Raw genomic sequence first — 288,358 nt, 5'->3', positions numbered from 1 at the left:
CACAAAATTCATGCACGGGGGTGGGGGGGAAGTTTCTCAGCCCAGCCTGCACCCTCTCCAATCGGACATCCCTCTTGCAATCTGGGACTGCTGGCTCCTAACCGCTCACCTGCCTGCCTGTCTGATCGCCCCTAACTGCCTCTGCCTGCCTGCTTGATTGCCCCTAACCCCTCTGCCTGCCTGCCTGATCGCCCCTAACTGCCCTCCCCTGCTGGCCTGGTTGCTCCCAACAGCCCTCCCCTGTTGGCCTGATCTCGCCCCCAATGGCCCTCCCCTGCTGGCCTGATCTCATCCCCAATGGCCCTCCCCTGCCAGCCTGGTCTCGTCCCCAACAGCCCTCTCTGCCACGGCCCCCACCACCATGGCTTTGTCCAGAAGGAAGTCAACGTCCAGATGGCCGGTCAACCCAGTCTAATTAGCATATTACCCTTTTATTAGTATAGACAGATTATATAGGATAGGATTGCTTAAATCGGAGGGAAAGCCTTTTTCAGCAGGAGGAGATGCTCTTGGCAGACAAAAATACATAATCCCTATATCTGGACTGATAGCCAGCCATATGCACTATACTGCCAAATCAGTCATTAAAAAATTGAACTGCTTTCTTACACCTTACACCAAACAGCTGTTGCCCTTAAACCCCTCCTCAGCCCTCACCTTAGGTTCTGCCTTTGCAGTTCACCCAGATTTGGTTCTGATTGGTCGGTTTCTATGCCAGTCAGTGTCTCTGGGCCTAACTATGGGCCTGATCAGAGAGGCAGGCTGATCAGTAGCCCCTGTGAGGCCCAGAGAGAAACAGAGGTGCGACTGCTGGGGAATCCCAGAGAGAAAGAGAGAGGCAACGGCTGATCAACAGCTGCCACGGAAGCTGTGGATCAGACCCTGCCTCTCTCTTCAGGCCTCTCTCCGGGCCTGATCCACAGCCCCCTCAGCAGTCAGTGCTGGGTTGCTGACTGCAGGACTGACTTCCGGTAGGTCAAGCCTTCTGTCGTTACGGACCCTGGGTTTTTATATACTAGGAGGATTGGGAAAGAGAAGAGAGATGTTGGAAGTAACAAAATCCAGATTCACATTGAACCCAATTCCCGGCTTTGTTTCCAGCAGCCAGTCAACAGAGCAAACAGAAAGACATGCAGGGAGGGATGTGTGTGCAAACAAGATGTAACTTCCATGGTGAACAGCATGAACATACTAGAAGGGCAGAAGATCAACTTGAAATAGAGGAGTACGACTCTTCAGTGGTCTTGTTACAGGATTCCAGTGCAGGACGGACAGGGAAACAGACAGAAATGTTAAAACAATGCCAAACAGTACAGGCAATTTGCAGCCAGCTTGTAACTAACAAGCCATTATTTTCTCCAGCCAAAGACACTTGAGAGAAAATGGTTAAAAACCTCCCCAAGGAAAGAATGCAGAAAGGGAGAGGGAAAGGGAAAAAGAGCAGTTTACTCCCTAAGCAGAGAAGCCAGCAGTGCCAAGACTTGGCAAGATAAAGTTGCCAGGTGCTGCTCATGAATTCTGGGAAGGCCACAACAAAGTAAAAAGGGACCTTGAGAATTAATATGTACCAAGAAATAAATCAAAGGAATTTTGAAACCTATAGACAGGAGGGTATATAACGCCTCTGACCCCCACCCAACTCATCACTCTTCAGATTAGCTGAGAGCCCCTCTGCGCTTCATAAGCCAAGTGCTTGCCTTGCTTCTTCAATAAAGGTGCATGCTTTAATTGCTTTAATTAATTGGCTTTTCACAATGCAGTCAAGGTCTCTCGTATAAATTCATTTATATGAGAAGTCAAGGATCACGGGTGGGGACAGCCCTCTCCCATGACTCAGAGGGCTGTCTAGTAACACCTCTCTCGTGTTGTTGAGAGGTGCTTGACAAACTCTAAATCAGCTCACTTTAAAGGTGAAAATAGCAGCTCCCAGTGTGCATATGGGTTCGTCTGCAGATCCTAGAGCAGTGGTTCTCAACCTTGGCTACACATTAAAATCACCTGGGAATCTTTTTAAAATCCTGATTTCTGGGCCTCATTCCGGATTTTAAAAAGATTCCCAGGTGATTTTAATGTGCAGCCAAGGTTGAGAACCATTGTCCTAGAGCAGGGATGGCGAACCTTTTGAGCTCGGTGTGTCAGCATTTTGAAAAACCCTAACTTAACTCTGGTGCCGTGTCACATATAGAAATTTTTTGATATTTGCAACCATAGTAAAACTAAGATTTATGTTTTTGATATTTATTTTATATATTTAAATGCCATTTAACAAAGAAAAATCAACCAAAAAAATGAGTTCGCATGTCACCTCTGACACGCATTCATGGGTTTGCCATCACTGTCCTAGAGTCTCCTAAACTGTCAATATTAACTGCCCTGAATTCAAAAGCACTGTGGTGGATTCAGAAATAATGCCCCAATAATACATGAATGATGCTCATCCTCGCTGATCATTAATTAATAGAAATAAAATCATCAGGTTGGCAAATTTTTAATTCAAGTTTTGTTAGAAAAAACGTATGTTTATGAAAACATTTTAAAGTTTTCTAAATTCCCTAAAATTGACCTTAATTTCTATCTCAAGGGCCCCTATTCTGTTGGACAGAAACAATCTCTTCAATTCAGTCACTATAGGTTCATCTTTGTCAATTCAGGGGCCCCTCAGTCAACTCAGGGTTGCACCCTCCCCACTTCTCCCTGGGGTGACTCTAAGCTATAGAGGGCATATGTGGTGTCACAGCGTGCAAGGGAAGGTGTCCACACTCTTTTTTCACTGCCATCTGTCCACGCTTATCTTTTCAGGTATCCCCCTCCTTCATCTCCCCTTCTAAAGTTCCTGCGGACGGTCCTGTCTTGTCCCACTCTGAGGGTTAATTTTATGTGTCCATTTGACTGGACCAGGGGGTGCCCAGACGTTTAGTTAAACATTATTCTGGGTGTGACTGTGAGGGAGTTTCTGGAAATTAGCATTTGAATCGTAGACTGAGTAAAGCAGACCCTCTTCCGCTATGGGCAGGATCCTCCATCCACTGTCAGCCTGAATAGAACAAAGAGATGGGGGAGGAGAATTTGCTCTGAGGACTGCTTGAGCTGGGACATCAGTCTTCTCCTGCCCCAGACCAGGGCTGATGCCCTCCACTCTCCAGGTTCCCGGGCCTGCAGGCTCAGTCTGGAACTACACCGCCAGCTCCCCTGCGTCTCCAGCTTGCAGACGGAAGCTATGGACTTCCCAGTCTCCATAATCATGTGAGTCAATTCCTTATAATAAATCTCTTCCAATATATCCTATTGCCTGTTTCTCTGAGAACCCTGACTAATCCACCTATTGTCTAAACCAGCAGTCACCAACCCGTGGTCCATAGAAAAATTTGGACATTATTTGCATTTTTTATGGTTTATTAATCCTAATAATAAGACAAAAATATTCTAAGAAATTCTTATATTCTGACTGAATGACATTTTCGCCTTTACATTGCACTAAATTCACAAAATGTACTAGAGTCCAGTGCATTTTGTGAATTTCCCTTTCTAGAAACTAGAGAGGGGAAAACAAAAGAGGTGCAAGAGGCTTCAGTATTGTTTCGACATTACAGCAGTCACCTGCTCCACGATTACTGGTTCTCATCCGATTGTTTTATTTTATTTGTGTATTGTATGTAACTGTGTATTTTCTTTAACTGTTATATTTAATGGCACCAAATAGACTTTAATAACTATCATTTCTTGGTTTTAGATTCAAATAAAATAAACCCATAATGAGTGAAAAAAAGCAAAGGAGCCCTAACCGGTTTGGCTCAATGGATAGAGCGTCGGCCTGAGGACTCAAGGGTCCCAGGTTCAATTCCAGTCAAGGGCATGTACCTTGGTTGCGGGCACATCCCCAGTAGAGAGTGTGCAGGAGGCAGCTGATCGATGTTTCTCTCTCATCGATGTTTCTAACTCTCTATCCCTCTCTCTTCTTCTCTGTAAAAGATCAATAAAATATATATTTTTTTAAAAAGCAAAGGAATATTTTGCATTTCTTTAGTAATATAGAAAATAATGTAACTAATGATAATAGTAACAATAGTAATATGTGTACTTCACTTAACTGTGAGCTGATCAATGAATCAGTCTCCACAGGCACCATTAGGAAGAACATTCGAACTGGAGGCGGAGAGAAGAAAAAACTCAAAGTGTCAAGAAAATATGAGATTTGGATTTGTTCAAGAACCTGGTAGTGAGCTGGATCCACGGCCGCTTTGTGTTGTGTGTTCTGAGAGTTTATCCAATGATGCCCTCAAACCTTCGAAACTCGAAAGACACTTGCAATCAAAACACCCGGATTTAGCTAAAAAACCACGAATATTTTCAAAGAATGTGTGAAAATGTGCAAAAGCAAGTAATTGCGCTAACAAAAATGACTGTTGGAGATAAATCATTCTTAAAGGCTTTTTATCTTATAGCACTTCAGGTTGAGAAAAATAAAAAGCCGTATACGATTGGAGAAGACTAATCAAGCCTTGCCTGTTACAAGCCTGTGAAGAGGTTTTGGGGAAGCAGGCTGTCCAGAAACTGAAAGCAATTCCTGTGTCCGCTAACACCGTCAAACGCAGAACTGAAGACATGGCTAAAGATATTGAAAATCTGGTTATAAAAATGGTGAAAATTCACCATTTTATTCAATTCAACTTGACGAATCAATAGATCTAAGTAACAAGGCACTACTTTGTTTTGTGAGGGTTGAGTGTGAAGGAAAGTTACAGGAAGAACTACTGTGTTCGCTCAACTTGCTGGGTGGACTAACTAGCTCTGAGATTTTTGAAGCACTTAATAGTTATTTCCTGGAACATGGAATTGAATGGAAAAAATGTACATATTGGGATATGTACAGACGGGGCTGCAAACATGACTGGACATCTTTCAGGAATTGTTGCAAAGGTAAAAATTTTGGTCACCCAGACATTTTGTCTACATGCTGCATTATATATTGTGAGCAACTTACGGTGAAAAAAATGTCCCCAGAACTACACGAAGTAGTATCAGATGTTATTACAATTATAAATGAAATTCGACACGAAGCGCTCAATTCTCAAATAGTTGAGGCACTTTGCGAAGAAATGGGTTCCCAGAATACTCACCTTCTTCACGCTGAGGTGAGATGGCTGTCGAGAGGCAAGATCCTAACCCGACTGTTCGCCCTGAGCAAAGAAGTCAAACAAAATAATCCAAAATTACAAGAACCCTTCTCCGAGGATACATGGGTAGCCAAGTTTGCACACCTGGCAGATATTTTTTCACTATTACATGAACTAAGCATATCCTTGAAAGGACAACTTAAGGACGTGTTCACACTACGAGGTAAAATGGATGCTTTTCAAAAGAAAATATTACTGTGGCAAATGTGGTTGGCTGAAGAAGATATGCAAATGTTTTCAGACTTTGATGAATATATGAGAGAGAAGGATGTCAACCGGCAGGTGGTAACCATTGTTCAACAGCACTTACAATCACTCACAGAATCTTCTGGTCGTTATTACCCAAAGAAAGAAGATCCCAGGCATGGCAATATGTGGATAACAGATCCATTTGCAGCAAACATGGAAGATAGCAATTTAAGCCTGAATGAAAAAGAAGGCCTCATCGATCATCATCTGATGACAGTCTCAAAGCTAAATTCCAGTCCTCCTTATCAAGACCTCATTTTTGGATCTCCAATAAAAGTGAATACCCATTGCTGAGTGAAAAAGCAATGAAAATTTTGATTCAATTTTCAAGTATGTGGGGAAAATATGTGCGAAAAAACATTTTCATCTGTCACAGCAATTAAAACTTAGTACCGGTCTCGGCTTCAAATAAATACGGCTCTTTGTCTTGCAGAAATGTCATTGGAGCCAAAAATCTGTAAACTTATTTCAAGCAAACAGGAGCAAATATCACACTCTAAAAATGTGTAATACTTAAATAAGCTTCAATTATTTCATAAATATTAAACATACTTTACTAAATTTGTTACCATTAAACAACCTTTGGAGATTTTGTTATGATTAAATAAGTATTTATAATATTGATATGTTAAATAGGTGCATTTCATATTAATAAAATGGAAGTTCTCTAATCATTATTTTACAAATGTATTTATCTTTTTTTTAAAAAGAAATCATATTAGTGGCCCGCAGGATTTAAAATTATGAATTAAGTGGTCCGTGAGGTCCGAAAGGTTGGCGACCGCTGGTCTAAACCATGTCCCTTTGGCCCTTTCAGCCCTCTCTGAGCCACCCCCCTCTTCCCAGTGAAAGATGGAAAGCTCTCCAAAGCTCTCTTGCCATGTTCTTGGACCTAGTGAGGCGCAGGACCTCTCTGCCTGGACACGCATCCTGTCATTTCTCCTCGCCTGCTGGGACCAGTCGAAGGATTGTGGGTGGGTTTGCCATTTCCCAGAATCCAAGATAGACACTGATTGAAGATTTCTGCCTGGAGAAACTACCCAGGAGTTTATCAGCCAGGACGCTTTTGGCCACAAGCAACAGATGATCCAACCGCCAAAACCGGTTTGGCTCAGTAGATAGAGTGTCGGCCTGCGGACTGAAGGGTCCCGGGTTCGATCCCGGTCAAGGGCATGTACGTGGGTTGCGGGCACATCCCCAGTGGGGGATGTGCAAGAGGCAGCTGATCAATGTTTCTCTCTCATCGAGGTTTCTAGCTCTCTATCTCTCTCCCTTTCTCTCTGTAAAAAATCAATAAAATATATATTAAAAAAAAAAAAGAAGATCCAACCGAAAGTGGCTTTAACAATAAAAAATGTATTATGTCACATAACAAAAATGTTAGAGCACTTGTTCTCAAAGTGCTGATAACTGGAATGGTGAGCCGATGTTTTTTCCCTGGGGTCCTGTCTCACAACACAGATGAATGAGCACCGTGGACCAGCAGATTTAAGTAAAAACAGGGAAAATTTATTACAAACAGATTCAGACTCCCGCACAGGGAGGGGGCCCAATAATGGGTGTGAGTTAAACTAATTGGTCTAGGGCTGTGGTTGGCAAACTGCAGCTCGAAAGCCACATGCGGCTCTTTGGCCCCTGGAGTGTGGCTCTTCCTAAGCCTTAGGAGTACCTTAATTAAGTTAATAACAATGTACCTACCTGTATAGTTTAAGTTTAAAAAATTTGGCTCTCAAAAGAAATTTCAATCGTTGTACTGTTGATATTTGGCTCTGTTGACTAATGAGTTTGCCAACCACTGGTCTAGGGGTATATATGTGCTACAAGCCTGCTCTGTATCTACCTGTGTTGCCACCTGATTAATTCCCTCATTGTTCTTGCCCAGCAATGAACCTGAACTTTCCCTGTTCCTATGTGTCAGTTCACCTCATTGTTGCAGTCCCTCCCCAGTTTTACTAGTACATGCCTCTCGATCTGAGTCTAAAAACATTCTATTATTTTTGCATGGTTGGTTTCTGTGATTAGCCTTGCTCTGCCATGTCTGCCTCTGCCTATGTTCCACCTGCTTTTGTTTTCCACTGGATCCCTGCCCTGTCTGCCTTCGTGTCAAGCTGACTCTTCTCAGTGTGGTCTAGTGACACCTAGAGGTCCCTAAAACCCTGTAAGGGCATTGCATGGCCAAAATCATTCACCCCAAGTGCAAGATAGATGAGTGGATTTTAATGCAACAGAGCAGAAACCAGAAGATTTTTATAAAAAGTTGATTACAAAAAGGAGGTTTTGTAAATAAGGTTTATTGGAACACTGATTTGTTTGTGTGTCATCTCTGGCTGCTTTTGTGTTGTACTGGCAGACTTCAGTAGTTGAGACAGAAACTGCATGGCCCAAAGGTGGAAACTCCTCACTGTCTGCCCCTTTACAGAAAAAGTGCACTGAGATGCAGGAGCAGGAGGCCTCCATGGGGGAGATGGTGTATTACCAGGAGGCCCTGCCTGGCTGGAGGAAGAGGGGCAGACCCCAAGGACAAGATGGCCCTGCACCTGCGGGAGTGCCAGGACCTGCTCAACATTAAGAGGGCCCTGGACATTGCAGGAAGGTGCTGGAGGGCTCAGGAGGAACATCGCGATGAAGACTATGGAGATCATGAAGGAGTCCAAGCAGGAGCACAGGATGTGATGTGAGGCGGGCCCACCTGGTGGCCCCTGCCCTGTAACAGCAGGAGACAGGAGAGCTGCCCCTCCTCTGATAGCTAATTTCCCTGGACCTGAGCTCTACCCCGACTCCCCACCTTGCCACCCCAACTGCTCCCCTCCCCCTCTGTCTCTATGCCAGCTTGCTGCCCTAGGCTCCATCAGCATTAGCCCTGACAGATAGCACCTACCCTGCTCCCAGCAACTCTAACAGGGCACTCAAGCAAAGGGGCTGCCTGGAGGGGCATGGCCAGCAGCTATGTCAGGATTGGGAGGAAGGACGGAAGTTGGGGAGGACCGGAGACCCGATAGATCACCCTCCATATCCTGAAGAAGAAAAAGCTTACTGAGTCCTATAACAGAGGATGGAACATTTTTTGGAGATAGTTTTCGATTCCAAATTGCAAATAACCCTTAAGGAACTAGTACTTGTTAGGTTTTTAGTTACTATCAGAACAGGCATGAAAATACTCCTCTTTTTCTATAACATATCTGGGTGAGGCCAGATTTTTTGTTTGTTTGGTTTTTGTTTTGTTTTGTTGTTTTTTTAGTCTAGCACTTTTATTTATTTATTTTTTAAAATTTTTATTTTCTTGTTTAAAGTATTACAAATAGTAATACATATGTCTCTTTTTATCCCCGTTGACGTTCCCCCGGCCTCCTCGACCTCCCACCCCCACCGTGTTTGTTTATTTTTAATCAAAATAGCATATTACAAAAGATTGAACACAAAATCAGATAGAAAATCCAGCTGTTGTGTATTAAGCCAGACATTAAAGAGTTTGTAAAAATATAAAACAATGTCACTCATGTTACTGTTATTTTTTGTTTAATGAAACATTATTTTTAATGTTAATGTGTAATGTGTTTTATATTTTACTAGAGGCCCTCGTAGCCGCAACAGCTTGTGTCAGCCCTCGCAGCCCCGGCTTCGTCCAGAAGGTCATCCAGAAGGTCGTTTGGCTGTCTGGTCTAATTAGCATATTACACTTTTATTATTATAGATAATGGATTAATTATCCAGTTGATTTAATGAATTAATAAATAATATTTTTAAATGTTCTCAATTTCAATTATGGCAAATACTGATAGCTATAACCTGCATATACAAAAGCTCATGGGGTCCTCAAAAATTAAGAGTGGGGTCTGAAACCAAAATATTTGAGAATTGATGATTTAGAACTAGGACAGTTACAGGGTTGGTCACTACATCATCTCACTGATGTTATCACAGACCAACTGTTCCCTACCTTTCCTGTCTGTCATCCTGAGCATATTGGCCTGTCCTCTTAAATAGCTCTCCTTATGCTTGCTACAGCAACAGTTCCTGGAAGCATGTTCAGAAGCAGAAAAGGTACTATTTATTTTTTGCTCAACAATATTTTAAGAGAGAGGGGAAAAAAAGAAACTTTCTCCAGAACCAGTGTACTATTTATTACCCTAACAACAACAACAACAAAACCTCGTTTAAAAGGAGTGTATGGGAAGTCATTGATAGCAGATCAACCAAAGCACTGGACCAAATATATGAAACAACTGTTTTCAGTCCTTAGAAAATAGACAGGCAAGGACTGTAACTTTTGAAAGATGGGAAACAAAGGAGGTGAACCTTACAAGGCTCTGCTTTCTGCCTGAAGTTCTTTCTAAACTCTGTTAAAAAGAGAAGAAATTCCAGCAGAGCGTAGCAGTCTTACTGCTCTAAGAAGCTGAGAGCTGAGAAGACAGAGACAGTTGTTTGGAATGCTGAGGGAAGTTGAATTTTCAAAGATAAGCAAAGAAATAGCTCATAAATCATGGTGCCTTGCAAGTTTTGGCTGAATGCTAGGTTATGATGTGCAGGTGAAATTCCACAAGGCCATGCAGAAACAACAAAAAACAAAAAGAAACAGCCAACTGACAGGAAAAAGAGCAACTGCTGGGCAATTACAGAGTGCACAGGACTGGAGACATTTGAATGCTGACCAGCCACCTGGAGATCCTTTATAATAAAATGTTAATACGCAAATTGTGCCTACGGGCAGGAGTTCAACCAACCAGGAGTTGCACTGTGCTGGGAGCAGGTGGCAGTGGAGGCACTGCTGCCCCCGATGCGGTGGGATGGTGGAGCAGGTGAGCGGGCAGCACCAGGCAAAGGCGGGTGAGAAGGGAGTCCCCAACTGGCAGCCAGGGGAAGGGAGGCCCCAGTTGGCAGCCAGCAGCTGCTAGGGACCCTACCTGTGCATGAATTTCATGCACTGGGCTTCTAGTATTTTAATAAACACCCAGGACATTCAGTAGAAATCCCAGAAAAGTCACACCTTAAGAACAGAACTTAAGTAGCACTAAAGTAAAGGCTACTGTAGATCCACCCAACAGAGCTTAAAATTAAGTCTCGGAAGGATTATAATGATCTACAAGAAAATTAACTATGTGTAAAAATTAAGCTCAAATATTTTGTTGTCTTTAAAATAAGATAAAACTCAAATGCTTAAAAATAAAACATTTGCAATGTCCTATATTCAATTAAAAGATACTAGACCTGCAAAGAAATAGGAAAGTGTGACCCATAGTCAGGAGAAAAATTAAGGTAATAGAAAGTGACCCAGAAATGACAGAGTAAAAAATGTATCAGACAACAATTTTAAAACAGCTGTTATGAATATATTAAAGAATTGAAAGGAAAACATGAACACAATGAGGAAATAAATGGTACTTGTAAAGTAATGGATTTTGTGGTCTGGGCATTATATCTCAATTTAAAAATATAAATAAATGGAAATTTTAGAGCTAAAAATACAATATCTGAAATGAAATATATAGATGATAGAAGTTGATGGTATGGCTGCTAGATTCAACTTAATAGATGATAGGACAATGAAAAAAACTTCTTTAAGAAATGGCAATAGAAATTATCAAATTGAGGCACAGAAAGAAGAGGCTTAAAAAATTAATTAAATGTCAGTTCCCTGTGAGAAAATATGAAGCATACATATAATTAGAATTCCAGGAGAAAAGTGGGGACAGAAAAATTTTGAAAATATAATGTTCAAAGGTGTTTCCAGTTTTGTAAAATATATCAATTCATAGATCCAAAAAGCTCAACACAACCCAGCAAGATAAGCCCAAAGAAAACTACAGGAGGGCACAACATAATCAAATTGGTGAAAACCAGTGACAAAATCTTCAAAGAAGCCAGAGAATAAGACATGTTTCATACAAGGGAAAGATATAAATTTTGCTGTCTTTCAATCACAGGGCAAGCTAGGAGACAGTGGAATGATATCTATAAAGAGCTGAAACAAATCAACCTACAATATCATATCCAATAAAAATGTTCTTCAGAGAAATAAAAATGAAATAAAGATATTTCCAGGCCACCTTGAAGGGGAGAGCAGCTGTGATCAGAAGCCCAGCCTTACCTTCACCCGGGGAGACCTCATACACCACTGGGGACCCTACAGCCATACTGGCCAGGGACCAGCTGTCTTGGCTACAAACCCATGAATACCGAGACTCCAGCCTCCCCGGCCACAGCACCTAAAAAGTATGTCCAGGGAGAGACAAAATGGTGGCTGAATAGGTGGACAGGTCCTGTGCCTTCTCACAGAGCAGATAGAAGAAACAGCTGAACTGAATAACATCCATCCGGAATTGGAGAATTAAACACAGCTGGTGAGACAATCCATGGATGGAAAGATCAGAGGTCGCCTGGAGAGAGGTGGGATTGGGGATCTGGGCTGGAGGGAGAAATGCATGCAGCTGGGACTAGAGTGTCAGAGGGAAGTCTCCAAATCCACATTCCTTGGGGATAAGTGTAGCACTTAACTGTGGAAGGGGATCCACGGGGCTGCTGGCAGCAGGGGACTCTAGATCTAAGCCCACAACCATGGGAGGCTGTGCCCAGAAAGGCAGCCTGCAGTTCTGCACTGGCTGCTCAGTGCCTGGGGGAGAGAGATGCTGAGCATCAAGGTTGCTCTGTCTTTGTATTTTCCTTGCTTTTACTCGCTAAACCCAGCACATAGGATCTTTCAATTACAAACACTCACTGAGGCAGCGGTGCAGGGGAAGGTGGTTTTGTGGAAGTTGGGTAGCAAAACAGGGAGAGATGATCAGGAAGCCAGCTCTGGGACAGTCTGATCCCTCCAACCCTGAACAGACATTTTTCTCCTAGAGACCAGGCCCCTCCGAGCAGCACAGCCACATCACCCTTGAGCGTGGCAGGGAAACAAAGATTCTAAATACCCCCAGGGAGCCCTTGGGGACTGGGTTGAGGGCCATTTGGTCCTGGAAACTAATACAAAACACCGCCACCTAGAGGCCATGTGAGAAATAGACACTTGAGTAAATACAACTGAAAGCAGGCAGAAAAACAAAGTGGGCAGATTGATCCCGCCTGCCTGAAACCAAAGTTGTGGCCTCTGACACAGAGGAGCAGTGGATCTCTGGGAACTTCCATACAATGCTGACTACCTAGCAGAAACCTGAGACGAGGCAGACAGAACAGTAGAGAGGGGTCTTAAACCAACCCCCATGGAAGATAAAAATCAGCTGAAGCAAACAAACTTCACTACTTCACATTTTTATTTTTTATCTTTTACTTAAGAAACTAACATTTTTTTCACTTTTCTTTATTTTATTATTTTTTTTATTCTTCTTATTATTTTTAACCTTTCATTTTGTTTGTTTTTGGATTAGTGTTCTACATTCTATTTTTTTTAAATATATTTTATTGATTTTTTACAGAGAGGAAGGGAGAGAGATAGAGAGTTAGAAACATCGATGAGAGAGAAACATCGATCAGCTGCCTCCTGCACATCTCCTACTGGGGATGTGCCCGCAACCCAGGTACATGCCCTTGACCGGAATCGAACCTGGGACCTTTCAGTCCGCAGGCCGACGCTCTATCCACTGAGCCAAACCGGCCTCGGCTACATTCTATTTTTTAATCATTATTTTACTCTATCTCATTTTTTCCTTTATGCCAATCCTTTCTTCCTCACTTATCCCTTTTTCAACCTGTTTCTCTTCTCCTGTTCCAGCTTTAGTTTTTCTCTCTCATTTATTTTTACTCCTTGTTAAAAATTGATCTTCTTTATCTGCTTTATTGATGCATTACTATTATAGTAGTCTCTGTTGGCTTACTCATATATCTAATTTCCTCTCCCCTGCTCCAGTCCATGCACCTTTCTCTTTTCTCTTTCTTTGCTCAATTATTTTGCTTACTGTTGTTTGTTTGATGGTTTGTTCATTTGGTGTTTTTTTTTTTTTATGCTTTTGTTTTTGCTCTCCTCACTTGTTCTCTTCTCCTACTAATAGCTTAATTAGTTTCACTCACCAAACTCAGGCCTCTCTGCTCTCTACTCTGTTCTCCTTTTCCAAAAAAGGAGATGAATATATAGATAGATTAAAGAAAGGGGAAAGTTTTTTTATTTTTATATATATAATTTTTATATATTTTTAATATGTATATTTTTAATTATTATTATTTATAATTATTTTTTTAATTGAGTATTTTGGGTTTTTTTACTCCTTATACACTCATTCTCTTTCTACCTCTGCTATTCTGAATCATGAACATTCCCCCTTCCATTCAATTCCTTTACCTTACCTTTTGCAAATAAGCTCTGCCTCTTCAGATTTAACTCTCCTCCTTTTTTATGGGTGCTTGTTGTTTGCATTAGTTGTTGGTTTTGTGGAGTTTTCTCCCCATATACATATATTTTCCCCCTTCTTTTTTCTTCTTTTTCTTTTCTTTCTTACCTTTTTTCCTTTTCTCGATATCATTTTTGCACTCTTTTCTCTCTCCTAATTCTCTTTTCTCTGGTGGCCACCTTTATCTGGGGTTATTGGTGTCATGAATACATTCGTGTTTTGTTCCCTCTGTGTTGTGTCTTGTCGAGTTGTATTTTGTGCCTTTTGGTCAACATGGTAGAGAGTGAGCCACATAACCAGAAACCTTGAGAGGAGCAAAGATGGGGAGACAAAGAAACAGCCCCCATATGAAAGAAAAGGAGGAATCACCAAAAAAGGAAGTAAACGAAATGGAGGCAAGCAATTTGTCAGAGAAAGAATTCAGAGCAATGGTCATAAGGATGCTGAAAAGGATGGAAGACAAATTCAATAGCATGCGTAAGAATCAAGAGGAAATGAAAAATAACCAAGAAGAAATGAAGAATGAGAGCTGCAATAAAGAACACAATAGAAAGCATCAACAGTAGACTAGAAGAAACTGAGAACCGCATCAGTGAGCTGGAAGACAAGGTAGGTAAAAACACCCAAGCAGAGCAACAACTGGAAAAAAAAACTTTAAAAATAAGAGGAGAGTCTAAGGGAGCTTTGGGACAACACAAATTGAAACAACATCCACATAATAGGAGTGCCAGGAGGAGAGGAAACTGAGCAAGCAATAGAAAACCTGTTTGAAGAAATAATGACAGAAAACTTCCCTGATATTGGGAAGAAAAAACTCACACAAGTCCAAGAAACTCACAGAGTCCCAAACAAGATGAACCCAAAAAGACCGACACAAGACAAATCATAATTAAATTGGCAAACATGAAAAACAAAATAAGAATTTTAAAGGCTGCCAGAGAGAGATAGAAAGTTACCTACAAAGGATCTCCCATTAGACTATCAACTGATTTCTCAACAGAAACATATCAGGCCAGAAGGGAATGGAATGAAATATACAAAGTGATGCAAAGTAAGTGACTGAATCCAAGACTATCATACCCAGCAAAGCTATCATTCAAAATTGAAGGTGAAATCAGGAGCTTCACAGACAAAAAAGGGCTAAGGGAGTTTATTACCACCAAACCAGCAATGCAAGAAATGCTAAAGGGGTTGCTGTAAAAAGAAGAAATAGGAAGGGAAGAAGGAACACAGGCATAAGGAATAAAAATGGCAACGAACAAGTACTTATCAATAATAACTTTAAATGTAAATGGATTAAATGCTCCAATCAAAAGACATAGGGTAGCTGAGTGGATAGGAAAACATGACCCATATATCTGCTGTCTACCAGAGACCTACCTCAGAACAAAGAACTCACACAGACTGATAGTGAAGGGATGGAAAATAATTTTTCAGGTGAATGGAAATGAAAAAAACCTAGGGTAGCAATACTGATGTCTGACAAATTAGACCTCAAAGTGAAGGACATAACAAGAGATAAGGAAGGCCACTTCATGATACTAAAGGGAGCAATTCAACAAGAGGATATAACTCTGGTAAACATATATGCACCCAATACAGGAGCACCCAAATACAAAAAAAAAAATTCTGGAAGATATCAAGGGAGAGATTGACAGCAATACAGTCATAGTAGGGGACTTTACTACCCCATTGATACCACTGGATAAATCCTCTAAACAAAAAATCAGCAAAGAAACATCAATCCTAAATGATTCTCTAGATCAAATGGAATTAATTGACATCTTCAGAACATTTCACCCCAAAGCTACGGCATATATATTCTTCTCAAGTGCACATGGGACATTTTCAAAGATAGACCACATATTGGGACACAGGCAAATTCTCTTTAAATTCAAGAAGACAGAAATCATATCAAGCATCTTCTCAGATCATAATGGCATAAAATTAGAAGTCAACTACAATAAAAACAATGAAAAAAATCAAACACTTGGAGGCTAAATAGCATGCTATTAAACAATGATTGGGTTACCAAAGAGATCAAGAAAAAATAAAAAGCATCCTGATAACAAATGACAATGAAAACACAACAATCCAAAATCTATGGGACACAGTGAAAGCAGTCTTTAGAGGGAAGTTCATAGCTCTATAGGCCTATCTCAAAAAACAAGAAAAAAAATGGTAATAAATTATCTAACCTTACAACTCAAAGAATTAGAAAGAGAGCAACAAGAAAAGCCCAGAGTAAGCAGAAGGAAGGAAATAATAAAGATCAGAGCGGAAATAAACATCATAAGGAAAAAACAAACAAACAAACAAAAATACACCAAAACCGACAAGACAAAAAAAAACAAACAAACCCCCCCCAAAAATGATACAAAGATCAATAAAACCAAGAGCTGGTTCTTTGAAAGGATAAATAAGATTGATGAACCTCTAGCCAGGCTAATCAAGAAGCAAAGAGAGAGGACCCAAATAAAATCAGAAATGAAAGAGGCGAAATAACAACAGACCCCAAAGAAATACAAAGGATTATGAAAAAATACTATGAACAACTCTATTCCAACAAACTGGACAACCTAGATGAAATGGACATACTCTTAGAAAAATACAAGCTTCCAAAACTCAGTCAGGAAGAATTAAAAAAAAGCTGAATAGGCCAATAACTACCAAAGAAATTAAAGCAGTAATAAAAAAATCTTCCAGCAAACTAAAGTCCTGGTCCAGACAGCTTTACAGGGGAATTCTAACAAACATTCAAAGAAGAACTAAAACCTATCCTCCTCAGATTATTCCAAAAAATTTAAGAGGAAGACACACTTCCAAGCTCTTTCTATGAAGCCAGTATTATCCTAATTCCAAAGTCAGATAAAGACACCACAAAGAAAGAGAACTACAGGCCAATATCCTTGATGAACATAGATGCTAAAATCCTCAACAAAATTCTAACAAATCAGATCCAGCATTACATTAGAAAGATCATACACCATGACCAAGTGAGATTTATTCTGGAGATGCAAGGAAGGTACAATATCCACAAATAAATAAATGTGATATATCACATACACAAATTCAGAGATAAATATCATATAATCATATCAGTTGATGCAGAAAAAGCATTTGACAAAATCCAACACCCTTTCTTAATAAAAACTCTCAGCAAAGTGGCAATAGAGAGATCATACTTCAACATAATAAAAGCATTATATGACAAACCTACAGCCAACATCATACTCAATGGGCAAAAACTAAATCCATTTCCCCTAAGAACAGGAACAAGACAGGGATGCCCACTTTCACTACTCCTATTCAATATAATAGTATGGAAGTGCTAGCCATAGCGATCAGACAAGAAGAAGAAATAAAAGGCATCTAAACTGGAAGAAGCAAAACTGTCCTTATTCACAAATGACATGATACTGTACAAAGAAAACCCCAAAGACTCCATAAAAAAAACTACTAGACTTAATAAATGAATTCGGCAATGTAGCATGATACAAAATTAACACCCAGAAATCTATGGCTTTTTTATACACCAATAATGAACTCACAGAAAGAGAAACTAAAAAAACAATCCCATTTACAATTGTACCAAAAAAATTAAGATACCTAGGAATAAATTTAACCAGGAGGAAAAGACCTGTACTCAGAAAACTACAGGACATTGAAAAAAGAGAGAGGAAGACATAAACAAATGGAAGAACATACCGTGTTCATGGATTGGTAGAATCAATATCATTAAAATGTCCATACTGCCCAAAGCAATTTATAGATTCAATGCAATTGCCATTAAAACACCAATGGCATATTTCACAGACTTAGAACAAACTCTCCAAAAATTCATCTGGAATAAAAAAAAAGACCCCAAATAGCCACAGCAATCCTCAGAGAGAAGAACAAAATTGGAAGGATCACAATACCAGATATAAAGCCATATTAACAAGCTACCATTCTCAAAACTGCCTGTTACTGGTGCAAGAGCAGACATATAGACCAATGTTACAGAACAGAGAACCCAGAAATACACCCAAGACATTATGATCAATTAATATTTGACAAAGGAGGCAAGAGCATACAATGGAGTCAAGACAGTCTCTTCAATAAATGATGTTGGGAAAATTGGACAGATACATGCAAATAAATGAAACTAGGTCACCAACTTACACCATACACAAAAACAAACTCAAAATGGTTAAAGGACTTAAATGTAAGATGGGAAACCATAAAAATCCTACAAGACTCCATAGGCAGCAAAATAGCAGACATATGTCATAGCAATGTTTTTACCAATACAGCTCCTAGGGCAATGGAGACTAAGGAGGAAATAAACAAATGGGACTACATCAAAATAAAAAGCTTCTGCACAGCAAAAGAAACCATCAACAAAACAACAAGAAAGCCCACTGCATGGGAGATCATATTTGGCAATGCTATTTCAGATAAGCATTTAATCTCCAAAATTTACAGGGAACTCACACAACTTAACAAAAGGAAGATAAATGATCCAATCAAAAAATGGGCAAAGGACCTAAACAGGCACTTTTTGAAAGAGGACATACAGAAGGCCGAGAGAAATACGAAAACATGCTCAAAGTCACTAATCATCTGAGAGATGCAAATCAAAACAATGAGGTACCATCTCACACCTGTCAGACTGGCTATCATCAACAAATCAACAAACAACAAGTGCTGGAGAGGATGTGGAGAAAAAGGAACACTCGTGCACTGCTACTGGTGCAGCCACTATGGAAGACAGTATGGAGTTTCCTCAAAAAACTACAAATGGAACTCCCATTTGACCCAGTAATCCCACTTCTAGGAATATATCCCAAGAAATCAGAAACACCAATCAGAAAGGATATATGCAGGCCTATGTTCATAGCAGCACAATTTACCATAGCTAAGATCTGGAAACAGCCTAAGTGCCCATCAGCAGATGAATGGATTAAAAAACTATGGTACATCTACATAATGGAATATTATGCTGCTATAAAAAAGAATGAACTTTTACCATTTTCAACAGCATGGATGGAACTGGAGAACATTATGCTAAGCGAAATAAGACAGTCGGAGAAAGATAAATACCACAGGATCTCACTCATATTTATACTAATAAAAGAGTAACATGCTAATTAGACTGGGAGACCTTCCAGAGACCTTCCGGATGTCCTTCTGGACAAAGCCGGGGGCTTGGCCCACCAGCAAAGTGCCCCTAGGCCCTCACCCAGGCAGCCTTGCCCCCTAGCCCAGGCCGCCTCACCCCCAGCAGGGACCCCCACCCCATCAGGGGGCTGGCCAGCCTGCAAACTGCCCCTGGCCCCTCCCCCAGGCTGTCCACTCCCCATTAGGGACCCTCACCCCAATGGGGGCATGGTCCACATGTAAACAGCCATCAGCCCTTTGCCCAGGATGGCCACGCTCCCAAGTGGGGACTCCCCCCACCCCAGTGGGGGCATGGTTAGCCTGCAAACTGCCCCAGCCCCTTGCTCAGGCTGACCTTTCCCCAGAGGAGACCGCCCCGCAATGGGGGTGTGGTCAGCCTGCAAACTGTCCCAGCCCCTTGCCCAGGCTGGCATCTTCCCCAGTGGGGACCTCCACCCCAGTAGGGGCGTGGCCAGCCTGCAAACCCTTGGCGGCCCCTTGCCCAGACTGGCCCCAACCCCCCCCCAGGGGACCCCCATCCTGATCTGGGACTCCCTTCAGGGCAGACCAGCCAGCCCCCACCCGTGCATCAGGCTTCTATCTATACTAATAAAAGGGTAATATGCTAATTAGACTGGATGTCCTTCCAGACAAAGCCATGGTGGCAGGGCCAAGGCAGAGGCAGTTAGGAGGATCAGGCAGGCAGGGGAGAGCAGTTAGAGGGATCAGGCCAGCAGGCAAGTGAGTGGTTAGGAGCCAGCGGTCCTGGATTGTGAGAAGGATATCCAACTGCGGGTTTAGGCCCGATCCCTGTGGGGACAATCGGACATCCCCCAAGAGGTCCCAGATTGGAGAGGTTGCAGGCCAGGCTGAGGGACACCCCCTTCCCTTGCATGAATTTCATGCACTGGGCCTCTAGTGTGGGATATAATGAACAACAGAAACTGATGAACAAAAATAGACCCAGAGACAAGGTAACACTGAACAGACCATACAACCTCAGAGAGAAGGCAGGGGCGGGGGGTTTAGAAGTTAACCGAAGGACTTGTATGCATGCATATTAGCATAACCAATAGACTCACACACTGGGGTGGTGGGAGCTTGCCCTCGGGGGTGGGAGTAGTGGGAGGGGTCAATTGGGGAAAAAAGAGACATATGTAATACTTTAAACAATAAAAAAAATAAATAAATAAAATAAAGATATTTCCAGATAAAACTGAATATATCAACAGCAGACTTACATGATATGAAATGTTCAAGGAAATTGTTTAGATTAAAGGAAAATAAAAGCAGAATGAAACTCAGGTACAGCCATGTGTTGTGTGCATTCTGAGAAATGCATCATCGGACAATTTTGCCCTCGCACTAACATCACTGAGTATACTTACAACAAGCCTGCTTGGATTAGTCCACAACTCTCCTAAGGTGTAGCCTATTGCTCCTGGGCTACAAGCCTGTAAGTATGTTACTGCGCAAAACAACATGAGATCAATTCAAGAACCAGAGAAAATGGCGCAATCAAGAGATTAAATAAACATGAGATGCATGAGGCTGCTGCCAGTGTAACACAGCACAGTTTTACAGCAAACTTTTTTATAAGTAGAAAGAGAGTATATTCTAAATATTATAGTGCAGTAAATACATAAACTGGTAACAGCCATTTATTATCATTATCAAGTATTACCTGCAGTATTACGTACTGTACATAATTAGATGTGCTGTACTTTTACATGCTGGCAGCAAGGTAGGTTTATTTACATCACCATCATCACAAACATGTGAGTGATGTGTTGTACTATGATATTACAATGGCTAAGGTGTCACTAGGCTCCATTATAATCTTATGGGACCACTATTGTATGGGGCCACAAAATGTTATGGGGCACAGGACTGTATACACAAAAGAATGAAGAACAATGGAAATGATAAATATGTGGATAAATTTAAAAGGAAGTATAAGGAGAGAAGTAAAGTCAAAAACACACCTGTGTGTACCTATCCTCCCCAAATAAGGTCTAGATGAAATTTTAAGAACCTAGCAGCCACCACGTCAACTCCAGAGTTGCCCAAGTGGAGCACTGGTCTTACTAACATAACTTCTGAGGCCGGCATTGATGCTGGCAAGCTGGACCTCACCACTACAAGTGCTCAGTCATGGTTAGCGGAGAGTGGAACCTTGAGGTCCCAGCTAACTTCTGGTCCACACACTACACTGTCCTCTCCACAGACTGCCTGACAACAGCTTGACCTTGACTCTGGCCCTTATTCTAATCAGATTCGGGGCCTACAAACCCCTAATAATGCTGCCCCACAATTCAGACACTAGCCCAAAGGCTTTCCTTTTTCTTCGTTTGCTTGGGGATACATGGTGGAAAGAGAGAAGAACCAGCCAGTCTCCCCACACTGCCATAGGGATTGGCTTTGTGTCCAATTCCTTCCTTAGGTCACTTTTACTCCGTGCATAGTGTCTGCTATATGTGCTGTGAGCTTCAGACTATTGAGTTTCGCCTTTCCCTTAACTTGGCCACCCTGAGAGTGTGGGTTTTTAAAATATATTTTTATTTATTTCACAGGGAAGGGAGAGGGAGAGAGAAATAGAAACATCAATGATGAGAGAGAATCATTGATTGGCTGCCTCCTGCATGCCCCACACTGGGAATCGAGCCCACAACCTGGGCATATGCCTTGACTGGGAATCGTGACCTCCTGGTTCATAGGTCAACACTCAACCATTGAGCCACTGGCTGGGCCACCCTGGGAGTCTTAAGAAAATGTGTTATGTGAGTGCAGCATAAACTAAAATGTGTTTTCCAGTGCTGCCACCCAAGATAGTTCTCATATAACCTGAGCTAAGTAGCTACAGGCTACCTCAGAGGTATTTGGGTTCAGTCCCAGATGACCAGAACAAAGCGAATATAGCATAAAGGGGGTCACATGGATTTTTTGGCTCCCAGTGGATATGGAAGTTATGCGTACACTATACTGCAGTCTATTAAGTGTGCAATATCAGGGATCTAAAAACAATGTACATACCTTAAAAATTATGCTCACCATCACCTGAGCCTTCATTGAGTCCTAATGCTTTTGCTGATGGAGGATCTTGCCTCAGTGTTGATGAAACACAGTGTCTGCAAAGTGCAACAAGGCAAAGCTCAGAAAAGTGAGGTATGCCTGTCATACCTCTGATCACAGTGACTAGCCCCTTGACTATCTTTCACAACACCGCCAGAGTATCTATTGCACGTCACCACCTTGTTCAAAATCAGAACTCTCTCCTAATGTACCACTGCTCTAACCCGGAGGCAGTGACTGCCAACCTGTTTGCAGTGAGGGCCCAGGGTTGGGGGGACAAGGGAAGCTAGAGATCATAATAGGTGATGAATTAGTGGATGAAACAAATGTCAAGTATATGTGAAATGCTAGAGGATGACGTCATTTCCAGTGCAATTTTATACCTTATACAGATCAGATATATGTGTGTATTTCAGGCATTTGAATTACAAAAGCAATGTGATATCAAATGTAGAATTAATAGCCTCCCCTCACCTCTCCTCTCCATTACCACAATGCACATATCCCTTTCCTGCCATGACCTTGGAAAGACGGTTTCATGGAAACTCACAAGTTTGCTCTGCAAAGCTGATGGTCTCAGACGCTCATTGTTACATTTTTGCTGACTCTCTTTAATAAGACAGGAAAATGTCTTTGGGGCTACACCTGCAGCGGCTTAGGGGCTGTGGGGCAGTGCTGGCCTGAGTACTGCAGGTGCTGCAGTGTCTGGACGCCGCCCAGCCACACCCACCAGGTCCAAGCTACCAACCTCCTGCCACCCCCAGACCGGAGAATCCCTGTGCCTCCAGCTCAAGTCTGGTGCTCATCCTGCAGAGGTGGCTGCTGCCTGTTTGGGCTCCAAAAAGAGTCTCAGAGATCACAGGCGGTGCTTCAGCAGGAGCATCGGGCTCGGATTGGAGATGGGCATGAGGGGGCTTGATTTCCCTTTTCATCTCATTATATCCAAAATGGAGAGACTTCCAGGGTGGGAGCAGATCTGAAATTCCTGGCCAGCTCCATTTCTCAGTGTAACATGGTTGCAGTAGACAAAAAGCCTGGCAGGGTTTTTATTGATCTGTCCCGACAGCTGGGCTGTGAAATGTCACGCACCATGGACGATGCACATTCGCCCTGGAACACGTCTCGGTTCCCCAGATGCTGGGAGGCCAAAGCTGATGCCTTGGAAGCAGTTCACAGTCGTGGGCATCTCAGATGGGGAACCTGCAGGCAGGAGGTCCTGCCAGGAGGTGTGGTACTCAACCCAGCTGCTGTTCAGCGGAAATGTACTACTGGGGATATGACTGAGACATTTCTCTACAGTTGAAGTACTAAGTTTGTCAGAGAGAGAAGTAGAATTCAATGTAAAACTGTCAGAATGAAGAGGGGACAGGAAATCCACCTGGGAGTACGGAGAGCCCAGAAAGAGGTGGCGGCGAGCCACACCTTGCAGGGGGTGAGTGAGCAATGCGTGACCCATGACAGCAGTGGGAAGGCTGTTTACAGGAAGAGGAGTGGGGAGTAGGAGCCAAGCTCACAGCCTGGTCAGCAGATTGTGGGGACAGATTTCTCATAGCGGGTAGGTCTTGAGGTTGGTGAGCTGTGAGTGAGGGGATAAGTCCACTCTAAGCTGGTGTTAGAATGCGTCTTAAGGCACTTGCACTACATATTGTGGGGAAACCGGAGAATTATAAGAGGAGAGATAACGGGGCCAGGTTTTCATTTCTTATCTCCGCTGCAGTACAAGGCATGGGCTAGGATTTTTCTTCACACACAGTGCCTCTTACATGGTAGGTGCTCAGTAAGTATCTGTTAAATGAATGGTCAGTGAAGAAAGGAAAGAAAAATATCCTTGTTAGTAGGCTTAGAGGGCTTGCAGCAAAAGGTGGGGGTGGGGGAATGTGTTACAGGCCCTATTGCAACTTTGTTTTATTTTGTTTTTAATATGCTAATGTGCAAGGGAAAGGTTAATTCTAGGATCTCCAGAGCTAACTCTACTGACTACTTCCTAGCAGCAGCAGCACCTCCTGGGAGCTCAGAATCTGCATTTAACACGACCCCCAGGTAAGGAGCAGGTCTAGACACAGACTGGCTGCATGATGCATCATCAGAAGAACCTGGGAGAAGTGAGAGGCACTAGGAGACCTGAGAAACCCACATTTCCCCACTTCTTGTAGCTTGAGGGCAAAGGACTTTCTCTATTTCTATTTTCTTAAAGGAAGTTTCTAACCTCATTGTACAGAACTGTCTAAAGGGATTTCCTCACTTGATGAAGAATTTGTGGGGGATTAGGGGGATGTCAGTGACCCTCAGAGGCCAGAAACAACTGTAGTGACTTTAGTGACTTGCCTCAGGACCTGGGTGTGAGCTAAGAAGCTGGGATAGGGGTGACAAGGCACCCAGAGGGGCAGGGGTTCGGGTCCTGGGAAGGCTCTAATCCAGCCATGGGCAAACTACGGCCCGCAGGCCGGATCTGGCCCGTTTGAAATGAATAAAACTAAAAAAAAAAAAAGACCGTACCCTTTTATGTAATGATGTTTACTTTGAATTTATGTTAGTTCACACAAACACTCCATCCATGCTTTTGTTCCGGCCCTCCGGTCCAGTTTAAGAACCCATTGTGGCCCTCGAGTCAAAAAGTTTGCCCACCCCTGCAATCCCTTCTCTTCTGGACTCTAAATTCCCTTCCTCCTCCTCTTTTAGTCAACAACTTCGGGCTGTGCTTGCCAGTTGCTGTCCCCCTGCTGGATGGTCACTGCTGGGGTCATACAGGGAGAGGCCTTTAGCTCACACCCTCCCCTCTCCTGGCCTTGGGAGTGAGTTACCTCTGAGCTCTGGTTCGGGAGGAAGGCATAGCGGCATGCACTGAGGAAATGCTGCAAGTTCCAATGATAACACATCTTCTATGTCTTTTTTAAAATGTCTAACTGAACCTTTGCATAATTGAATACAGAATTTAATACACACACAAAAAGAAAAACAGAATAAACAAAAATACTGCCCCCCCCCGCCCCCACCCCCCTTCTTATGAATAGAAGTAAGACACACGCATTGGGCCCGGCCAGCATGGCTCGGTGGTTGAGCGTCAACCTATGAACCAAGAGGTCACAGTTTGATTCCCGGTCAGGGCACATACCCGGGTTGCAGGCTCAATCCCCAATGAGGGACATGCAGGAAGCAGCCGATCAATGATTCTCTCATCATTGATATTTGTATCTTTCTCCCTCTCCCTTCGTCTCTGAAATAAATAAAAACATATTTTTAAAAAGACACACACATTGGTAATGTACAGTGAAGATCTACCCATGAAGACTGCTCTGGGTAAAAACTAGCGGCTGGTAGCCTGCCCTCTTCCTGCGCCCGCCTACACACCAACCCACTGGCTTTTTATGAGAACCTCCAATCAAAGGGGCATGATCATCACCAGGAGCCAGCCGGTGAGCCTCCCCAGGTGATGGGTGGTATGGGGCTGGGTTGAATGGACAGGTCAAGAACACAGAAATGCTCAAGGCAGGACCCCTCTTTCAGCAGAAGATTGGAAAGCTATAATCTGGTGTGTCTTCCACAAAGGGAAGGAGATAGCATCTGCACCAAGCCCAGCCGCACTGTCTTCCTCCCTGAGGCCTGTCAAACTGCCAGGGAAAGAGGGAAACCAATGAAAGAAGGAGGCCAGGCTGACAGTGGTGATGAGCACCCAGTGCCATGGAGGAGGCAGCACTAATTGCCTGGCTGCATTTTCTTTAATGACACATCTTAGCTGTTTTGAATGCTATTGTTTAAATCAGTTCACCCTCCTAAAGAACCCTGATTCTCATTATTGTGTGAATCCCATTAGACCTTCTAGTTTGTGCGTGGGTATACTAGTAACTGTTGCTTCTCTATGAAAATAGCCTGGTTTAAAACTAATGAGAATTAGTTGATGTTTTCTTTCTGTTTTCGTAGCTTCTTCACAGCATTTGCCACAGCCTGTTGCACTTTGTTGTGCTTATATTTGTCTTCCCAGTGACTTGGAAACTCCTTGAAGGCTAGAGTATGCTTCTTCATGTTTGTATTTTTAAAAATGTTCTTATTGATTTTTAGAGAGAGAGGGAGAAGGGACAGAGAAACAGAAACATCAATGAGAGCAAAACATCCAGAGGCTGCCTCCTGCACACTCCCTATTGGGGATCGACCCACAACCCAGGCATATACTCCCACCGGGAATCGAACCTTGATCTCTTGGGTCTTAGGTTGATGCTCAACTACTGAGCCACACCAGTTGGGCTCATATTTGTATTTTGAGTGCAGTGTCGTGCATGTAGTCTGTTGTATAGATACAGGTGTGAACAAAAACCATCTTCATCTCCGTGCCCTCTCATGCTGTGACTTCTGGCCAATCTCACTGTCCTCAGCAAGCATATCAAAGCCCTTTAGTTAATAATTGTCTGTGTTCCTTAACATGTGACCATAACTACTTTTGTTAATAATGACCAGAATGACAACCGAGCTGAATATCAAACTGGTGATAGTATGGACCACAAGGAGGGATGGCCCCTAGCACTACTGCATTCTTTGTCCCTTGGTCTTGTCAATCAGTAGTGCCTGAGTTATAGTATAAAAACACAGCAATGGGAGTCTTTGGCGGAGAATAAACTGCGCCAAAGTGAGGGGCTGTCTGTCTGCTACAGCCCAACTTTCCCAAAGGTAAATTATCCCATTTTAAATTGTTCTATTCTATGGAGTTGCCTGCTCCATCCTTCAGTCTGAAGATACCTTCTCATTACAGGGGACCGAAAAATATTTGAAGAAATTATGGTAGAAATGTTATGAATCTAATGAAAACTATAAGCTCACAGATTCAGGAAGCTCAAGTAATTCCAAGTAGAATAAACACATAGGAAACCATACCGAGGCACATCATATTAAAACCGCTGGAAAATGGTGATAAGGAGATTATCTTAAAAGCAGCTAGACCAGAAAATAAAACATTACATGCAAGGAAACAAAGTTGATAATTACTAGTGACTTCTCAGTTTACACAGCACAAGTCAGGAGACAAAAAAATGACATTTTTATTGTGCTGACAGAAAACAAGTTGTCCACCTAAATATGTGGACAAATATGCTCTTAATCTCTTAAAATGATAACAACTGTTTAAAGCAATAACAATGTATAGTGGGTTTTCAAAATATGTGAAAGTTAAATATGGTTTCAGGGCATGGAAGACAGAGGGCCGATGGAAGTGCATTGTAAGGCTGTCACCCTGTGCATAGGTGAGAGGGCATTATTTCAAGGTGGAGGATGGTAAATTAAAGATTAATATTGTAAACTCTAGAGTAGCCATTGAAAACATAAACACAAGCCAATAGTGGAGACAAAAACAGAATAAAAATATCTATAATAATAAGAGCATAATATGCTGATTAGATGGGACGTTCTTCCAGACAACCTTCCGGACAAAGCTGGGGCTGTGAGGGAAGCCCGAGTCCTAGGTGCCAGAGGAAAGCTGGTGCCAGCAGCCGGGGGAAGGAAGGCCTACTCTTGCACGAATAGCGTGCATGGGGCCTCTAGTTTATAGTAACAATGAACAATAGCCAAAATCGAAGTGAAAATGTCAGGAGTGGGACTGAAGTTGCCTGGTTCCTGGGACTGTGCCCTTATTAGAACAACTGTGCAAATAATGTGCCTCATGGAGCATCAGAGTAAAGGAAGTTTTTTGGGAAAAAGTGGAACCTTAATGTGACTTAAAGAGCTGAAAAGCATGTTAGGAAGAGAAGTGAAACAAGATATTCTAGCGAGGGAGAATGGCATAGGCAATGGTGAAGGTGGGAGAAGGGGAAATACAATATTTTTAGTTGGAGAAGAGGATTCATGCAGAAAGTAATAAGAGAATATTGAGAGGTACCGGGTTGTTGGCAGATGGTCAAGTGCCTTGATTAGACGTGGCCTGCAGGCAAGAGGGAGGCTCTGAAGCTCTGCCTGTCTCTGAGTCAGTGCCTTGCCCTCAGCAGCTGGGCTAGACGCCCTTTTCAACCTGTGTAACCACTTTTTCCGGTGTCATAGTGCCATACACTTTGGAGTCAAAACCCCTGGGGTTTATATCCAGGTCCTCCACTTAAAGCTGAATGACTGGGGATCAAATTATTTAATCTAAACCTGAGTTCTTTCAGGAACCGTAATTCCATAAAGGACACCACTGCCAGTCCTGTGGCCCTTCCTTATAGGAGGGTATGTGCTCCAGGCTAATCAACCAGCCTCCCTTTCCCCCTGACTCCATGACTGATTCAGGGTCAGCAGGTGATACAGGTCTGGCCAGTCTGGGTTCTTCTTTCCTCTAGGTGTCTAGCAATACAGTGGTGTGAACCTAAAATTGCTACAATGTGAGGCTATCCTGCCAAAGAATGAAGCCGAAACGTAAGAATGCAGAATCAGTTGAGTAACAAAAAAGGAGGAAGTTCTGATAACATATTTAGAGGCTCCTGATGTAGCTGTGATAGAACCTGTTTCTGCCCCTGGCCTTTTTAATTGTGTGAGCCAATACTTTCTCAACTCACTGTCTTATCACCTTAATGTGCTTTAATCCTCTGTACAAGAAAATATTATGAACCCTATTTTATAGAGGGATTTTGAGGGGTGAAGTAACTTGTTAAAGGTTTCCAAGGTTAATGAATGACACAATTTAGATATCTCCACTCTTCACCATAGTCTCTGTGGTAAAATGGCTAGTTTATAGCAGGCAGTTGGTAAATGTTGACTCCCGTCTCCTTTCCTATAAATGTCATCCAAAATCATGCCTATATAACCAGAGATCTATGAGAAAGCAGGAGCTGAAAAATTGCTTCTACAGATTCTGGCTCATTTATGTGTAGTTTGTTCTTCAGAGCATTATCTTTTTCTTTTTTTAAAATATATTTTATTGATTTTCTACAGAGAGAAAGGGAGAGGGACAGAGAGTTAGAAACATCGATGAGAGAGAAACACCAATCAGCTGCTTCCTGCACACCCTGCACTGGGGATGTGTCCGCAACCAAGGTACATGCCCTTGACGGGAATCGAACCTGGGACCCTTGAGTCCGCAGGCCGATGCTCTATCCACTGAGCCAAACTGGTTAGGGCTTCAGAGCATTATCTTGAAATGATCTGACCTACTTCATGCTTGAGTCTTCCTGTCTTAACTTCTAAAGGCTTGTCCCTCTCAGCTGATCTCTGAGATTCTCAGCTACCTCTGGAGGTGAGTGTTCCTCAGATTTTCATTGTCTAGCCATCTAGTCCTTTGACTTGCATTATATTCAGATGTCTACCAATTTCTTCCCACATTTACCAGTTGTGGGCAGGTGTGTCCCACAGTTTCTTCTGTGTGACTCAGGTGGTCCCACAGCTGCTCATGCTGGTGCCCTCTCCTCCCACCTAATTCATCAAGCTCACCTTGGTTCTTTCTCCACAGTGGCCAGGTTTGCAGGCCACAGTGAGCATGCTCATGAAAACAAATCCCATTGCTTTAGCCGGTGAATGTTCATGAGCAGCACAACCTAAAATGGACATTTCACTAGAGGTCACTGAAAGGAATTCCCCTAGAAGTCATGGATATGTGTTGTCACCAGCTTACTAAAAGTTGGAAAGGCCTAAAAGTAAAAAGAGTTAATATTTTGATTCAGAAATTTGGACCAAGAGATCTTCTTTCTGATTATATAGAAATGTCTAATAGGTATGCTGCACCCTTGAAATTAATATAATATTGTATGTAAATTGTAATTGAAAAATAAATTTTAAAAAGATAGACAATAAATGAGAAAAGAAGGAACCTTCCTTCATTAAGTCTTCAGCCCTCCACTTTAGAAAATGAGGAGTCCCAGCATGAAATACTTTGCAGACCTGCCTGCAGAGAGCACTGGAAAAGGAGCTTGGAGATCGGGGTTAATGCCATTCCTTAGCCACTCTCTAATTAGAGAAGAAACCTTCCTTCCTAACAGAACCTCTAAATTGGTGGGGCAACAGTGGACCCATCTAAAAGGCTACTTTGCTCAGCCTTCCCTGCCAGAAAAAGTAGCCAATGGAATGCAAGCAGAAGTGATTGGGGGAAGTCCTGGCATAGATCTTTAAAGTGGCTTACACAGCTGGAAGGTGGCTTTTTAGTGCTCCCTTCCCCCTTCTTGCCTAGAACCCAGATATGATGAGCACAGCTGCAGCAGCCATAGGAGAACTCGAGGGTGAAAGCCAATGGAAATGACCCTTAAAACAGAAAGACAGTATGTGGACCTACACAGCCTGGACTGCGTGTCTCTAGACTTTTTTAAGTGAGAGAGAGGGAAGAGGATAACTCAAAGCCTTCGTTGCCAGCAGCCCCGCATCAGCCCAAGCTGATTTGGTGACCTGGGAACATCACTAATTAAGCAATGAGCCTGAGTTTCCTCTTTTGTAAACCCATGGGGTCCTGTTAGATCACTCCTCCATTTCTAAATCTCTCCAATTTTAAGACTGTATGAGTGCACAAGTACAAAATCCCCAAGGCTTGCCTGATCTCTATTCTACCTTGGCCTTCTGGGCAAATGTGAAAGCCTGTACATCCTTAGGTAGAAGTCAAACTGATTATGAACATAGAATTACCACCTGATGCAGCAATTCTACTCTGAGGTATGTATCCAGTAGAAATAAAAGTATACATACATACATACATACATACATGAAAAGACTTACAATTGGATGTTCATAGCAGGCATTATTCTTAATATCTAAAAAGCGGGAAAAAACTAAATGCCCATTAATTGATGAATAAACAAAATGTGGTCTATGCATAGCCCATGGACACAGACAATAGTGTGGGGAAAGCCAAGGGAGGTGGGGTGGGGGCTTGGTAGAGGTGGGCAAAGGTGGGGGGAATGGGGGACATCTGCAATAGTGTCAACAATAAGAAATTAAATTAAAAAATGTGGTGTATGCATACAATAGACTACTATCTATCCATAAAAAGGCATGAAGACTGAGACATGCTGCAATATGGATGAACCTTGAAAAAAACTATGCTAAGTATAAAAAGGCAGATGCGCCGAAACCGGTTTGGCTCAGTGGATAGAGCGTCGGCCTGCGGACTGAGGGGTCCCAGCTTCGATTCCGGTCAAGGGCATGTACCTGGGTTGCGGGCACATCCCCGGTGGGGGATGTGCAGGAGGCGGCTGGTCGATGTTTCTCTCTCATCGATGTTTCTGGCTCTCTATCTCTCTCCCTTCCTCTCTGTAAAAAATCAATAAAATATATTTAAAAAAAAAAAAGGCAGATGCAAAAGACCACATATTATATTATTTCATTTATGTGAAATGTCCCAAATAGGCAAATCTATAGAGACAGAAGGAGTAGTGGTTGCCAGGGGCGGGAAGGAGAGGGGGATGTGAGGAGCTGCCCATGGGTATGGGGTTTCTTCTTGGGTGGTGTGCTCTGGAATTGCATAGTGGTGACGGTTGCACAATCTGTGAATATACTAAAACCCACAGACCTGTATGCTTTTAGGTGGTGAATTATATGGCACCTGGATTATATCTCTGTTTTAAAAGAAGTGATTTGGAGCATTTTGATTGAAGTGGACAGCACCAAGACAAGTGCTGTCCGGGTAGGCGTTGACAAGGGTGCCTTAAGAAAAACATGAGGAGTGGGGGGCTGGGGGGAAGCCTCTAAGAAAAGGTACAAGTGAGTCTGTTTTCAAGTGAGTGGCTCAACTCTGAGGCACATTTTTAAAAGCATGACCTCAAGCTGAATATCTTACACATTGGGGAAAAATTGGCATTATAATACTTATCAACTAACCTTGTCTAGTATTCAAATTACATCTTAACTAAAATGGGGGTGTGTACAAGGTTAGACTCCAAAGAATTTCCATTAATTTCCTACTCACTTTCATAATAACTACCCGCTGACAATACTCTTCTTGCCCCGGTTGCATTGGGACACGGTGTGAGTGGTGTTTTACAACCAGGAAATTCTGTCAGTGACCTCAACAGAGACAAAGGCTTGGCATTCATCTGTGTTCAACCCATACAGGGAGGTTGAGCTGTGGACCAACCAAGGACAACTTTGGGTTTTTCCTTGAAACCAGAAAATTTCTTTCGCCCAACTTCATAATCCTCATGCGGCCTTGTATAAAATAGGACCTGAGACATGCAGCTGTGGAGAAAAGAGCATGGGGTCCAAGGTCTTCTTTGTGCAGAAAGAGTTCTCTGATCTTAGAAGACTGCCTCTGTCCCTCAGCCTCCTTATGATAAAATACGGCAGTCAAATTAGATGATTTCTTAGAGTTATTTTTAGTTCAAGTTTCTATTAATCTGGCACACTGTTAGTCTTAGATCTTCTCTGGCTGATGGTAGAGGTGTGGGCAAATTTGGAGCACATTAGGGCACCCATTCCTTCTCAGACTTTTGGGATGACCTCAGCATGACTCCAACTCCCTCCCTCAGTCCTCTTCTGTATCCTGCATCACATCACATCCCAGTGGGTCTTGTAAGTCGGGTACTGTGCTCAGAAATGACTATCCTCCTGATGGCACCCCAGGGAGAGATCAAACAGTTCCTTTGCAGAGTGTTGAAAAAACACAAAACCACCACTCACAAATCCCGTCCCACAATGGTAACGTAACAAAGGAAGCTAACAGAAAAGGCATCTCTTAATCCAGGCTAGTCTGTACATTTTCCTGCTTTTGAACTATTTTCCTGAGAGTGTATTTCACATGCATATTGATATGATACAAGTATGTTTTCAAGCTTTGCTCCAGAGCATCTGCTTGGCTGAATAGTGTGGCACCCTCTTCAGGTCATGCCTGAGCACTAGCCATGTGCGGTCATGCGTACACTGGCAGGCTAGCCGGCTGGCCTGCTGCTGCCTGCTATCCCTTTCTCACAAGGTGGGAAAGAGAAGCACCATGCTTACAGTGCGCCCAGGCACTGGCAGCAGTCCCTCTCTTCTCCAAAGTGACTGGTCATGTGTCTGACAGGTTGTGGGAATGCACGGCCAAGGATAGATCCAGGGGCCCTGGCAGCTGACCCATGTCTTCAGGACATTTAAAACCAATGTCACCCTTCAATTAGGCGGTTGGAAGCTTTACACTGCCAGTTCACTGTTAAATGTGGAACATAAGCAGAAGCCACAGCTCCTGACCTGCTTGGCCCTCTGCCTAGTCGTTGTGATGTACACATGTAAAGTGAACTGCTGCTCTTTTTCATTGATGGGAGCCACTTGGTAGAATTAACTTTTCATACTATTTATGAATGATATTACTCACTTTTCTTTGGAACTGTTTTCAAATATACATCAGTTTCTAATATGGAAATCCCTATCTACCCTTCATCTTGTCTTTTTTTAACACTTAGGCAGAAGTAGAAAAACCATGTAGAATGAAATACAGGGTAAGATTTATAGTAGTATATTTTTTTCTAATTTTGAATTTGTCTAAAAATTAGAAAAAGCATAAACCTAGTTTTCTTTCTTCCTTTTGGGGTACATAAGTAAATTTTGTCAGTTTGTAACTTACACTCCACTTCTTTTCCTAAACGAGACACTGACTAACCCAGATTAAGGCAGTGCACTGGCACCAGGTGACAAAGCATAATTTCTCCCGTGGAAGCAGATGATCTTAACTGAAAGTCACTTGTTGAAATCCCACTGCTTCATTAGTGGTTGAAAACCCAAACCCCAGCTCTGCATGATAAGAATGCAATAAACCGTAAAGATTATGGCTTGCCTATTTAAAGTAAAATTCTCCATTGATGCAGAATTCTCTTTCATATAAATTCAAATGTTGTTAACTTAAATACAAATAGTTTGCTATGGAGTATAAACACGATTGCTGGGAAGAAAAGTTGCTTGAGAATTTTAGTGTATTAACTATTTATAAATCCATGGCTATTCCTAAGCACAGGTGATTTCAGCAACCTAAAAAGGCATAGCATCACCTACCTTTTGACAAAAAATCTACTTGGCAAAATTTATAAGACAGCTATTCTCATATACACCATCCTATGCGCACAAAATTATTCATTGTGGCACTATAAGAAATAAGTATAAACATTCTACATGTCCATTGATAGAAATTGGTTAAATAAAATATGGTACAACTACATAATGGATACTATGCATCCATTTAAAGGAGAGGTCTCTGTATTTTAAAGATATTCTATTTAGTAAAAAAAAAAGGAAAAAAAAAGAGGCAGCAGAACAGTGTGTTAGTGTCATAATGTGTGTGACAAAAAAGTGGGGGGGGAGTGAGGGAATCTACATAGATTTGAAGTATATGGACTATTTCTGCAAGGATGCAAGAAAGATAACAATGCTAAGAATGGTTGCCCTCCAGGGAAGAAACTATTCCACAAGACACAGAAGGAAGAGATTTGCTTTGCACTTTCTATCCTTTATAATTTTGTGATGTGTTTGAAAGGAAATAGAGGTATAGTAGGATTTCTACATGAAAATACCCACATTTAGTGTGCTTTCAGGGAAGCATCCTTTCAATGAATTCAATCATTATTTAAAGGCATTCTAACACTTGGATTGATGTCCCATCTTAAGCTGGGTTCGACTATGATTGGTTCAATTTACCACTGACAGACTAAATTCATTTGAACTTTTACCTATTCTTTCCCTTTCCTAAAGGAAGAATCTATAATAATAAAAGGGTAATATGCTAATTAGACCAGACATCATTCTGAACATCCTTCCTGACCCAGCCAGAAGGAGGGAAGCAGCCTGGGTCCCGAGGGCTTGACAGCAGCCGGAGGAGGGAAGCACGGGTGCAGGTGGCAGAGGGAAGCAGCCAGGGGAAGGAAGGCCTATTCTTGCACGAATTTTTGTGCATCGGACCTCTAGTTTAATATAATGTGTTCTGAAAGTTACATTTACGTAGATAATAAAGAACTCAATAAAGAGGAGACAGAAAAGAGGACTATTAGGACACAAACGTTTATGTGATTTTAGCCATTACAGATAGTTCAGAAATATCTCAAATGTTACATTGATGTTGTCGTGTTACAAAAAGAAAACAAACAAAAGAACAGGCAACAGTGAAGAGCACCAGAGTCAGCGCACACACCTAGAGCAGACCATGCTTCTTTCCTTCAACTGCAAAGATATGTTCCCCAGGAACCCTCCCTCCCCCTTGCTTTCCTTTTCAACTCTCCCCAACCTGAATTAAACTGCAAACTTAAGCCTCGTCCTCCCCCTCCTCCTCCTCGAACTCGCCCTGCTCATCAGCCGTGGCGTCCTGGTACTGCTGGTACTCGGACACCAGGTCGTTCATGTTGCTCTCGGCCTCGGTGAACTCCATCTCGTCCATGCCCTCGCCCGTGTACCAGTGCAGGAAGGCCTTGCGCCGGAACATGGCCGTGAACTGCTCCGAGATGCGCTTGAACAGCTCCTGGATGGCCGTGCTGTTGCCGATGAAGGTGGCCGACATCTTGAGGCCCCGCGGCGGGATGTCGCACACGGCCGTCTTCACGTTGTTGGGGATCCACTCCACGAAGTAGCTGCTGTTCTTGTTCTGCACGTTGAGCATCTGCTCGTCCACCTCCTTCATGGACATGCGGCCCCGGAAGATCGCGGCCACCGTCAGGTAGCGGCCGTGGCGCGGGTCGCACGCGGCCATCATGTTCTTGGAGTCGAACATCTGCTGGGTGAGCTCGGGCACCGTCAGGGCGCGGTACTGCTGGCTGCCCCGGCTGGTCAGCGGCGCGAAGCCGGGCATGAAGAAGTGCAGGCGGGGGAAGGGCACCATGTTCACGGCCAGCTTGCGCAGGTCCGCGTTCAGCTGGCCGGGGAAGCGCAGGCAGGTGGTGACCCCGCTCATGGTGGCGGACACCAGGTGGTTGAGGTCCCCGTACGTGGGCGTGGTCAGTTTCAGGGTGCGGAAGCAGATGTCGTACAGGGCCTCGTTGTCGATGCAGTACGTCTCATCTGTGTTCTCCACCAGCTGGTGCACGGACAGCGTGGCGTTGTAGGGCTCCACCACCGTGTCCGACACCTTGGGCGAGGGCATCACGCTGAAGGTGTTCATGATGCGGTCTGGGTACTCCTCCCGGATCTTGCTGATGAGCAGCGTGCCCATCCCCGACCCGGTGCCACCCCCCAGCGAGTGGGTCAGCTGGAAGCCCTGCAGACAGTCACAGCTTTCTGACTCCTTCCTCACCACGTCCAGGACTGAGTCTACCAGTTCGGCGCCCTCCGTGTAGTGGCCCTTTGCCCAGTTGTTCCCGGCCCCGCTCTGGCCTGCCAGAGAGAAAGACATTTCACAAGTCACTGAGGATTGGATTTAAATTTACCTTAAATCCCTTAATCAATGAGTCAGTGTTCAGATAAGACTAATTTAGGTTATCACTAAAATGTGCAGACATTAAAATATTTGGTCATGGATGTAATTATAAATAAGGAAAGCTAGGAATACCTGGTATTGGAGGGCAAATTCATTTTAGCTTAAACTAAGATTGAATCAGCACACAACTGGATGTTCTTCATACTTTCCCCTAGGCAGTCACACCCCTCAGTGCTGAGCTGTCTGGTGTAAAATGAGCCTCCCCTGCCATCAGCCATACCACTTACTCACCAAACACGAAGTTGTCGGGCCTGAAGATCTGGCCGAATGGTCCAGACCTGACGGAGTCCATCGTGCCTGGCTCCAGGTCCACCAGGATGGCCCGAGGTACGTACTTGTTACCTGTGGGGGAACAGAGCTGGACTTAGACCTGCCCTCTGAGAGCTCTGAAGAGAAGGGCTCGGTACCAGTTTCCTTTTTGCAGGCATTGCTGATGGCCCCCAAACAAAGGCCGGCACAAGACCCACCCAAATTCTCAACCGGTTCATTGAATGAACCGGGAAGCTCACTGAAATACCACAAAGAGTGTGAATTCAAAATCCTTTAGGCCACCTTCCCTTAGAGCCAAACTCCCAGGGTCAAGCCCCTGGAAAAAGAGGGGGTAAAGAGCTAGAGGTGGGGGAAGTAATGCAATTACCAGTGGCTTCATTGTAGTACACGTTGATTCTCTCCAGCTGCAAATCGCTGTCTCCATGGTAACTGCCAGTGGGGTCGATCCCATGCTCATCGCTGATGACCTCCCAAAACTGAGGCACAGTAAAAGGTTGCACTTATCCACGCCCAACCCTCAGAGTGGCCAAGACTTACAACGAATAGTACCCCCGACTCAGTTCTGACAACCCAACCTTTCAGGGGCTCTAGGACTGGGTGGCCCCCACAGCCGCAGGATTGTATTGTGTAAGGCAAAATGTTGAAATTGGGCGTTTCCCCGACGAGTAGAGGGGTCTTTGGGGGGAGGGGAGGGGAGGGGCCAGCAACCGCACCGCCTGCACCTTCCGCGCTCAGGGTCACAGCTGCCTGCTGGCGCCGGAGGGAGGCGGGCGCGCAGGGACTGCAGCCGGCGCGGAGGGGGTGGGCGGGGAAGCGGCAACCGGAGGGACAAGAAGGAGGATGGTTTTCGATTCAAAGCACGTCCTGAGACCTCAAGACAATTGCTCTCCTCCCCTCCCCCCGCAGCTCGACTGGGATTCCAGCGAGTAAAATCAATTCTCCCTGCGTCCCGGTGCCTCCCGCAAACCCGCTCGCACAGTCTCCCAGACAGCCCGGCGCCTTTTCAAGGTCCGAGTTCCTGGCTAAATGAAGAGCAAGGAGAAAGCGGAGTGTCCAGGATTCTAAACGAGTTACAGAAAAATGAAAGAGAGGTTCCCCGCCCCCCTCACGAAAGTCCACGCCCCACTCCGCTGCACAAAGCACCCGAGAAGGTCTGTGCTTGGAGAGCCCTGGGCCTGCTCGGGATGCGGTCGGCACCCAGGAGCCCCAAAGAGCTTTAGGCCCGGGTGTTCGCCCCCTCCCAGCCCAGCCACCTTGGCGCCGATCTGGTTGCCGCATTGGCCCGCCTGGATGTGCACGATCTCACGCATGGTGCTCGCTAGCTTCTTCTGGCCCCGGTCGGCGTCTGGTCCGTCTGTTCGTCCTCCCTTACACACCCACTGCGGGGTCACAAGGAAAGCGCAGGGGAACCGACCGGCGGAGAGCGCCGGCCCAGCGGGCTAGGCCTTTTATGCGAGAAGGGTGGGGCGGCCCGCGCAGGCCGCGCCCCCAGCCCGAGTCCCCCAGTCCCCTTCGCGCTCGCACTCTCCAGGCCCCGCTGACGTAATGCTCCAAGCCTCAGGGACTGTCCGGGGGGCTGGACCATGGGCCGGTAGCCAATCAGCACAGGTTTGCAGACCGGGCGAGGAACGGGGGCTCTGCGGAGTAGGGTGGGGGCCTGCGCATTGTGTAGGGCTGGGGGTGGGGTGGAGATAGCTGGGTTCTGAGAATTGGGGGTGGGTGAAGTGCGGAGTGCTGCAGGCCGGGACTGGGGGCAGAGCTGGCACTGGATGGGGGAGGAGGGGAAGCAAGGGGATTGGAGCAGGTGGAGAGGCCCGCAGGTGCGCCGGGAAGGAGCGCCCTACACTCCGGGTGCTGGCAGGTGGTACGGTTGAGGTGGCGAAGGCTGTGCTGCCAGCGCAGGTTGGGTCGCCTCCTCCGCCAGGGGCCAGAGGTTCATAAACCACCTCTCCCCCCTCCCCTGTAAGACCATTGCCCTTTCCCCACCCTAGAGGTCAACGACTGTCTAGCTGAGCCCTGGTTGCTCGGAGCCTTGGGAAAGGACAGGCGGCCGCAAGAGGACGTCGTATGTGATCAGGGTGTTGGGGTCTGAAGAGCCGTGACCCTGGACACCCGAGGCCCTGGAGCCCCAGGATGCCCTTCGCCCCGCCCCCAGCATCCGCCCGTTCTCTTTGTCTCTGACAAGGTCCTCTTGCGGCCTCTCACTGGCTGCAGCATCCAGAGCTGCGACCCTCTATGCTTCTCCAGCCCTGCCGGACCCTCTCCAAGAGTCCACAGCTCCTCGGCTAGTCCCAAAGGCTCCTCCACCCGCGGGGTGGCTTTTGTTCCTTGGGAGTGGGTGGGCTGGGTGGGCTGGCTGCGCAGTCTGGACTGACCAGCGGTCAGAACCAGGGTGGGGTCCAGGGGCGGGGCTAAGGCAGAACAAAGGGCTCATAAGGGCGTGGATGCCCACACATGAGTATCTAAAAATCACCCACCAGGCGCTCCCCGGATCTGGGTTCGGTTCATTTATTGTTCAGTGTGGGCATGGGTTGCAAGGCTGGTCATCTACACCTCATCGCTAACATTCTCATCTTCCATCAGGCTCCGGACCCCACGGTGGCCACGAGGTCCCCAATCTTCGAGCTCCCGATGGAAGTGACGGACACGCCTAAAAACTGCGGCACTGGGAGGGAGAGGCCCCCCCTGGAGACCCAACGAGCACAGGAAGTGTGTGCGCAGACTCGGAGCACCCACCCTCCTTCAAACCCACTTTCCAAGTAGTCCAAGAAGGAGCTGATCTCTTTGTCACTTTTCTTGTGTGTGTGTGTCTTAGGGAGGAGGAGGAGGAGGGGGAGGAGGAGGACGAGAAGGAGGAGGAGGGAGATAGAGAAGAAAGGGAAGGGAAAGGGAAGGAAAAGAGAGGAGAGAAGGGAGGGGAGTGGGAGGGGGAGGGGAAGGGAGAGAGGAGAGAGCTGGACCTGAGTGAGCCAAAGGGTGGCGAAAACGTTCACTATATACACTGCAGACCTGGATCCTGGCCCCGGAAATTCCACGGGTGAAGCGCTCCCAACTCCTCCCGACCCGAGTGGATCGTTTGCGAGGTGACATGACTCCCTTTTCATGTCCGGGGAGAACAGGCGAAGAACTCGGGTTCCCGCGGCGGAGCGGAGCGGCCAGCTGTCGAGTGAGACCCTCCCAGAACCATCAGCAAGCTGTCAGCGCTCCCTCTCCCGCTGCGGGTGGGAGGGGGACTTGCAGCTCCATTCCAGGCACAAAGAGAAACAGAACAGAAGCCCGGCCGCCCCTATTTCACCCAGACTGAAGCCCCAGCAGAGTTCCCCAGACACTGTTGCCGGGATCTGGGTTAGGGTGCCGTCGGGCGTGAGGTGCACGAGCGGAGGGTCCGACCACGTGCTGCACTTGAGGGGTTCCCAGGATCTGGGACCTGACCCCGAGTTCCTAATCCCGCTCCTGCAGACACGGGAATGTAGCGGGCGAACGATTCTCAAGGTCACACAGCAAGTTATGACTGGGCTCAGGCAGGAATCACTTCCGTGCGCCCAGCCCTCGGGTAGCTGACCACGTCCAGACCGAAAGGGCCGTGGCTGGTGTCAGCACCCAGTCCTGGCGTGGGCGCCCCGGTGGGACCTAGCCGCGCGGGGAGGAAGCCAGCGAGAGCCGCACCCTGGCTACTAGCTGAGTGCCTGCTGCCGCGCCTGGGGGCGGCCCTGGCCCACAGCGCAGCGTGGAGAGGGGGTGGGGGAGTCCGCTCTGCGGGTAACTGGAGCCCGCCTAAGGGTTTAGTTTCTCAAATTCTGTGTCAGAGCTGGATCGAGGAGTGCCCGGGATTATGTGGATAAAAGGACCCTTTCCTCCCGGGGAAAGGAATTGGGATGAGGTGAGGCTGGAATTCATCCCTCTGAAAACCCGGGGACTCCACACTTTTGGTTTAAGATCTGCTTTTCTTTCCTATGTTTTGCTGGTGCCCCACCCACTCCCACCTTTTGAAAATGTTTATTGTTGACCCTATTACAAATGTCCCCCCCCCCGCCCCCTTCCCCTCTCTTAGCACCCCCCCTCCCCCGCCCCCTTAAGATCTAGCATTCTTACTAACTGGCCTATGCCCCTCCCCCAATTTGGAATTATTATGCTGCACACTTTTTTTTCCCCACAAGGAACTGATTTTGTGTCAGAAGGGGTTTTTAAAGAAAAAAAAAAAAAGATTAGTTCTCAACTGGGTCCTCCTGCATTTCTTTTTGTGTTTATTACACACAATTTCCCTCTCCTAGGTCAGTGTATATCAGATATGAAGGTGTCAGGACCATATAGCTCATCATCACTTACACAGGGTCAATTTTAATGACGTGCTAACATTCCTGAATTTTCCCTTCCTGAGACAGTTGTAGAAATAACTCAGTGTAAAATAAACTTCAACATTTGTTTACGCATATGGTGTGGCTGAAGTAAGATATCCCCTAAGCTCTCACAATTTTCAGAGTGCATTCAAAGGCAGATTCTCAAGTAATTTTGCATTTCTTTATTACACATAAAGTCTTTGTTTTAATTACTTGAAGAAGTTTGATAAAAAGGAGGCAAGACATGGCTGATTTCGTAGTAACATTTTAAAGCATTGTTTTCTTAAAGCAAGGTATATCTTTTTACACACTTATTGAAATTATAAAACATCAAGCTTTCAGATTTTCCCACTGCCTGCCGACATTCACCACTTAATACACAACTCACAGTCCCCTAGCCTAACAGCCAACCCTGCAGTTTCAAGATGCAGGCAGTTTCCTAGGCAACCGACACTTAGCCAATGAATGAGGAATTGCAAGAGACTGGGAACCCATCATTATTTCCTATATTACTCTTCTCAGTGCTCTCCAGCTAGAAAGATTGGAAAGCTACCAATCCTAACATTTAAGAAAAGGAGTCAAATGGTCAGAGGATTGGGACTAGGGCGTTCTCAGCCTTATAATATGACTGGGAGTGGAGGGGAAGGGGGCGGTTCCTGGGATGCACAGAGCCTTGTGCTTGCTCAGCTTTGTCCTTCTCCTGTTTGTATCCCACTCTTTCCCCTTTCATCCCTTGCTTTCCCTTGCCCACATGAGAAGCCAGCTGCCTTGGTGGGAACCTCAGACCCCTGTCCTCCTGCAGTCTAGGGGCTCAGTGGGGACCAGTGGTCCAGGTAACAAGAGACTAGAATGAGCAAAGAAAATTCCAAGAAAGCAGTTCAGTGTGGGCACATTTACTTTTGTTCCTCAGTAAGACAGGCAGTTTTCACTTTGCCGGCTTTCGAATTTGGTTTTAAATGGCCTGAATCCAGACTGGGATTGCCGAGCTTTCACGGAAGAGATTTGCCTTCTTTGTGCAGAGGGAGTTGAGCCCTGGCTTTCCTGGGCACCGTTTCCCTTCTATAAGCGACCTCTCCACCCCCACACTCAGTGATTTGTGAGCTCCTTAGGCTTGGGGAGGTCAAGCCAGAGAATGCTTGCCTCTGTAAATCCTGGGTAAATGGCATTTTATGATACAGGGCCAGGTTGTATAGGAAACAAACAGAAGAGTAGAAAGTATTCTTAAATGAAATATTATATAAAATACTACAATTGACAGGGTTCCTTTGCAAAGTGCAGTCCCTGAAATCAACACGCTTACAAATAAATCCCTTCTGAAATGAATGAGTGTACACAGGAAGCTATGCTGGGGGAGCCATTTTCAGTTCCAGCAGCAGATTGCTGCAGGAGTAATGTGCTGGTAGGATTGCCCCTCCATAGTTCAGGTTGTTTCACCAGCAACCGCTACTCTTGAAGGTCTCAGCAGCTCTCCATTTCTCTTCTAAATCTGCCCTAGACCTTCGTTTGGCATTTAAATAAAATTAAAACATGTATATCCAAATAGATACACACAGATTCATATAGTAATAGTGTTTGCCTCTTAGATTTAAATGTCTAGTGGGTATTATGTTTTCAAAGCAGAAACAGGTCAGCTTCTGAACAGGAATTCTTGACTTGGCATGCCCAGCCTACTTTTTAAAATTTATTTTTATTTTTTATTGATTTTAGAGGGAAACATCAGTGATGAGAGAGCTTCATTGATACACTGCCTCCTGCATGTCCCCTACTGGGGACTAAGCCCTAAACCCGGACATGTGCCCTGATAGGGAATCAAACCTAGACCTCCTGGTTCATAGGTCAACACTCAACCTCTGAGCCACACCGGCACCCAGCCTACTTTTGAACGGCCACCACATATTCATACATTTTTCAAGGAAACAATGCATTAAGAGAGCTTCCAAAAGAACTCACTACCTCTTTCCAAATAACCCCTAGAAAGGAAACATCAAAATACTTAGTTTCTCATTTATACTCCAAAAATAATTTAAAGCAGAGTTTCAAAGAAATATTTGTACACTGATGTTCATAACAATATTATTCACAATAGCCAAAAGGTGAAAATAATCCTAAGTGTACATTAACCTGTGAGTGGATTAAAAAAAAGTGTGTCTATAATAATAAAAGCATAACATGCTACTTAGACTGGATGTCCTTCTGGATGACCTTCCGAATGAAGCCGGGGCTGCGAGGGAAGCCAGGGTCTTGGGTGCCTGCTGTCAGCCAGAGGGAAACTGGTGCCAGCAGCCGGGGGAAGGAAGGTCTACTCTTGCACGAATTTCGTGCATTGGGCCTCTAGTATATTCATAAAGAACAAAATTCAACTGAGTAAATTTGAAGATCTAATTGGCTTTATTAAGCAATTCATGAATTGGGTAGCATCCCATCTAGCAACTAGAATGGTGCTCTAAGGGGTTATACAAAAATGAGAGGTTTTTATAAGAAGAAAGGTGAGGTAAGGGAGCTATTAACAAAAGAAAATAAAGACTTATATTTAGAGCAGGACACCTTCTTTTGGGGGAGAAAGGAATGGCAAAGGTTTTTTGTTGTTGTTGTTTTGTTTTATGTGTTTTTTTTTTTTTTATCATGAAGACTGCCTTTTCTATGTATGGGGAATGGAGAGGACCCATAAGAAGGACTACCTCATTGGTGTTGACTTATGAAAATTCCAGACTGGTTGATTAAGATTATGTTTCCGAGGGAGGTTGAAACAGTAATTATAACTGCAGAACCAGTTCAAAATGGTCCTATCCGGTTTAATCAGATACTGAGTTGCTTTTTGGAGACAACAGACCAAAAACGCAAGTTGTGCAGCCAAAGCATAGGCAGAAGAGAGAACTTTGACCTTAAGCTGCACCTAGAAACAAAGGATGGGGATATAACCAAAACTTGAACACTGGAACCCTTTCAGAAGCAAAGGGTCCCTGGTCCAGGAAGTTCTGGTGTTGACACCCTTTTACCATCAATGGCCAAGCTCCAAGGTCCTCCAATTAAAACTTGCCCCACCAGCCCTTCCCCATACCTGTTCCCCCATACCCTTAAAAACCCAGCCTGAACCCTGGATTGGGGAGTTTGGGCTTTTGAGCATTAGCTTCCCTTTCTCCAGTTCTCTGGGTAGTGCCATCCTATCTAATAATAGACAAACATGGTAATTGACCATACCTTCGCTACACCTCTCATTGGCTAATCAGAGCGATATGCAAATTAACCACCAACAAAGATGGCGGCTAATTTGCATACTGCAGGCAGGGTGGGACAGCGCCATCCCGCCTGCCCTGCCCCCATCTGGGCCTGCTATCTGCAACTCGGGGTGGCGGGCATCCCGTGTGCGACCTGACCCGGGGTGGCTGGGGCGGGGCAGCAAAGGCTTGAAGGCGGCTCTGACCAGAGCAGTGAAGGCTTGAAGGCAGCTCTGGCTGGAGCAAAGGCCTGGGTCCCGGGTGCTGGAGGAAAACCGGGGGAAGGGAAAGCCTATTGCATGAATCTTTTCGTGCAACAGGCCTCTAGTAATAATAATAAAAGGCTAATATGCAAATTGACTGAACGGCAGAATGGCCGGTTGCTATGATGCACACTGGCCACCAGGGGGCAGACGTTTAATGCAGGAGCTGCCCCCCTGGTGGTCAGTGCACTTCCATATGGGGAGTGGCACTCAGCCAGAAGCTGGCTCATGGCTGGCCAGTGCAGAGGTGGTGGCAGGAACCTCTCCCACCTCTGTAGCAGCACTAAGAATGTCCAACTAACGGTTTAGACCTGATCCCTTGGGGGCCTAAGCCTTTAGTTGGACATCCCCCAAGGGCTCCCTGGCTGCCAGAAGGATGTCTGACTGCAAGCTTAGGCCTGATCCCCCAGGGAGTGGGCCTAAGTCAACAGGTGGACATCCCCCAAGGGGTCCTGGACTGCAAATGGGCGCAGGCCGGGCTGAGGGACTCCCCCCACCCCCCCACCCCCCGCCCAGTGCACAAAACTAGAGGCCCGGAGCACAGATTCGTGCACTGGAGGGGTTCCTCGGCATGGGCTGTGCCCTCTTGCAATCCGGGACCCCTTGGGGGATGTTGGAAGCCCGGTGCACAGATTTGGCCCAATCCCCACAGGCCAGGCCAAGAGACCCCACCGGTGCATAAATTCATGAACCGGGCCTCGAGTATGCATATAAGATCTTTGGTTAATCTCTTCCCACCCTCCCCCTCCCCCCTTCCCTCTGAGATTCATCAGTCTTTTCCATGTTTTTATGCCTGTGCCTTGAGCATCTGCCCCCGGGGGTCAGTGCATGTCATCGCTACTGGTGGAATAGTCAAGTGGTAGCTTAGGCTTTTATATATATAGACTAGAGTGCACAAATTCGTTTATTGGTGGGGTCCGGCCAGCCTGCCCCAATCAGGGCTGATCGGGCTGGCCAGCCAGCCAGAGGCAGGGGCCATGGGAGGTTGGCCTCCAGCCCCACCCCTGATCAGGGTGGTGGGACTGATCGGGGGCAGGGCTGGCCGAGGGGAGGGACTGCGGGAGGTTGGCTGGCCAGCTCTGCCCCCATAAGGCTGGTTGACCAGTTGCAGTGAGCGTCATAGTGACCAGTCATTCTAGTTGTTCCAGTTGTTCCAGTTGTTCTGGTTGCTTGGCTTTTATATATATAGATAGCCAATCTTTCTCCTCTGAAATTCTCAGTGTTTAATGTTTGGCTCTTCTGGCTCCAGGTGGACAAGTCTTTCTCATCTATAACAATTAGATCAGGTATTAAATCTAGGTTTGGTATCATGTGCTTTCACACAAGTGACACCATTTTTGGCCTGTGGTTTTTTCTTTAACAATACATTAAATGGAATATTAGTCAGCCTTAAAAGAATTGAAATTCTGACACCTGCTACAACATGGATGTGTCTTGAAGATACTATAGTAAGTGAAATAAGCCAGTTATGAAAAAACAAATACTGTATAATTTCATGTACATAAGGTAACTGGAGTAGTCAAATTCATAGAGACAGAATGAATGATGGTTGACAAGGGCTGGGGGGAGGAGGAATGGGAAGTTAGTGTTTAATGGTACAGAATTTCATTTTGCAAGATGAAAAGAATTCTGGAGATGGATGATGGTGATGGTTGCACAACAATGTGAATGTATTTGATGCCACCAAACTGTATGCTTGAGAAAAAAATTTTATGTGAATTTTACCACAATTAAAAATAAAAATTAGGAGGTGGATAGGAGCTGGAAGGAGAGAGGTAAAGGCGAGGGAGGGGGAATGGAAGATATCTGTAATAATATCAACAACAAAAATATATTTAAAAAATTAAAATGTAAATGTAAAAAAGGATTCATTTTTCAGTATCTCCTACATATCGAGTGGCATTTTTTTTGGTCTTGGTGCTAACATAGTGCTCCAATTTTCTCAACAATATGTAACCAAAATAAAAGAGATTTCATCTGTTCTGCCCACAGCAGAGCCAAACCCTGAACACTGAGAATTACAGTGGAGGAATTGGGTTCACTTTATTGCAAGGTACCAAGCAAGGAGAACAGGAAGCTAATGCTTACAACCCATAACACCCCGAATCCCCCAGTGGATTACAATCAGGTAGTTTTAAAGGCAAAAAAAGAGAGAGCAATCACAATTTAAGGGGTTTAGGGTCATGAGCTATGTTGATTGGTCAGTGCTTGTGCAAGCTCAGTGATTTTTTTCTTCATCTGATTTATTTAGCTCTTGGTAGCACCCTGCCTGGAGTCTTTGTGGCTGTGACCAGGTGGTCTTGGGGCAGGTTAGTAAGAAGCTAGGAAAATTCCTTGACAGATGGAATGGGGAAACTGAAACAGATAGCAATTTATAGCCAGATAATAAATTGCAAGATCTCATCTTCCCTAACCAAGGACACTTAGGAGCAAATAGTTTACACATTCCAGACCATGCTGGGACAGACCCTCCTCAGTCCTGGTCCCTCTTCGGTGACATTCTTTCAAGGTGAAACTGACCAGAGAATGACCAGGACCCTTGTATATGTTCTTTTTGATGAATCAGCATATTAAAGGACATACCTGGAAAACTGATGAGTATTCTATTGAGATCCTCCCCTGAGACTTCCCCTAAAATTCCTGCCTTTAGAAAACAGATAAAAAAAACCTTAAGAGAAAGGACCAGTGCTTGCTCTCTCTTGAGCATGACCGGGGCCTTCCCCTCCCTTCTTTCCTTAGGTGGGTATCTTTGCTTTTTTTCTCCTAAGCTATAAAGGGAACTTGCAATCAGGGGAGCAGCGGGCAGGGGCTGCTCATCCCAGGCTAACCCTCGAGCCTGTCTCCAAGGGCCCTCCTTTTGCCTCTGTAATTTGTTTCCTGAGTCTATGCAGCCCAGCTGTCTCACTTCTGCCTCTGGGACTTTCTTTCCAGAGGGCCAAGGCAGCTCTGCTCAGACTCACTTGTGTTGCTATGACCTTGCCTCTTCTATTTTAAGCCCTTCCTTTACTTCATTGTCTCTAGCTTTAATGAAAGTACTCTCAAAATCATCTGGACTGGTGTCATGAAATGTTTCGTGCATGAAGTCAAGAACCCATACATTCCAGACTGTGCCGTGACAGGCCCACTTCAGCCTGGTCCTGGTTCCTTTCTGGTGACAGTCTTTCTTGCTCACATAGTTCTGCAGAATATCTTGGTATTATGAGTCAGTTATACTATCTTAAGGGCAAAAACAAACAAAAACAGAGAGCTACATATCTTGTGCTTAACAGGCTATATTTTTCTACTAGCTTAAGCAAAGTATACCTTTATATTGTTTCCTAAAACTTGCTTAGTCGGCAGGCCTCCCAGCTCCAGGACACAATTACATTTCAGTACAGCTATGACTTTTAAAAGGGCTAATTTAATAATTTTAACTAAAAGCTAAATTCTAGTATACCTAGTCTTTATAATTTGCTATCAGTTTCAAATGGATAGATATTTTAAAAACCAGTATCTACATAATCATTTATTTCTCCTTCTTCTGGCCAGTAGAGATATCTAAATTACTAATTGGATCATTACACTTGCTTCTGTTGACTTCCTATAGCTTATCATATATGTCCAAAATCTTAGCATAGAATTCAGGCCCTTCAAATCTGGATGTGATCTGCCTTTCCAGTGTTGCCTGCCACCCTTCCGCCAGATACAGTATATTTCAGGAGACTTGGGCCTGCCCACTGATCTTTTTTATGATATGCTCTCTGAGTCTCTAAGTCACTGCTCATACTGTTCCATCAACCTGGAATAATACCCACTCCTTTATTTGGTGACATTTCATTCATTCTTCATGATGTACATTAACTATCTGTGATATGTCCCCCTGATTGCCAGGAACAATGAACTATCTATGTTCTGCTCTCCCAAAGGTTTCTTTATACAGCTGGCTTTGCATTGATTACAAAAAGCCATAGTCATCAAGCTTTTTCATTGCACACCTCTACCAGTTAAAAAAAAAGTTGAGCATACATTCCTAATAGGTCTATATTTATTCATTCATAAACTATATTTTTATTTAAGCCAGTATCTCAAGGTACAATGCATTTAATATAAGGGGTTGCATTAATGACATAAAATGTTAATCAATATTTCAAATACACTTTTCTATAAGTTTTAATTTTATTTTGGCCAACATCTTGTCAGACTTGAAGTTGTCATGGTTTTCTTACCTGGCAATGGGCTTGACTAAGGGCTTGTACCAGGAGCGGTATGTCAGCTCTGCCACTTCCTTATTTTTTAAATGAGTTTTCATCACTGATATCATCTTCACTTTGCCATTTCTTTGCTGTTGTGTCTTAAGCCCAGTTGTGAGGATCAGTGGAGCAAATATAAATAATATGGCCGGTGAGCACATTGTCGGTTCCTCCTTCATGGACACCCTTTCCAGGGAATGGTTCATGACACATGGCCACAAGACATAGGATCCTGTGAGGGCACCAGTGTCATTTGAAACATTAACTATTTAAAGCATAATTTCTTTATTTTTATAGGAACTAAGTATAAATAAGAGTTCTCATAATTTCTTTCCATACTGCAAAGGATGCTCTTGCTGCCCACTTTGAGATCTATGGATTAGATTAGAATCAGTTGCATAGAGGCTTCTGTTTCCTTCTCTTTGTGGTCCCTTTATAGCGGGGACCACTGTGTCTTATTAGCCTTCATATGTCCAACATTGCTTGAAACTAAGTACAAGCAAACGATAAATATTCTTTCAGTACATAAAATACTCAACTACAAGGAAATCAGAAACCCCCCCAGCTATTTCTCACCCAAACAAGAGCAGGTTGTTCTTCGAGTAAGCGCTATGAAACCATCCTTCTTTTTATCATTGCCTCCTGGCCTGGCCAGGCCACGGCTCACCCTTCACAGACTGCTGTCCCAGCAGGACGTTGGACACTGCGGGTTTCCAGAAGATGCACCCACCTCTGGATTTACCTTTCAATTCCTTGCAAGCAGCTGCCCAGCCCCTTTCTTGCATTTGCACCCTCTCTTGTCTGTATTGGTAATGCATAACTGAGACTCCTGGATAAGCCTACCTAATAGGGCAAAAGGAAAGGAGAGAAGGAAATGATTCCTCAGAAATCAGCATTGAATCACTAGTCCGTGTCCTCCTTCTCAGCTTGTCATCCTGAGCAGTCAGGTTTGAAGAAAACAGAACAAATCTTTCCTTCCTGAGGAGGAGAGGAAACAAATGCAAATCCCATCTTTCATTAACCTAAAGGAAAGACAAAACAGTCAGCACCATCTTTATGGACCTCACTAGTAAAGAAAGATTAATTTGGGCAATCTAGAACAAAGATCAATGAATAAAACTGGGAAAAAGTCACAGTTGTCCTAGACTTTCCCCAAAACAATAATGCTAAAAAATAATAAAACAATTCCTATATCTATTTTAAGGAAAGTGTGTCCGAGTATTTGTATATCCAACTACATTGCCTTTTAATTTTAAAGATAATAAATATACTTTAAAAAATCTTTATTGTTGAGAGTATTACAGATGTCCCCCCCTTTTCCCCCTATTGTCCCTATCCACGCGGTTCCTACCCCAACACAAGCCTTCACCACCCTATTGTCTGAGTCTATAGGTAATGAATATATGCATATTTGGTTAATTTTTTCTCACCTCCCTCCCTCCTTCCCTCTGAATTTCGTCAATCTGTCCTATGTTTCCATGCCTCTGGTTCTATTTTATTTGTCAGTTTAATTTGTTCATTAGATTCCTTGTTCATTTATTTTGATTTTTAAATTCAGTTGTTGTTAGATATGTATTTGTTGCCATTTTATTGATCATTTCTCCTCCTCCTCCTCCTCCTCGTCCTCCTCCTCCTCCTCCTCCTCCTCCTCCTCCTCCTTCCTTCTTCTTCTTCTTCTTCTTCTTCTTCTTCTTCTTCTTCTTCTCCTTCTCCTTCTCCTTCTCCTTCTCCTTCTCCTTCTCCTTCTCCTTCTCCTTCTCCTTCTCCTTCTCCTTCTCCTTCTCCTTCTCCTTCTTCTTCTTCTTCTTCTTCTTCTTCTTCTTCTTCTTCCTCTTCTCCTTCTTCTTCTTATCCCTCTTCTTAAAGAATACCATTCAACATTTCATGTAATACTGCTTTGGTGGTGATGAACTTCTTTAGTTTTTTCTTGCCTGTGAAGCTCTTTCTCTGACCTTCAGTTCTAAATGATAGCATTGCTGGATTTCTGGGTAGAGTAATATTGGTTGTAGGTCCTTGCTTTTCATCACTTTGAATATTTCTTGCCACTCCCTTCTGGCCTGCAAAGTTTCTGTTGAGAAATCTGCTGACAGTCTATGGACGTTCCCTTGTAGGTAACTAATTGCTTTTCTCTTGCTGCTTTTAAGAGTCTCTCTTTGTCTTTAACCTTTGGCATTTTAATTATGATGTGTATTGGTGTGGGTCTTGTTGAGTTCCTCTTGTTTGAGACTCTCTGTGCTTCCTGGAGTTGTAGTCTATTTCTTTCACCAGGTAGGGGAAGTTTTCTGTCATTATTTCTTCAAATAGATTTTCAATATCTTGCTCTCTCTCTTCTCATTCTGGAACCCCCATAATGTGAATGTTGGCATGCTTGAAATTGTCCCAGGGGCTCCTTACATGGTCTTCATATTTTTTTTTTTTAATATATTTTATTGATTTTTTACAGAGAGGAAGAGAGAGAGATAGAGAGTCAGAAACATCGATGAGAGAGAAACATCGACCAGCCGCCTCCTGCACATCCCCCACCGGGGATGTGCCCGCAACCCAGGTACATGCCCCTGACCGGAATCAAACCCGGGACCCTTCAGTCCGCAGGCCGATGCTCCATCCACTGAGCCAAACCGGTTTCGGCTTCATATTTTTTTTTAATTCTTTTTTTTGCTCTCTCTGCTCTTCTGATTGGGTGTTCTTTACTTCCTCATATTCGAAATCATTTCTTTTATTCTCAGAATCCTCTACTCTACTGTTAAATCCCTGTACATTGTTCTTTATTTCAGCTAGTGTATGCTTAATTTCTGACTGGTCCTTTTTCATGTCTTTGAAATTCTCACTAAGGTCCTTTGAGGCTCTCATTAAGATCATTGAGAATCCTTATAACTATTGTTTTGAACTCTGGATCTAGTAGTTTGTTTGCTTCCATTTCCTTTAGTTCTTTTTCTAGAGGTGTATTCTATTCTTTCATTTGTGACATATTTCTTTGTCTCCACGTTTTTGCTGCTTCCTTGTGTTTCTTTTTATGCATTAGTAGAACTTCTATGTCTCATAGAATTGGTAGAATGGCCTTGTGTAGTAGGTGTTCTGTAGGGCCCAGTGGCTCAGCCTCCCCAGTCACATGAGCTGGGCACTCTGGGTTTTCCCATGTGTGCACAGTCTTATTGTAGTTGAGCCTTGATTGCTGTTGGCATCACAGGGAAGAATTAACCTCCAGGCCAATTGACTGTGAGGACCAGCTACAACTATAGCAGAAGAGCTGCTATGCAGGAGATACCACAATATAGCAGGACTTGCTTCAGTGGGGCTTTGGTGCTCACTGAGTCTTCCCCCTTAAGTGTGTCACTCGTGGATATGTAGAGTTATGATCTGGTATGGTGTGATGCTGTCCACCAGGTGCAGTGGCTTTAGGTCCTCCTTGGAGGTTCAAAGTCAGCCACTGCCAGAGGCCACAGAGAGATCTGCAGATGGCTGCTACTTGTGTTGTGTTTGAGAGTGCCCAGGTGAGGTCAAGCTGTGAAGGCAGGTAGGCTGCTGCTAGTGCCAGGCCACCAGGGGCCTCTTATTGAGAGGAATGGGGCATGCTGCTTGTTTGAGAGATTTTAGGAAAGTCTGAAGCCTGAGTCAGGACAGGTCATTGACATGAAAAACCTGCTGCAAACACCTTGGGTGGGGCTGCAAATTGGGTGGGGTGGGGTCTCAGGGTATCACCAGGGCAGAGTGAACAGTGTGAACAAGGCTGATGGAGATTCAGAAATGGCTGCCAGTCAGCTCTGCAATGGGGGAGGTCTTGGCACAGGAAGGATGATCCCTGTGAGCACCCCTGTCTGGAAGAAAACCAGCTCCTAATTCTTGCTCCAATGACAGACAATCCAGTTCCTCTTTATATGTCCTTGGATATCCCCAACCTGCTGTCCCAGTGTTAGAGTTCAGAGGGAGTGTGTTCAAGTATGTCTGTATGCTTGCCCTTTAAGAGGGATTGTCTGGGTCTCCAGCAGCCTCCATGTCATTCAGCCACAATCCTAGCTGGGTTTTACAGCCTGAAGTTACAGGGACTTCTCTTCCCAGCTCTAGACCCCAGATATCCCTCCCAATTAAAAAATGCCACACATGGGTGTGGGACCAGCCAGTTCCATGCCTCTGACTCTCCTACCAGTCTCAATGTGCTTTCTTCTTTACTTCTTTAGCTGTACTATTTCCATCCATCTAGATTTCAAGTGTTTCTGAATGATAGTTGTTCAGTATTTTAGTTGTAATTTTGATGTGGTTGTGGGAGACAGCAAGTACTGTTGCTTATCTATACCACTATCTTGGTTCTTGTCTCTCTTTAAACATAGAAGAACTAAGAAACTGTAGTTTCTGTGAGTTATTGTTTTTTGGGGGGTGGGGGTGGGAGAAGTATCCCAGAGGATATAGAAATAGATGTTAGAAAGGTTGGCTCTTTGATGGTATGTGACCTAAGAGATAATGCTGCCTTTGAATGTAGCCTAGATACAAATACAGAAATCGTGTAGATGGGGAAAGTTCTGCTCCTTCAGTGAAGGGCTTTGGAAATGCCACCCCAAGGTGCTGGTGGCCAAGGACCTAAGGGTGCCAGGTCTTCATTGAGTCCCCTGAAAATTGAAACTATTACTTCCTTTCAGGGAATCCCTTGTTTGTCAGTTTATTCTGGAAGCTACTTCTGCCACAAAGAGTCGAGGAAATCAAGTGATGGAATAACAGGCTGCACAGACGTTAAAAATATCACATAAAAGGACTTAGCAAATTGTAAGATTTTAGGCAGAAAATCAAAACAACAAAGACATCTTTTGAAGGTCTTGCTATTGAGGAGCAAGTGGGCTTAGAGACACAGTCAGAGTGCTTGAAGAAAGGAACTGAACCTAGTAGAAAACCTGCTCCTTGTCCTGGCCAGTGTGGCTCAGTTGGTTGAGCGTCATCTTGTACACCAAAAGGTTGCCGGTTCGATTCCTGGTCAGGACACAGGTTGCAGGTTCACATAGGAGGCTACCGATCACTGTTTCTCTCTCCCTTCCTCTCTCTGTAAAATCAATAAAAATATTTTAAAAACAAACAAAATGAACAAACAAAAAACACCCTGCTTTTTACTTTGATAATGATGGATGCTATGTAAAGAAACAGGATCAGTTATTGGAGATCCAACACCCTATGGAAATATTACGTTTCTATAAGGAATTTTGTAAAAACTTTCAGAGGCAAAAATATGCTGTAATGAAGCTAAACTACTAAGGAAAGATAAAGTCTAAAGTCTACCAAACTTAAAAAGAATATTACCCAATTTAAGAAGAACATGGAGCAGTTATTGTGGGAAAATGACTGGAAATAGGACTACTCAGAGCTCAGTGAGCTCACTAAATTATGTAGGACCTCTTTGAAAGATGTCCAAGAAGCTCTACCTGTAGAGGGAAGGAAATTGAAGTGTTAAATCAGTGCATTTTGCTGTTGATATAGAGCAGCGGTTCTCAACCTGTGGGTCTCGACCCCTTTGGCGGTCAAATGACCCTTTCACAGGGGTCGCCTAAGACCATCCTGCATATCAGATATTTACATTATGATTCATAACAGTAGCAACATTACAGTTATGAAGTAGCAACGAAAATAATTTTATGGTTGGGTTACAACATGAGGAACTGTATTTAAAGGGCCAGAAGGTTGAGAACCACTGATATAGAGCAGATTTAAAAAAAAAAAATCAGAGAAGGAGGAAGATGAAGTGCTCATAGACAAACCTTGTCTAAATCCTTTGTTTTCAACATAAACTGAGTGGTGAGGGGTCATTTAAGCATGACTTTTGTCCCAAATCCTGCTGGAGAACAAAAGAAAAAGCCTTGCAGAAGAAAGTGGGAATTATTAATCACTTCTTTCAAGAAATGAGCAGTTCTGTAAGAGGAGCAGACTCATGACTCATGTAAGTAGGAAAAGAGATGGTAGAAGCTACCAACTGCAGGGAGTGAAGACTTACAAGCAGAGGAATGAAGAAACATTGAATGAATTATGGCCAACAGAGAGATCTTACAAACCCCAGACTGTTTTTCATGGTGAGAAAGCTCATGACAGCTGGCCCACTATTCTCACTGGAGTGGAAGTGAAATGTGCCAGCCTGGGACAGAAATTAATGCAGCTAAACCAGTGATGTCCAGAGTGAAAACCTCTTCGCCATCTCCTCTGCTCCACCCAGTAAATTGGAGGCACACACAAGCTCTGCCCAGTACCCACATGGACGATGTCTCCACAGCTCTGAATTTCTCTTCTCTTACGGAAGAAATGCATCCCAAATAGTCTGTGGGTGGGCCCAAGTCTGGTCTGGGAATCATATGAGGCTTTTGGAACAAAATTTACCTAGGACCTGGGCACCAGGAGCTTTATCAATAAATCCAAGTAACGCCCCCCCCCCCCCCCGGGCTATTTTTTAAAAATAAAAAATGTCTTTATTGATTTTAGAGAGAGGGGAAGGGAGAGGGAGAGAGAAACATCAATGTGAGAGAGAAACATCGATTCATTGCCTCCTGTTACTGGCGACTGAACCCGAGACCTGGGTATGTGCCCTGACCAGGAATGAAACAGATGACCTTTTAGTGCAGAGGACAACATTCAACCAACTGAGCCACACCGGCAGGGCAGCGTCTTCCCTTTCACAGCGATGAATAGCAAGGTCACGCTGGGGTCGGAGAACCTGGAGGTTCAGTGGGAGGAGGCCAGGAGTCCACCTGCTCATGCTCACCGCGCGGCTCTGGGCCTCTGTGCTTCGGCCACTTCACATTCCTGCTGGGCTTCTCCAGGGCGGGGCACTGCACACTCGGAGCAGACTTTCACACAGCGGAAGGGGCATGCCTTCCGGCCCTGGAGAGAGTCCACCCTTTAGAAGCTGAGACCCTCAAGTCATGTGCTTCTGACCTGGCACGACCACTTCACCCTCATCTCATCCCAGGGCTTTTGTCTCCACCTTTTGCCAGTTTCAGGAACGTCCTCAGGCTCCATGGTTGGCTCTCCTCTCACGGCTTGTCACAGGATGGCCCACAGGCCTCCCCGGATCTGCAAAGGTGACAGTGAGCGGGCCGCGGAAAACATCCCTTATGCTTCAAATCCATTTCCATTGTTCTGTTATTGAATTTTTATTTTCTTAGGCTTACCTGAAATTGTGCATTTTGAGCCACAAATGAAGAAGACCCTGAAGATGAAGCCACCTACAGCATTATCTGTTCTATTTCAGTTGCTGTAATTCAAGTAATTAACAAATTATTTTAAACATTGTGAAAACATTTAAAAACAAAATACTTTTAATGAATATTTTTAAAATTCAAAAGTGTTGTCAAGAAATTCTAAAATGCAAGAAAATAGCCCTTATTGCAATTTGAAGTGTAAAGAGGAGGGCTCCACCTACACACATAATACATTCTTCACTCGGGAACTGAATAACCGGAAATGTCACACACACGACTTGTTCCTTTGTACTAGTTGTTGCTTTTATCCTAGAAACTAGTTGAAATAATATGGGCTCCTGAGCAGGGCACCACACTGCCACTTTAATGGTGCCTGGATCTCTCAGACCCAGTTCTCTTCGGGGTCAGCAGCGCCCAGGGAGAATGGGTCATGCCACAGTGGGAGATGAGGGTGAGAAAACAGGGCTTGCTTTACAGTGCTGCCCAAAGCCACCTTGGTTCTAGATGTAGAACCAAGTGCATACCATATACTGGTGCTTTCCCAGGTGAGCAGAAGAAAACGGTGTAATGGGCCTTCCAAGGAGAATGGAATGGCTCTGGCTCCTCTTCTAGGTAAAGTAGGACCCCCGTGGGGCCCTCGGGCCTTTGCAATACACAATATCCATCCTTTAAAATAGTGAATTCATCCACCAAATACTTGCTGTGCATCAGGCACTATTCTAGGCAGCAGAATGACAACAGGGAGTGATCAGGCCTACATCCCTGCCGCCTGGAGCTAGTATTGCACTTAAAGTGGTCGGGTTGGAAAAGTACGTTCCTCAGGTCTGCAGTTTCCTGCCTTTTGTTGTTGCTTCTTCCTTATTTCCTTTCCTATCATTATTTTTTTACCCCATTTTTATCCTTTTTTGTACCTTCCTCTTTTCTCTTCTTAATGGCGTGTGTGGTGGAACGAAGTAATTAAAGGTTACAAAGGACTTAGTTGACACTGAATAGAGTGTCTGGGACACCTTATTAGACAGATGCCATCAAGGTGATCTGAATCACAGATACTTCAATAACAACACTGTTCCAGCCTCCAATCTGGCTTCCCCCCAACCTCTTTCTATTTCTTTTTCTCTATTACCTGATATATAAAAATAAGTGACTGATTCTGGGATTTCACTGAAAAAAAAAAATACACAAAGCAACTCCCTCCGCCTCGCCCCCTCCCACACGAAGTAACAAACCTTCAGCCTAAAAATTGGTGTCTTTAGTCATTACAGGATCATTACTAAGGTGATCTCTAAGGCAGAAGCCAAATCATCCCGGAACTATAGCCAGGGAAGAGTGAAGTTTCGATGCTAATGGACTCCACCTTCTGGGCTGCTCCGCGGGTAACACAGCACAGAAAGACAAAGGTGAACCTACTCTCTCAGACACAACTCCCCGTCATCAGGGCGGCCGGGGGTGGTTTGGAAGGTTTAACAATGACAGTTTGACTTCAGAATACAAGAGGCAGGAAGAAGAGCTGTCCTCGCATTGCTTTCTCAGCCTCTCACTGATTACTAGTAGCTGTGAGACCTCGGACCAGCCGCCCCACCTGTCCCTGCGGGGCCGCCTTTATCTGTAGATGGAATAAGAAGAATAACATGCTTTCCTGAGATGAGATCATGCTGCCATGTGCTTTGAACTCTTTTAAGGTTGGCACCGAGGGACCCCATGGTGTTATTATAGCTGTGGTGGTGACACATCAACATTGGATTAATATAACCTGTGTAGTTGAACCCTGGAACATAATTTCCTTAAGAGTCTGTGTTCTTTCATACCCCTTGCCTGCAGAAGTGGTACATAGATTAGACTTAAAAATATAAATTCATTCAGTGTCATTGAGCTTTGCTTTTTTCCTTTCCTCCCCCCATAATTGTCAGTCTTTAGTTATTGAGTGACAGCTATTGCATTGAGAGAGTAGGCATGTTGTTTCAATAGATTTGCAGTGTGATTGTGTGTGTGTGTGTGTGTGTGCATGTGCACGCGCCTGCGTTAGAGAGCATACTGCACGTGGCTAGCTTTAGTTCTGCTTGACTTCAGGCTTGTTCTCTGCAATGGAGATGTCTTTCTAATCTTATGTGTGTGAAATATTTGCACTGTCTTTCCTTTGAATAAACTGTCACCTTAAGCTATATTGCCCTAAGAAGTGAAGGAAACTTCATACCATTGTCCCTACCATGTTCCTACATGTAATTCAATTCAAACCTTTGTTAATAAGTGACTTAATGACTTCTACTTTGTTTCCAGGTCTTTCTGCTTATGATGCCTTTATTTTCTCCTAAAATCCCAACATCCAGCACTTTTTATGACACTATCAGACTCCTGTCTGGTCAGACCCCAAGTTCTCCCTCCATCCATCAAAGGTGTCTTTTGCCCTAAGAGAAATGGAATCTTGAGGTGTGGAGACTTGCCCCGTTTGACTGAAGATGAGCTCAGGTGATGCCCCTTCCACATCACTCACTCAGCGCTTTGCCTCTAGCTGCTTTGCTGCTGTGAGACTCAGGAGCAATTTATTCTTGAATTGTTCCTTGTTTGATGCCAGAGAGTTTTCCACACCCCATGGGAAGTGTCCGGTGGGGAGAGCTGTGCCATTCTGTAAAGTAGGGGGCGGTGATGTGGAAGCCCAGCTGGAAAAGGTGAGCTCAGGCCCAGTGCTCACGGGAAAGGGTACCCGTGTAAGCTGGAGATCTGTAAACAGACCCTTAATGCGATTCATGACTCTGCACCCCTGGAAGGTCTCTATGTCTCCCCAGTTTGCATTCCTCGCTCTGAAGCCCACTTTGCCACAGCCCAGATACACAAAGAGAGAGACCCAATCTCTCTGGCTCTCCAATGCAAATTGCTGTGAAAGGGATTCTACTTGGGCCCCATCTCCAACCTCCAGGCCAGAAGCGCAGTCCACTGGGCAAGCACTGTGAGGAGCCCACCGTGGTAACCACCAGGGTGCGAGGGAGGGGCCTTTTCCATGTGCATGGAGACGGAGCAGGCTTGGGGTGTGCGGGTGGGGTGCGGGGCGGGGGAGGGGGGGGATGCTGGTGGACAGGGAGCTCTCTAACCAGTGTGTGGGTTTTCATTTTCAGCTGTGAGGAAATGGGTCACTCTACCATCCAAGCAGGACTGTGGCTAATTTAGCCTAGATTTTTTTTTTAAAAAAAATTGCTTTTATTGATTTCAGAGAGAGGAAGGAAGAGGGAGAAGAGCGTAGAAACTTCCATGATGAGAGAAAATAATTGATCGGCTGCCTCCTGCCTGCCCTCTACTGGGCATCGGGCCCACAACACAGAGCATGTGCCCTGACCAGGAACGGAACTGTGACCTCATAATTCATGGGCCGACACTCAACAACGAACCACACCGGCCGGGCAAGATTGGATTTTAACCACTATTAGAGTTTGAAGATTCCACCAGGATTTTAGGAAGGCCTGGACGGCGGGTCCCTTTCTCCCCTGAGCCCCGCCGCAGCCATGCGGTTTTAACGGTTACAGGCATCTGTAAAGGTGCTGCCACTCCTTCCAACTCCAGACAAGAATGTCCACAGTGCACACTGGGCTGAGGGCAGGATCTGGGCAGCGCTGGCTCGTTCCTCAGCTTCAAACGGGCTTTGGTCCAGGAATGAGGCAGCACCTGGAAAGGGGGGAGCCTGTTTCCATCAGCGAGTCTGCATGGGGCACATGTTCTGTGCAGAGATGTTTCCTCGCTGTTGCTGTTCGACTAGGAACCAGGCCCTGTAGGAGCCCAGAGGGAAGGGGCGAGCAGGCGGAATATGAAGAAGCAAAAGGTTCAAGAAGCATGTGACAGGCTGGTGTGCTGTCACATCCTCTTGAATCTGGAGGGAAGCCTTAAATATTCCTCCAAGGGGAGTGCAGGTTGCACAAATGAAGCAGAAGGGCGGAGTGGAAAGAGCATCAGGTTTGGAAGCAAATAACTGATTGGATGGCGAAACTAAGGGATATTAGCACCTCCCCATGTGTAGTTACCATGAGTACTTAAAGCCCAGAGAGCTGCTCCTAGCATGGGGCAGGTGCGCGTTAATAGGTGCCTTTAGCTCCATTGTTACAGTACAGGATGGGGTTGGGGAAACAAGTCCAGGAGGACAGGAGTCAGCATTGCATGCTGATGACAGGAAGAAAGTATAAGGGAGATTTGTGGTGTGAGCAGGGAGAGCTCAGACCTGCTTCTCGTCTCAACCCATACGCTGTGGGCCCGTGGGCAAGTGACCTGCTCAGCGTGATGCTGAGATAATCACATTCCTCATGGGGTGCTGGGGCTAGAGAAGGCGGTTGTGGGCACCTGCTGAGCAGGGGCTCTGCCTGCACTGGGAAGGGGCGTGGTGGGCTCTTAGCAGCAGCTTCGAGGGCTCTTGGAAAGGAAGTTGACTCAGAAGAGACAAGAACTGTAAAGTAGAATTGTTTTAGAGTCAACAACTGTTTGTGACTTGTCCTGGATTCTCAGAAGAGAGCCTGTTATAGTTTGGGTAGCAAAATACCTAGAAGCCCTTTAGGAAGATGGGACTTGGTCAAACGCTTTCACTAGATGACTGTCCTTCCAAGCCAAGGTCACCTTTCTTTTTTTATTTTAAAATGTTTAATTGTGGTAAAGCACATATAGCACAAAATTTCCCATTTTTCTATTCTTAAGTGTATAGATCAGGGTACTAAGTATATTCACTTAGCGCTGTGCAACACCATCATGTGTTCCCAGCACCATCTGTCCTTGTCTCGATTTGGGAGAAGGAGCAACTTTACAGAATGATTTTCATTGTCTTGCAAAACGGACGCTCTGTACCCATGAAACACTAACTCTCCATTGCCCTCCCCTCGGCCCCTGGCAACCACCATTCTACTTCCTGTCTCTGTGAATCTCACTACGCTAAGTACAACATAAGTGGGATCACACAGTATTTCTCCTTTTGTGACTGGCTTAGCTCACTGAGAATACTGTCCTCAAGGTTCATCCATGTTGTGGCAGGTGTCAGAATTTCCTTTTTTTGTGTGTGTTTAAGACAAGGTCGCCTTTTAAGTGGATGCCCAGATATTCGGGTGAGGGTTTTTCATGGGATCAGATCACCGGGGACTGTTTTGCTAAACTAAGTTCTGCCCTTCTCCTCCATATTGCCGCCTTTTCTCAGCTCAGTCTCTCCCTATTCGAGTAACAGCTTCTTGACTGGCTCTGTCCTGGGGTGCCCACGTTGTTCTCAGGACTGCCCGCCTTCTGACCCCTTTGCAGTTCCCCCATCTGGCCTTCCCTCTGAGTGCCTGTTCCCTACCCAGGTCTCCCTCCTTCTCTGTCTGGCTCCCCCCCTTCTCCCATTCTGCTCTGCTGTTGCCTCTCCTAGGAAGCCGCCCCAATGGCCCCAGCTGCCCTGGGTGAGCCTCCCGCACTCTGCTTATTTTTAGCCCAGCACTTGCATTGCATTTGTGTGTGTTTCCCCCCATTTATTTCACTAGAAGAGCTTTGTCTTCTTCTCCTTTTTTAAAATTTTGTATCACTTGTGCCTGGCACACAGTAGTTACTCAATAATTATTTGTAGATAAACTTAGGCATGAATAAGTAAAAAACTACTAGGGTGGCCTTGTGTACAAGCCAGGTGCTGTCATGACAATCGAGGGGCTTGATTGCTGCGTTTTATGGGCTGAGATGAGCCATAAGGAAGACCTTTTTTGGTGGAGACATTAAAGTTTGGGCTGACTACTTAAGGGGCCAGATTTACTTAGATATGGTCCCGTGCAAAGATAATACATAGACTAGCTCCCTTTGCAGGCCTCCTGCTCTCTGATTCACTATACATATATGTACAGACATACATAAAATCTTCTTGAACTACTACTGGGCAGATGCAGAAAAGTGCTCGGACTGTAGGTGTGTGGCTAGAGGAACGTCCTGGCGAACACGTTAGCCTCCCTGAAGCCCCTGGTGCCTCCAGCCCCCGCGAGTAACTGCTGTCTGGCCCCTAGCACGGGGGTGGGGGTGGGGGTGGGTGGTGGTGGTGGGGAGTTGGGGGGGGGGGGTGGTGAGTCCGACCAGGTTGGGACTCTATAACAATGGAGTCGGCTGTTTGTACTTATGTGCATCTTGCTCCTTTTGGAGAGATTCATTCATCTCGCTGCACATCCACACACACCCTCTTCCTCCTCCCCCCGTCCTCGGAGCCCTCCTCTGCCCCGTGCTGTGATGGAGACCATGGGAGTGTGCGCCTGTGTGGAGCCGGGTGTGGGCAGCCCGGGAGGCGGCGCTCACCAGCTTCAAGGGCATCATTGTGTCTCCCCAGCACTTCGCGCAGGGCCTGGGGCACAGATGGCTTCAGTAAACGTTTGCTGAGTGAGCCCATGAATGCCATGCTGTCACTGGACCTCGTCATTTTTCCCTTGGCGTGCTCCCTGGTTCTCCTTGAAACACAGCTGCTTTCACGGCCGAGTCTTTATTAGGCAGTTGTGCTTGTTTTCAGTGCCAGGAAGAAACAGCCAGCGCAGAAACAAACCCTCCGGGCAGCCGTGTTCTCAGCAAAGGCGACCGCCTTTGTGCCAAGAATAGAACCGTCTACACCCTGGATGGGGGTTTAGGGCCCATCGGACTGGACTCACAGGGCCAGGCGACGGGGCTGGCAGAAAGGCCAAGCGTGACTCAGACAGTATCCGGGCACCGATTCAGGGGACAAGGGCTCGACATTCTGGGAAAAATCCCCACACCCCCCAGCACAGCCAGCCCCCCTGCCCCTCCCACCCACAACCTCTGCGGAAGGATCTCTGCTTCTACATCACGTGGGCCCTTTCAGCCGGAGGGGAGGGGAGGGGAGGGGGAGAGAGAGAGAGAGAGAGAGAGAGAGAGAGAGAGAGAGAGAGAGAGAGAGAGAGAGAGAGAGAGAAAGAAGGGTGTGGGACACACACACACACACACACACACACACGGAGGGAGAGAGAAGGGAAGAGGGTGGGAGACACACACACACCCACACACGGAGGGAGAAAGAGAGGCTTTTGTTCTGCCATCGACCATGATTGCTTACCTCCGCTGAGGGTTTTACCAGCAGACAGGATGGTGTTCCACGGCTCTGATCTGAAGCCATCGATATAAATCCTGTCTCCCGTGTGAGCGCTGTTTCTGTGTGAGCGCACTGTTTCTTTGCCTCCTGGGTGAGTCTGTGCCACACCAACCCCCCCTCCCCCCACCTCCACCTTCCATCCTTCCAGGAACCCTCCTCAGCACACTCACACCACCCTTGCCTCACTCACAGCCATGAAAAGATTTCCCACTCACTTGTGTGTTTGCTTGTCTAAAAAGCATTGAGTCACAGAATAAAATCCCATGGAGAGGGACACAATGGAAATATTAAAATTGGGACTGTGTAAGGAATTCTGTGGTATGAGATAAGTAACCCAGAGCCAAAATCAATAAATGTGACATATCACATAAACAAATTGAGAGACAAAAATCACACAATCATATCAATCGATACAGAAAAAGCATTTGACAAAATCCAACACCCTTTCTTTCTTTTTTTTTTTTTATATATTTTATTGATTTTTTACAGAGAGGAAGGGAGAGAGATACAGAGTTAGAAACATCGATCAGCTGCCTCCTGCACATCCCCCACCGGGGATGTGCCCGCAATCCAGGTACATGCCCTTGACCGGAATCGAACCCGGGACCTTTCAGTCCGCAGGCCGACGCTCTATCCACTGAGCCAAACCGGTTTTGGCCTTTCTTTCTTTTTTTAAATTAAATCTTTATTGTCCAGATTATTACATTTGTTCCTCTTTTTTCCCCCCAGAGCTCCCCTCCACTCTGTTCCCCTCCCACCCTCTGCCCTCACCCCCCACCACTGTCCTCATCCATACGTGCACGATTTTTGTCCAGTCTCTTCCCGCATCCCCCACACACCTTTCCCCCCCAAGAATAGTCAGTCCACTCCCTTTCTATGCCCCTGATTCTATTATAATCACCAGTTTATTCTGATCATCAGATTATTTATTCACTTGATTTTTAGATTCACTTGTTGATGGATGTGTATTTGTTGTTCATAATTTGTATCTTTACCTTTTTCTTCTTCCTCTTCTTAAAAGATACCTTTCAGTATTTCATATAATACTGGTTTGGTGGTGATGAACCCCTTTAGCTTTTCCTTATCTGTGAAGCTCTTTATCTGACCTTCAATTCTGAATGATAGCTTTGCTGGATAAAGTAATCTTGGTTGTAGGTTCTTGCTATTCATCACTTTGAATATTTCTTGCCACTCCCTTCTGGCCTGCATAGTTTCTGTTGAGAAATCAGCTGACAGTCGTATGGGTACTCCCTTGTAGGTAATTGACTATCTTTCTCTTGCTGCTTTTAAGATCCTCTCTTTATCTTTTGCTCTTGGCATTTTAATTATGATGTGTCTTGGTGTGGTCCTCTTTGGATTCCTTTTGTTTGGGGTTCTCTGCGCTTCCTGGACTTGTAAGTCTATTTCTTTCACCAGGGAGGGGAAGTTTTCTGTCATTATTTCTTCAAATAGGTTTTCAATATCTTGCTCTCTCTCTTCTTCTGGCACCCCTATAATTCGGATGTTGGTATGCTTGAAGCTGTCCTAGAGGCTCCTTACACTATCTTCGTATTTTTGGATTCTTTTTTCATTTCGCTTTTCCGGTTGGGTGTTTTTTGCTTCTTCGTATTTCAAATCTTTGACTTGATTCTTGCGCTCCTCTGGTCTGCTGTTAGGAGTCTGTATAATACTCTTTATTTCAGTCAGTGTATGCTTAATTTCTAGTTGGTCCTTTATCATAACATCGAGGGTCTCACTAGATTTCTTGAGGGTCTCACTAAATTTATCGGTGGTTTCTAGAAAATTCTTGAAAAACCTTAAAAGTGTGGTTTTGAACTCTATATCCAGTAGTTTGCTTTCCTCCATTTCTGTCATTTGTGTCCTGTTTCTTTGTCTCCGCATTTTTTTATGCTTCGCTGTGTCGATAGAGTGGCTTTCTGTGCTAAGTGTCCTTTAGGGCCCAGTGGCTCAGCCTCCCCAATTACCTGAGGTAGACACTCTTGGTGCACCCCCTTGTGGGCTTTGTGCACAGTCTTGTTGTAGTTAAGCCTTGATTGTTGTAGGTAACACTGGGAGGAATTGACCTCCAGGCCAATTGGCTGTGAGAATTGGCTGTGTCTATGGTGGGAGAACTTCTGTGCTGAAGATACCCTTATGGGGCAAGACTTGCTTCAGTGGGGCTTTGGTGCTCACTGAGTCTGCCCCCGGAGTATGTCCCTTATGGATCTGAGGAGTTGTAATTGGCTGGTCCCACTCTGACCACTGGGTACACTGGCTCTTGGATCTAAGGAGGTACTAATCTAGCCTCTGCCTGAGGCTACCCAGCAGAAGCCAGCTGTAAAGCAATGCAAGTTGCCCTGGGGCCTTGGAGCAGCTGCAGTTTGTTAAGTAATTTTCAGATTACAAAGGGCGGGGCCTTTCATATGCAAAAGCCTCTGTGTACAGCTTGGGCAGAGCGGGGTCCCAGGGAATCAACAGGGCGGGTGGAGCAAGCAGTATGGCTGCTCTCAGTCCTGCCCTCAGAGGCCCTGGCAATCGCTGCAAGCGCCTCCCAGAGAAAGCTGCCCTCAAGTTCCGACTGATACCAGACAGTCCAGTTTCTCCCCATATGAGTCTGGGTCCCCAGAGACTGGCCCAGAACTGGAGCTCAGAGCTTGAGACTCCCTCCCGATTGAAAAAGACAATCGTGTCCTCAGCCGCCAGCCCGCTCCGCATGCACCTCCACACCTTTGTATTTTACTTCTGCACTGCACCTCCTCTGTGTCTCGGTATGCTTTTCTCTTTTCTTCTAGTTGTAGAATTTCCACTCAGCCAGCCTTCCTGTGGTTCTGGATGATGTCCGTTCCATCTTTTAGTTGTATTTTTGAAGTGGTTGTGTGAGGCAGCAATCTCTGGTGTTTACCTATGCCGCCATCTTTGTTTCTCCCCAACACCCTTTCTTGATAAAAACTCTCAGCAAAGTGGCAATAGAGGGATCATACCTCAATATAATAAAAGCCTTATATGACAAACCTACAGACAACATCACACTCAATGGGAAAAAACTAACCACATTTCCCCTAAGAAAGGGAACAAAACATGGATGCCCACTTTCACCACTCTTGTTCGATATAGTACTGGAAGTGCTAGCCATAGTGATCAGACAAGAAGAAGAAATAAAAGGCATCCAAACTGGAAAAGAAGAAGTGAAACTGTCCTTATTTGCAGATGACATGATACTACACATAGGAAACCCCAAAGATTCCATCAAAAACTACTAGACCTAATAAATGAATTTAGCAATGTAGCAGGATACAAAATTAACACCCAAAAATCTATGGCCTTTTTATACACCAATAATGAACTCACAAAAAGAGAAATGAAAAAAAAATCCCATTTACCATTGCACCAAAAAAAAAAAATAACCAGGAATAAACTTAACTAAGGAGGTAAAAGACCTTTACTCAGAAAACTACAGAACATTGAAGAGAGATAGAGGAAGACATAAACAAATGGAAGAACATACCATGTTCATGGATTGCTAGAATCAACATCATTAAAATGTCCATACTAACAAAAGGAATATACAAATTCAATGCAATCCTCATTAAAATACCAATGGCATATTTCAAAGATCTAGAACAAACTCTCCAAAAATTCATCTGGAATAAAAAAACAAAACAAAACCTGAATAGCATGGCAATCCTGAGAAAGAAGAACAAATTTGGAGGGATTACAATACCAGATATCAGGCTATATTACCAAGCCATGGTTCTCAAAACTGCCTGGTACTGGCACAAGAACAGACATATGAACCAATGTAACAGAACAGAGAACCCAGAAATACACCCAAGCCATTATGCTCAATTAATATTTGACAAAGGAGGCAAGAGCATACAATGGAGTCAAGACAGTCTCTTCAATAAATGGTGCTGGGAAAATTGGACAGATACATGCAAATAAATGAAACTAGGTCACCAACTTACACCATACACAAAAACAAACTCAAAATGGTTAAAGGACTTAAATGTAAGATGGTAAACCATAATAATCTTAGAAGACACCATAGGCAGCAAAATATCAGACATATGTCATAGCAATATTTTTACCAATACAGCTCCTAGGGCAATGGAGACAAAGGAGAAAACAAACAAATGGGACTATATCAAAATAAAAAGCTTCTGCACAGCAAAAGAAACCATCAACAAAACAACAAGAAAGCCCACTGCATGGGAGAACATATTTACCAATGCTACTTCAGATAAGGGTTTAATCTCCAAAATTTACAGAGAACTCATACAATTAACAAAAGGAAGATAAATGATCCAATCAAAAATTGGGCAAAGGACCTAAATAGACACTTTTTGAAAGAGGACATACAGAAGGCCGAGAGACATATGAAAACATGCGCAAAGTCACTAATCATCAGAGATATGCAAGTCAAAACAACGAGATACCATCTCACACCTGTCAGAATGGCTATCATCAACAAATCAACAAATGACAAGTGCTGGTGAGGATGTGGAGAAAAGGGAACCCTTGTGCTCTGCTGGTGGGAATGCAGACTGGTGCAGCCACTGTGAAAGACAGTATTGAGTTTCCTCAAAAAGTTAAAAATGGAACTCCCATTTGACCCAGTGATCCCACTTCTAGGACTATATCCCAAGAAACCAGAAACACCACTCAGAAAGGATATATGCACCCCTAAGTTCATTTCAGCACAATTTTCCATAGCTAAGATTTGGAAACAACCTACGTGCCCATCAGCAGATGAATGGATTAGAAAACTGTGGTACATCTACACGATGGAATACTATGCTGCTGTAAAAAAGAAGGAACTTTTATCATTTTCAACGGAATGGATGGAATTGGAGAACATTATGCTACGTGAGATAAGCCAGTCGGAGAAAGATAAATATCACATGATCTCACTCATATGTGGAATATAATGATCAACATAATTTGATTAACAAGAATAGATCTAGAGCCGAAACCGGTTTGGCTCAGTGGATAGAGCGTCGGCCTGCGGACTGAAGGGTCCCGGGTTCGATTCCGGTCAAGGGCATGTACCTGGGTTGTGGGCACTTCCCCAGTGGGGGATGTGCAGGAGGCAGCTGATCGATGTTTCTCTCTCATCGATGTTTCTGGCTCTCTATCTCTCTCCCTTCCTCTCTGTAAAAAATCAATAAAATATATTAAAAAAAAAAAAAAGAATAGATCTAGAGACAAATGGCAAGGGGGGAGGGTTAGGGCACCCAAAGGACTTGTATGCATGCATATTAGCATAACCAATGGACACAGACACTGGGGCGGTGGGGGCTTGCCCAGGATGGGAATGGCTGGGAGGGGGTGGACAATCAGGGAAAAAGGAGGCAAATGTAAAACTTTAGACAATAAGTAATAATAATTAAAACAAAGAAACCCAGAGCCAGAGGGAAGGACACAAGTGCCACTGGCTTCGGTGGCTACCCTGGAGCCTCTGTCCACCTTCATTCAGGGCCACTGTGGGGAGCAGACCTGGGGTGCTGACAAGGGGGCGGTGTGGTGCACAGGCCCTCTCGCTCCTGTGGGCATGCCTTCTCCTTGTCTGGGAATCTGAATGCTCCCCTCCATTCAGGCTTCTTTCCTGGCATTGCCTGCCCCGTCTCCCTCCCTGGCTTCCCAGACCCAGCTGGGGGAGAGGAGGCTCTGGGTGGGTGCAGGATCCAGGCCCAGGCCCACCCACAGTGGCCCAGTGCCTCCTGGCCCTGCGTTTCTTCTCTGGCTGTCATCTCCTTGTCTGAAGAGGTGAGTCATGATACCCCTGGGCTTTGCTCACATCTGCTTCCTCCTGGCCCCAGCATACCCTCTTCTCTTCTTTCAGCCAAACTAATTGTTAACCTCTAACACCCTTCAAGGCCTGGCTCCCTGTCCAGCCTAACTCAACTTCTCCCAGACTCTGGACCTGTACAGCACCTGGTGCCCCAAAACCTCACTGGCCCTCCCTGTGCGCTGCCCTCCCAGTCCACACCTGGAAATCAAGGTTAAAGACTCTACTACTCAGAGCTCAGTGTACTGTAAAAGCTGCTGGAAGAGGCACAGGTAAGTAAGGTGAGGACGAACTGCCACCCTCTGTGGCTGCCATCTGCTCTCTTGTTGGAACCCCTTACCTGCTTTGCTCTCCTGAATCCTGGCTCTTTGTCCATGCCCTTCCCTAAAATGAGTGGGTTTGCATGCAGGCTGCTCCCGGGCCTTCATATTCACCACTCAGGGTTCATCCTGAGCCAGACCTGCACTGCGGGGGGTGGAATTTGAGCTCCTGCAGAGTGCAGGGTGGAGAAGGGGGGTGGCCCTCGGTCTAATGGCAGAGGCTGAGCTGACTGGCGAGCTGTCCCCTGGGTGAGGCAGAGCTGAATGGAAGCTTAGTTGATTAAAAAAACTGCATTGACATTTCTTAAATAGCTAGGGGAAAGTGTCATGGCTGAGTCTGCCCGTGAGTCATAGTGATGCATGGTTCAACTTGTTTCCACCCACTTTAGCTTTTTTTCTTTCTCTGGAGCAAACCCACAGGATTATTTTCCTTTTATGCTGGAACCTGGTGACATCAGAATTTGGGCGAGAGGTTTTCTTTTGTGTGCTAAGAAAAGTGATGGGACAGCTGCTGCCGCAAAAATATTTTGTCTGCACTTGTGAGGAGTGAGTGGGAGAAGCTGGGTGAGGAGGCGGAGAGCAGGGGCAGGAAAGCAGTAGCTGACGTTGGGAATACTTGCCTTTGAGGGGACTTGAGGACTGATAGGGACATTTTAAAAAGTGTATGAGTAACCTTATAGCAGCAAGGAAGCCCAACACTCTCCCCTGGAAACAAACTGCTCATATTAGGCCATTTCTGGAGGGGAACCCAATCCTCCTATTTCAAAAATGAGGTAAGAGAAAAAGCCGCTTTAAAAGAATCGCCCTGATTGTTATGTTGAGAATAGATGGTAAGGAGACGATTTGCAAGGTTAGCAGACAAGTCCAGACAGAAGACCAGGTGGAGGTGACGGAATTGGTCAGAATTTGGGTCGAACCAACAGGGTTTGCTGAGGAAGGGGATGTGAGGTGTGAGAGGAAGCGCCGAGGAGGGCACCAAGGGCTCTGAACTGCCGTCTGGAAGAAGACAGGTGAGTCTTCTGAGGTGGGAAGACTGCGCGGAGGCAGGCTTCATGGGAGAACTTGTTAAGTTAGAGCAGCGACTTCCAACCATGTGCCACAGGAACTTTTAAAACATGCGGTACCTGACTATTTAGTCAGGGGCACTGACCTCTTTTCTCTTAGACTGTCAAATAGAAAAATGGCAACAGCCAACACAGCAATAGCCGTCCAGCGTGAATGAATCAAAATTATATCTATTTTTTGTCAGATTGGCAAAACTATATATTATTTTAGTAATTAGTTTACGTGCCATGAGATGAAAAAGGTGAAAATCGCTGAGTTAGAGGTTTCCACACACATTCAGATGGAGATGCTGGCTGAGCAGCTGCCTCTATGGCAGTGATGGCGAACCTATGACACGCGTGTCAGAGGTGACAAGTGAACTCATTTTTTTTGGTTGATTTTTCTTTGTTAAATGGCATTTAAATATATAAAATAAATATCAAAAATATACATCTTTGTTTTAATATGGTTGCAAATATCAAAACATTTCTATATGTGACACGGCGCCAGAGTTAAGTTAGGGTTTTTCAAAATGCTGACACGCCGAGCTCAAAAGGTTCGCCATCACTGCTCTATGGGGTTGGAGCTCAGGAAAGAAGTTGGCTCTAGAGCAGCCATGGGCAAACTACGGCCCACGGGCCGGATCCGGCCCGTTTGAAATGAATAAAACTATTGAAAAAAAAGGCCGTACCCTTTTATGTAATGATGTTTACTTTGAATTTATATTAGTTCACACAAACACTCCATCCATGCTTTTGTTCCGGCCCTCCGGTCCAGTTTAAGAACCCATTGTGGCCCTCGAGTCAAAAAGTTTGTCCACCCCTGCTCTAGAGACACAAGTTTGGGAGTCGTGGTTGGCGTGTAGAAGGTGCGTGAGCCAAGGGTGCTGGCGATCAGCTCACAGGGAGGCCAGGGAGAGCACCATGGACACTGGGCCTTCCACAGGGGAGCCTGGGAGGAGGGAGCAGCTTAGTGAAGGGAAGGGCAGCCAGACTGCAGGGGATTCTAGAGGAAGGGAGAAGGGGAGAAGGAGAATGGTACGCAGCCACAGAAAGCTTCCCGGGAGCTTTGCTGTAGAGGTAAGCTGAGCTATGGGGTGGTAGAGTGAATGTGGAGATGAAGAAAATGCTTTTTATGATCACATCTGTATGGCGACAGAAATAGTCTAGTAGAGAGGAGAAAATTGATGATGCAGGGAGGGAGATAAAAGTGCTGTGTGCTGTGCTCACAGGTGAGGAGGGGCCTCAGGCGCTTACCTTCAGGTGGCAGAAGGCAGTTCCTCTGCAGAAATGAGCAGGAGTGTTGTGGCAGAACGCGCCATCAGCCAGCACCCAGAGAAGAAAGTTTAACCTTTATTTCTCAGATCTGCTAGTCCAGGGGAATTCTGGATCCAAGGCCTGAACTGAACTCGAGGGGAGGCTCCAACCTATATATCTCCTCCTCTGGTGGCCCCTGAGGGTCCCTGCAGCTCCGCCCAAGTCAGCTGTGGCAGGGCCCTGGGGTTAGGCTCTGCAGCTCCGCCCAGGTCAGTCAGATGGGGGAAGTAAGACTACACAGTTTTAACTACAGTTGAACTAGGTTGCACCCCACCCCCACCCCCCATTTTCCTTTTCAGGAGCGGACCCAGCAGGTTCCATTGCAGATCCTTTGTTGGGTTTGGTGGGAAAAACAGATTTGGAGCAGGATGTGAATGATCTTCAGATTAGAAAAAGACTCAAAGTAGCTTAACCACTTGGGTTAGTGAGCACAGATTTGGGCATTTTGACCCCAGGCCACTGGGGTTCCTCAGGGAAAATCTTGGACCAACGCTGGTTGACAGATCTACTAACTGTCAGTAAATCATGATAGTTTTGTTGCTGTAGCAGGGACAATGGTGCTCATCAAACCTAACTGCCCATCGATGGATGAGTGGATAAGGACATTAATATATATATTATTCAGCCATAAAAAAGAAGGAAATCTTGTCATTTGAAACAACTTGGATAAACCTAGAGGGTATTATGCTAAGTGAAATAAATCAGACAGAGAAAGACAAATACCATATAATATCTGTTATATGTAGAATCTAAAACAAACAAACAAACAAACCAAAAAACCTCCACCAAACTCATAGCTACAGAGAATACATTGATGGTTGCCAACCGGGGGGAGGAATGGGTAAAGGTCAGAAGGCTGCTGGTGGTCACCAAAAAAATTCCATCTGCTCCTCACATTTTGCACCCAACCCCTTTCCCCTCCACTTCCCTTCCCCCCTCATCCTCCTTTGTCCCCCAAGGCAGGCGGGCAGTGATAGGTGATTTCTGGCTAATGGGCCAGAAATGTGATGTGTCATTTGGAGCACCGGGAGGCAGACACAGCATTGCAGCTCCCTCCTCTGCTGCTGCACACAAGGTGTCATTGTGGGCCCTGAAGAACTATGTGGAGCACAGCCCCCGCTTCGCCTCTACCCCTTCACCCCCATCCCAGCCAGCTAAAGATAGAGTGTATGGCATCAAGTCATTTGCATTTCAGGGTTAAAAGGTTACCATAGTGTAACCTAGCTGTTACTAACTCAAGCACACGCTACCAACCATGCGTTTAACAGAGTTCGGCTGGTTTTGAATGAAAGGCCCAGCGATCTCAAGAAAGATTCCTGTGATGCTGTAGACTCTTGGATGTTCTCATGACTTGTCACTTGCACCAGGAACATGCCAGGGGCAGCTCCGTGTTCAGACAGTGCGCATTGTAAACCCAGGACTTACCTTTCTTCACCTGGAAGGGAGGTGACAGCTGTCCTCCCCACAGAGCTGTTTTCCTATCCATCACCTAAAAATTTCTTTAATTCTTGTTTTTTAATGAAACAAACACAGGCTTACAACCCAGACTGGTGGCAGAAAGAGGAGAGGGTTGAATCTAAATACCCAAGACCCCTGGCCCTCTCCTCAAGCAGACAGCTGGTAGGCTGGCCTCTTTTGCAATCTGTCGCTGGTGCTTCTGAATTTTGTGGCTGGCTTCCTGGGAGACAGGCCCCGCTGTTTCATCGGAGTATTCTAACATTGCAGTTTAGAGAAAAGACTGCTCCCGGTGGCGTTCTCTGGTTAAGAATAGGAACCCGGGAGCTCCCCTCCTGCTTTCTGAAAGCGAAAGCCGCACTGGCTCTAACCCGCCTCCCTCCCACCTGCCACCTAGTGGCTCCCTGGAGAACACCATCCTCCCGCTTAGCACTGGCCCAAGAAGGCTAGAGTTTTCATTCTGAGTGCTTATCTGATTTTCATAGGTATTAGCTCTGTAAGGCCCTTAGATTCTAAGCCAATCTTCTCCATTTATAGCCAAGGTTACACTTTAGAGATTAGGTGATGAGCAAACCCATGGCCAAGGGTGAAATTGCCCAGGGAATGCATAAAGTGAGATAAGATCAGACCACAGGAGACTGTCCCAGGCTGGGTTCATGAGAGAGTTTAGTCTGAGTATTTATTAGAGAGTACCCCTGGAATTGACCAAGAGGAGAGGAAGTAGAATTGGGCGAAGGGAGAAGGAAAGCTGCGATGGCCCTTGGGGAGCTCTGCAGTGAAATGGCTTTCGGAGTTGACTGTGTTGGGCAGAAGTGGCTGCATCTGCATTTCCTTGCCTCCATCAGAGAGCCACCTCAGGAAAGACTTTTGGGCAAAGTAGCTCTTGGTAGCTGAAGTAATCCTAAAGGGGTTAGCACCCGAAGGCCCCATTCTTCCAGTGGCTGGGCAATACTTTTTACTGGAAAAAGGATCTGTTCTTGGGCCAGAGTTGCAGTTTGGTCTATTTACTGTCACAATTGGGTAAGGGAGTACCAAATGGCACCCAAGTACATCACCGGGGTGTCAGACCTTTACCGCCCTGTCCCCACTGGTGACAACAGCCCTATCTCCTCCTGGGGCTCAGGATGGTGACTCTTTTCAACTGTGGGGCTCTGGACACAGGAGCCCTATTTGCCCAGCAATAGCCATTCATACCTTAGTGGGACTACTGCCGTGTCCCCTGGTGGAAGTGTTCTCCCGGAGGGAAACAGGACCTCTAATCCTGTGGTCCGTAAGTGCAGGTTCGGGAAGCACAATCCCCTACGTGAGTTGTTGGGAGTGATGAGATGTGGGGTGGCTCCTACATCCACCCCTTGGATCCCTGACTCATGAAGTTATCCTACTAGGGACACAGTACCATATAAACTTGGGTTCAAGTTTTATCCAGGGCCTTGCAGGATGGCTTTCCATCCTCGGAAATGATGATCTCTGAGCATCTCCTTCAGTGGGAGGCTGCAGGTGTATGGCATAGAGTGTGTGATGTGACCAGTGGCTACCACGGGTCTGGGCCCACTCTCCCGCTTCCTTTGCTGTCTCGTGATGTTATGTGAAATGCCATGCATAAGGACCACATCTTCTATAAGCACTTGGATAATGGCACCCTCTGCAGCCCTATGGACGGAAAGGGCAAACCTATACCTGGAACGTGGTTCTATTTCTGTCAGAACAAATTGCTGGCCCCTCTGGGTGGAAGGAGCGTGATAACACCAACTTGCTGCCACGTGGCCAGCTGTTCTCCCTGAGGATGGTGCCATAGCAGAGCCTGAGTCCAGATCTCTGTTGGTAGGTAGGATGTTTGGTGGCAGCAGCAGTAAGATCAACTTTTGGGAGTGGAATTCCATGCTGTTGGCCCTTATGTAACCTCCATCTCTCCTACCCTGGTTATTCTGTTGTACCAGCCCTGTGGTGGTGGCAGGTGGGGGCTCACTAGCATCAACTGACCGAGTCATTCTGTCCATTTTGTTGATTAATTCGTCTCCTGGGTGGTAACATACCATGATGTTCACAGCCTGAGATCATTCCATCACATGCCTCTTCCCCACCCTCCTTGTCCTCCATCTTCCAATCTTTCTCCTTGCAGGGCCCTGACCAGGCCAGACATGTCATTCCCCACTGCCCACTGGTCTGTAAGTTCTATAACCTTGGTCTACTCCCTGTCTACACAAAATAGACAAGCAGGTGCACTACCTGTAGCTTGCACCTCTATACTGACCTATCAAAAAAATGAGCTCAGGGTTTTACCTCATTCTTCAACTATTTCTATGGGGTCTCCAATATGGCCATAGGCGTGAACTGTAGACAAGGCATTGGTGAAACCAAGGTGACGGTGATGTAATGCATCAATGTGACATTCTGTAGGATGTCTAGATAGCCAAGATCTCTCAAGACTACATTCTGACAGAGTGTGAAAAATTAACATAGTCCTGGGCAAACCTATAAATGAATATTGTTGTTCATCCCATGTACTAGTAAATACAAACTGTTTCTGCTCCTTTTTTCTGTTTGCAGTAGAAAAGAATGCATGTCCCAAATCCTTGTCCATGTCCCCGAGGCCTTATTATATTGCTCTAGCAAAGATACCACATATGCTATGGCACTGCCATCAGGACTGCTTCTTGGTTGAGTTTATGGTAGTCCACTGCAATCTTCCAGGATTCAACTGGTGAAGTAGAGATATGATCACTACCCTGCATCCTTTGGATCCTCAAAGGTGGCACTAATGTCCACCATTCTCCTCTGTATGCAATATTGCTTGGTTGGGGAAGGGACAATTTCATAGTCTTCCACTTGGCTTTCTCCACTAGGATAGCTCTTACCCCATGGGCCAAAGGCATGATGTAGGGATTGTGCAACTTTCAAGTATGTCTATCCCAATGGTATATCCAGAGACCCGGAAAATGATCCCAGATGGGTCTAGATGGGTCTGCTGACCCAGTGGACCTTTGGCAGGACTTCATTTTTTGTCTGGTTCCTGTATGCTCCCACTCTACTAGGAGGACCATGTTGACACTTCAGGTCTCCAGGGCTCAATTCCAACTCTGACTCTTGAAATATGTGTCTTCCTCTCTCCCTAGTGTACTGTTACCTGAGTAAATGGCCATTGGGCCCTTTGGGGGAAGGCAGGGCGGTCACACTGTGTGTACTTGTCATGATGTTGCAGAGGACCTGAGTTCCAGGTCTGGAAACTGATCAATGGACCATAAGATTTTATTGGGATGACTGCACTCAGCCTCCTGATAGTCCATCTTGATTTCTTCTGATGGTGCAAAGTGAATACTACCCTTTATTAGTCAGCTTCCGCTAACCCCACGGGTGCTCTAGAGTGAAAATGGTCTGACAAAGTTGTCCAGCATTGGGCCAAAATGACCTGGCCTTTATTCGGCTGCTTCCATCAGTCATTGGATGTGGGCTGCCCTGGGAAGTGTGTGCATACTCTAAAGCAACGGTCGCCAACCTTTTGGACCTCACAGAACACCGGTTGGCGACCACTGCTTTAAAGGAGGTCACAGAAGAAGGCTTTCTGGTAACAGCATTTCCAGCAGCTGAGACAACAAGGCCCTTCTTGAAGGCAGATCTAGTTGGCACATCTAGTTGATGGAGTGAGATTCCTGAGGACATGGAGAAGGATAGGGTCAGAGCAGAGGTGGATAGATTAAAATTTGATATCTCGCACTGTAATGAGGAATAAAAGAAAGTAAGAATGGGCTAAGATGAAGATGAGGGTTTGAGTAGAGGTACAAGGAATTGTGCAAATCGAGTCTGATAATCTCTGTTTTCTTTGTAGACTCAGAAGCAGGGTCATCTGCTGAACTTGGGCTTGGGTAGGGCTGGAAGAGAATAGTCCTCAAGGTAAATGAGAGAGGGCACAATCTGGGGACTTCAGGGCAGTGTTTAAGGGGCAGGTGATATTGGGCAGCATGACTGGGTCCCAGCAGTGCTCAGAGCCCAGACATAGGAGTACAGAGGAGCATGCTCCAACTTGTGCTGGGTGAATGTGGGGGAGGAGAGTGAGGCAATAGGGTGTTAGCTATTTAGTTTCCCCAGACAGTTTTTAAGATTCTTCAGATATAAGCTCTCCATTTTAAAAATTGTGTTTGTTTTCTAGGGGAGAAAGCATTAAGGATATTAGAGTTGAGGTGTGGGTGAGATCACCTGCTCCATTAGTTTAATTTATAAATTTATTCTTTTATGGATCATGCTTTTGGTGTTTTATCTATGAAATATTTTTCTAAATAAAGGCCACAAAGGTTTTCTTCTAGAAGTTTTGTAGTCTTAGGTTTTGTGTTTAGGTCTATAAGTCATTTGAATTTGCTTTTGTGTGTGATGTGAAATGTGAACTGAGGTTCATTAGAAACAGTTCTTGAAAAGTTACACGTATAACTACCATATGACACAACCATTTTACTTCTAAGTACTTTTCTGCAAGAAATAAAGCATATGTCCATACAGAGAATACTTGTATACATGCATTGATAGCAGTTTTATTGTAATATCTCCAAATGGGAAATAGCCCAAGTGAACATCAACATGTTAATGGACAAATAAATAGTGGTGTAGCCAGCCACACAATAGGATACTGCTAAGCCATAAGGAATTAACTATTTATACAACCAACAACCTAGATAAATGTCAAAATAATTATGGTGAGTGAAAAAGCAGACAAAAATGGTAAATACTGTATTATTCCATTTATATAAAACTCTAGGCAGTGTAATGACAAAATACAGGTCAGCGGTTGGGGGAGAGGCAGGAAGATTAACAAGGGGCTTAAGGAAACCTTTGGGGGTGGTGGACACAGTCACCACTTTGATTATAGCCATGGTTTTATGGGTTATATATGTGTCAAAACTTTGATTTGTATACTTTAAATGCACAGTTATTATATGTCAATTATACCTTAACAAAACTGTTTAAAAAGTGACCTGAAAATCCTATATAATAAAAGGCTAATATGCAAATAGTCCCCTGGGGAGTTCTACCAGGAGACCTGGAGTCAGGGAGGCTGGGAGGCAGGGAACCTGATCGGCCCTGATCACCAGCCAGGCCTAGGGACCCTACCTGTGCATGAATTTTATGCACCAGGCCTCTAGTTAACTATACTATTGAATTATTGATAATTAGCAAATAGAACAAACTTATAAAAATACCCTTAACATTTTTAATTTAATCAACTTAGACTTATTAGAGATTTTAAAAGTATAACTTTTTAAAGAACTGTGATAGTTCTGACTTAAAACCCAACACTCAGTTGTAACAGAATCTGACAAAATGGGCCCTGTTTGCTTTTTCCACAAATATTCTTTCTTTGTCTTTCTCTCTCTCTTTCTTTTTTCAAACCTTCCTTCTTAACACACTGAAGGCTTCCTTATTTCAACTCTGTAGTGTCTCAAAGTGACTAAAATTAAAGGGTCCCTCAGCTGGGATGATGATGGCCACCATCCTCTACTTTCCATGTATTTGCTCATAACCCTTCCCACTGCTCTGAGAGGTAGCCATTCTTATGTCCATGTTGTAGATGAGGTCTCTGAGTCTCAGAGAGGTTCAAAGATTAGTCCAAAGCCCGCGCTTATACACAATTACAGCTTAGGAGGGTCTGAAACTGTCTACCCATCCTCCCAACAACTTTTTATAGGCTTTCTCCCAACATCGTTGCCCTTCTAAAGGGTATACACATTCAAGGCTTCCCTGGAATTACAGGGCTACTAGCAGGGGGTGGATTTTGATAATCCAAACCAGATGGTATGCTGGGTGCTCTCAGAGTGCTTAAGGAACTAGTGAGCAGTGGTTCTCAACCTTCTGGCCCTTTAAATACAGTTCCTCATGTTGTGACCCAATCATAAAATTATTTTCGCTGCTACTTCATAACTGTAATGTTGCTACTGTTATGAATCGTAATGTAAATATCTGATATGCAGGATGGTCTTAGGCGACCCCTGTGAAAGGGTCGTTCGACCGCCAAAGGGGTCGCGACCGACAGGTTGAGAACCGCTGCTAGTGAGTAAAACAGGGTTGTCTTTGTTGGCCTGTCACGACCTGGGAGGACGCTGCTCCAGGCTCCAGCTCGTGAGTGGCAAATCCAGGCGGGCGCTCGGGGCTCCCTTAACCACGGCGGCCGGCCCTGCCCCTGTGAGTGACGAGAGCGGGTTTTCCCCGCGTCCAACACTGTACAGGAGCGCGGGCGAGGCCTGCTGGACAGCGCGGCCACCGCTCGGTCTGCAAGGCGAGGGGGGGGGGGGGGGGGCTGCCAGGCCCCGTCCTCCATGGCCCCGCCCCTCCGACCCTCCCCAGGCCCCGCCCTCTATGGCCCCGCCCCAGGCCCCGCCCACTTCCCCGGGGAAGAAAGCGAAGGCGCGCTCGGCCGCTCGGCGCTCTTCTGCTCGGGTCTGGCGGGACCCGCGGCAGCGGCGGGAAGGGTCGCGGGCTGGCGGGCCGGGCGGCCGGCGGCATGGAGGGGCCGCAGGCCGCCGCCGGCGGGGACGTCTCCCTGCACAACTTCAGCGCGAGGCTGTGGGAGCAGCTGGTGCACTTCCACGTCATGCGGCTGACGGACTCGCTCTTCCTGTGGGTGGGGGCCACGCCGCACCTGCGCAACCTGGCCGTGGCCATGTGCAGCCGCTACGTGAGTGCGGAGGGCTGGGGCGACTGGGAGGCGGGAGAGGGGTGCTCGGGACACGGTGGGGGCGGCCCCTGGGCGGCCGGACCCGTGGCGGGAGCGGGGCTGGGCCGGTGGGACGGCGAGGCGGCTGGCGCCGTGGGGGCCTCAGGGCGCGCACCCGGTGCCCGTCGAGGAGACCGCAGGCTCGGTTCCTCCAGGCCTGCGGGCGTGAGCCGCTGGTCTCCCGAGCTCTTCCTGTGATGTCGGGGGCACGGGGTAGGTCCGCACCAGCACCACCCGGAGGGGTGCCGTGCGCGGTCAGGCCAGCACGTGGGACCTCCGGCGGGTCCCTCCCCGGCGCTCCCGCCACCCCGCGGGCCCCCCCTCCACCCCGCGGGCTCCATCTCTCCTTCGCCTCTGTAGTTGCAGTGTCCGAGGGCTCCATCGTGAGTCCTCTGCTCCCCGTCACAGCGCGCCCTGGGGGTGGCATCTTAGCGTTCACGCCCCCTTTGTATTGGCCCACCGACATTTATGTGTTTCAGTACGGACCTCTTTCCTGAACTTCAGACTCCTGTGTCTTTACTTGGAAGTCTAATCGTAGGCACAATAGGCATATTCAAGACCAAGCCCTTGACCTGTTTGTTCCCTAACCCTGCCCCTCTCACAGCCAGCGCCTCTGTGCGGCGACTCCACGGACCCGAGGACTATCCTCGATACCTCGCCCACACTCCACACCTATGGCGGTGACTGTGAGCCCTGCTGTCAGTCAAAACATAGACGAGTCACTGTTAAGTAAATCAGAGAGAGAAAGACAGATACAGTAAGATTTCACTTATGTGGAATCTGAAAACAAGCAAACAAAAAGAACAAACAGAACAAAACAGAAACAGACTTGCCCTTACAGAGAATAAACTGATGTCCCAGAGGGAGTGGAGTGGGGCATGGGTGAAAAAAGGTGAAGCTAAAAAAGAGGTACAAACTTCCTGTTATAAAGTAAATAAAACATGCCCAGTTGGTGTGGCTCAGTGGTTGAGCATTTACCTGTGAACCAGGAGATTACAGTTCAATTCCCGGTCAGGGCACATGCCTGGGTTTCGGGCTCAATCCCCAGTGTGGTGCATGCAGGATGCAACTGATCAATGATTCTTTCTCATCATTAATGTTTCTATCTCTCTCCCTGTCCCTTCCTCTCTGAAATAAATAAAAATACACTTAAAAATAACATAAGTCATGGGTATGTGATGAGGCTTATTGTGGTGATCATATGGTAAGGTATACAAATGTAAAATCACTATGTTGCACACCTGAAACTAATATAATATTGTGTCAACTACACCTTAAAAAACAACATAGGGAATCTAATCACCTGTCACCTCCTTACCTCTGCCACCCCTGCCAAGCTTGCAGCATCTCCCCTCTTTGGCTGATTTACCTCCCCCCGCCCCGCCCCCCGCCCCCTTCTTTCGGTATTAGTTTCTTAGAGCTGCTGTAACAAACTAGGTGGCTTATAACAACAGAGATTTGTTCTCTCAGTTCTGGAGGCCAGAAGTCTGCCATCAAGGTGTTGTCAGGGCTGGCTCCTTGAGGCTCCAAGGGAGGGGCCATGCCACCTTCTGGTGTGCTGGCAGTCCTTGGTGTTCCTCAGCTGTGGCCTCATCACTGCAGTCTCTGCTTCCAGTGTTATGTGGCCTTCTTCTCCGAGTGCCTCTGTGTGTCTTCTTATAAGGGCATCAGTCATAATAAATTAAGGGTCCACCCTACTCCAGTGAGACCTCGTCTTAACTTACATTTTAATTATTCCTGCAAAGACCTTATTTCCAAATGAAGTCCCATACACAGGTACAAGGGGTTAGGACACGGACATAACTTTTTGGAGGACACAGTTCAACCCACAACAGTGCCTGCAGTTAGATACTGCCATTCCCTTCCTCCAGACCTTTCCAGAAAGAAACTCAGAGCGCAGTCCAGAGACTTTACAGTGACCCTCCAGGCCCTGTTACCTGGGAGAGCGCCCCTGCGGGGCCTCCTCCCTGCCCGCTCCCTGGCCCCTTGGCTGCTCTGGCACACTGGCATGCCCCCAGCTGTTGCTCCCTCTGCAGTTTTGTGGGTATTGGGGTTTGTCTGTTTTATGACAAGCTGCTTGTTAAATTCTTGTTGAATGAATGCGTGAGGAACCCTTGGGGAATTCTCCTTTTGCTAGAGGGGACTGACAGTAACCCCAGGCAGCCAGGCAATAAGAATGGTAACCTCTGAGGGGCCCCAGGGATGGTGGGAAATGAGAGGAGTGAGCCGTCAGGCAGGAGCTGGGCAAAGCTTTGGGAAGGAGACAGCCTCTGGATGGGCCTCATACAGTATCCCTCTTCCCTCTGGCTGCCCTTCTCATAGGCTTTTCCTTCTCGCTGTTCTTTTTCTGGTGTGTTTTCTTTTTTTTCATTTCCAGTGGGTACCAGCAGGTGGGCCTTTGGGCAGGTGGCAATTCCAGGTCTTCCTTCATTGGAGGAGAGGAAGAGAGCCAGCTTCACACAGAGGGGCAGGGGGTTATGGGCTGTGCTCTGTGTTTGGAGAACATGGTGCCCTGGAGCCACTTCACCTTCTTTCCTAACCCTAAGGTGTGGGTCCATGGGGTAAGACCAGGCATCGATTCCTGGAATCGGTTTCAAGGCTCCGGCTGTGGGCAGCCATGGTAGTCTCACCACTTGCTAGCCATAGCTCTTAGTGGGGTGTATTTGTTCAGCTGGAAAGTCACCTAACATCAAGATTGGGGAAAAGGAAAAAGAACCACTCCCATTGACTGGCCACAGTGTGCCTAGGCATTGTCCTCCAGGGGCAGAGGACTGGGCCAGCTGGAGAGAAGAGGTGTAGGCCATAGCTTAGGGCAGGGAAACGAGGTTCCAGTGGACCGGGGCTCGCACACCGCAGCCTGCGGGCTGGCTCGCGTCTCCTTTTGTGTTAGGGTTTTATTGGAACACAGCTATGCCCATCCTTAATAGGGTCTGACAGCTTTTGCACTCCGATGGCAGAGTTGAGCAGTTGTCTATAAAAACTAAACTGTCTGCCTACCATCTGGCCCTTCTTAGAAAACATTTACTGGCCCATGAGCCGGGGACGGCTCCAAAGGGTCTGTGAGGTCTCTCCCTCTTCCCTTCCCCAAAATCCCCACATGTAAGACTAGACTATGTAAAACAAAACCATACAACTTTTGCTCGTCCAGCTGGCCTGCCTTGCAGCCAGCAGCTCTGTGTGATGCCAGAGAAGCTGCAGGGCCCCAGCGGCAGGAGGGAAGCGGCTTGGGACCGGGGAGATGGGGTGGGGGACCCTTTGTGCTCAGAGAACTAGGATGCGCCTGGGTGAGTGGAAGGTGGTCCTCTGGCCGCAGTAAAGCCGTCTACGCATGTGTCTACCTGGGAGATCAGCTTCACACAGTGCGATTTCAGAAATAATGAAGTGGAGAAAAGGGTAACAGTGTGGGTTTTTAGTTTTGTTTCTGATCAGAAAAGGTCACCCTGTTAAGGTAGGTTTTCTGTTTTCAGGAGGTTTAACTGTAAATACTATTAACAGTTAAAATGTTGAACTTGAAATCTGTAAACAGCAAATTCATTAAGATCACATTTTTGTATCTTTCTCAAGGAAAAATCATGAAGTGAATGTTTTTATTTTCATCTTTTGTGACCTAAACGAATTCTCTCTTGCACTGAAATAACTTGAACCCTTAGGAGATAGAAGCAGGCTCTGGTCTGTGCACTGCACACAGTAAAAGGAATTTTGGCCGCATTATAAGACAGTGGGTTTTTCATTTTCAGCGAGGCCTTTTTAATGGGAAGGGGAATTACTTCCATTTTGTGATTGAAAGTAAGATTATCTTTGGATTTCAAAGGGGCCACATTTACTTATCTTTAGTTTTATGGCTTCTTATCTGAAATGAGAATTGACCAAGTATAGCCAGAAGTTTTTATTTTCATTATTTGGACACTGATGGCTGGTGCCCTTTTGCAGAGTCACGGGGCCTTTGTGCACTTGAAGAGCCCAGACACCCTTCGGGGAATGGAGCTGTGGTTCTCCGTCAGGTGAGGAGGTAGGTGTCCTGCCTCCTCTGCTGCTGGCTGCCAGGGTGAGGGCCCGCAGGCACGTGGCACCCAGACTCCGATAGCCTCCTTTTAGCTCTGGCCTTAATATCTTGTTTTCTTCCATCTTGGTTGTGATGTTGCCCGTCAGCATGCTTTGGAATTTCCAGCACTAAACCACGCCCTTAGTGTGAAACAACTCCTAGAACTATCGTCAGCACGGCGATGCCAGTGTCAGGTGGCTGCTCCTCATCTCTCCCGCTGTGTGAGCTCATAGCGTAGAGGGCCAGCCGCCTGGCTGCTGACACCGATGCCAGGCCTTCTCCTCTTGGCCGATGTGTCTGACCTCCCAGTACCTCCACTGCCGCCCGCGTGAAGACTCAGCAGTGGCAGAAGTTCAGCTGAGGAGAAGCCGCATCGCACTCTCTGTTTTCCTTTCAGGACTCCATCCCTGTGTCCACCTCTCTCCTCGGAGACACTTCGGACACGACCTCCACTGGCCTTGCCCAGCGCTTAGGTACGTACCCATAGCGGCTGCAGGTGCGGCCAGATGGGGCCTCGCTGTGTGGAATCGTGAGGCAAGTCACTTTAGAGGTGAATCTTTATGTCAAGAGATAAATCAACTCATCACGGCAGAGTAAGCCCAGACCTTGGTGTATTGTGTCTCCTTTAGGAGGCACATCCCTATCACATGGTCCCACCACTGTCTCAGATCAGCCTGTGCCTAGGGGACTCCCATGTCGTGCCCTGGCTGCTGCCCAAGCTTATGAGGGACGGGTGACTCAGGTCCTTCTGTAAGCACGTTACTTCTGGTGCGGGCGAGTGTGAAGGGCGCCACTGTGCCGAGGGCAGTGCTGCAGGAGCCTCCTGGGCTCTGGGAGTCAGTGGAGCCCGTGGAGCAGTGAGCCAGCCCCTGCAGGAGGGACTGTCCTACACTCCCGGATGCCGTCAGCGTTCAGAGGGAGACTGGCCTGGCCTCAGTGTGGTGAAGGGTGGGTGTGAAGCAAGAGCCTGAAGCTGAAGGTTCCCTCTCTCCCACACCCCAGACACACTTCTGTAAGTACCCAGGCAGTCCGGGTGAGGACAGCATGTGTGCCGCCTCGGCCAGTGTGCGCGGTCACCTGGCCATCCAGGTGCCAGGGCCTTGAACAGTAGGGCCGCCTCTGTGGCCGCTCAGTCTTCGTGATCACCAGTGTTCCCAGCTGGTTCAGATGTACTGGTGCTGGGCGTGTGCAGTGGATGGGGCCCAGCCCCTGTGTTTTATTGGTATTGACAGTTCTATCCACTTAATCCCTGAAAAGTGGAAACAAGTCAGTATGGAAGGCACCCTGGTAAACAGAACACCCACACAGTTCAGGTGGCACACAGGTGCCAGGGGCAGGTTGAGGAGAGGCCATTCTAGACTCGCCACACAGTTCTGAGCATGACAGGGTGAGGCCACGAGGGTAGCTGCTGCAGCATTTTGGGAACATCACTGTACCTTTTCTTTAGCCTGAAATTAGAGAAACCTGACTAGTAAGTTGTTTGGTAACTTCGTATTAGAAGGTAATTTTAAATTTATAGAAAAGTTGCAAGAAAAAATACAGAACATTCCTGCTTAGCTCCAGCATTCCTGTTTAGCCCCCACCCAGATTCCCAGTTGTTACTGTTCCTATGTTCACGTCATTGTTTTTACTGAACCATGTGAAAGTAGGTTGAAGACATGACTGTTCCACATGTTTCACTGGGTATTGCCAGTGTTTAAGGGGTAACATTCATGTCACAGACCACTGTGTGCCTGCCCGACACAGTGAAGATGAGGGTGTTCATAGTTCTGGGCCAGAAAACTGGTGGGTCACCACAGTGTGGATGACAGACTGGTAGTGCAGGGTGGTGGGCACGCATTTGGTGCGCCATGTTTTTTGTGCCAAAAAGGAAGATGTGTCCTTGAGATGGAGGGCTAATAGTAGTTTGTATGCAAAAAAAATAGGGTTCTTTTGATTTTTTGTTTTATTAATCTTCATCTGAGGATTTTTTTCTTTTTAGAGAGAGTGGAAGGGAGTGGGGAGAGAGAGAGGGAGATTTTGATGTGAGAGACATACTTCAATTGGTTGCCTCCCACAGGTGCCCCAACTGGGGCCGGAGATCAAACTTGCAACCCAGGTTTGTGCCATTGACTGGGAATTGAACCCGAGATCCTTAGGTGCCCCAGCTGACACTCTAATCACTGAACAACACTGGCCAGGGCAGGTTCTTTTTCTTTTTTAGTTTGCGCAAATGTTGGGGGCTTTGTCTAGAAGGGGTAATGAGAAGAGAGCAGGGTCCCAAACAGATGAAAAGAAGTGAGAAAAGAGATGATAGAGGGTTCAGGGTAACCCTGGAAGCATTGGAGGCTGCGGTGTGGATGAGAACCCCCCTTGTGTGGCTCTGGAGGGCAGCGCTGGCTGGGTCTGATGGGCAGACAATGCGGCGGGCACAGTCTTGCTCCCTGTAAGACCCTGTCTTAGCAATTAGATTGGAATCAGAGCAGCCCTTCTGGTGGACAGGGAATTTCCCGCCCTCTGAATGAGGGCAGGCTGGGCCGGTATCCCAGTCTCACCTCTCCTGACCACCTCTCTGCCTTTGATGCTGGGTTGGCGTGGTCATCTGAAGTCCGTGGGATGGGAGTGTGGATGCGTGCCTCTGTGGGGAGGAGTCTGTAACCGCCCTGTGTGTGGTGTGAGGCCGAGGGAGGAGGCCCCAGCTCTGGTGCAGTTATACTATTTAGCTGATTTAGACTTGCTGCCCGGCTGTCCTCAGGATGTCTTGTCTCATCTTTCATATTGATTTCTGCAGTTGGAGCTGTACACCTTAATTACTATTGTTCTGCAGAAAGGGGCTCAAACATAGCCAACATCAAATTGAAAATTAGATATTTGTGTGTGTATGTGTATTTGCCCACACATATAAATATGCATGTGCGTGTGTATCTGCGTGGGTACACACAGAAATGGAGAAATGTAGGATTATTGGTGTTTTTTGAAAAGTGAAACAAACAGTGGTTCTTAAACATTAGTATCCGGATCCCTGGAGGTCTGTGGACATCAGTGTTGGCCGCAAGCCCAGCCTTTCTGATCCCGTTGGCCTGGGGGTGGGGCCTGAGCATGTGTGTCTCTGATGAGTTCCCCGGGGATGCTGCTGCTGTGGGGACCACACTTGAAGAGCCACTGTTCTAGAGACTTAGAACGGTCCCAAAGACTTTAGTCTGCATTTGCAGCAGCTGCCTCTGAGGTCATAAAAACCAGAACTTTCTCCTCCCCCTGAAAGCCCGTTGTCTTTCCCCCCCCGTATTGCTCAGCTGTAAGGTCCGCCCGAGGCACAGAGTCTTAGATATTTCAGTCATGGCTGTGTCAATGTGTTTTCTCTTTTTAGCCCGGAAGACCAACAAGCAGGTGTTTGTCAGCTATAACCTACAAAATACAGACAATAACTTCGCATTACTTGTAGAAAACAGGATCAAGGAAGAAATGGAGGCTTTTCCGGAAAAGTTCTAGCTGAGGCGGAAGTGAGAATTTCTAACTATGTACAATATACATTTAAATAAATGAGTTGAATTCCACTGTCACCAGGTTAATGTGTTTACATTTTGTCTTTAAAGGGTTAATCTTATTTATTCTTCTTCTTCCTCACCAGACTGTGGTCCAAAAGGCTGTCATTGATCAAACCTGGGAAGAAGAAAAGCAAAATGGGCAGTAGTTGCCTTGTGACTGCTCAATGATGGAGAAAAGGGGTTCAGATGGGATTTTGTTGTGAAGGGGGCTAAAAAGACTGAAGGGTTAAATTCGTTGTGACTCTGTTGTGTCCATTCCCAGTTAAAATGGGAGATGATAAGCCTTCCCTGGCACGTCTCTCTGCTGTGCTCACCCTCGGACCTGGGTCGGAGCCCCGCTCCGCACGGCTCACTAGACTTGTGGTCTTGGTGAAGTCTCTCACTTCTCTGGGCCCTGTTTCCTCACCTACAGAATGGGAATGATCTTCATTCTGCTGGGTTAGTGCCAGGATTAACTGCACAGAAATACTTTGCAAACTATAAGTGCAATGGCAATGAAGAGTCAGTTATGGCTTTATCTACATGTGGATCCAAATGCTTGCCCTCCTGTTCCCATTGTCTTTTCCTTCTCCTTCTCTCTCTCTTTTCCCCCCCAAGTCCCAAGTACCTGTTTTGGTCATCTTTAATCCTTAGCCTTTTTCTGCCTACCACTTGAAGTAGATTCTAATCTTTTTAGTACTGAAAGGAGTTTTTAGGGGTAAAATAGGCAAGTGTAGGGAGTTTTAGGAATTAGGGGGTCCATGCGGGAGGAAGACATAGTTGGTTGTGGACTTGGAGCTGCCAAAAGGCATATATTCACAGAGAATAAAAGGTGCCACCGGATAAGGGAGAAGACATCCATTCACAGAAGACAGGGAAAAGCCACAGGGTATGGGGAGAAAGAGGAAACAGACTTCCACAGAGATAGAGAAATGCTGACAAATGGGAGAAGGAACAGATTTTCACAGGAGATAGCGAATTCCACCACTGAAGGGGGAGAATTAAAGGGGGGCACCATGTGGGTTTTGAGCTTTGAAGCTGATATAGTGACCAGTTGGAAGGCAGCAACAAGAAACAAAGAACTGCAGCCTTTATAATCCTTAGGAAGAAGGAGCTTAGTGGGCTACCCCTTGGGGCCCTCCTCCCTACGTGGGAGTTTGTACTTGTTTCCAATAAATTTCCACCTTTTCATCTACCACCTTTTGTCTGTGGCCTTATTCTTTGAATCTACCTGGACAAGAACCCAGGAAAGAAATGACCCTTGCCTCCTGCTCAGGAAAGCACCGACTCAGTACCATATGCTACACATTTTGCTTGTTTTTTCACTCCTTTTCCCAAAGGACAGTATTTCCTGGGTCAGTGGCTCCAAAGCTTGGCTTCACATTCACATCTGTGGGGGAGTTCTCACAGGCTGCTTACGCCTCCCCCTGCCCAAGACGCTGATGGCCTGGGGTCCAGGCGTTGGGTTGAAAAGCTCCCAGGTGCTCAGCACAGGCAAGCCAGAGGACCACTGGCCAAACACTTGCTAGTCTTTGGAGCCCACCCGGACCCGTTTTGTCATTGGAGGCTGGTAGTCCAGGGCTCTAACACTTCATGCAGTGGTAAAAGCATTGAGCCCGGGGTAAGCAGCCGGGGGTGGTGACATTGTGGCTGGGACATAAAGGCATTTCAGAGCAGTAGGTGTGGGGTTTAAGATGTTCCCTCCTTAGCAGACTTCCTGTGCTAGCCGCCCAGGCCTCAGCCAGTGTCACCGAGCTGAGAGCTCAGTGGGCACCCTCTCTAGGAAGAGTAAGTAACACAAAATCAGGGCTATGGAGAGAAGAGTTTGGTATAAAACTTTATTAAAGAAACATTGTTTTCTTGTGAAAAAATACTACATTAGAGAAGAAGGTTTTGGTTATCAGTCTTTCCTTATAGAATCACAGTGTCAGATAATCATTTCTCAACCTTTCTGGGAACTTGCAGGTCACAGATTAGCAGGACATCAATACACAAGAGAAAAGAACTCTCAAATTTACTGATGGCCCCATTTCTCAGGTGGTTTAGACTGGCCCTGAATAAACAGTCTGTGTTTAATCCTCTCTGCCTCTGCCTGCCTTTAAGACCAGGACTCTGCAAGCAGATGAGGGCCACCCACCCCTCCCAGGCCGAGTGAAGACTCGGTTCACAGAGGCGCTAAGACAGGGACTCAGCAAGGTCTGAATAAAGAGTTTTTATTACTTGTAGTCAATGGTCATGAAATGCCCTTCATTGGATACCATCAGATGAGGTAGGGAAGACATTCCAGAGGAAATTTGTTAATGGGGCAACATTTTTATTTCTGTACATTTACATACAAATTTTCCTCAAAGGTACAACAGATGTGACATCATGCAGACATTATCTTTGAACGACACAGTTCAGAACTCGATAGGCTTGTGCTATGAATGAGCACCTCCAGAGTGAGCCCGGTGGATGTGCAGTAACACGGTTCTGACTAGGAACCTCAAATGTTGGGGCGGCAGAAAGGACAGAGGGAATATCCCCACTGGACAGAACACACTGCTGCTTTTCCAAAACACTACAGCAAAGCGAGGCATCCTTTGAAAGTGAAGCGTGGGCTTTCCCCAGCACGTGCGCGCGCGCGTGCGCCACCTAGGGGCTGGGAGGTGCGATGGTCACAATTCATTTAATGGCACTTCAGTCATTTCTTGTTTGGCTCTAGGAAGTGGTATTGTTTGAGTGCAGTACTTCCTTTACGACGTCCATTTTTGCTTTCTGTTCTGTGGCCAAAACAACTTACCAGCCCCTTTCCTCTAGTTGCAAGTAATTATACTCTTTTAGAAAACAAAAGATTTAAAACTTTTCCCTATTTGACTTGGGTGCTAGTACTTAGGGTACTTGCTCTGAGTTGATTGACTTCTGGAAAAGAACAGATGAAGAGCTGTCCAGCCCTGCCTCAGGCGTTCACATTTGTGCATAACTTATTGAAAGGGGTTACAGCTCCCCGATAGGATAGCAGGATGCAAGAGTGGCTGGTGGAGGAGAGTGGCTGCAGCACATACCTGGAGGTGACTCCCTGGGCGGGTAGGAGGTGATGGGAAAGTGGACTTGAAATGGCAGGTGTCTGTGAACTGTTTCCCTACTGACCACGAAGGAAATAGGACTGAGGAGTCCAAGCTTGACCAATAGGTGCTAGGGAGCTGGTGGCTGCAGCCCCTTCCCATGCAGAGCAAGGCGGGACTGGACGTGTGTCAGGCTCAGTGGGCCCTGGCCTCCTTGCCCACTTGGTGTGGAATTTCACAGGGCTCAGCCCACAGGGAAGCTTTTCTGCTTTGGCTACATTTGATAAAGGTGTTCCTTAAGAGCTTCAGATATTCTTAAGCTAACCCAGCAACAGAAGAGGAGCTCAGCCTAACCCTGAAGAGGAACAGGAGTTTGTAAGTGCTGTGCCTTCCCTCCGCCTTCCTAGAGATTACCGGCAGCACTCTGCAGCTCCATCACATTTTAAGGGAGGCCTCTGCGATCAGTGAGAGAATGCTACAATACTTCCGTAGTACAGTAAGGGGACTGCAAGGTGCCCTGGTGCTGGGGTGATGCAGACATACACCTGGCCAGGTGCAGACCCAGGACCTCACTGGCTCCTACCCACCTTCCTCAACTGCTCAGGAGCTTGGCGGCTGCATATGTCATGTCCTGGATTAATGGGTCTTGCTGCCAGGTGGCTTGTCGCAAGTACTCTATAAAAGGCAGAAGGTATTCAACAAGTTTGGCACGCGGAGGCTGCACGTTTGTAAAGAAAGGCCTTTGTAAAGTAAGGTGAATGTAGACTCACATGGAAACATGGAACAGAAGTGACCTAAGAGATGAGAGGTGAGGATGAGTGGGGCTTGAAATAGGGAGACTGGCCAGGTGGCCTTCTTCCTAGGCAGCGGCCCTTGGACGCGGCTGGAGACTCCAGACCCCGTTGATTCGACAGAAAGTACAGTTTAGTCACTGGAGTCACATACACTTGCAAGTTTCACCTCCTCACCATATTTTTTTTTATCAAGTCACCAGTTCCTATTGAAGTCCACCAGGTTCAGAGGGGAGTGGTGGGCGGAGACAGTAAGAAACAGGCCAGGTAGAGAGCTAGAAGGGGAGAAAGGGAAGTTAAGCCAACCCCTTTTCAGGCCCTTTGAGTTCTAGCAACTGTCAGTTGGAGGTCACCTAAGTCACAGGCCCGAGACTATGATTTCCTGGGGAAAACACAGCCCATGACAAAGACACATGTCACAAAGTGGGGGGTGGGGTGGGTGGACAATCCTAGAAAGGACCCAGGCTGTCTGGAAAATCAGGTGCCTATGTTGCTCAAGGGGGCGCCTGCCTGCGCCAATGAAGCTTGTTCCTTAGTGGCCCCCCGGCGTGTCCTTGCGGAGGCCCTCCAAGCTTCCTCTGAAACACCCTCAGACAGGTGAGAATGCCTGATGTGAAAGGGACGAGGAAGCCTGCACTGTCTGGGACAAGCAATGAAGTCAGTGACAACCCTTGGCTATTGGAGATGGGAGTTGAACTTTGGGGAGTTATTGCTTCCTCTCAATGGGTCTTGAAGCTTTAAGAGAGGCAGGAGGTCAGTTGGACTAACCTATGAGCATCCCACTGCTTGCCCCAAACCCCACCTCTGTGCTGAGGGAAGGGGGAGGAAGCAGGAAGCAGGCAAAGGCAGGCATGAGGGGGACCGGCTCCCACAGGTTTGCAGTCTCAGCGTGAAATCAGTGGGAGCGGACAGTCATCCAAGCTGGTGATGCCGTGTGGTGTGCTCCAGATGTGCATGCGCTGTCTTTGGGAGAGCACCCACCCTCTGTGGGTTTGCCTTAGTCCTCTATTTCAGTTCTTGTCCCATTGGTTTCCCATCAGAAAGTAGCGTGTTTTCAGGTAGTGCTGGAAAAGCTGATGGAGGGAGCTTTTCCCCCGGAGCTGAATCTGAGAAAGCATTAATGCTAAATGCCTTACACCTCAGCGCATCTAGTCGTGAACTGAACCAGGCAAACTTGCGTTAGAAAACTGGCAACACTGCCACGGGTCATTTACGATTTGTGGTGACATGTTGAAGCTTTTCCCCAAAGAGTTTCCAGCATCCAGTACAAAAGCATGATCTTGAAGGAAAGATTAAGCTGGTTTTAATGACATTCGTGAGCTGCTTTCTCCCAAAACATGGACCAGAAGCTCACACCCTACAAACACAAAACCTTTCAGACCATCAGCCTCTCTGGCGGACACCTCATTGTTTACATGTCAGCATGGCGCAGTCTGAACTGCTCACGTGGTGTCTGCGCACAGCTGGCAGCCCTGGGGGCATCTGGCTGCTGCCGGCGGGAGACTAGGTCCCTCTTTCAAAGGGGGTGGTTCTATTTCAAGATCAGTGAGAGGAAAGGGAATAAAGTGCTTCTCGTAAAAATGACCAAAATAAATACAAACATTTAATGGCAGAAAAGAAAGTCTTATTTCCAAAGAGTCTGCTTCCTCACACGATCCTTAGCGTTTTGGAAAGAATCCCCCCACACCAGCGAAGGTCCTGTGCTCCCGCGGCGTCGGTGCCCGGTGAGCCCGGCAGAGCCACGTGTGCTCGCAGCCACATGTCTGGTCCCTCGGTGACCCTGCGCGCAGCCACCCCACGGGCCCAGGTCTCTCAGGGCAGGCCGCGCGCAGAGCCGCAGGACCGCAGGCCGTTGGCTGCGTTGGCGGCGGCGCTGTCGGGCAGCGCGTCCCCCGTGGCCGCGGCATCGTGGAGGCCCGAGTAGTCCTTGAGCTCCGCGTTGGTGAGCAGCAGCGGCTGCTCGGCCTTCTTGTGCGGCAGGAGCGGCTGGCGCGTGTAGTGCTCCCCATTGGAGAGGCTCTCGGGCAGGCTCTGGTTCCGGCTCTCGGGCAGCAGGAGGATGCAGATGATGCAGATGAGCGTGCAGCAGGCGAAGATGATGTGGTGCAGGAAGTAGCCTTTCTGGTTGTGCAGCTCGATGATGGGCGCCGTCAGCATGCCGAAGCCTGCGCTGGCCAACACCAGCCCCAGCCCGCCGCACCTGCAGGAGGGCCGAGCACCGAGGTTAGTGTCCACGGCCACCCACGCGCCTGGCGCTGTGGCTCCCAGAGTGTGGACATGGCAAGGTCACGGCAGACCCCGTGGCCTGGCTGGGGCGTGGGCACCCGGCATGCCCCCCACCTGTGGTGCATCCCCCTTGTAGGATATCCCAAACCACCTTCATCTGGGCCACCTGTACACTACCTCTAATTCATTTAATACTTTGCCTCATTTAATTTGAAAGACAACTTTATAATGTCACTGTAAGTGGAAAACTATCCCTTGCCATGAATAATGTACATACAGTGAAAAAGAGAGTAGTATTAAGTTCTGCTATTTTCCCATGGCTTGCTCTTCATTTAGAAAAGTAGCAGGGGAGCTGGTTGGATTGCCAAGGGTTAAAGGTGTTAAAGACATACTGACACTAGCAGACTTGCTCTTTGCCACAATCAGAGATTTGAAGACACTTAGAAAACAGTATTTTCTCGCTGTGAGTTGATGTTATTTACTGTCGAGTCCCATGTATTTCCTAGAATCATTCTGCACCCCACCAATGGGAGTGTCCCGTCTCTGGGAAAGGCTGTTCCGGCAGCCATGCACTGACGGAGACGTTCCCACCGCACTGAGCTCAGATAGCACAGGACAAGCCTGGAGCCTGAGCCACTTGCCTCCACTCCTCTGCCACAGGAGGAGACCTACCAAACACTCCAAAGGCATTGTAGATACACAGCAGCAGGAAAACCCATCAAACCTCCAATTAATGGCTATTTGGGCGTAAAGATATATTTCTGGGGAGAAGGTGTTATGTGGACACCAAGAAAGAGGTGCAGTGCTAGGCTGCAGTAAAGAGGACCATGGTGTTCAGGTGACAGGAGGCAATGGTCCTACTGTCCACTGGGCCCTCACTTACAGGACAGACGGTTGGCTGGTCTCAGAGCTCTGGGGCCACAGGGAAGGGGCCGGGCGAGGCGGTCTCGTCTCAGGGGAAATGCAAACGTTTGCCTCACCTCAGAGAGCAGATGCAGACCAGTAGGCAGAAGGTCCAGGAGTTCAGATTTCAGTTGGTTTAAATAACTTTCAAATGGACCTGGTCAAGAGTTAGGTACTGCCCTTCAGTGAACTGACCTTTACTCTTGGATGTGCTCATGAGGCAAAGAGGGGTGCAAGGGTAGGCCCCTGTAGCGTGTAGGACACAGGGCTGGGAGCTCCCAAGGACCTGTGGTTCCCTTGGTGACACTGTAGGTGCCTCTAACTCACAAAAATACTGACCTTCAAGGACATGAGGTACAAGATCAACCTATAAAAGTCAACTGTGTGCCTACATGCTAGCAACCAACAAGTTGAAGATGGAATTAAGAGAATTCCTGTCACGATAACATCAAAGGAGTAAAATACTTAGACATAAATAACAAAGGAAATGCAAGACTTGTGTGCTGGAAGCTATACAACGAATGCAGCTGAGAAAAACTTAAAAGATTTTAAAAAATGGAAAGACATTCCATGTTCATGGATTGGAAGACTCAATATTGTTAAGATAGCAATTCTTTCTGAATTGATCCAACACAATCCCTATCAAATTCCAAGATGACTTTTATTTTTGCAGAAAATGATAAGCTGATCTCAAGATTATATGAAAATGTAAAGGACTCAAAATAGCTAATACAATTCTGAAAAATAACAAAATCAAGAACTGACTTTTCCAATTTCAAAACTTACTATAAAGCTACAGTAACTAAGGCAATGTGGTGCTGGTGTATTGATAGGTCAAGGGAACAGGATTGACAGTTCAGAAATAAACCCTTACATTCATGATCAACTGATTCTGACAAAGGCAAATTCAACAGGGAAGAGACAGTCTTTTCAACAAGTGGCATTGGGACAACTAGATATCCACGTGCAAATGAATAAAGTCGGACCTTTGCTGCCCAGCGAACACAGAAATGAACTATAAATGGGTCACAGTCCTAAATATAAGGGCTCAAACTATAACACTTCTAGAAGAAAAGGGAAAACATATTTTTTTTAGGAAAAACATTACTTACACATGACAACAAAAGCACGATACATAAGAGGAAAAAAGCAGGATACATAAGAGGAACATATGGTCAACTGGACTTTAAAAAACTTTAAAAGTTCTGTCCTCCAAAAGACACTCTTAAGAAAATGAAAAGATAGACCATACACTGGGAGAAAATGTTTACAAAGCATATGTGATAAAGGACTTGAATCCAGAACATATAAAGAGCTCTCAGTAAAAAGATAACCTGTAGAGAGCACCTAGGAAGGCACATGGGCATTTCTTTAATTATTGTCAGCTGAAGCCAGTGGTGTCGGCAAAGCCACATTCTGGAAACATGTCCTTTGCCAAAAGGCAGGAGTGTTGTCAGCTGACCTTTAGTCCAGGTGCCAGGGGGTGGGTCTTGTTATTTAAATCCAGCCAAGAACCAGGAATGAATTCGACTCGGGCCCACCCAAGAATGGACATAATCTCCTTTGTCTTAACTTTTAGTAAAACTTCCTGTTTTTTTGCTGTATAAAATAAATACGCTGTATCCGCTCTGGGTCACGTCTCTGTCCCTGTCTCATCATCAGAGGACAGTGGTCCCACCCGGCCCCAGCTTTTTCCTTCCACCTCTGTGTCTGTGTCTTTCTTTCATTTTCCCAATCCCCAGCCGCCCCTACTCAGGAACTGGACCGCTCTCTAGCCGCGCTGGATGCTGAGAAGAGAGACATATTTACAATAACCCAATTTAAAAAACTGGCCAAAGAATTAAATAGACATTTCTCCAGAGAAACCATAAGACATCCAATGAGTACATTTGGAGACATGCAAATCACAACCACAATGAGATACTATTTCACACCCCTAGGATGGCTATAATCAGAAAGACAGACAATAACATGTGTTGGTGAGGATGCAGAGAAACTAGAAGCCTCATATGGCTGGTAGGAAAGAAAAATGGTGTAGCCACTGTGGAAAAGCTTAGCAATTTCTTAAAAAGTTAAGTATAAATTTTTATGATCCAACAATTGCACCCTCCTATGCAACATGAAAACCTGTGTCCACCCAAAAATGTACCAGCGAATGTTCATTGTAGCATTATTCATAACATCCAAAAATTGGACAGAATTCCATTGTCCAATTGGTGACTAAAGAAACAAAATGTGGTCTGTCATATACAGTGGAATAGCACCCGTGATAAAAAAGGAACATGGGTGAATTTAGAACCACACTAGGTGACTGTATGAATCCATTTATAGGAAATGTCCAAAAAAAGGCCGATCTATAGAGACAGGAAGCAGGCGAGTGGCTGACTGGCTCTGGGAGTGGGAGGGAGACTGCAAGGACCATGAGGAACTTTTGGGGAAAATGTTCTGTAACTAGGCTGTGGTGAGGCTTGCACTGTCATTGCACTATTTACTAAAAGTACATGGATGCTATGGTATGTTAATTATGCCTCAATAAAGCTGTTAGGAAAAACTCCAAAACTGTTCCACCTGGGGCCTCCTGTTGATACAAATCCCCAGACTTCTAGTCTAGAAGGGCGCCCACGCAGGCCTCACCTTTCTTCCTGAGAATGCAGAGACTGTCCGGGCTCCCCTCTCCCTTCCACCCTGCTGCCTGGGTGGGAGTTTCTGTGCTGCTTTCTCTGCAGGCCTTCTCTGGGGCGTTACTGTCCCCAACAAGGGAAGGAGAGACCCTGCCTTTGCTACCTGCCGTCCTACATCACACCCTCTGGCTGGCCGGTCCAGGATCGGGAGGGTGACAGGGCTTAGGGGCACTCAGGTAGAGATGGTGGCATGTTGGGGCTCTCCAGGTGGACAGCTGGACCTAAGGGCCACCTTAAGTCAGACATACAGTTTTATGATAAAGATAGGATAGAGCAGAGTCTTGCAAATATTTTTTCTCAAAGAACAGAACTTAAGAATGGCAACTGTGTGTGCATGGGTGGGACAATGGGTGGTCTCCCCCATTTTGTCATGTTTCAAAATCAAAATAATAAATTTCTCTCTCCCCTTCTCTCCCTAAATTAGGAATGGCCTTTTGTGTTTGCAGGTAGCAGCCCACCCCAGAGGGTGTGGCCTCAGGCACAGCAAGTGCCTGTGATTTAGAGGTGAGGAGGGTGGGAAACACTTCTCCTTAGGTTGCTGCAGGCTAAGACCCAGGCTGGGTTTCAGACAGTCTCACCAAGTGCACTGCCCTAGGGACAAAGCCAAGCCTGGGAGTCCCTGGCACTTCCCTTTCCCAGCCCCCTTCCTGTCCAACCCTGAGCAGCTCAGGCCCATGGGGGTTACACTCCTTTCACTGGTGTCTCCCACAGGGATCCTCCCATCTCCTCAGACTTCATTTCCTCACTGCTGACAAAGTGCCCTGTCTACAATACAGAGCTGATCATGCCAGTCACTTGCTCAAAATCCTTCCATGGCTCCCTTCTGCCTCCAGATAATGCACAGCTCCCAGGGCTCCCCCGCCCTGCTGCCCTCCTGCCCGTTCTCCCCTCCAAGCCCTCCATGGGGTTCTCTCACTCTGCCCCAGCTGAGCTCCGGTGCTTCACGCCCAGCCCTGCCAGGTTCCTGGGTAGGTGACTGCCTCGTGTGCTTAGTGAAGAAGGAGACATGACTTGTCACTGGTGTTCATTCAAGTAGAGGAGCATCAAGATTGCAGTTAGCAATTAGGGCCACCCCACCTTGGGCAACCCACACACACAGGCCAGGCCAGAGCGAGCTGCCTCACAGACTCTTCTTGCTACACAGGCAGGAGGTGCAACAGTTAAGAGAACAGGCGGCTGGGTCAGAGCTCTGGCTCCATCATCCGCAGCGTCCCCTCTGTGAGCCGCAGGGAGAATCCGTAAAGGGGGTAGGGGGAGCGGCACAGCGAGCAGCCCTAGGCGGAGCAGGCTTGCTGCTGATATTCTCTGCTCGGCTAAGCTCTCATCACCTCTCTGTTTGCACCACAAAGCAGAAATATATGCATTTCTAACTCCTTTCTTGCTGCATTAATATTAAAGTGACAAACAGCAGGAGGTGAAGGGAAGACCACTGAGATCAGTGGATTGGCTGGGGTTGGGGGTGTTTGGTGAGGGATGAGGAGGAACCTGACAGCAAGGCCTGAGCTGAGCAAGTTCAAGAACTGAGAGGCTAAAGAGAGGAGGGTTGATTCCTAGTCAGGGTGCGGGTTTGATGTCTCTCTCTCTCTCTCTCTCTCTCTCTCTCTCTCTCTCTCTCTCTCTCTCTCTCTTCTTTCTTCCCTCCCTCTCTTCCTTTTTCTCTAAAAATCAAAAAGAAACATATCCTTGGGTGAGGAAGAGAGAGAGGCCTAAAGCCTCCAGAGATAAGGTGGGACCCACAGGCTGGTGGAGGTGTTGGAACGACTTTGTTCCTTCCTTCTCCTCCTCCCTGGCCATCACACCCAAGCCCTGCAGACAATGCCTCCTGAAGCTGCCTCACACCCCTCTCCCTTCCAGAGACTTCTGCTCCGGCTCCCTCCCTCCCCCCACACTGCTCCCCGTGCACTCACCTCCCTCCTCCCAGACCACTGGCTGCTCCCTCTGGGCCCTGGTACAGGCTGTGCAGGCTGCCAAGTGCTCCGCCCACTGCCTTCTCTCCTCCCGGTGCTCCCACCATATCCTCAGCACACTTGACTCACTCCTGTTTGCATGTCTGTGCGGCTCTTATTCTTCAGTGGTTTTCCAGGGTGGGACCAGGCCTGACTCAGTGTGCTAGCTCTAGCCTCTACCCAGCCGCTGGCTGAGAGCTGGCTGGCACCTGGGTATTCACTCGGTATGGTCCCAATCACTCCCACCACCCACTGTTCACACCCCGTACCTCGAGATGAGTTGGACCTGGCAACTCACTTTTTACTAATAAAATGCAGCAAAGGTGATGAGCTGTCCCTCCATGATTAGCTTACAGAAGACTGGACTCCAGCAAACTCCCTTGCTGGCTTTCATGAAGCAAGCTGCTGGGTTGTTGAGGTCCATGTGGCTAGGACCTAAGGTGGCCCCCAGCCTAAAGCCAACAAGGAACAAGGTCCTTGTTCGGTGAGGAACTGAATACTCCTGTTACAGTTTGAATGTGTGTGTCCCCCCAAATTCATATGTGAACTCCTAATCCCCAATGTGATGGTATCAGAAGGGGGCCCTTTGGGAAGTGATTATGTCATGAGGATGGAGCCCCCATGATGGGGTTGGTGCTCTTAGAGAAGGACCTCTGAGAGCTCTCTGCCTCCCAGCATGTGAGGATACAGCAAGAACACGGCATCTGTGAACCAGGAAGCAGGCCCTCACCAGACACCAAACCCACGGACACCGTGGCCTTCCCAGCCTCCAGGACTATGAGAAGTAACTAACTTTCTGTGTATACAGCACCCAGTCTATGGTGTTCTGTCATAGCAGCCCAGATGGGTTAAGAAAACTGCCAGTTACTGAATGAGCTTGGAAGTGAGTCCAGCTGATTGTTGCCGGGGGAGACCCTGAAGTTGAGAGCCCAGCTAGGCCATGCAGGCTGTACCCACAGAAACTGTGATAGAATAAGCATAGGTTGCTTTAAGCCACTAAGTTGTGGGGTAATTTGTTACACAGCAATAGATAACTGATACACTAATCAATGAGTGATAGCATTCCCTACACTTAGCCATGGAAGAAAGCAGCCAGCCTCCTCACCCAGGTTGTGACATGTCATCAGTGCCGTCTGTGCATTAGAACGCCTTCCCCAAGGGAGAGACTGAAAGCACTAGAGGAATGGTCACATCATGTGCCACTGAGCCATCAAGGGGACACAAATGAGGAACAGCAGTATTTTGGGGAATGTCTCCCAGCTATTAACTCCTTCTCAGATAGAGTGTCCCGGAGAACCTTTTAAAGACACTCTGAACCTTTCTATTAGTATTTGTTCATGTGCTCACCATCATTGTTAGCTTATGGACCCTTCAAGGTCAAGGAGTACTTCCTAGAATATCAACGGGCACACACTGTCTATGCCTAGTAAATATTGGCTGTTTATGGATTACCCTGGCTTCGAAGGTAGGAAGGTCAGCTCGCCCAAACAAACAGGACAGGTTAAACATAGATGACCGCCGGAAAGAGCACCGTGATTGACTCCATCTGTGAGATGAGTAGTATGAGCTCCTAAAATAGCCACTTAGTCTTTTGTTGTTGTTGTTAATACAGAAGATAATTTCCCATTATTTTTAGAGAGAGTGGGAGAAGGAGAGAGAGAGAGAGGGAGTGTGAGAGAGAGAGAGAGAGAGAGAGAGGGAGAGAGAGAGAAACATCGATGTGAGAGAGACACATTGATTGATTGTCCAGATCAGGACCGGGGATCCAGCCTGCAACCGAGGTATGTGCCCTTGACCGGTATCGAACCCAGGACCCTTCAGTCCACAGGCTGATGGTCTATCCACTGAGCCAAACCAGCTAGAGTGCCACTTAGTCTTTTTGGTCATTCTAGTCACTTCAGGAAGCCACAGGATGTTGCAAGGGACGTACTGGATGCCGGGGAAAATGGACATGTTTCAGCGGGGCCTTTGATATCAGTAAGACATCATTTTCTCTGAAACCTGCTTGGCTTCCACCTGACCTTGCCACTAAGAGTGAATGCCACTGGCAGGCAGCTCAGTGCATGTAAAGACCACACATGGGTTAACATGCATGCAGGTAGAGTGCACAGACCCACGAGAGAGACTGAACACGGATTCATGGTTGAAGGAGCAGAGCTCAGCACCACACAGAAGTCTCCCTTCATCATGCCCAATGAACTTGACCATACTAATACATTATGTTAATAAATCATGTCACATGAAATATATTTGCTTTTTGGTAGGATTAGAGGGACCATTAAAAAATTACCTATATACTATATATACATAAACAGGTATGTAGACATGCATATATAATGTGCAATATATCTTTATATATTTTTTCAATGAAAGCAATTTTCTGTTTGGCTTTCTATCAAAGATACCTTAAAATTATTCAGTAAGATTAGAAACAATTTTGGCAGAATTTGGCACATCATTTTTGGCTTTGTGTTTTCTTTTTGAAATTTCACTGAATGGGATCATTACATGCTAATAATTAGGTGATCGTTTCATTTTCCTCCCCACAATTGGTTCCTGCGTTTTTCTGCCCTTCTCCAGGTTGCCACTAGAGGGCAGCATATGCACAGTAGAGCAGTCAGACCCTCAATTTACAGACAAAAGATAATGGGGGAGGGGCAACTTGCTGTGCTTTGGGAGCACACAAATTTTCATTTCCACCAGCTATCTTTATTTTACTAGTTACAATATTTAAATTAAGGATAAAAAGATCCATATACAGGGAGCCGCCTTACTGGAAATAGCAAATGAATTAAGAATTCCAGAATCTTCAAATCATTCCATTGAACATGTGAATCCCAGAAACATACCTCCCATTTCTCACTTCCTCTTTTATGTTACTTAGCTTGTCTTACTAGACTCTGTGAAGTCAAGGATGAACAAATATTTGTGTCAATTTTTACAGAAATAAATATAATAACCAAAAATTTTCAGGTAGGACTATATCAATTTTCTTTTTTTTAAAAAAGAGTATGGACAGTTATACATGTTCAATAATTATAAATAGTTGGACTGGGGTTTTCTATAAAACCCCAAAGAATAAATATAACTATTATTATGAGCAGACATGTAAAAGAATGAAAAATGGATTCTGAGCTCAATATCAATCCATAGGCATACAAGCTTTGCCAATATCTTGGGATAGCTGTCAATATCAGTTTTCCTTTACAAGGCCAAACCCTTTGCCTATATCCTCTCCTCCCTCATCACCACCACCACACAAGGCGACGGTCATGAGTCCTCTCACGTGAGGGCACAGAGGTGGAGGCTGGCTGAAGGACGTGCTGGGGCCATGCAGGGATGAGTGGCTTCTGGGATCACACTGGCCCACTTCTGCTCTTTCCTCTGGGCTGAGGACCCAGATCTGGGCTCTGGCTCATCCTCTGCCCTCTGCTCAGCCCTCGTCCTGATGTTTAACTTCTAATGTGTGTGGCTCTTCTCCTTGGCTTCTGGTCACTCACTGAGCATTTGTTATAAATATTGTATTTATATATTTAAGACACAAATTTTTAAAAAAGCTAAGCAGACTCTACATTACACATAGGCCATTTTGTCCCCAGTGGTGGCTCCTGAGGCAACTTTACAGAGGAAGACCTAGGGTCTGGGGTCTAGTCCTGAGATGGGAACCGGGAGGGGTTAGTTAGGATGAAGGTGTCAGGTAAGGCAAGTGCCAAGAAAAGTTTCTAGAAGGAGGTGGGGTGGCCTGAGGGGAGCAGAGCTGGAGACACCAGGAGGGAGTGGATGGGCTCGGACGAGACTAGGGGACCCACCATTGAGGCTCAGGGCGTGGAGGGAACCTATGAGAACTTCGGGAAAATGAGGTGGACTTGCTGTGGTCACCAGCACCTGCCTCCTTTCTCACCTGACTGGGAACAAGGGGCTCCCACCTGCGCTTCCAGGTGGACACCGCATAGAAAAGATGACCTGCCACAAAAAGCTGCCAGCTGCTTCTGGATCAACCGGGACCCTGCCACTGTCCAAGCCAAAGCAGAGAAGGTGCTGCAGACACAGGCCCCTCCCACCCACCTGCAATATCCCCCAAGCGCACCTGCTGCCTCGCTGTCTCCGCTAATGGTAAGAACAGTGGCGTCTACACGAGCCTGCCCGGAGGGAGGCGTGCCCGGCAGCGGCAGTGGGAAGTTCTGGTGGGATCACGGAACATGACGAATTGATTAATTAGCCCTGGTGAGTCGCTGTCATTCTTGGACAATGGAGTTCCGCAAGCTTTTGTGCAGAAAGGTTCTCCCATTTGCCCACAGTCAGCCCTGGCAGCTGACCTGCACTATCGTTCTTGTTCAGAAGATGTGTTTTTAATACATCTTTGTAGAAAAAGGCTAGTTTTGTACTAAGAACAATGAAACTCGCAGACCGCAGGCCACCCATCCTAGCTCACCCTGGATTTATCTGCACGCAGTGGGGGGAGGATGAGAAAGCCACTCCGGTCCTGGGACTGTGTAGGAACTGTCCCTGAGTGCGTGTAAGGGACTGCCTTCGGAAGGAAACGGTGCCAAGAGGGGGTCATCAGTAACACCAGAAAGTTCCATCCTGGCCAGGAGACAAGACCCCCTTTGGACTGAATTTTCTTTCATTCTCTGCAAGTACAAAAACATCACCAAGGGCCAAGATTTTTCTAATTTGTCATCTTGGCAAACTCAATCTGACAACATATTTGTTGAATTTCTGCCCCAAATCATCTTTCCAGGTTTCCTACAGTTCAGCTGCTTATGCAAAATCTCACAGGGAATAGTAAAGTCTCCCCACTCCCAGAGGGGAGGGGTGGCCATCGCAGGGGAGCATCTGCAGTCACAGGGTCCGCAGAGGCCAGCAGAGAGCCGGCCTAACCCTGACTTTTGCTCCACAGAGAGAATCCTCTTTGCTGGAATCTTTTGTGAAGGGAGGAGGTGTAGGTAAAGAAGAGAGAGAGCTGCCATCTGCCTCAGGCACTTTGCAACATCCAGCATTACAGTAAGAGCAAACTTCAGACTCAGCTCTTCACTTTTCTGGGCAGAGGTTGGGCAGGACGGACTATGTGGCATTTCCCAGCTCATTTCTTAAGTACACAATTGCTTGGCATTTTATCCCACAGCACCAAGCAGCCTCGGGCTAGGGCTTGGCATATATTGTAAAAATCTGGGAGAATGAATCAAAATGAGGTCATGTGAAAATTCTGTCATCAGCGGTCAGCGTGCCTGCTGGGAATGTGGGAAGAAGAGTCCATGAACCTACCTGCCTCCTCCCAGAGTCCTTCCCAGTGGCCTGGGGCTAAAATAATTAGTCCAGCAAATCCCACCTTGGGCCTATCACGTTGGCCTCCACTAGTTTCCCCATGTGGGAAAGTACGGGTGGAAAGAGTGTCGTCATGCTGGCTTCTGGGTTTTATTTCGCAGCTGAACAATTGCCCATATTCATAGTTTATGTTTTAAAACATGTGTTGGAAATGCTAGTGATATTCCCATACAAAGTTCAAAGTAAACCAAGGTGAGCTCTTCCATAGTCCCACACAGTAATTACCAGGAAAACCTATGACTTTGCAGTTAAGTGGTGCCCTTTTAAATAAAGGCAAACCCTTTTATTATGCTACTAGAGACCCAATGCATGAAAATTCGTGCAAGAGTAGGCCTTCCTTCCCGCGGCTGCCGGCACTGGCTTCCCTCTGGCACCCGGGACCTGGGAACCGGGCTTCCCTCCTCCAGCTGCCGGCAGGCACCCGGGGCCTGGGCTGGCTTCCCTCCGGCCCTGGCTTCGTCAGGAAGGACGTCTGGAATAATGTCCTGAAGATGTCCAGTCTAATTAGCACATTACCCTTTTATTATTATAGATGATCTTAGTAACATCAAATGGTGTGTGCCCCCTCTCCTGCCCCCCACTACTCAGGGATAGCACCAGGAAGGACCAAACCTCCATGAACCAAAAGAAATGAGCTAAGCACAAGTTAGCACCACTCTCGGGAAATTATGAACTAATCCTAACTCTGCCAGGCTGGGTCCTTGTGCTGCTCACTCGGCTACTGCCCGCCACATGGGTGGGTTTGTGACAAATACTGGCTCAGTAAGTCAATGATATAACTTGCTGGGCTTTCTCTCTATGTGGCCTGTGACATCAACTTGGAATAGTGACATCAACTTCTCAAGCCAGTAAAAAAATAAGGCCCTTTCTACTTCTCTTTTTTATTTAGGAAAAGACTTTTTCCATTGGGGTCTCTCAGAGGAGTTGGCAGCATTTGATTTCAGTTGAAGTGAGGATGTAAGTTATCTGCCGATTTCACTCCTTTCCAGTCATTGCCGTGTTCCCTTCCTCCCCCTCCTCCTCCTCCTTCTCCTCTTCCTCCTCCCCCCCTCCTTCCCTTCCCCTTCCTCTTCCTCCTTTTCCTTCTCCTCTTCCCCCTCCTCCTCTTCCTCCTACTTCTCCTCCTTCCTCCTCCTCCTCCTCCCCCTTCCTCTTCCTCTTCCTCCTCCTTCTCCTCTTCCCCCTCCTCCTCGTCCTCAGACTGCAGCCTGGCAGAGCCCAGGATCAAGTTCTCACCTGATTCTCAGCTGCCTCAGGTCAGGGTGGCATGCCGCCTCACTAAGCTCACTGCTCAGCAGCTGCATCACCCTTGCCCGAGGCCAGGGCCGGCCAAAGCTGAGCTGTGAACTCACTCGGAGCCTTGCCAAATGGGAAGCCCTCCAGGGTCCCAAGAACACATCCTGCGGGGCATCTCCCACCACTCACCTTATCACCGTGGGGGTGATCTCTGCACAGAAGAACACACTGAGGCTTCCCACTGCGTGGGAGGCAAACATGCCCACGATGGAAAATGCAATGGAGAATTTGTCCTTGACACTGTCGCTCATACCTGAAGGGCAATCAGAAAGGGCTGGTGAGGAGGGGCAGAGGGAAGGGGAAAGGAAGCTAGTCACGCTGGGGCAGAGAGAGCGGGGCAGAGGGGAGCAGGGAGGCCTGGGATGCATGAAGGGACTTCCCTCTTCCCCTCTCTGCTATTGGGGTGCAGACCAGGGTGCTCAGTCCCTCTGCAGAGGGAGGAGCAGCCCAGAGGCAGGAGGTCAGACCCTCTGGGCAGTAGACTGCCAGGTTCTTGCAGGTCCCCTGTGGGTCCTGAGGGCTGGGGCACACATGGACTGCTGGGTGCCTCAGGCCGAGCCAGCCTGGCAGGAAGGGAGGCTGGCGGTCTCAGGGTTACAGCAATGTCCACTCTGTCTCAGCCTTCCATATGGTTCCAGAGAAAGGTGCCCACACTCAGAGAGCCGTGGCTATTCGGGCCTTAGTTTTGCCCAGTCCAATACACGGGGCAGGGTATCTAAGGCTTGATTTAAGGGAACAAAAACTCAAATAATCCAAACAGAAAAATTTATGGGCCTGGAAGGAAAGGGCTCAACCAACCCTTTGCAAGGGCTCAAGCATCTTGCAAATGGCACTAGAGTCTGACCTCATGCCAAGGTGGCGTCTAGCGTGAAGCAATAGCGGGCCGCTGGGGCAGAGCTCAGTTCCCTGCGAGGCTGCACGGGGACCCAGGCTCTCCCTGTGGAGGGCCCAGGGGCATGGGCTTGGGTCAGGCCAGGCACGTGTGACCAGCAGCACTGCGGTGCACGGCGGTGGCGCTGCCGTCCCCGCGGCGGAGAGCAACAAGCCCGCGAGACTCATTCACAAGCAGACAGCAGCTTCCCTCGGCAGCATGGTCAGCCAGGCCTCCAACACCCTTGGGCATTCTGATCTCGCCCAGCACTGTCCCTAAGACACTCTGCATCTCTGCGTGGGTGGCAGCTGAGGCCTGTGCTGACTGCCGGTGCCGGTGCCAGGGGAAGAGGCGAGGGCATGCGTGCAAACTGGGCACAAACAGGAGGATGAGCAGCTCTTTCTAGAAGCAAAGGGGGTAGAGAACACAGATGTATGCTTATAGTGTCCAACCTACGGCCAACTTCAGCTGCAACTCTTGGAGGGTGAAGGAGAAGGAGAAACAGGAGAGGGAAAACACAGGCGTGTGAGTGTTTATGAAATTGCCCATTTGGATGCAATACAAAGATGATGACGCGCATGCACAAGCACGTGGGGCTCACCTGAGTCTGGGTGCTGGCTGTACTTCCCAATCACTGGGCCACGGAGATGATGGCAGCACACGGACGAGGACAAAGAAAGCGGGAAAAGGGGGAGAAAGAAAGCACATTAGGCAAGTGTGTGTGTTTCCACGTGGCTGGAATCTCAGTGAATTCCCTGCAGGTCTGGGCCAGAGAGCTAGAGAGGTGGAGAAGGCCTGTGGGACAGTCCCAGGCACTGGAATTAGCACTCGGCTAAACAAAACTCTTCCTGTTGGGAAGGGCAGGCTAAAGCCTCACTGGCCTCATCCTGGGGAGAAGCCTGCACCCTTCGGAACCGACTCTGGCTCACTCCCTGGCCTGAGCCAAGCACTACTTCCGCTGCGCATGAGCCTCATCACCGCTGGCCTGTGCTCAGGGAGCCTCCGCTGCGGCCAGGCCACCGCCAGGGGCGTTATGCTCTGAGTCTGATCCTCAGACGACTTGTCCTTTGCACAAAGTAGCTGTGGCATTCCTTCCTGCTCAGGGAAGAGAGCACAGTGACGTCCCGGGCTGCCTGCACACCCCCTGGAACGCCCACTCCCTGGGAGGGCAGCTCGGGCAGCCCCACCAGGGACAGGATGGTCGAGAGACAGACAACACTTCTCCGGTTCCTTGTCAGTCACAGCTGAAACAAAGACCAGTCCCCAGCGAGATGCAGGATGCACAGGACCTGCCCTTAGAAAACTGCCTCATGAGGCCGAAACCGGCTATTCTCTAACCCAGTGTGTACACAGGCTGAGGAAGTTGTGAGCTTTCTTTCGCTTCCTTCCGTTCTGGACCCTGACGTGTGTCTCAGCCACATCCCACACACCTGACATACCAGAGGCTCTGACCCTCGGTGCACGAGGGTCCCGAGCCCAGTCCCCACAGCCTGGTGGCTCTCCTCATGGCATCCGTGTCCCCACAGTGTCCGAGCTGTCCCAGGAGGCCGGGCACGGTGAGAGGAGGGCTCAGCTGCCTGGCTCACTCACATCTCACCGTGAGCAGGCCACAAAGATGCCTGTGGCTCCTTCCATGCATGGAGGTGCGCCTTGGCTCACATGGCGCTGTTCTGAGTTTGCCTTCTCATACTTGCAGGGGCCACATGGATTCCCCAGCATTCCTTTAAATCATTTAAACATTTACTGAGAAATTCTTTGGCCCAAAGACAAGCTGAGGAACTTGGGAATATCTACTGAAAAGCAGTGTCCCAACGTAAGAGTGTCAACATTTATTTCCCCCTTCATTTCACAGGGAAGAAACAAGCCCTTGTTCTTCTCCGTCAGGTGGTGTCACAGAGATAGTCTGGCCATTAGCGAAGCCGCGGCCACGCAGGTGCAGTCAGGGCGGCTCTGAGTGGGAGCCCAGGGTTGGGGAAGGAGAGGAGAGAAGGCAGTCACCATGCACAGCTGTTAGAGCTGCTGATTTTGAAATACCAGGTCACTGAAAACTCGTCTCAAGTCCCACCAGCCCTTTCGTACACCGGCCCCTTCACCCGGCCCCGCCCCCGCCCCACAGCCCATCCCACTCCCCCGGCTCTACTCACGGTTGAGGAGCCCGAGCTGCAGGAGGGAGGCCAGGGCAGTGAGGATCATGAAGAGCAGCAGCCCTCCCCGGCGCCCCAGGAACCTGACCACCACGCACATAGCCAGGCAGGAGGCCAGGGCGATGCTGGCCATGGTGTAGTAGTCGGCGTAGAAGTTCTCCAGCAGTGGCACCTTCACCTCGTGGCCCATCATGCTCCTTGCGAAGCAGTGGTGGATCCCGAACCCTGTCAGCCTGTGGGAGACACACCGAGAGGGCCATGTGCGGGCACGCAGGGACACCAGGGACCGCGCCACTCCCCGGGAGTCACTGTGTCCAACAACAAGGAATTGTGTGAGCGGCTCCATGTGTAATCAAAAGTGTGCCGTTACCATAAGTGAGTGGATAGGAGAGAGACACGCAGACTGAAGACTTCAGAGAGGTGACCCTCGCTGGGGCGTGCCCACTCCCTGCCATCACTCCAGGAGAAAGGTGTGAGCATAAAGGCAGCGAGGCCTTCTGTTCAAACAGCAATTTCACGGGAACCCCACATGCAAGACAGAGTGCTCCCCTCCTGTCGCTCCTTCAATCCCACATCAGTGACGTAGGAGCTGCTGTCAGACCCACCTCACAGGCGGGCACACAGGCTGAGGGAGGTCCAGCCGCTTGCACACATTACTCAGCTGGCAAAGGACAACCGTAGAGACACACTGCCCGTCTGTGTCTGCCTCTTCCTTTAGCACTCGGGGCTCTGGGGGCTTGGGAATCCGTCCAGAGAATGACCTATTCAACCCTGTTCTGCCACTACTTGTCAAAGGCACCCCGAAGAACCAGTAGAAGCCAGGCCAAATGGTCTTGGAGACTTTCAGTTCTTCATTTACATCCGTTTCCTCCGCTGTCCGGATCAAGCCTCTTGTCTGCCCCACAGGATCACAGAAATCTGCTGGCAACATGCGTCCCAGCTGCTGCAGACAGATGTCTGCTCTGGGAAGCATCTGTGCACGCCCAGGGAGGCTGCAGCAGTGGTGACCACACCACGTGGACTGAACCCAGGGCTCTGAAGGGCCCTTTGGGACGGGGTCTGGTGTGAAACGCTTGCACACTGGGGGAGCCCCTTTGTTATGTCAGCGCTCAGCATCCATTCCCTTCTCCTCCGACTCCCTTGGTGCTCTCATCATGCCTCGAAGATGCAGCAGACCCCACCCCTGCAGCAGGATGCTGCCCTTTGCCAACACATGCCTTTCTGCTTGGGAAGCACTCAGCCGAGGACCCAGCCCCTGGGCGTCCTTTTCTCATCTAGTAACTGAGACTCAGCGCATCTCCTGGCCCGATGACTGCCCTTTCCTCCTGGCTTCAGGAGGGTGCAGGGAAGTCTTCACCTTTCTGTTCTGGTGGAGAGGAAGTCCTCTGACCACAAAGGCAATTTAGGACAACAAAGCCAGAGAAAGAGGCACCCTCCAACAAGAATCATTAGAATGTCATCTTGTCTTTGTCACGTTTTGTGTTTTTTTTCCAAAATACAACTTGGAGAAGTCACTCCATTCTTAATGGTCCTATTGGTCAGTGTCTGCCCGAGATGGACAGTGGTGCGGTGACCGTGCCTGGGGCCAACTCTGGGCCAGGAGGCTGAGGCCTGAGGTCTTGGCCCTGACCACCCGGTGGCCATGGCTGGTCAGTCCCTTGCCTGGGCCATGGTCTCCTCCCTTGGAGGACAGGGTGTAAGTGAGGTCTGAGCTTTCCTATCGCTCTGGCAGGAGAACCTTTTTATCTTCCCCAAATTTAAACAGGAACCCCAATACCGAGACCTGATTCAATGGAGCTGCTTTGACAGAAACAGCTGAGGGGAATGGCAGGACTAGCCTGGCCCATCCTCTCGTGGTCGAAAGGATGCACATCTGTGTGGACTAGCCCAGGGCCCCGCCTGTGCAGCCCGGGGTGGCTGGCTGGGGCTCTAGCTGCGCTGAGGCTGGGGTTGGGGCCCATATCCACCAGCAACTGGTTAGAAAGCTCTGACAGGCTTATAAGACTTAGCTGGGCCCCTCAGCAAAGGGCGGAGCCCTGGGCAGGCCAGAGGGCTGGCTCGGCCATAATTCAAAAACCAGCCGGGAAGGAGGAGGGCCTGGAGGCCCTTTCCGGCCCCTCCCTGTCCTCGCTCTGGGATGTGTCCCTCTGCAACTCACGAGTTCACACACAGGACCACGATGTTCTTCCACAGGTTCCGGGTTCCCACCATCTTCACGATGCAGACCTTCTTGGGCCTCCGGGACAGCTCCTTCTCCAGCTCTGCGGAGAAAGAGAGCGTGACCTCTCCGCAAGGCCGGACCGGCGGCTCAAAGACAGCCGGTGCCCAATCAGGCATCGTGAATGGGGAGAATGCTGTGGGATTTCCCCTCTAAGGCAGGGGACAGGGCCTGGCTGTCAGGATAGCGAAGGTGTTCACGGACTCTAACCTGGCTGTTCAGATTCCCCGCGGGGTGGGGTGTGGAGGGAGCCATGCTCACTGTCAGCCTCTCCTGGGAACCAGGCAGGACACACACACAGTGATTAGCGCAGGCTCATTCCACACGGGCAGAGGTCAGGGCCCAAGGGTGATTCTAGAATGCTGAGCACTCACTGGGCTCTGGGCACTGAGAACAGTGGCGCCGCCCACTGCTCAGAGAAGCCCATGCCGACACGCTCCTTAACTGTGAGCGGAACGCACGATGGCATCGCTGCTGCTTCCGACGCTGCCCCTCCAGTGCATGCATCTTCGAAAGAGAAATAAATGCAGCAACTGGGTGCCTATCTGTGCACACACAGATCACACAATCCACACGTGGGTATACTTTTAACGCTCACAGCCTTTGGCAGCTGGAAAGACATGATGTTTGGGCTGAAAGTGATGCGACCAACCACACAGTTAGGAGACAGTTTCTTGCGAGGCTCAAACGGGCTCCAAAAGCCATTCTGAACAGACTGACGGCATCCCAGGGCCACGTTAACTGGGTTCATGGGTTTGCTCAAGTGCTGGTGTTGACTAGCAAGTTAACATGGAAGATCAAAATAGGCAACGTCTGGACCTCCACGGCCTCCCTACCCCTCTGTGCGCAGAAAAGCCACCGTCCAGCCTCCCAGGCCCTTCTTGCTCCTGCCCAGGCCTGTCCTGGGGGAATAATCCCCTACTCAGGAGCTAAAAGCGAAAAGGACAAGTTAACCAATTGGGTGGCTCGCCAGTGCTCTTTAAGATTGTTAAGGCCACGAAAACAAGGAAAGACTGAGAAACTGCTGTAGTCCGGAGGGGACTGCAGAAACGGGCTGACTAGTGCCATCCTGGAGCAGGAAGAGGTTTCTCATGGGAAGATGGTGACGTGCAGGTAAAGGCTGGTGTTTGGTTAACGGTAGCGTCCCCGTGGCAGTTTCTCAGCTGTGACAACTGTGCCGTGGGAATATCAGATGGTAATAAGAGGGGAGACTGAGTCTGGGGTATTCAGAAATTCTGTACTACTTTGCAACTTTTCTGAAAACTTAAAGTTATCCCAAAAAAGTCTACTACGTTTTTCTTAAAAAGCAGTGGGGGTGGGAAGTTCCCCGTATACTAGGAAGCCTTTGGTGCTCAGAGGAAACAGGCCTGCCTCCCAGAGCAGCAGCTCCCTCAGGGAGTCTCTGAAGAGTGCCCTCCACACCCACACCCCTGTCACCTGCCCCCCTTACTTCTCTCCTGTTCTACCTCCTTCCCGCCATCCAATGGCAGGAGGGCCGCCATCCTCATTAGTTACAGTTGGAAGGAAAATATTTTGCTTAACCATAAGGATTTAGGAGCTTTTTATTTAAATAAAATTTTTTTTTGGATCAGTGTCACCAGCTGTAGCATAGAAAGGAGAAGAAAAAGCCTCTCCTATGTCTGAGAGATACCATACCACTTGAGTTTCCAGAACTTTCTTCCTTTCCATATTTAGGTGTGAAGATTGAGGTCTGTGCACAAGCCAGACAGCTGGCATTTCGGCTGTGTCCACAGACCCTCTCCTGAGGTCTTCCTGACTTCTTTGCTCCCCTTTGTAAAAATGGACTAATTTGATTTACAAACATACTTTCCCCTGGTTAAAAATCTAAAAAACTTTTAAAGAATATAGAAATATTATAGTTAATAGATCATGTTGGATCCAGTGACCTGAGTAATTTCACTTTTGTAAAACTTACCAGGAATCAACTATAATAGCTCCACTTGCTCACCATGAAAATCTTACAAGAAGAAACCTTAAATGCCCATTAAGATGTTTACATAAGTTTAAAGGTTGTGTTTTTTTAAATGTGGCCCAAACCTAACTACTAACACATTATTAGAAGTAAAACAGGGGGTCTGGCCTATAGAGGGATTTTCAATCCCAGCAACAACACAGCACTGGTAACTATTACGCAGCCAGCTCTGGGCAGTGAACTCCCACTGGACAGAGAGGCCCTATAGCCTCAGAGGCCAACCCAAGAGCACTGCCACCCAGAGGCTGACCCACAAACTGACTCTTTGCTAAACACAAAATAAGGCAGTCTGGGAAACAAATGCAGCTTGCTTTAAAATAAGGACTGTGGTTTACAACACAGAGGAACAGTGTATCGCAGGGAAACTCAACACCCTCCTGAATACCTGGCAGGTCTAAGGCGAGCCACACTGAAGAATAGAAGAACCGAAGGACCTTCACTACTGCAATATATTTTTTTTTTCTTTTTTCACCTTTTAACTAAGAAACCAATTTTTTTTTTATTTTTTTTTCTTTTCTTCTTTTTTTTTCTCTTCTTTTTTCCATCATCTGATTTTACCCTTTTAATTACTACCTTCTTATTTTTAACCAGTATTATTACTGCTACCATTTTACCATTTTTTTTTAAAGTGCCATTTTATTTTCTCTTTATTTTATTTTGGGATTAGTGTTCTCCATTCTATTTTCATCGGTATATTATTGGTTGTTTCTAGTTTGCATTCATCTCCAGGGAGCTGTTGCTGGAATTTGTTAGGATTAATGGCTGTTCTATAGGAGTATTCTCCTCATATAAAAAAGTCTCTTCCCCTCTTCCACTTCATTCTCTCTTTTCGCTCTTTTTTTTTCTTTTCTTTTCTTATCTCGCTTTTATTTTCCCCCCTCCTTTTTCCCAATTTCATTTTTGCACTCCTTTTTTTGGTCCCTACTTTTCTTTTCTTTTTTCTCTTTTATCTTTTTCTCTTCCTTCTTCCTTATCCCCTAATTCTCTTAATTCAGGTGGTCACCTTTATTTGGGGTTATTAATATCGTGAATATATTTGTGTATAGTGCCTGGTACGTGGTGCCTTGTTGTGTTGTATTTTGTGCCTTTAAATCAACGCAGCAGATCCAAGCAACAGCAACCTCCTGAGCACCACACCCTCTGCTGAGGAACAGCAGCTGTACGTTTAACCTCGCCCCACCAGCCAGAAGAGCCACCACAGCTGTGAACAGCACCCACGAGAGGAGCTGCTGCCAACTGAAGAGCAGCTGCAACCGCAACCGCCCGAAGAGCAACCACAGACCAAGGAGTCACTGCCATCAAGGGAGCAGCCACTGAACAACTCAACGTCTAGATATGTCAGTGAGATCAAACATGGGTAGACAAAGAAACCCCCAAAGGAAAGAGAAGGAGGACTCTCCAGAAAAGCAGCTAAGTAATACAGAGGCATGCAACATGACAGATAAAGAATTCAGAATAAGGGTCCTAGAGTGCATAAACCGGATGGAGGAAAAAATCAACAACCTCTGCAAGAAGCAAGACGAAACAGATGAAAAAATCGATAACATATGGAAGAAGCTAGAAGAAACAGATGAAAAAATCAACAACTTAAGTAAGACCCAAGAAGAAATGAAGAGTGATATAGCTGCAATGAAAAACTCCATTGAAAGTATCAACAGTAGACTGGGTGAAGCGGAGGACCGAATTAGTGAATTAGAAGACAAGGAAGCAAAACACACCCAAATTGTACTGCAATTGGAGAAAAAAATGAAAAGACAGGAGGAGAGCCTAAGGGAGCTTTGGGACAACATGAAACGAAACAACATACGAATAATAGGGGTACCAGATCAACAGAAGGATGAACGAGGATTAGAAAACCTATTAGAAGAAATAATATCAGAAAACTTCCCTGAGGTGGGGAAGAAAAAAGTCACACAAGCCCAGAGAGTCCCAAACAAGGTGAACCCAAAAAGACCCACACCAAGACACATCATAATTACCATGGCAAATGTTCAGGACAAAGAGAGAATCTTACAGGCTGCAAGAGAGAGACGGAAAGTTACATACAAGGGATCTCCCATTAGATTGTCAAATGATTTCTCAACAGAAACACATCAGGCCAGAAAAGAATGGACGGAAATTTACAAAGTGATGCAAAGCAAAGGACTGAATCCAAGAATACTCTATCCAGCAAGGCTATCATTCAAACTTGAAGGGGAAATAAGAAGCTTCACAGACAAAAAAAGGCTAAGGGAGTTTATCACCACCAAGCCAGCAATGCAAGGAATGCTAAAGGGACTGGTATAAAAATAAGAAATAAAAAGCTCAGAAAGAAAACAGCCACACAAAAACAGAAATGGCTACAAACAAGTACCTTTCAATAATAACTTTAAACGTAAACGAACTAAATGCTCCAAACAAAAGACATCGAGTGGCTGAATGGATAAAAAAACATGACCCATACATCTGCTGTCTACAAGAAACCCACCTCATTAGAAGGGACTCACACAGACTGAAAGTGAAAGGATGGAAAAATATCTTTCAGGCAAATGGAAAGGAAAAGAAAGCTGGGGTAGCAATACTTATATCGGACAAAATAGACCTCAAAGTGAAGGCCATAACAAGAGATAAGGAAGGCCACTTCATAATACTAAAGGGATCAATACAACAAGAAGATATAACCCTGGTAAACATATATGCACCCAATGCAGGAGCACCCAAATTCATAAAAAAAACTCCTGGAAGATATCAAAGGAGACATCGACAACAATACAATCATAGTAGGGGACTTTAATACACCACTGACAGCACTGGATAAGTCCTATAGACAAACAATCAGCAAAGATACAGCAATCCTAAATGACTCACTAGATCAGATGGACTTAATAGACATCTTCAGAACACTTCACCCCAAAGCCAGGGAATATACGTTCTTCTCAAGTGCTCATGGGACATATTCAAAAATAGACCATATATTGGGTCACAAGCAAAGTATCCCCAAATTCAAGAAAATTGAAATCATAAAAAGCGTCTTCGCAGACCACGATGGCATAATATTAGAAATAAACTACAATAAAAACAACCCAAAATACTCAAACACCTGGAAGCTGAATAGCATGCTATTAAATATTGATTGGGTTACCAATGAAATCAAAGAAGAAATTCGAAACATCCTGGAAACTAATGACAATGAAAACACAACAATCCAAAACCTATGGGACACAATGAAAGCAGTCCTGAGAGGGAAGTTTATAGCTCTACAAGCCTATCTCAACAAACAAGAAAAAATGGCAGTAAATCATCTAACTCTACAACTCAAAGAATTAGAAAGAGAGCAACAAGAAAACCCCAGAGTGAGCAGAAGGAAGGAGATAATAAAGATTAGAGCAGAAATAAATGACATAGAGACCAAAAAAACAATACAGAAAATCAATGAAACCAAGAGCTGGTTCTTTGAAAGGATAAACAAGATTGACAAACCTCTAGCCAGACTCACCAAGAAGCAAAGAGAGAGGACCCAAATAAACAAAATCAGAAATGATAGAGGCGAAATAACAACAGACACCACAGAAATACAAATGATTGTTAAAAAATACTATGGACAGCTCTACTCCAACAAACTAGACAACCTGGAGGAAATGGACAAATTCCTAGAAAAATACAACATTCCAAAACTCAATCAGGAAGAATCTAAAAATCTCAACAGGCCAATAACTATGGAAGAAATTGAAGCAGTCATCAAAAAGCTTCCAGCAAACAAAAGCCCAGGACCAGACGGCTTCACAGGGGAGTTTTACCAAACATTCAAGGAAGAACTAAAACCTATCCTCCTCAGACTACTACAAAAAATTCAAGAGGAAGGAACACTTCCAAGCTCATTCTATGAAGCCAGCATCACCCTAATACCAAAACCAGGTAAAGACAACACAATGAAAGAGAATTACAGGCCAATATCCCTCATGAACATAGATGCCAAAATCCTCAACAAAATCTTAGCAAATCGGATCCAGCAGTACATCAGAAAGATCATACACCATGACCAAGTAGGATTTATCCCAGGGATGCAAGGATGGTACAATATCCGCAAATCAATAAACGTGATACATCACATAAACAAATTGAAAGAAAAAAACCACATGGTCATATCAATTGATGCAGAAAAAGCATTTGACAAAATTCAACACCCATTTTTGATAAAAGCTCTCAGCAAGGTGGGAGTAGAAGGATCATACCTCAACATAATAAAAGCCATATATGACAGGCCCACAGCCAACATCATACTCAATGGACAAAAACTAACACCATTTCCCCTAAGAACAGGAACAAGACAGGGATGCCCCCTCTCACCACTCCTGTTCAACATAGTACTGGAAGTGTTAGCCATTGCAATTCGGCAAGAAGAAGAAATAAAAGGCATCCAAATTGGAAAAGAGGAAGTAAAACTGTCCTTATTTGCAGACGACATGATATTATACATACAAAACCCTAGAGACTCCATCAAAAAGCTACTGGACTTAATACATGAATTTGGCAATGTAGCAGGATACAAAATTAACCCCAAGAAATCTGAGGCATTTCTATACACCAATAGTGAACTTTCAGAAAGAGAGATTATAAAAACAATCCCGTTTACCATCGCACCAAAAAAATTAAGCTACCTAGGAATAAACTTAACTAAAGAGGTAAAAGACCTCTACTCAGAAAACTACAGGACGTTGAAAAAAGATATAGAGGAAGACATAAACAGATGGAAGAACATACCGTGTTCATGGATTGGTAGAATCAACATCATTAAAATGTCCATACTACCCAAAGCAATCTATAAATTCAACGCACTTCCCATTAAAATACCAACGGCATACTTCAGAGATCTAGAACGAACTCTCCAAAAATTCATCTGGAATAAAAAAAGACCCCGAATAGCTGCAGCAATCCTGAAAAAGACCAAAGTAGGTGGGATCTCAATACCAGATATCAAGTTGTATTACAAAGCCACTGTTCTCAAAACTGCCTGGTACTGGCACAAGAATAGGCATAAAGATCAATGGAATAGAATAGAGAGCCCAGAAATCGGCCCGAACCAATATGCTCAATTAATATTTGACAAAGGAGGCAAGAACATACAATGGAGCCAAGATAGTCTCTTCAATAAATGGTGTTGGGAAAATTGGACAGATATATGCAATAAAATGAAACTAGACCACCAACTTACACCATACACAAAAATAAACTCAAAATGGATAAAGGACTTAAACGTACGACAGGAAACCATAAAAATTTTAGAAGAATCCAAAGGCAACAAAATCTCAGACATATGCCGAAGCAATTTCTTCACTGATACAGCTCCTAGGGCACTTGAAACTAAAGAGAAAATGAACAAATGGGACTACATCAAAATAAAAAGCTTCTGCACAGCAAAAGAAACCATCAACAAAACAACGAGAAAACCCACTGTGTGGGAAAACATATTTGCCAATGTCATATCTGATAAGGGCCTAATCTCCAAAATTTATAGGGAACTCATACAACTTAACAAAAGGAAGATAAACAATCCAATAAAAAAATGGGCAAAGGACCTAAATAGACACCTTTCAAAAGAGGACATTCAGAAAGCCAAGAGACATATGAAAACATGCTCAAAGTCACTAATCATCGGAGAGATGCAAATCAAAACAACAATGAGGTACCATCTCACACCTGTCAGACTGGCTATCATCAACAAATCAACAAACGACAAGTGCTGGAGAGGATGTGGAGAAAAAGGAACACTTGTGCACTGCTGGTGGGAATGCAGACTGGTGCAGCCACTATGGAAGACAGTATGGAGTTTCCTTAAAAAACTGAAAATGGAACTCCCATTTGACCCTGTGATCCCACTTCTAGGAATATATCCTAAGAAACCAGAAACACCAATCAGAAAGGATATATGCACCCCCATGTTCATAGCAGCACAATTCACCATAGCTAAGATCTGGAAACAGCCTAAGTGACCATCAGTAGATGAATGGATTAGAAAACTGTGGTACATCTACACGATGGAATACTATGGTGCTCTAAAAAGGAAGGAACTCTTACCATTTGCAACGTCATGGATGGAACTGGAGAGCATTATGCTAAGTGAAATAAGCCAGTCAATGAAGGAAAAATACCACATGATCTCACTCATTCATGGATAATAGAGACCATTATAAACTTTTGAACAATAATAGATACAGAGGCAGAGCTGCCTCAAACAGATTGTCAAACTGCAGCAGGAAGGCCGGGGAGGGTTGGGGGGCAGGAGGTAGGGGGGTAAGAGATCAACTAAAGGACTTGTATGCATGCATATAAGCATAACCAGTGGACATAAGACATTGGGGGATAGGGGAGGCTAGGGGACTGTCTAGGGCGGGGGGATAAAATGGACACATATGTAATACCCTTTGTAATACTTTAAGCAATAAAAAAAAAGAAAAAAAAAAGAAGTAAAACAGATGTTGCTAAAGAAGCTGTAGCAATTGTAACTATGACCGAGTTTTGTTTTTTATATAACATTAAACTCTAGAGCCCCAGGTCTGAAGCACTGACTGCAGTCTACAGAGGAACTGCATTCTAATTGGAATGAAATGAACTTGTCTGGGCCACTGACATTTTGTCCGTTAGACATATCACCCACCAGCCTACCAACAACAACATACACTTTCTCAGCACTAGTCTGTTCTGGGAGAAAAGTCCACCAGCCGGGTTACAGGAAACATTAGAGGCCGTCTGAGACCTCCGGAGGTAACTGCATAGGTAACGGAAAGAGGCCTTTCCACCTCTGCTTATCAGACAGAAATCGCAGGGACTTTGTGAAGTCCTTGCACTCGGGAATAACGGGTAAAAAGGGGCATGAGGGTCGACAGACTCTGCATCAAGGAAACAGCTGTTAAAGCAATTCTCCTCCTGCTTCCCAGCCAGGACTCTTCCACCTCCTGGTTTCGAGCCATTAGGAACATTTCAAAACAAAAAACAAATAGAGTCAAGTTAGGTATCTCCCACCCAGGCCAGGCACCTCCTGTCACTCTGAACCCTCTTCTGCCCCCAGGCTAGTCCCTGTGAGATGCAGCCAGAGGGCCTGGGTCTGTCTGGGCGGGGCCTCCCTTCCAGAACGGAGGTAGGGGTGGGGGGTGGCAGTGAGGGGCCCGCAGACCCACCAGAGTCCCGGCTTTCAGCCTTTATTGTTGAGGCTCCTTGGGAAAGTTACTTAGTTGCTCTGTGCCTCAGTTTCTCATCTGTTAAGTGGAACACTGTCCCCACCTCAGAGCACTGTTACAAGAACCGAATGGAAAGCTGACCCAGTCTGTCCCCACTTCTCAACACTGACTGTAGAAGGGAAGGTGTCCCGGCAGACACACTGGAAGGGTCATGACCTCTCTGTGGTTTGGATATCCGGGGAGAGGCCAAAGGACACTTCCCGAGAACAGCAGAGGCCAGCCTCAGAGATGCAGGGGAAACACATGTCAAGAGTCATTAGGATGGGGTGTGAAATAAACTGGCTTTGTTTTAAGTTTGTGTACACTGCTAATGCATTCCTGGTAAAATTGGAAAAACGTCAGATACAGAAATAAAAAACAAGAAAGGACCAAAAGAGAAGGGAGGTAAGGAAGAGGAAGCAAAAAGATGGAAGAAGAGGAGAATGAGAAAAAGAAGAGAGGATGAGGAGGAGGAGGAGGAGGAGGAGGAGGAGGAGGAGGAGGAGGAGGAGGAGGAGGAGGAAGATCTGGAGGAGGAGGATCAGGAGGATCAGAAGGAGGAAGAGCAGGTGGAGGAGGCGAATTAGGAGTAACAGGAGAAGAAGGAGAAGGTGGAGGAGGAGGATCAGGAGCAGCAGGAGGAGCAGGTGGAGGAGGAGGAGCAGGAGGAAGAGGAGGAGGGGGATCAGGAGGAGTAGCAGGAGGAGCAGGAGGAAGAGAAGGGGGAACAAGTGGAGGAGCAGCAGAAAGGGGAGGAGGACGAGGAGCAGGAGAAGAAAGAGGAGCAGGAGGAGCAGGTAGAGAAGGAGCAGGAGGAGGGGGAGCAGGTGGAGGAGGAGGAGGAGGGCCAGGAGAAGGGGGAGCAGGCGGTGGAGGAGGAGGAGCAGCAGGAGGAGGGGGAGCAGGTAGAGGAGGAGGAGCAGCAGCAGCAGAAGGAGGAGGAGCATGAGGGGCAGGAGGAGAAGGACTTTGGACAAGTTACCTATTTTTAGGGACCCTGAGTGGCCTGATACATGGCCCCTCTTTTCTCACTTCAGGTTCCAAACAGATGGAGAAGATAAAAAGCAAGGCAGGTGAGGACAATATCTGTGCTCCACCACTGGGAGGGGCCTGAGGTTGGGATACCTGCATCGTACAGACTCATCTGCCCATCTTGGCAAGGCTGGGCCACGCTGGCTTCCCCGGGTACTGCCCGAGAGGGCCTGTTGTCTGAGGACACAGGACCTGCCCCCTGCACCCTGCACATGGTCCAATCTCCAGGAGAAAAAGAGGAGAGGGGTCCGCTCTGCCTCCTTGGGTCTGGCTCCTTCCACGAGGAGGGAATGTGGGGTGTGGGGAAGCAGTGCCTCCCAACGTTCAGCCTCTCTGGGCCCGGTTTCCTCACATGTACAGCAGGACGGTCTGGTTATGGCCCTCCTAAGGCTCTGATGAGGATCATATGCACATAGTGTTTCAGCCAGGCCTTGCGGGGGCACTGCCCAGTGACTGCCGGCATTGCTGCAACTAGGAGCAGGGGTGGAGTTCTTATTCCAAGATTTCTCTGTACAGTGGCTGCAGTCCATGCGGCCACATTTGAAACCAGCAGGCTCTACTCCTGCAGTACATGTTCAAAATCTTGGGAATTATGATACAAGGAGAGCTGTCAGTACTTGGATGTGCCATGTGACCCTAATGATTGTAGGAGTGATACTGTGACAATGACACTCCAGAGCAGACCCAAATATTGGTGGTAATTCAGCTGCAAACTCCACTGAGAAAATCTGCCATGTTCAATAATAAACTGAAGATCTGTTTAAAAGAGGAAGGGCATGGAACATTTTGCAACATGAGGTTTTCTTCTGGCCTGAATCCAAGATTAGGATACGCTGACAGGGTCAGGAGCTCCCCTGACGCATGCACCTGCAGCCCAACCTGAGACACTCCTCCACCTCCAGGCAACACAACCAGTAACTACAGCTGACCACGTTTCATGTATTTACTAGCTTTCGTGGAAGGCCTGCTAGCAGTCAGGTCTGCTAGTGCTGGGCAACAGCAGAACCAGGCTCTGCAGACACAGGGCGATGGGCCCGGAGGAGCCACACAAACCGTTCATCACAGCTGGATGCTGGCAACGGGCCCCGGTGTCTGCAACTGAGATGGTGCACCACTGGAGAGCTGGCCGGGGTCTGAGGAGTCAGGCTAACCTGAGGACTGGTTTCCCAGGAGCTGGCCGAACGAGGGTGAGGCTGAGGACAGGGAGGGCCCTGCAGCCAGGAAGCACTGGTGCATTCTGAGGGCCCAGCGAAGGCCAGAGCATCTGCGAGAGGCAGGCAGACGTGAGACAGGGTCTCAGAGCAGTTGAAGGACTGGGGGTCTAGCCTAAGGGTCCTGGGAAGCAGTTCTGAGTAGGAGGTGATGTGAGGGGAAGGGTAGCAGTGAGGATGGAGTCAAGGAAGGTAAGAGGCGAAGTAGGACACTAAGGTGTTGGGAGGTGGATTAGGTGAGGCGATGGGAAGATTTCCAGCAGAAAAGCGAGTCCAGCCTAAGAAAGTTGGAAGTGACTAATTTAGATGAAACAGACACCTGTCTTCCTGCAAGCATTGGGCGGCTTCTGCCGCGATGCTCTCATCAGTGTGTTCGAGAGCTGGGTGTGAACAAGATCAGGAGGCAGGTGTGAATGCAGTGCCCCCAGGAGTGGGGGCACTGAGGGGGGGCGGGGAGGCCACCTGTGCCAGGGGCACCAGCATAAAAAATCACACCAGCAAAACTCAGAGGCAAAGAAAGGGGAAAATTCATTTCCCTCCAGAAATAGGAGGGAAATGAATGAGTGTAATTTGGATTGAGAAAACAAGCTTTTCCCAGACAGTATTTCAACCTGAAAGAAGTAGAACATGTGATTTAATTAGAGAAATTCCCGAAACAAATTACACGGAAAGACTTAAGAGCATTATCTTCATAATGAATGGGGCCTGGATAAGTTTCGGGAAGATAGCTGGACACTCCAAAATCAGCAAACATGCCCAAAAGGAGGAAAGTGAATTCAATACGAATTCCTCTCCAAACAGGCACATTTGTCTCAGAGCCCAGCCCCCTCTCTCAAAAACAGCCAGCGAAGCCACTTCTGCTGGACTTCTTGGGTTCAAGTCCCCGCTCAACTACTTACTCAGTATATGACCTCTGGCAAGATACTTAACCCTCCCTGTGCCTCAGTTTCCCCTCCTGCAAACACAGATGATTATAGTAACCCCCTCAGAGGACTCAAGTTGGGAAGAAATATAAGTTAATACACATCGAGCATTTAGGGGTAAATATCAGATGTAAGTTAACATTTGCAAGTCATTTAGAAAAGTGTCTGGTCATTGCCGCGGGACAAGGGCCACAGCTGCCCTCTGCAGAGCACCAGCACTCAGCGCTCTTCTCAGAAAGCAGACCTGGCGCATGTCCTCCTTTGTTCCAGTAAAGCATGGGCTCTGGGCCTCCTGAACTCTTGCCTGTGCTGACGTGGAGGTGGCCTGGCCTTGCTGTCCTCACCTCCTAGGTCCTGGGCACAGGCCAAGGCAGGGGCTCACCTGGCCGAGCAGCAGCATCTGGGACACTGAACCCCAGGTCCCCTGAGTCAGGAGGCTGTGAGCAGCCTGTCTCGGACCACGGAAGAGGCGCGTACAGAAGCCTTTCCCGGCCAGTGGGCTCTGAGCTTCTCGGCTCCTGCTCCTTTCCCATCGGGACCGGCACATTCTCCAGCTTCACGCAGGTGTCTGCTCACCTGTACTTGGAGCCAGGCTCCCCAGCGCTCAGAGTGGGTCCGCACCACCGCGCTCAAGCCCTCCGCTCTGAGATTTTCCCTACAGCACGCATCCCCCGGGCGCACTACACATCTCTGTGTGCACTGTGGGCCTGCACACCGGCCGGCAGGCTCCACGAGAGCAAGGCTCTGCCTCCTGCTTTCTCTGCTCTGGAGCAGTGGCTGCACATGGCGGCGCTTAGTGAATGTCTGCGGCATCCAAGTTTAGGTCACGGCGGGAAATGTGCGTATCTCTCTGGGACAAGGGCCTGCAGATTATTTGCCTGGGAAATTTATAACAACAGTGCCATCGATGCGGGTCTTCAGGTTGGGGGAGTGGGTCGGGGCTTGGGTTGGGTCTACCAGGGGCTTTCAAAAGGGCATCTGTGCACCGTGGGCGCCAGAATCTCTCCTAGTGTTTACTAAAAGCGCACGTTCTTAGCGCTTATTCCAAATTGACTGGATCAGAACCTCTTGTGCCAGGGAAGGCCCTGGAGCCTGGATTTTAACAGCCTCTTGGTGATATTGTGGAGCCGCAGCTTGAGAACTGGATCTGCCCTGGGAGGATGTTGCCAGTGGGCCTGAACACATCTGCAGAAATGCTTCACGCTCCTACTTCCTCAGCCCCCACAAATCGGTCATGACAGGTATAGACGGTGGCGGCTCCCTGAGGTCGCAGTTGGGAAAAGAAAGGTAGTGAAGCCAGCCGCTCCCAGCCAGTGCTCTGAGGGCCTTTGGACCTGGCAGGTAGGCAGGCAGGGCTGTGCCAGGCTCGGGCATTTTTACCTGCCCCCCGCCCCCCGCATGTTCCCTTGGCAACCAGGTGCACATTAGGCTCACACTGCACGCTGGGGTTTGGGCAGGCTATGTGGGGCCCACAGTGTGTCAGACCTGGCCAGGAAAGACCCAACTCCTAGAGGGTGGAGAGAATTTCAATCCGCCCATGTTCCTAGCCTATCTGCAGACATTAAGCAACCATCACAGGACATGAAGCCGCTAGCTAGGACAGCTGCTTGGAAAACCAGCCATCCCCAGCATCGGGGAACTGCTCTGACACTCGGTCCAGGACAGGGGCGCCTCTCACAGGGCCTGTACTCACCGGGCATCACGCCTTTGATGTCAGTCTCAGTGTTCATGGAGTTCTTCTGGGTGAAGTGCAGGATCAACTTCTTCGCAGACTCAAACTGCTGGGTAGCCATCAGCCACCGGAGGGACTCGGGGAATACCCTTCAAAGACACAGAGGGAATCGGTGAGTACCTCTGGTTCTGGAGGGCACTGAGTTGGGCTGATGGCCCAGGCAGGTGAACTTTGAGGAGTTGTCCCACTCAGTTTCCGCCCTCATGCTGTGGGATCCCATGAATGCTTAGGACTCCCATTAGCCCAATTAGGGGCAATAAGACTGTGGGTGCTGGAGTGTTGCTAACTTTTTTATAGAAAGTATAATAATTGTGATTTTTAAAATTTGGCAGAAAGGAACAACATCCTACCAACTTTGTCAGTGTACATATACTTTAAAAAATAACCATGTATTGCCCAGCCCATGTGGCTCAGTGGTTGAGCATTGACCCATGAACCAGGAGGTCATGGTTTGATTCCCGATCAAGGAACATGCCTGGGCTGTGGGCTCGATCCCCAATAGGGAGTGTGTAGGAGGCAGCCAATCAATGATTCTCTCTCATCACTGGTGTTTCTCTCTCTCTCCCTCTCTCTGGAATCAATAAAAACATTAAAAAAATAAACCTAGGTATTTCTAAACCATGTCTAAGAAATCATTGAAGGGCTATATTTGTTATATTTTGTCACAGAGAAACAAATGTTAATAGGATAATTTTAAGTTCAAAAAATGCCTCCAATACTAGCAACCTAACAGTTACTTTCAGTTCTTGAAGATCTGAAGACTGATTTTCCCAGGCCTTACCTATAGAATTAGCTTCATTTTGCAAACTGCAGTAACACCTCCCTGATATGATGCCATAACACAGCAGTTTCCAAGTTCTGGTAGCAACAGATTCCTTTGCTTGCTTTTAGGATAAAATCTTGTGTAAAGCACCAATAGAAGAAAAACTAGTGTTTTATTATCCATGCATTTTGTACATTTACATTTATGACAACACTAGAGGACCGGTGCACGGATTCGTGCACCAGTGGGGTACCTCAGCCTGGCCTGTGCCCTCTCACAATCCAGGACCCCTTGGGGGATGTAGTAGTGCGCTAGGGAAGAGCCTGAGCAGGGCTGGGCACTGTGCTGCTCCCACTTATCCCGGCCCTGCTGCACCGCCACCTCCGCCACTTGGTAGTGCTGCCACAGAGGCGGGAGAGGCTCGAGCCGCCACAGCTGTGTTCACCAGTTGTGAGCCTGGCATCTGGCACCCATCGTCAGGCAGCTGAGCAGCGCTCCAGCTGTGGGAGCGCACTGATCACCAGGGGGCAGCTCCTGCGTTGAGTGTCTGCCCCCTGGTGGTCATTGAGTGTCATAGCAACCAGTCAAACAGTAGACTGGTCGAACAGTTGACAAGTTGTTTAGGGTTTTATTAGTATACTAGAGGCCCAGTGCATGAAAATTCATGCACTGGAGGGGGGGTTCCCTCAGCCCGGCCTGCCCCCTCTCACAGTTCGGGAGCCCTCAGGGGCGGGAGGCAACCTGGTGCTCAGGGGAAGGCAACACCCCCATCACACCTCTGCTGCTGCCACTGCCAGCAGCGCAAGCCTTGGTCAGCCCTGGTTACCTGAGCCTCAGGCGGCCCTGGGTGGCTGGGGGGCTGAGAGGCAGGTGTGAGGCAAGGCTGGGCCCCTGGGGGCAGGCCCAGCCTTGCCCTGTGCCTGCCACCCTGGTGGGGCTGAGGGAACTGGGCACCACCATCTTTGAGGGTGGGGCAGTCAATTAGCATATCCCCTCCTTATTAGCAGTGGTCGCCACCATCTTTGAGGGTGTGGCAGTCAATTAGCATATCCCCTCCTTATTGGCTGTGGGTGCCGCCATCTTTGCAACAGTGTGAGGGTCAATTAGCATATTCCCTCCTTATTGGCTGTGGGTGCCACCATCTTTGTGACAGTGTGAGGGTTAATTAGCATATTAGATAGGATATATAGATTAATAAGTCAAAGAGAACAATGTTCCTGTTTGGAGCAGAGTCAGCTCACTTTTCTTGTAAAAGCCCAAATAGTCCATATTTAGACTTTTTAGAACCATAAGGTCTTTGCCATAACTCCTCAGCTCTGCCTGGAGTGCAAGCAGCCAGAAGGCATGCGCAGGGTGGGTGCTGCTGTGCTCCCTGAGGATTGCATTGTAAAACGGCGGTGGCCCTGACTGGAGAAGCAAATACTGGAAATCAAAGTCGTAGCCTTTGTCAGCCCAGTGCTTCGTTCAGTCACCACTCTATTTTATTCAGTGACACGGGAACAGGAGTCCTGATCGGCACTGATAAGTCTTCATGGTAACCACCCAACACCTGCCCTGCAAGCTCAGAGTCTCTAATTAAAGTAATTCAGAAGCTGGAAAACGTTATCAGAGGGACATTTTTATTTCCAAGTCACATCACTAATGGTATCTAACAACTGCTCTCTCTCACCTAGCTGCACAAAAATCAAGTTTCTACTTGCTTGCGACTGCCTGTTGCAGAAACAGCCAGGCAGGTTCCCACTGAATTTGGGGGGATTTGGGATGGTTTAATCTGAACACCAATCCATGCTGGAGACCTGGGGGACTTGTTAAAGAGCCCCCTCTTGCACAGCTGCACGGAAGTATGGGAGGGCTGTGTGATGGCCCAGAGCTTCAAAACAGGACCAGAAAGTCTCCTGTCTTTTCATCTGAGAGCCCAGTGGGAAAGCCACTAAAATATACGTTTCAAATGGTAGGCACTCACTTAAAAAAAGTAAAAATTAATGTTTGCTTTGCTGGCCTGTAGTTTTTACAAATCAATTTTGAGAACTATAATGCAAGCAAAGAGAAACATTCAGAATATATAGATGCTAAATAGGTATTCATGTCTGGCTATGTTTTTGACAGATTTTTTTCTTTACAACAACATAACCTAACCCAAATGCCAGCCTTTCTATCTCTCATCTATATTATTTCCATCTTTCTGATCTATTTGGCTTTAGTGTCATTTTCTCATTTCTTGACATGGACACATAGATCATTAACTTTAACTCTTCCTTTTTAACGTATGAATTCATGCTTCAAATTTTCATTTAAGCATCACTTCAGTGACATTTCACAAGTGTAGACATGTAGTTCTTACTGTGATTTGATTCTAAATATTTCATGATTTCTATCAGGATTTTCCAAATATACAGGTTTTGAGATGGGGGTGGTGGTCAGGTTGCACTCTTGCTTCATTAGTGTTGCTAAATCATGACCATAAAACACAGTGTGCACTACTGGCCTCTTTGGTCTCCTTGGGCCTGGCTCTGACACAGGATATGCTTTCTTTGTTCACATGGGGCTCCGTGTGCAACCTTGAAGCCAGGCTACTCTGTGTTGCACTCTCTCTGCTCTAGTCTGTCTGATCGCGTTGTAGAGCCTGAGAAGCGGGTCATTCTGCCCCTCTGACCGCAGGTGTCAGGTCCTGACCTGGGGAGAGCCCTCTGCGAATGGGCCGGTCTGAGCAGCTGGCCCCACGGTGGGTGATGGCAGGGTCCTGGGTGTTGGTTGGAGGCTAAAGAAACTCAGGCCAGCTAAGAATAGTCCTCAACTTCAAGATGCCCCAGATGACATCACAATGGGACAGGCCACCTTCCATCGCACATGACAGTGGCAGTGCAGGGCCTTGCTGACTCTACCTGCCTAGGCCTGAGTGCAGGACCAGAGGGGAGGCAGAGGGCAATGAAACAGTCTGTTGTGTTCAAGGAGCAGCAAACTGGTAAAACCAGAATGCTATTTATGAGATGAGAGAGGCAGGACCCAGGGAGTGGAGGATGCTGCACATTATGGACTCTAATGAGCAGCAGCCATCTGACTGGAAGGAACTGAAGCAGAGAAGCAGGGTGCTCCCAGGAGGGTTGGGCACAAGATAATGGGCGAGCTCCCATTGGCTACCCAGCCCATCTCCCGAGGCAGACTGCATTGCAGACCACCCTTCCCACAACTGGATCTATGCTCGCCAGGCACTCTTCTCCTGTTTCCTGTGGGAATGATTCTCTCAAGCTTGTTATATGGTAGTAATATCATCCCCATTTCATAGATGGGAAAATTCAGGCACAGAACTTTCAAGGACACAGTCCAGATTCCAGAGCTGTTAGATGGCAGAGCTGGATTCCAACCCCGGCAGCCTGACTCAGGAGCCCACATTTTCCCCCTCAGTGGACAAAGAAACTCACCCCACGTGCCTACATGGTACTCGGATGACTAAAGTTCAGGTGGTACTTTCCTAAGCAATGCTCCTTCAGTGTTCCAGAATGCCACAGGCCCAAAAGCACATGTACAGAATACTGAAGCTCACGTATTTAAATTTGCCTCAAAGTCATAAAGAACTCACTGGACTATCAGCCTATGAGAAAGCCCAGAGACAGCTATTCTAGTTTGAATAATGTGCAGTGTGGCCACATTATGAAAATTTATTGAAATATCTCCTGACGAGTACATAATGTAATAACACCATGACAATTACAAATCCAGCCAACGGCTGAGGACCTGTGAGGAACAAAGGCTGAGAAACTGCGTGTGGTAGGCAGCTGAAGGCCATGTCTGCCTGGTGCACGCTCGCATGTGGATGGTGAGAAAGTGACCTTGGGGATGACTTCTGCAACCACAAAAGGTTAACGAGGCTTGGGAGCTGTAGCGGCTTCTCTGGGGGATAGCTCTGCAGTGGCTGCTGGAAGCAGCTGTGGCTACAGGAAAAGGAAATAGTCCGTGGAGTGAATAGTGGAACGGGAAGTTTCAAAAACTGGAAGCGTTTAATTTTTTCAAGCTCATCATGCAGCAGTACTATTATTACGCCTCTCTACAGATGGGAAAACGGCAAAGGAAGTCCAAGTACACTGCCCAGATAACACAGCTATTAAAGTGGCCGAGCTAGATTGAAAGCAGACAGTCTCACTTGAGATTCTCAGGCTGTGATCACTAAGCTGGCGATTCAGCGAGTCCCAGGGCTTCTGTGGAAAGGAACTGGGCAAAACTGGTCCTGTTTAGTTTGAAAGCCACTGCAGGAAGCAAGGGGCAGAATAAGAGCAAAAAAAATCACTGCTGTGCAGAAGTCTCATCTCCTCGTGGCTGATGGTCCTCTTACCCCAAGGCCAGTGACTGGTCATCTGGAGGCCTTCTCCCAAACATGTTCAGGATGGTTAGAGGGTCCACAGTCCCTAGTCACAGTTCCAGAACCCAAAAGCTTCTGAAATCCACAGCCCTTCCCATTCATCTCACTTGGCAATGGAACCTGAACTGACCTGACCTCATATGGCACTGCAAAAATATTGACTATCTGTGCTGAGTAGCCAGAGACTGTGATGAGAGTTTGGCAGGTCCGTATTTCCAATAGGTGATGGGAGGGCTGCCCATGGTGACACAGCATGAGGCGTGTGCCCAGTATCGACACTGGGGGATATCTGCCTGGTTCCCCTGAGGCTATCCTAGCCACAGTCAGAGGTGGGATTACCATTGGCAAAGAGTTACAGCTGAGGAAACTGGAGTCAACATCTTTGGCTAGAAAAGTAATTTTTAATTAAGCAAATCACACATAAATCCATATTTTACTTAAAAATTAAAATATTCCAGAGAAGACAAAAGCCCTCCTTGACCTCTTGTCCCAATCTGGCCCCCTGCACTGCCTCTTCCCCACGAGGGGCTGACCCCTCGATGGTGGTGGGGACCCTCCAGTCGCACTGTGGGCACTCACACGCCCATCGACCTCGTGCTTCCTCTTGCTAGAGCCACTGCCCACTTTCAGTGCAAGATACCAGTTTTGCTCTCAAAATCTCCCTTCCTTCCAGACCGCTACACATTTGCCCACCGACGGGTCCAGGAACCGTCACCCTTGTGTGTTGTACACACAGGTTTCTATCTGGATACACCCACACTAACGATCTACTTGTGAGCAGAGGGCACCACTGCAAGGGTGATCCAGCCTCAGAACAACCTGCACCACCTGAATTTCAGTTCTTAGAACCTAAAGCCACCACATGGTCACTTCCCCTGTGGCCTCAATTATTCTACAAAGCGCCAAGAACTAGAAAGTAAGTGAAAAACGCTTCTGACTGAATAACAGGGAGGTTAAAGAAGCCAACCACTGAAAACAGATTTTCTTCAGACGAGGACCCCGAGTTCCAGGTTAGAAGTCCCCAGGCCACAGGCAGGGGTGGGGGAGGCGTTTGGAGCAGAGAGGGCACGCTGGCTCCCAGAAGACAGCGTGGGAAAGCCAGGTGTCCCCACCTCCACCAGGCAGGCACAGGACCTCACACACTGGGAACCCCTGGAAGGCTCACACTGCCGTACCACAGACATGCCTGATGCCATGATGAAAATCCTTGAATCGCTCACCGAGAACAGGCGAAGTTACAACACTGGAAGCTTCAGAGTCAGAGAGGGTCTCGGATTTGCATGTGGCCCAGCCCCACAGTGCACAACAGGTGGGCTGAGCCCAGACAATGCCTTCCTGGGGACATCCAGGCAGGGACAGACATGGCACTTGGTCTTTAGACCCCTACACCAGTGTCATTTCTCCACATCACACGATGTTTATAGTGCTGTTTAAAAGTAGAAAAAGTATATTTTAGAAAGATATCTACCAAATAGCCAAAATAAAGTGTTAATCCTTAAAGAGATAACACTTATTTACATGGAACCATTTTTCCATGGGCATCACGTAAATGTTACCACCTCAGGACAGAAACGTTGTCTGTTTCCCTGGTTGATGCCACTGGATGTTGTTCCTCAAAGCCCAGTGTCAGTGTGCAATGAAACAAGACCCTACCCGCCCCTCCTCCGCAGCACCCCACTCGCCGCTGCCTTCCAGACCACAGCACCTTATGGTTTCATAGTCACGTGCTGCTTCTCAGACACTTTCCCAGCTTTGTCTGCACTCCCGCTTTTTCTACTGTTTGGCTAAGTCTCAAGCCCATCCGATTCACATTTATAGATCTGTTTTCCATCTTAGTCCCTGTGACCTGTAACTCCATAGAATCAGTCATTAAAACTCAAGACTTGATCCTTTCTTAATACTATGAAGTTGATATTTTTTCCTTGACATTTAAGAATAAAACCAAGCATTCCTTCTACCCAACTGGAGGATCTGACAGACAGGTGTACCACCTGGGCTGCTTTCCTGCTAACTCATTTACCACCTGTCCTGATAAAATGCCAGCATGGCGTTCTCTACATTTTAGCATATCTGTCCTCTTTAAATTACATGAGAATATTTACTCAAAAATATATAGAAAGGAAATAAGATGAACTGCAAACACCCTGGCATTTATTTTCAAGTCACTTGTTTTACTGAAGTGCTTAGTTTTATAACTCAGTGTAGACAGGTGTGCCTTCGTGTTGTGATGCAACATTACATCATTCCTGGATTAAACATGCACTGAGCATGCTCAACCTGCCAGTCGAGAAAAGCATGTAGATTAACAAATGCCTTACAGGTAAGAGCTTCTATCAAATAGGTTGCCCAATGCCGAGGGAAGGACACTGTGAGACGGGGGAGGGAGGGGAAAGAATCACGGAGGGCGCTGTAGGACTGAAGCTTCCCTGAACACGTCTATGAAGAAAGTCTTAGACTGTAGGAAGGTGCTTTGGATTTACAGAGGTGATTCTAGCTATTATTTTGGGGTTCTACCAAGTATCACAGTCAATATGAAATTCTGAAAAGATTCTCCAAATTAAAAAAAATAATTCAAAGTCTAGCATTGAATTAAATACCAATTGGGAGAATATTTTTAAGTTTCTGGTTCAAAGCTCTTACAAAATATAGTATTGGACAAGCAGATAAGTTTTCACTTGGATTTTTAAAAAAACAAACTAGTTCTGTTTTTAGATAAGTAGGTTCAGGTCAAGAGATAGCAAATGGACATGAATTAGCTCTTTAAAAATGTCAAGTTTATGATTTGAGTCAAACTTAGTAATTTAGGGAGAAGAGCTGAGTATCATGTAATCAAATAAAAGTTATGCCCTGGCTCTTCTGCCCTGGTTTGCTCAATGGTTAGAGTGTCAGCCAGTGGACTGAAGGGTCTCAGGTTTGATTCCCAGTCAATGGCATGTACCTCAGTTGCAGGCTCGATCCCAGGCCCCAGGGTGCATATGGGAGGTAACCAATTGATATGTCTCTCTTACATCAATGTCTCTCCCTCTCTCTCTTTCTGTCTCTCTCTCTTCTTCCCTCCCACTCTTTCTCTCCCCCCTCCCCTCCACACTCTCAAAAAAAAAATCAATGGAAAAAATATACTTGGGTGAGGATTAAAAAAAAAAAATTTAAAACAAATTAAAAAAATTGGCTCTTAGGATGGTTAAAACCCAATGTTTTCCCAATGCAAAGGAACTCTTCTTGCAAATCTCTTTGTAAAACAAGGAATTCTTTTATTTAAATGGCCATCCCACTGATTTGTCACATACACTCACACCATTGATTGGCTCTATTGCTTTTCCAAATAATGTATGTGCAAGCTCCCTACTTCTTTTACTATAGAAATGCGGAGGGAACATATCAGGAATCTTGGGCTTATAAACCAGTTTTGTGACTGGCCACTTAACCCTTCAGGCCTCAGTTTCCCCACATCTGTAGAATGGGTGATAATGGGCAATGGATGGTGGAATGATCCTAAGGCCTCACTCAGTTCCAACATTCTCTATCGCGATTTGCTTCAATGGACTAGTGGTAATGGCTGCCTCTTTCTGGAGGGTATGGCATCGCACTGAACAAATGTTGTATTGATGCTTTCGGTTTTGGCCATGCGGAATGAAGGCAGCACTAAGATGTGTTTGGAGCTAGCCTTTTAGATTAAGCAACTCTGAATGTGTAATAATTGGGCACATTTAAAATGTTTCTCAGTGAATACTGCCAACATGAATACTAGGAATTCAGCAGAAAATATTCTGTAGCTGGGTTAGTTTTCTCCCCTTTCTCCCTCCTTATGCTCTTTCTCCTTCTGTTTTTTGTTTGTTTGTTTGTTTGTTTTGTTTTTGTTTTTTTTACCACATAAGCAATTATCAGGCTGCAGAAAGTATATAGTCCATGGGGCATTCAAAATGTAATGCTGCAGGGGGAATTAATCTGGCATTTTTATAAATGATAAAAATAAATGTGATGTTGAAAAACAATTTGAGGAGGTAAGCGGGCAGAAGGAACAATGAAAGGGTTTACGTTGCTTTTCTCTAAATGGAGTTTTATTGGGGCATCTGTCTGAGCAGCCTGTTTAAGGCGCCCAGTCACCCCTCTCCCCGGACCGAGCTCCTCCTGCCCTGCCAGCTCCCATCTTACCCAGGCAGGAGACAACGGAGCCGAAGCCACACACTCACTGACTGGTTTACCCTGTGGCGCTGCTGGCTTTGCCCCAACCTCATACAAGGCTCTGGAAAGCAGCCTCTTGCCTCTGCGGTGCTCCCTCTCCCAAGTCCTGCAGAAACAGGCACAGCTGGCCACCGAAGCCCAGCGACTGAGGGCAGCCGTGCTGATCTGTCCGGATTCCCACTTCCTGTGACACTGATGTGTGCTTCACCAGTCCCCAAGGTGGGAGCTGGGCCCTGGCCTCTCTTTAATCACCCACGTGGACTTGTGCCAGCTGCTGCAGCGACTGCTTAGCAGCTATCACGAGACACCTGTCACCAGAGGGCCATCTACTTGACTCCTGCCAGCCGCCAACAGCTCAGTGCCTCCACTCCCACAACACACAGACCCTGAGGTCAGCCTGCTGGCAGGGCCCAGTGACCCCTCCTCCTCGGCGGGGTCGTGAGAGGCGGTGCCAGAGCTCATTCTGGGCATGGGGACAGGGAGGACAAAGTGGTGGCCCTGGAGTCGGTCGCGCTGGCCTTTGGAGCAGAGGCTACACCACCCCAACCCCAGACCCAGCACGGGCCTTTCTCTGCTTCTACCAGGAAGCAGTCTTGTTGACCACAGGGGTTCCTGCTATTTTACGTAATCTCTGTATACTCAGAAGTTGAAAACTGGGCAGCCTCTTGCCTGAGGGCTCCCTAAAATTCCATGCCATCAGCAGCTCCCAAAGCACCAATGTAGAGAACATTTTTATCTCACTTTTAGTTGTTCCTTCAATGGTTCAGAATAAAATGTTGACCACCATTTTTATTTATACTTTGCATTTGGTCAGCATTACCCACCTAGATAATTTTTAAACAAATAGAATTAGACTAAAAAATTGTGTTTGCTTTAAGTTTCCTATAAGTCTCCCCAAATTAATTATCTGATAACCTATAAAAAGAATTATTGCAGATTTATTCGAGTTCCCAGAGACTATATATTAGTGGTTCTCAACCTGTGGGTCGTGACCCCTTTGGCGGTCGAACGACCCTTTCACAGGGGTCGCATATCAGATATTCACATTACGATTCATAACAGTAGCAACATTACAGTTATGAAGTAGCAACGAAAATAATTTTATGGTTGGGTCACAACATGAGGAACTGTATTTAAAGGGCCAGAAGGTTGAGAACCACTGCTATATATGCTTTTTATGATCCACTGCTTCCAGTTTCCTCTGAAGAAAACATTTTCCTGTGTGACTAAGTGTTGGTATAACGGAATTTGTATCCCCCCCTGGTATGTAGGGAACCTCTCAGCCCCATTTTATCTGGAACAGAGTTGACATAATGTGGTACTCTGCTCCCTTTTGAAATGAAAACATTTTTAAAATCCTCACCCAAGGATGTTTTTATTGATTTTGAGAGAGAGAGAGAGAGAGAGAGAGAGAGAGAGAAAGGGGTTGATGTGAGAAACATGGATTGGTACACACTCTGACCAGGGATTAAACCTGCAACCTGGGTACATGCCCTGACTGGGAATCAAACCCGCAACCTTTTGGTGTACAGGATGATGGTCCAACCAACTAAGTCACCCGGCCAGAGCTGAAATAAAACCATTTAAAATATATATATATATTTTATTGATTTCAGAGAGGAAGGGAGAGATAGAAACATCAATGATGAGAGAGAATCACTGATTGGCTGCCTCCTGCACATCCCCATTGGCCTGAGCATGTGCCCCGACAAGGAATCCAACCATGACCTCCTGGTACATAGGTCGACACTCAATCACTGAGCCATGCCGGCCAGGCAGGCGGGTGGGCGAAATAAAACCATTTTTGATGGAGGAAGTGTGTGCGGGCAGAAAAAAAGGCTCATAACTGCTGGAATGAATTTTAAAGGGTCTTGTAAAATCATTTCAACAATGCAAGAATAAAAATGGACTCATCCACCTAAATTTTCATTAAGCCTCCATTAGGGGAAGGAGTGACACTCCCCGAAGATTTTCAAAGATGTTTTTGTAAACGTTAAGCAATATAAACTAAATAAAAAGAGGACTGGAAGAGAAAGTTCCTCCCGGGTGAGCAGCTTAGCTCTGTGCCCGCACATATGCTCTTGGCCGCCCAGGAGTCGCCCTCCACCAGCATGCGGTCCCAGGCTGGGGCCCTGCAGCACCACGGCACTGTGCCCTGCGTCACCCCCTGGTATACTCATTCTGGCTCTGGGGTCCCCTGCTGGCCACCTGGCTGTAGAGGCTGTAAGCATTGTGTGGGAGCCCCAGTTTCTCCGTCCATTCTGGACTGTCTCAGTTCCTATTCCAGAGAGTCGATGGGGGGACTAAAAGGCTATAGAAAGTTCTTAGCAGCACCGGACAAAGCAGACTCTGTAGAAATATTAACAATTATGGCTATTCTGGCCAAAATATTTCTGATGATATTTAAAAGAGCCAGTGATATTTGGGACCATTTACATATTGGAATAGTTAGCAATTTCTTTTCTGGATATTATCTAACTGGAGGCCATTTTAAATGTTTTACACTGGCTTTTTCTTGAAATTATTAAAAATTAAAATCCTTTTAGCATCTTTCCCCCTAAGGGTGTGACTGTGCTGCCCCCTCCTCGCGGAGCACGCTCCAGTTTCCTCGCTTCAAGGTTTCCCTTCCACTGGGGCACTGACACCAGGGCTCAGGCCCCACAGTTCCGTGGGCGGCTCCGTCTTTCTCTCATTTCCTGGTGATTTCCCGCACCTTCCTTATCTTCTTCTTGCTTTCCCAGATGCTCTGGATGTTCGCGGTGACTGCCAGCAGCACTTTCCTCTTGTCAGAATGAAATTCTAGCGAACCGAGTGTGGTTAATAATTCACCGTCTTCACGCATCCCCACCTGCTGTTCTTTCCCCAGGCGGTTCCTGCGCCTGCTGCCTGTGTGAGGCTCCACGGGCTCCTCCTTCACAGGGTCCCTGTGAACAGCCCGGGAGGGCGTGAGGGCAAGTGCGGCCAGCGCCCCACCTGGCTGCCCATGCAAGGACAGGTAAGCAAGGTCACCGCCCATCACTTAAGACTCCAGAACACACATGCACATAGGCTTATGTTCTCCCAGAGCAGATGAAATGCTTAGATCCAGTGCTGAGATTTTGACGCCCTCGTCCACCAGTCCCGGGAATTTCCATGACATCTGTTGTCTGGATGATCAAGACAACTCTGGCCCTAACCGGTGTGGCTCAGTGGATAGAGCATCTGCCTGCGGACTGAAGGGTCCCAAAGGGCATGTACCTTGGTTGTGGGCACATACCCAGTAGGGAGTGTGCAGGAGGCAGCTAATCTATGTTTCTCTCATAGATGCTTCTAACTCTCTATCCCTCTACCTTCCTCTCTGTAAAAAATCAATAAAATATATTAAAAGAAAATAAAAAAAGGCAGCTCTGTGCTCTGCGGTGGAGCTGGCAAGCACCAGGTCCTGCACGGTGTCACCTGGCCCTTCAAGGACACACGTTTCATTTCCCTGCAGAACCAGAAACCGCTTCTCACGGAGGTGTGTCCACAGCCCTCTGAGCTCCGTTCCGCCCCTCAGCAGCACCTGGCTCCCGAGGGTCCCGTCCCTTATGCAAGACGTCTGGCTTTCTCTTCTGTGATGGGCAGCCTGGCACAGGGCAAAAGTCCTTTTTCTAAAAAATTATTTTTAGTTTTTATTTTATTTTTTTAAAAGAGACATCTTTTTAATAAGTCCTCTTAGAATAAAAACTGTAGTTGAAAAAATAAATTTAAAATGTTTTCAAAAAATGATAAATACTGAAAATTTAAGATCAAATTTTTTTAAAAGTTTTTTCAATTATAGTCAACATTCAGTATTACTCTGTGTTAACTGCAGGTGGGGGAGGAGTGTTAGGACAGCACTTCTTGAACTGGGGCTGAGTGACATACCCTGGGGGCGGGGGGAGGGGGTCCTAAACCATAACCTCTGGCCCCACCCCCGACACTGACTTTGTGTTTCTAACAAGTTCCAGGGTAGTGAGGATGTTGTTGGTTCAGAGGCTGCACTCTGAGAACCACTGACGTTCGAAAACCAATTTTTAATGACTTTCCCACTTTTCTGAGTGCTCCAGGGAAGACTTAAAAGAATGTATTTATTTTTATTGATTTCAGAGAGGAAAAGAGAGGGGAGAAGATAGAAACATCAGTGATGAGAGAGAATCATTGATTGGCTGCCTCCTGCACGTCCCCCACTGGGGATCTAGCCCGCAACCCAGGCATGCACCTTGACTGGGAATGGAACCATGACCTCCTGGTTCATGGTGGATGCTCATTCACTGAGCCACACCAGCCAGGCTCTGGGGAGCTTTTTGATGCCCTGGTTTCCCCTGCTAAACACCAGAATAATCCCACTGCCTACCTGCCCTCCCTAACCCAGGAATATTTTGGTTAATGGAGCTTCACACTTTCCCAGAGATTTGTTGTTGATCTCCGGGAAAGTGTGTCCCTAACAGTTTAAGACCTGTGCATTAGTGTATGTCACAGCGCATCAGCCGCCTTGCCAGACTGTTCCATGGGGCAGGACAGGACAGTGTCCTCCATGTTTATGATGACCCCTGACACCCAGCAAACATTGCTGGAAGAAGGGTGCACGCTCTCGTGTACAGTGAGAGCCCTCAGGGGAGCTTACTGAATGGCATCACAACTGTCCCCGCACATGCAGACATGGACATTCTTGTTTTCACAAAGCATCACGTGTACTCTGCTCCCTAACTTACATTTTAAGGTACGGTGATGACATGCACTAACATTTTGGGAAGGTGTCACTAACATCTTTATCATCTCTTCGACTTCCTACTTCCCGTTGTTTCCACCAAAATAACCTTTAGGTAGATACCATGTGGGCAGGCTTCTCACTCCCATGTCACTCCTCAACAGTGAGTTCCACTCGGAAAACTCTGTCACCCGCTCCATGTATTACCCTCCTGATTTTCCACCCTGCAGTTTTCCCAGATGTTCTAGCACAGCGGTCGGCAAACTTTAGTCAACAGAGCCAAATATCAACAGTACAACGATTGAAATTTCTTTTGAGAGCCAAATTTTTTAAACTTAAACTATATAGGTGGGTACATTGTTATTAACTTAATTAGGGTACTCCTAAGGCTTAGGAAGAGCCACATTCAAGGAGCCAAAGAGCCGCATGTGGCTCACGAGCCGCAGTTTGCTGACCACGGTTCTAGCACACACCTGGACCCCCAAAGGCAGGCCGCAGGCTGTGTGCTGCCTGAGAGCTCTGCACAGGGAGGTGTGTCACCACATGACCTTGAGCGGGCTGAGCCACCTGGGACACCTTTTGTACCATCTGTACAATTAGAAGGCAGCTTCCCAGTAGCCTCGCCTTCCATTCTGTTCTCATCTGCCAATTCCTAGCATATCAAATCCGAGTTTCTCTTAGACTCCCCTTTCCTCTTGCCCTGCTACCCCCCATGCCCAATTTGTTTTCTGGGACCCTGAGAGAATTCCACATTTATCCCTGAAACAGGATTGGTCAGTATGACTTCCTTCTACGTTAGCACTGACGTTCTGCCACCCTATCTTCAGTGGTAATAAATTCCCAAGCAAGATGACTAGATGAGCATTCCTATCTGGCCCCAGTGCCATGAGGTTCAAAGGCTGCCTGGGTCTCAGGGACCCACACCCATCCATGGAGTTACCCTCCACCTCTGACAGTGCTTACACTCAGGTAAAAATATTCCCAAATACCCTCTCTTCTGTTTGCGCTTCACAATGACGTGCCTAGGTTTGACTCTGCAAAGCCTGCGGAAGCACCAACAGCTAAGAAGCACATCCTTCTGTTCTCTTGGGCCACTCAGCCCTGAAAGTCTTCCTTTGCCTACAGCCCTTGGGCAACCACAGCTTGTGGTTCCCGGACCCGGAAGGTAGGAGCACCCATAGGCAGCACGTGCAATGACACCAGTTTCCCATCGTAGCTCCACTTGCTAGGGCACTGTGTCTCCCATCCGGGGGAATCCACCTGTGCTCACCACACCCCCTGCCCAAACTCCCATCCAGTCCCGGGCACATCAGTCCTCTGCTGCCACCTCTTTCTGGCTGGCTTCTCCAGCGCCATGGGCACATCGTTCCAGAGCTTTCTGTAACCCTATAGCTGCTGTAGGGCTACGCACTAATCATGCCTTTTTATTTCCTGTGTTTTTTATGTTTCTGGGAGGGAAACTCCTACATTTAGCAAACAACTAACCTATGAGTGCACCTTTCAAATACAAACCCCGTGATCCAGAGCCGACACCCCCACCACCTCCTCGATGGGGCTCTCGCTCTCTGGCATCATTCCCCTGCCCTAACCACCCAGGGCCAGGTACCAGACAACCAGCGGAGAGTCTGGGTGCCCCACGGCCCCCTGAAGTTATTCAAACCAGCCAACACGAGGCCTGCTCACCTGCCTCACCAGTTCCTTCCCTGAGGAAACCACAGTGAAGGCTCCTGCCCACTCCTTCCCTCAACCTCCTGACTGACCCGGTGGCTCCTGTGTGGCCCCCGTGATGTGGAGCGGCCCTCCTCTTGGGAACTGAGTAACTACTCAGAGACTTCGCCTCCTGCTCTGTTGGCTCACCAGATCTGGATGCGAATAAACCCTGTAATTTAATGCAGGCTGTGGTTTCAATCAAGTCTCTGCACTCCTTACAGTGGTTCCCTATTGTCCCCAAGATCAAAACCCGCCTTTTCAAAGCTCCCCTCAGCCAGTGATCTCATTTCTGTCACCCTTCCAACTGCTCTCAGGACAGGACTTCACGCTCCATTTCCTAGATGGGCCTCCACGTTTCAGGGAGCTCCGGCCCCATCTCAGCAAACCATCCAAACCCGAGTTACTGCCGTTCCTTATCCCACCCGCCAACGCAGACCCACTGGCAAGCCTCCACGAAGCCACTTACAGAGTGTACCTGGGGTCAGACCCCTTCCAGTCACCCTCCCCCGCCCAGTGCAGGCACCACACCACCTCTCACGGGCCAGCCAGTGTGGCAGCCCTCTGCCCCTCTCACCCATCCACGACCACTCGCCACACTGCAGACAGCGACCCCAGAGCATGCACCAGAGCATATCCCTGACCTGCATAAACCTCCAACATGTCTTCCTGCTTTTAGAAGAAATCGCTGGGCTTCAGGCCCCCTGGTCTGACCCACCTGCATCTGAGCTTGCCCCCCGCCCCTTTCCCCTCATGTTCCAGGCACACTGGCCTTGCTTCCTCTTCCAGAAAAAGCAGTGGGAGGCAGCTGTTGCCCTGGCTGCTCCCGTGTGCTGGGAACACATTTCCTTGCAGAACTGTGACTTCCTCCTTCTGATCATTTATGTCTCAGAAAGGAATGTCGCCTCTTCAGAGCAGCCCTTCTGATCACCCTGCTGTCCCTTGCTGTCCCCGGCAGCGTCTCACCTTTGTCATGTGCTGGTCAGTGAATCCATGCCCTACACTTGTTGATGGCTTCATGGTCAGCGGGCTCCCTCCCACCCCACACGCCCCACTGTAAGGGAGTTTTCACTGAGTGGGGACCTGCTCGTATGCATGAGCAGTATCTAGAATACTTAGTATCTAGAACAGCAATTGGTGTGGGGTTGTGGTAACTACTTAATAAGTTAGCTAATTAACTTACCTCTCAGATTGCTCTATTTTCTGGAGTTCCTGGTATGCAAGCTCCCCAATTTATAGTTTTTGGCCCTTGTGATGAGCTCTGTGAATTTTGCCTGTGAGCTTATCCTTGGTGAACATTTCTTTGGAGTGAATCTTGAGTGCCTGGCCCCAGTGGTTCTCCCCGGGGGGTTTCCCTTTGGCCTTGAGGTTCTGAAGAACTCACTGGTTCTTAAACGTCCGAGCCTTGGAATTTAGAACACACAGCATGTGTGGTGCAGACATCGAGGCTCCAGTTTCTATGGATGAACTCTTCCACCCTCAGCCCCAGGCCGTCAGCCAGCTTCGGAGTTAGGTCTCTTGGTGGGATGAACTCTTCCACCCTCAGCTCCGTTTTCACCAACAGTTCTGACCCCTGGTTTCATTTAAGGGCCCGATTCTAAGAGATACGGGCCTTAGATCTCAGCTCCAGCCCCCTGTGCAGGTGCTGAAGCCCAAGCTCCTTTTTCCGGTTCAGATGCCCTGCAGCTGCCTGGTCAGTCCTGCGCAAATGCTCTGCTTGGTCTGGGCCCAGGGAACTCCCGGGGCTTGCACGGAGCTCAGCGCTGTGTAACACTTTGGTTAATGTGTATCTTATTCGGCATCTGTATGTGTTTGGAGGTTCCCTGTCAGCTTAGCTCACAATTGGAACCAGAAGATCCCTCTAACCCCCTCTTTGTTGTTACCCAGGACCCTGGTTGTGGCGACTTGTGTCAAACAGTTTGGTTTATGACCCTTGTTCATGCACAGCTCTTAGAGTCACTGCAAAGCACCAAGGGCACTGCTGGCCCCCTGGGCGCACAAAATAAATACTTGCTCTTTAAAGGAAAGCAAGCGACTTTCAATATTTTGTCACCAATAGCTGGTCCTGGGACTGATGCTGCAGCTCACCACCTCCCCCAACAGCCCACTTCACCCTGTCAGACCAGAGCCTGGGGAGGCACAGCTTCCCGCTGCAGCGGATGGGAGGCAGGAGGGAATCAGAAATGACAAAAAAGGAGAGGCAGTGCAGTGGCCTTTAAAAGCCAATGACTGTTACGGAGGCTTTCGATCTGCTAGGTGAAATGGAATACGTCTCTCACTCCTGGTGTCTTTTACCTGCCCGGTACTCCCAGGCTGCCACACATGCTAAGAGGTGATATAATCATCGTAACAACAGTAGCTAATATTAGTGAGCACCTGCTGTAGGCCAGACATGTGCCAAGCACCTTAAATAATAATATAAATAAAAAATAATGCCGATTACGATCACAGCCGTTAACATGTGTGAGCAGAGCAGGTTGATCCAGACAGCGGTGCCAAAGCAGTAACTACACGGTGCCAGTGCATCGGGACATCCGTCCATCTGTCTGTCCACACACACATTTTACTTGTCAGAGTACCCTGGATACCCTTTCCACTGTAGAGTTTTGTTTCAAATAATTTTCCTTAGGTTTGATAATGTACGTAAGTAAATGAATGCCTTACCTTGCCTGTCATTAACCCTGATGCATTTTAAATTTAAATGAACAAGAATAAGACAAATAACGCCCCCTCCTCAGCCCTTTCCCACGTGGGCCAGGATCCCAGGCCCATTCCAGGAAACCCTTCTCTGCCATTTCTCTCCATCAGGTGCCCTCCTACCTGGGACAGGTGGGAGCAGAACCAGGGCTGAGACTCAGAGCCTGGAGGTAATGGAGACACCCTGTTTGCCCTCACAGGAGTGTGGGTCTCCAAAAGGCTGTGCCTACCCCGGCCCAACAACCCCCAGGGGCCAGCAGACAGCACTTCTGCCCTTGGGTGCTGTGGAGGCCAGGAAGTGAGAGGAGGGAGGCGGAGGATGCCAGACCACACGGAAGATGCTCTAGGGCAACGGGGCTCCTCTCCCAAGACAAGTGGATGGCAGCCGAGGGAAGGCGGGAGACAGCACAAGTACTGGGTTTCAGGGCCAGCTGGGCGCCTCAGTTGTGCCATCTTCTCGGTGGGGTGGTGGATAGGAAGACTGAATGGTCTACTCTTTGCGTAGTGCTAGCATGTGCGTCTGGCATAGAGCAGACACTATGTAAACACTTGTTAAATAAATAAATGCCCCAAAGTACAAAACAAGCCCAGCCCGGCCCCGGGCGCAGGGAGGAACAGGAAGGGCTTCCTCTGACTGATTAAGGGAAGAGCTGCCCACTGCTTCCTGCTCTGGGGAAACCATTTCATTCTCTGCCTCTTATTTTTTAAATATTTTCATTGATTTTTAGAGAGAGAGGAAGGGAGAGGGAGAGAGAAACATCGATAGGCTGCCTTCTGCACATCCCCTACTTGGGATCCAGCAACACAGGCATGTGTCCTGACCAGGAATCAAACCGGCAACCCTTTGGTGCACGGGAGGACACCCCAACCAACTGAGCCACACTGGCCAGGGCCATCCTGCTGGAGGGAGCAGGATCTGAAACCTGTGTGGTTCCTGCGGGAGGACCTCAGGTCTGGAAGCCTGGCAGAGGCGCTGGTGAGAGGAGCGCGGTGTGGCCGCTGCGCGATGGGGCCCTCGCCAGCAGATGGCCTTTAGGCTCCTCGCTGCTGCTGAGGCTCTTATGACGGAGTGTGCAAGGGCAGGGCTCTAGAGGAAAGGCGCCTCGCTCACCGACTTTTATCTGCTGGGGGCGACAACCTGGGGGGTGGCCCTGGCAAAGTTAAAAGGCAGGGGCTTTCTTCTCCTCCCTGGCACCTTTGAAAAAAGGAAGCCCCAGTAGTGCCCTCTCTGCTCTGTGAACAAAGCTGAGACACAACTGACTGACTTCTTGCCGGACATCTGGTTGCCACTGGTGACGAAGGAATAGAAATAGCACAGTATTATAATCTACGCGACAGTACCCTGTACTTGTGGGGAAGCAAGAGTGTTGGCATGGGGGGTGGGGGTGGGACGGAAGGCAAAGAAAGAGAAGGGTTATTTATAAAAAGGTCAGGACACTCCTTTTTTCCCTAACAACTGTCTAAGAGTGGTGGTTTCCAATCTCAGCTACACGTTAATCCCCTGGGAGTTTTAAAAATCTAGTTGCCCAGGTCATAGCTTAAAACCTGTGTGCTTAGCAGTTTCTTTTTTCCTAAAGTCAGCAAGCCCAAAACTTAAACCTTAGAAACGGAAAAGGTGTACGTGGCCCTAAAATTCCCCCTGAACGTGTCAGAGCAGGGCGAGCAGACTCCCCCACAGGACCACACAGCAGCTGTTCCCAGCTCTGTGGGCCACACAAGCCTGGGCTGCAGCTGCTGGGTGGCGACCGAGGGCCTGGCACTTGCCCCTCTGTAGTCCAGAGGAGACCAGGTGGCTTTGCTGAATTTCCTTGAACATCTCCCTATTGCTCCTCCCAACCCAAGGATCCCCCCTTCGCAAATCCATTCATGAAAATCACATCGGAATAGCCCAGAGAATAGGTGTGACACCAGACTGAGAAGAGCACGTGGTCAGAGCTGGTAAATGTCTCTGACAAGACATTTAAAAAATAAATAAAATAAAATAAAAAAGAGAGAGCAACATTCCCTCACAACACACACACTGACACAAGGGGGAGATTGGGGAGAGTGGGTCCCAGCCCTATGCTTCCTCTGTGTCTCCTGGGGTGGGCGCGGCCTTCCGCGTGCGGGCAGCTGCATGGGCAGCATGCGGGGATACTCACGACCAGTACAGCAGCATGAGCAGGAAGGGGCAGATGATGAGCGCCTGCAGCACCTGCCAGTCCCGGCACAGTGCCGCCAGCCCGGGCATGAGGAGCTGCCCCGCCATGGCCACGAAGCTCGCCACCATGGTGATCATGAACCGTTTTCCAGGGGGACACAGCTCTATTCCTGGAACACAGAAAGGACAAGAGAGACATGAGTATCCTGCCCCTGGCCTGGGGAAGCCACGGGGGCACCGGGGCCAGTGCACTTCTTAACCAACCAAGAACTGTCAAATCGGGGTTATTTGCTGGTCATCTGAGAGCCCTATACAGTAAGTCAAGACCCTCATTTTTACAGCTAGATGAGCTGAGTATCAGACGGGGAAGGGAGCGAGATCATTGCTCAAGGTCACAGAGCAAGTCAGTGGCAAAAGAACATTATAATTCAGAGTTGCCTAGTCCAAAAGCTAGCAAACACTGCAAGGGGGCAGAGTGTTTGCATAGCACATTATTCTCACTTCTGCTCTCTGGAGGCCACTGCGTGTCTTGTAGAGTGGACTCTGTCATGCCCGCCTGTCGCCACTCCTTCCCTCTACCAGGCTGTATTAGGGGACCCTCTCATTCTCTGCACAGGGCACCCAGGAGCACCATCTGCTCACGCCCACCCACCTGCACGTCCCTCCTTTTGAACAAGACGAAACCCAAACAGTATAGCTGACTTGGATCTTGTGATGTTCTCATGGGAAGCTTCTCCCCACGGGGCTCTCTGCCCACTGTGACCTGGGTGTGATGCTTCCCTCTCTCTGGTCCTATCAGGTAGATACCACGGCGGGGGGTGGGTGGGGGGGTGGTGGTGGTGGGGTGTCTGTTTGATCTTCACAGCTCCAAACAACACCAGGGTCTGCCTCCACTAAATGTCTACTGGATGGAAGGACACCATGGTCCCTCCTGTTTGCAAGAATCTAGACTCTCAATTTGACCCGGAGTCAAAGATGGTCCCCAACTTAGACGGCAGCGCCCAGCTGCCAACCCGTAGAGACCCGCTACGTGAGCTCCTGAAACAGAGGTAAGTCCTCAACACTGCAGCAGACAGCAGGGTTCACGTACTTTAGAACACACAAGTTCGTGTGCTCTTCTTCTCCCTAAAGCTGGCTTGCCTTTTTTTGTTTTTAACTGTAGGTAAAATGAACCTTTTTTTTTTTTAAAAAAAGAAGACTCTCAGGAGAAAGTACTTTTCATGCATCTGTGTCTAGCCCAGCCGTGGGCAAACTATGGCCCGCGGGCCGGATCCGGCCGTTTGAAATGAATAAAACTAAAAAAAAAAAGACCGTACCCTTTTATGTAATGATGTTTACTTTGAATTTATATTAGTTCACACAAACACTCCATCCATGCTTTTGTTCCGGCCCTCCGGTCCAGTTTAAGAACCCATTGTGGCCCTCGAGTCGAAAAGTTTGCCCACCCCTGGTCTAGTCTAGACACTGATCGTAGGTCAGTTGCCACAGCCCATCGCCCACTTTCTGACTGTCTAGAGGCCAGCACAGAGGTGGGGGTTGCAAGGCAGTGAAGGAGAACAGATTAAAGGGGAGAACAGACAAACTACACTTGCAGGACAGAATCAGACCCACCAAGGAGAGGGCACCATGCCAGCCAATGCCTGTACCGGCTCATAGGGGAGAAATAACTCGCTCAGAATTTCCATCCCTGCTCCACACAAACAGGCATCATGATCCCAGCTATCGTGAGCGAGAGAAACTTGACCTCCAGAGAACAGCATCTAAAGAACTTTGTTTCCATTTAATTAAGAAAACAGGATTAAACAGCCGTCTCCTGGCCACCGGCTGTGATGATGCTCTTTTCTACGTACAGGCCAGGCTCACTTCAAAGATGACCTCCCAGGGGGCTCAGGCATGCACGTGGGGTCTGGCATCTCTACTCTTAAACATAGTAAAGCAACCAGAATCTTTTTAGAAAAGACTACCAGCTGCAGGTTCTAGCTTTCACTTGCTCAGCCCGAGCGGTGGATTTGCTATGGAAATTCGAAATGGGCTTTGGGCGGGGTGGGTTCAGCGTCTGCGGCGTGGCACAGGCTCGTATCAAATGAGGAAATTTAGCACCTGCCTACTCAGGTGACCTTTAAACAAAGTCACAGAGATACATGATGCCAAAGCAGCAGCATAGCTTCACGTGGGCGGCGCACGAAGTGGGTGCAACGGGCATGCCTTTCTCCTTAGTTTTGTGAGACCCGAGTAGGAAAATATCTGCACCTCCAGTTCCGCCCCACAGGCCCTTCTAAACCGGGGCTAGGTTGGTGGATGATGAAGGAAAGTTGCCCCGTGTAGGCCAGTGATTCCAGTCTGACTTCTCATTCTCCCCTCCCTGCAAATGGGACACCGTGCCCGGGGCACCTGTTAGTGTTACTGTAGATATGAGTTCATGGCCAGTGTTTCCTCTGTGGGCTTCTCTTGTTCTTCTCCCATGAGTGGTCTGAGCAATCCTCTAACTCCTTGCTACTTGGACCTGAAGCATCAGCAGCTCCTGGGAGTGTGTTAGAGGCGCACGCTCAGGCCCCACCCAGACCCAAGAATCAGCACCTGCAGGTTAACAAGGTCCCCAGATCTCTACTCGGGAGCAATGTTCTTGCCTCCCCGATGCACATCTCTGACAGCTGGCTTAGTAATTAAAATCACTTCCCAACCTCTGTACTCCTGCGTTTGTAGGAATCCTAGCCGGGGTTCACTGTGTTTTATTGGGGTAGAAAGATGCAGCTACATGGCAATTCAGCATTCCTGCAGGGGCGAAGGAAAACAGCGATCTGATGTGAGGACACAGGCATGACACTTGCAGATAATCACCATTTTGCCTCATCTCACCAGAAATTCTTTCCAAACTGCCTGAAATCAACTACGTTCTAAAGGTGGCTATAAGGATGTGTGTTTTTAAAGCAATTACCAAAGAACCACAGGCGCTTGAAGCTTGCCATTAATCCCATGTTCCTTCTGGGTGATGGGAATCGGGTTTTCTAAGTGAAAGAGAGGGAGAAATCCATCAGGATGTTAAAAGCTTATGCCCCGGCATGCGCAGGAGGGAGGACGTGGCAGGTAGACCCGCTCTGCCCACGAAGGGCCTGCCCAGCTCTGCACACGGCAGAGGTTGATCAATGCTCCACACACTTCGGAGATGCTTCTAGACTCCTGGCCAGGCCACTGGCCTTGGTCTTGAAAGGCAGGGACACCTGCCACCAGCAGGGGATGATGTCCCCAACCCAGCCACCCTCGAAGCACCTGGGATGTGTTGAATAATAGGTCACCCACAAGCAGCTGTCCATGGCTCTGAGCTGCCAGCTGCCAGCAGCACCTGTGAAGGCCCAGGCTGCACACGATGTCATCACTTCTTAGCGCTACTTTCTTTGCCAATGGGCCAACTTCAAGTCGTCTGAGTAGGTTTTCATTTATGGCAGCAACCTCTCCTTTGTTATGTAAAACAAAGGTCACAAAAAACTGTCATCTTAGGTGATGCATCATAGATTCGAACCCAAAAATATCTCAAGCATCTAGTGTGCAGCCCTTTCACGCATAGCTAAGAGCCTGGAGGCCAGTGTCAGACAGCCTGGGTTCAAATCCTGTCCCTAGCGCTTATGAACTTGTGACACTGGTTCAGCCATCTGGAGTCTGTGCCTCAGTTTTGTCATAGGTAAAATGGGCTGTTATGAGCATCAAAGAAGCATAGAATGCCTGAACACAGTGGCTCCATCACTCGAATACAGCTCCACTGTCACCTCTCAACCAGGAGCCCTACCTTATGGCTATATGTTAGTTTTTATAAGTAATAATACTATGCATCATTACCATATATAATAACATAATTATTGCCAAATCATTCATGGGTCTCATTTGACCTCTTAGTTCTTCACCAACCTGGTGAATTTCAGAGCAGGGCTGAGGTTTGTTCTAAAAAGACTGAGGAAGAGAAATAGCCTACAATGACAGTCTACACTCCTTCTCATTACATTTATCTCACAGAGATTCTCATAAACCAGAATCAATCCATCAATTGAAAAACAGAACTAAGCGAATCCAAGGAAACCACCACAAAATCCCCTTTGTTAAAATCACATTTCCCTTAACACCTTAATGAAGAAGGCATAGAAGCCACTCCTACAAGCTTGATACACTTTGTCGATAAACAGAGAAATTACTGAAGGTTATGAGAATTAAATAGCACATTATTAAGATTTAATTGAGGCATTTGGCCTGTAAAGAAAAGGAGCATGACCACAATCATCTGAGCTCCCGGTGCAGGAGTAGCCCCGAGGCCCTCTGCGAGCTCTGTTGGAAATGTGGTGTTGGGGTGCAAGATCTTTTAGGGGCCTTCAGAAGCTTTCAGATTCTTATACTTTTCCTGGAAGAAAAGAAAGTAGTGCTGCCCAGATCAGTCACTTCAGCTGAGGAAGGGGGAAGGCGAGGCCCAAAGGGAAGTGAGGCATCAGAGCCTGGGTCATCAGCTCAGTTTGCTGAGTCAATGTTGCTAGGCTACGATCCCAGGTGTTCTATCAACAGTAATGCGGGTGCTGCTGTCAGGATATGTTGCAGAGGTGATTGAAGTCCACAGTCAGCAGATGTTAAGTAAAAGAGATGATCTCAGATAATCTAGGTGGGCCTGACCCCATCAGTTGCAAGGCCCTAGAGTAGACCCAGAGCCGCGGCTTCCTCGCGGAAGACAAAAACATTCTGCCTGTGGACAGCAGCTTCACCCTGACGTGCAGACTCCCCTCCTGCCAGCCTGATCCCTGGATTTCAGGTCTGCCCCACCTGCCCCCACAATTGTGTAAGCCAATTCCTTGCAGGAAATCGCTTCCTATGTATCTCCTTCTGGTTTCATAAATTCTGCAATAATAAGAAAATACCACGACGGCTTGTATTGTGTGGGCAGCAGAAAGGTTGGGAGGGGCTGCTCTGTCCCACTGACTACCTCCCCACCAGGAATCTGAGGGCCAATCTGAAAAGGAAACAAACACCTCTCCCAGGCCCCGTCCAGCTGGGAAACTCCCTGATCCTAAACAGCAGCCGCTGAGAGGCTGTGGACAAAATTTCCAGCACTCTCCCCCTTAGCGTGATGGCACAAAAGCAAAACCAGCGGGAATGACCACGAAGGGTTTGGAGGGTGCAGAGCCTCAGGGGTGGGTCCAGGTGACTCCATCACTCGAATCCAGCTCCCCTGTCACCTCTCAACCAGGAGCCCTATCTACGGCTCCGTGGACTGGTGACAAGTCCTCTTGGGGCCAGGCTGTGTGGGTAGTGCTGCAAGAGGAACCCAGAGGTCAGGTGACTATTCTGAGAAAAACTAAGTCCGTCCTGAAAACCCCTGCACATGTCCTCAACATGCAAACCCCCGCCTCTGGCCGACACCAACGGCCCTGCCTTCTCACCCACTCACTCTGTCACCCACTCTTGGCCCGATGGGGTTTAAAAGCCTACAGCTTTGCTGGTATTCGATGACAAATGATGATTTTAGAAATTCCTTGCTTATACAATTTCATTTTTTTTTAAAAAAAAAAAGATTCCCCGTTCCTGTCAAACAGCCTGTCTCCAGGCTGGCAGGCACAGCGGCCGTGCAGCTCGGGACCTGTGGGATGAGGGTGCCGCGCAGGACAAGGGTGTGCTGTGTGCCGAGACACACATGCGAAGCGCCCAGGCCAGGGCGCTGGGTAAGAGACAAAGCACTGTGCTGGCAGGACTCACCCCGCTTGAATGTCTAAGCTATCTGCCTGCCGGAAACACCAGCCAGAGAATGAGGTTTGCCATTCCCTTCCCACAGTCCCAACCCCCACCAACACACTGACCTAACTAACTGGTCACTGCATTTGGGAATTATGATTATCTAATTAAAAAATGTTTTTGGAACCAGTCTTAAAAAGATATATCCCATCCTTCTATAATATATAAGTAAATAAAACACAATTCTTATTCTTTCTCTTTTTTAAATCCTTACCCTAAGATATGTTTTTATTGATTTTAGAGAGAGAGGAAGGGAGAGAGAGCAACATCAATGTGAGAGAGAAATATCATTTGGTTGCCTGCCGCACACTCCCAGACCAAGGATCAAACCCACAACCCAGGTATGTGCCCTGACCAAGAATCAAACCCGCAATCCTTTGGTGTACAGGATGATGCTCCAACTACACTAAACCACCTGGCCAGCGCCACAATTCTTGTTCTTTCTTAACACGTTAAGCGCCAGCCTATTTTGTCTTCCAGATGGAAAGTATAGTGTCAGTCACCAGTGACTGACTGGGCGCTTAACATGTTAAATATCTTTTTTAAAAACTGCGGATATGTTTGCTACCGTCTATCTTTTCTTGGAATTGCTAAGTGTTCCTAGGTTCTCTAAAAGAGCCCACAGGACTTTTCTGGATCAGAGTTGACTAGTAATGAAGGAATATGTGAGGTTGACTGACAATAATACGGGAGGAAACGAGGAATGTGCCCCGCGGGAGGAGAGGCTGAGGCCGGACTGAGGGTGGGAAGCAGGGCTTACACTCCCTCCTTGCCTCTTCCAGGCCGGGGCAGTCGCTCAGCCTCGTGTGCTTCGGTCTCCTGGTCTCTGAAGTAGGCAGCGCCGTGCCCATTCCGCACGGTGCATGTCTAACCTTACAGGCTTCCCATGTGCTGCTGTCCCTACGGCCGGCCGGCCACTCGGTGAGGCTCTGGGTGGGCTTATGTCACCAAGAGACTCCAGTGAACTAAGTTCTTCCACACGGGGCCTAAACTGTTCTGTGTTTTAGGTAAAATTGGGTCAGAACTGACAGAATGATATGGTGGTCAAGCTCCATATGACAGGATTCTGACCTTTCAGGAGCCTCTGCCCATTGGGGATTGCTGCTGAGGCTCCTCGGAAAGAATGGTCTCTTCTGGGCGAGGGTCTTGTCCGCAGCGGAGGTTGTGAGGGCACGGGTGGGGCGAGGCACCAGCTGTCCTTCTCCTTCCTCCCCCACCAGGGCTTCTTTCTAACCAGGAAGCCCATGACATACCGTACAAATTCATGCAAGCGATTCCAGGAAAGAACTGGAGAAGCTGAACAGAGGAGAAACACGTCTCTGAGCTGAGACAAGCACACACTCCTCCCATTGAGCTCAGCAAAGGATTCAACCGCTTTTATTTCACACTCGCTCTATGGGAGGAGCCGGCCTGGCAGTTTCCCAGGCTGCACTGCCCGGTTGCTGTGCTAGACACAGACAATGCCCCCCACAGGACAGCCGGCTCAGCCACTGGAGGAGGGAGGCAGGGCAGGCTCAGGAGAGGCACCGTCTCCCCAAACTGGAGTCAAGCACCACGGTGAAATCCTACCCCTGGGATGGCCCGGGGAATGAGAAATCCATCAAAGTACAGGGCACTGCTGAGTGGCTTGGCCAGCGCACAAGGGGGCAGCCTATACCAAGGCCGACTGGGCCGCTGCCACCAAGCTGACATCCTGGTGGCAAGTATACACACCACTCACAGAAGCCACTTCCCCAAACTCGTTCTCCTTCAGACCGAGCCAGTCTCCCTCTCCTCTGCCCACTCCTCTGTTAGCACTCAAACAGCTTAGAGGCGCAGGGCGGCCCTGGAGGAAAACCTCCCTGCGGAAGGGAACAAAGCCAGTTTTCTCAGCTGGGCCTGGACGGGAGTGGGCCACGCCGTCACTGCTGCCCTGGCCAAGGACACAGGCCCAGGAGCCCTGGCAAACAGACCTCTAGACGTCAGTTGTGGAATTCCTTATTACAGCAGGAAGGCCTGAAATTGCTGGGTCGTGTAGACTCAAATAGCATTTTAGGGTCTGACTGTGAAAGGCTGCTATGATCGCAGCAGCTCCGAATCGTCCCTTCCCCACAGGCAACTGCTTTCCCCTCTTAATTAGGACCTGCCAACCTAAAGGGATGGTCAGAACAGTCTGAAGGCTGTTTTCTCCTAAAAACTACGAAAATGTAAACATTCCCTAGCAACCCCATTCTAGTGTCTGCCAGACACATGGCTATTTTAATGCTCAAAAGCAGAAGTAGCAAATGAGTTAGCTGCTGAGTACCTATTTCGTCTCCAGTGCTGGGCTAAGCAACAACTCGCACTCGCCGTGGGCCAAACACTCAGGATGCATTTTTCATGCATTAAACTCATTTAATCTGCACAACAACTCTATAAGGCAGGTGTTGTTTTTATTGTCATTTTACACAAGAGGATCTTGAAGCTCAGAGTGATTAAGTGGCCAGTCCAAGCTCACACAGCTAAGGAAGGAATGAGGTAGGAATGGACTCCTCCCACCCTGTGCATCCCAGCCCTCTGCTGCAGGCAGGAGCTGTCTTCAGAGTCCCGGGTGGGTCTGGTCTCTTCCCTGTGCCCCGCTGGAATCAGGGCTCCATGGAGGTGACAGCCTGTTCCTCAGGGACAAGGAGAGCATCTGGCACATGGCAGGGGCTCTGCCCGGATAGTTGTCCAATGCAGAACTAACTGTGTAATGGGCTCTTCCTGGTTACATTAGTCACTTTACCTGCCTTCCTCTTCCCTTAGATTCTACAATGGAACCGTTAGAGTCATGATGGCTGAGATAGTCGGTGACTCTAAAGAACCCAGTCTTATGGGGAGCTCTCAGGGCCCACGTGTGCATATGCTGATAAAACGTAAGAACCATAAAACTCAGCTACCCAATAGAAGCCACAAAGTTCAGTTTCCTTTCCAGACAAGTTCTTCCTATCACCTCATGTTTTTTTCTTTTAACTAATACTACAATTACTCAAAGTGAAGAATAGGGATTTAAATGCTCACTAGTCTTTCTGCCCAGCAGTCGCTCTGTTTACAAACAGTGACCGATGTTCAGTGGTACACACTTAAGGCTTTAATGTCACTCAGACTTCCACGTTTACGAAGAGAAGAAATACCCAAGGAGAGACATGACTTCAAACAGCAGAATACCTGCAAGTCTGTGGAAATCCCTGCATTTCGCGTCTGCTCAGCATTTTCAAGCTGAGCGAAGGAGCAGAGACAGGGCGTGGGTGCTTTTAGCGTTGAGGATACACTTTAGAAATTGCCATCCAGGTTTTCCTGCAGCCAGTTCCAATGTAACAGGTCTCAGTCCTCGTTTTCTGCGGTACTAACCACCTACAAATCAAGCTCACGTGTACTGGCTGCTCGCGTGTGCATAATCAGATCGTGCATCCGAGCAAAAGGAGGCCTCACAGGCCTTCGGACGTAAGCCCTCAGAGAGTGAGACGGAATAGGTTGCAACCCTGCCCCACAGCAGCATGCACTCAGCTTCCCAGGTGTCAGAGGGCAGGGAAGGTTACCAACTTTTATTTCTCATCATCAGTGTTGTCAATATTGTCATTATTTTATGAGCTTGGCAAACAATCAGGAAATTAGGGGTTGGATATGTGATAAATAGAATATATCTCAACAAGAGTTCATAGTTTCATTTCTAAGTGTGGATGAAAGGGGCCAGATACTAACCTGACAAGCTCAGGGGAGGCCTGCATGGCGGTCTTGCAAACTCAGAGACCTAAAGTAACCACAAGGATGGATGGTCTGAAATTAAACTTTAACTAAAAGCAGTTATGGTGGGTAGTCACCTCCTAGGCTGGTGTATCTTCACTGACAAGTCAACCTTTACCTTAACTGAGCCTATCTGTCTTTTTGCATCTATGATAACATATCCTTGAAATGTCTGGGTAACCTGTAACTTTCCTTTTTCTGGACTCCTTGGGGCACAACACAATTTGCTGGGTGCCAGGACAGATACCACAAATTCCTTCATTGTTATCATGTTAATTGTTCCTGCACCCACCTAACTATGTGTCTATCATTTTACTTTTTATCCAATCCCAGGGGTTTCCCTGTTTTGCTTTCTCCTGCCTCTAGTCTATCACCAATGGATTTCATGTAACCCACCTGCATCCCTTCCTTTGATTGCAATTATAAATACAGATGTAACCTGCATTCTCCGGAGCATTCTCCCAATCTGTTGGGTTCTGCTTCCCGGCAATTGTAGACAGTTTGGCTCAAATAAACTCACAAAAATTCTTTACAGGTTTGAACGTTTTTATGTTAACATAAGTAACATCTAGCAATAGTAAATGCCTTTCACTGTCATGATTTCCCTAACTCAAGGAAGAATTATTAGCAATTTAGTCTTCCTAAACAAGGCTTTTCTTTTTTATCTTCTTACCTTCCCATCTTCTTTTCAATTTGCATTTAAAAAACCTTTTCTTTTGAAAGTTCATATATTCACAAAGAAGACAGAATAGTTTAATAACTCCATTCTATACCATCTGCTAAGGCCAGCTATTATTAATATTTTGCTCCTTTTGGTTCTTCTGCCCCTTTTTGCTCTTTCACTCTTTCCTGTACTATTTTAAATCAAATTCTTGAAATCATGTTATTTTACTTCTAAATATAAATATATCTCTCCATAAAGAAGGACATATTTTTACACAAAGACAATGCCATCATCACGTCTAACAGAATTAATAATTCTTTAATATTATTTAATATCCAGTCTGTGTTCAAAATATGCATTTATCTCGCAAAAAGTCCCTTCATGGTTATATTTTAAAAATCGGGTCCAAAAAAGATCCATATGCTGCACATGTCTTTGGACAAACCTTTCCCCGCCTTCCCCCACGGCACTGTCCTGTTGCAGAAGCCAGATGGGAGAGGCCATGGGTGTGTCACTCACGCAGCAGCACCCTGGGAGGTGCGCCAACTTCAAATGATGCTGAGATGGATCAAGGGATTCCAGTGCTGGCACCTCGGCCTCCCACGCTGGAGCTGCCACCGACATTTTCCTACTGGCTTAAGCATCCTCTGGTGATCAATGCCACATCTGTTATTTCTTAGGGGGTGAGAATGGTGATTTATTTTCTCATGCCACCATTCACTGTGCATTGTTTTTGCTTTGAATTATTTTGCAAAGAAGAACGTTTATTCATCAATGAGGGCTATTTCTTTACCTAGAAATATAGCTAATTCAGAAGAGGCTGTGCTATACAGTCATGATCTCCCTGGATAATGAGTAATTTCACACGTCCTATCAACTTTTCCAATGGCTCCCACTGCACTCGGAGCAGAAGTGGTATCTTTCACAGCAACTGAAGACCTCACTTGATCACACCCCCCGCCAACCCTGCCCTCTGAGCTCATCACCGGCCACTTTCCCCCTTGGTCCCTCCACTTCAGCTCACTGTCCTCCTCGCTGCACTTACTGTCTGTTCCCTGTGCCTGGAGTGGCCCCCCCCCCGGAAAGTCCTGGGGCTCCCTCCTGCCTTTCCTCAGGTCTCTGCCTGAGGGTCCCCTTGTTAGGAAAGCTCTGCCGGACCTCCCTGTGCAAACTAGCAATTGCTGCCCCTCTTGCTCCCCACAGCTTCAGTGATGAGGTATCACACGGGAGCCAGCGTCTCTGGAACCATGTTCCTGGGGCTCTTCCGCAGGCCTGTGAATCAGAAAAGGGGGCTGGGCCCAGCCACCTGTATAACAAAGCCCTGCAGTGGCTCCATGGTGCCCAAGCTTAAGAACCACTGCAGGGGGCTTTATAAACATACCACTCAGTCCTCCTAATAACCCTGTGAGGTAGGCTCTACTTTATCATCCCATTTTAGAGGGGACGACACACAGGTGTCTGGGCCCCGCCACTGGAGATTCTGACGCAGGGGGCTGGGCAGGGTCCAGAATCCGCATGTGTAACAAGTTCCCTGGTGACCCTGCGGGTTCGGGGGCTACATTGTGAAAACTGGTGCTCTGAATACTGTAGGTAGAGTTTCACACATCGTAACCCTAAGCTCCCATATTAATTCCCCCTTTGCAGCATTAGCATATAAAAATAAAACAAAGCTACATTACAGGTTATAACACCTGTTGGCCTGCTGATCTCAGAGTGACCATGTCATTCCTTTTTCCCATCATCAGACATGTGATTTGTTTTTTTCCATTGAGGAAAATAGTTCTTCCAATGTCCAAAGGGCAAGTCAGGCGGAGGCACAAAAGACCTGAAGTTGCAAAGAAATTAGACTCACAGACAATTTCAGCTAAAGGAAACCCAGAGAATACCGACCATGGATGGTGGAGTTCAATGCCAGGCAGGTGAGAAACGTGCCAAACCGACCTGGTGGGCGGGGCGGGGCCGTGGCAAATCCCCGAGTGCTTGCCCAGTTTAAAGGCCTTTAAATTCAATTAGAAAATAAAACACTGTCTAGGTCACACGAAATGTGGCAGGGGTCAGGGGATGGCCACACAGGGCAGCCTGCAAACGCAGGCGTCACCCGCCCTGCTCGCTTTATGAGGGGAAATAAGGTCACAGAGTTGGTTGGTACCAAAGGCTAGACATGAATTCCAAGCCCGGGAGCTCTGGAGAACACGAGTCGCTGGATTGCTGCTGGTTTATTTTTAAATGGAGATTACAATAAAAACAAGAAGCAAACTCAATGTGACATAAGGCAGTTAAAATTAGCTCTCTCCTCCTCCACCAAATCAGGAAACCCCTGTGTGCTATATTCACCATCAGCCAACTGAACAAAGGGTCAGAGAGCCAGCAACTGTGAAGGGATTTTCAGGGAGCAGGTCCTTGGGGAGGGGCTGTCCTGCCAGAGGGAGCATGGCGTGTCCTCAGCAGGAGCGGCAGCAGGACCCGAGAAGCTCAGAGACCCAGGGCCACCTTGTCCCAGGGCCACCTTGTCCCAGGGCCACCTTGCTGCTGACAGTTGTTCCATGACATGTTTGTCTTCGAATCCGCTGCACATGGGGGTGGGGTGGGATGAGAATTTTGACGCTACAGGGCATTGGGTCTCAGCCAAGTCCTGCCCGGGACTTGGGGACAATGCCCCTCTGTGGCCAGGCCCCTGTGCCATGTGGGAACCAAGCCTGCATGGTCTGCAGTCCCCTCCAGGGAGCCCAAAGGTCACACGCAGTCACCACACCCACACACCCACGCCCGCTGTGCGGACAGTGTGGGCTCGTGAATAGATGCTGAGTAACACATTTGTAACCTTCAAGTATCAGAATCCTCCTCTGTTTAGTCCCGCTGTGGGCGCAGCTCCTCACAGCTCAACTAGAGCTCACAGCTCAGGACAGCGCCTCACTGTGACCCCACTTACTCATAGCTGTGTGCCCTTGAGGCAGCCACTTACCCTCTTAAACCCTCACTCAGAGCCTCCTTCTCTCCTGGAAGTCAGGAGCGTGTCTCCTCTTGGGGGTGGGTGGGGGGTTGGGGGTGGGTGGGAAGGGGCTCTATCTCTAAAATGTACAAAGTTCTAACCCCAGGACTGAAGTCTGGTGTGGGGAGCACGACATTGGTGCCGCTCTGCTGTGCTCCAGGAGTGGCTGTTGGAAGCTATCGAAAATGTGTACACAGAGATTTGCATCTCACCCGACTCAGCAGTTAAGCAAATGTTCCCAACAAACTGGGAATCAAAACGTCCTTGGGGTCACCCACTCCAGGCAGTGGAGGTAGGAGAGCGCGCCCCATCCCTGTTCCTCTTCCATTGTCACACCACACATTTCTCACCAGGGCGGACTGCTCCAGCCGCGTTCAGGGAGGCTCTCCCTTTAATTCACCCGACACTGCTGACAGATGACTGCACCTAACGCCAGCTCTGTTATATTTCAACGCTGCTAAAAACGCCAAGTCAACCAGGCCACCTCCTCCTGGACCCAGAGCACACAGTAGCCACATTCCAGAACCTCGGATTCTCCTTCCTCTTGTGCCTGTCAGTGTCTCCCCCACAGCCTTGAGCTCCTTGAGAATGAAAACCACGTCTGCTCCTCTCTGCATCCTTCTTAATGCGTAGTACTGTATTCAGCACCTATCAGATGCTCAGTAAATGCCAAAATGACAAAAACAAAGAGAGGCACACATTTCCATGGCAACCAGAGAACTGGGTCAATGAGGAAAGGACTGCAGCTTGTGTTAAGCACCTTCACACGAGGGCATGAAGGTCTGTCATGAACAGAAACTCCAAGTGCTCTGCACCAAACACAAATGCATGGAGCTCCTCAAAGCTGCCGGCACAGAGAAGCCGCAGGCTGCTGGGTAGAGCAGCTCCCCACCACCCCTTCCATACTGTGGGTACTGCTGCCCAGGTAGAGCATCTTGGGACAGTAAGGGGCAAGAGAGAGCCCCAGGTGAGAGCCCCAGAAAGAGAGCTTGGAAGTGACCCCTAAAGTGAAATCCGGGAGATGTGGCGGATGACAGGATGGGGAGAGAACACTCCGGCAGAGGGACGGCGGGTCAAGGGGAGAGTAGTCAGTCCTTCCTTAGGTGACACAACAGCTTTGCACATATGATTCCCACTACAACTAAAACCCATGTCAGCCTCTTCCCAAGTTTTGATTAAAATAACACCAGAATGCTTTTCTCCACCCTCCCCCTCGTACCCAATCTGATAACCCAGCACCATGTGCACAGGCTTTGATGGAGGCCGAAGATGATCTGTCTTCAAAGACATGGTCAAGCTTTGCTTTTTGCTACCTGTTCACTCCCCAGGGGCTCCAGTTCCCACGCCCTGGCCCCTTCCCTTCTGGGGCGAGAGCCTCAGCTTATCAGCTCACAGTGCTCGAGAATCAAAATGACTATCCACTCGAGTCGAGTCCACCGTCCCTCCTTTTGTTTCCCACAGGCTCTCCCACAGAACAAGACATCCAAGAAGGACAGCCTGAGAGGGCCGTAGAAAGAGCAGAAGGTTGGAAATTGGTAGGAATTTCCATTTCCCAAGTACCAGCTGTGTGGCATTAAACAAGGTACTTGACATGCTCGTGATTCTCTTATGAGATGATGACAGATACTGTCTGGAAGACTTGGCGTGAGAGTGAAATAAGATGATACAAGGCAAAACGCCTGGCATGCTTGCTTGGTGCCCTGACATGGCATATTAGTGTAATAATTCAAGGATGCAGGCCAACAACCACACAGAGGCTATAACAAAATGCCTCTGCAGTTCCAGGTGACCCTGATATAAATACGCTTTTGTAAAAGGTGATTACCCTTGTGAAAGTTGAAGACTTATTTTTGCATAAGAATGGCAATTTCTAGAGTGACTGGATTTCCAACAGCAGTATGAGGGCTTTTCTTAATGATTCATTGTATAAAGGTGAAAACCGATTTTCAAGGTCCCATGTGGAAAAGGATGAGACAATCACCATAGCGAATGCAGAAAGCAATCCTTCTGAGAAATGGAGGGGCCTTCTGGGAAAAGGACCCGCTGTGCTGGAGGTGGGAGAACAGAGAGGTTTCTCAAGGTGTTTGCGGTTTTGATGCAATCATTTCGGAAAGGGACACCTTCAGTGTTTGGGAAAACAGAAGTGGAGGCAATAGAGCTTTAAAGTAATTCTATTTAAAATAGTGTTTCCCCACTACATTCCTTCTTTAAGGATAGAGCTGAGTGATCAGAAGCCTCACCCTTAATGTTCCACTCGTGTGGGGGCATCTTCACCACACAGACACATTCCAATCGTGCTACAGTATTCAGAACGGGCTGCTGTGAGCTTAGGGATGACTTGGCTCCTGAGAGCTCTTGGTTCTGAAGGAAACGTGCTCAGGACACACAGCACTTTAAAGAGAACTGTCACCCTACATCAAGGCCTTGGAGAGACTGGCCAGATTCACAGACGCCCTTGGGAGGGTGGGTGGGAAGAGAATTTCTCAGAAAGCATTCCTTCATATCAAGTTGAGAGAGAACATGTTAAAGACAAAGGATTTAAAGTTTTAAAAAACCCTGCCATGGAATTACAATTTTTTGTTGTTCAAAAGACTTTCTCGTGAAAGCCTACCTTTAACATGGTGCAAGGAGAAGCTCATTTGAGGGCACCCTTGAAGCTCCTTTTCAGTAAAACAATTATCAGACCTCACCAATGTGTTTTATGGTCCAGAACATAACAGCACAGAAAAAGTCATTCTGTGACTCCCCACTGGATATGATGCTGCAGCCACTGGTTAATCTCTTCTATGGTATGAGGTGAATTCAAATGTAAATGCTGCCACACAAAACAACCCCAGATGTCTAGGGTAAGTGTTCAGCCAGCACTTCTGATTCATGCTGGGCAGCCTTTGACAATGTTGACTGAAGAGAAAGAGGCAAGACAGCAGAAACCAAATGAACAATTCATTTATTTATCATCTTTGGTGACCAGAGCTTTCCTGCCAGCATCGGGGGTGGGGAACGGGAGAGAAGAAGCCTGTTTGGCAATAAGATACAAGCAAAGAAAACTGTAAGACATTGGTTTGGGAAAGAGCAAATAAAGTTCAAGTGATGTGCATTATGCAAAATAAGTAATGGAAACTCTTTGAAAGTTAACAGATTTTTAAAAATCATATAACTTAATTCTCGATGTACTTCTCTCATTTCATAAACAAATCCCAGGGCCCAAGTGGTTAAACATATTTTGATTCATGGACAGAGGAAGCAATCTGCCCAATAGAGTTTAAGAAGATAATCCAAGTTTTGTAACTCCTCACTACCATTTTGTGCATTTAGGAAACATGGGTTTAAATGTCAGATGTGTCTGTGTGAAAAATTATTTCCAGTCACCATTTTGTTCTAAGATGTAACCCTGAATTTCAAATCAAACTCATTAGGGCTTAATATTTTAAAAATATGTGCCTCCTTAACATATTTCAACTCCTTCAAAAAGTTACTGTGTCTAGCAAATTGAGATAAAGCAAAATTGAAAGTGCTAGTGTCATAATTAGCTAGTTGTTAATAATCGGAAGAGAGCAAAGGGGAGGCTAGACGTTGCAAGCATGGTCATCTGGGCAGCTTCACCAAGAAGCTGTAACTTCATGCTGCCCAGGGAACCACTGGCCCATTCCGCAGATCCCTGGGGGAAGGGATTGAACAAAGGGGTAGATGGGCGCATGCACAGTGAAGTCAGGGTGACATAGGGAAGTGGTTGCCTGTCAGTCTGACCTGGGAAACAGATAGTTCCAAGTGGGTAAAATCCAATCCTTAAGGATTAATTGTTTAAGCTCCTGGTTAAAATCTCCAGACAAAGAGTTCACTCTCTCTTGCCTGTTCTTGCTTTACTCATGCCTTCCTGCTCTTCTCCTGCTCCGTGACCTGCATGCATCCGTCCTCTCGTCATCGCCATGTGGCCTTAAGCAGCTGCATGTCCCAGGGTCATGCGGACTCCACACGCAGGACACTGGACTGGACTTTAATATGGGCCGGAGACTCTGGGCAGAGGCCTTAATTCTAGCCCCGCTGAAGACTAAATTGGACTTTTCCCAATGGTGGGATGGAGGGAAATGCAACACTGGAAACCCAGGGGTTTAATTTCACGAAAATAAAGACCACTCATCCTTCCGGGCCAGTGTCAGGAAATTCCTTTCCTTGTGACATCACAAGAACTCCACTTCCACCGGTAACAGATGGGGACACAGATGGCACCCCACTGATAACAAAAGGATCAAACCATTTCATTTAGGCAACTTTGAAAATGAAATGCAGAATATAGTACAGTCCTGGACACTGAAAGTGAGGTCATCCTGGATCACCCCCCTCTGTTTGTTTTTTCCAGATGCAGAGGTCCTGGAAACAGTGCTCCCCAAAGTGTGGCCTCCTGACCTGCTGAGTCAGACTCCCTGGGGCCCTGTGCCAGACGGAATCAGATATTCTCAGGGGGAAGCCGCCAGTCAGAGGGTGACAGGGCCCGGGAAGGAGATCTTGACACAAGGAAGCCCGTGTCAGCACATAAATGTCAGCACAACTCCTGGGATTTCTCCTCACCCTCAAGCCACCATCACACAAATAACACCTTCACCTGTGAGTGTTGGTGGGGAGAACTTTTCCTCTATCCTCAAGTCAATCACTGGGGGCCCATGAATTAAACTGACACAGATTAAAAAGAGAAAATACAAAGTTTACTGAGGAAGGTTTGTATGGGAGTGGCAGTGGGCCCACAAAGAAAGTGGCTAGAAAAAGCAGTTCGAATCTGGGGCTTATACCCCATCTCAGCTCAGGGAGGGAGTTAGGATTTCAAGGGACAAATAAATGGTGGGAAATGATTGCAGAACAGATGAGGGAAACTAGTGGGAGGCAAGTTTGTGTTAGCAAAGTCTGTTCATGCATTCTCCTCTCTGGTGACAGGAGTCGTCCTTTCCCCGGAAGTAAAGGGGGACTTATAACAGCTGAATTGTTTTGAAAGGATATGCTCTTTTAGGCAGTCAAGGGGGTGCAGAGCAAGCCTCATCTTTCATCTGTTGATTCTCAAATGCCTTTAGCTCAAAATAATGCTTCTGCCACAGTGGTGTACTGGGGAGCCTTCACTAGCAAACACAGTCACCAGATTGCAACATTTATTCCCACCCAAATTCCTGTCGTGTAAACAAGAGTTACTCGCATTTTACAGGCGCGTGCGTGCGTGCGTGCGTGCGTGCGTGCGTCTGTGTGTGTGTGTGTGTGTGTGTGTGTGTGTGTGTGTGTGTGTGTGTAGGGGGCAGGAAGGATGCTAAGAGGCTGGTTACCAAACAGGGCTCAGGTCATATGGTTTCTAGTATTCAGGACTTGAATTTAGATCTTTTAATTTTAAAATCAATTATCCTTTAAGAACAAAGCAAACAACCTCGCCCTCAAATACATACACAAATTCCCTTGATTCAAACATACAGTTTTCCTTTCAGTCATCTCTTTTCAATAGACTAGCACAATTTGTCAACACAACCATTAAGGAGACCAGCCTCTAATAAGCTAAATTTATGAATGATGGCTCACTCTAGTGTTGGCTGAGACATAATTAAATACTCAGCAACCAGCCAACGGTCTAAGGACCATAGGTTGCTCCTGAATTGTCCATCTGCTTCCAAACATAATGACACTCGGTGATTGATGACCTCAGGGGCTAAGGTATAGTTCAACCCAGTGAAGAGCTAATCATTATCAAACACTAGTGCCTATTACAGAGCAGACTTACACAAGAAAAAAACCATTTCATCAGAAAAGGACAAGCAGAAGGTACAAGACAGCAGAAGAAGAAACTTACTAGTACATTCCATATTTAGGATATCATTTCCTTCAGTAAATTTCAGACTTGGTTCAGTAATTCCTAAGATCTTTTAAGAGGATGTCTGCTAAGGAATGGCACATAAAATAGAATACGCAGCCCTGTCTCTGACGGTGTTGAAGTATCCTGGCTTCGGCAGCTTTTTCTTCCAAGACTGCAGTGCTCAATATGGTAGCCACATATGGCTATTTAAACCTAAATTTAAATTAGTTACTATTACCTCAATTAAACTTTTAGTTGTTCAGTTACACCAGTCACATTTCAAGCATTCTATTAGACATCACTGGTCTGGAATCTGATGGTAAAGTGTTGAAATGAAGAGGAAATGTTGCCAGCACTCCCCAGGATGTTTAAGTAAGAAGGAGGGAAAACTGAACTTAAATATTTTTATTAAAAATATTTCAAGTATATTGAAAAACAAAGAAATAATAGAGAACACATGTGTGCCCAATGTAAGTGTCAAATATTTACATTTAGCATCCTCTCCCCCAACTCTTTTTTCAGTGAAAATAAGAAATAAAACACAGATATGTAGAAGCCCCATGGGAGCCTGTTAATCAGCTCAATAAAGAAATACCTTGCTGAAAAGTTCCAAGTGTATTGGACAAAAGCGATGGTGCCCGGACATAATCACGTGGAGAGAGACCTGGGCACTGGGACCACATGGCATGGGGCCTAAGTGTCCTGGAGAACTAACAACAATTCTAGAATATTTGGAGTTCCATTGAAGGTGAAGGCAAAACTAATGTGAATCCACAGAATGATGCATAAAGATTCTTTCTCTAAAGGTAGAAATAGAGAGTGTGTCTTGAAAAAACCAATTTCAGACATTAAGCACATAAAAATAAGTAATGGTCGGGCAATCACAAACTCCTTCAATGTCAGTGCCAGGAGCCCGGCTGAGACGTCTCTCTAAGCTTATAAATCATTCGGTAAATTTTAAGTATCAGAAAACAAGGGGAACCTCTACTGAGTAATCGCCCTTTACACAGAAAATAGAGATTTATTGTCCAATACTTGACAAAGATCCACGGCTAAGTCTGCAATAAGTATGTCCCTATGTCATTTGCTGGTTTCGTCAGAATTATTTACACTCTTTCATTTACTGTCACTTCTATTCTATTCTCCAACCCAGCAGACCCTAGGCATGAGCATTCATCTGAAGGAAATAGTTTCCTCCGTGTAAACAACTCACTTAAGTTACAAAGGAAGTGCATGGAGCCTACATTTCTAGAAACATGGTGCTTCTGCAGGGCAAGATGTGGGACCTGCACTGATACAGACTCAAGATGGCATGCCCCATTCTATCCCAAATGATCATATAATAAAACTGCCCTACCTGACGCTAAGCAGACTTGGTTTTACGTTTCCAACCTGTTATCCATGCGCTGAGAGCCTTTCCCTTGTTTGGGTGTCTCCTGTTCTCGAAAGTAGGCAGTCTGCTGTGGCCTTCTTGGGCATCGCAGAACATACCACGCGGCCCCAAAGTGACATGGCCCCACACTTGCTGCTGGCTGTTCTATTGCTACTAAAGAGCTTCCTCTTCAGCATTTAACATGTTCCACTTACAGCTTAGGGCCGTCCAACCTGGTCCCACTGAGGTCTTTCCTACTGCAGTTGCTCAGAGCCAGAGATGGCTCCTCTCTGTCAGAGGGCATGGGCTCCCTCCAGTTCGTGACGTGCCTGAGTTGTCTTCCCCTCAAGTTCCAGCTGGACACCTCTGCTTGTCAACCTGCAAGTTTCTGCCATACCTAAAACTCAACACCCCACATCTGAAACTCATCTCACCTCCCTACCCCCACCCCCATGGCAATCCTTCCAGCCACCTCCTCGTGTCTGTTAAGGACACACTCAGTCCTCAGGTTGAGGGCCTGGGGGCCTCTTCCTCCTCCTATCTGGACTCAGTCTTTGGAACCATCAAGCTTTCTCCCTACAAATCCTCTCAGATCTGACTGTCCTCCCCATTTCCATGGCTACTACTCCAGCTCCAGTGAGGTCCCTTCCTTCACGGTCTGCCCTCTCCTGCCACACAGCTGTGGTCTCATTCCTAAACAGCCTGGCAGCTCTTCAAAGCCTGCCGTCAGCATCCCTTCCGATGTTCGCTGGACTCCCAGCACCTCCAGCCACTCTTCCACTGTGCCTGCCCCCACACTCGTCCCCTTCCAGTCTATCTTCTGTCATGACTTTGCTTACCCCAGCCCTCCTACTACAAATCTGCCTTTCTGACTCACAGGACTAACTTACTTCTAATGGCAAAACTGTCACGCATGGAATTCACCTACAACAGGAATCAGTCATTCCCTGGGTAACAGGAAGCACGACCCCACCACCACATGGATTCCCAAACCCCTTGGCCTCTGCTGGATCTCTCAGATCGCGAAGCTGTTTCTCTTTCAAACTCCCTTCTCAGGAAGCAGCATCTGCACTCACTCCCGGCTCATGCAGACGAGCCTGCTTGTCACTGTCCTCATCCTCCCAGGCCTGGCCACCCTCTCCCCACCGCCATCCCCAATCCATCTCTTTTTCCTCTTTGCCTGTCCCACTGGTCTGTTGTCAACACTTGCCTGGCTGGCTGCAGTGGACTCCTCAGGGCCCTCCCACCTCCCAATTTCCCATCTTCACTTCAGCTGAAGTTACCATTTTGGGACACAAATCTGGTATTATTCCATTATCTCTCGAATCCCTGCCAGAGACTCCCATTTACCTAAGATGCTCACTCCCAGGTCTCACTGAGGTGTGGCTGAGGAGTCCCTCTATGTCTGCACTGTCTTGCGCGGCCTCTTTTCACCCCTTAAAGGCCCGGCTCTCCCAGCCTCGGGAAGTGGGGCTAAAGCCTCTGCCTGGACACTGTCCTCCTGTCCTTCCCCAGCTGAGCCTCCAGGTCCCTGCTCCCTCATCTAAATCAAGTCTCTATATGTCCTTTCATATCACCCAAAATTCTTCTTTCACAGCACTAGTCCCAACTGCGGGATACTAGTGCATGCACCTGTTTCTCTGTATAATATCTGTCTCCTGCCCGAGACTAAAGGCTCCAGGAGGAAAGAGACCTTATTTCCGTCTTCTTTAATACAGGACCTCTCAGTCAGTGCCTACATATTACAGGTGTTCTGTGATCATGAAACAAGGAAGCAGGGAAGGGAGGGAGGGAGATGGTTTCTGACCACTGCCTGGTACAATTACTCCAACTTATGGGGTCCTAATTTTATTTATTTATTTTCCAGTTAACATCCAATATTATATCATTTCAGGTATATAACAGTGATTAGATGTTTATATAACTTATGAACTGATCACCCATGTAAGTCTAGTACCTACCTGGCACCATACACAGTTCTTACAATGTCATTGACTAGATTCCCTATGCGATACTTTACATCCCTGTGAGTATTTTTATAACTGGCAAATTATACTTCTTAATCCCTTCACTTTTTTCACACCCTGCCTGACCATCAATTTGTTCTCTGTATCTATTAGTTTCTGCTTTGTTTATTTTGTTTTTCAAATTCCCCATATAAGTGAAATCATATGGTATTTGTCTTTCTCTGTCTGACTTATTTTCCTTAGCATAACATCCTCTAGGGTCATCCATATTGCCACAGATGGCAAGATTTCATTCTTTTCATGGCCGAGTAATATTCCATTGCATACATGTACCACCTCTTCTTTATCCATTCATCTATTAATGGACACTTAGGTTGCTTCTCTATCTTGGCTATTGTAAATAACACTTCAATGAACACAGGAATGCATATAGTCTTTCAAATTAGTGTTTTGGATTTCTTGAAATAAATATCCAGAAGTGGAATCACTGGGTCATATGGTAGCTCTATTTTTAATTTTTTGAGAAACATCCATACTGTTCTCCATAGTGGCTGCACCAATTTGTGTATGAGGATTTCATTTTCTCCACATCCTTGCCAACACCTGTTTATTGATTTACTGATGGTAGCCATTCTGACAGGTGTGAGGTGATATCGCGTTGTGATTTTAATTTGCATCTCTGCTGATTAGTGATGTTGAGCATCTTTTCATAGTCTATTGGCCATCTGTATGTTCTCTTTGGAGATGTGTCTATTCAGGTCCTCTGCCCATTTTTTAATTAGATTGTTTGTGGGGGTGTTTTGGTGTTAAGTTGTATGAGTTCCTTATAAATTTTGGGTATTAACTCTTTATCACATGTATCATGTACTAATATCTTCTCCCATTCAGTAGGTTCCCTTTTCATTTTGTTTACAGTTTTCTTTGCTATGCAGAACCTTTTAAGATTGATGTAGTTCCATTTGTTTATTTTTTTCTTTTGTTTCCCTTAACTGAGGAGACATAGCCAACAAAGTATTGCTAAAAGTGACATCAAAGAGTTCATAGCCTATGTTTTCTTTTAGGAGTATTAGGGCTTCAGGTCTTACATTTAAGTCTTTAATCCATTTTGAGTTTATTCTTGTATATGGTGTAAGAAAGTGATCCAAGTTCATTCTTTTGCATGTGCCTATCCAGTTTTCCCAATATCATTTATTGAAGACTGTCTTTACCCCATTATATATTCTTGCCTCCTTAGTCAAATATTAATTGCCCATATAAGTGTGGGTTTATTTCTGGGCTCTTTATTCTCTTCCATTAATCTATGTGTCTGCTTTTATGCGAGTACCATGCTGTTCTGATAGGTATAGCCTTACAGTATAGTTTGATATCAGGTAGCATGATTCCTCCAACTTTGTTCTTCTTTCCCAAGATTGCTTTGTCTATACAGGGTCTTCTGTGGTTCCATATAAATTTTAGGATTATTTGTTCTAGTTTTGTGAAAAATGCGATTGGTATTTTGATAAGGATTGCACTGAATCTGTAGATGCTTAGGGTGATACAACATTTTAACAATGTTAATTCTTCCTGTTTATTAGCATGGTATATGCTTCCATTTATTTGTATCTTCTTCAATTTCTTCATTATCTTATAGTTTTCCAAGTACATGTCGTTCACCTAATTTAAATTTATTCCTAGGTATTGTATTCTTTTTGATGAAATTGTAAATGAGATTGTTTTCTTATTATCTCTTTCTGATTGTTCATTATTGATATGTAAGATGTAATTGATTTCTGAATATTAATTTTGTATTTTGCTACTTTACTGAATTCATTTATTAGTTCTAATGTATTTTTTTGGTGGGACTGTTAGGGTTCTGTATATATGGTATCCTATAATCTGCAAATAATGACAGTTTCACTTCTTCCTTTCCAATTGGGATGCCCTTTAACCCTTTGCAGTCGTATTAAATTTGGACATGTGTGTCGTACTGGTCAGAATTAATTTCCATTGAAAGAGCAGTGATACATAACATGCAAGATTATGAAGGATAAACAAGATTTATTAATTCTTTTTTGAACATTAGATGTATGTTTAGACAATAATGTGTTTCAATAACATGTTTTTATGTAAAAATTATATTTTATATTTCTCCATTGTGTAGTATCTTTGAAAGCAGTCTCCAATATGCATTCCTGGTTTTCGACTACATGTATCGCAAAAATAATTAGTTTGGCCTCTTCCGCCCCTAATCTTTCTGTTTGAACATACAGAGCAATCTTAACTTTTCACACCTTCACAGTGCCGCAATATATGCAGTTTCCCATTAAGCCTTTCATCTTTATCTGAGGCCGATGGTCTTCCTGCCAAAATAAAACTCTTCATCGTTACTTTCAGATTCGCAGTACACTTCTTTCGGTAACTTTCTTTTTGCCATTTTGGAGTATTATTTTGAAATATCTTAATAAGCGAGAATGCCTAATTACAGTTAAACGTAATTTGTAAAGCTTTATTTGAAATTCTGCGAAGTATCTCCGAAGCTTGTCGATTTCTTCACTCTCAAAAGGCGACTGACTCGCCACGGTGTTTTGCATGGCGAGTGTGGAACGACCGCGTTTGTTTATATTGAGTTTCGATATCTCTGATTTGTCGGGGCAATGTTTTGGTTCGTGACAAGGTCGCTTAGACACTTAAGAGCTTTCAGAGAAATTATGAACTGATACCTGAATGAATAGAGTTAAGATTCGTACGGTTCCTTGCTGTGGTGGCTGAGAGCAGACATACGACCGGAATGGTAAAAAAAGCCTTGGTGGCTGAGAGTAGACAAACGACCGCAAAGGGTTAATTCTCTTTCTTGTCTGACTGCTGTGGCTACATCTTCCTTTGGGCTCTAGCTTTAAATCAAGGTCCAAGCAGCATCTTCCCTGGGGCAGAGGTTATATTTCCTATGACTTTCTATTTTATCTTCTTACCTCTGCAGGGGTATACTCTGGATGATTTGAGCCATCTGCTTAGAGTGACAAAAGCCATCTGAATTTTCTTCATTTTCCTCTCACAATTCTTTATTTAGCCAGGCCACTCACTGCCTGGTTACCGGCTCCCATCTGTGCCTCTGTATGAGTGCACACATAGACACCAGCCCTGCAGACAGAATGACACATACGTGCATCCTGCACTCATTAACCCAACAGTCTCCTGCATGTTCGCCATGTTCCAGATGCTGAGCTAGGCGCGGTGCTTTTCTTTGCCCCTGGGACTCATCTGTCCGACACCTGAGGCCAGGCACCAGCTGCAGTCATGTCTGCTCACTCCAAGTGCAACTGGGAAACTGACCAGGGAAGGCATGGCTGCAGATCTTCCCCCTGCACACGGCGCCCCTGAACCCTCAGCAGGAGTCCCTGACTGTGCGGAGACACCTCACAAAGCCAGCACAGGGTACCAGATGCCCAGTGCAACTTAGAGTCCTTGTTCCTGAGAGGAAGTAACTGATATTCCTTCCTGGTCACCCTTTACCTCAGCCTTCATCACCTCCCTGGAAATAGAAGCTAATCTCTCATTATCCCTCACAGGAGTAAACATTTCTCCCTCTGGGTAAACAAGAAAGCCACAGGCGTCATCTGAGCAGCAGAACAAGGAAGTGTGAGGCTCCTTCTGGCTCTGCCAGCATGCCTTCTCTCCCCACAGCTTGTAGATGGAGCCTTTCTCACCCACCGGGTCAGGGACATCCAGCTGGCTCGGGGCTACTCATGCCTGCTCCTCCCGTCCTCTCTACGAGGCCTTCAGAGCTGGGAGCCAGAGCGCCCCCCCCCCCCCCACCTCCCACCACCCCCTCAACCACCAGGAAGTACAGAGCTGAGCCGGGGCTTCAGACTGTTCAGTAAGAACCCCCAAACATCTTTGGATTCCCCACTTTTCCTCCTCCCACCCCACACCATTGTTTAGAGCTCGTTCCAAGGCAGGAATCTAAGAGTCTGTCTCCGCCTCCCTCCCCTGATCACTATCCTACCTACCAGACACTTTCCAGCTCAACTGACTGATCAGCAAAGCGCAAAGCCAAAGCCCAAGGCTTCCCTCTGGTTCCTGGAGTTTCTGGGGCTCTCTCTAGGATGTGGGTCAGCACAGGGCACCCCGATGGGTGCTGAGTTATTAACATGTCAAAGCCTTCCTTCCTTCCTCCTCCTCCCCAAGGCCTGGCTTGCAGTTCGGCTGGCAGTCATGTTTGGCATGAGCTGCTTTTATCAGATTGAAATGCACCATCCCTCTTCCCACACACAATTGTTTCTCACTTAGTGAAGAATCCTGAATACCCAACCAAGGGTTTTAAATATCACTGAGTCTGGAGAGACAGAAGAGTAGAGATGAAGACGGATTCTTAGAAATAAGCAAAACCTGAAAGCAGGAAATTCATATTTAGTGGGCATGACCCCAAACAACCCAATATCTCAAGGACAGATCTTCATGTAGTGCTTCCACCTCTCTCCACCTGAAGACCTTGGAGGAAGGTGGTCACACTCACTTCAGTTCCCTCTTGTTGGCTAACAACATTAGCACTCCATCAATCCTCAGCCTTTGTGTTCCTTTGTACACAACATCTGGGGGCTGGGAAAAGCCATGGTTGATACAAAATCCCTTCCAAGTATTTGACAGCATAGTGACTCAGTACACACACACACACACACACACACACACCCCAAAAGTTTCATGATACAGTACTTAACCTTTATTATGCGGAATGCACTAAATTCTATCCTTTTTCTTTAGCTTGCTGGAAAGGACCCCCCAAATGGACTTCATAACTCACTAACGCATTCTGAACTGCGGTTTCGAAATGCTGCTTGAGAGCAGGGTTCAGAATTGCTCCTCAGCCTTTGGGGTGAGATCAGATAGGAAGTAGGTTCAGAAAGCTATGGCCTGTGGGCCAACTCCTGCCACTGCCCATGTTTACACAACCTGCCACCCATTTTCATTCAGCCTGTGAGCTAAGAATGGGTTTTTAAAATATTTTTAAATGGTTCAAAACAACCAAAAGAAAAATAATATTTCTTCTGTGAAATTCATGATGAGTCCAAGTTTTAGTGTCTGCAAGCAGTGCTTCATGGGAACACAGCTCTTTTGTTTCCAGGCTGTCTGTGGCTGCTTTCGCACTGGAACGGCAGCACTGGGCAGCCGTGATGCAGACTGTGTCCACACACGGAGCCGAGACATGTGCGGGGAGCTCGGCAGGTGCAGACGGACTCTCTGGCCAACTTGTCAAACTGGTTGTCACAGCGAGGGTGTATTAGTTTTACTTCAGTTTGTAACAGAAAAATGAGTAATATCACTTAGACAATGCAATAGTGAGCTACATCAGAGACAGACGGACTTCCTTGCAGTGGGGGATGTGGCCCTTCTCAGTCACATGTTCTGAGGGCAACGAGTTAGTATCAAAGGACATTTCAAATTTTAACGCTGTGGTTTTATTGAGGCATTTTGTTTGTAGTGGAAGAGGAAGTTTGTTTTTTTAGCCATCCCTTTTGCATTTCATAACTTACAATCACGAACCTACATTTCTTCTACATGAGGTAGCACCAGGCTGGTCAGAACAAACTTCACTTAAAATTCAAGAAACCCAAGTCAGATGAGAATGACCCTCTGAAGGCTGCAAACAAAGCCCGGGTGAAGGCTGATGCCGTATGTACAGAATTACAGGAAAGAAAGGAGAGCTGGGAAGGCCCTGCAGTTAAGGCGCCGCTTGGTGAAGCCCACACTGGACAGAAAAGAAATCTCCCTGGGAGTGCGCCAGTGGGTGGGTCTTGGTCCAGCGTTACCGGAGCATGGTGGAAAAGGTCTGGGGTTTAGCCTTTTGGGGTAGAAGAAAGAGAGTAGGGAAAGGTAAGGTGAACGTAATCTATGTTCTCACTAGTAGTGGCAGAAAGGCAAATCTCACGGTTTCCTGGGGATGGGAGGCTGAGATGGGCCCACAAATGCTGGGGTTTGATCTGAGAACACTTGGCTGAGTCTGTACAGCCAGGATGGAGGAGCAGGCATCCTGCTGAGCAACCAGCCCTGGGCTTCCCCAGCCCCATTCCTGCCCCACCCCCACTCCTTCCCCACCCCCACTCCTTCCCACCCCCACTCCTTCCCAGCCCCACTCCTTCCCCACCCCCACTCCTTCCCCACCCCCACTCCTTCCCCACCCCCACTCCTTCCCCAGCCCCACTCCTTCCCCACCCCCACTCCTTCCCCACCCCCACTCCTTCCTCAGCCCCACTCCTCCCCCACCCCCACCCCTTCCCCACCCCCACTCCTTCCCCAGCCCCACTCCTTCCCCAACCCCATTCCTTCCCCAACCCCATTTCTTCCCCTCCCCCATTCCTTCCCCACCCCCATTCCTTCCCCAGCCCCATTCCTTCCCCAGCCCCATTCCTTCCCCACCCCCATCCCTTCCCTACCCAGCAGCTCTGGAAGCCTCTCCTCTTTGCCTCTTCTGGCTTTAGGCTAGGACCAGGCCATAGGCCACCCTGAAGATTCAGTAGCACATCTCGTCTCCACCCCCCACCACCCAGCAGCAGCAGGCCTATGGAGGCCACATTTCCGCTATTTGGTACCAAATACAAGCCAAGGAGACAAGGCACTCCCTTCTGGGCTGAGCCGGAAGACCCAGGCTCTAACACAGCCGTGGGCAAACTACGGCCTGCAGGCCGGATCCTGCCCATTTGAAATGAATAAAACTAAAAAAAAAAAAAAAGACCGTACCCTTTTATGTAATGATGTTTACTTTGAATTTATATTAGTTCACACAAACACTCCATCCATGCTTTTGTTCCGGCCCTCCGGTCCAGTTTAAGAACCCATTGTGGCCCTCGAGTCAAAAAGTTTGTCCACCCCTGCTCTAACACCTTCTCATCCGACACAGGTGCCTCCACCTGGGCAGGGTGAAGGAAAGCAATGCCAAGGCCTTCCCTGTGCCCTGTAGGTGGTGGGACCACCCCGAGGCAGCTCCTGTGCCCCCCATGGCCTCAGCAAATGGGAGAGCAGGAAAGCAGGAGGGATGGACGTTCAGGGGTGAGGACCAACAGTTGGAGAGGCTGCTCCTCCTCCCACACCTGAAATGCAAGTCTCCTCTGCTGGCGGGGCTGACTGGAGTGCTGGAGGCGGGCACCAACGCAAAGAGCCAGCCTCAGCTTGTCGGGACCACGGAGGAGGGCAGGTTATGAAAGAAAATGTGTAAGTGCTTCTTGTCCTCCTACTACCCTGATGGGAAAACCACACACACACACACACACACACACACACACACACAGAAAGAAAACAAGCGTGCCAGGCCTTTAAGCTTCAACTACAACAATGATTTACAACAAAAGGGAGAGAAACCCTGTTTTAAGGGTTTTATTTCTACAGACTCTTATCTTTGCCTCTGTCTCATTCTCATTTTTCCATCTGTAAACAAGAAGCCTCTACTGGGACTCACCTGAATCATGGAAAATGGAATCCCTTAGGTCTTTAAATCACATCCTTATGTCGTGTGGAAACTGCCAACGACTCAGCAGCAAGTTTCCTTGAGTTCTGAGAATGACTCATGTTGCTTACCAGTATTTAAAAATAATTACAGTTCTGTCACTAATGTGAGTGAGGGACTTTGCTGAGAAGGAAAAACGTATAGCAGAATTCCTCTGGAACAACGGTGTGGAAACACACGCCAGTTGAACATGTTGAAAGCTCGGGAAACACCTGGGACAATGTTGGACAGCCCACACGTCCTGCCTCCTGCTAACAGAACTAGCCCCTGCTGATTAGCTTTGTTTCAACAGAATTCTGTTGCTGAGGAGCAGGGTAAAAAGTCGTATTTAAAAACGAAAGTGGTAAGTAAATAAATATAATTACTGTACAAATACTGACAAGTCCCACAACACATCCAATGTTAAGACTCACCAATGCTCGGCTTCATAAAAAATTACATACAAGAATGGCCACTATTAAATAATTTTTTAAAAAATACATTCTTATTGATTTCAGAGAAGAAGGGAGAGGGAGAGAGATAGAAACATCAATGATGAGAGAGAATCATTGATCAGCTGCCTCCTGCATGCCCCCTACTGGGGATCGAGCCCACAACCCAGGCATGTGCTTTTTGACTGGAATCGAACCTGGGACCCTTCAGTCCACAGGCCGACGCTCTATCCACTGAACCAAACTAGCTAGGGCTCAACAAATAATTTTTTATCTTTTTGAAGAAAAGATGGCAGAGGGCTACAGAGGCATGTATCACTGGGGTCTTTACCTAGCTGTCTGAATCAAAGCCTTGATCTCCGGTATTTGAACAAAAACGGGAAGTTCCATCTTTGAGGTTTCCTATACCACAGCCAGAACTCCCACTAAGAGGCGCCTCCACCCTGATTTTCCCAGTGGCCAGATGGTGGTTCATTTAAAGTCATTAGACCTCATGGCCTGGATCTCACCTCACTGAGAATATTGAGATCCTGCTTGGACTTAGGTGTTTGTTAAACCTTTTCAAATCATACGGATATAAACATCAGGAAAAAAAGTTCAACTGAAAACCAAAAGACTAGAACTACTGGGATTTTTGTCCCCAAATCACCAAACCAATCAAGCACTGCTTTCCCAGGTGGTGGTGGTGGTGGTTGTCCTCTTCTTCCTCTGAAACTTGACTGACAGGGCTCTTTCTGTCCCATCCCTTGCCACTCTAACGTGCTCATGTGCTTTCTGCTTCCAGGATCACTGTTCCCCAAGGCTGTGAGTCAGGGAGCACCACAGCCTCTTTCATAGCAGAGGCACTGTCCAAACCACAGCCATTGCTTTTTCCAGTCCCCTGTGGGTGGGGAGCTTTGCTTTCTCTAGGAAAACAGTGGGGGGAAAATACATATCTTTGGCAGGTTGGCTGTATTCTCTGATGTTCCCTTAAGTGACAGGTAGTGAAACAACTTTTCCCATTAGGTAAACCTCCCTGCAGAGTTGGATGGCTTGTGGGAATTTCAGTGACGATCACAAGCATTTTTTCCCTTGGTCTCGGCAAGGCCAAGACAAGAGCCACATGAAAGGCTCAGGGAAACTTCCCCATCAGAACACACAGACCACTCAGCTGACAGGACCGAACTGATGTTTCCCCCTGAGGCAGGCAGGGCACCAGGTGGGCAGAGACAACCCTTTCAGGACACTGAGATGCCGAGAAGTCAACACACAAGGGCCCTCCGAGGCTCTACCTTCTCCTTCCTTTGGTTAAGCAGCACCTTTACATGGAGATGGTTTGGGTAAAGGGAAGAAAATCTCAGAACGATCGAGGTTCTCTTCCTCCCTCATCCCCGCTGCCTTTAGCATGTGCTCCATCACGGTGAGCACTGTGCTGTGGTCAGATGCCACCCTCATACTCTGCACCTCAATGGCAGGACAATGTCTTTTCAGCTTTGGAGCCCCAGCACCCAGCAAGCACTCAATAACTGATGGATAAGCCATCTGTTAGTGGATGAACTACGTGAATGCACTGAAACATGGTCTCGGGATTTCAGTAGATGCCCCTTTAAGAGTGTTGGGGGAAGACAGGGAGTTGGGTGCATTGCCTAGATTTCAATTATTCACACCATCTCTAATTTCCTACTAATCAATCAAATGATTAGTGAGTGTCGACAATGAGAAAGGTACTACGCTGGGCCAAGTTGCCATGTAATTGGTTGCTGAATCTCATAATTCAATGTCATCTTCTTCCGTTAATACTTGTCCTTCCGATTCAATTAAGGAGGTAGCTTTGTCAGTCGTGGGTAGGCAAGATGGTGTAAGAGAAAAATAATGATCTGTGGGTCGAGGGTCACAGCACTGACTCCGCCCCTAAGAGCATGAAGTGCCTGCTGCCTTGTGCTGCACCTTTTCCTTTAATTAGGAAACAGGAAAAACACTGAGGCTCCTAATTCTGAGTTTACAAAAAGAAAAAAAAATGGTGCCTCTGTACCTGTGGCTTCCCATCTTCCACCCACTTAGAAATGGTTTCCTCTCGCCTAGACGGTGTGGCTGAGAGGTTCAGTGTCAACCCTTGAACCAGGAGGTCACAGTTTGATTCCAGGTCAGGGCACATGCCCGGGTTGTGGGCTCGATCCCCAGTGTGGGGCATGCAGGAGGCAGCTGATCAATGATTCTCTCTCATCATTGATGTTTCTAGCTCTCTCTCCCTCTCCTGTCCTCTCTGAAACCAATAAAAGCATTAAAAAAAGAAAAAGAAATGGTTCCCTCTCTGTGACACTGTCCCTGCCAATAAAATAAAAAAATAATCTTCCTCCCAGATACTTACTAGTGTCTTTACATGTGAAAATAAAATGATGAAGAGGTCCTAATACCATATGTTTCCTCATCTTAAGATAGAAGAGTATCAGAGGAAAAAGATGAAGTTATTGTGTATGATAAGAAGCTTTTAACTTAAAAAATAGGAGAAAGACAAATTTCCTAGGCAACACGGTAGTATCGAGAATTCTAATACTGCTCAGGACCACAAACAGAGGTGGCAGCATGGAAGGGGATTCATGGGGCTAACAGAAGACGATGTGGATGGCTGGAGAAGTGGGGAGGAAGGGGTGGGGGCACGAGGGTTGGATTACACTAACACTTTGCTTCTGAGTCTGTGCAGTGGGTCCATAGGTGTCTATGTCAGAAATATTTCATAGTTACCAATAACAAAGACCATCAAAACAAGCTGCTGCTGCGCACTCTCCCCACAGGGCCAGCCGCTGGGATTTGGACTGCCGGCTCCCGGAACTGCTCAACAGGAAATGGTGAGCTGCTAAACAGCTGACAGAATTGGATCATAAAACAGTGTATTCAATCCAACCTGCATGCCTGAGAGGCTAAAGGGCCACTGCCCACCTTGGAGAAGGCAGCAGCCTTCTCAGGAGGAAACCTCAGAGGGGTGATCCTGGCTGCCGCTCACCTCCTCATCTGCTCCTGAACTTGGCCACTCTGTACCACCCTCCCATCAGCTTCTCCATTTCACCAGACAAATCTCCAGCTTCAGACACAGGAGTGTTGATTTATGGCAAATCCGCTGGCTGGTCCCTGTCTGGATAGGACATTTCTTCCCGAGTCCGGAGCTCCGCTGTAACCATGTCCGCTCCCTCCTCACCTGCTCAGCAGTGGGGACCAGCCGACCTGGGCCTCTGGGCTTTGCATTCAGGCCCATCACATCAACAACACCCATAACCAGGACCCGGTTACACCCGAGCCCTTCTGAGCATTAGACACATTACCTCCTAAACCAGTGGTCGGCAATCTGCGGCTCAGCAAACCGCAGCTCGCGAGCCACATGCGGCTCTTTGGCCCCTTGAGTGTGGCTCTTCCACAAAATACCGACTTCTGCGCATGGACCACGAAGTTTCAATCACACTGTATGTGAGCGCCCGCACGTGGTATTTTGTGGAAGAGCCACACTCAAGGGGCCAAAGAGCCGCATGTGGCTCGCGAGCTGCGGTTTGCTGACCACGGTCCTAAACCCTCACCAAATCCTATAGATAAGGATATTAGGTGTTATCCCATTTCTAAGATGGGAAACAGCCCCTTCAATGGTCAATTCATGGACTAGTGATGCCAAGTGGTGCCTCCAAGACAGGCACAGGCTTCTGGATTCCCACCACCATGACACACCCAGAGGCCGTGGTGGCCTGGAACACACCTTTAAGCAGACAAGTCAGCAAAGCACCCTGGGAGAGAAAACCAAAACGAAACAGGAAAGAAGGCAGGCACTGTATAGGATGCTCACTTTTCGTGCAGTGCCCACATCACATTCTCAGTTGCACAAATCCAGCGGCATTTAAATGCCATGTGAATAGTTATCATTGTTTTGGCCAAACAAATCCTCCCGTTCCTTAAGCAAAGGTCAACTGCAAACCACCTGCGTAAGGACCTGCCATATCCAATAATTACCCAGGCAGCTTCTTGTGTAAACGCAGGTGGTGCAGCAACAATGCACAGACTACGCCCCTTATCAATCCCCAGGAGGAAACGGCTTCAAGCACAGAGTAGGTTTGTTTTCCTAGCTGCCTATGCGCTGCATTAGCCACAGATCCCAGCTATTTCAAAGACAGAACTCCATGTACTATGTTGTTTACCTCTTTCTCATTATCAACCATACATCCAAAAGCATGCCATACATAAAAATGCAGAAATGATCTCTCTGGCTACCAAATTAAAAGCTTCCTGAGTTTAGGAACTGTATTCTTATTCAATGTCCCAGGCCCATCTCTCAACCCGGAGAAAACCCTAATAATGATGAAAAGTGGAAAATGGAAGGATAGCTGTGCATAATAATCAGTGCCCCATTCCCAGTCATCAAGGACTAGGCAGTGGGGTTTTGCCAGGGGAGATGCCAAGATGAGTAAGCTGCAGAGCTGACCACAGGGGGCCACAGTCTGCTGGAGGAGACACATAACTATGAAACAAGGCACACCTGGTGTCAGGTGTCACATCTGTGACGCACAAAACACCTTGCAGGCAATGCAAAGGTGGGAATAGATGCTGGGGATGACTTCGTAGAGGAAGCAGAATTTGAACTGGACCTTAAGGGGAAATAAGTAGGGCTTTTCTTCTGGGTGATGAGGAATGAGGGCCGCAGAGAACAGTTTGGTTGTCAGTATCAGAAAGTCCCCAGGAGGATTTCTGCTTCATCAACCAGCGAGGACACCAGAGGAGCCACAGCTCTGCTGAGGAAAGGAGCGCAGGGATCTGCCTTCGGGAGGCTGGTAGGGTGTTGACAGAGGTTTCAGATTCACAGGGAAGCTCCGGCTCTCCTTGGGTAGTGTCCTGGGAGTCTCTGCTTTCTGCCCCTCCCCCCGCGTCATCTGAACCAGGTCTCCACACCTATGGAGTCTGCACATCAGGTCTGCTGTCCCCTCCTTCCCGTCCCCCTACTCCTGCGCATCTCAGTCATTTAGGATGGTAGGAGGACAGGGAGCCATACAACTGCAAAAGAGAAAACTCTTTTTTTAATTTAGAGGCACACAGAGACAGCAAGGAGACATACAGGCCTCAATCAGAACCCCAGATAAGTTTCAGTTGAGCGAAGGATGGGCACTGAGAATGGGAAGTGAGGGACACAGCAACCGAACCTCATCTGATTCCAGCACAATGCGGAACGAGCCCTTGCTGAGGATTCGCCACTATCGGGCAGACAGCAGCCGCACTAAGCTGAGCTGGCTGCCCGGCACACTGTCTCCCATCTTTGACTGAGCAGTTCTTCTCAGGTCACATACACGTTTAAAACAAAACGGGAAGCAGAGAGATATACAGAGGGCCCATAAGCACATGAAAAGGTGCTCGACATCACTAATCATGAGGGAAATGCCTATCCAAACCACCGTGAGATTCGCTTCACACCCATTAGGATGTCAAAAATGTGCAGAAACAGGGATTGTTGTGCACTGCTGGTGGGGATGTAAAATGGTGCAGCCACAGTGGAAAACAGTGTGACAGTTCCTCAAAAAGTTAAACAGAGAATTACTACATGATCCAGAAGTCCCACTTCTGGGAATTGAAAGCAGTGACTCCAAAGTTATTTCCACACTCATGTTCACAGCTACGTTATTTACAATAGCCAAAAGGTGGAAATAATCCAGATGTCCATTGACAGATGAATGGATAAATGAAATGTGGTCTATACAAACCATGAAAGACTACTCAGCCTTAAAAAGGAAGGAAGTTCTGACACACTGTGCTGCACAGCAGAGCCCTGAGGACATTAAACTCAGTGAAATATGCCAGTCACAAAAGGACACATACTGTATGATTCCATTTATATGAAGAACCCAGAGTAGTCAAATATGTTGGGACAGAATGTGGAACGGTGGTTATCTGGGGCTGTGGGGAGAGAGAGTGAGGAGTTACAGTTTAATGGGAACAGAGTTTCAGTTTTGCAAGATGAGAAGTTCTGGAGATGATGGTAGTACCACACTTGCTATTAATGCTATTGATTTGTACCCTTAAGAATGGTTAAAGTGGTAAATTTTATGTTATGTGTATTTGACCACAATAAAAAAAAACAAAATCCTGCAAACAAACAAACAAACAAGCCCCAAAATGTAAAGAAGGATTATTTGCCTTTGGGGGCCCCCAGTGGTCTGTGCCTACCCTACCCAACCCACATAAGGATCCTCACACTGTCCCACACTCCAAGAAGTGGGAGTGATTCGCAGAGCTTGTTGTGCTATCATTCTCAGGGGTCAAGTCTCCTCTGTGGCTTAAAATAGAGAACTACATTCTCATGGTCAGATTTCAGGCAGCGGCTCAATGGCAGGAAAGATGGTTTCAGGGCCGTTCACCTCCTGAATCAACCCCGACAACCTCATTCCCCATCTCCACGTTTCCACTCACCCCCGTGTTCAGCACTGTCCCATCCACTTAGGAAACAGGGAGGACCAAGTGGGCCCTCCCTGACGGAGGCAGAGCAAAGGCTCAGACAACCCCGCGCAGGTGTGTGTCCTCCAACAGAGGCCCTGGGGGTGGGGCACCCTTCCTGGCTGGGAGGAAGGCGACTTCCCAGGATGGGAGGAAGGGGCTCCTTGAGGTGGAGGACTGCAGGGGTCAGTGGGAGGGTCAGTACCTCATTTTTTTTTATCTTTTTACAAAGTTGGATGAATCAAATCTGTGCCGATTACTATTTTATCCCACGTCCTGTCCTTCTCTCTCATGACCTCAAACACCTCGGGGCCCCTCAGACAGCATCACAATGACCAGGTGAGGAGCAGCACATCACAGTGATGGAAAGTCTCAAAGTCAATAGCTGAGAGAGGCCACACAGGCCAAGGTCCCACGAGGAGGTGCCTGGCGTTAGTTCCATTTCCAAAACTCTGGGGACCAAGTCTCCAGACTTCTGCTTCCATCTCCAGTTTCAAAGGGGGCACGGGGCAGGGTAAAGGTCTGGAGAGGTCTCTCCTGGTCTCCCGTCTACAAAGCACTCCCTTGCCAATAGCAAGCCCTGTGTAGTCCAAGAAAACCCTCCCCAGCCTCTTTCTGAATCACAGTTTGGGGGCAATAGGAAACAAAAGGCCAACTCCATAGATAAGAAAAGCCATTCTTGCAGTAATAATTAGTGAAGTGTGACATGTGAGCCAATTCCCATGCTCACAGCCAAGAGCACCAACACAGCTGTGAGGGAACGGCAGCCAGATACAGAAAACAGCAGATCGAAGAACACAGGGGAAACATTCCGCATGTACATCTCAGAGGTTTGCATGCAGATCAGCAAACCAACGGCTCTGTGAACCTATAACCAAAAAAAAAGTTGCTGAAAGTATAATTTAAAAGATTAGAATACATTTTAATCAGGAATTGAAACACCTACAGAGGAAACCCTTTCCTGACCCAAATAGTGTTAGCTAAGGGCCTCCTTCCTCCTGGGCTCTCTCATGGGCCCATCTTTTTAAGAGAGGCAGTCCAGGGCCAGACTCTGGGCCAGGAGGAGGTGCCCATCCGTCACCTGGTCCCTCCATCTCTCCACCGCTCAGAAGGGGAGCAGGGTGGAGGGGAAGGGAAGTTCCGCCACAGGCCAGCCGCCTCCTTTCCATGCGTGTGTGAACGAAATATTAAGCAGGCGCAGCCAATTAGCAGCCTTCGACAGCAGACTGCTCAGAGGCTGAGGAGCGGAGTTTTGATCTGTATTCTCACTGGACTGGCCCGCGCTCAGCTGGGAACAGTCTCCTGCTCTGTTGTCAGCATTCTGCTCACCCGCTTCCCTCCAAGCTGGCAGCCTCGCCGGATGGATCTGCCCCGCGGCTTCCGCAGTCCACGGCTAGCCTCGGCAGCGGGGTCCCCGGGCCTGCAGCAGCAGGTGACATCCCCGCCCTGACAAGGGCTATCCAGGGCCTTTTCCTGCCACCCGGGGACCCATCCTGAGGGCCACTGCCCATAGCTTCCAGGGGGCATCAGAAAGAGGCTTGCACTCGGCTGAGGATGTGAGCACAGGGCAGTTAGGCAGTGGCATTTTTTTCTGTGACTTAAGTTCTTGCCATTTCAAAACAAAACACTCAATTGCATCTCCCCTCAGCCAGCCAGTTTTTCTTCCTGTAGCCCTGGCTCACCTGTCCTCACCTAGCGCAGCAGCAGGGGATGAGCTCAGACAGCCCAGCCCAGGTAATATCAGGGCGGATGGCAAGTAGGGGAGGGGGAAGGTGTTGGCTGTGGGGCTCTGTCCCAGAGCCCAGGCTATCAGCCAAAACAAGACATAAGACATGGTTCAACTGGGATATGGCAGCTTCGGCCGCTTTGCCCCTCAGGGAACCGGGGCCCACAGGCTGAGGGGGGTTGGGAAGGAGGAGGAGCTGGAGGGGAGCAAAGGGAGAAGGAATGGGCAGAAATAAGCTCATGGGCTCAGCCACTGCTCACTGCCTGGCTGCTGGGGTCACCTTGATAGCACAGGCTGCTGTCTGCCACAAGCCCAGGCCCGGTTTGGGGGCCCAGCAACCACGCCCAGACTGGGACTTGGTACCCCAGTGCTGAGGGACCACCTGCTTTCCTCCCAGAACAATGGCACTCCACAAAGGACCACCATGGCACTAACTCTGGCCTTCCTTGCTCCAGCCGCATGCCCCAGGGAAGAAGGGAGCTTTTCCAGGGGTGGTGGGAGCCACCTGCGCTGGCCTCTGCTCAGCTCCACTTCCGTGATGACTCCTGACCCTGCCCTCCAGTGCTGGCTGCTCAGGGGGCCTGGCTTTACACTCTGAGAGGACATAGGGATGTGGGGCAGAGCCAGGGACCGCCTGACCCCACAGGTGACTTACAACGGACATTTTTCAACTTTAGGCCTCTAGATTCCAGCCTAGTCTAGGTGGTAGCTCTGATAGGGGCCGACTTCTCGTGGCCAGCCTGCGGGCCCAGGCACCCGAGGACCCAACCAGTCCAATGTCCGTGCATCCCACTGAATCACGCTGCTCTGGGGCACTGCTGTGAGCACCTTCAGGATGGGACAAAGGTAAGTGAGACACACACAGAGATGAGAGCTCATTTTCCAATCTACACACAAAGACACAATATTATTTGCTTGGAAAGGAACAGAGAGAGTCCTGATGATGCCACCAAACACTCGCCCAGAGCTTGGTCCCTACAGTGACCGGTAAGACAGGATAGACAGTTCCTACTTTTTATTTTAAGCCGAGGACCACCTCTCTGAAGTAAAGTGCCCCAGGTGACATGGCTAATAAAAGCCTCCCTTCAGGCCCTGGCTGGTGCTTCTCAGTAGTTAGAGCGTCTGCCCGCACACCAAAGGGTCGAGAGTTCAATTCCTGCTCAAGGGCATGTACCTGGGTTGCGGGTTCACTCCCCATCCCCAGTTGGGGTGTGTGTGGGAGGCAACCAGTCAATTGATATTTCCCTCACACTGATGTTTCTCTCCCTCTATCCCTCCCTCCCTGCCTGCCTTTCACTCTCTCTGAAAAGACAATAGAAAAATATCTTCAGGTGAGGATTTTTTAAAAAGTCTCAATTCAGGACCAGAATCCAGGGTTTCAGACGCCTAGGCAAAGGATCTTTCATAGTCACCATGCTCCTGGCCCTGCAACGAGGGTGCAGCAGTGAGCCAACCGGCATGAACACCCGTCCATGGAGAGCACATAGGCTCTATTTCCTGGTTTTTGGAGCAAATAATTCAACATTAGAGAACACAGATTAAACCTATAACTATGGAAACTATCCCTCACGGTTTTTCAGAATAATTCCATTAAAAAATTCTTTTCTGCTATTATCATAGGACAAGTGTTGGCCATGTGTTTCGGTTCTGCCAACCCCCCTAAAAAATTTAAAACATTAAAAAAAACAGTCATCAGGTCACCCTGGCCAGTTTTCTCAATGGTTAGAGCCTCAGCCTGAGAATCAAAAGATCTTGGATTTGATTCCTTGTCAAGGGCACATACTGGGTTGCAGATTTCCCAGCCCTGGTAGTGGCATGTTCGGGAGGCAACCAATCAATGTCTGTCTGTCTCTCTCTCTCTCTCTCTCTCTCTCTCTCTCTCTCCCCCCTCCCCCCTCCTTCCTCCCTTCCATTCTCTCTAGAAATCAATGGAAAAAAATATCCCTGGTGAGGATTAAAAAAAAAAAGGAATCAGGTGTATAATGCAAGCATCTTTATCCTGAATTCTTCTGGGAACATCAGAGGCAAAAGGAAAACAGAAACCAGAAAACTTTATCTTTAAAACAATTTACTAATTTGTCAACCAAAACCCATGTTGGTTTCTTATTCTTTTATTCACTTAATTTTTCTTTGACTCCTTTAACTTACCATAGTCGTTACGCATGTACCATGGGTTTACAGCATCATGAAACAACACAGAGAAGGGCAAGAGGACCCTGGGAGTCAAAGTGAGAAAGATGAAAGATATGGGGATGAGCTATGGCTCCACCACAATAAGGTGGGTGGCTTTGGTCCAGTTTTCAAGCCACAGTATTCCCGTCTGTTAAGTGGTGCTCAATTTTTCACTCACAGTATTGTGGGGGGAAGGGTTAATATGTGGCAACTATCCAGTATAGTTCCTGACTTAATAAATAACATTATTTATTATTATTACTAAAGGCCCAGTGCACAAAATCCATGCACTGGGGATAGGTAGGGTAGGGGGGGGTCCCTCAGCCCAGCCTGTGCCCTCTCACAGTCCGGGAGCCCTTGGGGGGTGTCCGACTGATGGAGAGCGGGCCTAAGCCAGCAGTCGGACATCCTTAGCATTGCTGCGGAGGCAGGAGAGGTTCCTGACACCGCAGCTGCATTCGTCAGCCGTGAGCCCGGCTTCTGGCTGAGCGGCGCTCCCCCTGTGGGAGCACACTGACCACGAGGGGGCAGCTCCTGCATTAAGCATCTGCCCCCTGGTGGTCAGTGCACGTCATAGTGACCGGTTGTTCCTTCCTTCAGTCGATTTGCATATTAGCCTTTTATTATATAGGATTACCATCAGTAATGTATAAAAACTAACTTTTCCTAAGTTACTGGCTACTCAAGGTACTTCACAGGAGAAAATGCTTCTATAGGGTCTATACCAGCCGTGGGCAAACTACAGCCCGCGGGCCGGATTCGGCCCGTTTGAAATGAATAAAACTAAAAAAAAAAAAAGACTGTACCCTTTTATGTAATGATGTTTACTTTGAATTTATATTAGCTCACACAAACACTCCATCCATGCTTTTGTTCCAGCCCTCTGGTCCAGTTTAAGAACCCATTGTGGCCCTGAGTCAAAAAGTTTGCCCACCCCTGTCTAAGACAGTTCAGAAACCATACTTTTGAGGCAGGATAAGAAGTCCTCCTGCAGTTAGCTGGATATTCATCCTTTGGTCTGCATTTAAAATGTCTATTTCTATATACCATCACTCAGGCATTAGTGAGCCAGGCGTGACAGGTACCCACAGGGCCATTCTCCTGTGGCCTCGGGACCCGGCCTTGACAGGGTCTGCAGTTAGCTCTGTGGACATCTCACTCCCAGTTTCCCCCCAGAAGGCAGTATGGGCTATGGCCACCCAGCCAGTAGTGAGACTCCTCTGGGCCTTGGGAGAGTGTGGACAAGGAGCCAGGCATTCACAGAACAACTTTACAACATGGGCTAAGCACACCCTGAGGAGAAATCATTAGCATTCCCATCACACAGATGAGCAGTCTGAGGCTTAGGGAGGTGAGTCAGGTTGCCCAGCGTCACAGCTGGTGGTGGCAGTGGAAAGGCACAGACTGGATCCTAGGTGAGGTTTGGAGTGGCTGCTCCTGACCATTTGTTAGCACTTAAAGATTAGTCACATGAGATGAAAAGGGAATAGGTGCTCCCCACCCAGTGTACCCAATGACCTCGACTGGGACTCAAATAATGTTGTCTCAACTTCTTGCAGAAACATCTGGCTTTCTGCATCTTCACCAGCAGCCCAAAGCCCGTCTCATGGAAAGCCCGCCACTGGGCTCCAGCAGGTCAAGGGGACTGAGGGTGAACAGCAAAAGTGGGAGGCTTTCTGGGGACACAACCACTTCCCACTGTTTTGGACAAGTCTTTTCTGGAAATAGATTTTAAGCAAAATTTGAATCCTTGGTTCCTATGACAAAGCACTTGAAAGCACACGCATCTTGGAAATATGCTTCCCGCTCTAGCCCCTCACCCCAGGCACTGTCCATGTGACCCCAGTGTCGGTGACACATGTCAGGCTCCCCCCAGGGCACTTCCCCTTGTGCCCAACCAGAGCCATGCAGCTTGCAGCCTGGGGCCTAAAGATGTGTCTGGGAACAGCCATGAACTTTCCGTGGTTTTATGCAAAGCTGTATGGGCACATGTGTGTGTGTGTGTGTGTGTGTGTGTGTGTGTGTGTTAGATATGCATTCTTCCAGGGGAAGGACCCATAGATTTCATCACACTTTCGGAGGGGGGGTCTCTGTCCCAAAAAGATTCAGAAGACTCAAAAGCACTGTTTTAAAAGGCGCTTTCATGTCTGTCTAATTGGCCAGATTTCAACAGAAAGTGGGTCAGAGCAATTAAAGCTGGAGAAAGTAAAGGATGGACAATTTAAACTGTAAAATTTCAGGGAAATTAAAACAAATCCTCCAATGAGTAAATTACAAAACAAGACTCCAGTAAACCGGCGCACCTTCAGTTGTGGAAGGGGTAGGGGGCAAGGATAATATGGATCAGGAAAGGGTAAGAACCGGCAGAAACGCCAAGCGGAAGAGGAAGTTGCCTGCAGGGCAGGCGGCGGGTCCAGTTCCCAGGCGTGCGCTGTCCAAGGCGGGCTCCACAAGCAGCTTGTTTAGGCTGCACACCAGCTCCTATTTCTAGTAAACCCACTGGGAAAAGTGTGCGTATGGCACAGAAGTCCTGGCTGCCCCTCTGGGATCCACCTGCTGATGTGCCAACTGTTCGGAGTGAGGAGCTGGTTACAAATCCATGCTCTTCCCCAGAGATGGCTCTGCTTTTATCCCAATTATGTCTGTCCCTTAAAGTATGGCGTTTATGTTTTTTAAGAAAATACTTTTTCCTGCTTAATATTTGCATGAATAGTTTAGCTTGGCTGATCATCCCTCCTGTCTCCTTCAAGCATGTCTTCTAAAGACAGATGGGGAGCTGTTGAACCACATGAGTCCTTGGTCCCACCCTGCAGGATCCCCGGTTAAAAATAAAAGGACCAAAAAAAAAAATGACAAAAAAAGGACTGTAACCCTAGCATTTTAAAAATCACCACTACCTCCCTGTAATTTTCCTCTAACCCCAGGCTTAAGGAAATATCCACCTCACAAATGTTTCCCAAAAGTTCATGTGTAACTTGCTTTTTAGAGATAATGGTATAAAGATATGTTTAGGTTCTCAACTAGAAGCCAGATTTTCGAGGGGCCCAGGCTAGTTCACACAAGTATGTCAACCCAAAGCTACTGAAATGCTTCATACTTAAATGTGTGTTGAAACAATATCACTTTGATATTAGAAATGGTTTTTAATATATCTTAAGCATAACTTTTTTCTTGTGAAGATTTCTTTTACATATAGGTACACTTCAAGACATTCGAGTGGCTTTGGCCACTTTTTCAAGAGCAAAAAAACAAAAAACAACTCAGTACATTGTAACTACCATTAATATTTGTTGAAAATCATGCTTTTCTTTTGGGGAGAAAGAGGCAAATTATAGGAAAACAGACCCAATTTTATCAGGATGACTGTTAAGAGACAGGACTTCAGTGTATGCCACCGCACTTCCCTTTATGGAATATATAATATGCTTCCATTTTTTAAAGATGCCTTGGTTGGGAATTCCCCCACCTTAAAATTATAAAGAAAATCCACTGATTTTCTTTTTTTTTTTTTTTTGAATCCTTACCCAAGGATACTTTTTTCTATTTATATTTTAGAGAGAGAGGAAGGGAGGAAGAGGACGGAGAAAGAAACATGGATGTGAAAGAGACATCGGGGCCGGAGATCGAACCTGCAACTGAAGTATGTGCTCTTCACTGGGAATTGAACCTGAGACCCTTTAGTCTGAGGGCTGACATTTCAACCATAGAGCAAAACCAGCCAGGGTTGATTTTCCTTATAAAAATAAGGTGGTTAGCTACATATAGGAATGCAAAAAATCTTTACAAAATTAGGCTTTGGGGGGAAATGACTTAAAGGAAATCCTATATAGTAAAACCCTAATATGCAAATCAATTGACCAGTGGAACGACCGGTCACTATGATGTGCACTGACAACCAGGGGGCAGATGCTAAACACAGGAGCTTCCCCCTGGTGGTCAGTGTGCTCCCACAGGGGGAGCGCCGCTCAGCCAGAAGCCGAGCTCAGTGGTGGTGGCGGGAACCTCTCCTGCCTCCGCTGCATGCTGGGGGAAATGAGCGAGGGGTCCCGGACTGGGAGAGGGATGTCTGACATCCGAGGGGTCCTGGACTGCAAGAGGGCGCAGGCTGGGCTGAGGAACTCGCCCCCCCAACCCCCGCAAGTGCATGAGTTTCGTGTACCAGGCCTCTAGTTACTTAATAAAACAGTTTAACAAGTTTTGAAGAATCCTGAGCTGGCCCTTGAGTCTGACAGGGGCAGAGAGGGTGCACGCTGACTTCTCAGGGAGGTGGCCTTAGCTCTTGGTTCTGACTTTGCATGAAGTTTTCTTCGCACACGTGTGGAGAATGGGGCTCTCTCCATGGGACCTCTGAGCTTTAAGAAGAAGCTGTCTCGCCTAGCCAGAGTGGCTCAATGGTTGAGCGTCGACCTATGAACCAGGAGGTCACTGGTTCAGTTCCAGGTCAGGGCACATGCACCGGTTGCAGGCTCAATCCCCAGTAGGGAGTGTGCAGGAGGCAGTGGATCAATGATTCTCTCTCATCATTGATGTTTCTATCTCCTCTCCCTTCCTCTCTGAAATCAATGTGTGTGTGTGTATATATATATATATATATATATATATATACTTTTCTTTTTAAAGAGGAAGCTGTCTGCAGGTAGGCGAGAGAGGGCTGTACTTGTCAGGGCTGCTCCTGGGGTGCCCCACACCACCTCCCTTGTGAGGCCTGAGGGAGTGGAGCTCCGGCTCCTCTCAGTGCCTCTCACCTGACAGGGGGCCCACGTGCCCGATGGCTGGCTCAAACTCCACATTGAGCAAGCTTGCCCAGCAACCTTGATGTGCCTGCACGTGCCTATCTTGTAAACATTTAATGCAGAGGAAACATCGATCCTGGCTTAGTTTTAATAACTTGATTGATCTTTTGAAACCAGCGGAGCCTTCAAAGCCAGGACATCGTGGCCTCATTCCTCTGCACAGTGAGGAAGGAGCCTGGCAGCTGAAGCCCCTGCCATCCGCACATGGTCCTCCAGGGGCACAGCTGTCCTTTTAAGGGGCCAACAAGCAGGAAACCAAGTGTTCAACTTCCCAAAAACATCTCCTACCCGAGACTCATTGCCCATTCAGCTGCTCCCAGAACAGCCTGGTTCTTAGGAAATCGCTGCATTTTGTTAACTCTAAGAGACATTGAACCACAAATGTGAACTTATGTGAAAGGGAGTCTTGGAGAGTCTCTGTCCTTGAGCAAATTATCATTTCATTTTGCAGTTTACCTGGTGCGACGGTGCCAGGACAACTTGAGATTTATTTTAGACTCAGGAGTGATAACAGAAATTAAATTTAGCAAACACCTATTGAGTGCCTGCCAAGTGTGGAAGGCAAAAAGAGGAACAAGACACCCTCTTTCCTCAAAGGACACGTGCCCAAGTGCCCGGAGCAAGACCAGGAGTCGGCAAACTCTCCCCGTGAAAAGTCACACGGCAAATATTGTAGATGTTGTGGGCCACCTGGTTTCTGCTGCAAGGACTCGGCTCTGCCACTGTAGGCGAAGCCGCCGGAGGCTCTGTGACATCTGAGTCCCAATAAACCTTCACTGATGGATGCTGAAACTTAAATTTCTTACAATTTTCACATGTCACAAAATAGAATCTTCTTTTGATGTATCACAACGCTTAAGAAATGTAAAACCACGCATAATTCACAGACCACATAAAAAAGGCAATTGGCTGATTACAGACTCCTGGGCTAGACTCTCAGGTCCGACCCTCGCTAGCTCTACAGGGGAAGGTCAGTTGCCCCGACTTCCTGAGACTCGCTTTCTCATCTATAAAATGGGGATGAGAGCCCTGGCTAGTTTGGCTCAGTAGATAGAGCGTCGGCCTGCACACTGAAGGGTCCCGGGTTTAAATCCAGTCAAGGGCACAAGCCTGGGTTGCAGGCTCGATCTTCAGTGGGGGGTGTGCCGGAGGCGGCCAGTCAATGATTCTCTCTCATCATTGATGTTTCTATCTCTCTCTCCCTCTCCTTTCCCCTCTGAAATCAATACAAATAAACAAACACATAAATAAATAAATAAATAAATAAATAAATAAATAAATAAATAAAAAAAATGGGGATGAGAACCTCTGCCTTGTATGTTCTAAGAATTAGATATCTAAACAGAGAAAACTTTAAGTGAATGTTAGCTGATCTCCTTCCTGGAGGGATGTCCTGTTTGACACAGATAATGACATTGATAATGACACTGACAATGACAATAACAACTAACCTACAAGAGTATTTGTTTCCTACAAGGTGGTGTGTTCAGTGCTACATGCTTGTTACAGCATTTTATCTAATCTTTGATGCTATTGATTTTAAGATGCACCATTGCTGAGTGTGCCACCAAGAAAGAAAGAGCTGCCAGCTAACATGACACAACCTTGATGTAAGATGCATCCTGATTCACAAATGCGAATGTGTGTGTAGGGGGCGGGGGGGGGGGTGTCTCAGGGGTGCGTTTTAGAGCCAATGAAGTTCACCTTCTCCTTTCAGTCCACAACTGTCCTAGGACAGGTACTACCTAGTACCTAGGGAGGTACTATTATTGTCCCTATTTTGAGAAACAGTTTTTAGTCCACATTGAAACAGCTAGAAGTGTCACTGCTGGGATTTACTTTCTAAACCTTACCCAAAGACATGTTTTAGAAAAAGAAGAAGGGGAAGAGAGAGAGTGGAAAGAAAGAAAGAGAGAGAGAGAGAGAGAGAGAGAGAGAGAGAGAGAGAGAGAGAGAGAGAGAAAGAAAGAAAGAAAGAAAGAAAGAAAGAAAGAAAGAAAGAAAGAAAGAAAGAAAGAAAGAAAGAGAGAGAAACTTTGATCAGCCGCCTCCTGCACGTGCCCCGAGCAGGGGGTTGAACCTGCAACCTGGGTATGTGCCTTTGGTACAAGGACAGCATTCCAACCAACCGAGCCACACCAGCTGGGGCCAATGCTGGGATTTTAAACATGGGCAACTTTGTCCAGAGTCCGAGCTCTGCCTTAAGAACATGGACGCCTGGAAGAAGGCAGAAACGGAACTTGAAGTATGAAACATCAAGGTCAAGGAAGTCTGGCACAAACTTCCTCCTCAGTCTGAGAGGAAATACACCAGTCAATCACATTCCTCTGGCGTTTCAAAGTCGGGCCTGAACGCAGGAAGAGGTAATGGGAAACAGGGATTTTACAGTGCAGAGTAAGAAGGGCAAGATGCACTAACATCCAGCAGGAAGCTTCCTCCTCACACCGTCTCGGGAGCCCTTCCAGTTCAGGGAAGGATGGGATCAGATGCTGAGGGTAGGTAATGTGAAAGGGCATGGACAGGAGGAGAAGGCCAGGAAGAGGTTTCTTATCCTTGAGAAACCTTTATTTCCTTTTAGACCTGGAGTCCAAAGGCCAGAGACCACCCTTTGCTCTGTTTCCTAGGAAACCACGCTCCTTTGTCTCCCATCCTCATTGCACAGGGTTGCTCAGAACACCTCTCGGCTTGGCCGTGCGTGTCAGTCAGAGAGCTGCAAGCACATCACAGGTGTTAGATGCAAGCCTTTGAATGCAGAAATTACAGGAGAATTTAGGCCCAAACTTTCAAATTCTGATTTGTTTTTCCTCTCAAAATTCTGGCCTCAAATCTCCCTTTTTCCCATTATTTTGTCACCAAATATTTATGAAGTGCTTAAAATATGCTGAGGAATGGGATTTCTTTTTCTCCTGTAAAATTCCAATTGGTCAAAAGCTTGCTGAACATGTAATTTCAGGCTGTGTCCTGTGCAGAAAGGAATCAGCACCACCGGCCTGTGACTGCCAGCACTCCTCAGAAAGGCCTCCTTGCAAGCTGGCCCTTGGCTGGCATCTGGGAACATGGGTTTCAGGAGTCCTTCCTCCATGCCCTGACAACATGCTCTCTGTGCCTACACGGTTTAGACAGACAATGTGCTGTATGCTGATCATCTGCTTTCCCGCGGAGGGTGTGGAGGTGGGAAGTGCTAGGCAGAGGGTGTCTATGAGACCAGCCCCCAGTAAAAACCCTGGGCACTGGGTCTCTAATGGGCTTCCCTGGCAGATGGCACTTAACACGTGTTGTCATGACTCACTGCTGGGGACCGAAGCTCATCCTGTGAGACTCCCAGAGAGAGGACTCTGAGAAACCAAGCCTGTTTTCCTCCGGATTTTGGCTCGTGCACTTTCTGCCTTTGCTGATTTTGCTCTATGTCCTCTGGCTGTAATAAATTACAGCCAGACTAGATGCTGAGGTGTGGAGTCCTGTGTCCTCCAGTGAATCATCGATCCTGGGGGTGGTCTTGGGGACTGCCGACACAGCCATCCCCAGCCAAGTCATTTTGGGATACTGTCCTTCTGAATCTGTGCTGTGCCAGCACAGGAAGGCCTGGGGGAGAGACAGAGGTGCTTGCTAGATGGATCCTGAAGCAAAAGTGTGGGAGAAGCCACACATCATATTATCTATTGTTTCATTCAAATGTGAGCACATGCTCAGGAGATAGTACCTTGTGATTTCTGCTCTTCAGAAATTCGCAGTAAAGTATAAGAGACAACAATGGAGATGGTGGCGGTGATGTTGGTGATGTTGATAATGATGGTGGTGATGGTGAGGTTGATGAAGATGATGGTGATGATGAAGATGATGTTGTTGATGGTGGTACTGATGATAATGGTGATGATGGTGATAGTGATGGAGGCAATAATAGCAAACATGTATCTGGTGCTTATTATGTGCCAGGCAGTCTCCAAGCACTTCTCGTGTTAACTCATTTAATCCTCATAGCAACCCTGGGAGGTAGGCAATTGTATTGTCTCCATCTTTATAGATGAGGGAGTTGAGCACAAAAATATTAAGTACTGACCCAGGCCATATAATTAGTTATTAGCAACACATCCTCTGGCTTCAGAATCTGAGTTCTTAACCGATATACCATACTGTCTCTCTCTCTCTGGACACAAAGGTAACTCCTAACTAGAATAAACAGGCCCAACTGAACCTACATATTTAAAAAGTACAGTCTACCAAACATCAGAATATTTTTGGGCATGTTTTGATGCCTGTGCCAGACTCTGTGTGGCTAGGTTCGTGGCCAGTGTGTCTTTGGGTTGCCTCCATGGCTCACACTTTGCACACAGTAAGCATTCAGATGCAAATAGATAGAGAAGAATGACCAGCAGTGTGAGGACAGCACAGTCTAGAATTGTGATGGCAGGTCTCAGGGAACACGTGACATTAAGGGGGATCTCAAAGATAAGTTCCAAATAGGTACTCCACATGGCAGTAACATGAGCACAGAGGTGGACTCAACAATGACCATGGTAAGTTGACAGGACCAAGGGAAGACTACTGGAATAAAGGGTGTGCCTTGGTAAAACTGGGAGAAATCTAATTAAGATTAAATGAAAAGCAAGAGTTACAAGCAATGGGTAGCCAGCGAGGAAGCAAGTGACAGTGACAAAAGTGATGATTTGGTAAGATTTATCTGGGGGCACAAGATAAATGGGCCAGAGCCCTGGAGCAGGGCCAGGAATTGAGAAACTGCTCCAAGAGTCTCATCACGACATCAATCAACACAATACTCAGCCAGAGTCCACGACTGGGGGAGTTTCAGTGCTGGATTTGCCTCCATAATGAGTCAGATCTTGGACGTATCCTTTCTGAGCTGAGAGGTGGCAGCTGACAATCTCAGAATTTTCCCCACTTTAACCTTTTAGGAGTCTAAAAGGATAGTAGCTGTGGGTTTTAAGAACCATTTCTAAAGAGAGAATGGAATCTGGTAGCTAATTAACAGTGTCAGGGGTATTAAAGGTGGCTGAAGAGTGAGTTCAGAAAGCTGAATGAATAATGGTGACCATGATGGGAGCAAGAAGTCGACCCTTTGGAACAGCCTGGATGAACGTGGAGAGCATTATAATAAGTGAAATAAGCCAGAGAAAGACAAGTACCATATGATTTCACTCATATGTGGAGTCTAATGATCAAAATAAACTAACAAACAAAATAGAAACAGACTCATAGACAGAGAACAGACTGACAGTTGTCAGAGGGGAATATGGAGCTGGGTAGAAAAGGCGAAGGGATTAAGAAAACAAACAACTCATAGACACAGCCAAAAGCATGGTGATTAACAGAGGGAGAAGGGAGAGGGGGAGGTAGAAGAAGGTGAAGGGGGGATAAATGGTGATGGAAGCAGACCTGACTTAGAGTGGTGAACACACAATACAATATACAGATGATGGCATTGAATTGTACACCAGAAACCGATATAATTTTATTAACCAATGTCATCCCAATAAATTCAATAAAATAAAAGAAACTGGTGGTTGTTTTACGCCAGTAAATCTAGGGTAATTTGTTTCTCAGCAATGATAACTGGAACGAAGAGTGTGACAAGGAATGGTTAGGTGTTCTACAATCCCATTTCTTCTTGGACATAAAGGAAGAAGACATTACCTAGCTCTTTTGCAGGTTGTTGACATTCCATTTGACTGAGGACAAGCCAATGGGATGTAGAGGGAAGTACGTCACATTGCGGACTGGTTATAAAAATGCCTGTTCAATCATTTACCATCTCTTCCCTTCCTGCGGTGACAGTGGATGCCAGTTTATAAAGATGGCACTATGAAAAGACTGGAGATTTCTGAGTCACTGAGTCATCCTTACCTGGTAGCGACCTGTCCAGGAAAACTGGCTAGTATCAGAGCAATGCATGAATGATAAATAAATTATCATGGAGCTACTGGGATTGGGGGTTGTGTTACAGCCCGAGGATCTGTTACTCTGATTAATACACGTGACAAATTCATTGTATTTGTATTACCACATTGTAATTACTAATACAGGTTCATAGAGCACTTGAAATGTGCTAGGAAGCCATATTACTCTGCAGGCATGCTCACTTTCCCTGGCTTACAATGCAAACCCCGAGCTCAAACAGAACTTAATACACTCAGGGTCACAAAGATATTGCAAAGAAGGGGAATTTCCTTGAAGATGGAGCACTGTGAGGCAAACCTAAAATAAGGTGGTCTTCCAAGAGTTAAATGAGCAAAATCCACTGGAAGAGGATAGCCATCTATAAATATACTGCTGACATACATTTCTGTTAAACAGGCACTCTGAATTTATTACTAAATCACTAATTTTAGTAATAATGGAGTATATGCAAAATTCCCTGGTTTTATTTATATATTTTTTAGTAAACAAACCACTATGGACTGGTTAAAATGTATTTTACAGCCATTTTTAAGGGTTAGAAATAATTTTTGCTATGGTATCTTTCTATATTTTATGACTTTAATTAAATTTCTGATTTCTGTTCCAAACACTGCAATATGACAGTATAAAACATATTTTAGTCATTAAAAAAAGAAAAATTCAAATATATTATTTATTTCACACAGAAATATGTTTAATGGCAAAAACAATCTCAAAAGCTATAAGGAGTGAGATTTTAAATGGCAACAAGCTACAAGAAAAAAAAAAGGCAGAGAAAAATTAAAAGCAAGCCCAAGAGAAAATGACTTTGTTGGTAGTTGCTTTATCTGCCCTTATTCATCATTTAGCATTTTTAGTACTCCCAGCTTCAAAACAAACCACCCCCTTTCAAAATATTGCTTATACAACTGTGGTTGAGTCTGATTAACTCTCATGATTATATCTGAGCACATTCTGTGTTTTGGAAAAGAATATCAGCTGCTGGCCCTCAGGAAACTAATTGCTTTTCCTCACATTGAGCACAGTTATTCATCCAACTAAACCATTCACTTACCACAGCGGTGGGCACCACTGCGAGCTTTCCTGCCCAGGGATCAGCATGGGCCGGTGGGCGGGTGCCAAGGCCATGACTGTGGGCAGAGATGGGAGTTCGGGGGACAAACTGCTCAGTCCTACTGCACAATCTGTTTCCAGGAGACGTAATTTGCCACTCTTTGTACAGTGTCTGTCTCCAGAGACGGGACTTAAAGCTTCTAATGTGCGTATCTGTATTGAATCCACATTGCTGCTATTAAATATGACAGGATAAGCAATTCTGCAACTGGCCCCTTCCAGTTAATTATCTTCCCCTGTACACATACTCCAGGTCACCACTGGCAAAGACTATTTCTGGTTTACCGGGGCAGAAAGGAGAGATCCAGTATAAATGTCTACCAACTGTCTTTATTTTTATCAAAATATTCTTCTTAGAGAAAAACACATGGCTAGTCTATTTACTTAAATTTATCTTTAGGCAGTTGGTAATTGGGAATTTAATAGAAGTAAGTTCATTTGGAGCTGTGTGTCTTTCAATTCCATTTCTACAGCATTTGGAAGCCTCTTCCATATCTCATCTTTGAATATTTTATAGCCATATATATTTCTTTGGAAAAATACATTGCATTTGGGATAATAAACATTTTATTAAGCAACCATGCCAGTAAGACCAAAGCAGTAAATACTGATGCTGGCTTCAGAACACAATCATTATTGTGCAATCACTCCAGAGTGGCATCCACTAGTGTGAAGCCAGACCAAAGACTGGACACCCAGCCACTGCCTCCTCCCTCCTCCTTTAACCATTGCTGTGCCTTGATCAAGTGAGGCCAACACCAAATCTGGGTGCAAAGTGAACTCTCCCACTGCTCTCCTCTCTTAAACCAACTTTCTGAGCCAGGTTGGAGCCTCTACCAACACTGCACCTCCCACCACCCCTTCCACCTCCCTCTGCTCATATCATGTAACTCCCACTTGAGTCGCCATGCATCTCCTTCTATAGAATGTGCCTTCTCATGTCCTGGTCACTAAATACCTCCTGTCTGCAGCCCTCCTTTTCACAGGAAGACACCCATCTCTCAAAGCTCATGTCCTTCTTGCCTTCTGCTAAATTTCCAATTACTTTCAGCCACTCATGCCAATCCCTAATTCACTCATCTACACTATAGAGTCTGTTGAACACTGTTCCAGCACAGCTCACCATACAACACTGTCTTGGGTTATTTGGACAAAAACCAATGGGACAAATATTAACCTTGTAGGCCAGCTGGAGAGAGACATGACATATTAGTAGATCATAAGAAAGGAAAAAGTAAAGTCTGGCAGGGGTTCCTAGACTGAGACTGGCCCTTTAGCTTGGGGGTTGGGGAGATGGGAAGATCTGTAAAGAAAAAAGGCCTTTGTGCTCGCCTGGGCAGCACATGTGCTAAAGTTGGAGGGATGCAGAGAAGATTAGCATGGCCCTCGTGCAAGGATGGCATGCAAAAATGTGATGCATTCCACATTTTCAAAAAGAAAAGAAATGGGGCCTTCTGAGTTGGTCCAGTGAGAAACTGGTAGAATTTAGAAATGCATATGGTGGACAGAGGACTAAGGCATTTCAGGTGAAAGGAAGGGGACAGTGAAGGCATGCAGAAAGGGCTGCGTGTAGACTCAGGAGGAGGGAACACAGGAAGGAGAACAATAGCAATAATAGGGAAGAGCTGCTCAGATCTCTCCTCCCCGCGCCCCACGCCTTCCTGGGCCTACAGTGCGGAGACTGAGTGGGGGCACCCTCTCTCTTCAGTCTGTAGGCAGCAGGAGGGCCAGCACCACCTCTCCTGGCTTGGGTCCTGCCCCCTCCAGTGCAGCCACAAGAGGTGAGACTGTTATGTTTCTGAAAGTGGGCTACGGCGAACGCCACTCAGCAGCAGTTGCAGAGAATCTGTGCCGCACCAAGGCCCCGAGAATAGTGTTGGCAAAGGGAGAGGCTGGGCAGGGAGCAGGCAGGAGACTGCTGACGCACCCGACAGGATCTGAGGGCAGCAGGGCAGTGGCCCTGGCAGCAGGCACTTCTGCTTCCCCTTGGAGACTCTGCTCCTTCTCGAGCACATCAAGTCCTCTCCACGGCCCCGCGGCCCCCGTAAGAACAGGACACACATAGTTTTGCCCGACTGAAGACACTGCTGGTAGGCAACTGCTGTGAGTGGTTCCACCCAGACCAGGACACACACAGGATGTCTGAGGTGTGTGAAGGGCTGGGCAACGTCGTTATGGAGCCTGTTTACATGGAAACTGGCAACAACAGCACATACCTAACCCACTTGTGACTAATTCCTACATGTCCTCAAGTCCTCCTGTAACATTCAGTGTTGCCAACGCCCCGGAGACTTTGTCCTTCTCGCTCAGCTGACCTAGGATCCTTTGCCCCTCTTGCTGAGCCTACATCTGTCAGGCAGGTGTGCTGGGAGGCCAGAGGTCAACGTGGCCACAAGTCCAGGAAGCACAGACGGCGAGAACCTGGGTGGTCCTCCCAGCGTGTAGGAGCACTTCCTCCTGCAAGACTAGGGATATTTAAACAAAGTTTTACACAGAGACCATCACTGCTATTACCACTCAGACAATAAGCTTTAATTTCCCTTGAAAAGCAATCATTTCCTTTTCTTTTTGAATATTCCTGGACAACTGTGAGCTCCTTTCACTCTCTGAGGGGCATTAGACTGCTGTTCAGGAGGTCTGAGTTCACTCGAGTTCAGACACCATCTCTGTCTTAGCTGCGTCTTTTAACCTGTCTCAGCATCAGATTTTAACATGAAAGATGAGATGGACTGAGTTCTGGGGTCTAAGCTGCAGCTCAAGCAAAGCCCATCTCACAGGACAGCCTGGCGGGCCCTTCCCGCCAGCCTGCCCGTGGCCCGGTGTTCTCCACGATGAAGTCTGAGGCCCTTCCTGAGCCCTGCAGGCTCTCCCCTCTCCCTGGCCTGCCTGCCAGGCAAGTTCCACATGGCTGAGTGCAGGCTGGAGCAGAAACAGAAAACATGCTTCTCCACCAAAGGGGCTTAGGCATCTTCTCCCCCGCGATGTGCTCTTTCTTTGTGGCAAAAGTCTTATAACTTCCTAGATTAGAGGCTCTAGGGGAAGGCCCACCTTTTAAATGATCATTTATAAGCTGTAAATATCACCAAATCCTCCCTAAGAATGTTCAGGGTGTGCTTCTCCCTGTCAAGGATGAAATTTTTATCTCACGCTATTGGTTGCTGTCAGAATATGTGCAGCAAATTCAAGGTGCTGCACCAGGGCACGGGGTAGGAGAGGGGAGGATAGACGGCATTCCACTTGGTTTTGAAAATTTTAGCTTATGCAAAAGAGAAAGGTAAACATACCTTGTGGGGGTTAGAATACTGACTCTTTTTTCCTTCCCCCAATATTAAATTTCTCCCACTAACTCCCTGCTCTTTATCACCTGGAACACAAGCTGAAAACCTAAACCCGTGGAGTTTGTACTTAAGACAGAAACTTCTGCAATTCACACTGAGGTCACACAGCCAGGTGGCCTCGGATTACTGATGGCCACTCAGCAAGCCTCCCTCAGGTCCCAGCAGGCGTGTTTCAAGGGCTTCCTGCAGTTTTGTTCATGAGGGATGAATAATGTGCAGACATTTCCCCCAGCGTCAGAGATTTTCGAACAGGATCACTTTAAACCTTTGAAGAGAAAGTGTGAGTACGTGTATGCATATGCCTGTGTGCAAGCAAGAGAAAGAGAGAAATATAAAGCACATGATGAGGGATAAGGGGAGAGAGGGTGAAAGGTGCAGGGATCCTACATGGTAACAGAAAGCAGGCTCTGGGACAGCCGTGTGGTATGTGGGCACTACACTAACACACAGGGCCAATGGGGTGGATGGTTTGCACAAACTCAACGAGTTGAGCAGGTCTGGGAAATGTTTAGATGAAAGTTGTAAACACCAGGAGTCGGTTGGGCAAACAGAAATGGTATTTTTTTTTTAAAATATATTTTATTGATTTTTTACAGAGCAGAAGGGAGAGGGATAGAGAGTTAGAAACATCGATGAGAGAGATCGATCAGCTGCCTCCTGCACGCCCCCCACTGGGGATGTGCCCGCAACCAAGGCACATGCCCCTGACCGGAACCGAACCCGGGACCCCTCAGTCCGCAGGCCGACGCTCTATCCACTGAGCCAAACCGGTTCGGCCAGAAATGGTATTTTTGAATACAACATCTACACTAACCTATCCTGTAATATAGTTGGGTAAGATGTTAATAAAATATTCCTGCAAGGGACTATTTCAAGCCACAATCATAAGGCACTGATAAGAAGACTATCCGAGGGGGTAACTGAATCAGATGTGTCAGTTAGTATTGGTGTACATTTGTGTCCCCTAACAGTGGCCTGCCAATGAAACAAATATTTCCTGACATTATCATGAAACCAGACATGCTGGGAGATTTATCAATATGTACAATCAAGCACCATGGGACTGGACTCTATTTTTGAACTTCTTATTTACTCTACATAAAACTCTATACACCAAAGTCAACACTAACATTCTTTCATGCCAATCCTAACTTGTGTAAAGTTGTTTTTAAAAAGTGTACAGCCTGTTTGCCAGGACAGAAAACTATGGTGGGTTTGTGGATTAGTCGTGGGCTATGCCATGCTGCAGTAACAAACAAGTCTTAGCAATTTCAGAGCTTTAAACATCCAAGTTTATTTCCTGCTCAAACGATCTGCCCCCTGAGGCTGGTTGGGGGGCTCTTCCATCACTGTCACTTGGGATGCAGGCTGAAAGAGCGGCCGCCCTCTTCAACATTGCTGGTTGGTGTGTTAGAAGCCTAGAGGGTCTCTCATAGGTAAATGAACTACATCATTCCTGCTCTTGGTTCATTGGCCAGAACTAGACACATGGAACTGTCCAATCTCAAGAGAAATAGTGGCAAAAGGCACCGATGACTTCCACACTTTTTTGTTATTGTTAATCCTCACCTGAAGATATTTTTTCCATTGATTTTCTTTTTTTTTTTGAGAGAGAGAGAGAGAGTGGAAGAGAGGGCAAGAGAGAGAGAGAAACATCGATATAAGAGAGACACATCAATTGGTTGCCTCCTGCACGCACCCTGATGGGGGCCAGGGATTGAACCTGCAATTCAGGTACAGCCCTTGATAGGGAATCAAAGCCGCCACCCTTTGGTGTGCAGGCCGATGCTCTAACCACTGAGCAATCGGCCAAGGCAACTTCCACACTTTGTTGAGTTTTCAAAAATGTTTCAAATGCACATCATATGTGACATGATCTCCTGGATACTTTGTGTCCTTAGAGAAATAGCTGATGTGTCTAGACCATCTTCTGTGTCTCCTTCATAAGAGTCTTAATACCATCACTGGGACAAACTAAAGTCCCCCTGTGGCCCAACGTCGTTGGGAGGTAAAAACAGAACCCTAACTTAGCAACGTCTGCCTGGCCACTGACCCCGGTGCCAGCATCACAGTGGAGTCTCAGCTCTCTGCAATTTTATCCCCTTATTTTTTTCTCAGGGACCTTTCACTGAGGCAGCTTTTTTCTATTCTACCGCAGGTTGGGCATGATCAACGACAGGAGAGCAGAACAGAGCTGAGCGCGTCACTTCGTGGCGAGGGCTTCAGGACCGCCCCTCAGCACTGATGTGCCAGAGGCCCAGCTGGAAGCACGGGCAGCAGCACCACGTGAAGCCCTGTCGTGGTGCAGGGCAGGAACTCGCAGCCAGACACACCGTCTCAATCCTAGTCCTATGACCAGCCCAGGGAATCTGGACAGGTGGCCTTCTTGTGGGAGGGGGACAGAAATAGCACCTTCCGTCCGGGGTCACTGTGCGGATGGAAGGAGGAGCCCAGAGCTCAGGAAGCACAGGTGCTTGTTTCTTCCTGTTCTTTTTCTTATCCCCATCATCTCGACCTCCCTTAAGCAGCTTCTTTCAAACTAATTTGCTACCTCCAGGAGCAAGTCACTCTCCTCACAATAACCCTGTGAGGTGGGTATAACATCCCCGCTAATTAACGAAAACACCGAGGTGTCTCAGATTCACAGCTGCTGCCTGGGCCGCACTCCCGCACAGCGCTCTCCCTGGTCTGTGATGCTGTGCATACGGGCCCCTTTAACGTAGGGAAGTGACCCCGTCCAGGTCATCCCTCACGTGTACCAGAACTCTACGAAGAAGCTGTTCTGCTCAATCTGACAAACACGAGACAGCGTTTTCTCTACCAGAATATACTCAGTATGCTTGATGGAGTGGAGGCACCAACTCCCAGTTCTGTGCACGAGAGCCAGCCAGGCTCACGCCTCAGGTGTTGGAGGTGAATCGGGAAGAAAGGGTGGGGATGAAGACAGTGAGAGGGACTACCCCAGCCTGCAACTCAGATGCTGTAGCATTTTATTCCTGGCTTTGTCACATAGCCTGTACATACCACATGCTGACAGGTAAGGTGCATTTTGGTCCTCGTCTGATGCACTTTGCTACCTTTCCACCTTGACTAGAGTCACATTATTATTATTACTATTGTTATTATTATTTTAATCCTCACCTGAGAATAGAAAGGACTGAAGGGTGGGGGTTGGGGCCGGGGGAGGGGAGAGAAACATCGATGTGAGAAAGACACATTGATTGGTCGCCTCCTGCACGCACCCTTGGGCAGAGGAACGAATGTGCAACCCAGGTACGTGCCCTCGAGTGGGAATCAAGCCCAGGACCTTTGGTGCACGGGCTGACGCTCTAACCGAGCGAGCACCAGGCCAGGGCTAGGGCCATATTGTTTTGCCTGTGGCCTTATAAGGTGCCACAAGCCCACTCTGACCTTGTGTGTGGTAGACGGGAGGGTCCCCAGAAGCGCAGGCGTGACGCAGGCTTCCTCTCACTGATCCAGTATCAGCACTGTCTTCCCTCCCAACCAGGGAAGTTCTCTAGAGCAGAGGGTGGCGAACTATAGCGTCTGGACCAAATTCAACCTGATGCCTTTTTTTTGTAAATAAAGCTTTACTATTACTAGAACACTCATTTGTTTACCTATTATCTATGGCTGCTTTCATGCGACGCTGGCAGAATTGAGTTCTGAGAGAAACCAAATGGCCCACAAAACTCCAAATACTTACCACCTGGCCCTTTCCAGAAAGTCTGCTGAGCCCTGGCCTGGGGGACCGTGGCAAGGGGAGGCATGGGAAAGAAAGAGCTTTGGCCAAACAAGAACGTCACTGTTGCCAATTCCCATCCAAAGGCAGACCCTCAGGCCAAAGGGCGCATGTCTCATTTAACAAATATCTTCTTACACTTGGACATAACAAGTGAGATAAACACAATCTCTGCCCTTTCCCAAAGGATGGGAATCCTTTACAATCATTTACAATCATGTGTTGAACTGCCCTGGCCAGGTAGCTCAGTTGGTTAGAGCATCGTCCTGATATGCCAAGTTGCTGGTTCGATTTCCAGTCAAGGCACATAGAAGAATCAACCAATGAATGCATAAATAAGCGGAACAACAAAGTGATGTTTTTTTTTTTCTCTCTCTTCCTCTCCCTTCCTCTCTGTCTCTCAAATCAATTAAGAAACAAAATAAAATTGTGTGTTGGGGTAAAAATGGGGGCATAAGAGAAAGAGAAGGAATAGAGATATGTAAAAATTCAAGTACAGGACAAATCACAGCGATACTTTCACACAGCAGTGAAACAAGTGAATTACAGCCATAAAGGTCAACACAGATGTGCCTCAGGAATAATGCTAAGTAAAAAGAACAAATGCAGAAGAACACTGTTGTATGATCCCACTCACTAAAAGTTCAAAAACATGCAAAATTAAGTGATATGTTGTTTATGAATACTCACAGATGAGGCAAAATTATAAAGAAAAGCAAGGGAAGGAGTAACACAAGAGCCAGGCTCATGGTGAACGGGAGGGCAGGAGTGAGAGGGGTGGAGAAGGGGCCCCAAGGCACATCAAATGTAATGGGCTTGTCCTTCCTCTAAAGCTGGGTGGTGGGCACACACATGGGCATGATGTGTGGACCAAACATATTCTATTAGTATTTTTATGTTTACTCAATATTTAATCAAAGTAAAATTTGCAACTAGAATGGACATGCTGAGTGCTATGCTTCTGTAACAGAACAGGAGAGAGTGCTGTGGGCACCCAGGGGAGGGCCGCTCACTCGGAGAAAATCCCTGGGAAGAATGACACATGTGCCCCATGAGGACTTGATGAGCAAATTCCACCCTGAGAAAAAGTCACAGAGGAGTGGTCTAGCAAAGAAGAGCCTGTGCAGAGCTGAGAGACGCAGCAGATTACAGGATTTCCGAGGGACTGAAACCAGCAAGTGAGGTGGAGAGCAGGAAAGCAGGGCTGCAGGGTCCGCTGGCCACAGTGAACGACCCTCTGCTCCCACAGCACCATGAGCCCCTGGAAGACGGAGGCCATGGGATAAAGGGGCACAATCAGAGGTGCCTTTGAAGACAATTCTTGCTGCAGCAACATCCTGTGATCCTAAAGTCCCCCCAGGTTCTGCTGGGGTGAGAATAACGCCAGTAACTGTATGTATGCACCATCAGCATTTCAACAAACAACATCCAGAAGGTGTCAGGCCAAGATGACAACCCTCCATTAACACAGCGGCTGCTTCCCGACTCCTGGCTGCCATGAGCAAGAACACCACAGTGCTGTGTAAATACATTTACTGTACATTGAACTAACTATTTGTGCATTGGCAGAGCTTACAATGGGAAAGACATTCCATGGCAAATCCACAAAGCAGACATTCCTTCTCTAAAATAAAGAATCTCCCACCATTTGTCAACTTTATGGTACTAGATTTTACTCCATCAGACTCATTTTAAACACTCTCTATAAAATGATTCTTACAAATATAGTCTTTAAAAAGATAGATAAGCGAAAACTATGAATGTTATGAATACTTTACAACCAGTTAGAAACACATTTCTCTGGCAGCGAGAACAAGTGTGGATATACGTGCTATAAAGAAAAGCGTGAAAGCAGCACTGCCGTTTGGTTTCGTCATCACACCACTGGTTCAAGTTTATACCTTCATTACTATAAGGATGACCATATTTTTTTGCCTCCTGCTACTTCTATTTGAAAAAAAGTCAACATATGCTTTTATTTATTAATGCTTGCAATAAGTTCTACCAAATCTTCAAAAATGGTCTCCAAGGAATATAGCAAAAGTCCTCAAAACTATATAATCCAGGAACTCCAATTGGGAGTACAGACCTAAAAGAACTGAAAGCAAGGTCTCAAACAGATACTTGCACAGCCAAGTTCAGAGTAGCATTACTCACAGTGGCCAAAAGGCGAACGCCACCTGAGTGTCCATCCCCGGGTGAATGGATACACGTAATGTTGTGTATATATACTGTGGAAGATGATTCAACCTTAAAAAGGAAAGACAGTCTGACCCATGGACAAACCCTAAAGACACTATGCTCAGTGAACTAGGACAGTCACGAAAGGACAAATACTAGATTATTCCACATATATGAGGTTCCCAGAGGAGAAAAATTCAGAGATAGAAAGTGGAAGAGAGGTTGTCAGTACCTGGAGGATAAGGTTTAACAGGGATAGTTTCAGTTTTGCAAGATGAAAAACTGAGATGGATGGTGGTGATGGTTACACAACAACGTGAAGGTACTTAATGCCACAGTGTCTCAAACTGTACACTTAAAAATGGTTAAATTGGTAAATTTCACATCATGTATATTTGGTCACAATAAAAGAAAAAATTCCAAAGCATGGATGTCTGAACTGAACCACACAACGGCTGCGTTTATTACAGACTAGACTTGTCCCTCACTAATGGACCTCTCAGTTTGGTGCCCTGAAAGGCTGAGGGCTTCTTGTGGAAATCCTCTGAGGTCACGGCAAGTGCGTTACCAGGGGTCAGGAGTTCCCACGCACCCATCACAGCACCCAACACATGTGCTGCTGCTGGCCCACATGAAAAAACAAAAGCCTCTGTCCTCAAGAAAAAACATTCCTCAGAGGACACTGGCTGCCAGGAGAGGTGCATTACAGCTGGGATGTTGTGAGAGCAAATGTCACCCAATTTTTTTCAGCTCTTCTTCTCTAAAGCACATGCACAGAATAACCCACCAGGCTACCAAGACACTGCAACAGGTGCCCGCTCCGAGTTCAAGCAGGACGCTGCCAAATTAAATGCATCGCACTGAATGGTGCAGCTCTCAAGTTCCACATTAAATAGCAGTCCCTGCCAGACACGGAGAAGATATTTTAACAGGCTTTTAAAAACACACCTTTCACACTCCTCGGTCTTTAATTACCCGGCCTGGTGGATTTATTAACCGACCCAGCTCCACATTAGCTAAAGACGACATGACCCCACCCAGGCCCTGAAAACAGCCATTAGGAGTCCAGAGCCTGTCCCAGGAAAGGTGAGAGAGAGGCCGAGCAGCACTGCAGGAGGCAGACAAACCTCAGAGATGAAGAGAGAGGCGAAGAGAGAAATTCACTTGTTCCACAAAAACCGCAAGCAGAGCTACATCTGTGAAACCTGTAAGTGGCACTGGGACCTCGCTTCCCGCTTCTCCTCCTCAGAAGGGAGCCTGTTTGGAAATAAAGCAGACACGGGAGGCTCCTGATTCCAAGACGGCCTTGTTCCTAGGGCCACAGAGGAGACTGGCACCACTGGGTGACAGCCGTCCCATGGGTGGGGGGCTCTGAAGGCCCTTGTTCCTCAGCAGCCGTGCCGAGCATGTTGACAGCCCAGCTCAGAGCGGCTTTGAGGGCCAAGCCTTTCATTCTGCAGATGAAGGAAGTGAGTCTGCCTGTTTGTTCCAGCAATCCCACTTCGGGGTATGTATTCACAAAAATGAAGGCGGGGTCTTAAAGAGATACCTGTACAAAAGAGATAGTGATTCCCCATGTTCACAACAGCCAGAAGGTGGAAGCAACCCACGTGTGCATGGACAGATACATGGATAAACAAAATGTGGTCTATACACACAATGGAATAGTATTCAGTCTTAAAAAGGAAATGTTGACACATGCTACATGAGTGAACCTTGAGGACATCATGCTCAGTGAAATCAGCCAGTCACAAAAGGACAAATATTCTGAGATTCCCCTTATATGAGGTCCCTGGAGTAGTGAGATTCAGAGACAGAAAGTAGATGGCGGTTGTGGGCCTGGGGAGGGATGGGGAGCTTGTGTTTAATGGGCACTGAGTTTCAGCTGTGGATGGAAGGTGGTAGTGATTGCACAACAGTGTCTATGTACTCAACACAACCAAGCTATACATGTAGGAATGGTTCAGATGCTAAATTTTATATTATGTCTTTTACCACAATTAAAAAGTTTTAAGTGAATGCAGAAAATGAGTGTGAGAAGAGAAAGTGGCTAGTGAATTCTGAGTGAGCAGCCAGGGAAGGGCTCTCAGGAGGGAAGGACGGAGGGGGATGGGCTCAATGTCTGTAGGGATTTCTCTGGTCTTTTCCTGCTGCCCTCTGACTGCCCCACATCTCCACCTTTGCAGGTGGTGTTCCTGCATCACCTCCCCTCCCACCTCAGGACGATCTGAGCTGGGCGGGGGTGGAGTTCAGCTTGGTTATCTGGCCTGGAGCCTGTGTAGGAGGAAGTACAGGGAAAGGCTGTCCTTCCTGAGCAAAGGCATCAGAACAGACCTGTGAGGAGCAGGCACTGGAGGTAATGGATCTGCACTTGCATTTCAAGCTGTTGCCAAGTGCTTGAAACCTGCCCGCTTAACACCACATAAGCACGTGGAGAACCACCTTGCTGGAACCAGCTTCAAAGATTTGGCTCCAGGAGAAACCAAGATGGTGGCATAAGTAAACACTGGAAATTGCTGCCTCGCACAACCACTTCAAAAATACAACTAAAAGACAAAACAGACATCATCCAGAACCACTGGAAGGCTGGCTGAGTGGAAATTCTACAACTAGAAGGAAAGAGAAAAGTACACTGAGACTCAGAGGAGGTGCGGAAGTAAAGTGCAGAGGTACGAAAGCGCACACGGCAAGGGCTGGCGACTGAGGACGCGGCTGTCTTTTTGAATCGGGAGGGAGTCACAAGCTCCCAACTGCTCTGAACTGCAGTTCTGGGCGAGTCTCTGGGGACCCAGACTCATATGGGGAGACACTGGACTGTCTGGCATGGGTCGGAACTCGAGGGCGGCTTTCTCTCAGAGGTGCTTGGAGCGATTACCGGGACACTGAGAAGTGGGGCCTCTTAGGGTAGGACTGAGGAGCAGTCATAGCTGCTTGCTCCTCCCTGTTGATCCCCTGAGACCCTGCCCCACTCAAGCTGTGCGCAGAGTCTTTTGCATATGAAAGGCCTGGCCCTTTGCAATCTGAAAATTGCCTAACAAACTGCAGCTGGGTCAAAGAGACCCAGAACTTCCAACAGAAGGCCCAAGGCCCCACAGCAGCTTGCATTGCTTCACAGCTGGGCCTCATCTGGGCACCTCCAAATCCCAAACAAAGAAGAGGAATCTGAAGATCTCTCCACAACTCCTGCTGGGTAGCCTCAGGCAGAGGCTAAATTAGCACCTCCTTAGAGATCCAAAAGCCAGTGTACCCAGTGGTCAGAGTGGGACCATCCAGATTACAACTCCTCAGATCCATAAGGGACACACTCAGAGGACAGACTCAGTGAGCACCAAAGCCCCACTGAAGCAAGTCTTGCCCCAGAAGAGTGTCTCCAGCACAGAAGTTCTCCCACTGCAGAAACAGCTGATTGTCATAGCCAATTGGCCTGGAGGTCAATTCCTTTCAGTGATACCTACAACAAGCAAGGCTTAACTACAACAAGACTGTCCACAAAATCCACAAAGGGGTGCACCAAGAGTGTCCACCTCAGGTAATTGGGGAGGCTGAGCCACTGGGCCCTATAGGACACCTAGCACAAAAAGCCACTCTATCAACACAGGGAAGCAGCCAAAATGCAGAGACTAAGAAACAGGTCACAAATGACAGAAATGGAGGAAAGCAAACTACTGGATATAGAGTTCAAAATCACACTTTTAAGGTTTTTCAAGAATTTTCTAGAAACCACCGATAAATTTAGTGAGACTCTCAAGAAATCTAGTGAGACCCTCGAGGTTATGATAAAGGACCAACTAGAAATTAAGCATACACTGACTGAAATAAAGAATATTATACAGAGTTCCAACAGCAGACTAGAGGATAGCAAGAATCAAGTCAAAGATTTGAAATACGAAGAAGCAAAAAACACCCAACAGGAAAAACAAAAAGAAAAAAGAATCCAAAAATATGAAGATAGTGTAAGGAGCCTCTGGGACAACTTCAAGCGCACCAACATCCGAATTATAGGGGTGCCAGAAGAAGAGAGAGAGCAAGATATTGGAAACCTATTTGAAGAAATAATGACAGAAAACTTCCCCTCCCTGGTGAAAGAAATAGACTTACAAGTCCAGGAAGCGCAGAGAACCCCAAACAAAAGGAATCCAAAGAGGACCACATCAAGACACATCATAATTAAAATGCCAAGAGCAAAAGACAAAGAGAGAATCTTAAAAGCAGCATGAGAAAGAAACTCAGTTACCTACAAGGGAGTACCCATACGACTGTCAGCTGATTTCTCAACAGAAACTTTGCAGGCCAGAAGGGAGTGGCAAGAAATATTCAAAGTGATGAATGCCAAGAACCTACAACCAAGATTACTTTATCCAGCAAAGCTATCATTCAGAATTGAAGGTCAGATAAAGAGCTTCACAGATAAGAAAAAGCTAAAGGAGTTCATCACCACCAAACCAGTATTATATGAAATGCTGAAAGGTATTCTTTAAGAAGAGGAAGAAGAAGAAAAAGGTAAAGATACAAATTATGAACAACAAATACACATTTATCAACAAGTTAATCTAAAAATCAAGTGAATAAATAATCTGATGAACAGAATAAACTGGTGAATATAATAGAATCAGGGGCATAGAAAGGGAGTGGACTGACTATTCTGGGAGGGGGAGGGGGGAAGGGGCTTGGGGGGTGCAGGAAGAGACTGGACAAAAATCGTACACCTATGGATGAGGACAGTGGAGGTGGGGGGTAGGGGCAGAGGGTGGGGTGGGAACCGGATGGAGGGGAGCTATGGGGGGGGAACAAAGAGGAACTGTAATAATCTGAACAATAAAGATTTAATTTTTAAAAAATAATAAAGAAATAAAACCCAAAAATTTGGCCCCACTGTTTGCCTTTTTCCATTGATTTTTAGAGACTGGAAGGGAGAGAGGGAGGGAGGGAGGGAGGGAGGGAGGGAGGGAGGGAGTGGAAGTGACAGAATTCTGCATTTCAGAAAAGACCCAGCTTGGAAGGAAAGGAGCAGACTACTCCTGCCGCGGCATGACCAGGGAAGCTGCCACCATCTGTCCGGCGGTTCATCTGGAGCAGCCACCAGCTGTGCGCCCCAGTCAGGCATAAGGGAGCGGCCTTTTTTCACATCTCCGCGGCCTAAACTAAACCTCGTATCCAATGTCGCTGAGGAGGAAATGCAGGATTGCCGAGAAAACTCACACAGCCAAAACTCTCAAGGCATTGGCCTCCAATTACAGAACTCACTTGTTGGACTTTTAAAGGTCCCCCTCCATAAGAATGCAGAGACAGGGGCCGGGAGCCACTGCACGGAGGTGACGTCAGCGCTGGGCCCCCTTCCCACGCGGGAAGCGGAGGTGGCGTCAGCGCTGGGCCCCCTTCCGGCGTGAGGCGCATAAAGATCGGGTCGCTGGGCGGCAGGCCGCCTGCAGTGCTGAGGGATGTCGCACGGGGTTCGCAGCCCCAGCTGAGCCCAACGCCCCTGTGTCTGCCGTCACAGGGAGATCTCTGCCCCCTGGGGCGGAGACACCCAGCTCCTCCCCAAGCTGAAGCTGCAGGTGTTGAGGTACCAGCTAGATGCCTTCTCACAAAGGACCGGTGGTGGCACAGGGCAGCGGGGCTCCTGCCAGTAACAGGGAGACTGACACGGTGGAGCTGGCCGAACTGGGACCCCTGCTAGAAGAGAAGGGCAAACCGGGAATCGCTGTCCCAGCCAAAGCTGAAGCAGAGCAAGCCAGTCCAGTGCCCCAGGAGGAGGAGGAGGAAGAAAGGGAGGAGGAGGAGGAGGAGGAGAAAGAGGGGGAAGAGATGAGGGTCCTGACACTTCCCCTGCAAGCATACCGTGCCATGGAGAAGATGGAGGAGTTTGTGCATAAGGTCTGGGAGGGCCGCTGGAGGGTCATCCCATACAGTGTGCTCCCTGACTGGCTGAAGGACAACGATTACCTGCTCGACGGCCACAGGCCGCCCATGCCCTCCTTCCGGGCCTGTTTCAGGAGCATCTTCCGCATCCACACAGAGACTGGCAATATCTGGACCCATCTGCTTGGATTTGTGCTGTTTCTGTTTCTGGGAATCTTGACCCTGCTGAGGCCAAACATGTACTTCATGGCGCCCCTGCAGGAGAAGGTGGTGTTTGGGCTGTTCTTCCTGAGCACGGTGCTCTGCCTCAGCTTCTCCTGGCTCTTTCACACCGTCTACTGTCACTCAGAGAAAGTCTCTCAGACTTTTTCCAAACTGGATTACTCAGGGATTGCCATACTGATTATGGGGAGCTTTGTCCCCTGGCTCTATTACTCCTTCTACTGCTCTCCACAGTCACGGCTCATCTACCTCTCCATCATCTGTGTCCTGGGCATTTCCGCCATCATTGTGGCACAGTGGGACTGGTTTGCCATGCCTCAACACCGGCAGGCAAGAGCAGGGGTGTTCCTGGGCTTGGGCTTGAGCGGCGTGGTGCCTACCATGCACTTTACGATCTCCGAGGGCTTTGTCAAGGCCACCACCGTGGGCCAGATGGGCTGGTTCTTCCTCATGGCCGTGATGTACATCACCGGGGCTGGCCTCTTTGCTGCTCGAATTCCTGAGCGCTTCTGTCCTGGAAAGTTTGACATATGGTTCCAGTCACATCAGATTTTTCACGTCCTGGTGGTGGCAGCAGCCTTTGTCCACTTCTACGGGGTCTTCAACCTTCAGGAATTCCGCTACAGCCTGAAAGGCAGCTGTACTGATGACTCTCTTCTCTGAGCCTCCCCCCAAAGCCGGAGGGTAACTTCCCAAGTGCTTTAAAAAATAACTTCTTTGCTGAAGTGAAAGGAAGCGTCTGAGTTGTCTGTTTCTAGAAGAAACCTCTTAGAGAATTCAGTGCCAGCCAGGCTTCAGCCCACCTTCCCACCTCAGAGCGGGGGGACAAGCTTTCTGTGTCCCTCGCCCAGGAAAGGGTGATCCACCTGGCCATGCCCCTCCTTAGCAGCCCTCCTCAGCAAGGCAACTCTGTCCCCTTGGCACAGAGTGCTTTGAAGCTCATGTTGAGATTTTATCCCTCCTCCAACCATTTTGGGGAAAAATGATGGACTGGGATTCTTCAGAAATTCTATTTCTGAAAGAAAATGTCCCTCTCTTACCCCCATCCTTACTTTGTAACCTGGCTTAGAATAGGCCATCCATTTTGTAGCATACTTTTCAGAAACGATTGTAACCTGTCCCGTCTTTCTGGGGCCTGGATCTGCTGACAGCAGGAAGAAGTCACCAACTTTGAGACAGCCAGCTAATCATGGAAGTGTGTCCAGGCTTCAGATAACTTGAGTTTTAATTTTTTTTCTTGGCAGAGTAATGTAAAATTATCATTGCTATGTATTCTGATGCAAAGGCTATGATGATAATAAAAGGAAGTGCAGACAAAAAAAAGAATGCAGAGCGCGCTAAGCACATCCTGAACCCCGCCCCCTGCCCCACCCCTCTTTCCTCCCTGCCCAAACCTCATCAAGTTCTAGTGTGAGGCAGTGCGCAGGCCAAGCATTCCATTCACATCTGCAATCACCTTAGTCCACAGGCTCTCCCATAAGAAGTCCTCAGAGCCTGAAGTAAACCCCATGCTCCCAGGGGCCCAGAGTTCTGGGTACCCTTGGTGCTTGCCCGAGGCTTAATTATCTTCTAAGGCAGCGATTCTCAACCTGTGGGTCACGACCCCTTTGGCGGTTGAACGACCCTCTCACGGGGGTCGCCTAAGACCATCCCGCATATCAGATATTTACATTACGATTCATAACAGTAGCAACATTACAGTTATGAAGTAGCAACGAAAATAATTTTATGGTTGGGTCACAACATGAGGAACTGTATTTAAAGGGCCAGAAGGTTGAAAACCACTGTAAGGAGTAACCTGGCTGAGATGTGTCACCTGTGGCCACCTCAGTCCGTCTCCTCTGCCAAGGGCTAGATGAAAACTGGGAGCTGGCATCTACCCCATGCTGGATCCTTGGCATTCCTGTCTGTTATGCACAACTGAACCCCAAGTGAAGGATGTAGAGTATTTAGAACTTGTCTCTTTAAATTTTCTAAACATTAGTTTCAGGTCTTGTCGGCTTGACAGAATTTGTGCCAAGGATTCTAACCTGAAGTGGGAGTGCTGCCCGAAAGCCCTGCACACCAACACAAATTACCCAGCGTGTTCACTGCTGACGCCGGTTCCACTCAGCAAATGAACTGCATCAATGGAATGTAGAGAAATGATACCCTGACTCTTCACAATGATGGAAAGTTTCTTAAACTTACCTAGTACCCCCTGGCAAGAGTTTTCCCATCTTGTAGTGATGATTACTCATTCCTCAGAAGTTCCTACTGAGTATCTACTGGAGGCAGGCACTATGCTCCGTACGGAGGATGGAGGAGCAGCTGCAGCCCCTCTCATGGGATTATGGCGAAGACAAAAGCCAAGACTCAGGGAGAGTCGACTAATAGTGGTAAGGTAGGAAAAGGAAGATGGTGACCCCATGTTATCATTCATTATGGACCATCCCTATTTTGTGCTTGTTAAAACATTTGTACACATATGTCCTCACCAAGTCACAGAGAACTTATTCTGGCTGCTATGAATTTATCAATCAATAGTTGCAGGATACGACTGAGGAATCAGTTTAGAATACAACCAATTTTTTTGGCATCTAGTCCAAATCTGTCTAGTTCAGGAGGCTTTCATGAGAAATTTTAGCAAATTATCTCTACTATTCATATATGTGACAATACCAATTGTCCTTTTTCCTCATGTTTAATATGTGGAAATTGAACTAAGAGAACTCTAGTTCATCCAGCTGTAATATTTTACAATTATATCTATTCTGTTATAGTGCTGCATACATAGATTTTCATCATGTTCCATAAATACATTCATTCATTCAGCCAACTCATATATAGACACTCATTCTGTCCAGGTGCAAATCTATGTACTGAAGATGTAGTGGAAAACAAGAATAATAAGTTCCTGCTTTGGTGGAGTTCACTCTAGAGCAACTAGGAGGTATGAATGGAGATGCAAATAAATAAATATATTTTCAGGGAGTGGTAGATGCTTGAAAAAAAGTGGATGACTCTAGAGGAATTATTTGGGTGATGAGTATATGGGTGGTGTGAGAAAGCTCTGCAGATGTCATGTGAGCAGAGTCATAGGGAAGCTACTATTGTCTATCAGAGGGTTTGACGGTGGTGGTTATGTAAATATCAGCCTGGTTGTAAGTGAAGAATTAGCTGTAGAGGTCTGAGTGGGAAGCAGGAAGATCCACCAGGAAGTGCTATGGTTTTCCAGGGAAGAAACAAGGTGGCTTTGCCACAGTGGAGGTGGAGAGAAAGTGAGGAATTCAGGATATAATTTGGAGAAAGAGCTGAGAGGACTTGCTGATCAAGGGGGAGTGTGAAGAATAAAGGGTGACACAAATGTTTCTGGCTTGAGCAATTACATGGGTGGTGGGTCTATTTATTGAGATTGGAAAGACTGGAATGAGGGTTCTGTTTGGCCACACTGCATTTGAAAGACGTATTGGACATCCAAGTGCAATCTCAACAAGGGAGCTGGATATCTGAATCTGGAACTTGGTGGGAAGATCAGAGGCGGTGCCACAGATCACACAGAGATGATTTATTTCCAGCACAGCTGACCGAGAGTGGCCACGGGCTACTTGTGGTTACTCAAATTTAATTAATTAAAATGAACTAAAGTTAGATTCAGTCCCTCCGTCACAGTAGCCACATCTCAAATGCTCAGTAGCCACATGTGCCCAGCAGCTAGAGGGCTGCGCGGTGCAGACACCATTCCCATCACTGCAGTGAGTTCTCATGCAGAACTCTGCTCTAAACCTCTTTACAATAGTTTACCACCATTGATTTCCCTTGTCTCGTAAGCTATGTGTGAGAGAGATTTGGGGAAATAACAAAACTATGCATTTCCCCATTTGGTTACATTTGTTTCATTCATAACTTAGACATGTAACAACCATTGTTCCTGCTCCTTTGCCCAAATTCTTCGGGTTCGTGTTTATAAACTGTTCCTAATAATTTTCAACTGAAGAGATCAGAGGTCTGCATAACCTTTTGGAAGGTAATTATCCCAAGGTTTTCCATTGTTCTTTCATTCCAAGTTGCCTTACCATCCCTTTTAAAAAGGGGATGGGAGCCTGCCTGGCGTGGCTCAGTGGTTGAGCGTTGACCTATGAACCAGGAGGTCGAGGTTTGATTCCCGGTCAGGGCACATGCCTGGGTTTCGGGCTCGATCCCCAGTAGGGGGCATGCAGGAAGCATCCCATCAATGATTCTCTCTCATCATTGATGTTTCTTTTTTTCTTTTTAAATATATTTTATTGATTTTTTCACAGAGAGAAAGAGAGAGGGATAGAGAGTTAGAAACATCGATGAGAGAAAAACATCGATGAGCTGCCTCTTGCACACCTCCTACTGGGGATGTGCCCACAACCAAGGTACATGCCCTTGGCCGGAATCGAACCTGGGACCTTTCAGTCCGTAGGCCGATGCTCTATCCACTGAGACAAACCGGTCAGGGCATCATTGATGTTTCTATATCCTCTCTCCCTCTCCCTTCCTCTGTGAAATCAATAAAAAATATTTAAAAAACGAGAGGGGGTGGGTGATGGAAACCAAAGGGATATCTTCTAGCCTGCTGAAGGCAGCAGAGCCCTCGGTCTGCACACTCTCCCCCCTCCTCCCCGCAGACGCCAGAGCAGCAGTGATGGAACGAAAAGCCAACTGTGCAAACATTCGCTTCCACTGTCACAAGGTACACAGCAAACATGCCAAAAAGGAGAGCTTAGAAAAACAGCAAAAGAGCAATTATTTCCCGAAGAGAACATGAAATAAGAACCTACGGTGACCCCATAAAGGAAATGGAAAATCCGATCCAGCCACAGGTCAGAGAACACCACTGTGTTTTGGGGTAATGATTACAAAGGGAAAACAGGGTTTGGGCACTGTGAGGTCCCAGGACTCCAGCGTGGGCCTCCCAGGGTGGCACATTCTGTAATTCAATTAAATCCTTTGGAAGAACAAGACTCATGTCTCCTAGAGTAACCCGATTCTCCGGACAGCTCCAAGCTCACATGAAACTTCTGACAACAACCCTTCTACGTGGTGGGTCTGCGGTGTTGCATCAGACGCAAGAAGCCCACGTGAAACGAGGAAACTGAACGATGGCTGCGAAGAAGACCATCTTTTCAGTGATAAAACCGCCAAGAAGCGGAGTGATCTGGGTGCATTTCATTTATGGGAAATACAGATATGGAAGTCTAGTTCTCCACTTAACTTTTTTCAGGGGTGCCTTCTTCATCAAAGAGGAAACTACTGGTTCTAGTTTGTTTAATGGCACAAACTATTACTGCTTCATGGCAGCCCAGAGGACAAGAAGGGCACAACACACAGAGTTATCTCCCCCAAACTTTCTCTCTCAAAAAGCCAGCGATAGCTCTCTACTCCAAACATGTCATCTGGCGCACATGTCCCTCTGTGGCCTGAGCCCTGGGGAAGCTTCCCAGCCCCTTCTCTGCTGCATCTCTGCACAGCCTCTGTGTGGTGACTCCCTGGGCAGAGGTCACACCAGGCAGGCTGAGCTCCTTGGGAAGAGGGGCTGTTAGGAAGGTACCTCGCCCTCAGGATATTGGAGTACAAGGCCAGAGGCCAAGTGGAAGCTGAATCATGGAAGGGACAGGGGAACAGGGAGCAGGCATACGCCCAGTCACCCACCCAGTGGTGCAGTGGCAGGAATGAGGACAGGGACAGTGGGTCACCAGGGGGCTAGACTCTGGAATGCTGGTTCCTGAAGCAGGCTGGGAAGACTGTGCATCTGTGGATGCATTCTTGGCAGTCCATGAGAATTTTCAAACTTTATGTTTTCAGGTCAATGAAAATCTTAGTCTACATTAATGTAAGTGTAACTTGGGTGGTCTGGATCAGCCGCTATAACCTAGATTTCTGAGTCCACGCCACATCTAGATTTGCACTTGCAAAAACCAAAGGTCACTGTGAAAGGCCACACATATGGTGGTTTGAATAAAGAAGCAGGAGAACTGAGGTACCACACTGTACAGTGATTGAGCCTGGTGTCAGGCTGAGTGCAGGAGCGTGTGTCTGTGGATTCTGTAAGACCAGCTCACTAGCAGAAGAGCACTAGGAAACAAGCAATAATGTAGGTTCCTCGTCTCATTTCCAGCCATTAGTGGATTAAATACCTATTTAATTAATCTTTTAATAATGCCACAAATCAAGCTTTCTCTTCAGGAGAAGAGGGCAGGTTAGGAGAGCTGTCAGGAGGCACCCATCAATGTGAGTGATGGAAGTGTGCTCATGAGCAGTGGGAAAATATGGAGGTTGAGTATTCCATGCTGGCAAAGCCTTCAAATTGTTAATGCTATTTTAAACAGCAAAATCTGTGAAATAAGGCATTGTATGCACTGGAATTTTTCAAGTCCAAATGCCAAAACAGATAAAATATGAAACTCAATGTGAAGCTACGCCTTCCTGCTATTTAACCAGCAAGGGTGACTCCATTCCAGGAGACAACCACCATCCATCACATCCACTGACCACCATTAATTTGCACTGTATTCATTTTGAAATTGGATACTGTTAACATTTGGTCTTAGACTTAAAGAACTAATCCAAACTCCTTATGGGATGTTTGCACACATTTAAATAAATATTTAAATATTATAACAACATATTTAAGTCAAAGGAGAAGAGGGCTGTTTGGACCAACTCAGCAGTTAAGAAGCATGAGCCCTAGAGCCACGGAGACCTGTGGTCCAGCTCCGTCTCCTCTAGCTCTTGGTATGTGACCTGGGAGAGTTACTTCACCTACACTCAGGTTTCCATTGTGAAATGGGGACAATAATAGTACCCAGATCACAGGATTCTGGGGTGGATTGAATGAAATACCTATATTGTATTTGGCACAGCATCAAAGTATACTGTAAAAGTCTAATAAATGTTAGCTCTTGCGTAAAGGCCCTGATAGTGAAGTAGATATGGTCCAGAGATTAGGGGTCTCAGTTTCCTTATCTGTAAAATGAGGCTATTAGTAGGATCTGCTGTATATAGTCAATACAAAAGTTTTAAAATATGTGTTTGTGAGTAAGTAATGCTCAATAACTAGCTACTATTGTTATCAAACAACTATCATCATGACCTCTTCAGTCTCTCTGTTTTACTCCTTACTACATGTTCATGCCGTGCACATGCTAGAGGGCACAGGAAGGGAGGTCGCAGTGCAAGGCTCACCTCGGCTATTCTCTGCCTAATGCTGTACATCAGACTGTCTGATTCTTTCCAACAGGAAAGAATTGAGTCTACCCACCTATCTATCTTTCTATCTATCTATCTATCTATCTATCTATCTATCTATCTATCTATGCATGCATGGAAGTGATATATGGGAAAGCAGACAAAATCATGCTTCAGGCTCTACACTAAGGCCAGCTAAATAGAGACCAAATGACTAGGGATGAAGGGCCAGGGGCCTCCCAGCAAGCACCTCCCGTATAGTAAGTAAGAACAGTCACATGCTCCCACCCAAACACAAAGAAGCCAAGAATATGTATCAACAAGGATAAGTTATATCTGCCCCCATGTTCTCCTTCATCTCAGGAGCCCCTTGTAGCCTCTGCATTTTGAGCCCAGGGCCTTACACAGCAATGCCAGTTGACAAATTAAATAGATGCCAGGGAAGAAACAGTCATGAATCCCAAGTCACACTGGAACTAGCAAAATTTCTCTCTTCTGTAAGACTGATATGGCTGGGGAGCTAGGCTGGAAGGAACTGGTCCTTCGTTCCTCTCCTGCCCGTGGTCTGGAGGGAGTTCTGAGCTCTTGCCCAGACCTGACCCCCAACAAATATCAAGCAAAGGTGCTTCCCAAGGCCCTGGGTGAAGGGATGCAGCACCTTTCAGCTTTCAAAGGAGTGGACAGAACGAACTCAGGCTGGACACAGGCACTTTTCCCACAAGAATCATCGAAGGCCCACAGAGTGGGAGACGAAGGGAATGCAGAGCCCTCAATCAGAGACCCATGATTTTCTGGTCTCTGTGTTCCGTGCAGAAGGCTCAGAGGGGGCGCGACTCCTGGGCCCATGAGCTGTCCTACTTGGTCACGGGGAATGCTGCGCAGACAGCAGAGCATCCCGACCCAGTGTAACCCTTTCCTGGCTCCTCGGACTCCCTAGGCTGGCTTCTATCAGGGTAGAGGTCACAGTTTTAAAGACACCCAGAGGGTCTGTGAGTCCGACTTCACAGACTATCACCAGAAAGGCACCCAGGGTCTCGGTCAGTGAGAGCTGTAAACATGGCAAAGGGAGAGTCTGCCTGCCAGCCATGGAGTTGACTCCAGAGAGAAGAGATGGGTAGGTCCGCACAACCCAGAAAGAGCCTAACAGGGCATCACTGCTCAGCCTCGGGCACATGGGCCCTAAAGGCCGATCTGGATGGGGAGGGCTTGTTCACACAGGGAGGGCTTCTCCAGCAGGGTCATTGAAACCAGCCAACCAATATTTGTAGGTCTTACATGTCCTTGGACCAGCAATTGGAAGGTGGTGCCTGAACAGCTTTTCCTCTAGGAGACTCATTTGGAAACACAACAGAAAACAAATCCTGTGCTATTTCAAAGCAACACTCCTCACACAGGTACCTATCCTGGGAGCACACAGATCATATCACAAATAAACTGCCATCATCCTTACATGAAGGAAGGCAAATGAAGATTCACAGCAAAACACAACCACAGAGAGGACAGAGCAGCTGCAGGAGGGGACACCAAGCAGGCTCTGTGAATTCATGTTTAAAAATACAGAGAAAGTGTGTAGAGGCATGTTTTACAAAGCAGAATTGGTAATATCGGGAAGGGAAAGGGAGAGCTTTTGTGAACATGTGTAAGATAAATCTTGACAATGGCTACCAGTGTTCTATTTCTTCAGTATCTTTTCTCAGAGATTAACGGAGTATTCTGGGTGTGATGAATACTTGGGTGTTGCTGTCCATGAGGGCCAAGGTTCCTGTGTATGATTTGTCCAGAGAGTTTTTCCATTGGTCTACTACCTTTTCCTGGCCCTGACATGGTTCGGACTTTTAAAGTGCAGTCCATGGAGCTCTGAACAGATGTGAAGGGAGAGGTACTTTATCAAGCTGGCCACTAGAGAGTCAATCATGAAGCAAGCTCTTAGCCCCATGCCCCCCCACCACAGTGGTTCTCCAATGTGACCATAAGCTAGTAGCCAGCCCCAATTCAGAGTTCCTCTTTAGTGATGTTTTCCAAGCTTGCTGCGACCCCGGAGAGGCCCTCACCTGAGAGGGCCGGCTGCCAGAGGAAGGGTTAGCCCAGCCCGGGCTGCACAGAAGCAGCCCACAAACACACTTGCCCACCATTTCTCTAGATATTCACGGTTTACTGATGGCGATGACATTCACACTCTCGACCCTGCGCTCAATCTTTCATCCGTGAGAAAAGTGGTTTAGCGTTAAGTACCTTATCCAAGATCACAGTGCGCTCGCAAGTGGTGGGACTTGGCTTGCATCCAGCTCTGGGATCCTTCCCCGGATCTGGTCAATGGCTGACTGTGATCGTGCACATGGGCTCACGTGGCCTGCCTTCAGTGTTGTTCCCCTGGCACCCAATTGTTGTTCCCTTGACATCATGTGGAGAACAAACAGGCATCTCTAACTCAGCTGTAGTTGTGAATTTCCAGTTACTGAGCCATGCTAACTTAGTTTCAGGTGACTTGGGGGGAGAAAGTCATTACTGATTTGGCTTCCAATTCAATTTTTTCTACCCTATTACAATGAACATTGACCATTGTTAAAAACATAATTTTCTTGCACAAAAAAGTGAATGTACTTAAACCACTGAACCGTACACTTAAAAAATTGTAGAAATGGTAAATTTTATTTTATCACAATAAGAAATGTATTTTCTTTCTAAAACATTTGATATAATAACAAGACAGTACTCTTCTGGGGAATACATGAACTAAAACCTTTGCTTGAAATAATTTAGATTACATTAATCACTAAACTGAATTAAAGCTGTGTTTGCTCCAGTTACCTCTGACCTACTAGGCAATGGTTGCTACATCCCATGGACATTTCTCAATCCTTGTCTTGTATCATGTGACTCATCAGGCACCCTCCTTAGCTCCCTGGTTATCAGCCTATTCGTACTTTCCACTGACCAGTCAGGCTATTCCCTCCCCTCTCCCTCAACTGGATCTCCTATCTCTACGCAATTTCTTCTCTAGGTGATTTCAGCTATTCCACCGGCTCCTAATCACCACAGTACCCAGAATGCACCAGGTTCCCTCAGTCTCTAACCATCCACAGCACCCAAAACACACTGGGCTCCTTTGGCCTCTGAGTACCCACTGCAAATAGCAAACACCTACTTTCCTACAAAACTCATGACTCAGAGGTCACTTTCCAGCACTCTTTCTCTAACCAGGGCCTGTGCCTGCATCTTTACTCACTAACCTGAGTGTCCTGGAGGCAGGAAAGTGGGTATCTATGTGTGCAAGGCATCTGGCAATGCCCAGTAAGTACTCAAGGTAACCAATTGTCGTTCCCCTGGCACCCAGTAAGCCCTCAAATGTTTGCCAAGCAAATGAGTGAGGGAGAAAGAAGCCTTGTATTTCCACAAGAGTCACCAATAAACAAAATAAACTATCTGCAGTAGAGTTTATCTGGCATGACACAGAGTAACACAGTGGCTAACTACATGAGTGATAGTATGGCTCTGCATCATCTGAGTTATGCTTCTCTCTGTCCTCTCAGCCCAGATCATGTTTTTTGCTAACATCTAACATAAGACTTGGCAAACCAATAATGATTTTACTTCCCCCCATATACGTTTTGAAGAAGCCTGGTATCCTTAATTGGTTTCAGGTGACTGATTTATTTCCTCTCTCTTTTATTTTGTATCAAGAGTGAAAAAATAAAACAAAATAAAATCAGTCCAATATTGCTCTCTTACTTCTCCTCAACCCCCTGTTCTAAGCAGCACAGCTTTTAGCTTTATGTTTCATCCTGTTTTTCTAGGTGAGAACAGAAAATTCTGTAGAGTGCAACAGGATTCCTGGAATAGACCTGTGAGTCTACCCAGCAAAAGTATGGAAGAAAGGAGACTTGAGCAAGCCAGATGGGTTGGGAAGGGAGTTGTTGACAAGAGGTCTTCATGGGGAAAGGGAGGCTGTTAACCATTAATCCTCCCCTATCACTCCATCTCTTCCCAGATGACCCTGGTGACACAGCGCAGCAGCCTCACAGAAAGCAAAGATGGAAGTCCGATAACTCTAATGTGTGGGTGTGAGAAGGACATCACTGGGGAGCAAGCACCCCTGGTTTTGTGCCCCCCTTCCAAGAGCTACGAAATCTTAAACACTGAAGGAGGACTTACTGGTTGAGCTTAGAATTCAAAAGCCACAGAATTCTAAAACTGGAAGGTACAAGGAGACAGAGGTTGTCCATTTGGTTTTGTTGTTAGTTATTTTTACAGCAGTATTAAACAGGGTCATATAGAATCCATTTGTTTTTGTTTTCTACCCATTTCTCCCCACAAATGGCTCAGGGAAGGGACCCATAGTACAAATTTGAAAACCCGTGCCCCAACTTTACAGAGTGGGAGGCAGAGGCTTAGAGATAAAGCAATTTGTCAGACACAGAGTCGGTCCACGGTGGAGCCTACACTACAGCTCGGACCTCCTGATTTCCAGTCTGTCCGCTTCCCCTGATAGTGTGAGGAACAGCTTCGTTTCAAATGAAGCACTCACACACCAGTTTGGGGGAAACTTAGTCCTTAGGGACACACACAGCTTTAATAACATCCTCTACCAAATACTCTAATTTTAAAATGCCAGATATCTACATATTTGCTGTTTTTCCTTCTGATTTTGAGATAGGACTATCTTCAATGAATTCAAAACACCCAAAGAAATGTGCACTTAGCAGCTTACTTATACATTCCCTTGCCCTAACTTCTGGACAAAAGAAAAGTGGGTGTATGGGTCCCAACGATGCCACAGAGCCACTTACTCTTCCTCTGCCCTCGACTCTCCACTGTTAACATGCAGATAAGGTGACACATCCTTACAAGCCCTTAAAGACATACAGGCAGTTCATTTTTTTCCCCTCAAAGAAAAGTCTTGCTATAAATCCAAGGTTGGCTAATATTCAGTAGGAACAGAGAGAGGTTCAATAATTTTTATTTGAAGGGCTGGTACAACTTTCAGAAACATTAGTCCTCGGTGGCCTGTTTGGTTACCTGCTGGATGACTCAGCCCTCTAGTCTCAGAGGGTGACCAGCCCTGCCTTGACCAGCTGCCACGTGTCCCTGCCTAGGGATTAAACTCCCAACCAGGAGCTGTGGTCACTCAACACTGCGGTTACACCAGGCGCTGTGACTCCCCAGAGGTGTGGCAGAGGAAGACGGGGCGGTGGAGGACAAGGGCTTCGGGACTTTTGCTGATGCATTTACTCCTTTGCTTTTCACAGCTTGCCTGCAGGGTTAGCAGTGCGTTTCCAGTGAATACAAACATGGGTGAAACCTCAATCGCTCTGATTTCCCAGCCTGAACCTGGATACAACTGAAATTCTTCTGAAGCTCTTTAAAAATATATACAATAATTTGTCAAAGGTGTTTGGAAATTGTGACTCACTTCCTTGGTGGAAAACCATCAGTAGAGTTGGTCCCACCAGAAGAACAGGATTATTGCTGCCATTAGGAAGGCCCAGGTATCTGAAGTTGGGGGTAAAGGGGTGGGGCGCAGAGAGAGAGACCTATAGATGACCATAACCAAGCATGCATTCGTGAAACCTTCCCTCCCCAGAGGAAGTGAAGCACAAGACCATTGAAGTCATGCCTATTGGACAATGGCAATCTCCATTCTACTAATTCTACAGCTCAGCAGTCTTCACTTTATTCATTCCACAGTTCAGTAACTTGCTACACAGAGCTGTCTGGTTCAGGTGATTTTTAAAAATGTACAGCACAGCTGCGATGCTTAATAACCCTGTAGAATAAAATATGTTCCAAGGAATATTAGTTCAGAAAAACATCACATTATAGAAATAGATGCAACAGTGAGGAGGAAAAAGTCACCTCACCCCAGCACATCAGATATTACTCAGCCGTTTCAGTGAGAGTCTAGGGCTATGCGTGCAATGTGAGAAAGAGAACATCGCCCCGCCCAAGGCAAACTGGAGAGTTTTCTGAGTCTGTTTACCAGTTAAGACTTGGCTTCTAATTTTGTAAAGTAATCAGTAACTTAGTCACCTGTGAAATTTATGGTCACTCCTTGATTATATACAAAGCTATCTGGGTATAAGGAGGGTTATTAGGAGAATATGAAGCTTTAAGAAAAGTTCTCAAGAAAATTATTTATTGTTATTAGGCAATAAATAAATAAATAAATAAATAAATAAATAAAAGATGTTCACTTGCCCACAGTAACTGGGTACAGTCTCTGGCAACAAAAAGCAGTGCTCATTATTTCAAATGGGGGGTAGGGGGCGGGTAGTTTAATGGTAGAGAAGGGGAAGACATAGATCAAATGAGAAGAAAAACAAAGTATTCATGTTTCAAAGAATATTTTTCTCCCATAGGACTTATTATATCCAGCATCAAATCAGATTAAAAAGCCATAACCTCCCACTGGCCTCTGTTGAAAGACACATCTTAAACAATTCTGTGTTACCCTGTGCATAATGTTTTGGTCTGAGCTGGGAAAAGAATTCACACCGCCACAAACCATGTCTGACTCGACTGAAACATGCCTCTCTCTTTAGTCTTTGGTAAGACTTTTATTTTCATAAACCATCAGGTGATTAGTTCCTCTTTCCTGGATCTGCAGTTCCCTGCCCCTTGCCCAGCTAAGATTTTCTACCCTTTTCTGTTGTTGTTGCTCAGAGGCAAAGGGGTACAATTAAGCTACTGATGTAGCCCAGGTACAGTTAGTTGTTTCAGAGTCTCCGGGTGGCCTCAGAGGCAGGCAGGAAACAGACTGCAGGCCTGCACACACCCTCAGTTCCCTTGTTCTCTCTGGCTCTCGCCAGTGTGCACTCTGCTTCCATGTAACGGCTCCTGGGGAAGATGCCAGTAATCTCTGCTTTATGTCCTAGCCAGCAACCACATGCTCCTATGTTGACTTGAAGGAAACAAAAGTCTAAAGGAGAGAGTATTTAACTGGAATGCACCTTAGAAAAATTCCAAAGCATGAGAAATCCTCAAGCAGCCTTGCATATAAAGCAGAAACTTTCCTAAGTCAGCAGCATTTCTTAAAACTCAGAGTCCACCCACACCACAGGCTACACAAGAAACGGGAATCTGCAAAAATCATTACTTTCCCTGCGAACATTGCCAAGCACCTGCAAGACTGAAAAAAGGAATGACATCCAGTTCTCTCTGAGGAAGTGCAGGCCTTTCCAGCACACCTAGTGAGATGAAAACCACATGGTGAAGGAGTAGAAAAAGTCCGGACCATTAAAAATGTACTTTCCAAACAATCAATGCCCAAAAGTTTAAAACTTCTCTTTAGAGTCAAGAAATACTTCAACACTGTGACAGAGATTATCAATAATTTCCTTTAAGCAAAACAAATTCTTAAATATTAACTAAGCCCATGGATTACTCGTGTATAAAATGCTAGCAAGCACACTGATCTGGAAATTCAGTCATCTGCCCTATTGACTGGGAGCTTGTCTCTTAACTTCTCGTCACCATCAGTGTCCTGATCTAGGGTTGACAGAGAGACGGGCTGCCCCAGGCCAGCGAGCACCACATCCTTCCCCAATCCTGCCTGCCCATCACAACTTTAAGGCCTCTCTCTGATTCTCCCCTGCCAAGCTAGCTCTTCTGCCATCTCTCCATCATTGGCCCCTTATTTATATTGCTTAAATACTATCTCAGTGAACTCCAACTAATCATTTATGTCCTTTTGCTTTATTTTAATTTTGCTATACCAGGTATTGTATTAGCTCAGACAGTGGACCACTGGTTGATGCTTGGAATTTTGTTCATTGCAATGGTATTTATCATGATGTTTCATATATAATTCCAATCTAAGAAAACAATAACTATTTATTCCCTGCTTTATTTCAGATGAGATTGGGCGCGTTCAGGGTGGTATGGCCGTAGACCCCTGCTTTATTTCAGAAATAATTTAAGACTGCTTATACAGATACATATAATAAAATAACACTTATATTATAGAGACAGGGAATGGGACAAAGGAGAAATTACAGTAGAAAAGTTTAGATGAAATTAGGAGAGAGGCTTGATTTACAGCTCAGCCTATCAGGCTCATGCACATGCGAGATCAGACTCTGAGCTTTCTAAGCTTCCTAGCAGTCAAAGGACAGAGAGACTCGCTTACATCGGTAGCTGGAATCATAGAGCCTGCTGGTCACATCTGTCCCACCACTTATTCTGCAAATAAAGTTTTATTGGAATGCAGCCACACCTCATCACTTACATGTTATTTATGGCTGCATTCGTGGTACAATAGCAGAGCTGAGTGGTTGTAACAGAGACCTGCAAAGCCTAAAATAGTTACTAACTGGCTTTTTACAGAAACAAAGTTTGCAGATGCCTGCAGATGATTCTGTGCCTGTGAGACAAAAGCACAGCAATTTCCAAGGGTAAGCACATTCTTTGTATGGTTCCGAAAGGAAAGAGCACTTCCTACTGTAAAGAGTTTACTATGTAATCTCCTGGAAAAAAATACAAACAGCCTTAGCTTCATTTTTACAGTAAATATAGCAACACTTTCACAGAGCCAATGGCATGATATCACAACACAAGTCAGTAAAACGATTCTAGGTGAGGCTGAAACGATGTAGTTCAGGGGGAGTGCTCTTCTGGTCTGGCTTAGTTCAGTGAGGATCTGTGCAGAGGTGAATGTCAGGCCAAGGCAGCCCTTCCCGCCCATCTTCCTTCTCCCAGGCATACATGGCTAATGGATCAAGGTGTTCCTCCAGCTCCCTGAGCTCCCTGGGCTCACTAGCAATCTCAATCTATCATGAGCAGTTGGCATGCAAGATAAAACCGATATGTCATCTGTGCTTGATATTCTCTCCAAGTCTGATACATACTCATGTGGTAGGCTGAGGTTACACTCTCTGCAAAGTTTCTGAAGCGCAGCTATTCTAGTTTGTCAACATGCACAGCTGTCCCCTTCAATGACCATCCTCAAGGAAGGCCTAGATTCCTGGGAGAACCAGAAGCCTCACAAACCTACACAGATGCAGCTCAAATGAGTGTCTGAGAGCAGGGCCTGGAGTTTCCTCAAAAAAAGGGTGGGGAGCCTGGCCGGTGTGGCTCAGTGGTTGAGTGTCAACCCAGGAACCAAAAGGTCATGGTTCGATTCCTGGACAGGGCACATGCCTGGGTTGCAGGTTGGATCCCCAGTAGGGGGCACGCAGGAGACAGCCAATTGATGATGTTTCTCTCTCGTCGACATTGTTATCTCTCCATCCCTCTCCCTTCCTTTCTCTCTAAAAAAGAAATGAATAAGAACATTTTTTTAAAAAAAGGTGAGGAAGCTGCTCCTCTGCACAGACCAATGGGTGGGCAGGGCCAGAGAACAGCACAGGAATTTTACCGGGAAACTTTTAAGCCCAATACTCACGCTGTTCAAAGAAGTAAAACCTCCAAACAACCATGACTGTGACCCATTGACCTGGAACACATATATTCCTAAAGAACTCCCTAAGAAGCAAGGGCTCCAAAATAAATGCAAATAGACTGGAAACAGTTCAGTGTTGGGAGATGACAAAACTGCTGACTGTGGATTCAGAGAATATACCTGTAGCCTTTTTCTATGTCCATTTCTTCTCTGTGACTCTAATACTATGTTACAGATTATATTTCTATCCTATATAATAAAAGCCTAATATGCTAAGTGTCCAGTCATCTGTTCAACCAATCAAAGCATAATATGCTAATGATATGCTAAGGCCACTCAACCGCTTGCTATGAAGTGCACTGACCACCAGGGGGCAGACAGTCGACTGGTTGACCAGTCACTATGGCATGCACTGACCACCAGGGGGCAGACAGTCAACCGGTCGACCAGTCGCTATAATGTGCACTGACCACCAGGGGACAGTCGACAGGCCGACCAGTTACTATAATGTGCACTGACCACTAGGGGGCAGACACTCCAACCAGTAGGTTAGCTTGCTGCTGGGGTCTGGCCTATCGGGGCTGAGTGAGATAGGCTGGACATGCTCTGGAGCCCTCCTGTAGTCCCTCCCCCCACTGGCCAACCTCCCATGTCCCTCCCCGGCCCAGATTATGCACTGGTGGGGTCCTTTGGCCTGGCCTGCACCCTCTTGAAATCCGGGACCCCTCGGGGGATATCAGAGAGCCAGTTTCAGCCCAATCCTGCAGGCCGGTTTTGGCCCGATCCCATGCTATATAATAAAAGGCGAATATGCAAATCGACTGAACGGTGGAACTACTGGTTGCTATGATGTGCACTGATCACCAGGGGGCAGACGCTCAAGGCAGGAGCTGACATGCACTGACTATCCGTGGCAGCACTAGGGATGTCTGAATGATGGCTTAGGCCTGCTCCCCAGCCGGGGGAGCAGGGGGGTGGTGGGGGTAGGCCTAAGCCATCACTTGGACATTCCCCAAGGGTTCTTGGACTGCGAGAGGGTGCAGGCTGGGCTGAGGGGACCCCCTCCCCCCCCACTCAGTGCACGAATTTCATGCACCGGGCCTCTAGTTCTAGATAATAGAGGGACAAAAATTCAAGTAACCTGAAAGTGTTATCTAGTTTTGTTTTTTTTTTAAATATATATTTTATTGATTTTTTACAGAGAGGAAGGGAAGGGGATAGAGACTTAGAAACATCAATGAGAGAGAAACATCAACCAGCTGCCTCCTGAACACCCCCTACTCAGGATGTGCTCACAACCAAGACACATGCCCTTGACCGGAATCGAACCTGGGACCCTTCAGTCCGCAAGCCGATGCTCTATCCACTGAGCCAAACCGGTTAGAGCGTGTTATCTAGTTTTAATAAGCGCACTTAAGAGAAATAGGACTATTCTTATTTGACCTCACTGGAAAATGCTACTTAATCTATAACTGACTCCTACCCATGTTGTTAAAGGAAAAGAAAAAGACAAAACATATTATAAATAATTTTACATTATTCCTAACAGTTCTTTTCACCAGGTGATTAGAAAGCATAAAAACTAGAAAATAAGTAAAAACATTCATGCCTAAAACCTCCCTCCTTCGGAGGGGTTTGTGGCTGTATTCCAGAAAACACCAACTTCAAAGAAGTAAAACATAACCAGATTGGATGGGAGAGTTATTATGTCCAACAAACATGCGGAATTAATGCAGAAAAAAATTTCTTCACCCTAAAAAGAGCAAATACTAACAAATACTGGCATTTACTCTTCTAGTACCAATGCACGGGATTTGAGTCCAGACCACTTAAAGCCATATCCAGGCACATGAGAAAATGGATAATTCAGACTCTGCACAGCCTTACGGGGGAAAAAAAAAGTAAGAAAAATTATTAAAAAAAAAAAGAGAGAGAGGGAAATGGGGAGAGAGACATTAATTGGTTGTTCCACTTATTTATGCATTTATTGGTTGCTTCCTGTATGTGCCCTGATGGTGTATTGGGACAATGCTCTAACCCACTGAGCTATCCAGCCAGAGCTGGAAGAAAAACTCTTACAGAGGCAATGAAAACACTGAGCCCAGAACAAAGGGTAGCAGTGGAGGGTATGTTTTTCTGGAACCAAGCACAGGGATGCCTAATGATGTGCTGTACTTGAAAGTGCACAGAACATTAACACAGAAAATTCTGGAAGAAAGCAAAAGCCCCTCCACACCAGCTGTGGGCTGATCCCTGCTTCTCTAAGCAGTTACATAGCCCTCGTGTCTTTTGATGTGTCCTGAGCCCACACCAGAGACCAGGATAGACTGGGTGTTGGATGACATTACCTGGGAAAGCGTCTTCACAGCAGCTGAGGCCATTCAAGTTTGCACTTCCAAAAGACTGCCATCCCAAACCACCAGCACAGAGCCCCTTCCCAGAACCACGTAGGTGCCATAAACACTTCCACCAATTTCTTCAAGATGGGTTGGGAAGACTCCTACTTACGTAATGCATACAAGGTGAGGATTATTCCAGCCAGGCAGAATCCTTCGAAGAACCTGAGTGTGCTGAACATCGTCACATTCACGGACAGGGCCACGGTCAGGCCAAAGATCAGAATGAAGATGATGGAACAGAGCAGCACAGGCCGCCGGCCCACCCTGTGCACAGAGAGGAAACATTAGGAGTCATCATTACACAGGGCTGACTGTGGTGCCAGCCTTGAAAACCCAGCATCCAGTAGGTGCTCAATAGATGCTGAATGAGTACTGGACTAAAAGTCTTCCTACTGTCCAGACCCACTGTGGCATATCTAGGGACAGAGAGGCCCTTGGGGGAAATGTAGCTCGACCGCCTCATTGTGCAGAAAAGGGGGCCTAGATTAAACAGCTACTGCATAATAGAACTGAAACAGGAACCTAATTCCTGTTGGTAAGTCTATTTTTGAGTATATAGGAGGATAATTCAAGGCAAGAGTAACAAAATCAGTAACAGCTCCCCAAATGTAAACCTTGACACACCCATCATAAAATGTCCTGAGAAATCACTGACCTTTGGAACTGGCACCAAAGTCAACAGAGACACTGAGTGAAGTGGCTTCATCTCCTTAGTCAGGGCTGGTAACTAGTCAGGCGCCTGACCTCACACAGCCTACCAGAGCTGGGGCCAAGCCAGCTGCCGGTGTGTTTCAACTGTATGATGAGAAGTCATTTTTAAACTAAACTTAGACTAAACTAAGATAGTTCAACTTTAAATAATGGGTGTGAACCTGAAAGTGAAGCCCACTGGGCAGCAAGGTGTGGAAGGATCCCAAGCCACTGTGTTTCAGAAAAAAACTAGACTGGCAGATTATAGAGCCGGGCAAGATCGGCTACTACTAGGGTGTGATGTGCTCCTAAAGAGTGGCTGAGAGGTCCACAGGGGGTTAGGGGGTCTATGGGAATGGAAAGTAACTAGTTCTTCACCCCTCTCTTCCTAGCCTTCCAGGTTTTCCTTCATCAATTTACTAGGGAGAAAAAAAATCATACAAATTAATATAACCCAACCAAGCTTGAACTAGAAGAATAGCTCACAAAGAAACTGGAGAGAAATTCTATTTGTCAAAGGAAGAAAACCAAGCCTGGCAGCCCAAACACCTTAAGAGTAACTAATGCAGCCGTGGGCAAACTACGGCCCGTGGCCCGGATCCGGCCCATTTGAAATGAATAAAACTAAAAAAAAAAAAGGACCGTATCCTTTTATGTAATGATGTTTACTTTGAATTTACATTAGTTCACACAAACACTCCATCCATGCTTTTGTTCCGGCCCTCCAGTCCAGTTTAAGAACCCATTGTGGCCCTCGAGTCAAAAAGCTTGCCCACCCCTGAACTAATGCCTTGAATTAGCCTATATGTGCTTATAACAAGGCATCTACATAAAAGTAGAATGGCCAGAAAAGGCAAATAGAAACAGAGTAGATTCGTGGTTGCCTAGGGCTGGGGGTGAGAATGAGGAATGAATGTAGATGGGCACGACACTCCCTTTTAAGGTGGTGGAAATGTTTTAGTGTGGTGATGATTATATGATTCTGTAAATACACGAAAACTCACTGGATTGTGCACTTAAAATGGGTGAGCTTTATGATATGCAAAATGTAAATTATCTCTCAATAAAGCTGTTAAAGCAACAGCAATGCTCAGTAACACATGGCTTTGCTCTATGAAGGAGATGAATATGATTTCCAGAAAACTTGGGGGGAGGGGTGCTATAGGACACAATTTCATTCAGAATTTTTTAGGCTTCTAACATTCCCCGTAGTTACCTTCAGTTTAGTGAAATGAGGCCGAGCTACAAGATCAATTACAATGTTCCGATACTTTAGAAGAGATCCTCGATCTTTTTTTTCACTTGTATAAACTATTTAAATCTCTCCCTTTGAAATGATTGCTAAAGTCAGTGAATAAAATTACTATTAGGAACTGTGGGGCAAATATGATCTTCAAAGTCAGAGCCCTTGGTCTTTTATCCAGGCCCACCACTTATACACTACATACATGGTCACGAGAAAGACCACCCTTGTCCAAACTAGCCTCCTGTTTCCTTAGGAACAGCTGGTCAGTGCCAACCTAATGGGCTTGTTGTCAAGTAAGTGCAAGTGATCCAACAAATGGTCAACAAGTATAAGTCAGAACCCCTGGAGTTTTAGTGTGGACTGCCTTCCCCGGCAGAACCCCATGAGGGATGAGGGATAAAACCACAGCCCTAGATCTGTAATGCAGAGACACAGAGGGCTTTATCAATGAGGCTCCATGGTGAGCAGAATAATGGCCCCCCAGGATGTCCACAGGAGCCTGTGAATATGTTACCTTTCCTGGCAAAGGGGCTCTGCCAGGGCTGAGCCAGGAGCTAGAGGGCAAGGGGTAAGGGCTCCTGGGGTGAGAAATGTGAATGTCTAGCAAAAGAACCAGCTGTGGGGGGAGGGGTGTCATCTGGCAGCGCCACAGTCAGAAATGTCTCCTCGAACATCTAAACTAGCACATCCTAAAACATGTGATGTGTATCCCCCAAAAAAACATGTGGGGAGAATGGTAACTTCTTAAAGGACAAAGTGTACCACTTGACATTTTATGTGCTGACTACAGTCTTAGAGAGCTCACCCCAGCTCCGACAACTTCCTCACATGCCGTGACTGGGCCAGCAGCTGTGAATCTGTAGTTCCCTCTAAACGTGTCCGTTTCCTTTTCAGCAAGGCTCACAGGGAGCACAGAGCCATAAATAAAAGCTAAGGGTGGAAAACACCAAAGTTTCCAAGTGCAACCGAGGCCCACTCAAATGCTCAAAGAGCCACAGCACAGAGCCCTCCCTGTCTCTCCATCACCCACGGCACCCCACCCACCTCCGGGCCTCGACAGAGGGACTGCAGAGAAGTGAGTCTACAAGATCCACTGGTTTTTACTCCTGAAGGAGGACCCAAACTCTTCTGCTTTTTGTCCCCAGTCCTAGTGTGTGATCAGGTAGGCCAAACAGCCTGTGCTCGTAAAAAGTAAGAATTCACAAAACCACCCCTAAGTAATTTAAACCCCGTTACAGACTGATATTAATACAGGCCCATATCTGCTTTACCTATAAATTGACTGAACAAGGAAACTAGAACCCAAGTCCAGTCTGCGTTTCTTTAGAAACAAGTGATGTGAATTATATTAGTGTATCTTCCTAACCTATTTAATGCCGATTTGGGAAATAAAAGTCCTTGTGGTTGAAACACTGGAGTATCTTTTAGATCCATCCAGTTTACTCTGAACACCTTTAAGCTCAAGATTTGGTTAGAAAAAAGCCCCTGTGCTTGCCCCACCCTGCCAGCCCCCAGGGGCCTTGCACAGCTTTCCAGACGCCTCGTCTTCACTCACAGCTTCTCTGTTACCGTCCCCGGGGAATGTGTCCTTAAGAAACATTTATAAATCATGATTAAGCAAATTCTGAACACACAGGCAATCACACATGTTAATGCCAGGAACTCTCAAATAGATGCTAGCTTTTAGAAAGAAATACCCAGAACTTGAAAGTGGTATCAAAACTCCTCGAGGTTCCATGCACTGCTCTGTGCCCCGGCTCCTGCTGAGCCAGCTTTCTCAGCTAACCCCGCCCAAAGGGCTCCAGGGGGAGGCACAGGCATAAGGGATTTGCTCTATGTCGTTCTTATGTTACTGGGTCCAAGATGACCTTATTCATACACACACACAAAAGTTCCTTGATAGATAAAGGAACGGTGAGGGGAACAGCTAGCCCATGCCTCTCTCCCTGAGCAGTCCCATTACTTGAAACCCTGTCAACACTGGGCAGCTGCCTCCCCACTCAGACATGTCACTGCTGCTGCTGCCCTTGTGACCGCAGGAGGCCTGAGATACAGTGGCAGCATCCTTGAGAAGAGGCAGGCTCTGAGCCGTGGGACTTAGCCCCACATCCTGCCTCTCCAACTTGAAAGCTGAGTGCACTGGGGGATTTTACTTAAACGTCTGTGCTTCTGTTTTCCCACTCTAAGACAGAGGTGATAACAGTACCTTCCAAACAGGGTGCTGTGAAGATGGAATATTTTCACATGTGGAAATACTTAGCACTGTGCCCGGCAACAGTCATCAGTCAGTACCTCTCAGTTGCCAACACTGTTGCTATTATTGTTATCATTCCCATCTCTAATACCACCTCCCCACCCTCCTCACCAACCTCATCACTTCATTCTAAACCATGCACTCTGCTCCACCCCTTAGACCTCCTCACCCACCCAGGTAAAGCATATTCATTCTCACCTGGTCACTGCCCCGCCTCTGCCTGCGATGCCCATCTGTTATCCAAATGCTGCCGCTTCTCCAGGCCCAGCTCCCCATGGACCCCACAGAGGCATCTGCTGGCCAAGCCAACTTCAGGAGCTGTCCCTCTCTAAAACCTGTGAGACATTTTGAGGTGCGACCTGTTAAGTTCACTAGGTCCTCCTCTCCCCATTTTTTGATGCGTCTTATACATCCAAGCCATCGGGGCTCAACCCAGAAAGCCCTGAGCCGAACTCCTCCATCTCTTCCTACCTAAACACTGACTGTCAGTAGGAGAGAGGGCTGCAGGCTGCTGGCTGGTTTTGCTAGATTCTTGCAGCTAAAGAATTTAAATTCTTTAATTTAAATTAAAGTGAATTTAAATTCTCACTTCACAAGGGTCTCTTATGGGCACTGGTCAATTCTTTTCATTCTGAATTCTCCAGGTGATGGCTTCAGCTCCTGTTCCGGCACTAACACTGGGGCAGAGAAAAGACAGTACCAGCATCTAACACTGACCACTCCTCTTTAGTCTGCAAAGTCTTGCAGTGGCTTCCCAAGGTTTACGTGTGGGCACGTTGGTACTCACCAGTCAGCAATGCATCCAGTTATTAGGTAGCCAAAGATTAATCCAACCAGTAAGGAGAACTTAGCGATATGGACCTTCCAGGCATTATCACACACAAGATCCCACTAGAGAGGGGCAAATAAAAAACAGATCAGAGAGAAGCACACACAGATGCCAGTGCTAGTCAATCACAAGGGCAACACAGAACTGTGGTGACGGCCGTGACGCCACTTACAGCGCCACGTCACGTATACCATTAGGAGGCCCCTCCGTGTTTTTGAAAATCCAACAACAAGAAATATAATTTGCCCACAGCAGGCAGTGTAACGTTTCAGTCTGAGGCAGGTTATGAAGGTCTGTAGGAAGTACCCGCGTGAAACCTGGGCACGTGCGTTCCTGCTGTTCCCGGCACCTGGGGCAGGTCACTCGAAGGCAGGGAGCAGCCGAGGAGGCCGCGTTCCTGGCCACCAGCACCTGTGAGTGTCACAGGGCCCAGCAGGCGGAAGGCCTTGCCAACTTTTGACACCAGGCATCATAATGACAGGAGGAAATTAAAAGCAATTTTTGTGTTTTCATCCCCCCAAACTTCACAAACTTCATAAGTAGTCAAAAATAAAGAGGGCTCATAGCAGGTGTTGGAATATCAACTTTAAGCATTCCTATTATTTTGCTGGTAAACATCCCATGTTTTCCCATATTCCACTCTAAAGCTATCTGCTGCACCTGGAGGGAAAGCTGATCAATCAGTAAGTGCAACATTTAGACTATTTTTGAAACTATGTGTTATTATTTAATAAACAAACAAAATAATCCTCCCATTTTTCTTTTCTCCTTTCGCAGCCACAGGAGAGAAGCCCAAGTTTATTCCCTGGAAGTGGCATGTGTCCCAGGGGAGCACCTGTGAGAACACAGCCCTGGATCCATAGCCATCTGCGTGGGGCTCAAGGGGCAAATGGGGAGTCTCTGCTGGTGGCACCACCCGTGTCACCCCGCAGTGACACTGACGCCCTCCGTCTTGTGGAAAGACGTGGCTAAAGCTTCCAGCTCTGGGAAGCATTAGTCACCCAGGTCAGTGGAGAGGGGGAGTGAAGCAGGAAGCTGGAGAGGTGCAGGATGGGTAAGGCAGTGGGGACTGTCAGAACAGAGGGAGTTCTGGAAGCAAAATCAGGATTCGTGGGGGTGGCATGGGCCGCGTGGAAGGCTGGGCTGAGATCTGATCTTCGCTCTGCCTTCTTCAATATCTCCCCCTTGTCTATCTGTCTTAAGACCCAGAGTATAATGTAGGGGGTCCTTAAAGGGCATGGTAAGCTCAGGTCAATTTCTGTAAAACCTGATGGAGCCCCCAGGAGTCCTCAGCTGTGGGTCTTGGCTTCAAGGGGCTTCGGGAAAAGCTGAACTTCGGCATCAGACTCTGCGGAGGAAGGCACCTGGCCCAGGCAGAGCCAGAAGGCGGGCGCCTGTCACGGGTACCTGAACTCTTTGGGACACACACTTGCTCACTGATGTCCCCAAGGCATGGCCGACCCTCCAGAGAACTTGGGAGAGTGACTAACTCCTCTACCCATCGGCTTCCAGAGCGATGGTCAACACCAGGCTCAGGAAGAAAGAGAATGGTGAGCCCAGACTGACAGGCGGACCAAGAGCCTCGTTGATAGTGGATAACTGGGGAGTGGGGCACCGCTGGGCACACAGAGTCTCGTCATTAGGAATTCAAATACAGGACTTCTTTAGGTGGGTAACTTCCTCCCACATCTCTCCCAGTGGTCCTCAAAGGTGGTGAGACCAGCAGCATCAGCACCACCTGGGAATGCGACAGAGATGCGAATTCTTGAGCCCCACCCCGGACCCCAGAGTGAGAACTTTCAGAGTGAAGTAAGTGGTAGCCCTCCAGGTGATTCTGCCGCCTGCTCAGGTCTGATCACCAGCGGCCCTGCCCTGCCATTTCCTGCTACTCTGAAGCCAAAGACTGAGCTTTGCGGGCCTGGCTGGGTTCAGGAGCAGCATGCAGCCGGACCCTGGGTGAATCTGCACAGTGCACTGGTTACTGTTTTGTGCTGCAAATGCAGAATTGTGAAAACAGACTATGAGTTAAGTGGGCTTTTGATGGAAAATCTGGAGAACCAACATTCATGTGTATACTATTTCTAGGAGAAAACAGATTTTTAATAATCAACACCTTCAGGAATGCAGGCTCTGCCTACACTGTGGGTTGTAGCATCCTAACTACCAGTGTGTGTAGTCTGCTTCCCAGTTGGGTTTATACACTGAGGCCATCTGAATTGGTTTCTCTCCTCGCTGCCCAGCCCAGGAACCTGCCCACAAAGTCTTCCACTTCCAGAGTAAGAGCTACACCTATCAGCACAGCTGGCTAACCTGGGAGGGGAGGTGCTACAACACCTGTAATCATAATCTCCCAATCACACCACACCTGCCTGTGCCTCCGCCTGGCACATTCTTGGCAGAAGAGAGGCACACCTGGTCCCAAATGGCTGCTGAGGAGGGAGGGCACCAGCTGCTGGCTCTGTGGCAGAGAGTCACGGGCTCAGGTCTCCACCCAGCAGATGAGTTTACTTGAGGTTAAGGGATAGATACAAAGAAGCACATCATGCTTATATTTAGATGCCAGGAAGCCAGAGATTTTATAATAGCATCCAGGGAGGTGGGGGAAATGGCCAACACTGCAGTGAACGCAGCCACCTAAATAATAACTCTCCCTGATCTGCCATGGGCAGCCAAGACCCAATTTAGGTGCTACCAAATCAGAGGTTCACCGGCCTCCTCAATGCACCTTAATCAATGGACAGCACTGAAGTGGGAAACGAAAACGCTGAGACAGACAGGCACTTACACAGCTGCTAGGGAAAGCCTTGCTAGAGGAGTTCTCAGGCGCCTGCTCTAGGCCTGGGAGAGGGGCCGGGAATCCAGGACCAGGCACATGATAGGCGCATTAACCCCTCAGTCAGGCAAAGAAGTAGGCGGCATATCTGAGTCAAAAAGCAAACTCACTGCAGGCCCAGCAGGTTCCCCAAGGTGAGGTTCCTCATGCCTGGGGCTCTGCCCATCACAACACCCTTAAAGCCTGCAGGGCCACCCCAGGCACATTCCACAGCCTGGAAGGAGGGCTGGTGGCACCTTTGAGACAACATCTCCTGTTTGACTTCTACTTCTGTACTTACAAAAATGTACGGAGAAAAGAAAATATACTTAAACATATTATCTTCAAAGGAATCTCAGAAGTATGAGGAAGCTTTGAGATGACCTTGCTCTCGAAATTTGTTTGCTCCACTATGGCAATTGATCATTTCACTAAGCAAAGACTAAGGGATGTTAAAACATCTAAAATATGCAAAACCAGGACTCAATGCAACCAATTTGGTCTCTGACATTACCCGTCTCCTCTCTCTTCTCATCCCCTACCCTCCCCCCAACTCGCAGTCACCGCTTGCAGAGACTCTCCCTTTCACACACTCCTGCACCAGGACAGCCTGCTTCAAGGGAAAGGTAGGGGGGTTCACTCACCTTTCTCCAGGTGTGGGGCTGGGAGGCTAAAAACAAACAAACAACCACTTCCAGACTCCCTTACAGCTAAGGTTTTAAATATGGTGTAGGTTCTGCCAATCAGTTGCATGACCCAAAATAACTTTCAGTGCACAGCCTAGTTCTAATTTTTGGGATGACTTGAATTAGGAAGCGTGTGAAGCGAGGAATAAGTGGGACATCCATGCGGCTGTTCAGATCTGGCAGGAGGACTTGGTTTGGATGACCGTGGTCCCCGGGTCCCCAGCATCCTGACTGTGACTCAGTTTCCCAGGCAGGCCAGTCCAGGGAGCTGTCCTAAGAGTCCTTCCAGAGACCCCACCTTCAGCTGCTCCTTCATGTACTGAGTACGATTTCACTGTGTTCGATCCCTATCTCCTTCAATGCCTAGTGTGGTGTCTGTTATCTACAAATTGAATCCTACTCCCTGATTAAATTTCCTTGGGATGGGGTTTGCAGAACTGGATGTCACCATCCTCCCTTCCTGAACTAATACCAGAGCCTCCATGCATTAACTCCGGCCTTCCTCTAATCCATTCCCTGCAGAACAATGAAAATAGTCCTCTAATTAGGCACGTTAACATTTCATCAACAGTTCTAACAAGATCATAAAATCGTTAAAGTCTCAGCCCCATTTCATAATCATAGGCTTGCTTTCTTTGCCATTGTTTGAAGACCAGGGATGTCTATGGTGATGCCACATGAGGCCTGTGAGCCAAGACTGACTGCATAGTGAAAAAATTAACCCTAAAGGTGTTCTCCTATTTAGTTGCACATGTTCCATTAAAAAAAAATTTTAAAGGCAGAGGTTACAGAAAATCTGGACATCCATGCTGTTGTTCAGATCTGGCAGGAGGGTAAAGATTTTTCTTTACCCATGTATTTTTAGGGATGTGCTAAAGTAAATAAAATTTATGATTTTTAAAGCAATAATCTAATGGCTTGACTTGCCAGAGTAGAGAAATATTCATCAAGAAAACTAATGAAATTTCTAATGAAGATGGAAAATAAATGGGAGATAAGAAAAACAACCTTATTTTCAGCCATTATGAATACTATGATAAACTAAATTGTAAAAACAGAGAACAAAAGAAAAAGAATATAGCCCGGTAGTTGAGCATCAACCTATGAATCAGGTGGTCATGGTTTGATTCCTGGTCAGGACACATGCCCGGGGTTGTGAGCTCGATCCCCAGTCAGGGGCATGCAGAAGGCAGCTGATCAATGATTCTCTCTCATCATTGATGTTTCTATCTTTCTTTCCTTCTTCTTTCCTCTCTGAAATCAATACAAATATATTTTTTTTAAAAAAGAAAAACCATTGGAAAGAAACATTACTTATTCAATTTTGAAGTGGAGCTGGAATTCCTAAGGATAAACACTGAGGTGAAAAAACTACCTAAGGAAATACTGATAGAGTTTATAACAGTTTAACTGTGACTACTTAATTATTATTCACGTTAATTATTTTTAAAATCCATGCATCAAAAATACCACAAGCAAAATTATAAAGTCCCAAATTTGTAAAATATATTGTAGGGGATCAGAACGTACCAGCCCAAAAGATGCCACTATGGCATAAAGATGATGTGAACTGGAGGCAAATGAGAGTCAACAGATGCAGAAAGAAGCCTTCTCAAAGCTTGCTTATCTGACTAAGAGCGGACACTTCTGAGAAGTGAGGGCTGCCATGCATCCTGGCTTCTGGAGGAATTTTATGGTCAACATAATGGAGTCAGTCCTGAGATGGGTCTGCAAATAATCTTACTAAAACGACCTTTATTTTCCATTAGTTTCCCTCATATATTTATCTTACCAAGTTTGCTGCCCCTAAAAGCCTAAACCCCTTTTCCTTTGTCTTATTACTCTCTACAGATTTACTTTTATTAAGATGCTACATAAGCCCAAGTTTGTACATGCTAAGTGCACCTCTGAATAAGCTCTGGCTTTCTCTTGTTCACCTGTTTGTCGTCAGTCTAATTTTCAGGGTCCCAACCACAGAACCTAGGAGGGTAGAAGAAAAAGGGGATTTTTCCTCCCTTACAATATCCAAAGGGTTAATATCCTTCATATTTAATAAGTATTTACATAATATAGACTAATATTCCAACTAGAAATAAGTAAAGCACTCAATCAAAATATAAATGGCTAAACAAATACTTGGCAAATCCTCAATTCTACTAATGAAAATCAGAACTAAACATTCCTTTTTTTTTCCTTTTTTTCTTTTTTTTTAATTTCCCAAAGATGCAGGAGAAACAAAGAGGTACAAATCCAGGTTTGGAATATAAACTCAACACTGTGTTTCTGGAAGGCAATTGGCAATATGCTTGACATCGTTTTAAAGAGTGAGTGCTCCTTACTCAGCAATTCCCTTTCATAGGACTTTCCCCAAGGAAATTATCACATGCCCACAGGGGTCCCAGTGCAATAATTTCCAAGCTGTAACTTGTAAGAGAAAAAATGGGAACTTGACTAAATGTCCAACAATACTATAGAGCCATTAAAATTTTGTTTTTGAAAACTAATGATTGAGGCAAATGTTCATGATATAATGTAATGAGAAAGCCTCTGGATAAGAAAGCAGTGAATGGCTGTTTATGGGTGCAGTGGAAATCCGAAGACAACATTCCAAAATAGTTCAAGTGATTGTCTTTGGAGGGTTGAATTAAGACTGAGTTTTGAGGTTCATGGAAGATGGTGGCGTAGGTAGATACCTGTACTCGCCACCTCCCACAACCACATAAAAATTACAACATAAATACAGAACAACCATCATCCAGAACTGCTGGAAAGCAAACTGAATGGAAGTCCTACACTAGAAAAGTAAAGAAGAAAGCGCATGAGACTGGTAGGAGGTGCAGAGGTGCGGAACGGGCTGGTCCAGCACCATGTGTGCCACTTTTTTAATTGGGAGGGAGATCATCTCTGTGGAGGCTACCGTTAGGAGCAAGGGGTCCAGCTTAGGGCCCCAGAGCTGGGAAAAGAAGTCCTTATGGGCAGTAAGAATTATGGGCTGTAAAAACCAGTGCAGAGTGGTGCTAAGTGACACAGAGGCTGCTGGAGACCTAGCTGTTCCTCTTAAAAGGCCAGCACCTCGAACTGAACTTACAAGGTCTTGCTTCCCCTGAGCTCCAGCACCAAGGAGAGGCTCTGGAGGACACAGACACATATGAGGAGGAACTGCATTGTCTGGCATCGGGGCAGGAACTTGGGGGCAGCTTTCTCCCAGATAAATGTGCTTGCAGGGATCATTGTTCCTAAGCCGGGACTGCCCTGGTCCCAGGGCTGACTGGCAGCCATTTCTGTTTGCTTCACCCTGCTGATTCCCTTAGACCCCACCTCATCCCATTTACAACCCTACCCAGGCTCTGTGCGGAGGTTTTTGCATATGAATGGTCTGTCCTTTCTCAGGCTAAAACCTCTCAAACAAGCTGCAGCTGGGTCAGGGAGCCCCAAACCTATCAATAAAAGGCCTAAGACCCAGCACCAGCACCAATCTGCCTTGCTTCATAGCTGGGCCTCATCTGGGCAATTCCAAATCTGATATAAAGAGGAGGAATCTGAAGATCTCTCTGTAGCTCCTACTGGGTGGCCCCAGGCAGTGTGACTTTGCACCTCCCTGGAGACCCAAGAGCCAGTGTACCCAGTGGTCAATGTCAGACCATACCAGATTATAACTCTACACATCCACAAGTAACACACTCAAGGGGCAGACTCAGTGAGCACCAAAGTCCCACTGAAGCAAGTCCTGCTCCATAGGGGTGTCTCCTGTACAGCAGCTCTTCCATTGTAGTCGCAGCTGGTCCTCACAGCCAACTGGCCTGGAGGTCAATTCCTCTCAGTGACACCAACAGCAATAAAGTCTCAACTACAACAAGACTGTGCTCATAGCCCATTAAAGGGTGCACCTAGAGCTCCCAGGTGACTGGGGAGGCTGAGCCACTGGGCCCTATAGGATACCTACTACACAAGGCCACTCTACCAACTCACGGATACATAGCAGCTCTACTCAATACATAGAAACAAACACAAGGAAGCAGACAAAATTCAGAGACAAAGAAACATGTCACAAATGAAAGAAATGGAAGAAAGCAAACTATTGAATGTAGAGTTCAAAACCATGGTTATAAGGTTACTCAAGAATTTTCTAGAACACTCCAAAAAAAAAGAAAAAAAAGAAAATGACCAGTCAGAAATTAAGCATACACTGACTGAAATAAAGAATAATATACAAGGATTCAACAGTACAGTAGAGGATTCTAAAAATTAAATCAACAATTTGAAATATGAGGAAGCAAAAAACACCCCACCAGAAGAGCAAAAAAAGGTAAAAATCCAAAAATATGAAGATAGTATAAGAAGCCTCTGGGACAACTTCAAACATACCAACATTTACATTATAGGGGTATCAGAAGAGGAGAGAGAGCAAGAAATTGAAAACCTATTTGAAGAAATAATGACAGAAAACTTCCCCTACCTGGTGAAAGAAATAGACTTACAAATCCAGGAAGTGCAGAGAACCCCAAACAAGAGCAACCCAAAGAGGACCACACCAAGGTACATCATAATTAAAATGCCAAAAGCTAAAGACAAAGAATCTGAAAAGCAATTAGTTACCTACAGGGGAATGCCCATACGACTATCAGCTGATTTCTCAACAGAAACTATGCAGGCCAGAAGGGAGGGGCAAGAAATATTCAAAGTGATGAATAGCAAGGACCTACAACCAAGATTACTCTACCAAGCAAAGCTATCATTTAGAATTGAAGGTCAGATAAAGAGCTTCACAGATAAGAAAAAGCTAAAGAAGTTCATCATCACAAAACCAGTATTATACGAAATGTTGAAGGGTATTATTTAAGAAGAGGAAGAAGAAGAAAAAGATTAAAATTATGAACAACAAAATGGCAATAAATATATACCTGTCAACAATCCTATCTAATAAAAGAGAAACATGGTAATTGGCGTACGACTGCTACCCTTCCCATTGGCTAATCAGGGCAATATGCAAATTAACTGCCAGCCAAGATGGCGGCCAGCAGCCAGACAGCTTGAACTAACATGAGGCTTGCTTGCTTCAGTGACAGAGGACTCCAACGTTCCCTGCCTGCCGCTGCAGGCCTCTGAGCTGCAACTCTAAGCAACTATGTTACAAATATAGAAGCTAAACAAAACCCCAGAAACCTGCTTTAGTCCACCGGGCTTCAGCCAGCAGGATTGCAACATTGTAAGCAAAGGCCAGAAACCTACTTTTAGCAGCAGAGGCTGGAGCCAAGCCTCAAAGCTAAAGCTGGCCCAGAATAAAAAAAAAAAAAAAAGAAAAAAAGCAGCGGTTGGGAGCTTCAGTCGCCCCCAGCCTGAAAACAGCCCTCAGCCCCTCACCCAAACTGGCCAGGCACCCCAGTGGGGACCCCCACCCTGAAGGGGGTGTGACCAGCTGCAAACAGCCATCATCCCCTCACCCAGGCTGGCCAGGCACCCCAGTGGGGACCCCCACCCTGATCCAGGACACCCTTCAGGGCAAACCAGCCGGCACCCACCCGTGCACCAGGCCTCTACCCTATATAGTAAAAGGGTAATATGCCTCCCAGCACCGGGATCAGCGGAGCCGCGAGGCCTCCCGGCACCAGGATCAGCATGACAGGGGGCAGTGCCCAAACCCCCTGATCGCTCTGCGGCTCTGTGTGTGACAGGGGGCGGGGCCACAACCCCCTGATTGGCCCTGCTCTGTGCGTGACAGGGTACAGAGCCCTAACCCCCCTGATGGGCCCTGCTCTGTGAGTGACAGGGGGCAGTGCCCCAACCCCCTGATTGGCCCTGCTTTGTGCGTGACAGGGGGTGGCGCCGCAACCTCCCCATCGACCCTGCCTTGAGTGTGACAGGGGACGGTGCCCCAACCCCCCAATCGGCCCTACCCTGAGCGTTACTGAGGGTGTCATCACAACCTCCCGATCGCCCTGCTCTGTGCATGACAGGGGGCGGTGCCCCAACTCCCCAATCGGCCCTGCTCTGAGACTGACCAGGGGCTGCACCTAGGGATTGGGCCTGCCCTCTGCCACCCGGGAGCAGGCCTAAGCCAGCAGGTCGTTATCTCCCGAGGGGTCCCAGACTGCGAGAGGGCACAGACCGGGCTGAGGGACCCCCCTCCCCCCGAGTGCACAAATTTTTGTGCACCAGGCCTCTAGTTGAATATAAAAATAAAAATAAATGAATAAGAAATCTAATGAACAGAATAAACTGGTGAATAAAGTAGAATCAGAGGCATGGAAATGGAACAGACTGATAATTCTCAGAGGGAATAGGAGTGGGGGGGGGTGGGAATAGATTAAACAAAGATCTTATATGCATATATGCATTACCTATGGACACAGATAATAGGGTGGCAAAGGCCTGGGGTGTGGCGGGAACTGGGTGGAGGAGAGCAATGGGGGGAAAAAGAGGGAGATCTGTAATAATCTCAACAATAAAGATTTTTTTAAAAAAAGGCTGAGTTTTATAGTTTTGACTTTTTCAAACTTTCTACAGTTCATCTATAAACCTTATAATGAGAGAAAAATATATAGGTAAATATAATATAAACACCCATGGTGGTAGGAGGCAGTGATGTTGATGAGGGTTAAGATAAAATCATCTATATATATAAAAGCCTAATATGCAAAGTGTCTCCTTGGGAGTTCGACTGACCAGGAGGTCAATCACTTGTTATGAGGTGCACTGACCACCAGGGGGTGGTGCAGAATGAAGGAAGGCCCAGGAGGGCAGCCAGAAGCTGGGGAAGGGAGGCCCTGGCCAGCAGCCAGCAGCCTGGAAAGGGAGGCCCCGGCCAGCAGCCGCAGCCTACAGCTGCTAGAGACCCTACCTGTGCACAAATTTCGTGCACTGAGCCTCTAGTAAAAAAATAAAAAATAAAAGCCTTTTCACCTTTTCAGGAATATGCATTTTACCACAATCTAAGAAGTTAGGCCTAGGAGAAGCTTGTTTGGGAAGCAACTTGGAACAAATCAAGTCTTCATAGCCTGAATTTTCTTTATGTTAATGCACATTGACTAAAGCAAACACATTTTTTTTAGGGAACTAAATGAAAAATCTCCCCAAGTTTCACCTTTTGTGGTGGAGATCCCCACTTGAGCTTGTTCCATTAGAAACCAGGAGGGGTTTACCCATCACTGTGCAAGTCATCTGTTAACAACCTAAGAACAGTCAGCTGAGATAAAAGGACAATACACTTCTGCTTAGCACTACAAAGGGGATAATAACCCTGAGAATGCCAAGCTTAAATAAAACAAAATTCCCGAATGAGTTGTAGAAATTTAGAGAAATATAGGGTCAACATTCTTCTGCAACACTTTTCCCCCCTAAAGTAGCATTTCAGCAGCCTCTCATGAGCCACTGTTTTATATACCATACCTTCGCCCCGCCCTGCATTTCTCAACTGGAGGCGATAGAAACGCAGACAAACACGCACGCACCCACGCACTCACATGCGCAAGTCCACCCTAAAAGATTAGTCACAGACAGACAAAAGGAACACCCTACAAACAGGAATGAGGCAGCATATTAGCTACAATTAGCATCTCAACATTTAGGCAGCCTATGCTCCCCTGTGTTTTTCAGTATTTTTTTATCTAGCAGTATATGATTTTTTTTCTTCCTAAAAGACTCTATCAAAATTAAAGCTATACTACATGTTTTGAAAATCATTCACTGCTTTTTGCCCCAAGCTCATCCTCCAGTTTTAGGAGATCCACTTTCAACAGTAGCCGACACAGCTGCCAGTTAGGCTGGCATCCTTGCAAGCTTCTTAAAATGACATAATGAATATCCCTGCCAGGTACTATGGAAGAATTTTTTGTTGTTTTTTTTTTGTTTGTTTGTTTTGTATCTCTGTTTTCCATTCATTGCTGCTCAACTTTTTTCTTTTTCTAACTTAGTGACAAAAAACCACCACCACCAACAACAAAAACATAGCATGTTGAGGAAAATAGTTGTACCAAAAATCTACTGCAAGCCTCTTCACGCTGGGTGGAAGGCACAACCAACCAGCACCTGCATTCCCACTCATTTGTGGGAAGCCCATTCCAGAACCACAGCATTCAAGCTGGTTACATTTCTTGAACTTCACATGGTCCTTTTTTCAACTTATGTAGTAATTTTGGGTTCATTCTGACCCCCTCCCACAGTGGTCTCTGTCTTGTTTCTTTTTTCTTCCATGATATTCTTACACCTGCTGGGCTTTGCTGAAATGGAAATCACTGCTTCAGTTATTGACATGGGGGCTTCCTGTCTTACTGAATCTGAGCTTTTTTTTTTTAAGGAATCCTATATAATAAAAGCCTAATATGCTAAGTGTCCAGTTGTCTGGTTGGCCATTCAACCAATCAAAGCATAATATGCTAATGATATGCTAAGGCCGCTCAACTGCTTGCTATGATGTGCAATGACCACCAGGGGGCAGACAGTCGACCGGTTAACCAGTCACTATTATGTGCACTGACCACAAGGGGGGAGATGCTCTGACTGGTAGGTTAGTTTGCTGCTGGGGTCCGGCCGATGGGGACTGAGTGAGATGGGCCGGACATACCCTGGAGCCCTCCTGCAATCCCTCCCTGGCTGGCCAACCACCTGTGTCCCTCCCTGCCCCGATTGTACAACAGTAGGATCCCTTGGCCTGGCCTGTGCCCTCTTGCAATCTGGGCTGAGGAACCCCAGCCTCCCCCGCCCCCACTAAGTGCACAAATTTCGTGCACCGGGCCTCTAGTAGAGATATAAGACCTCTTTCAAAGACAATTTCAAAGGGAAACAGAAATAGGCCAAGGGAGCTGATGTAGGGTTATTTCTCATTTTTGTTCTTTACTCTTTCTTAAAGGAAACAGGGTACACAGAATTCTAAGCAAGCAATGGATGCCCTTCTAGCAAGAAAAACTTTGGAGAGTCATTCCAACTTCTGCAATTCATATTTTACTAATGGGCCTCACCAACTACCTCTAAAGAGAGGGACTTAAAGTAATCCCTATAAAGCAAAGGAGCCTACTGCAAAATCAGAACGAAAAAAAAAGAAAATGAAAAAAGAAATCCCATAGCCCTAAGCATTAAACGGGAGGAACCACTAAAGCTCTTAAGTGAAATAAATCAACACACAGGCTTCGAGCACACTAATTTATAGTAAATAACTGGGAGACTCTAGCTTGAGAAATTAAAAAGTTGTTTCATGTGTTAATAGGGGATATCCTTTGGTGTAATAGAGGACATGAGCAAAACTGGACTATAACATTAACATTTAAAATGATCACACTCATTCTGGAAAGGAGCCAAGAATGGGGAACTTTGACAGTAGGATCAGGAAACCCTTGAAATGAGAAAGATTAATAATCACACAGGTGTGATCAATCATGGACGAACTCAGAGACAGGAGGAAAATCATCTTTCACTTGCTAGTAGCAAATGCCTCAATCCCTTCCCACTGCTGGCAGGCTAAGACTCTGACTCAACACTGCCCTGTTACTGTCCTTCTATGATCTGAGTCATCCCTTTCATCTGTCAACCCCCATCCACATGCCTGCCCCTCTGCTTGCCAACCCTGCACGAGCCAGCCATGCCAAAGTGCTTGTGAGCTCCCAAAGAGCCTCAGTGCCCTTTGCTGCATTGCTCTTCAACATCTGCTCTACAATGTCCATGTCTCCCACACCCCCCTCTCCAGTTTTTCTGGATCAATGCCTATTCAAAGGAGAAAGTTCATTTCAGCCAAAATTATTTAACATTGTTTATCACCTAGGGATGAGAGTAGGGCGGACTTTCTTGCATTTTTTTCTTTCAATGAGCATATATTACCTTTGTAAGTATGCAATTAAGTGAAAAGGGATAGAGGTACAAAATTACAAAGACTCAAATGAATACATTTCCATATTTCTATCAAGTTTAATAAACTCAGGTGAGGGATTCTCTTCCTCCTAGGTTGGATCAGGTGAGCCTTCTCTGTACTTCTGTGGCATCCTGTACTCATGATAAACACCCAGACTATTTATCACAATATATTATAACTAGAGGCCCGTTGCACGAAGATTCGCACAATAGGCCTTCCTTCCCCTGGCTGCCGGCACCAGTTTTCCTCCAGCACCCGGGACCCAGGCCTTTGGTCTGGCCGCAACCGAGAAGCCAAGCCTCGAGGCTTGGCTTCTTTGCTCCGGCTGCAGCGAGGCTTCTCCGCTCCGGCTGCAGCGAGGCTTCTCCGCTCCAGCCGCAGCAGAGAAGCCAAGCCTCTTCAGTCTTCAGTTGTCTTCAGTCTTCGCTTGGTGCCTGCATATGCAAATTAACCCTCCATCTTTGTTGGGTTAATTTGCATACTCATCCTGATTGGCTGGTGAGCATAGCGGAATGATGACCAATTTACATATTTCTCTTTTATTAGTGTAGATTGCTGGCTATGTATAAGTCTTTCACTGGCTCGGGAGGTTAGTAAACTATAGTCTGCAAGCCAAACAGGACCCTCCCCCCTGTTTTATAAATAAAGTTTTATTGGAACACAGCCACACTCATTCATTTTGTATTGTCCTTGACTGCTTATGCACCACAACTGCTTAGGTAGAGTTACACAGATAACATGGTCTACGAAGCCAAAAACTTTTACTCTTTGACCCTTCATAGGAAGTTTTTCAACCCAGCAGTCGCATTCTTCAAAGAAAGGGACCTTGCCTGATTTCTATATCCCTAGTCCCTAAGCTAGTATCTGGAATGAGGAGGTGCAAAGGAAGGGACAGTGTCCTGTAGAAACTGTCATTCCCAGAAATCAAATGCTCTTTGTGTCTGCTTGTGTTCACTGTGCCAAGGACCTTCTTAATCCTTTGTTCTCTGTGATTATAATTTAATTTAAATAATTCATACATAATTATTATACAAAATTTATATAAGCAATATAGTTTTTAAATGTTTCTGCCAAACTTTTCACTACTAGTAATTTTCCCCCAGAGGAAAATAACTCTAGTTTTATTATAAAAGCCAACAGAATATTGGGTATAGAGAAATTTATTTAAAACAATGAATAACTCTTTCTTAATAAAACAAATCTATTATATAAATTAGGCATTGTTCTAAGAAGAAAGGAAACTAAGATTTGTTAAGTACCTACCATGGTCTTCTAGCTATTTTGACTAAGCTTTCTCATTCTGCCATCACAACAGGCCTATGACACAGGCATTATTACCAGTGTGTCCATTTTATAGGTGAAGAAACTGAGGCTGAAGCAACTAGTCCAAGGTCAAATGGCTTAAGTAGAAGATTATAAACCCAGGTCTGATTAAAACTCATGTTCTTTACTACCAACACCCCAATAAACTCACAGAAACAGCCCTAGCTCATGCAAATAGAAACAATTCTCTGCTTTATGTTAAATTGTTACAGCTCACAGCATTTGTCTCCAGGTATTCAATACACTCCATGTATAGGGAGGCACAGTGTTATGGAACTGGGACAGGCTTTGCTGTTATTTCATGGTTATGTGACCAAACAAAAATGACTTGTAAAGTACCTGTGAAAAAATATCACAGTCTCTTATTTTTCATAGATTTTAGTATTGAAAAGCTGGAAAAAGTCAAGGTCAACCTCCTAATTTTAAAAATGAGGAAGCTGAAGCCCAGAGAGGTGAAGTGTCACTCAAACTAACAAAGCATGCCGCTGAGCCAAGCGTGGGCAGAGCCCAGTCTCCTCAGCCTCAGTCGCTCTATCCCAGCTTCCGTGGAAAACCTCACCTCCGGACAGGCCACCCTGATGCACGGGAACACGAGGCTCTCCCCCCAGTCTCGCGGGTCAGTTACTGCCGAGCAAGACGACAAGGTGAACATCCCAGTCCTAACCTCACAGTCATCCTGTCTACCTTCATCCTAGGCCAAAACGCTTACAACATAAAGGATTTTTTAAAAATCAACTCAACATTTTAATTGAGACCAACTCAGGCTTCCTGTCAAATAGTCATCCCTTTTATAATTTATGGATCAGAATAACTGAGAAGCCAAACCAGTTTTCCTCCTGTCCCAACCGGTCTAACCATCTTGAAAGGACAAGAATGATATGAAGTAAAATGGCCTCTTCAAACAAATGTTGTCTGCCTTGTCCAGCTCAAACCGGAAGCCGTACAACTTCCAGTTTTCCCTGAAGACAGCCAGCACCTACCCGCTGCAGCACATTTCACAGGGCCCCGGGCTGCACCTGGTCCAACAAACCCCACAGATGGGCTCGCACGAGGGCAGCACAATTTCTTGAACTTTTACCCATTTGGTCTTTGTCTTCATTGCACTTGTGTTGGACTGCACTTCACCACCACCTCTGAGGAAGGGTGCCATCGATAAACAAGAGCCTGGAGAGGGCCTGGAATCTCAGGACTGACCAGGGGGCGGAGCCCAGGGCCCAGATGCAACTGTGCGGCAGCTGGACATGGTGGTGAGAGTGCAGATTCCGGCCCAGATGGACTGAGTGTGGGAGCGTGGGCATCTTCCCTTGGCAGTCCTATGACCAGGGGTAGGTATTTCACCTCCTGGGACCTCAGTTGCAATAGCTGTGATAGAGGAGTCACAAAACCTATCATATAGGTTTGTTATGAGTCCAAAGTAATGTGAAGAACGTGCCTCGAGTGGTAACTGGCACAGGTTATTATGATTCATTAATTTTGTCATCCATTTAAGCAGCTCCTTGGGGGATTAAGTCTGTTGGAAAGTAAAGTTTGACTGTTAGAATAATAAAACTGTTTTCAAAAGGGTTTTGACATTGAGAGTCTGCATTATTCATTGAGCCTTATCCCTGACTATTCCAAGCGAAGGGGTATTCAACTAGTTGTACGTCCTGTCTGCATAGCCAGCACCAGAACAGAAATGGTGGAGGCGGGAGAGAGGTGCCCAGGGGTGCTGCTGCAATCGCAGCCAGGGGGCACCGGAGGGGTTCTCCACGCCTTCTGCGTCCTTCACCTGCGCAGGCTGCAATGCCCTTCGCTTTGACCTCCAGCAGCCCACGGAGGATAGCAGCACAGAGCCATCTCCCAGACGGCCCACCATCATTCATTCATTCAACATACTATTTCTCTGATCAAAAGGAAAAGAAGTAGATTTGTTCTCAAAAGCTAACAACACCCTATACCCAAAAGGGTGATTGTGTTTTTTTCTTGAACTATCAATCTCCTAAAAACACTGTGCCCACCTGACGATGTGACAGCAAAGTGTGGCTGTGCCGTTTGCTCCCGCAGAAAGCACTAGTGTGCAGCACAGTCCACAGGATGGGAGAAGGGGCAGCCGAGCCCCAGGGCAGTGACCAAGGAAAGGGCCCCCCTTCCACTCGGGGTGCCTCTGACATCCTGGCGACATGCTAACTGACAGGTAGCTCAGCAAGGTATTTCCTCAAATACAACTCAAACCTATTCTTCAACCAATGCCAGACCATCCCCCTGAAAAGTACTGCTCACTACTGTGAACCAATTCTCCTGGGACAGACCCCAGGAGCCCACACAGGACGTGGCCAGACGTGTGGGAAATAGACATGGAGAACATACTAGACAATCTGAACCTCAGCAAGAAGAGAGGAAAGGGGGGCAGAGACCCTTTCAAGCCAGAGCAGCTGCAAAGCCGCCCAGTGGGCGTCCTTGGGAGTCTCCCCGAGTAGTCCTCAGCCGTGCTGCACGGCCGCCCACCCTCCGGTAGCAGGAGGACACAGGACCGCACAGGTGGCCGGCCTCCGACGACCAGCTCAGGAAGGACATCCTCCTGCTGCCCACGCGTCTGGGACCACAGCACTTAGGAACCAGGCGGGGACGGCCTTCTGAGGAGCAGGAGAAGCAGTTGCTCTGCTTCCGTGGTCCCTCTGCTACGTGTTAATTTTCAGTCAGTGTTTGTGGTCTCGAGGGCCTCGCCTTGTTCCGCGAAGCCAGGGCACCTGAGTTCCATCCCAGACCTAAGGCACGCCCTGAGGAGGTATAATTCACAGAACTATCCAAAACATGACTACCCATTAACCACTGACTCAACAGAGCAGACTTTACAAAGCTTTTCAGGGACCACCAAGTCCTCCATTCAGCATTCCCACTCTTTCTCCTCCCTCTAAGCAAACGAGCGAAAGACAAGATGAAATGAGCGGTCCATACACAAAACCATTCCTCCGGACTGTGCCCGTGTGGCTGCATCTTTAAGACAGACTCACGTCCACATGAGCAGCCAAAGCACATTCTCCAGGCAGCAGACTGAAAGGGCAGCCATAGGTGTTCATCCCAAAAAGTGACCAGCTGTCCAGTCACCGCGGAAGCATCACTGACAACAGGGCACCTAGCGGCCCTGACTGTGCCAATGGGTGTCATGAATCCTGCAGAGGGGACTCTACACTCATCCTCCCCAAACCTATTTGACCATGGAAACCATCTCCCCCACAACACACTTTACAAAACCTATTTCTGCAGAATATGAGCGATCACAATGCAAATTATAGCACACGACAATCTTGGGATTTGAGTCCTGTCACCTCTGGCAATCTACCTAAGGGAGAAAGGCTGCTATTCATGAATATCAAAGAGTAATCCAAGTAAGTAAAGGAATCTTTTTCCTACCTTTGATCAGAGAAAATAAAAATGATAAATATACTTCCGTCTTCACAGACGTTATAAGGGCTAATTAGTAACAGATGGACAAATATCAAATACTCTTAGGAAATGATATGCAGAAGGTCAACCACAACAGAAAGGATCACTGTGTCACATTCAGACTCCTAGGGAAGAAATGTAACTGCACTGCAGGTCCTCGCCTCTCAACAGGAGGTCACTCAGTCAGCCCAAGTCCAGGGCACTTACGTACTCTAGGAAATTGCTTACAAAGTGGTCTACGTACCCCTCAAAAGGGAGAGCAGAGACGAGAGCAGATATAGGTACACCCATGTTCACAGCACCACTGTTCACAACAGCCAAAAATGTAGGCGCAACCCAAGAGTCCACTGACAGATAGACAAATAAACAACATGTGATACGTACATACAGTGGAAAATTACTCACCCTTAAAAAGGAAGAAAATTCTGACACCTGCTACAACATGGATGAGCTAAATGACATAAGCCAGGTACAAAAGGCCAAATCCTGCATGGTCCCACTGAGATGAGGTGCCCAGAGACGTTATAGAGACAGAATGGTGGTTGCCAGGGCCTGAGGGGGAAATGAGGAGTGAGCATTTAATGGGGACAGACGTTCAGTGTTGGACGATGAAAAGGTTCTGGACATGGATGGTGGTGATGGATACACAGCATTGTCAATGTGCTTAATGCAACAGAACTATACACTTAAAATGGTTAAAGTGGTCAATTTTATTTTATTTATATTTTATCACAATTTTTAAAAGTGTATCTTTATGTCTTAGCTTGAACTGTTCAATTACATTCCAGTTCTACCAATGACAAACCCAAGAAGTGGATGGGGGGAAATGGGCGAGGTGCGGTTCCATTTCACTTAAACACCAGTGGCATCGCTCTGAAGAGAACCCTGCTTTAAGAATTTGGCAGAACGTAACGGCGCCATCTCTTCCTTCCTGCACATGCTCAGCCTTATGGAATATAGCCTCAGGAAGATCTTTTCCATGGTCCAGACCTCGGCACAGTGTCTTCTCTCCACCATGGAGACTAGTCCTCGCAGTGAGACATCCCTTCTCCTCAAAGCTACCTCTGAGTGGAAGGTACAAGGGACATCACTCACCAAAAAGGAGTGACCATACCTTCCTACCTCAGAGTCAAGTGCTCCCTCAACCTGTGCCTTCAACTTCACACAACGGTCAAGGCAGGTAACCCAAGTTCTGTCCTCATGCAAAAAGGTTTGCTCCCGCCCGGCCGGTGTGACTCAGCAGTTGAGTGTCCACCCAGGAACCAAGAGGTTGCTGCTCAATTCTGGGTCAAAGCACATGCCCAGGTTGTGGGCTCGATCACCAGTAGGGGGTGTGCAGGAGGCAGCTGATAGATGATGTTCCTCTCTCATCGATGTTTCTATCTCTCTATCCCTCTCCCTTCCTCTCCCCACTGGGGATGAGCCCGCAACCAAGGTACATGCCCTTGACCGGAATTGAACCTGCGACCCTTGAGTCTGCAGGCCGATGCTCTATCCACTGAGCCAAACCGGTTAGGGCAATAAAACATATTTTTTTTAAAAACGTTCGCTCCCTTTGTGTCACTACCCAACAGCCAGCATCCTTGTCCAGGCCCACTGGGACCTCATCTGCGTGTTGAAGAGAATGGCACAGCTTCAGTGTTTAATGACTATCTGGTCACCTACTGAGTCCTAGGCCCCAGGGAAGTGACAGTACAGGTGCTGTCTCTACTCTTAATGGTTCAGAGTGTAAGAAAGACAACACTGAGAAATAAAGAGCTGTAATAACTGATACATGGATGGGCCCTGGGAACAGAGAGGCCTGAGGCTCCATTTAGTTATGACTCTCTCTTCTAATTGGTCAAGTGTGGGGGTTGGGCAACAGGAAGAGAGTTACTTGCACTGGAAGAGACCAGAAGTGTGGGGCAGGCAGGAGACTGCTGGTGGGGCCAGACACCGAGTTGGAGATGAGGGTGGAGATAAGCAGGAGCAGATCCACAGGGGCCTTGCGTATCATGTTACAGAATTGAAAATGTATCAACAACTTTTAAATGGAATTAAAATGTTTACAGAAATTACACCTTATTTTGGCTTTTGCTTTTTGCTGCTGATGTCAGAAATATCAAAATATACCACCTATAGTTGCAGGCTACTGATCAATCATTGAGAAAGAGGTTTAAAGATATGGATGAACCCCAAAGGAGAACGATTATCCTTGTCAGTCACAGATAACTTGGGGTGAACTGCTGTAATCTCCTACCTACGATCAGTTTCCCAGATATTTTAAAAAGTAGGAATAGAAAGAGAGGGAATTTTGAGAAAGAGGGCATTTTAGGGAACCTGGAAAAACCACCTAAGATGCTGAATAGCTGGGTGTGGTATGAGCTAATGGAAGAGGGTTCTGAAAGTGAGAAAGCAGAGTAGCCGGTGTGTGTCCATGGCTGGGTTGGCTGGCTGCATGCCACGAAGACGGTCATTGCCAGGGCTGATGTTAATGACGTCCTGTGAACTCCCATACTTCTTGTTTTAAAGGTCTAAAGTTAAGGGTTGGAAAATTGCGCTTGGTTGTATAAGGCATAGTAGTTGTCTACGTGATGCAGAAAAGCCCAGATGGAATGTGTGTCTCAGAGCACACACTGTGAGAGGGAGCCTGCAGGCCGACGGCTTCATTCAATCCCCACAAAGGCTTGTGCGGTGAGTCTCATCTCCACTTTGGAAATGAGGTTCTGAGAAGTAAGTCACCCCCTGAGCTTCACTGTGGTGATGCGGCAGCACTGGGATTCAGTCAGTGCTGGGACTCTGCCGGGCCCTCTGCGCTGCGCTGCACGCTGGGCTCCCACCTCTGCTAGGCCCTCAGTCAAGCAGTGCCTGCCTGCAGGGCGAAGGACACCCGCTTCTCCACACGTGGTGAAGTTTACTGAGTCGGTGAAAAAGCCTGCACTGAAAAATGCTTTAAAAATGTCTTTTTTCAACCTGGCCAGGGTGGCTCAGTTGGTTGAGTGTCACCCAGTACACCGAAAAGTTGCTGATTCGACTCCTGTTCAGGGCACATACCTGGGTTGCAGGTTGGTACAGAAGGCAACTGGTCAATGTTTCTCTCTCTCATCGATGTTTCTCTCTCTCCCTTCAGCTCCCTCTTCCTTCTCTCCCTAAGCAGGTCCTCAGATGAGGATTAAATAAATGAAATCCTGTGACTACTTTAACAAAACCTAAAGGAACCCAGCTTCTTTACTGCTATGCACAGCTACTATTCCAAACACTCAATATCTCACTGTGGGGAGAACTTGGGTAAAGTCACTCCTGTAGTTCTCTGGCTCAGTAATTTCAACAGCCATCATGGGAAACGTATCATGTATGCGGAACATTTTGGGGCCTCCAATCTCTAAACAGTTAACTCAATAACAGTCCATCACCAGTTACTTCATTGGCTTTAAAAGGAACGCAGTTCAACTTGGGACAACATGTGTGCTGAAGCACAAACACACTTCTAACAAAATGCTGAGTGACCACAAGACAGAGAAATCCTATGAACAAGCAACGTTTTTCATATGTTTTAAAAATGGTGGGAAATGTCTGCCTACATTTCATTGCTTCCTTTATGTTTTTATATTTATTTTATTGATTGATTTTTTTTTGGGGGGGGGGAGAGAAACATTGATTGTTTTTCCACTTGTTTATGCATTCATTGGTTGCTTCTTGTATGTGCACTGCCAGGCAATCAAACCAGCAACCTCAGTATATGGAGATGATGCTCTAACCAACTGAGCTACCTGGCCAGGCCCCTTTATGGTTTTTAGATAGGAGATGAGAAATTGGGAGGGCTGACTCTCCTCTCAGTCCCTGCTTCCTGCTGGAAGATACTCCTCTAATTCCCTCCAGACCCCAGTGCAGGGAACAAACAGGATCCTACAGGGCGGGTCCCATGAGAAAAGACTTCCCCTGGCCACCCCTGTGAACTGGGGCTGCGCTACTCCTTGCACTCAGCTAGGGGCTGGGTGATGGGGTTTTTGCTCCAAAAGTTCTCTAACCCTGGAGCTGCCTGCCTCCCATGGCTGACCCAGGTCTTCATATAGAAAGAGAGGGTGAGGAGGGTCTCCTCAAGGATCCCACATGGCAGGAGGTGGCTACAGCAGGAGTACTAGCTGCTCAAGGACACTCCCCTGTTTATAGGAGGCAGGAAGAAACATCGGAACAACTGGTGAACTCCCCCTTGGGTGGCAGGACAGCAGCTGACTGGCAATGCCTTTTCCACACGGAATGATGCAGTGTGTAGACTTTTGTGTCTGCTTACTGAAAAATTCTGTATCTTAATTTAGTTGGTGATTAACAGGTGTAGTATGAGCTAACACTCACTAAAATGCCTCTCCCCACCCACATGTAACCCTGTTAACACTGCCATTCCTGGGGCCTCCTCCTCAACCCTGGGAGTGGGTCACTGGAGCTGTGGGGCCACACTCTCTCAGGCCAGGGACAGAGACGCAGGATTCCTGCCCCGTCGAGAGGACAGTCTCCTCCCCACATGCACCTGTCACTCCCCTGCTTCCTACCCTCTGAAAGAAAAGAGAAAGAAGGAAACTTATGTAGATTTTTTAAAAGTCAACATTTCTCACTAGCTGCTCTGATTCTGTCAATCAACTTTTAAATGTTAGAACTTGGGAGTAATAAGCGGTGGAAAGGATTTACAGAATTCGGAGTACAATGTTCACGGCCATCTAAGCATCACAGTCACAAACAGGAAACAGCCCTCATGTTTTGCAGCAGGGTAAGAGGTAAACAAAGTGCGGCCTGCACGCACCGTGGAATACTACTGAGCAGCAAAAAGGAACAGTCACTGATTTACAGTACTATGGACACATTTCAAAGATGGTGCTGGGCAACAGTAAGCTGACACAAAAGTCTACACACTGCATCATTCCACTTACAGAACATTCTGAACCAGGCCTAGCGCAGCTATGGTGAAGGAGATAAAAGCAGCAGCTGCCTGTGGCTGGGCAGACCGGAGATGGGCTTGAAGGAATTTGAGAAAAATTCTGTATCTTAATTTAGTTGGTGATTAACAGGTGTAATATGAGCCAACCCTCACTAAAATACATATGTGTAGTTTACTATATGTTAATTATACCTCCATTTTTAAGAATCTGGGAAATTGTTTTAAATGGGTCCCTAAAGATGAGGCCAAAATATCCAGTCTCTTCCTCCTTGCACTGGTCCTCCAGTGGCAGGAGGCAAAGGGGAAGAGATTCCTGACAGAGGAATCCAAATAACGGATAAACCTCACCAATGAAGCGTTTGCACACTCCCTGCAGTTTCAAAGTCGATCTCTAGGTTGAGCTCAGAACAGAGTGAACAACTCACACAGTTGCTATTTCAAGGCCTTCGGTTCTTCATAAACATGGTTACGGGTCATACGTCAGTCCAAAACAAGAGCTGTTGCAACTGTACCAAAAGCAAACAAAACAGTCCCCTACCCTTGGTCTACATGCCTGCATCAAAAGGAAGACTCAGCACTTCAATCCTGCCTCCCAGGTGCAAGGGTGCACCAGGCAGAACTGGAGCCCAGGGCTGCCTCCGCAGCTGGCCACAGTGTCAGGTCAGCCACGTCACGTGTCAGCCACATCCCTTAATCTCTCGCTCCAGCTGTTCGGTAAGTGAGAGGCAGGCCCCTCCTGAGGAGGACTGCTGCCCGACTCAGCTCTGACATACCTAAGAGTCCAGGGGTCCTCAAACTACGGCCCGCGGGCCACATGCAAATACAAATATTGTATTTGTTCCCGTTTTGTATTTTTACTACAAAATAAGATATGTTCAGTGTGCATAGGAATTTGTTCATAGTTCTTTTTTTAAACTATAGTCCGACCCTCCAACAGTCTGAGGGACAGTGAACTGGCCCCCTGTTTAAAAAGTTTGAGGACCCCTGCCTAAGACGCTCAGCCCATAAACCTGCCACAGCCTCCTTCCAACTCCCTCCCTCATAAAGGGTGCCCATAGACACCCCCACCCCTGTTTACAGCCACCTTTTCTCTTTACCTGCCCCCTTCTATCACCACCTGGATTCCGACCACTTCAGCCACCTTCACTTGTGGACAAGATGGGTGGGAAGCCCTCTTCCTGTGAAGGACAGAACGCCTGTGTTCTAACCATATGGACCTCCTCCCTTCTCCCTGACAGGACTCTGTGGTGGGCTGAGTTATGTCCCCAGCAAGTTCTGGTGAAGTCCTCGCCCCGGTGACACAGAATTTGACTGTATTTGGAGGTAATTAAGGTAAAATGAGGTCATAAAAGGGGAAATCTGCACACACAGGCACATGGAGAGGGAAGATGAAGTGAAGACACGCAGGAGAAGGCTGTGGGAGCTTCGTGGCTGGGGTGATGCATCCAGAAGCCAAGGAATACCGATGAACGCACAACCTCCAGCAGCAGGAGAGGCCGGAGCCCGACCTCCCTCAGAGCCTAGGGAAGGGCCAATGCTGTGCACACCTGTCGTCTGAGAGGGTCTATTTTAGTCCACGTGGTCGGGACTTCAACATCAACAGCACAGACTCCTGCGGAGCCCTCTCTGTTCTCGCCTCACACTGAGCACCATCCTCTTATCTCCTCCACCACAGCCAGTTTCATCTTCTGAAAATGTGGAAGCGGGTGTCATGGAAAGAGCATAGATTTTGGAGCGGGGGTGATGCATTTTAGAATGCTGATTTGACCAGCTATTAACAGTGTGTCCCTGGCCAAGTTTCTCAGCATCCTGGTCTCAGTTTCCTCACCTGCCGGATGCTGGTGACGGGACTGCCTGGTCGGGCCACTGCAAGGGTGAAACAAGCAGCCTGCTGACAGCCGCCAGCATGCAGCTGGGATGGGAAGGGCGCCTGGGACATGCTGTGACAACCCTGCTCAAAAGCCTTCAATGGTCTCCATCACCTGCCAGGGGAAGTTGGGCTTCTCTTTGGAGAACAGTGGGCTGTGTTGGTAACTTACAGCACCTCCTCTCCCCTGTTCTGTTCTACTTGGAACCCTGTTTTGTGCAGGCCCCCGGCACCCCACGTGACTTGGAGGAAGGAGCCCCATCTACGATGCACACGTGGCATCCCCTGGTGAGTGGTATCAGTCAGAGGACTCACCTCCAAGGAAAGGGAGAAGACCGGTGTTCCCTTTGCCAATGCCTCTTCTCCAAGTCTGAGGGCAGGGGTAGCAAATAACCCCCATCAGGGGAAGCCACCTTGTAACTACAAAGAAGTCAGCATTTGTTATGGGCTGAACTGTGTCCCCTCAAAATCCCCCGCACCTGAGAATGTATTTGGTGACAGGGCCTTTGGAGAGGTAATTAAGTTAAAATGGGGTCATCAGGGTGGACCCCAGCACAATATGACTTGTGTCCTTGTAAGAAGATTGGGACACACTTGCAACAGAGGGAAGGCCATGTGAGGACACAGGGCAGAGGTAGCTACCATAAGCCAAGGAGAGAGGCCTCAGAAGAAACCAGCCCTGCTGACACCTTGATCTTGGATTTTCAGCCTCCAGAACTGTGAGGAAATAAATTTCTGTTGCTTAAGACACCCAGTCTGTGGCTTTGTTATGGCAGCCCAAGCTGAGAAAGGCCCAGGACAGTGACAGAAAGAACTGTGGAGTACAGCCTATCCTATCTCTGGACTTCCAGAAACATTACATGTATTTCTGTATATTTGTCACTCCATTTGATCTGAGGTTTTTGGCTATTTGTAGCAGACAGCATCTTAACAGACCTCCCCCAGCTTTCAAACCCTTCACACTATTGTGCATTCTCTCCTCCTAACTAGAACAAATGCTTCCTCTTACTTCTTCCCATCAGAATACCTACATCCTGGTTATTCCCAGCTCAGCCTCCACCCTTCCCATCACCATTCTTTTGCTCAATGCTTCCCTCTTCCCTGTATGCTCCCTTTCAGCCCATCTCTGTCCACCAGGACCACCCATTCTTTAGGCACAACTCGTAGGCTCCTTCTCCCCTGCAGCTCCTGACACAATGTTTTACACATAGTAGCTGCTTAATAAACATCTGAATATTACACACGTCTCTGGGTTTTTCTTCTGTGATATTTTCCCTGCATACATTTTTAACTATTATATGAAATTATGCCATTATATTTGCTACACAGGCTCAAACAGGTCAGCTAAGAAAGATTGCTGCATGTCATTGTCTCCCCATCCTAAAAAAAGAAAACTGCCTTTTGCAGATTTAAAAACCTGTTTTCAGTATGATAATCCACAAGTCTTTAAATTTCCTGGTAACCTTCCATTTATTCAAGGTCATTTAAGTTTCCCAAAAGTTGCTATTGGTAATGAGATTCATAACCAAGGTAGTAGTTTTGCTTTCCTTTAGTCGTTTACCTACGAATCTGTCAAAACAGAACTAGGGTTATAAATGGGGGAAACAACATGGCAAATGAAAAGTTAATTAACTAGAGAAATCACAGCTTATACTTAAACCACAATTAAATTAAATTCAAACATGTTATCAACAGACACACTAAAACAAACAAAAAAACCCATACCCTCATAACCTTGATGATATCCATTACTGAAAAGTTGCTTCCTATGAGACTTACCAGACAGAGATTAAAAATAAACCTTCTATTAAAATGAAATAATCAAAAACCCTACTCTGGAATGTAGATTTGCTGACTCATCATGCAATACACCTCCAGAAACTACCAGGCCATGGATAGGCCCCTACAAAACCGCATCACCTTCTTGAACTTCACTCCCTCTCCCTGGATGACTGATAGTCGAAGCATCTTTATCTCCCACTCAGAAGTTATTTCTGAGTCCCCACAAGGCACTCTGCCCAGCCCAGAACACTCAGCTAGTCTCTCCATCTATACCAGCGGTTCTCAATCTGTGGGTCGTGACCCCTTTGGCGGTCAAACGACCCTTTCACAGGGGTCACCTAAGACCATCCTGCATATCAGATATTTACATTACAATTCATAACAGTAACAACATTACAGTTATGAAGTAGCAACAAGAATGCTTTTATGGTTGGGTCACAGCATGAGGAACTGTATTCAAAGGGCCAGAAGGTTGAGAACCACTGATCTATACCCTTGATAGCTCTGTATGGGGAACAACACGAAAATCAGCACAACCCTCAAAAAGAAACCCAAGTGAGTGGACAGACAGCCGGGGCTGTGAGCATCTGAGCGGGAAGAGTGCACATCGCTGGCAGCCCTGCCTAACACGTAGTAGGCACACTTACCCTCAGCGGTGCGTGCATTGTCATTGGAGACATCGCACTCAGGCCACGTGGGCCTGTGCCCAAGGGGGACGCCAACCCTGATCTGTTCCTCAGCAAACATAAACCAGGCTCATGTTTGGCTCTGGCCACTAGCTCCTGGTGGCTGGGTCTCTTGGGGACTTCTCATTTCCAGCTGCTGAAAACACTACCAAGCCACCTGAAGAGGAATTAATTCTGGAAAAGGCTAGTCTGACAGAGAGACGTTTTTGACGTCCAAATAGATGTTTCCTTTTCAAGTGACCAAGCATTATTCTAAGCAGAGGTTCAAAGGACCTACTTTAATGAGTGATGTGGTCATTAACAACATTCATTTGGACATAAACATCCTAAGGCAGCTTTTTGTAATGTGCTTCCTTAGGTAGACTACATGTGCCCACGGACACTTGGTTTACACCATTAGTGTCCTTAGCAATCCATTTCTTCACAGCGGGCAAGGGGACTGGGAATGTGTCCGGGTGACTCTCAGCACGATGAGCCGCCCTCTGCAGTCTGAGCCTGCCCACCACTCTCCCCCTGTGGCGTACAGAGCAGCCGAAGGCTCCTGGGCTGACGACCCCTGGCCATCTACCAGGTGTGGTTAGAAAATACGATGAACTTTTACATTAGCCTAGACCAGGATTACTCAAACTTGGCATTCCACGTTTTAAGCTGGGTCACTCTTTGCTGTGGGGGCTGTCCTATGCATTATAGGATGTGTAGCAGCACCCCAGTCTCTACCCTCTAGATGCCAGGAGCTCTCTCCTCCTCAGTTATGACAGCCAAAAACGTTCCCAGACACCAAAAGCCCCCTGGCTGCATGGAAATCCTCCAGAGGACTTTTTAAAACAACTGCCACAGGTATTTCCCACAGTTCCCCAGCTGACCCATCACTTCTGTCCGCAGTCCTAGTTCAGACACACCAGTTCAATGTGGAGCTCTCAGAGGAAGAAGCAGCTTTGTGACTTGAAGTTCTGAAAACCAGTGGCTTAAAGTAAGGGCACTCCTTTGCCCAGTATGATTTCCCGTTTGATTCGTTTCTATTTCAGATAAATTACATGGCTCTTCTGAGTCTTCAGTAATTCACTGAAATTTGACTTTAGGTTTGAGTTGACTTAGATTTCTGTCCTCTTCTTCCTATTCTTATCATCCCAGAATTAAATCAGCAACTCTTACCTAGAAGAGAGCAGCCCCTTCACCACCTCTCCGCCTACACCCCTCACGAAATGTTAACAAGAAAGCAGAGCTGGGGACTGAGGTGGAAAACAGGGACTCAGGAAAGGCCTGAGGAAAGTGATACGCTGGCAAGAAGGAGAGGTAGATTTTGGGTTGAAGGAACATCACTGGCAAAGGTCAAGTGTTGAGACCCAATCGGGGCTGGAGCACAGGCTTCCGGGTACAGGCGTGATGGGACCGCTGCAGGGGAGGCAGGAAGGGTAAGGATCACGAGGGACCTAGAAAGTCACCACGCAGGCCCCACTTCATCCAAAAGGCTACAGCGAGCCAAGTTTTCTGAAGCAGGAACGTTAATAGAGCCACTCAGCTTCTTAGGAGCAAAACACTGAACTTGAGGTGGGGGTGGGGTGGGGTGGGGTGGGGTGGATAAGGTCAGAGGCCAGATAAGAGGCCCAGCCCAGCAGGTACCCAAATACTTAGCTAAGCCTTGGGTTTCAAGGAAATATCAGGGTCACAGAACAGAGACTGGGGGCCGCTGCACTTAGGGTGTGAGCTGGAAAACCGGAGATAAGGGCTGAATTGTTCTCTCACCCAAAACCCTCATGTTGAAGTAGTGACCCCAGTACCTCAGGATGTGGCCTTATTCGGAGATATGATCTTTAGGAACCTCAGATGCTCCTGAGGTAATTAAGGTAAAATGAGGTCCGTGGGGTGGGACCTAATCAAACAGGACTGGTGTCCTTGTAAGAAAAGAGTAGGATACAGACACATGCAGAGGGAAGACCCTCTGAGGACACAGAGAGAGACGACACCCATGAACAAGCCCTGGGGAGAGGCTTCCGAGGAACCAACCTGCGGACACCTTGATCTCGGACTGCAGCCTCCAGAGTGTGAGAAGTAAGTTTCTGTGGTACTTGTTTCAGCAGCCCAAGCTGACTGATACACTGGGAACTACCGCAAGGAGGTGAGTGAGTGAGTATTCAGGCAAGAGATTGGGACGAGTGGCCAAGAGGCAGAAGGGAAATCAAGAGCAAACACACTCCCCTGTCATAAGGAGATAGTCGAGGCCTAACCAGTCACTGTCAAGGCCACACCGAGGCCGAATGAAACCACTGACGCCGTCCTGAGGGACCCAGCATCAGGTGAGCCCCACACGGTCTGGGGTGCAAAGACCATTTGGGGTGGAGACAGGAATGGAAAGGACTGAAAAAGGGCCTCATCTGCCAAGGAGCCGACAAATGCTACGAAGGGATGGTGCGGAGGGGCAGGGACCTGGAGGAGGACCTAGGACCCAACCCCGAGGTCCATGGTCAGTTCCTGGGGGTCGGTTTGATGTTTCCCCAATGGGCTATGGAGCATCTGAGGTTCCTAAACTAAGAAACAACAGAAGAGACAGGAGGACATGCTCCAGCCCAGGCCCCTGTCCGCTGGGGCTCGGTGCCCATCCACCTGTGTCCTCAGCTCCCTCTCAGCCTCTGCATTCGCCCACAGCACACAGGTGAGTGGGGGCCTTTCCTGAAAACCACCTGGACAAGCCCCCTCACCACTGTGCGGGGGAAGCAGCTGCTGCCCTCTCCTCCACTGGTCTGTGCTCCGGGCAAGCACCAGCTGTGCCCAGGTTCCTGCTTAGCTGGCCACATGGTCTCTGTGCTCCAGACAGGTCAGGCTCCCCTGATGCTCGGTTCCTCAGGACAGCCTCAGCGGTTTCAGGTGACCTCTGTGTGGCTTTGGCAGTGGCCGGTCAGTCCTCCACACTCCTTCGTCTCTCTTGACAGGGGAGTGTGCTTGCTCTTGATTTTCCTTCTGTCCCTTGGCCACTCCTCTCCTCCCGGTCTCCTGCCTGAGTCCTCCGTCACTCACCCGCTTGTGGTGGCTCCCGGTGTATCAGTCAGCTTGGGCTGCTGAAACAAGTACCACAGAAACTTATCCCTCACAGTTCTGGAGGCTGGAAGTCCGAGACCAAGGTGTCAGCAGGGTTGGTTCCTTGGAGGCCTCTCTCCTTGTCTTGTAGGGTTGTCCGAACCCCAGCCCTCCTTTGGGCCAGTTCACATGCCGTAGCATCCTGCCCCCCTCCCGCCCCACACCCTCAGTTCCCAGCCCTTTATGTCTCAGCTCATCTCATACTGCCCTGGAATCCTCCACTTACTAAAGGTCTCAGCTATACCACTGGCTCCTGCTCAGGGCAGAAGCGATATATCCATCTGTCACCTACCCAGAGCACAGCAGAAGGTTTGCCACAGAGCAGATGTTCTGAGAGAAAAATCAGGGTCAAGTGCTACACAGGTGGCTGCAGAAATCACCTGACAGCGGGGGAGGAGGGATGGAGGGGTTGTATGTAGCTATCTTCAAAAAGTCAGACAACACTATGTCAATAGCAGCATTATTCACAAGAGCCGAAAGGTGGAAGCAACCCGAGCATCTGCTGATGGGTAAATGGGTGAACTAAGTGTGGTCTAACCATATAATGAGATATGTTCAACCTTAAAAAGGAAGGGAATTCTGGCACATGCTACTACATGGATGAACCCTGAGGACATTATGCTAAGTGAACTAAGCCAGTCACAACAGAACAAATACTGTATGGTTCTACTTATATCAGGTTCCTATAGTAGGCAAATTCACAGGGTTAGAAAATAGAATGGTGGCTGCCAGGGTCTACGAGGAACGGAGAATGGGGAGAGCAGAGTTTCAGTTTGGGAAGAGGAAAAAGTTCTGTGGATGGATGGTGGTGTTGGTTACACAACAATGCGAATATACTTAATGCCACTGAACTGTACAGTTAAAAATGGCTAAGATGGTAAGTTTTATATTACGTGTATTTTATCACAATTTAAAATGTCTCAGTAGGACACAAACCTTTGTGTTAACTGCAAGAACTCATGTGTCTCCACTGGAGAGCAGTGGCGTTCCGCAGCACGTAGCAAGCAGGGGTGCCCAATTTGTAAGGCATATTTTAAACACACAGAGAGAAAACAGCTTTTAATCTAATCTGGGAGGAAACACACTGTAGTACAAACTATGATGCTGGGCGCATAACCGTCCATAATTTAATATGAGCACTGGGATGCTTGTGGTTTTTTAATGCCGGCATCATCGCCTTGTGTTTATTCTTTAAGTGACACTAAGAAATAAAGTGTGGTTGTTACCTAGTAGAATTAAATTATATAAAGGACTGACCCTCCTTCCCACTTTAAAAAAAGGCTGATAAACATTTAACTAGCATTCCTAATGACTTAACATTCTTTACCACATGCTCCCATGACTCAGCTCTTCGGTTCACTCCTCAGATAAGGAAACCGCTGGCTCGCTTCAGGAGCAGCCTTTTCAAATGTGAGAAGGCGCCTGGCTCCTTCAGGCACTGTAGGCCTCGCGCTAACTCACAGTGCAAAACAGCACGTGGTAGGCCTATGGAACATTCCCTGAGAAAAACAGGCCCATAAGTATGGGTCACTTTTACTACCAGAAACCTAGAGAAAGATACAAAGCACAGCAAAGCTTTGTAGTGATGACAACCTGTTCTGTGGCCGATGGCAGGCTGGGGGTCACAGAAGCAGGGCCCGTTCAGAAGGGTCGTGGCTTCGTGCCAGGCTGTCACTGTCTTGACCTTGATAATGTTTGAACAAGGGGCTCTGCCTTTCCATTTCTCACTGGGCCCCTCAGCTCTGCAGCTGGTCCTGATTAGAAGGAAGGTTTGGAAACCTGCAGGGGGCAGGGGTGGAGGGGAATTTGCCAAACTGCTTCAGTGACTGCCCAAGGGCTTGTTCCAAGCTCCTGCAGTGATGGGGAGCTGATAACTAAGGCCATCTATAATTTTTTCCAGAAAATAAGCATCAGAAGGGGTATTCTTGCCAATTTCATACTAAACGTAAGCAGTTTAAACAGCCAGGTAAGTTACATGCTGAGTCCTTGTGAAGAAAACGAATACTTTGTGTAAAGCATTTAAATGTCAAATCATCAATATTCAATTATTCTTGCTTAATTGCCCCCCAAAAATCCTAATCCCCTTTTACCCCATTGAAGACCAGCTACTGTCCCATGGCTTGAAGGGGACACACACACACACACACACACACACACACACACAGCCCCAGGTAGCCCAGCACATTGCTCTGAAGCCTGCCTTTCACCACCCCAGCCCAAGCTGAACATCAGGTTCAGTCCAGGAACCTGGAGCTTGACAAAGGAACACTGGCCTCCATGCTGGCCATTGCTGACCGGGGCCAGGGAGTAACAGCCACAGACAAAGGCAGCCTAGAGGGGAAGGAGGCCAGCTCTGGAGAAGGAGATGAGAGGAGAGCAGACGTGGCTTCTGGAAGAACGAGGGTTGGCAGCAGGGCTCTTGAAGATGCCTCCCCGACACACACATTTTCTGATCTCAGATCCAACCCTAGGGTTCCCTATGCAATCATTCATGCATCTTCCCAATATGTTTCTTTTCCGTTTTATTTATGTAATTTGAAATTTGTTTTCTGTACTTGTAACCTAAGAAGAAATGTTGGATAGGGTATATACTTCGCAAATGGATGGCCTGGCGGGCCGTAGTGTTGTTCTATTACAGCAACGATTTACTTCAGAGGAACTCCACTTAAACCAATCAATAACCACTGCCCCCTTCCCAGAACGTAGGCCTCGGCAATCTGTAAGGCACTGTTGGGAGGAGGTCTGCCTGTGGGTAATGACCAGCATTGCACAAACACTGAGCAAATGAAAGAACAAAACTACTAAATCCCAACTCAGTAAAGATCAAAGTCTGTAGACTAGTGAGATCAAAGGCAATGCTCTCCCACAAAAACCCAGCAAGAATAGCACTCCAGGTGGGACAGGGCCGCTCTGAAGGGGGCCCCTCACTCTGAAGTTAGGTCTCTGATCCCTGCCATTACAGCTCAAGGTTATCATCAACTCTAAAATGCCACTTTCTCTCTGATTTTTCCCAACTTCTAACCAGTGGAGCTCTCTGGTCCTCAGGGCCTTGGCCCCCCAGGAAGGTCCTTTCCTTTCCAGACCCTCTCAGCGCCCTGTGGCTGGAGACCTGTTTTGTTTTCAGATGAGAGCTATGAAAACAGACCCTTTCAAGGGTCTTTTAGACAAACCCCTGCAGGTCTGTGGTTCCGGATCCAGATGTCTTGTCTTAATGGCACACCTGGCTCCCACACCATCAGTTTCTAAAGCAACGGTTCCCAACCTGTGGGTCTTGACCGCTTTGGGGGTCGAGTGACCCTTCCACAGGGGTCGCCTAAGACCATCGGAAAACACATATATAATTACATATTGTTTTTGTGACTAATCACTATGCTTCAATTATGTTCAATTTGTAACAGTGAAAATACATCCTGCATATCAGATATTTACATTATGATTCATAACAGTAGCAAAATTAGTTATGAAGTAACAACGAAAATAATTTTATGGTTGGGGGTCACCACAACATGAGGAACTGTATTAAAGGGTCACGGCATTAGGAAGGTTGAGAACCACTGCTCTAAAGGAAGGTGACAGACACCTAGGAGCTCCCAAGGAATAATCACCCTTCCAGGTGTGGCCCGTCAGCTCCTCCCCACTGAGGCACTTCTCAGATGACTTAGCCAGCCCTCACCCCAGGATGCAGGAAGAAGAGTCTGAGATTCCCCAGGTGCCTCCTGTTTGCCAGGCTCTCCCCAGCTGCTCTCCTTCAACCCTCAGGACAGCCTTCCAGGTAAGGTGAGTAATGACCTGGTTTGCTCATGAGGTTCCTGCAGCTCTCAAAGGTGAACTGGTCATGAGCAGCTCAGTCAAGACTTGAACCCACACCTGCCGAACTGAAAACTCCCACTCTTTTCATAACATCAAGTTTTCAGGTGGGTTCAGGCATTTATGATGACATTGTGGGTGAAAGACCAGGAAGACACACCTCCAGTGGGGGATGGACAGACACCATTCTTATCACACACAGTGAGTGCTATGACGAAGGGACAGCTGGTGCTGGGGGCGCCGGATGAGGACTGAGCTAATCTGAAGGGTGAGCAGGAACTATCAGCTGAAGGAAGGAGGAAAGGTGGTTCCAGGCAAGTGGGAAATGAAGGCAGAAGGAGCAGAGGTTAGAGAAATCTGCCCAGAGAGGCGGTTTGCACAAACCCACCCTCACAGAGCCACAGTATAACTAACTGCACCTCCCCCTGAAGTAGCCAGCCCACAGAGTTATGGGCAGGAGACCGCCTCTGCTGGGCTAGTTAAAAGGAACAACCCTCTCCCCTGGGGGCAGGGGCAAGAATGCCCTGCAGGGTGAGGAAAGCTGGATTCTAACCCTAATCCTGGTGGCTTTGGACAAGTCACAGGCCCTCCCCTCTCCAATCCTCAGACTTCTCATCTATAAACTGAGGACTTTGGACTAGAAGATAATGTATGTCATTAACAACCTCTTTACCTACACCAGGCATTTGGCAAAGGTGAAGCTGAATGGAAGTAAATTCTAGACCGATGGTTTCCCGTATCAGTGCCTTTCAGCCTTGTGGAAATTTAATTAGCATCCTCCCCTTGTGAGCAGGAGGGCAATGGAAAACACTAGAACACTCCACAGCCAGTGCTGTTTGCTATCAACAGACCTGGGATCAGGTTCCAGGCCCATTTGCCCAAAGTCTGGTCTGGACCTGCAGCCCCAGCATGCTTTCCACAGCTCTTCCTCAGGACCCTTCCTTGGGCCAGGCAGTCTCCTTTCAGCAGCCTAACAGGCCCCGTTTCCCAAGGAACCTTTGGTCCAGCTGCCTCTACCCCTCTCAAATGCCCCCTTCTTCCCCTCTGCCTACCTGCATAGCCCCAAGTCTCCATCGCAGGCACAGGCTGGGTCCTAGGCCCTCTGCTCACCCCACAGGCTCTCCCCTGCTGCCCTCCATCCCATTCATCCCTCAGCTGGCTGAGTTCATCTCATGGTTAATAGTCTTATAAGCCAGTCCTCCCCATGTTCCCAGCTACAGAGCCTTCTATCAATCCCAGGTTCCTGCACACCACAGGGCTCTTGCAGATGCTGTTTCCTCACTCTGGAAAACACACACACACACACCCCTCTTGTGCATTCCTCTCCTACTCAGAGCTCATCTCCTGTTGGCTTCACTCAGAGACCAGTCAGTCTAGGCAGGCTCTTCTAGTTTCTCATTCTCCTTTCTTTCCACACATTTAACTGTTTGTAATTAAAAAGTTACTATTTAATTTATTAAGGTTTATCTCCCTCATTAGTCTATAGGCCCTATAGGAGTTGAACTATCTATTTCCGCCTATCCCCAACACACAATGCTTGGCTCAGAATAGGCCCTCATATCTATGAAAGAAGAGGGGAAAAGGAAAGTTGTTTTTTTTTTTTTTTTTAAGGAAAGTTGTGGCCCAGGGTCAAGCTCAGTGGGCTGATAATTCCTTAATAACTAGCTTTCTGAAGAAAAAAATAAACCCTGTTGTGCCAATTCCCATGCCTGTCAGTGCTCCCACCACAGCAGTTCCAAGCCACCAACACGATGTTCCTGAGTGTGCACACTGGCGCAGGGTTTGGAGAAGCCAGGCTGGCTCCCACATACCACTGGTTTGTGGCGACCCCAGAACTGACATTCAGAGAGTCCAACATGCTTTTAACTGACATCAACTTTTGGTTCAATTCTACTTTGGACCAATGGCCAAAATGAATTGAGACTTGAAAAAAATACTAAAGACAAAAAAAAAAAAAAGATGCTTTGCAGCTAGTTCAGAACAAGAAGATGAAAGGGGGTGAGACCCACTGCACACAATGAGCTGTCTCCTAAAGGGAGATGGAAAATGCTGCTCAGCGACTGTTTAGCTTCCAATCTTCCCATCAGTGAGGGCCTCTGACACATTCAAGGTTTAAGACATTGTTATGAGCAAGGGAAAGCCTGCGTGAAATGCGGTTATATCCTCTGGCCTAGTATTTATTTTCCTTTCTAGCAATTTAGCCTAACAGCTCAGTAAAAGCAACACGGATCCCTGCAACACCAAATTAAAGAGGTACTGAGGTCATAAAACTATTAGAAGAAAACATAGGTTTTTCCCCTAACATTCCAGGATTAGGGAAGCCCTAAATCAAACACAAAATCCAGAAACTACTAAAAAGAAAAGATTAATTCATTTGACGCTATCCAAACCCAAAGTTTCTGCCTAACAAAAACACCATGAACACAATCAAAAGTCAAACAACAAACCAGGGAAAAGCATTTATTTACAAGACATCCAAAAGGGTTAACTGACTTTGTGCATAAAGTATGTCTATAAATCAGTAAGAAAATAACACTCCCCCAACATGCATACACATGAAGCCAAAACATGGAGACAGTTCAAAGACAAGGAAACACAATGGCTCAACCAACTTCAGGGAGATGTTTAGCCCCCTCAAAGCAAGACAAATGTAAATCCATACCCATGACCAAATACAACTTCTCGCATATCCAGCCAGGAGACATTTAGCAATGTGGTTAACTCCCTGGCCCAGGAAGGATTGCAGGGAGGAAGAGCACCTGACACATCCCTGACGGAAGTGTAACTTGGTAGTAAGATCTCTGTAGAGAGCACTTAGACAACATCTAGCAAAATAAAAATGCAGCCCACTTTGACTCTCCACTGCTAAGAATTTCATTTGTGCCAGGATTTCATTCTATATTGTATATTAGCCAAGACTGGAGACCACCTAAATGCCCCCCTTTTAGGTGACTAATTAGATAAATTATGACCCAATCATACCATGGAATACTGTGCAGACACAGAAAAGAATTAGGGGCTCTCTATGCATCCATCCCCAATATAGGCAAAAAAGGGGCAAAGAACAGTGTATATAATGTTACTGTTTGTGAGAGAAAAATATATAAATGAAAATACACTTTGAATATGTCTGGAAGGATATATAAGCAACTGGTAACCATGGTTGCTTCTGAAGAGTGAAACTGGAGGCAGAGATGGCAAGAAATGTTACCCTACCATCTGCTTTCCATACCACATGCATGCATTTTTTATTAGTCAATTTCTAAAAATAGGTATGCATAAAGATGTTCCCTGTTGTGTTGTATATACTACACGAAGTAATTAAAACACCATTAGCATGACCTAACAGTGGGTTCTTTTTTAAATATTACTATTGCAATTAAATTGTAATTATTTTTAATCCTAATTAAATTGTACTGAGTCACTTTATTGTCTTGAGTACCAGAAAAAGAATACAAATTACTTCTCGGGATATTTAAACAACTCTCAGGTGTCCTTACAGAGTAAAAGCTAGCAATCTTTGAGAATTCATGGAGAACAGAAGAAACAGCAGACGACTGGAGATAGACAAGCATCCCAAATTTCATTTACAGAAAAAGAATGGAGCTTAGAAAGTTTAGCTGACATTGACTTTTTGCAAAATTCTAGTAATTATTCAAAGTAAGTGGTGAGCATTAGAAACCAGTAAGAGTTCGCTCAGAACGATGCGGAATAAACTATGCAAGTTATTAAGAAAAATATTTTAGAATCAGCAGGGTTGATTTTTTTACCTGGCTGAGTAAAATCTCAGAAGTACCTGGCCGCTGGGCTGCACAGGGGCTGCTGGTGTGGGTCAGGGAGGCCAAGCAACCCCTCCTCCCGCCTCAGTTCCCCCAGAAATGTCCTCTAAGTGACTCTGCAGGAATTTATTAGGCTTTTCTTTCCAGGAAGGCACTGACAATATCTTCCAACATGACTAGGAGATACAATACAGAGCTATAAGTGACATCAGGAAGTTGAACACTGGGCCCTGGCCCACTCAAGTGTGCCCGCATCCACTGATTTAAACTCCAAAGAAATGCTCAGTGTTAAGACTGGCCTCAGATTACTCAACATTCTTAATGAAAGGAAATATATGCCAAAGGTTTTGAAACTTCATAGGGCTACACAAAATAAACTTGGTATTATTATTGTTGCTTTTGTTGTTGTTGTTACTTTGAAGGCATGACAAGTTCTGGAACAGATAACAAATACCAAGGACCAAGGCAAAAACAGAAATAAAAAAGATCCTAATAGGAGAGATCTAATAACTCAAAAACTATTCAGATGAAACCTATCTTGTGCAACATGTCACACAAGCGTAGGCTGAGAAAGCCCTGGCATAGTATAATCCCATAAAGGTTTGGTGACTGTGGACTCGAAAGAGAAGCATGTGCTAAAAGCCTAATGCATCAACTGTAGGCTTCATGCATGGAGGCAGTGTCCATTCTTCCTTCCTCCTGGTTAGAAGACGCAGGGCCTGCAGGCTGCGTGCTGGGTGCCATGCTGAAGAGACATGTCCAGTGGAGCAGTCAGCACAGCAAAGTCTGTCATGTATGGCAACAACTGAAGCATCTGGAGATGTCTTAGCCAGGAAATAAACTATGGACCTGGGCATCCTCCACCACCTGACTATGTATTACATGAAGGAAGAAGAATCCTTCAGAGGGACAAGTTGTACACATGGGCATGAGAGGAACCCAGTTCTAATCACCAAAAAACAGGCCCCTCTGCAAGGAAGAGTAACTATGAAGCGGGCTGCCTGGGCAGGGGCTCCCTTCCCATCCTGGAAGAGAGACCCACATACTGGATCTGATTCAGGAGGGGAGAGAGGCCTGAAGGCCTGAAGATCTCTTTTAACTATAATAACCTGGGATTCTAACTGGCTTGACAGTTTCATGTCTAATGATAAAGACATTCCGTGAGGCTTATTTGCAGGTATGATGGGAGTCAGAAAAGAGGACACAAAAGGCAACCTCTCAGACCCTGATCTTTCCTCCACTGACAGAAGACAAATCTTCCACTTTTTCTTCTACTTACAAAGCACACAAGCACCTGACCCCTAGAACTCAGCCCCATCACAGGATACCTTCCACGTTTGTACATCTGATAGTGCACAGACAACAGAGGAGAAAGTCTGCCTGGGTACGGGTGCCAAAATGTGCTCTAAAAGCTCTTTAAAGCATTTGTTATGGAACAGAACACTGTGGAAGGACAGTCCTTTATTTAGATCTTGTTTGTGTGTGAGAATCGATATGAGCCTGCTAATCTTTATCTTACAAGAAAATGTGTGTCTAACTATTGTCCCAGAGTCTTCTCCTCCCAGTCTTGCTTGTCAACTCTATGTCACTGTGACTTATCCAGCACTCCCAAACACATTGCACACATTAGTGCCTTTTTTTACCCTTTTGAATGCTAATTTAGAGAGAATTTCCAGCTCTCCAACATGCCTGCATAGCCTGTATTCAAGAACTATTTTAGTTCTCTCCTCCCACCATCCATGGGCAAAGTGTGAATAGCTGTTCCTGGATCCCCAACACTAAGTTAATGACAGTCTATCCCACCTCCTAACTTTTGAGTCTGCCCTCCATCTGACCTAGGAGAGAGCACCCTCCTCTCACATTTGCTTTGATCTATTTTATTCTTCCTCTCTTTAGAAGGGGGCTTAGAGTATATGAAAATGTTGCCAAATCCTTACTTTCACAGAAATACAGACTATTAAAATAATCATTGTTAATTTCCCCATGCTGGTCAAAACAAAATCCAAATATTGCCCTCTATCAATGGGAAACAGAATCACAGAAACACCTTTGGGGAGGCCAACCTCACTGGGGGGACCGGGGTGTCAGGGTGAACTAAGTTGAAAGGATCTTCCCTATTTAACAGCTAATCCAGACAGTTCCCACAGGACAGATCATTTCTTGCCAAGATTAAAACAAGGGTTATGATGATGTAAGAGTTTCATCTTACACATCTGTGAGCTACAAAGTTTACTAACACACATTTGGGGGGGAAATACATGCACATTGGTTATCATAAACTATTAAATTTCAGTCTCACATTTAAACAAATCATTTAAAACTGCCCAGAACTGCCCAGAAGAGGAAAAGGTATACAATTACTTGGAAATGCAAATTAGTTATTTAAAAAACAAATAGGGCAAAAACCACAAACTGCTTGACAAACTGGCATAAGATATCTCTTATATGTTAAGAAATCCAGAAAATTACAGATGTCCTGGGCACTGATTTTCTAACATTGCTCATTCTCCATTTTTATGCTGGCCACACATCTCTCAGCAAACACTGCTCCATTCCAATGAAATACCTCTGCTAGAGGAGCTCCAATGGACTGGATGCAAGTTGCAAGTTCAGCTAAAGTTGATCAGGGTCCCAATGCCTCAGATAAAGGCAGCTGCTATGTAGGAGCATGGGGGTCCCTGGGTACCAAAACATTCTTAGTGTCCTTCCTATACTCCATGATGTTTACTATAGTCCTGAGAAATCACTAGAGGGAACAGTTGGGGTGGCTAAGTCTAAGGCCAAGTATGCCCATCTTAGGAGGAGGCTGAGCCTGGGAATGGGGGGAAGGGAATTTTCAAAAGCTCTTTGCTTCTCTGGCTACAACTTCAGTGCCTTAGTGGGCTTTAGCCTGTTTCCAAAGCAAGCAGGAGATGGCTAAGGCATCTGGGAACAGGGCGCTATGCTCATGGATAGATAGCGCTTCATGGCAGTCATAGCGATAGCTGGCCAGGCGGAAGAGCGGAGCCCCGGGCCTGGAACCGCCAGCAGAACTTGAATGAGGCAGGGCCTCCAAGGCAGGCTTGGTGACAGGTCAGAGGCCTTACCCTCCACCGGTCACTCCTGCCCTCATGAAGGTGACAGCCAGCAGGATGGGAGAAGGAAGCTCTAGTCTTTTGGGGGAGGGGGAGACTCTTTCCCTACGTGCACTGGGGCAGAACTTGGGGTGCAAATTAGGCGAGGCTACCGTGCCCCCTTAGAGTTAGGAGGCCCTGTCACTGCGGAGGGCGGCAAAAAGCACTCGCTTCAAGTCAATGCATTTGTTTGGGGGACAGGAGGCTATTACGTCAATGCGGGATGCCTATACACACAGGTCAGCATCACTTCAGGGACTCCATCCTTCGTCCCTGGTTGCCTTTGCTTAGACCTCGGTATATAAGGAGAGGACGGAGGTAAGGGTGGAGGTGACCTAGGAGTGAAAGGGACTTAGGAGAAGGACACGGGGCCGGGGCGGTCGCGGCCCTTACCTTGCTGACCACGTTTTGGACGAGGCCTGTGCGGATGCCATAGTTCCACGCGTGGCAGTCGCAGTTAGAGGCGTTGTCCCCCTTGTCCGGAGGGGACCACAGGGGTGGCGTGTCGCCCCTGTCCGCTCCGCTGCTGTTGCTGAGGTTGCCCGCGGGCCCCCAGGCGGCCGTGGAGAAGGAGGTGGTCGGGGGGCTGTTCCAGTTGGCCCCGTCGTAGGCTCCCCACCGGCCAGTGGAGGTGACTCCCGCCAGCTCGGCGCCCTTGCCGGCCTCGCGGCACCAGAAGTTCGGCTGGTCCAAAAGGAAGGAGTCCGAGAACTGGCTGAAGCCGATGAACAGCGCCGGGATCCAGGTGAGCAGCACGAGGGTCTTCTGGTAGCCCCCGCCCAGGCCCCCGAGGAAGGGCAGCACCGACCCGTCGTAGTCCAGCAACAGGAGGCTGGGAGCCGCCGCGGAGTGAGGGCCGCCGCCGGGATGCGGGGAGGGCAGCGACTGGATCTCCCCGCCGCTGCTGGGGCCCGCGCCGCCCCCGAGGGGCACCGAGGCCGCCGCGTCCCCGGGCGGCAGAGAGCCGTTCTCCTCGCCCAGGGGTGGCTGCCTCCCGGGCCTGCCGCCCGCTGCCTCGCGCCGCCGGTCTATCGCCATGGCCCGGGCCCGCGGCGCCCGCAGAGGCGCATAGAGCGCAGCGGAGGCTCCCGCGGGCGCCCCGGGCAGAGCGCGCCGCGCCAGGCGCCCGCCGCCGCCTCCGAGCAGGGCCCGCGGCTCGAGGGAGAGTGCTGGCCGCCCCGGCGCGTCAGTCCGCCCCCATGGCACCGGCGCGGACCCCGCGCCCCGGGCGCTGCGGCCCCGATCGGGCGCCGGGCAGACGGCGGGCAAAGGCCAGTCCTGGCCCTCAGCCGCCGCCGCTCATCGGCTCTGCGGCCCGGCGCCGGCGGCCGAGCCCGCCGCTCTCCGCTGCTCCGCGCCGGCCGCGGGAGGAGGAGGAGCGGGCGCCGCGCCTCAGCCGGCCGGCTTGGCGCCCTGCGGACGGCGGTGCGGGCGGTGCGGGCGGCGCGGGCGGCGTTCCCTGCTCCCGGGTCCCCGGGATGTATTTATCCGACCGCGGAGCCTTCCGGAAGCCGCGAGCTCGGGTCCCAACCTGCCGAGCCGGCCGCGCTCTCCAGCTCTGCGAGCCGACCTCCCTCCTCCTTCTCCCGCTCTCCTCCTCCTCCCCTGCCCCGGCCCGCCCCTTCTCCCCCCGCCGAGGTGGAGGTAACCGCGGCACCTGCTGCGCCCGGTTCCTGGGCGCGAGCGCCCCCTCCAGCCGGGATGCGCCGCGCCACGCCGCGGGATCCACGGGAGGCGGGCGGGCGGGGCAAACGGGACACTCCGGGCCCGCCTATCCCGAGGGTCCCCTGCCGGTCCCCCTCCCGCGCCGGGTGGGCGGGGGAGGAGAAGGCGCGGAGCAGCTGGCGCGGGTGGACTGGGGATCCCAGAGGAGTCGGCGTGCGCCCAGAGCGTATGAATGGGGTTGTGTTCCCTGCTGAGCTCCCGCCTCGGCGCGATGCCCCCACCCACCCGGCCTGTGCCTGGTCTCGGTGACCTGTGCTCGCCTCAGAGATGCCAGCCGCCCACCTGCCTGCATCCCACTCCCGGCCGCGAGCCCAAGGGTCGCCAGCATTCGGGAGCAACCCTCTCTCCATTTTTCAAAGTATACGCATATAGTTGATTTTCGTGTCCTCGGTGGAGGATCAAGGGGGCGCATTTGCCAGTTTCAGGTCCTCAGTAACCAGCAGCGTGGATCACCCACTGCCGACCGCAGCAGTCACTCCCAAATCGCCATTTCTTCCCTACTCCCAAATGAATGCTATACAAGTAAGATGCTAGAAGTCTGTGTTGCCAACATAATGACATATACATAAACATTAGCGGTGATGGTATTCCCCACACCCTCCTCAAGAATTCACGTTTCAAACGCCGAACGCTGAGTGCACAGGCGCACAGTCTGTATTCTCTCACATGAAGACAAGCCTTTCCCTCCTCTCCCTGCTCCAGCGCCAACCTGGCCCAGCCGGCGGCGTTATATAAATAACACCAGCCCTGCGGCAAACGGCTACATGAGCATTATTTCCTTCTGCACCCATGCACGGCTGAGAATGGGGCGGCACCTTTCACCTCAGCATCCCCACTTGTTGGACACATTTCATACTCTGAAGTTTATGGAAGTCTTGATAGAAGAATCCATTTCCAGTCTTATTGGGGGTTGGGGGGGGGCGGCTTTGAAATAAATGCTTTTGCTTTACAAAGGATACAGTCTAAGCTACTGAATGTATTCTTTTGCATTTCCATTCTTTGTTTACTACATATTTAACCTGAAGTTCTTTTTTGTTATGGGCAACATGTGCTACTAGGTAAAATACTGGCACATGCAAGACAATTCTTTCTGAATGCTGCCAGTGGGCTGGGCCTTGGGCAGAAGGTGGTGGGCCTTCCTGCTGAGAAGGGGAAGACTGAACACACCAAATCTCTAATAAATTGGTTCTCAAGACCTGCTCGTATTTAAAGAGCAAGGTGATAGGGCACATTGTGCTGGCAGTATTGCTTTATTTTCAACTTCGCTTTATTGACTTGACTTTTTTCTTCCCTCTCCTCACCCCATTCGAAGATATTATAAATGCAATGTGTTTACCTCCAGACCTGGAACAGAGAAAGTGATCAGTAAATGTCAGCCATTTATTATTACTGCCACTGCTACAATTACTATTATATACAATCTGCATTTCTATTTCAGATATAACTTTAAAGATATTTATTTGCTCTTCAGTGGCCTGTTACATCAGAGGTCTATCTGTGTTTGGCTCTGCCCCCTTACCCATTTGTTGGATTATAACATTGCAAAACAAGCATGACCTTGATGGCCATTCCAATCATAATCCTATATAATAAAAGGGTAAGAAGCAATTGACCCCAACAGCAGAACGACTGGGAATGACTGGTCACTATGACACACACTGACCACCAGGGGGCAGACGCTCAATGTAAGAGCTGCCCCCTGGTGGTCAGTGCGCTCCCACAGGGGGAGCTCTGCTCAGCCACAAGCCAGGCTGACAGCTGCCAGGTGGTGGTGGTGGCGGGAGCCTCTCCCGCCTCCTTAGCAGCACTAAGGATGTCCGACTGCAGCTGGCAAATGCACATCCCCCAAGGGCTCCCAGTCTGCCAGAGGATTGTCTGACTGCCAGCTTAGGCCCAATCCCCCAGGGAGCGGGCCTAAGCCAGCAGGTGGTCATCCCCCGAGGGGTCCCAGACTATGAGAGGGCACAGGACGGGCTGAGGGACCCTCCCAAGTGCACAAATTTTTGTGCACCAGGCCTCTAGTAATATATAATATGAAGCTTTGCAGGGTTGACTTTCAAATACACACTGTCGTTCAATCCTCCCAGGACACCCAAGAAGTGGGTCTTCAAGATAAGGTTGTGAGACTATCAGATCAAAGAGGTAGCCCACAGCAGAGCCATGTAGCTGGCTTTGAATCCAGATCTTCTAATATGACTCAAATTCCAGGTTTTCTCCATGTCAACGTGAAGGGACATATTATAATACCATTGGGAAGAGTTTGAAAGGTATCTGTCAATGTGCATTTTTAGGTGGGAGAAGCCCTGGCTCTGGCAGGGAGTTTCTTTGCCAAGCTGTTATTAGTCCTTGTCCCCAAAAAGTGGTAAAAATCCTCAAATGATACATTCCTAGAATTTGAGGACATTCAGGAAAATGGTCCTCTCTGAAGTGCAAGCTAAAGGAATCAACACAAAATGTTTGTAGTGAGCCTTCTGCAGCACCCACCCAGGCGTTGTCACTAAGTTGCTGGTTAGATGAGAGGTTTCCCTAAATCCCTCTGGGATCAACATGACCCCCAAATCTAGCCAAGAAGATTAAAAGGTAACCAATTTAAAATAAACTAGTCTTCAATTCCTTAAGACATACCTCCAGTGACTTCATTGAGGGACCTAGAGCAAAAGGAGACTTTAGGAAGAATTCAACACTTTGATAGCCTTGAAGATTTAGGTTCACAGGCTCCTTTGGGGAAATCAGTCATCACCTGCTATTGCATTACCCTAGTCTACTTTTCTGAGTGGTAGCTACCACTAAGTTCTAGTTTTCTTGTTTACTTATTTATTTACTACCTCCCACCTCTAGATAGGTACCTTGTAGTCAGTTGTATTTCTGATGCCTAAAACAGTGCCTGGTACATGTAAGACACTCAACATCTATTTGATCAAGTTATCTATCAGAATCCTATAACTCTGTTTACATTGATTCTTAAATCACCAAGCGACCTTTTCATATTTGTTTAAGCTCTCAAATATAGTGCTCAGATCAGCCAAAAATGAGAATAAAAATGAACTTGACAATTATATTCCTTATTATAAATAATTGTGCATAATGGATTGGCTCCCAGTATGAAATTATTGTGGGCAATTATTGGCTTGTAGGCAGTAGGCTTATAGGCCAAGTGCAGCTCACAGAATACACACAATCTTTGAAGAAAAATGATTGCCAGCATTTGAAAATCAGGAGATTGAACATTAAAACACACACACAGCAGAAGCTTCCACGCCTGGTCTTTGCAGGGCCACACTCCCTGGAATGCAGTAGGAGGACAGGTGTTCTGCAGTCCTCTTCCAGCATTCATCTCTCAGACATCATTTGTCTGGCCACCAAAGGCTTCTGAGTCTGTGACCCCCAATTTGTGAAAGTATCCTGAACTCGCTGATCTCCACAAAGAAGCTGAGCCATTCTCCTTTCCTTTGAAAACATATTAAATAACCTACCAACTTGTCATTTCCTAAAAAATGAAAGGATAGAAAAAAGAAAGATGCAACCTAATCCCCAATATACTTAAACAGGTTTATTTCCTTGGAGATAACAGAAATCAAAAACATTAGCTAAAGTTAATAGAAACCTAATTTCAAATCCTCCATAATTTTATAAAGTTAGTTCCAAGGAATTGGTGTAAGGGTTAACTAACCTAAAATTACAAACTTAGTCATAGCAAATTGATTTCACATTGGTCTTACCTGTATGTTCGTACTTTTTGTTTATACTTGAAATCTAGGCAGATACCACATTTTAGACTATTCTGTATCCTTTTTTTTATTCTGACTGCAGCTTGATTTCTTTCTTTCAAATATTTATTTGAAAAGTAGGTTATCTTGATTTTTGGAGGAAAATGTGATATGAAATTACTTCAAACTGAGTATCCATGAACATTATTTACATCAGCCTTTGACTTTTGGAATGTTAACTCTGACTTTCTAACAAGGAATTTGACATTTACAAAACCTATTATAAACATAAATGGAAAAGCTGCTTTAGTTCAGTGGCAAGAGTAATAAAAATGTCACATAATCTAGCCTAAGGAAACCTACAGTTGATGTCTTGAGAAAAGCTACACATCTGTACTAATCAAATTCACCCTCCTGATCAAAAGGCCAACTGGAAACAGATAACAAAATGGAGATAAGATGTCTACATAAAAGTTATTCAAATGTAAATGTGATTGATAAGGCTCAATCACTTTTAGAAGCTTGCTCAAATTTTAATCTAGAATTGGATGCTGGCTTTTGTTTGCTAAAAAATCACAGATGTCACATTTGCTTTATTGTGCTTAACAATGTTCTTTGTCTCCCTCCCACAGACACACTGGAAAAGGGGTAGAATGCAGGACTTACAGGTGAACGTTCTTCATTCCAGCAAGGAAACAGCCTCTTTTTTTTTTTTTTTAATCATCCCCAAAGTTGCAGATGAATCTCAGGTTTCAAGTATGGACACCCGTGCTTTCCATAGGGGTGAGCAATCTGAAGACAACCATCATCAGCAGGGCTTGTGGGAACAATGTCAAGTAGCAAAGGTTTAAGGGAAGAAACTTTCACTTCCTAAGAGAGGCAAAATAAGCTCTCTAAAGAACTCTTTCCCTACTAATTCTAATGGAGATGAACAAAAACCCACAACTTCATGGGTGGTGTAGCCAAATCTAAAGTGTTTAAGCTAATTTCCTTCAATGACCAGAAGCTAAAAGGATAAGAGAAGGAATACTCTTAAATGGAGATCACAGAGCCAGAATATACTTCCTGAAGCAAGGTGTTCTTGCCCCCCCCCCCCAAAAAAATGTGATGAACTTTTGGTCTCTAATTTATGACTATAAGATAATCATAAAGAATTTTTATATTTAAAAAATTGGCTGCACCTGTATGCATAGTATCTTTAGCAGAAATTATGGGCTACCTCTCAGGGCTTTGATTAAATATTTAGGGTCTCTATAGCAAAAAGCATAAAACTGTGTAGATAAAGTTACTGAAACTTTTAAATTAACAGTCAGTACTTTAAAAAATGAAACTGAATGTTTGAACTTTGAGTAAAACACTTTTGCTATTTCAGAAGGTATTTAACACCCTAATATAAATGAGTACACCTGGAACCATTTCTAATACCTTTCTCTAATAAAAGGAACCAAGGCTCTTTCGGGAAATAATTTATTATAAAATTGGGGCAGGAGATATATGAGATGAGCCTGGGGAATCTTGTAGTGTCAGAAAGTAAGGAAGTGCTGAACACCTACACACACACACACACACACACACACACACACACACACACACTGATAGGATTATGTCAAAGGGACACAGGAGCCAACTGAAAGAGCTTCCAGTCAGGGGGCAGCTCCAGCAGAAAGAATACTTCTTCTCTAAAACCTCCAAAAATATCACAGCCCACCTCATTGGCTCTGATTGCTGCTGGCTGAGTCATGTGCTATTTTTCAGCCTATCCCTGTGGCTCCAAGACTGTGATGCTCTGACTGGCCAAGCTTGATCCACATGGCACGGAAGGAGAAATAACAATATCCATTTCAATTTTCTTGTTAAAAATGACATGCAAATTCTAGATTTTCAAAAATATGTGTAGCTGTCTTTTGGGGCCCTTAATCTGAAAGAGAAAATAGATAAAGTGTTAGTTGCAAAATATGTCAAGAAAAAACCCTCCACTTTTCAGGAAAATTCAGCGAATAAATTACAGGTAACTACTACCTGCAAGACCACCATGGACTCCAAGTTATCTAAACTGCACTGAAGTATAAACTTCCGTCTTCCCTGCCTTCACTGTGTGAGATGCTCAGAAATTCTGCCTGCTCCAAGCAGCACTGAGCAGAAGCTCAGGCAAACCATTCAGTCCTCACCTTTCATTGGAGCCTCATGAGGAATCACCCTCCAGGCTGGAGCTGGAACTGGTTTGAGTCAACACAGCAGCAGGCATAGTTCCCTAGATCCTGTTGGAAACTTTCTGCCAAAAAGGGGGAACCTCACTTCGTTTGCCAAGAGTTCTATTTTATGTTTTTGCCCTTTTTATTCATCTAGTTCATTGAAAATGACCGTAAAGCCAGGCATTAGATGAGGCTTTTGCAAACAGAAATGGATGTTTGTAACGAGCAGGCCCAAATATTTCCACACTAGTCTCTGCTCTTCCAGTGGGGACAGCAGGCTCCTGAGAGAGGTGCTGCTGTTCACACCTTCCGGCCCTCTTTTCCTGAAATTACATTTGGAGTTTACAGCACATTCTTTCAAATACTCTCAATTGTGAAAATGTTTACACTCTTGACTTTAAGAAAAGTGACTGATTAGTGATTAAGCTGCGAAATATCATTGGGGACTTAAAATGACCTGTGACTATAAAATAAGGAGGTAGAATTTCTTCTGTTGCCCTTAAAGTGGCTCTGGAGGTAAGGGTTTCCTGAAAGCTGTGATGGGAAGAAGCCGGCCTGGTGGCCATGTGAGATGAGGCTCTGACTAGCTGTTAAAGAGCTTGCTTTCTTCTCCATGCCCTCTTTAAACACCTCTCCACTTTTAACCTCTGCTGAGCCTTTACCCTCCGCATTTTCATTTAATAAAAGTGTCCAAATCCCAAGAGAAATTGGAGAAGAATTTCAATCATTCCCAGCCCACGTGTTCTCCACAGAAAGGGACGTTTTATATTTGCTTTTAGCCAAAGAGGCATCTCTTTCTAACTGTGGTAAGAAAAAGGGATTCGAAAACAAAGTCAAAACAGTGTCCTGTTCCTCTGGGCTCCATCTTCCACATGTTTTATTTCTCCTCCTTTTGGAGGTGTGACCCACCTAATTAAATCTCAGGGTGTGAAGCCCTGCTGGTCCTGACTTGGCAATTTTCAACACAAGTGCCCCTTTATGGATAGTTTGTTAGGGATCTTCCGTTACCTCAGATGAACATACTAATCAGCTACTGAAGCTACTTAGGAAAATAATTCCAATGGCTCCTCGCCCTCTTCTAATTACCAAGTCCCAAGCTTCTGGACTCAGTCCCAAAGTCTCTCATTTTCCTCTTCCCCTTTGTTTTTCTCTTGCTTCCTTTAGTGTCTGCACTGGAATTCAGCCACACTGTTTGAAGTTCTCTGTTGCTATGAGATGCTATTTTGCATCAAACCCAAGTGTGAACTAACACTAATTAAAGCCTTTATGTACCTTTGCAAATAGCCACTGTGCTTTTGCCCAGGCCAAGGAGGAATAGGGTTCTTTTCATTTGTTTTAATAGCGACCTGAAGGTCCAGAGGTGATCTGTCTAAATAGAAGCAGGGAAGAAGCAACTTGGGGGTGGAGAGTGGGAGAAGCTTGTTAGTGTATTTGCCATAGCACCACGACCATTTTCTTCCAGAACAACACAAAATTAATAATTTCTCCCTTGCCTGGGCAGGAAAATACCATTTTGGAATGAAAACAAATAATGAAGATAAATGGAATCTCTAGTCATCTACCTTAAATCTCTATTTTCTGGGAGAGAAAACTGAGGCTTCAGAAAAAAATGAGATTTTTGACCAAAATCAAAGAGTTTCTCAGAGGTCAGCCTGGGATGAGGGCATAGTTAGTTCTTCTGATTCCCAATCACTAAATTCTGGATGCTGCCTCCCTGGAAATGGAATGTGTGTAGAATACCATATAATCAATAACAGAACTACTGACACACAATCAACAGGGCATTTTCCCTGCTCATTCTCCAGCTTCATCTCTCATAAACATATAGTTTAAATGTATGAAAACAGGTTCTCTTTGAGTTCCTCCTGAAACTTTTAGTTCTCTGAAGACCCAACTGGGTATCCTTCATAATTTGTACCGAGTAGGGATTCAATAAATGGTGAATAGAGAGAATAACACAAGGCAAATTCAGCTTTTCCACTAAGAAACATATCGACTCTCCTGTTAGTGCCAGTTAACTTAGTCAACCAGCAGAGGTGAGAAAGCACGTTCCACTATCTTTCACTTCCATTATTTTGATAAATTTGACTTATTTTGTTTAAATCAATGAAATATTTAAAGTAACCTGAAATCCAAAACAAAAGCATTACCCATTCAAAGTTTCACTTTATCTCCAGAACTGAGAGACAATTTGAGTACTCAAACGAGAGGCAATTCCTGGGGAAAGGCTAGCCTCTCATGAACTCTACACTGCATGAAATTTCTGGGCCTTTTTCAAAATGACTAAGTCTTTTATTCCATCAGCCTCTGACCTCAGTGCTCAGAATCTAGGAAGAGCTAACTTCCATTTCCAGGGACTCATCTCACAAAGATGGGAGAGCTCCACACAAACAAGGCTTAGATGACCGGGCCTGGGGTCCAAGGGAGCCCCTCATGCCGTGCGGACTTGTCTGGGGTTGTGGGCTGAGTGGAAGAAGAAGTTATTCTTTCTTTCTGACAACATAATTAAAATGCTAGACCAACAGATGAAAGTGTTACAAAGTTAAAAATGGTGCAAATATCTATAATAAAAAAGTGCAATATGCTAATTAGACCAGACATCCTCCCGGATGTCCTTCCATCCTTCTGGATGAAGCCAGGGCTATGAAGAAAGCCTGGGTCCTGGGTGCCTGCTGGCGGCCAGAGAAAAGCCCAGGTCCCGGGTGCCAGAGGGAAGCTGGTGCCAGCAGCTGGGGGAAGGAAGGGCTACTCTTGCATGAATTTTGTGCATCGGGCCTCTAGTGAATAATGAATTCAGAAAGGAAAACTAATAAAACAATTCTATTCACAATTGCATAAAAATAATAAAAATAAAATACCTGTGAATAAATTTAAACAAAGATGTAAAAGACCTATACTCAGAAAATTATAAGATA

The 288,358-nt window shown here is 47.0% G+C and overlaps 4 protein-coding genes and 1 non-coding gene across 37 annotated transcripts; 3 read left to right on the top strand and 2 right to left on the bottom strand.

Moving 5' to 3' along the window:
• Positions 1–34,827: 34,827 nt before the first annotated feature.
• On the bottom strand, positions 34,828–37,952 carry TUBB2B (tubulin beta 2B class IIb). Its single transcript, XM_036349920.1, has 4 exons — positions 37,775–37,952; positions 36,889–36,997; positions 36,483–36,593; positions 34,828–36,148 (listed from the first exon to the last, which is right to left on the bottom strand). The coding sequence occupies exons 1-4, from the start codon at positions 37,829–37,831 to the stop codon at positions 35,088–35,090; spliced, it is 1,338 nt and encodes a 445-aa protein (XP_036205813.1). The 5' UTR covers positions 37,832–37,952; the 3' UTR covers positions 34,828–35,087.
• Positions 37,953–79,062: 41,110 nt separating this feature from the next.
• On the top strand, positions 79,063–88,139 carry PSMG4 (proteasome assembly chaperone 4). Its single transcript, XM_036350765.1, has 4 exons — positions 79,063–79,357; positions 83,836–83,911; positions 86,785–86,917; positions 87,046–88,139. The coding sequence occupies exons 1-3, from the start codon at positions 79,184–79,186 to the stop codon at positions 86,904–86,906; spliced, it is 372 nt and encodes a 123-aa protein (XP_036206658.1). The 5' UTR covers positions 79,063–79,183; the 3' UTR covers positions 86,907–86,917; positions 87,046–88,139.
• Positions 88,140–89,140: 1,001 nt separating this feature from the next.
• On the bottom strand, positions 89,141–278,885 carry SLC22A23 (solute carrier family 22 member 23). Of its 33 annotated transcripts, none has more exons than XM_036351009.1 (11): positions 278,213–278,885; positions 236,681–236,784; positions 231,813–231,967; positions 145,023–145,191; positions 124,432–124,559; positions 110,327–110,429; positions 108,169–108,401; positions 106,626–106,658; positions 106,477–106,500; positions 105,283–105,406; positions 89,141–92,976 (listed from the first exon to the last, which is right to left on the bottom strand). In XM_036351009.1, the coding sequence occupies exons 1-11, from the start codon at positions 278,855–278,857 to the stop codon at positions 92,589–92,591; spliced, it is 2,106 nt and encodes a 701-aa protein (XP_036206902.1). In that variant the 5' UTR covers positions 278,858–278,885; the 3' UTR covers positions 89,141–92,588. The 33 variants fall into 33 exon arrangements, 25 of the variants coding, with proteins under 25 accessions (XP_036206902.1, XP_036206903.1, XP_036206904.1 ...); XR_004974193.1 differs by having other exon boundaries at positions 92,951–92,976; positions 106,481–106,500; XM_036351010.1 differs by lacking the exon at positions 106,477–106,500.
• On the top strand, positions 198,717–198,823 carry LOC118677869. Its single transcript, XR_004974592.1, has one exon. It is a non-coding gene; the product is annotated as a U6 spliceosomal RNA (small nuclear RNA).
• On the top strand, positions 212,228–213,397 carry LOC118676708 (adiponectin receptor protein 1-like). Its single transcript, XM_036351037.1, has one exon. It carries the CDS (start codon positions 212,228–212,230, stop codon positions 213,395–213,397), a length of 1,170 nt encoding a protein of 389 aa, XP_036206930.1.
• Positions 278,886–288,358: the final 9,473 nt, after the last annotated feature.

Source organism: Myotis myotis, unplaced genomic scaffold, assembly GCF_014108235.1.
Source record: "Myotis myotis isolate mMyoMyo1 unplaced genomic scaffold, mMyoMyo1.p scaffold_m19_p_2, whole genome shotgun sequence".
Taxonomy (NCBI): Eukaryota; Metazoa; Chordata; class Mammalia; order Chiroptera; family Vespertilionidae; genus Myotis; species Myotis myotis.
Note: the sequence above shows the minus strand (reverse complement) of the source record. Positions and strands in the feature narration are given on the sequence as shown.

Coding starts and splice junctions, on each gene's coding strand:
- TUBB2B (XM_036349920.1), bottom strand. CDS start 37,831: ATGCGTGAGATCGTGCACATCCAGGCGGGCCAATGCGGCAACCAGATC. Junction 36,594..36,888: donor GTACTACAATGAAGCCACTG/GTAATTGCATTA, acceptor GTTCCCCCACAG/GTAACAAGTACGTACCTCGG. Junction 36,149..36,482: donor GCCCGACAACTTCGTGTTTG/GTGAGTAAGTGG, acceptor TCTCTCTGGCAG/GCCAGAGCGGGGCCGGGAAC.
- PSMG4 (XM_036350765.1), top strand. CDS start 79,184: ATGGAGGGGCCGCAGGCCGCCGCCGGCGGGGACGTCTCCCTGCACAAC. Junction 79,358..83,835: donor TGGCCATGTGCAGCCGCTAC/GTGAGTGCGGAG, acceptor TTTTCCTTTCAG/GACTCCATCCCTGTGTCCAC. Junction 83,912..86,784: donor TGGCCTTGCCCAGCGCTTAG/GTACGTACCCAT, acceptor TTCTCTTTTTAG/CCCGGAAGACCAACAAGCAG.
- LOC118676708 (XM_036351037.1), top strand. CDS start 212,228: ATGCCTTCTCACAAAGGACCGGTGGTGGCACAGGGCAGCGGGGCTCCT.
- SLC22A23 (XM_036351009.1), bottom strand. CDS start 278,857: ATGGCGATAGACCGGCGGCGCGAGGCAGCGGGCGGCAGGCCCGGGAGG. Junction 236,785..278,212: donor TCCAAAACGTGGTCAGCAAG/GTAAGGGCCGCG, acceptor GCCCCTCTCTAG/TGGGATCTTGTGTGTGATAA. Junction 124,560..145,022: donor CTCATGCTGCTGTACTGGTC/GTGAGTATCCCC, acceptor GTGTCTTTGAAG/GGTATTCCCCGAGTCCCTCC.